Source organism: Ochotona princeps, chromosome X, assembly GCF_030435755.1.
Source record: "Ochotona princeps isolate mOchPri1 chromosome X, mOchPri1.hap1, whole genome shotgun sequence".
Classification (NCBI taxonomy): domain Eukaryota; kingdom Metazoa; phylum Chordata; class Mammalia; order Lagomorpha; family Ochotonidae; genus Ochotona; species Ochotona princeps.
This window is the reverse complement of record NC_080865.1, coordinates 6,352,573-6,614,041: the sequence shown is the minus strand read 5'-3', so window position 1 is coordinate 6,614,041 and position 261,469 is coordinate 6,352,573. Positions and strand designations below refer to the sequence as shown.

The 261,469-nt window shown below is 48.7% G+C and overlaps 5 protein-coding genes, 1 non-coding gene and 1 pseudogene across 15 annotated transcripts; 2 read left to right on the top strand and 5 right to left on the bottom strand.

Moving 5' to 3' along the window:
• The first annotated feature begins 103 nt into the window (after positions 1 to 103).
• Positions 104 to 4,279, top strand: TSPYL2 (TSPY like 2). Its single transcript, XM_004598322.2, is given in 18 exon segments — positions 104 to 289; positions 292 to 414; positions 416 to 691; positions 693 to 740; positions 742 to 836; positions 838 to 955; positions 957 to 1,004; positions 1,006 to 1,080; positions 2,419 to 2,496; positions 2,611 to 2,661; positions 2,663 to 2,723; positions 2,820 to 2,860; positions 2,862 to 2,969; positions 3,102 to 3,199; positions 3,461 to 3,743; positions 3,746 to 3,949; positions 3,951 to 3,983; positions 3,985 to 4,279. Coding segments are annotated over 18 exon segments (2,040 nt in total). The 5' UTR covers positions 104 to 250; the 3' UTR covers positions 4,246 to 4,279.
• Positions 4,280 to 27,575: 23,296 nt separating this feature from the next.
• LOC118760458 (small nucleolar RNA SNORA51) lies at positions 27,576 to 27,712 on the bottom strand. Its single transcript, XR_004996799.1, has one exon. It is a non-coding gene; the product is annotated as a small nucleolar RNA SNORA51 (small nucleolar RNA).
• A 7,558-nt stretch (positions 27,713 to 35,270) lies between these two features.
• KANTR (KANTR integral membrane protein) lies at positions 35,271 to 36,587 on the top strand. The gene has a single exon (XM_058658974.1). The coding sequence runs from the start codon at positions 36,357 to 36,359 to the stop codon at positions 36,585 to 36,587; it is 231 nt and encodes a 76-aa protein (XP_058514957.1). The 5' UTR covers positions 35,271 to 36,356.
• A 29,579-nt stretch (positions 36,588 to 66,166) lies between these two features.
• KDM5C (lysine demethylase 5C) lies at positions 66,167 to 100,504 on the bottom strand. 8 transcript variants are annotated; one of them, XM_058659094.1, is made up of 26 exons: positions 99,782 to 100,504; positions 96,070 to 96,147; positions 94,099 to 94,221; positions 93,635 to 93,805; positions 93,036 to 93,170; positions 92,170 to 92,293; positions 91,891 to 92,093; positions 90,921 to 91,079; positions 88,722 to 88,841; positions 88,466 to 88,624; positions 87,643 to 87,824; positions 87,381 to 87,543; positions 76,169 to 76,288; positions 75,868 to 76,062; positions 72,736 to 72,917; positions 72,521 to 72,645; positions 72,247 to 72,394; positions 71,525 to 71,621; positions 70,481 to 70,839; positions 69,751 to 69,889; positions 69,208 to 69,387; positions 68,901 to 69,038; positions 68,107 to 68,706; positions 67,783 to 67,861; positions 67,440 to 67,639; positions 66,167 to 67,335 (listed from the first exon to the last, which is right to left on the bottom strand). In XM_058659094.1, exons 1-26 carry the CDS (start codon positions 99,929 to 99,931, stop codon positions 66,967 to 66,969), a joined length of 4,698 nt encoding a protein of 1,565 aa, XP_058515077.1. In that variant the 5' UTR covers positions 99,932 to 100,504; the 3' UTR covers positions 66,167 to 66,966. The 8 variants fall into 8 exon arrangements, with proteins under 8 accessions (XP_058515077.1, XP_058515075.1, XP_058515074.1 ...); XM_058659092.1 differs by having other exon boundaries at positions 71,525 to 71,630; positions 93,036 to 93,167; XM_058659091.1 differs by having other exon boundaries at positions 71,525 to 71,630; positions 99,782 to 100,503.
• A 7,365-nt stretch (positions 100,505 to 107,869) lies between these two features.
• Positions 107,870 to 160,141, bottom strand: LOC101530665 (IQ motif and Sec7 domain ArfGEF 2). Of its 3 annotated transcripts, none has more exons than XM_058658294.1 (14): positions 160,023 to 160,141; positions 131,587 to 131,848; positions 129,963 to 130,364; positions 127,188 to 128,083; positions 125,377 to 125,538; positions 124,751 to 124,873; positions 123,574 to 123,740; positions 117,506 to 117,645; positions 116,621 to 116,746; positions 114,395 to 114,494; positions 113,613 to 113,774; positions 111,670 to 111,843; positions 111,082 to 111,131; positions 107,870 to 110,457 (listed from the first exon to the last, which is right to left on the bottom strand). In XM_058658294.1, the coding sequence occupies exons 1-14, from the start codon at positions 160,109 to 160,111 to the stop codon at positions 109,492 to 109,494; spliced, it is 3,819 nt and encodes a 1,272-aa protein (XP_058514277.1). In that variant the 5' UTR covers positions 160,112 to 160,141; the 3' UTR covers positions 107,870 to 109,491. The 3 variants fall into 3 exon arrangements, with proteins under 3 accessions (XP_058514277.1, XP_058514278.1, XP_058514279.1); XM_058658295.1 differs by lacking the exon at positions 160,023 to 160,141 and adding an exon at positions 139,526 to 139,689; XM_058658296.1 differs by lacking the exon at positions 111,082 to 111,131 and having other exon boundaries at positions 109,776 to 110,457.
• LOC131478484 (IQ motif and SEC7 domain-containing protein 2-like) lies at positions 140,819 to 202,323 on the bottom strand. The gene is made up of 4 exons (XM_058658297.1): positions 201,379 to 202,323; positions 172,860 to 172,889; positions 157,674 to 157,769; positions 140,819 to 141,591 (listed from the first exon to the last, which is right to left on the bottom strand). The coding sequence occupies exons 1-4, from the start codon at positions 202,101 to 202,103 to the stop codon at positions 141,492 to 141,494; spliced, it is 951 nt and encodes a 316-aa protein (XP_058514280.1). The 5' UTR covers positions 202,104 to 202,323; the 3' UTR covers positions 140,819 to 141,491.
• Positions 202,324 to 243,514: 41,191 nt separating this feature from the next.
• Positions 243,515 to 244,197, bottom strand: LOC118760435 (origin recognition complex subunit 6-like; annotated as a pseudogene).
• Positions 244,198 to 261,469: the final 17,272 nt, after the last annotated feature.

Below are 261,469 nucleotides of genomic sequence, written 5' to 3'. Positions count from 1 at the left end.
GCGGCGGCCGGCAACCAATGGGTGACACAGAGCAGGCCCTTTGCGTCAACGACGTGGGCGGGATCTCTACGATTGGCGCGGAGGGAGTAGGGGCAGGGCACTGTGGGACGGGAACACCAGAGCGAGCTGAGGAGGCGAGCTGCTCCGTGAGGGGTGCCACCTCTGGGACTGCAGGTGGGACTGATTCGGGGCGGCCGCGGTGAGAGCGAAGGGGCGAGTGAGCCCCCGAGCTGGGTGAGCGCGGGTCACCATGGACCGCCCGGATGAGGGGCCTCCGGCCAAGACCCCGGCCGCCTGAGCAGCTCCGAGTCTCCAGAGCGCGACCCACCGCCGCCGCCGCCGCCCCCTCCTCCGCTCGTGCGACTGCCTCTGCCTCCGCTCCAGCAGCGTCCATGGCTCCGTGAGGAAACCGAGCGCGGCACAGGTGCTGGCTGACATGAGGGGGGTGGGGCAGGGCCCTTCGCTGCCCCCGCCGCCGCCCTATGTCATTCTTGAGGAGGGAGGGCGGTCCGCGCCTATTTCACCCTGGGTGCTGGGGGGACCTGACTGGGAGCCTGCAATCGAGTCGGCGGGTACGGGGAGGGGGCCCCCTCCCATGGGAAGCCTCGGAAACCCTGCCGCCCTCCCGAGGCCTCGGGCGGGCAGTGTGCAGATTGACGTTCATGTTGCGCTGAGCCCAGTAGCCTTGCAGGGACGAGAAAGCCCTAGAAACCTGTAGCACAGGGGTGTGGGCGCTCCAAGAGGTTGATCGGTCCAAAGAGGAAGGAGGAGGCCGTCATCATAGTGGAGGATGAGGATGAGGAGTGAGAGTCCTGAGGAGGCGGGAGGCGGAGGAGGGAGGAGGAGGAAGCAGAGGAAGATGAAGAAAGCAAGCAAGGAGCGGACATGGGGATGGGCGACGAGGATGGCGAGCATCCTGCAGGCACTGGAGAGTATTCAGATGGACCTGGAGGCGCGTGAACATCAAGGCGGGCAAGGCCTTCCTCCGGCTCAAACGCAAGTTCCATCCAGATGCGAAGACCCTTCCTGGAACGCAGAGACCTCATCATCCAGCATATTCCTGGCTTCTGGGTCAAAGCAGTATCCTTCTCATCGGTACTCATGGGCCCAAAGCCCATGAGTGCACGGGGCGAGGGGAACAGAGAAAGTGAAAAGGTGTGGAGGAGGGGGGGAAGGGAAGTGGGCCCTCTACTGGAAAAACAGCCCCTTTGGGTGGAAGAGGGGAGGGAAGGAGGAGGGCAGGACATCAGAGAAGCTGGACTGGCCATGATGAAGGGGGAAGGGGTGACCACATAGCCTAAAAACTGGACCACAGATGGGAAAAAATGGGAGAGAACGCAATGTTTTAAACAAAATGAATCCCAGTGAAAAGGGGGGAGGGGGACTAGAGGGCCACACGGCTTGGAGCAGAGCTGGTGAGAGGAGGAGGGGCGAGGGGCATGCAGGAGACAGCAACTGACTCAGGCTGTGCAGAGGCGAGGGGCACGACACAGCACACTGCAGCTGCCACAGAAAGCAAGCCTTGGGTTCTACATGGATCCTAGGAGGGCCCCCATGCTGACAGAAGTCCCCCTGCGCTGCGAGGGCAGGGGCCTGGAGTCCACTGAGGGGTTAGGAAAGTGCCTGGCTATGGAGACTGGTTAATCCAGTAAAGAAGTGAAGGAAGAATCCCAATCACTGTTGGGAGATTGTGCATCACATCTCTGGGGACACGAACATACATACATGTGGCGTGTTAAGAATATACAGGGTTTAACCTGCTGACAGAATTGAATGAGTAACAGACCCTGGGCCCCCTGACACAAAATGATCATGAGCCTTCAGCACCCAGGTAATATAATATCATCCAGACACAAGAGCTCAGCTACAGACCCTGTATTATGTGCATCCTACCTCTCCTCCCCCTCCCCCCCTCCCACCCCTTCTCAGCACGCAGGGCTTGGACACTAATGCTCAGAGGCATTCTTGTGACATGTGGACACAATGTCAACTCCCACACATAGAACATCATGTGACCACAGGCTCTTAGCAACCAGAAACGGCAGCACTTTGACATGGAGCTTCAGCCACAGACACCTAAGCATTTTGCAAGCGTAAGCCCTCAGCACTCAGAGACAGATGTCACATGAATGTTAGCCTTCAGCACCCTGACACAGCAAATGCAAACAATGGCTAGGCCACTTAACGCAGGTTTGACATTCACAAACACACAGCACACAGGCTCTCGCTGCATAAATGGTATCAAGAGAAGAAAAGTACTTGAGAGGCACATGACCTGCCTGTTGCACACATGAAGCCTGAAGGACTCCCCCGACACACACACTCCAGCCTCTCTTTTGTTCTGCCCCGCCTGCCCCTTCCCTCCCTCCCTCTCCATGGAACAGATTAATCCTTGACCTAAACTGCTCCACTCATCAGTTCCTCAACCACCCCAGAATTTCAGTTTTGATCAACCAACGTGATGAAGACATTTTCCGTTACCTGACCAATTTGCAGGTCAGGCCGAAGAGGAAGGGCCAAGGAATCTTGTGTTCGGGAGGGTGAGGGGTGGGTGGAAGGGGCCACAGTAGATGGGGGTGCAGATCCCACCATTACCCCCACCTTGAGCAGGTACAGGATCTCAGACATATCTCCATGGGCTACAAAATGAAGCTGTACTTCCCAGACAAACCCTTACTTCACAAACACGGTGATTGTGAAGGAGTTCCAGCGGAGCCGCTCTGGTAAGCCGCCAGTGCCAGGATACATTCGTGGCCATCCCTTAGTCTTTCCTTTTCCAGTCCTATCTCCATCTCTTCCTCCCCTCCCCACCTCCCTAGGACGGCTGGTGTGCCATTCTACCCCGATCCGCTGGCACCGGGGGTCAGGAACCCCAGGCCCAGGGTCGTAGGAACCAGGATGCCAGCCGCCACAGCTTCTTCAACTGGTTCTCGAGCCACAGCCTCCCAGAGGCCGACAGGATCGCTGAGGTGGGGTGGCAAGTGGTGGACATTGCCAGAGAAAGCCTTGCTAGATCTTACCCCTGAGGGCCTGGGAAAACTGGGAGTGAGCCTGGGGGCCCATGCTCATGGCTCTGTTCTCTTCACCCATCCTCTCCACAGATTATCAAGAATGACTTGTGGGTTAACCCTGTGCGCTACTACATGATGAAAGAAGGGGGCTACAGGACAAACAGAAAGAAGCAAGAACAGAAAGAAAGGTGATGGGGGTGGGGGTGACCTGAGGGATGACTTGATGGAGAGGGGCAACCTTTGAGATGATCCAGTGTGAGGAAGGATGCCCAGAAATGACATGAGGCTATACAGTCGGGGGCAGTCATGGGACTCCTCCCCCGCCAGCCTCATCTGGGGCAGCCCTTGTAGTAGCTTAACTGTCTCTTCAGTTACTTACCAGCTTTCCGTGTCTGCTCTGGGACCACCACTTGCCACCAAGCCCCTACTCACCCCAGGCTTCCCAACAGGAAAGCGAAGCGTAATTGTGAGGTGGTGATCATGGAAGATGGTCATGACTTCTTCGCGGTTGAAAATGTCTTCAGCGAGATCTCAGACATCGATGATTCCACTGACAACGAGACCATTCATGACATCAAGACCTCCGACTTCATGGAGACCACTGACTACTTCGAGAGCACCGACAACGAGATAGCTGACGCCCATGACAGTCTCTGTGACAGCGAGAGCCCAATCCCTCCGGAGGCCATCAAGCGCATGAGCAGCGACAGCAGCGAGAGCACCGATGACAGTGACGGAGCGCCGATGACAACAGTGACCACCCAGAAAACAAGAACACCGATGACACCAAGAATCTCAGCCAGGACTTTTATGACAACCAGTACACTGCTGGTTACAGCAGCCTCAGAGGCATGTACCCCAGCAGCCTTGGCCACAACAAAGATAGCAGTGAGAGCGACAATGAGGCCAGTGATGATGAAGATAATGATGGCAATGAAGGGTGACAACGAAGGCAGCGATGACGATGGCAATGAACGGTGACAATGAAGGCAGCGATGATGACGACAGAGACATCGAGTACTACAGGAGGGCCATTGAAGACTACGACAAGAATCAGCATAACAGCACCCACCAGGAAGACTATGACGATGAAGTAGAGATCATCTCTGAAGACTCAGTGGAGGAAGAGGAGGAAGAGGAGGAGGAGGAAGAGGAGGGCAATGAGGAAGGTGAGCTAGAGCCTGTTTTGTCTTCCCTCCTTTCTTTTCACTCACAGGCAGACTACCCAGGGTAAGTACACGAGGACCCAGATACAGCCTGCTCCGACAGAGGCAGAAGACACTGCAATTTTTAACATTGGGAAACCAGGGGGAAAATGTAATTTACAAACATGACAAAACTGAAAAAAAAAAAACATTTCAGTTGTAGGCGATGGCTAGATAGGTTACAAGAGAGCCAGACAAATGAAGAGTAGACAACAATAAAAGGAGGCAGTGGGTGGAAAGGACGGGTTGTAGCGTCTGAGCAAGACGGAGGTGGGGGGAGAAGTAGCAAACATGATGTAATTCAGGCATACTTTGTACCCATTCTGGCCTCCCAGGAACTCCAAGGCCTCTTTGGGGAGGCGGGAGGGAAGTGAACAGTGTGTTCTGGGAACCCACAAGAGGGAACACTGATTCTATCTTAAGAGGGAGGAAGGGTTAGAGAAGATAACATTTGAATTGGAAGTTGGCATTGCCCCCAGGGAACATTCTAGTGCATTCTTAATGGGAGGAATCATGTGAACAAAGATGTGGGGGGTCTTTTTGGGTGGGGGGGTTCCCAAAAATTGTCTCCTAAGGACCCTTTAACCAGTTCTCACGACAGGATTTGGTGACCCAGTGCCTAGAAGATCCAGCACGCGCAAGTATTATAGATTCAGACACACCCGAGTACTTCAAAGGCTCTGAAAAGTCCTACTTTTTTTTTTTTAATTCACATTGGAAAACTCAGCATTTCCCAGACTTTTTGACTACAGAAGACACCAATGTTCTTCCTCTTCCCAATGATCCGGTTTTTGGGAACTGCCAAAGAAGGCTTGCACTCAAGGGGCCTGAGGGAGGAAAGTGGTAGTTCAGGCTACTGGCAAGCTTTGGTCATGGCCTGACTGGCGAAGGGGACAGTACCGAGAGCCTAGATGTAGACAGAAGAGGTCGCCCCTTGTGGAGGGTGGTAAGGGCTGGGCAGATGCCTGGGGCTTTGGGGTTGTCGGGTCCCTGCCAAGCTCCTGTTAAGGCCCAGAGCAGTGTATGGAGGAAGGAATTCCTGGGAGAGTGAGTAGCCTCAATGTAGACAAATTTTTCAGCTAGGGTAGAAAAACCCAGGCCCATCATCAGCCGGCCCTGTACCCCTCCACCTGGTAGCATTTCTCCTCTCTTCTCTGAGAAAGGGAAGCTGAGCTGTATTGCCTAGAAGGGGGTGGGGGTGGGGACTTGGCTTTAAGAAGACAGACTGGGGTCTGTTTGCATCAGACCGGTGCAGGAGGCTAGGGGTGCAATGAATAGCGGAGGTTTCATTCAGCTGAGGTGGTGGCTCCGTCAAAAGACACGCAGTGACAAATTCCGGGAGGAGAAAAACCTATTTTCATAACTATGTCAGTTTTTGGCAGGATGCAGGTAGAGGGAGCCCTCCCTCCCTCCCGCCTCCCCCTGTGGGCTTGCTGGCATTCACACAGAAACACACACACATCCACACACACACTTACCTGCTTATGTCAGATCTCACCCCCACCCCCTGAGACAGACAGACAGACACACACACACACACACACCCCACCACTACCCCCACCTGTTGATGTCAAATCCCCACCCCCACCCCCTGCCAGAGCCCTGACCATAGGCCCTCTCTTCCTTTTTAGAGTAACATGCACCTGCCCCATCTAACTGCCCTGCCGCCGTTCCCTTTGCTCTTCCCTGTGCCCCATGCAGGCAGCGAGCAACGGGCGGCGGTCGTCAGCTACGAGGAGGAGCAAAGCTTTGAGGACGAAGGAGGCGAAGTGCACTCCGAAGACTCAGACGTCGAGGAGATGCCTCGGCTCGCCAACATGTGGGGCCACCCTGGGCCAGAGGGGAAAAACCGGCTAACACCTTACCCTCGCGAGGGTCACCTCTCCTTCGCTCCCCTGTCCTTCCCCCATCTGCCCTACGCCCTTCAGCTAGGGCCACGCGGCCCCACATTGCACTTCTGGGGGGGTGACCGACTTCGTACACGGGTTTAAAGTTTATTTTTATGGTTTAGTAATCGCAAAGTTCTTATATTTGGGGGGGAGGCAGAGGGGGTTTGGTTCCCCCCCTCTCCCTTTTTCTGGGCCCTCTTCTCCCACAAGCTTCTCGTGTGCTGCTAACTGTATTTATTGTGATGCCTTTTGGTCAGGGCCCCTCCACCCCCCTTTCTCCTCGTTAATGTGGACCCCCAACCCCTTCCTCCGTGCAGTGTGGAGTGGACCCCCTGATCCCCCAGCAAGGAGGGCCGCGGTGGCCTTCTTTGCAGCCCCGCGCGCAGTGGCCTTAGAGGCCTGACTGCCACCTTGTTCCCCCCAAGTCTCTTTTCTCTCTCCTCTCCTTTTTTCCCAGCTGCGTCACCTAGCCCACCCTCGGTGTCTATGCAAGGCCGTTTTGCCACTGCGATATCCCTGCCCCACCCCGACCCCCAGAAGCCCCTTCTCTTTCCCTGTGACCCCCAGTAATCCTAATAAAAATCTGAGCAAACTCAAAATGTGAAAAACTTGTTTCGAGCCTTTTGTCCTGTGCACCATCCGCAGCAGCTCCGCTCCCCCCACAGTAGCCTGCACGACGCTAGTTGGGGGCGGGTGTGTATTGGCGGGGGTGGGGGGAGGGTGTTCGGCTGCAGAGGCGTTGCGTCAGACCAATGCGGACCGTCCTGACCAATGGCAGGGCAAGGCTGAGGAGGCCCCGCCCACTCCCCAGTCTGCAGTGGAGCCAGCCAGGTAGCTAGGAGCTTCCCACGCCTTTCCCTCCAGCGCAAGCGCACTGAGACTGCCCTGCTCCCTAGAACATTCATTTATTTGGTGATTCATCCTTTTCATTTATAGTGCGTCAAACCTTTTTCAGGCCTAGTGAAAGCTGGGTGTCGGGAGCCTGAGGAATCCGTTTTTCGTCTTTGCAAGTAGTCAAAAAAAAAAAAAAAGAAAAAGAAAAAGAAAAAGAAAAAGGATGTGTGTCCCGACAGCAGGGCCCAGCCTTGCAGGGGCACTTTGAGAGGAGAGGCAGGGTCCTTGGAGCTGGCTGTGCAGGAGGAGGCAGGAAGACGGATGGGTCAGGATGAGGAACTTGCAACAGAGATAAGGGAAAAGCAGCTATACATTACAATATGGTTGTACAATAGGGTACGAAAATAGAATCAAGCATCTGAAAGTCGAGGCCTTGAACAGGGTGCTTATATTACATTTTGGATACTCTTGAGTTTATTTCTCCGGACACCACAAATATTTCTCCGATTAGTTTGGGGTTACAATGATGATTTTTCTAGATATACCTGATCTTTTAAACATTGCATCTCTCGAACTTTCCATCAAATGTCTATATTTTTTTTTCCTTTTCTGCAAAGCTTCAAGTATTTTCAGATGCCCCCTGCTGGCTGCCGGTGGAACAGATTGGAATAAGCAATAACAGGGAGGAAGGAAATTAATGCTGTCTGTGTATCTTGGGTGAGATCGACTTGATGTGGGCAAATATGGGATTTCAACAAAATAGACTTAATTTAATAATAATTTACATTTACATAATTGCTGCGAAGATAGTACAGAGAAATATATAACCCACAGCCACTTCCCTTTAACATTTTACAATAGTGTTGTGTATTTGTCAAAATGAATGAACCAATATCAACACGTTATTACTAAACTAAGGTCAATAGTTTATGCAGATTTTCCTAACCTTATCCTAATGTCCTTCTTTGCTAGGATCCTATCCAGAATGCCACGTGGCATTTAGTCCTCAGATCTCCTTGGGCTTTTCTTGGCTCTCATACCTTCTCAGACTTACATCAGATTTTGGATGACACAGAGTCATCAACATTTGAGGTGTGCTGATCAGATATTCTGTGGAATGTCTCTTAAATGCAATTTTCTGGTGTTTTTTCAAGTTTACACTGGAGTTAGGAATTGGGAGAAGGAGAGGATAGAAGCAAAATTATGTTCTCATGACATTATAGCCCAAGATGCATGCGATAAAAATGCCGTCACCACTGATATTACTTTTCATCACGTGGCAGAGGTAGTGTCAGCTTTTTCCACTTTAAAGTTATCCCCCACTCCTTTGCATGCTGTTCTTTTGTTGAAACAAGACTAGATTTAGGGAGTGGGGAATTATATTTCATGACCTGTGTGGGAGACCGGATGGAGTTCCAAGTTCTCAGCTTCAGCCTGACCCAGGTCAGGCCAGAGACACTCTTTGGGGAGTAAACCAGTGGATACAAACCTGTCATTTTCTCTCTGCCTTTCTACATTTCAAATAGATAAACTAGATTTTTTGTAAAAAAAAAAAAAAAAAAAAAAAAAGATGTAGGTGGAGACTGATTGACAAGAGTGGAGATGGCTGCCAACTTCCGTGGAAAATTTGTCAAGCTCCATTTTCCTCTCAGGGCCCCTTGTGTGAAGTGGGTAAGAATACTAAAGCTTGGCCATAACGCTCCATAATTCTACTAAATGGCTGGGGAGAGTGTATGGAGGTATCATGCTTTTAGGGCTTTTTTTTTTAAGATTTATTTATTTTTATTGGAAAGACAGATCTACAGAAAGAAAGATTCTCTATCTGCTGGTTCGCTCCCCCAAGTGACCACAATGGCTGGAGCTGAGCTGATCCAAAGCCAGCAACTTCTTCAGGGTTTCCAGCTCAGGTGCAGGGTCTCAAGGGCCTGGGTCATTCTCTACCGGGCCATAAGCAGGGAGCTGGATGGGAAGTTGAGCAGCAGGGGCACAAACTAGTACCCATAAGAGATCCTGGTGCTTGGAGAGGGGATTAACCAATTGAGCCATTGCTATGCATGCCTCTAGTTTTAACCACTGTCTGAGGGAAGAGCATCATCTTGCCCAAGGTCATGCAATACTTTTGGGTCAGAGTTGAAAGTGCAAGAACCTAAGTTGAAGCCTGTTGTGCAGAGAAAAAAAAAAGCGTGCAATATGTGGAGCCAGTTCCAGTTAACAATGGTGAGGAGGAGGGGAGAGAAAAGCAGCAGGGGTGAATGTAGACCCAGGAGTGGGCTAGGAAAGAGTTCAGTCTAGCAAGAGGTCCTAGCCTGTCTGGGATAGGGTTAGCCTGCTTACCCTTGCTTCCACATGCCTGCCTTATGAGGGAATTGCAAACAGTTTTAGAAAAACAACCAAAAGCTCAGTTCAGGTGCTGATGGTCAAACCACTGCCTGCAGTGCCATAACAGAGTGCCAGCTCAAGTCCTCGCTGCTGCGCTTCTAGTCCAGCTCCCTGCTAATGCACCTGGGAAGTCAGCAGAGGATGGCCCAAGTGCGTGAGTTCTTGCACTCCTGCGGGAGACACAGATGAAGTTACAGGCTCCTGACCACAGCCCGACCCACTGCTGGCTGTTGCAGCCATTTGGATAGTGAATCAGCAGATGAATTTCTCTCTTTCAATCTCTTTCTCCTCATAAATAAAAACTAAATACATAAATAAAAGATAAGTTGATGTTGATGCAGAAAATGTTGGACTCAGTACTTTCTCATCCTCAAGAGGGGCTCAGCTTTTACATCTGCAGTCTCAGACTAATCAGGCCCAAGATCATACCTAGCAGAAGCCACGTTCCCAGGACCCCAAGATAGAGTCTAGTGGTTTTTTTTTTTAATGTTGTGTTTTGTTTTTGTTTTTATTGGAAAGGCAGATGTACAGAGAGAAGGAGGGACAGAAAAAAAGATCCTCTGTCCACTGGCTCACTCCCCAAGCGGCCACAATGGCCAGAGCTGAGTCAATCTGGAACCAGGAGCCAGGAGACTCTTCCGTGGTCTGACCATGGAGTGCATGTGTCAGAACTGGGCCTTCTCAGTTGCTGAAGACAGTGCAGTGGATGAAATTATCAGATGCATGTGGGAAATAAAGCAGTCTATTGGGCCCTGCAAAGGACATCCAGTGCCATAGCAGAGGGTGGAGGGCAAAACAAATTGGACAACTCTCCAAGCCAAGCACTGATAGCAAATATCTGGGCAAATGGAGACTCTGACATGGACTACGTCAGCCAATTGGCCTCGGAAGGATTTCCTCATCCTTGTAGCAACAAAATCAACAGCATTTCTGAACTATTGATGCCACTTGAGCAGTACTCTTGGAACATGCTCCACATTGGGGACCCTGGGATGATATTGGGTGGCTGTTCCCCATCACCAGGTGCTGATGTGGTTAGAATGCTGGGTGCAACTTCTCCCCTTCTCTCCCCCATTTCCCCAGATACTGGAAGAAGAAAAATAAAATTGGAAACAAATCGTCTCATCCACTTTCCCCTATTCCTTGACCCTTTCTAACCTAGTTAGTATTCTACATGGGCATGCATCCTTCTCAACTATGTAAACATCATCATCAAAAAAAAAAAAAAAAAAAAAAAAAAAAAAAAAAAAAAAAACCTACAGCCTGGTGCAACGGCCTAGTGGCTAAATCCTCACCTTGCATGCACTGGGATCCCATATGGGCACTGGTTTGGGTCCCAGCTGCCCCACTTCCCATTCAGCTCCCTGCTTGTGGCCTGGGAAAGCAGTAGAGGATGGCCTAAAGCCTTGGCCATCCTGCACCCACGTGGGAGACCCAGAAGAAGCTCCAGGCTTCTGGTTTTGGATGAGTTCAGATCTGGATGTTGTGGCTACTTAGCAAGAGAACCAGCAGATAGGAGATCTTTCTGATTTTCCTTCCCTCTGTAAATCCACCTTTCAATAAAAATAAATAAATCCTTTTTAAAAGACTATTCTAGAAGGTCTTTGAATTCTCATCTAGTGCAAGAATATTCTCTGTTGAAGACAGGCCCTACATGCTTGCATCTTCAACAGCAAGCAGGAGGAAAATGTGAAGTCCTTAGCCCAGGGTAGCTTAAGCGCCTGTTGGCCATGCTATATAAAACAACTGGTCTTCACCATCCTTCATGGCCCAAGTCACTCCTATGTGTCTTAAGATCCTGCTCTTGTGTGGGAGCTTTCTGAGATCCCCAGGGGGCAGAACATCAATGTGCCACTCACCCCCTTGGGTGAGCACAATAAGACTGGCAGGAAGAGAAGTAAATTCAGTAATGTTACTACTCTGTTATTTTTTAATTTGAAAGGCAGAGCAGGAAACACACACACATACACACACATGTCTTTTTTCTGCTGGTTAACTTCCCAAATGGCTACAATAGCCAGGGCTGGGCCAGCCTAAAGCTAGGACCCAGGAACTCTATCTAGGTCTCCCACATTGAAGGTAGGGGCCAGAATACTTGGGGGCATCACTGTTAGTTTCTCAAACACATTAGAAAGGAACTAGATCTGGCCTGGTGTGATGGCTGAATGACTAAATCCTCGCTTTGCATGTACCAGAATTCCATATGGGCACCAGTTCCTGTCCCAGCTGCTCCACTCCTCATCCAGCTCCCTGCTTGTATCCTGGGAAAGCAGTAGAGGATGACCCAAAGCCTTGGGAATCTGCACCCACATGAGAGACCCAAAAGAGTATCCTGGTTCATGGCTTTGGATCAGCTGAGCTATGGCTGTTGGGGCCAATTGGAGAGTGAACCAGTGGATGGAAGATCTTTCTCTCTGTATCTGCTTTTCTCTGTAAATCTGCCTTTCCAATAAAAATAATAAGTTAAATCTTGATGAAAAGAATAAGGAGGAGGAGAAGATGAAAATGAAGAAGAAGGAGGAGGAGGAAGATGAGAAGGAGAAGAAGATGAAGATCAGAAGTGCAGCAGCTGGGACTCGAAGCGGCACTCTGAGATGGAGAACCGGGATCCGAGGCCTGGTTAACCCACTGAACCACACTAATGGCTTCTCACTTCTTAAGTGATCAAACGTGTATTTTATTTTATTTTTGATGATTTTTACATAGTGGGGAGGAATCTTATTTACACTCAGTAATGCTCATTGAGCACTTTCTGTGTACCCCACACTGCACTGGGTGATAGGGATACAATAAGCAAACAGGTTGGGCCAACTCTTTGTCCTTTAGAGGCCTGAGTTCAAGTATTCTTACTAGTTAAGCCTCTGAATCTTTTTTTTTTTTCAGAAAAAAAATTAAAGATGTTCTTAAAATTTTTTATTGTTTATTTAAAAGGTACAGTTAGTTATAAAGAGAGGGGGAGAAAAACAGGGGGGAAGAGGAAGACATATAGTCCATACATTCATTCACTCCCTATAAATCTGCAACAACCATGGATGGACCAGGTCGTCCACGTTGGTGGCAGGAGCCCAAGCACATGGGCCATCTTCTGCTGTCCTATCAGGTGCATCAGCAGTGAACTGGATAGGAAGCAGAACAACCAGGAAACGACTCAGGCCCATATATGGATGCCAGCTTCACAGGCTGCAGTCTAAGTTGATATGATACTGTGTTAAGTGCACAAACATCTGAAATAGTCAACATTGCTCAATGCAAACCTTTAAACCTTTACCGCAATGTGTCCTTTTCCTTTATTTTTCTCAAACCTTTCTTTGCACGTTCCTAAGGCTGCCACTGAATGGCTTGCTACTAGGATTCACACAAGAAAACAGAACAGCAAAGAGAAGGCAATAGGACCGGAAGACACATGCTGGGGTTGGGGAGTCCTGAGACTGATATTGAAAAGCCAAAAGTCCAACATGAAATTGTATTGCCTGTCAGGACACCCAACCTTACCATGCAATATGCTCAAATTCAAATCAACCACCATTGCATTGCACTGTGGACTGGACATGACTTCCATGCTCAATTTTCTGCTTTGCCACTTGTTCAAAGTCCCAGGCTGTCTAATCTTCCTTGCTGGTCCCTGAAGGATGGAAACACTTTCTTAGAGAAGGAACTAAAGGAGTGCTCAGGTGGTGTGTCAGGTGGTGTGTTGGTGGACTCTGTGCCTGAATTCTGTTTACCAGAGACTGAGCTAATAGACCTGTTGACAGTAGATGTGATTCTCATCTCTATCCGTGCGTGATGGCGCTGCCCTGTATCACCAAGCACACAGGGTTCACAGGCAGTGTACGCCACAGAGCCCACTCTGTAGATGGGCAGACTTCTCATGGAAGAGCTGCTGAATTTCACTGAAAGCATGCCAAAGGCTAAGTCTGCCTCCTTGTGGAAGAATAAAGACATACAGCGGCTGTTGCCTTCTCTCAAGGATGCAGTGGAAGTTTCAACATGAAGATGTTATACAATGCAAGAAATGAACTCAGCCCTTAGTAAAATCCAATTGGTGGGATACTCTCAGAAAATTGGGCTTTTCGGTGCTATCTAGGTGACCCCTCTAAGTTCTGGCTGTGCACTTGGAAGCTTCAACTGGATTGTCCAGTCCCATTATGAGAAAATATCTTATGTCTCTGGGTCCTCCTTGCTTACCACACACCTTCAAGTATTACAGATGCTTTAAACAACTCAACTTTTTGATCGTTTAACTAAAAATCGGGTGGTATCCAGAGTTCCACCAGCCATTTGAAATTCTGTGTAATTTTAGTCTCTATGAATGTACCTTAGAACTTAGTAGGCCAGGATGAAGAATTCTTATTTTATTTAAATGTGCAAAGGGAAACTCTTAGAAGTTTTTAAGTTAGTCATTCATTCTAGCCATTTTTACATTTTATATGAAAGCATTACAAACAGGGAGAGAGGGTGGGAGAGGTCTTCCACCTCCTGGTTCACTTTCCAGAAGACCATAACGCCAGGACCAGGCCAGGCCAGAGTGAGGAACTTCCTCCAGTTCTCCCACATGGGTGGGGGGGCCCAAGCATCTGGGCCACCTCTTCTGCTTTCCCAGACCATTAGCGGAGAGCTGGATTGGAAGTGAAAGCAGCCAGGAATCAAACCAGCGTTCATCTAGGATGGCAGTGCTACAGGCAGTGACTTAAACTACTATGACAGTACTGGCTCCTGTTGTAGCCACAGTAAGAGATTATGCATATCATGGGCCTGGTGCGATAGCATAGTGGTTAAAGTCCTTGCCTTGCACGCGCCAGGATCCCATATGGGCGCCGGTTCTAATCCCGGCGGCCCTGCTTGCCATCCAGCTCCCTGCCTGTGTCCTGGGAAAGCAGTCGAGGACAGCCCAAAGCCTTGGGACCCTGCATCCACGTGGGAGACCCGGAGGAGTTCCTGGCTCCTGGCTTTGAATTGGCACAGCACTGACTGTTGCGGCCACTTGGGGAGTGAACCATCGGACAGAAGATCTTCCTGTCTGTCTCTCCTCCCCTCTGTATATCCGCCTTTCCAATAAAAATAAATAAATCTTTTTTTTAAAAAAGAGGTTATGTATGTCAACATTAATGCTTATCGTACTTTTTCATTTTTAGATATGTGTATAGTATATTTTCATAGATCTTGGTTCTTTTCATGTTTGTGCAGGGGTTGAAGAGACTGGTTGATTAGCTGATGGAAGAGTATATAAATATATAGATAACTTATGGAAATCCATATGCCAGTTCATTTATTCATGTATGTATGTACTTATTAAACATAAACCTAATATTTTATTGTCTCCATGGTAAAGTTAAATATGAGTCTTAGAATGAGATCATTTGGGGAAGGGCCTAGGGGCGTTCGACCTCGGGGCTTGGGTGGTGGGAGTTCCAGCAGTGTGGCAGCTGCTTGGAGGTACCTGAGCCAGGTCAGACTCAATGCTTTGGGCCCTAGCCACAGCCACCACTGCCACACGGTGAGCGAGTCCTGCCACCTGGTGGTGAGCTCTGGGGTCTTGGGGTGTGGAATTGCTGCCTAGGGACATTGATGGATAAGGCCACTGTGGGTGTAGGTGAGGAATGAATCCTGAGGGACTCCCAACAACAGGCCACTGTACTTGCAGGTAAGCAAGGGGACTGAGACCTGGTGGTTTGGAGGGAAAAGACCGGAAGATCTGTATGGGTCAGACTGATACATCAGTCTACATGGGAATCCCGAGAAGGGCTTGTTATCATGGAACATGGCTGACCACCTCACGCCAGTCCATGTGACAGCTAGGGCTGGGCACCTGTCTAGCAGGGCTATATTCCAGTACCTGACTGAATGTCGGAACAGGAGACGGGTCACATTAGGCAGAGCCATGACACTAACCAGCACAAGAGAGAACCAGGTCCAGGGGTAGATTCTGTGGGGGATATGTGAGTCCAACCTTGTGGAAATACGAGTCCCACTGGTTAGCTCAAGGCCAAAATGGAGGGGCAGGCTATGCTAAGCAAGGGCCTAACACCTGCTGGCTTGCATGAGATCTGGGTCTGGGAGTGAGCCAAGTGGGGAAATGTGGGAAACTCCCCTAATGGTTCATAGGTTCCACTGGTGATCTCATGGTCTAGGCCTGGGGGTGGGAGAAGCTGGGCAAGGCAGCTACAACTGTAGGCAATGTGTGGATTGGTTTTGGAAGGGGGTGAACTGGGCAAACCTTAGCTCACCAGCAAGTGCAGAATCCAGGCTAGAGCACAGGTCATGCTGGGCTAGGCTGTCACCCCTACCAGTTTGCATGAGCACAGGTCATGCTGGGCTAGGCTGTCACCCCTACCAGTTTGCATGAGCCAGGGATGGAAGCAGACTTAGCAGGACCAGGTTCCAGCACCTGTCAGCTGGAGTCGGGACTGGTAGCAGGTCAGGTTAGGCCAAGCTACAGCATCCAAAGGCAAAGGCCATGATAGGTGAGGGACTAGGCTAAGCTGGGTAAGAGCAACCACTGGCACTCACAAGATTTATGACTGGGAACAGGCCTGATTGGGGAGCTAAGGGGACACCCTGACTGGGTTGTAGGGTCACATGGTGAGTGTGGGGGCTGGAGTTGGAGCTGAATTCTGGTCTGGATATGGCTGCAGTATCCCTTGGCACAAGTGTGGACTGGGGCTGGGTGCGCCGGACTGGGCTAGACTGCAGCACCAACTGGTACTCTGAAGGACTAGAGTAGGTGTAGGATGGGCTAGGCTAGGTCTCTGCCCCTATTGAGCCATGCGTAAGCTGTGTCTGGCTGTGGATTAGACTTGGTTGGGCTGGAACACCCAACAATAAAAGCCAGAATGGGTTGAAGACTGGTCAGGAAAGGCCACAGTTCCTGCCAGGACAGGAGGTGGACTGAGTAGAGCTGGCCCATGGACCCACTGGTGTGTGCAAGATCTGGCATTGGAAAAGGTTCTGATGGAGGAGCTTGGGAAACTCCTCTGTCAGGACACAGTCCCTGCAGGTGAGCACAAGATCCATGATAAGGAGAAGCCCAGACCTGGCCAGAGAACAGTACCCAATGGCATACATTTGGCACAGGTTAGGGGCAGACCAGTCTGGGCCAATTCACATCACCCACTGGCGAATCTGAGCACCAGAATGGAGTGTGGGTTAGGCTGGGTTCAGTCGCAACACATGCCAGTACACATGAAGGCTGGAACTGTGGGCCGCCTGAGCTGGGCCAGGCTCTAGGCCCCACCAGCGTGAGCTGGAAATGGAGGTGGACTGAGCCCGGCTGGGCTACAGCGCCCACTGGCAAATGCTGAGGTGAGGCGGGCCATGCCAGACCGGGCTACAGCACCCAAACAGCACATGTGAGAACCATGGGGGGAGGGTGCAAAGCTGGTAGGGGAAATGTGGAGGGCTCCCCTGGTGGGCCACCACTTCCACTGGAGAGTGTGAGTTGGGATGGGGGCAGACCAGAGCAGGCAAGGCTACAACACCTGTGTTGGGTTCATGTGAGCTGGATCAGGGAAAAGTCAGGCTGGGTTGACTGTCCCTACTGCTACATGCATCAGTCAGAGTGACTGGGTTGGTTGGGCTTTGCTGCAGCATCAGCTGGCAGATGCTGGCACTGGGGGCTAATTCTGTCAAGTTAAACTGCAGAACTACCTGCAGAGTGCAAAATCCAGGAGTGGGAGTGGGCCGGGTAGGGTAACAGAAGGCACCTCCCTCTTGAGTTGCCACTCCCACTGGTGAGCATAAAAACCAGGACAGGGGCAGGGGTGGCTGGACAGAGAGTGGTACCCACCAGCATGTGTGTGGGCTGGGTAGTGGGGCTGGTTTGGTTGAACTGCGTTTCAATGCACATTGACATGTATGAGAGTTAAATGGGATGTGAACAGACTGGACAAGTCTGCTGTGCATACTGGCAAGCATGGGAACCAGAGCAGGGTCAGGCCTGGTGAAGGTTATTGCAGCTTGCTCCGACTAGGCTACAGCTCCCACTGGTTTGCATGAGGGCTGAGTGTGAGTTGGGCAGGATCAGGATGGGCTCCAACACTCATTGATTTGCTTAGGAGACAGGGCTGGAGACAGAACTGACCCAGCAATTGCAACTACTAGTGTGTGCAACAGACTGTGCCAGACCCTGTATTGGCAAGCACGCACAAGAATCAGGTCTGGGATCACTTCAGATGAAGCTTTTTTGGGGGATCCTCCCAACTGAAATGCTGGACTTAGAACCTCAATCATGAAGGGAAGTATATGTTCCATGGTCTGACTGTGGAGTGCATGTGTCAAAACTGAGTTTCCTCAGTGGCTCAGACAGAGCATTGGCCAGCATATCCAGGTGGTCATGTAGGATGTGGCAGTCCATCGGAGCCCGCAGAGGACACCTGGTACCCTGACAGAGGACAGAACAAATTGATCAACTACCCCAGCCAATTTTAGACAGTGAAAATTTGGGCAAATTGAGATTCTAAGATGGACTATGTCAGCCAGTGGACTCTGAAGAGATTTCATTGTAGTTGGAATGGCGAGATTGGCAACAAATCAGAATGGCTGAACTATCAAAAACACTTGAGCAGAGGCCTCAGAGCATGCTGCACATCGGGGACCCTGGGATGGTTGGGAGGTTGGGTGTTACTTCTCCCTTTGTCTTCCCTGTTCCCCCAGGCACAGGAAGGAAAAAAGAGAATGTGGAAGCAATAGTCTTACCCCAAATAACTGCAACAGTTGGAGCTGAACTGATCCAAAGCCAGGAGCTTCTTCCAGGTCTCCCATGCCGGTGCAGGGACCCAAGGCTTTGGGCCATCCCCCACTGCCTTTCTGGGCTACAAGCAGGGAGTTGGATGGGAAGTGGAGCAGACAGGACACAAACTGGCAGCCATATGGAATCCTGGCACTTGAAAGGGGAGGATTAGCCAGTTAAACCATTACATGTATCCTGAAAAAACAGCTTTTAAATGCATAAAATAAATTACCTAGAGTTATAAATGAAATGGGTTACATTGAAATTTCGCTATTCAAATATTCATAAAGCAAGTATGTGCTATAGTGATATATTTAATCAATGTCCCTATGAAGCCCTAAATCAAACGAGCGAGTGGAGGATCTAATAATCATGATTGCATAACCGTGATAAGAATCTATATTTCAAGAGATCTGCAACATTTATAATGGGATATGCAAATCTGTGATTTCTACCAGTGATAGTCATCAATGCTATAACTAAGTTTACATTTTTGTACAAAAAGTGCTAGATTTCAGGGCCAATTCCAATGATATATCAGACTAAGCCTTAGCCTCTTACACTGGTGTCCAAAATGGATGCCTGTTTGCATCCCAGCTGTTCTACTTCTCTCTCTTTTTTTTAAGGATTTATTTATTTTTATTGGAAACACAGGTCTAACAGAGAGAGACAAAGATCTTCCATCCGCTAGTTCACTTCCAAAATTACTGGAGGTAAGCCGATCTTAAGCTAGGAACCAGGAGTTTCTTCCTGGTCTCGCACATGGGTGCAGGGTCCCAATATCCTGGACCATCTTCTACTGTCTTCGCAGGCCACAAGTAGGCAGTTGAATGGAAACTGGAGCAGCCAGGACTTGATCTGGCACCCATATGGGATGCTGGCGCTACAAGGTAGAGGATTAGCCAGTTAAATTATCATGCTGGCCCTGTTCCACTTTCCATCCAGCTCCCTGCTTGTGGCCTGGGAAGGCAGTAGAGGATGGCTCAAGTCCTTGGGACCCTGCACCCATATGGGACACCCAGAAGAAGCTCCTGGTTCTTGCCTTTGGATAAGGTCAGCAAGAGTCTTGCAGCCATTTGGGGAGTAATCCATCCATTGGATGGAAGATCTCTCTCTGTTTCTCTCCCGCTTTCTCTAATTCTGCCTTTCAAAGAAATAAAAATAAATCCTTTAAAAACGGTTTAATTTCAATTTCTGAAGACAGAAAAAAAAGCGGTAGATATTTTCAGAGCCAACAGCAAGGACCTCTCCAAATCCTGTCCCCACACACATTTGGAGATCTTCTCTGGAATCTAAATTTTAACCTTTGCTATCAGCAGTCTTTGTAGCCTGAATTTTCTTCTTAAACAACTTTCTTTTGGAAAACAGAAGCCTGAGTTGTATTCTGGGTCTTTTTGCTGTGTGACTTTGACAGAATAGGCTTGCCTCTCTGGGCCATAGTTCCCTCTGCCTGCAAATTACGGAAGGCAATCATTGGAAGAGGAAGATAATTGTTTCTTATTGAATCCTCACTATGTTGGGAGGAAATAAATTAGTATCTTTCAATTTCAGAGATGGTTAAGCTGCGGCTTTCACTTGTCCAAACATCTCAGTAAGTAGCGGGGGCTGGTGGATGACCGCCATTTCCCCATAACCGCCTCCTCCTAGCTGCAGGGAATTAGTAACTGTGCTCACTTTAAGCTTAAGACACGTGGCTCTGAACTCCCAGCAGGGCGGCTGCTTGAGTAAACTGGGCCCAGGTGTGCCTCTTAGCAAATCCGTGAATGCGCCAGGTGGCTTAACTCAGCGGGGTTAAGTCCTGAAACTCGCGATCGCTGATGGTTTGCTAAGTCAACTTGCGCCCAGCCCGGGTTTGGGTTTCCAACTAATCCTCGAAGTCCGTAGGCAAAAGGCAACATTGAATTCTTCTTTCCTGACCAATCCCATTAAAGGGTGGGCTTAGCTAGTAAGCCAATCAAAGATCCCTGAAGGGGCAGGGCTTCCCAGGGCCTGGATCCCGGCCTGCGGGTGAAAATAAAGTCTTTCCATCAGCAGCCAATCGCAGGGAAGGCAGGAGGACATTCCTCCAATGGGAGCCGGGGGCCTTCCGTAGTGGTGGCGGCCTGGGACCTCGGTCGCACTCCAGCCGGCGGGAGCGACGCATCCCGTGTTTTTCGCCGGGTTGCTGGTATCTTGTTGGAGCGGCTGGAGGAGGTGTCGGGTGAGAACCCCTAAAGACTGGTGCGGAGGAGGTGTCGGGGAACTGGCCGGGTCGGAGTGCATGACGGGCGGGGCCTGGGCGAGCTTTATACTTGGGCGGCCTCTCAACCCTTAGGTCAGCGGGTTGCAGAAAATCCTGCGGGTAGGAAAGGGAGGGCGAGTGCTCCGGCGGTCCCCAGACGGCAACCAGGTGAGTATCTTGCGGAGTCCACAATCCGTGTCCACCCCCCGTGGCCCCCACCCCCAGCCTCTTAGGAAACGACAGGTCCTCCTGTCGCTCACGTGATTGCGTGCGTGTCTGTCTCCTCTGTATCTCCCACCACCACTATCTCCGTGTCTTTCTACCTGAGGCATCCCACACCCGACCTTGAACAACCTATTTTCACCCTCTGAGCATCAGTTGTCTCCTGTGGTGAATGGGAGTCTAAGAATCTCTACTTGAGACCATCATGTCCATCGCATTGCCTAGAGCCCGGCCCCTCGGAGTGTGTAAATAAATAGTGACTGTCGTGATTGAAAAGGCATTTGTCTTTCTTGGGTGTCTGTCGTTGTTTTCTCTCTGTCTCCTATTGAGTGTCCTTTCTCAGTGCTGTTTCTCTCTGAGTGTTTGTCCTGTCTCTCTTGCCTCTCCCTCTGAATAAAAGTGCACTCACTGTTCATAGCAATAAGCTTGGCTTAAGGAAACCCTGAGAGCTTGGCCTGGGGCTCTGAATTGCTGTCTGGGTAAAAATCAGGTAGAGCCTTGACTTGGGCTGTTTGTGGTGGTCTCTTTGAGCAGAGGACCCTGTTTGTTTCCCAGCATGCTCTGTTAAGCAGATGGGGAGTTACTTGCCCCCCTGAAAACACAGTTTATAATGGTCCTTCAGTCTATATGATGTCACTTACTACAGCAAGTCCAGACATCCTGCGTTATGTCTTAAGATAGCCCTGGCCCCTCTTTGTCCCCTTCCTAGAGTCCTTCTACCAGTCCTCCTAGAACTCACCTTTGGTTATCAACAAAATCCCCTGATTTTTCAAAAAGCTATTGGGCTCAATGGTCCATTTGTATAATGAATGTTTTTTGAGATTTATTTTTATTAGAAAGTCAGATATACAGAGAGGAGAGACAGAGAGGAAGATCTTCCATCCACTGATTCACTCTCCAAGAGGCCACAATGGCTGGAGCTAAGTTGATTCAAAGCCAGGAGCCAGGAGCTTCTTCCTGGTGTCCCAAGTGAGTACAGGGTCCCAAGGCTTTGGGCCGTCCTCGACTGCTTTCCCAAGCCACAAGCAGGGAGCTGGAAGGGAAGCGGGGCCGTCGGGGCATGAACCAGTGCCAATATGGGATCCCAGCCAGTGCAAGACAAGGACTTCAGGAGCTAGGCCACTGCGTCGTGCCCATGTGTAATGAATATTTTGCAGTGCTTCCTTTACTGTTCTGAAATCAAAGTAGCATAAAAAAATGGAGCCCTACTCATACACTTAATTATCTGAAAAAAAACTCTCACGCTGCCATGAAACAATAGGGGTAAAGGAAGGAAAGACTAATTCCTAAAACAGTGTGTATGTCCATGAGTACAGGCCAGGCTGTGAGCCCACTGCGGGCTGCAGTGAAGTACTCTCGCACAGAATAGTAGACACACAGGTAGCGATGGGTGATTCAGGAGCCACAAGTGAAGTGATGCAGTTGTCTTAAATGATGAACAGTTTTTTGTAAAGTTCTAAGCAAAACGATATGTAGTCTTCCTTCAGTGCATAAGGTTGTTGAATTTCTAGAAAAGTTAGTATATATGAAAACCCCTGATTTGTCAACCACCTCCCCAACTAACCTCTCTAATTTTATTTCCTTCCCTCCCCCCCCATCCTCTTTCATTCATACTGACTTCCTTAGTGTGGCTTGAATACAATAGGCACATTTCTTACAGAGTTTGCTGCAGGGTCATTCCCTATACCTCGTTCCTTCCCCCAGTATCCACAAGGTTCACACCCTTCAATTTTTTTAAGATTTATTTAATTTTATTGGAAAGGCAGATATACAGAGAGGAAGATCTTCCGTCCAATGATTCATGCCCCAAGTAGCCGCAATGGCTGGAGTTGCACTGATCCAAAGCCAGGAGCCAGGAGCTTCCCCTGGGTCTCCTATGTGGATACAGTGTCCCAAGGCTTTGGGCCGTCCTCGACTGCTTTCCCAGGCCACAAGCAGGGAGCTGGATGGGAAGTGGGACTGCTGGGGTTAGAACTGGAACCCATATGGGATTTCGGCGCGTTAAGGACGAGGAATTTACCCACTAGGCTATCGTGCTAGGCCCTCACAACCTACTACTTTCAGTCTTCCACACAGATGCCCCTTACTCAATGACCGTTCTGTTTACAATTCTAGCTCCCTCTTAGTTCTGTGTTTTCCTCAGTACTCTGTACCTTCTTACATAATATATTACTTCTTTGTTATATTTGTTTATTTTTATTTATCATTGTAAAATGATACATTATACACATTATTCCCGTGTGTCCTCACGAAGATGTATGACATGGTGATAAATTACATAGCTACAGTATAATTATGTAATAGAAAATTCACCTTGGTATAATAATACTATGAACCAAAGGATAGAATGTGTTTAGGTTGTTTTTTGTCAGTTATGCCATTAATATCGTTTTTCTCTTCTAGGGTCCAGTGCAAGATCCCACATTGCATTTAGTCATGCTGACTCCTGAAGCATCCTAATCTGAAACAGCTCTTTAGTCTTTCACTGTCTCTCATGATTTAATACTTTGGAATAGTCGTAGCTAGTTACTTATAGAAGTTTGGATTGTCTGAAGCTGACTATGTAATTTTGGTAATACTCCAAAGAGATTGTCAGGTCTTAGTGTTTCGTATCAGGATGCTGCCGATGTCCTTTTGTAGCGGCACCGTTTGTGTTTACCTTGACTGCTTGTGTAAGGTGATACCCATCAGGTTGGTCAACAAGTACGTGTTGGCCAACAGGGGAGCATCACGTCTACAACAGAGGTCCCGTTAGATTACATCGCCTTTTGACATTATGTCCATCCAACTTTAAGTGCACCCTGTGATGTTTAATGGCAAACTCACCTGAGGACACGTTTTTCAGAATATGGCAGCCGTTATAAAGTGTCATGTGATTTTGCTATTTTTCCTCTGTAACTCAGATATGTGATTTTTGATGCGTTCTTTTGAGATGATGTGAATTTCAACCACCCTGTTTGAAATGCCATGTAATCAGATTTACGCCATCAACCGCCTCTGGGGGTCAGAGTTACATACAGATGTAAACATGCACCCTGCCATTGCCATTCCTCATTCCTAGAAGCATTTAGCTCTAAATGTGCTGTTCTAACCTCTGTTCCTTTCCTAATTCTTGATGGTTTTTAATATCCTCCTAGGTGATCCTGCCAATGTTCCCATGTCTCAGTTCTGTGATCCACTCTCCTACAAAGACTGTGCCTTTCAGCCTCACCTGCGCTGCCTGCACCAATGGTATTACCCTTCTCATCGTTGCCTGTGACTGCATTGTCTCCTTCATCTCAGTTTCAGACATCCCGCTATGCAACCAGCACCTGCTATCCTTGTACATCCCTCCCTCTGGCAACTCCAAATGCCTGGGACTGGGCATTTTTTACTACCCTCCATTTCCCCCATGTCCCTCCCTAAATAACCTGGGTTTCGGGGCTCATCATAATCATCCCATTACGTACACCCTTCCCTTCCTTACCCCTTCGTAATTTCAACGTATTTGCCAGAACAAACTCCAACCCTGATTCAGTGTAGCTCTTTGCCCTCTCCACTCCTTTTCCCTGGGCTACACACTCTCCTACCCTCCACAATGATTTCACACCTCCTTTGTTCTCAGATGTTCCAACACTTCCTGTCCTTATACTCAGGCTTCCTGCTTGACCAAAAAAAAATTACAACTATCTGAAGAAACCATCCGGATTCCTACCACACAAACAGGTGTGCTTGCATACTCTTCATTCTTCTGTGTTATCACAGATAAACTATCCGTGTGATTATCAAAATCCAGCCGCTCTACTCTGGTGCTAGAGCCCATCCTCTCTTACCTACTTGGGGCTGCTGCTAACCAGTGCCCCTCCCCTCCATCCTGCCTGCATTAGCCATTTCTGCTATCTACAAAATCATTCTCATTAGCACACAGACATTCTGTTGCTGCTTCTGTGTTTTCATTATGCCTTTAAAGGCTACTTACTGTTCAGTGATTTGTAGTGTATCATGAAGTTGTGCAGTCATCAGCATGAGCAGTTTTAGTACAATTTCATTCCCTCTGCACCAAAGCAGCTGTTTATTCATTAATAGTCACTTCTATGACTTGCCCTTCTTCTTACCCCTAGGCAACCACTACTACTTTTTTCTGCCTAGATTGATCTATTCTAGACATTTTATTCAAATGAGATCATACAATGTGTTGGTCTTTCTGACTGGCTCCTTTCACTTTATATACTTCTTTTTTTTAAAAAAAGATTTATGTATTTTTATTGGAAAGTCAGATATACAGAGAGGAGGAGAGACAGAGAGGAAGATCTTCCATCCGATGATTCACTCCCCAAGTGAGCGCAACGGCCAATGCTATGCCGCTCTGGAGCCAGGAGCCAGGAGCTTCTTCCAGGTCTCCCACATGGGTGCAGAGTCCCAAGGATTTGGTCCGTCCTCGACTGCTTTCCCAGGCCACAAGCAGGGAGCTGGATGGGAAGTGGAGCTGCCGGGACTAGAACCGGCGCTCATATGGGATCCCGGGGCTTTCAAGGCGAGGACTTTAGCTGCTAGGCCATGCTGCCGGGCCCCACTTTGCATACTTCTTTGAGGTCCATCCATGTTATTGACGATATCATTCCTTTCGATTGCCAAATACTACTATGTTGTATATTGTGCATCACGCTTTGTTCATCCGTTTGTGAGTTGACAGACATTCCATTCGTTTCCGTGTTTGGCTACTGTGAGTAATGCAATCATTTCTCCGAACATTTGTATACATGTGTTGTGTGAGTATGTGTTTTCTTTATTCTAGGGTGGAATTGCTGTATCATATAGGAACTCTGTGTTTAACTTTTTGAAGAACTACCAAACTGCTTGCAAAAGGTGACTGTGCCATCTTTTACACCCCACCTGAGCACTGTATGAGGGTGTTTCCAAATGTTCTTGGAGAATGCGTATCATGAAAACCTATTTCAAAAATTTCAAAATTGTTTTGCACCAAAGTAAACTTATATTTTAATTCCATTTTCCATGAACTTTTGACATAACCCTTATATGGGGGTTTCAGTTTCTCTGCATCTTCACCAACATGTTTTATTTTCTGTTTCATTACTATCAACTTATTGAGTACAAAGTAGGATTTCATTTAGTTTTGATTTTTCACTTCCTTAATAGCCAGTGGTGTTAAATATTCTTTTGTGTGTTTCTTGGATATTTGTATGTACTCTTTGGAAAAAAGATCTGTTCAAATCCTTAGCCCATTTTTATAATTTACGTTTTTTTTGTTTTTTTTTTTTGAGAGAGAGAAAAACTAGGTTTCATCTACTGATTCACTTACCAGGTGCCAACAACTGCAGTTGAGAGCCAAAAACTAAACTCAGGTCTCCCGCATGGGTGATAGGAATTCAATTTCTTAAGTTACCACTGCAGTCAGGAGCTGGAGGTGGCGCTCTGATATGGGATGAGGGCATCTCAGCTGATGGCTTCACCAACTAGGTCAAACACCTTCCCTCCTCAGCCCAGCTTTAATGGAATTATTTCTTTCTATTGTTGAGCTGTAAGAGTTCTCTGTATACCTGGATATAAACCCCTCATCTCATATATTGGTTGCAAAAATTTGGAGTCTAATTTATATATTTTTTCCTTTGTCAGTTGGGCTTTTGATGTTATATCCAAGAAACCATTGCCTAAGTCAAGGCCATTTAGAATTATTCTTGGGGATGGTGCTGTGGCATAGTTTGTAAAGTTGCTATGTGCAGTGCCAGGTACCAGTGTGAGTCCTGGTGGCTCCACGTCTGATCCAGCTCCTTACTAACATGCCTGGGAAGCCAGCAGGAGGTATGATTCAAGTGTTTGGGACCATGCACCCATGTGGGAGACTCAGATGAAGCTACTGGCTTCAGACCAGCCCATCTCTGGTCATCACGGCCATTTGGGAATTAAAACAGCAGATGGAAGATCTCTCTTCCCCTCTCCATATCCCTTTCCTGCTCTTCATAACTCTACCTTCCAAATAAGAATGTTCCAGTGTTTTCTTCTTGGAATTTTATAGATTTGGCCCTTACCTTTAGGTCAGTGATTAATTCGGAGTTGACTTTCTGGTATGAGATAGTGTTCTGTCTTGCTCTGTTGTTGTACTACAACAGAATACGTGAAATTGAGTAATTTATGAAGATTGATTGCTTATAGTTCTGGAGACTGGGGAGTCCCCAATCAAGGGTCTGTGTACAGCTGCGTTCTAACATGGTAAGAAAGTAGCAGTGGGAAAATTCAGGGATGTTCTTCTTGTAAAGCTGCTAATCCCACTAGGGAGAGCCCAGCACTCAGGACCTCATCTAATCTGCATTACCTCCCCAAGGCCTCATCTCCAAATAACAGCAACATATGCATTTGAAGGTTAAGTTTCTATTTTTTTCTGTAATGGATTTATTTTTGATAAAGGATGCATGCCCATGTGAACCACCAGTTAGGATGGGAGGGATCAAAGAATGGGGGGAAGTGGATGAGACAACTGCTTCCAGTCTTCCTTTCTATTCTTCCTGTATCTAGGGAAAGCTGGGAAAAATGGGAAGAGGGCTGCTCCCAACAGCCTAACCACACCAGTACCTGAGGATGTGAGACGGCCACCTGGAGTCATCCCAGGGTCCGCTATGTGGAGCATATTCCGATGGTACTGCTTAAGTGGTTTCAATAGGTCTGAGATGCTGTTGACTTCATTGCTCTAAGGTTGAGGAAATCCTGCTAAAGTCCATTGGCTGACATAGTTTGCCTCAGAATCTTGATTCTCCCAGATAACTACTGTCAAACTCGGCCAGGAGAGTTATCCCTTTTGTTCTGCCCTCTGTGGTATTAGATATCCTCTGCAGGCCTCAGTGAGCTGTCATGTCCTCCCTGTGTGTCTTGGCAGGCCATCTACTGCACAGGCTTCAACAGAAGGTTAAGTTTCCAACACATGAACTTTTGGGGGTACAATCTAACTATAGCAGAGTCCAAGTTCATTCTTTTGTTGTAGATATCTAATTCTCCCCATACCTTTTGTTGAAAAAGGTACTTTCCTCCATTGCATTCTCTTGGCAATCTTGTTAAAACTCAACCTTACCTAATGTTCAGGATAATTGTTTGTTTACTGCATGTCCCCCCATTCACAATACAGACCAGGCACGAAGCACAGGGCCTTGGCTGGAGTGTATGGGGAAGGTCTGTTCTGCCTCCTCTTCCTATCCAGCCAGTGTAAGGACACAGCCTGTGGTAAGCACTGGGAGACCCAGGATAATTTCTAGACTCTTCATTCTCTTCAGTTGATCCACATTACATCATCTTGACTCAGCAATTTGTATGGTATATTTTGAAGGCTTATTTTGGGCCCAACACAATGGCTCAATTGGCTAATCCTCCCCCTTCAAATGCTGGGATCCCATATGTGTGCTGGTTTGTGTCCCAGCCATTCCACTTCCCATCCTGCTCTCTACTTATACTTGGGAAAGCAGTAAAGGGTGACTCAAAGCCTCAGGCTCCTGCACCCATGTGGGAAACCTGGAGAAAGCTCCTTGTCCTGGCTTCAGATCAGCTCAGCTCAGCTCTGGCCCTTGTGGCCACTTGGGGAGTGAGCAAGCAGATTGAAAATCTTTCTATCTTTCTCTCTGTAGATCTGCCTTTCTAATGAAAATAAACAAAAATCTTTAAAAAAACAAAGATTTATTTTTTGTTTATTTGAAAGAGAGAAAGAGATCCTCCATCAGCTGATTCTCTTCTCCAAATGGCTGTCCACAGCATTCAAAGCTGAAACAGGTCAAAGCCAGGAACCTTGTCAGGTTTTCCTACGTGATGACAGGAGCTCAAACACTTGGGCCATCTTCTACTGCTTTACAAGACTAGTTACAGGGAGCTAGATCAGAAGTAGAGCAGCCAGGTTTCAGATTAGCGCCATGTGAGATGCTGGTGGTGTAATACCACAACACCAGCCCCAAGTGACACATGTTAAAATCAGGAGCTGAGAGTCCTCCAACTTTATTCTTTATTTTCAAGATTTTTGGGGGGCTGTTTTAAATCCCTTGCATTTTCACATGGAGTTTAGGATCAGCTTATTGATTTCCTTAAAAATAAAAAGATTTATTAATTTGTAGGAAAGTCACATTTACAGAGAGAAGGAGAGACAGAAAGAAAGATCTTCCATCCGCTGGTTCGCTCCCCAACTGGCTGCGACAGCTGAAGCTAAGCTGATCCGAAGCCAGGAGCTCTTCTAGGTCTCCCACACGGGTGCAGGGTCCCAAGGCGTTGGGCTGTTCTTGACTGCTTTCCACTTTCCCAGCTGGATGGGAAGTGGAGTAGCCAGGACATGAACTGGTACCTATATGGATTTCAGCGCATACGAAACGAGGACTTTAGCTACTAGGATACTGTGCCACGCCTGGCTTATTGGTTTCTTTAAAAAAAAAAAGTTGGCATTTTTAGAGGTATTGTGTTGAATCTGTTTATTAATTTGGAAAGTATTGGCATTGACCAATATTATCTTCCAGTCTGTGAATACAGGGGATCTTGCTACTTATTAATACCCTTAAAAACTGTTTTTCAAGACCATTTTATGTTTTTGCCTTTAGTTCTTGTATTTCTTTACTAAATTTATTACTAGACATTTTATTATTTTTAGTGTTCTTAGAAATGGAATTTTCTCCCTTTATTTTACTTTCTGATTGTTCATCGTTAGTGTATACAAATAAAATTGGCTTTTGTTTCATGTCACATTGCTGAACTTGCTTATTTATCCAAATAGTTCTTTTTAAATAAATGCTTTCCATAGGATTTTTAATGTACAAGATCATGCCATCTGCAAATATAGATAATTTTACTTTTTCCTTTTCTGTCTCGATGCCTTTTCTCTATGTGTGTGTTTTCCCTAATTGCCCTGGTTAGATCTTCACAATGTTGAGTAGATGGGTGTGAGCAGGCATCCTTGTCTTGTTCCTTGTCTTATGGAGAAAGTATGAAGCTATGGATTTTACATAAATACCCTTGGTCAGTTTAAGAAAGTTCCCTTCTACTCCTGATTTGTTGAGTGTTTTAATTCTGAATTTTTGACTCTTCCGCATGCTTTCTCTATGTGCATCTGTTTTGAAAGTTCACATGTTTCACTTTCTGTGCTTGGCTTATTTCACTCAATAAAATGCCTCCCGGTCTCAGCCATGTTGTCAGATATGGCAAGATTCCCTTTTGTAAAGGCTTCATAATATTCTGTATATTTGAGCTACCTTTTATTTCTTTTTTTAAAAGATTTATTATTTATTTTTATTACAAAGTCAGATATACAGAGAGGAGGAGAGACAGAGAGGAAGATCTTCCATCCGATGATTCACTCCCCAAGTGAGCCGCAACGGCCAGTGCGCGACGATCCGAAGCCAGGAACCAGGAACCTCTTCCGGGTCTCCCACACGGGTGCAGGGTCCCAATGCATTGGGCCGTCCTCGACTGCTTTCCCAGGCCACAAGCAGGGAGCTGGATGGGAAGTGGAGCTGCCGGGATTAGAACCGGCGCCCCTATGGGATCCCGGCGCGTTCAAGGCGAGGACTTTAGCCACTAGGTCACGCCGCCGGGCCCGCTACCTTTTATTTCTGTGCTCATCCACTGATAGATGCCCATTGACGTCTGTGAATAATGCTCCAGTTATCCTGGGGGGCAGATGTCTCTCCAACATGCTGATTTCATTTCTTTTGGATAATATTTTGAGCAGTAGGATTATTGAGTCATATGATAGTTTTAGTTTTCATTTTTGAGGAACCTCCATACCATTTTCCATAAGTGACTACACTAATTAACATTGTACCCAACGGTGTGGAAACATCCTCTCTTCCTTACATCTTAGAGCATACTTGCTGCTTGGCATCTTTTTGATAAATAGCCATTCTAACAGGTGCAAGATGATGTCTTACTGTGGCTTTATTCTGTACTTCCTTTATGATTCGTGATGTTGAGCAGTTTTCCTTATACCTGCTGGCCATTTGTGTGTCTTCTATATCTGTTCAGGTGCTATGCCTAGTTTTAAATTAGTTATTTGTTTCAGTTCCTTGTATTAATCCATTAACATGTTAACATATTAACATGTTATATAGATTTCAGTTATGTTTCTCATTCCATGGGTTGTTTTTTTCACTCTATTGTTTCTATTTATTTCTTTATTTCTTTATCTATTTATATTTGAAAGGCAGAGTTACAAAGAGAGAAGCAGAGTCAGAGACACATCTTCCATCTGCTGATTTACTACCCGAAGGGCTGCAACTTCTAGAGCTGGGCTGGTCTGAAGCCAGGAGCCAGGTCTCCCACTTGGTCTCCCACATGAGTGCAGGGGCCTAAACACTTAGGCCATGCTTTCTGCTTTCCCAGGCCTTAAGCCAAGAGCTGGATAGAACATGGAGCACCTGGGACTTGAATTGGCACCCATGTGGCATGTTGGTGTCGCATTTACAGGATTAGCTTGCCCTGCTTCAGGGTCAGGCCCTGTTGATTATTGGCTTTTTAGTTTGTTCCAATCCTATTTGTCTGTTTTCACTTTCTGCTTGGTTTTTCAGGATCATACCTATAAAACCATTTTCCAAACAAATGTCATGCAGTGTTTACCCTCTGTTTTCCTCTAGGAGTTTTACAGTTTAGGGTGTTACATTTAAGTCTTTAGTCCGTTTTGAATTCTTCTATATATGGATACCTGTTTTGTAGAGCCTGTCCTTTCCCCATTGTAGATTCTCAACACCTTTGTCAAAAGTCCGTTGACCATAAATGCATGAATTTATTTCTGGATTCTCTATTCCAACAGTCAATGTATCTGTTTTTATGGCAGCACAATGCTGCTTTGATTTCTGTGGCTTTGTAGTATATTTGAAGTCAGGTAGTATGATGCCTCCAGCCTTACTCTTTTTTTTTTTTTTTTTTTAAGATTTATTTTCGGGCCCGGCGGCGTGGCCTAGCAGCTAAAGTCCTTGCCTTGAAAGCCCCGGGATCCCATATGGGCGCCGGTTCTAATCCCGGCAGCTTCACTTCCCATCCAGCTCCCTGCTTGTGGCCTGGGAAAGCAGTCGAGGACAGCCCAAAGATTTGGGACCCTGCACCCGCGTGGGAGACCTGGAAGAGGTTCCTGGTTCCCGGCATCGGATCGTCGCGCACTGGCCGTTGCGGCTCACTTGGGGAGTGAATCATCGGATGGAGGATCTTCCTCTCTGTCTCTCCTCTTCTGTATATATCTGGCTGTAATAAAATGAATAAATCTTTAAAAAAAAAAGATTTATTTTCATTGTAAAGTCAGATTTACACAGAGAAGGAGAGACAGAGAGAAAGATCTTCCATCCACTGATTTATTTCCCAAGTGACTGCAACAGCTGGAGCTGGGCTGATCTGAAGTTGGGAGCCAGGAGCTTCTTACAGGTCTACCACAGGGGTACAGGGTCCCAAGGCTTTGGTCCGTCCTCGACTGCTTTCCCAGGCCACAGGCAGGGAGCTGGGTGGAAAATGCAGCAGCTGGGACATGAACCGGTGTCCATGTAGGATCCTGGGCATGCAAGGTGAGGATTTTAGCCACTACGCTACTGCGCTTGGGCCTCCACCCTCAGCCTTACTCTTTTGAGCCAAGATTTCTTTGGCTCTTCAGGGTCTTTTGTGGCTATAGAACTTTAGGATTCTTTTTTTTCTATTACTGTGTGAAATGTTCTTGAGATTTTTGGTAGGAATGACACATAGTCCACGTACTACTTGGGAATCATAATAATACTTACTCTTCTAGTTCAGGAACACAGGGTATCTTTCCACTTACTTGTGTCATGATCAATTTCTTCCATCATTATTTTATAGCTTTCAGTGAGAGATCTTTCACCTTGATTCAGCACATTCCTAATTATTTTTTTTTTCTGTAGCTGTTGTAAGTGGGGTTGTTTAATTAGTTTGCTGCTGCTAGTGTATAGAAATGCTGCTGATTTTCTGTATGTTATTTAATTAAATGTATCAAATTAGTTTTTTGGACACTTTGGGCGGAGCTTAGGGTTTTCTGTGTATTAGTATAAGAGCATGCCGTCTGCGGACAGTGCTAATGTAATGTCTTTCCAATTTGGATGCATCTTATTTCCTTCTTTTCCATAATTGTAAGCTCTTAACTGTGCTGAATAGAGGTACTGAGAGTGGACATCCTTTTCTTGTTCCTAAAATGGAGGAAATGTTCTCAGAATTTCAGCGATGAGTGTGATGTTGACTCCAGGAGTCGTTATTTTTTTTCTTTATTTTTGACAGTCTTTACATAGTTAATCAGAGCACAAAGGGTCAAGAGCTACAGGAAAGTGGGTAAGACTATTATTTCCACATTGTTTTCTGTATCTGGGGTAAAGGGGGGGGATAAAGAGAGAAGATCCACTCAGTCTCCCACCCATCCCAGGTCCCTGATGTGGGGCATGCTGCGAGGGTCTTGCTCAAGTGATTTTGATAGTTCAACAGTTATGAAATACTGCCAGTCTCGCCATTCCAAGCACTAAGAAGTCGCTGCAGAATCCACTGATTGACATAGGCAGGACTCATTATTTTGTTACTATACATTCCGTATCTGATTTGCTGAGGGTTTTTTTTTTTTTTTTGTAATGAAAGGGCATAGACATTTGTCAGATGCTTTTCTGTTTGTATTGAGATAATACCGTTATTGTGCTTCATTCTGCTGGTGTGGCATATCACTTTTGTGGACTTGCATGTTTTAAACCATCTTTGCATCCATGGGATAAATCCTATTTGATCAAATGTTCCTTTAATATGCTGTTAGTCCTGATTCACTAGTATTTTGTTCAGAATTTTTATATCAGGGTAAAATTTCCTCTTCTTGTAGGGTCTTTTGTCTTGCTTTGAATCAGAGTAATGCTGACCTCATAAGCATCAGTTTGAAAGTATTTCTTAAGTGTTGAAGAATTTGCAAAGGATTTGGTATTAGTTCTTTAAATGGTAGAATTCCACTGTGAAGTTATCACATCCTGGGCTCCCCTTGGATGCAATTTTTTTCTACTGATTATTTCCTTAGTTGCTATTGGTCTTTTCATTTTCTGTTTCTTCATAATTTAGTCTTGGTAGGTTATATATGCATCTAGGGATTTATCCATTTTTCTAGTTAATTGAGATTTGATATGTAATTGTTTGCAGTAGTTTCATTATTGTATTTGAGTCCTCTGCTTTTTTCTTATTCTAAAGTTTTGTCAATTTTATCTCTCTTTAAAAAGATTTATTTATTTTATTTGAAAGGTGGACTTATAGAGAGAAAGAAAGAGCTCTTCCATCTGCTAGCTCACTCTCCAAATGCCCAAAGCTAAGCTGACTCAAACCGGCACCCAGATGGGATGCTGGCACTGCAGGTTGGAGGATTAGCATTCTGGGCCATCTTGCCAGCCCCTCAGTTGAGATGTGTTTGAGGTTTTTCTCAGGCTGCAATTGTTTTGGGAAATAACACCAGAAAATGTAAATGCCTCTCTTGCCACATTGTGTCAGGGCTGTGTGGCCTCCATGTAACACCCCCACATGCACACCGATGATGTGAGCCTTCATCCTTGGGTTAAAGTGAAGTTGGCCAGATGCCTTCAGTGCAAAGTTGTCATTTTTCCCTTTAGATAATTGTTCTTTGGAAGACTCTGTTCCACCCTTGAGGAGAAGGGGAGGAATTAAATTAAGCTCCAGTTCCGTTTGTGGAGTGTGTCTACATGTTTTGTTTGGAATTCTTCTGTAAATATTGGTTTCTTACCCTTTACCTACGTACTGATTTACTTCTCAGTCACTTGTTTACTTGTGCGTATCTCTTTCATACTTTGAGCTATAATCCCAAGCTGCGCTCTTTGTTTTGCTGCTTAGGTTGTTCGGGCTTGGGCCTCCATGAGCTCTTGGAAGTTGGGCTGTGTCCCTTGGATTTGTCTCTAGCCTTCATTTTTTGAAGGCTTCCTTACCTTATTCCATGACAAGGTACTCTAGATTCATCTTGCATTTTCCTATCTCAGTCCTAGAAGTTAGCCATTTCTCCCAGGACCTCTGGTTTCTGTCCTTGTGTTGTTCCATGTTGACAAGCATCTCAGTGGACACATGACAGTTTGGTTTTTTCCTTTCCAAATCTTTATGCTTTTAATTTATTTTTCTTGTCTTAACAGAGATGTCCATCATAGTGTGGAACTGAAAAGTGGTAGGGGACATCTCTGTCTTATTGTACATTTTAGGGGAAACACAACTTCGTTTTCCCTATTCAGAATGATATTTGCTGTGGGTCTCTATGGGTTCTATCAGGTTAAACAAGTTCCATCCTGTTCCTATATGTTAAAAAAAGTTTTTTTTTTAATTTATTTATTTTTTAGGTTTTTTTATTTTAATCATGAAAAATCATTGAGATTTTTTTTAAATATACCTTGCCTGTTGGTTAGCATGATGACATGTGTTTTGTGCAATAATGTAAATGACATTTATAGACCTTTCTCATGGTTGTGCCACATTTATGATATAAATACATGTGATCATGCCCTTTTTATCAGGGCTAGATTTGGCTTATTAATGCTTTGTTTAGGATTTTTACATCTGTGTCTGAATAAAATTGATCTTTGATTTTCCTTTCTCAAGCTGTCCTTACTGGTATCATGGAATGAGTAAGAGACAGTTTCCTCCTTTATAGTATTCTGAGATTCTTTATGACTTTAGAGAGATCTCTTTGTTAGAATTCTCCTATGGAGCCATCTTAGTCTGTTGTTTTCCTTTTAAATACAGAGATAACTAAAACTTTGATATTAAAATCTTTTCAGTTGTAAATGAGCAACCTGAAATTTGAAAAGTCATCGCATGTTTATTTTATATACAATTCTATGCTTGAAATGGCTACGCACAAGTCCTAATCAAGACCTTTTAACATGTTCCTCAAATTCTTAACAATCACTATCAACAACAAAATGTTTTCTTTGTAGAAGTAAGCAATCACATTTTGAAACTAGTTTTTAAATTGTTCAAAGATATTTAGCAATGGAAATTATATTTACAGAGTTTCTACTTGATTCACTGACAAATATATTGTTAACATTTCTCATGATAATGTGAGTCAATTTCAAATCCAGTTGAACTCTTTGCTATGAAATATTTCAAAATAATGATGAAGCTCTTATTTACAGAACATGCATCATTATTAGAACCATCACCCAGCAGCTAGCTTGGACACCATTAGAAGGATACTCGTGAAGACAGAGTGTCAGGGCCTCTACCTGGAGCTACACCCTCCAGAAGCCTCTGCTTGGCCTGCCTCCCCGCCTCCATTCCCAACCCAGCCAATCACAACTTGGGCTGTGCGTGGTGTTTCTTGGAAACTGGAACACAGACTTCTCCTGCAGCTCCTCAGGCCCCTTGTCCTCAATGAGCAGAAGACTACAGAAGCTGGCTACAGAAGAGGCTGTCCAAGTGCCCTTGGCCTTGCTTAGCACATTTACCACAAAGCACTCCCTGAGTACTGGATGTTACTCATTCATACTCACCACCTGCAGAGGAATTTCTCACACCCCAATTTACTAAGGGCTACCCTTTAAAACGCTTCAGAGGCAACTTCCCAACTTCCCATAGAGAGGTGGCCTGCCTCAGGTTATAGCTAAACACCTATAGTGCTAAGGGGATCAATAAATCTTTGCCTATCTGTATTTCAGGTAACTGGAAGACTTTGCTGTTTATCTTTGTTCTTTTGGTGGGAAGCATTAACTACTGCTTCAGTTACTGAAGTAACTGAATGGTATAGTATAGTGGTAGTATAGAACTACTGAGCATTTCTTTTCTTCTCGAGTCAGTTTTGATTGCATATATTTTCTTAAGGATTAATCCACTTTAATTTATACTTTCAAATCCATTAGCCTGAAATTTCCTTATTTTTAAATTCTTCGCTATATATAATCTGTAGCTATGTCTCCTTTCTCATTGCTAATATTGGTTATTTGTGCCTTTTCACTTTTTTTCTTGATCAATCTCACCAGAGGTTTGTCTATTTTATTAGTCTTTTCAAAAAACCAACTTTTAGCTTTGTTGCTTCTGTCTATTGTGTCTTTGTTTTCTATCTCTTTAATTTCTGCTCTTATCTTTTTTGATCTCCTTCCTTCTACTTTTTTTGGGTTTATTCTGTTGTTCTTTTTCTAATTTCTTAAATTGGACATTGAGTTCATTAATTTTAGTCTTGTTTTCTAATTTGTGCATTTAAGGATATGAATTTTCTTCTAATGACTACTTTTCTACAAGTTCAGAAATGTAGTGTTTTTATTACTGTTTAGATACAAAAACTTGACATTTCCTTAATGGTTACTTTTTTGACCCATGAATTAAATAAAATTATGATTTTAAGTTTCCAAATGCTTGGGAACTTTAAATTGTAACTCTTTGTTATTGAAATTATCCTAATTACATTGTAGTCAGAAGATATGATCTATGTGATAATAGTTCTTTGAAATTTATTGCAACTTGTTTTATGATTTAGCACATGACCAATATTTTTCAATGTTTCCTATTGCTTTATAAGAATGTTTGTTTTGTAATTGTTGAATACAGAGTTCTACATGTGTATTGTCAACTTTGTTAATTTTGTTGCTCAAGTTTTCTTTATACTAATTTTTTTGGTCATGACCTATCAATAATTGAAAGAAGTGTGTTGATATTTAACTGTGATGGTGGATTTGTCAATTTCTCCTTGTAATTATATATTTTGAGGATATTTTGTTAGGAATATTCAAAGATTTGTTACATATTCCTGGTAAATATGTGATGACTCTCTATTTCTGATAATGCATTTTTCTTTGAAGTCTGTTTTGTCTTGTATTGATATAGCAATGCAAACCTTTCTTCTTGTTAGCAATTTATGGTATATAATTTTCCATAGTTTTATTTTTGAGTCTTTGCATGCCTTCATTCTTTACTTAGATCTCTTAGAAATAGTAATTAGGTAGTCCTTTTTAAAAATTTGATGTTCTCTGTCTTTTAATTGGAAAGTTCAGTCTCTTTACTTTTACTGTGATGTATGTGGACTTGTTTGTACTATCATACTTTCTTATTTCTACCTTTTCTATGATTCGTTTTTTCCTTTTCTCACATGATATTTTAGTTTTGAGATTTGTTGTCTTGTTCAATTTCACCCCTCCCTGATGTTTAGATTTCCTTTTCTGGTTTTTCTGTGGTTGTCTCTTCGCTGGCTGGCAGCAATGGACTTGGTGCATGGAGCGAATAATCATATACACGTGGACTACCGACTGATGGCCAATGGCCCAAGTTTATTAACAGCATCAGACTTTTAAAGACAGAGTGTGATGTAGGCAAAGAGGGGAGTCTGAAACAAGATGTGGTTTATGTGCAGGTATGCGGAGGTGGGGTGGTCAATCAGTAAGAGGTATGGTCTTCTAACAGGCTACTAATGATTAACAGCACAGGGAGAAGAAACATATATCTATGGTCTACTGTGTGAACTTGACGATTAGGGAGCTCCTAACTCTTGCATTCCCATGTCAACTGATTCAGGACCTGAATCATTGCCCTGAATTCCTGGAGCTTTCTCAACAGGAGAATGGCTGATTATGGTCCCATCCTCCAAGTTTCTGTCTCTCCACAGTTACCCTTGAAATTTTATGTTTGATTAGTTTATAAAATCTAAAGAATTAACCACTATCACTGCTTGAAAAATATAGCAAGCTTAGAAACCTTCAACTCTAGTCATTGCTCTCCTGATTCCATTCCAGTGATTTCAGATGTATCAGTTTGGTTCTCTTTGTTTGTAGCCTTGCAGTTATACAACATCAGCCTCAGTATTATTTATATAAACAATGTTTGGATTTGCTTGCATATATTCTTAAATCTTCTGGGAGCACTTTTGTTCCTTCTGAATACAGTGTTTAATGTTCTTTTAGTTCAGATCTCTTGATATTAAGTTCTTTGAGTCTTTCTTAAATATAGTCTTATTTTATCCCCATTCTTTTTTTCACTTTTATTGTATTTTTGACAATCTTTACATAGTTAATTAGGGTAAAATGGTGCAAGAGCTATAGGAAAGTGGGTAAGACTATTATTTCCATATTGTTTCCTTCATGTATCTGAGGTAAAGGGGGATATTGAGGGAGAAGCCCCACCCAGTTTCCCACCCACCCCAGGTCCCGGATGTGGGGCATGCTCTGAGATACTTGCTCAAGTGGTTTTGATAGATAGCTCACCAGTTATGAATTGCTGCCAATCTCGCCACTCTCAGCACGATGAGGTCATTGGAGAATCCACTGATTGACATAGTCCATCATAGAGTCTCCATTTGCCCAGTATTTCGCTGTCAACATATAGCTGAGATGGTTGATTGACTTGTTCTGTCTTCTGTCTTTTCTTGGTTAGGGTTCTGAGTCCAGCATTTCGATTGGGGAGATCTCCAAAGAAACTTTGTCTGAGGTGTTCCCAGACCAGATTCTTGTATGTACTAGCAAGCACAGGGCCCAGCACAGTCCATCACCCCGATCAGCTGGTGGTTGCAATTGCTGGTTTGGTTCTGTTTTCAGCCCTGTCTTCCACTGGAACCAATGGGTGTTGTGGTCCAGCCAGGTTCTACCCAGCACACACTCAGCCCTCACATAAACCAGTGGGAGCTGCAGCCTAGTCAGAGCGACCCACAATAACCCCCACCAGGCCTGCCCCCTACCCTGATTTGCCAGTATGTGTAGGAGACTACTCCAGTCTGTCCCACATCCCATTTGGGTCTCGTACATGTCGATGGGTATTGAAGCTTAGTTCCATCTAATCAGCTCCACTATCCAGCCCTCACGGATGTTGTTGAGTGCCTTTCTGTCTTGCCACACCAGCCCCTGTCCTAGTTTTCGTGCTCTCCCGTGGAAGTGGTAACCCAAGAGGGAGGAGCCCACTATTTCCCTCCCAGGCCTCTCCCACTACCGGATTATGCACTCTCCAGGTGGTTTTGTGGTTTGACTTGACAGAACTAGCTCCCAGTGCCAGCTTCTGCCAGCTGATGCTGCGGCTAAGCCCAAACAACCCTCACCCACTCTAATTTTATTTGCACCAGTAGGAATAATCAGCCCAGCCTGGCTTAGCCTTGATCTAGTCCACATGAGGCCCACAGGTGTTGTGGCCCTGCCTAGTCTGGTCTGTCCCCATCCCAGCTCACGCTCTCCAGTGGGAGTAGCTGTCCAGCAAGAGAACCCCCCGTTATTCCCCTTGCCGGCTCTGCTCCCTCCCTTCCTGGTTCTCACGTGTGCTGGTTGGGCACTGCCGTCATATCCAGTACAGGCAACCTCAGCTTGGCATTCTGTATTGTGCACTGATTTTTGTCGCCACCGAACCTGGCTTGACCCACACTCTGTTCTGGTGCTTGGATTTGCCAGTGGATGACATGAACTGATTCAGCCTGGTCTGCCCCCGACCCATGCCGAATGTGTGCCAGTGGGAAACTTTCCATGGCCTGTTTTGGGCTGTTTCCTATCATGCTTCTTGCGCTAACCTGCCGGGTCTGTGTCCTGCCAGAGGAGTTGCCCAGGCTCCTCCATCAGATCCCCTCCCAATGCCAGATTTTGCACCTACCGGTGGGTTCATGAGCCAGCCCTACTCAGTCCACCTCCTGTCCTAGCAGGAACAGTGGCTTTTTCTGGCTGGCCTTCAACCCAAAGCTGGTTCTTGCTGTTGGATGTATCAGCCCAGCCACGGATCGTCCATACCCACATATGAGCTCACATATGGCTCAGTAGGGGTTGAAACCTAGCCTAGTCAGTCCCACATCTACCCTGGTCCTCCAGGACACCAGACAGTGTCGGAGTCTGGCCTGGCTTGGTGCGTCCAGTCCCAGTCCACACTTGTGCCAAGGGAGACTACAACTGTATCCTGATCAGAACACAGCCCCCATTCCAGCCCACGCACCCCTTGGTGGGAACCTCAACCCAGTTAGGGTGTCCCCTTATCTCCCCAACCGGGCCTGTTCCCAGTCATAGATCACGAACATGCCAGTGGTTGCTCTGACTCAGCTTGGCTCAGCCCCTCACCTGTCCCGGCCTCTGCCTTAGACACTGTGGCTTGGCGTCCCTGACTCACGCAGAAGAGTAGGTGCAAGAGCCTAGCTCGGCATGACCTGTGCTCCATCCTGGTCTCTAGTTTCGCTTGTGGGCTAAGGTTTGCTCAGTCCTGCCCCGTCCACCCTGTTCCATTACCAATTGACATGTTAGCCAGCTGTTGGAGCTACCTTGCCCAGTTTGTCCAACCTCCAGGTCTGGACCACATGTTCACCAGTGGGAGCTATGACTCTCCAGGAGAGTTTCCCAAGTTCCTCCACTTGATCCACTCCCAGACCCAGTTCTCATACATGCCACTGGGTTTTAGACCAGTGCCTGGTGCATAGACCAGTGCCTGGTGCAGTCTGGCCTTCCATTTGGCTGTGTATGAGCTGGTGATTGTTGCAGCCCGGCCCACCCCACACCCATTCAGGATGCACATTCGGGTGCTGCTGCCTTGACAAGTCCAGGCTGTTGCGGGTTCCTTTACCTGTGATTGATGGCAGGCTCCTTGGTCATACCTAGCTTGATCCAAAACCACCCCAACTCTTGAGCTACCCAGTGGGGCTAGAATTTCCACAGGGTTTGGCCCACACATCCCACACAGGATCTACCCCCGGATGTGGTTCTCAGTGCTAGTTAATGTTATGACCCTGCCTAATGTGACCCCTCTGCTGATCCATCATCATGTCAGGTAATAGGATATGATTCTGCTGGACAAGCCCCAAGCCATAGCTTTTGCATGAACTGGTGCTCAGCATTGTTAAGTGATTACAAGTTCTTCAAAGGAAGAATAACTGGCATTGGGAATCTTTAGGATTGATTTACATCCCAGAAGCACAGTGGGTTCAACCTGGAGCTACCTAAGCAGTGATTCAAAGAACCAAAACCCCAGAGCTTCCAAACGGTGCACTGGCCGCCCAGGGACAGCTCACCACATGCACGTGGTGGCTGGTATCTGGGATCTGGGCATGAGACACCCCGTCCTGAGACCCACCAGCAGCCGGGAGGCTGCAGGAAGTTACCCCCAGGCCCAAGGTCGCGCCCCTCCGCAATCCCATCCAGCACTCAGGGCGGTGGGTGGGCCCCGGGGCGTGCCCAGCCACGGAGACCTCCCCTCTCCTCCCCCCTCGGTTGGTGTACTCACCCCAAAGGGAGCAGCCCCCAGAGCCCAGGCAGGCCCAGAGACAGCTCACCACATGCATGTGGTGGCTGGCGTCTCTTTATCCCCATTCTTATAGTTTTTTTTTTTTTTTTTTTTAAGTAACCAGTGTTTTCAACCGGTGCTTAGAATGTATGCTGCCATTCTGTTTTGCCTTTGAGAAATATGCTAGTCACCTAATTTTTGGATTTTTGTTTTACATGTGGATTGTTTATTTATTTATCAGAATGGAGTGTGAAGGGTGTCTTGTAGTTTCATTCCGACATGTTTAGACATGTGTTTTGGTTTTTATTCTTTTTTGGGAATGTGCTTTCATGGCTGAGTGGATTCATGTTTTTTATAATTTCTAGAAAATTCTCACCCATTATGTCTTCAAATGTTGCCTTTCATTCCTCTTTTCTCAGAATGCAGTTAATCACATTTTGGAACTCCTGTTTTTATCTTCTATTTCTCCTAACATCTCTGATATCTTCTGTCTCCTTGTCTTCCTGTATTTCATTCTGAGCAATTTCTGCAGATGCATGTTTCAGCTCTGATTTTCTCTTCAGCTTTTGCCAATCTGCTGTTTATCTCTTTGAGTTTTTAATTTCACAAACTATGGTTTTCATTTGTGTGGGCTTCATCCAATTTACTTTCTGATCTTTTCAACCATTTCTAATGGTGTTTTGTTGCTTGTTCATCTTTGTAATTACATCTGTCACTTTGAACATGTCCTGCCTGTTTTATGCGACACTGTAAATATTATTCACATCAAAACTACATAGAATACTGTTTATTGTACACATTTTGCTTTTTCTAGGAAGTAATAACTGTCTCACTTGTTTTCTTTCTTGGCCCAGTGTTCTAGTATCTGTTACTAGATCTTCTCTTGCAATTCTTTTAAAAACCTAGATCACATCATGTCCTTCCTCTGCTTAAAATTTTCCCATGCAGGTCACTCAGAACCAAAGCCAAAGCCCTGCCCATGGTGAAAAAGTCCACACAGTCGGATGCCCTTCAGCTCTCTCACACTGTCTCCTCACTCACCCTTCCCCAGCCACACTGGCCTCCTTGCCCTTTCTTCAGCATGCCAGGCACTGTCCCTCTTCAGGGTCTTTGTGCTTGCTCTCCTCGCTGCCTGGGACTCTCATCCTCCCAAGCAACCTGTTGACCTTCCTAAGTACTTCTAACGTGCTCCAATGGCACTTTTCTAGAGAAGTATTTCCTGATCAACATCTAAAATAGATCTGCCCACCTGCATTTTCTGCTTCCCTCTTCTACTCTATGTGTTTGGTTTTCTACAAAGCACTGATTGCCACTTGATGTACTTTATTTATATATTTTTATTGTGGTTAGTGTTTCTCTCTCTCTGGTAGTCTGTAAGCTCCACAAAGCAGGAACTTCTGTTCTTGCTCTCTTCTGTATCTCCAGTGCCAAGAAAAACAGTGCACAGTGATATTTCGTAGACACTCAATAAATATTTGTGTAATCAACTAAATGAATGAATGACTTAATTACTGTGGAGGGTAGAGACAGCAATGTTCTGGGAGGCCTATAATGCCATGCTAAGGCATCATTCACAAGGGTGAGTGGGGACTGTGCAGAGACAATGGGGATAGCTCCTGGGTTCTGGGGAGTAGTTCATGGTCGACAGGGTAGTGACAAAGCCCCCTGTTCTCTGTGACTGCCTGCATGCCTTTGGACCCCGGAAGGCAGGCCTATTTTCTTTTGCGAATGGCTCTCAAGCTGTTGTGTGGCACACCCTCCTGTCACGTAGTAAACAGCAAAGTGCCACCACTCACTGGTATCCTGGCTAGCATCCCTCTTTCTTTTGTCCTGTAAGGAACTGTCTCTTCATCCCCAGGCCAAGCAAATCACTCTCGTTAAACTCTACCTGTGGTCGCCATGCGGAGGAGACAGGACAGAAGCGGTATAATGTTCTGGTACATAATAAGCGCTGTGATAATGGTGGATCCCACAGGAAGGTAAGTTTCAGCTCAACAAAAGATTATTTTGCATTGTCAAGGTGACAAGAGGTCATGGGGTTTCAGTTCTGGCTTTAATCTTAACTTGACTCCCAACTCCCTGTGGGGACCAGTCTGATTCCTGTGCTTCTGCCTGCCCATGACTATCAGTGTATCAATTCTGTTGTTGAATATGTGACTTAGTTCCCTACTGTTTGTCACCCACTAGTATAATCATAATGCCATCAACATACACAGAGCTCTGTGACGTTCCACCGGCGACCTCCCTCTCCTGGTTAGCAGCAGTTTATCATCATTGTCACACTGAGTTTCATTCTCCAAGTAATTTTAAATTCAACTGAGCAAAATTCATCTAATCACACATGTGCCAACTCTTCTCTACACAAAGGTGACCAAGATACAATCCCAGACATGGAGCCATAATTTCAGGCTTGTGTGATCAGTGCAGTAACAATAGTGGATGCAATGTACTGTGGCAAGCCCTAAGGAGCACACGGCCCAGCTCAGGGAATGAGGGAAAATTTCTTGGAAGACATGGCCTATGAACTAATCCAAAAGTGAGTGGGAGTCTTTCCATGATTGAGTAAGTGCAGGAGGGGCAATCCCGGCTAAGGGTAACATGAGTAGAGGCCCAGACAGGAGAAGGTATACCAACTTGCCTTATTGCACTAACAATAAACCCATCTTTTCATAAGACCATTTTAGGTGACGTCAAGGAAAGTCTCATGAGGAGTTTGGGTGCTTGCTGACATACAAGTCTAGTAACTATGTTCAGGAAGTTAATGGCAAATTGTTCTGACATGATCGTCTATAAGCTTGGGCACACCAGCTTCCAGTGTCCCTGGCTTCCTTGACTAGACTGGAGTTTATGTGACTTGCTTCCTTTGGGCCTCCCTTGGTGTTGCGATCGCTGGCCACTGTCGTGGAGGTTAAGGAATCTGCCTCAGCCACATAGGTGGGAATCTGGTGAAGAGGAATTTCTCTTACCTCTGATACTATCGTCTTGCAAGGAATGGACAAAGACTGTCAGTTTTAGTGGAAAGGCAGGCAAAAAAGAGGAGAGGCAGTAAGAGATCTTCCATCCGCAGGTTCACTCCCCAAGTGACTTCAATGGCCAGAGCTGAGCTGGTCCAAAGCCAGGAGCCAGGAGTTCCTCCAGCTCTCCCACTTAGGTGCAGAGTCTCAAGGACTTGGGCCATCCTCCACTGCTTTCCCAGGCCATTAGAGAGCTGGATTGGAAGTGGGGCAGCTGGGACATGAACCGGCACCCATATGGGATGCTGTTACCATGAGGCAAGAATTAGCTTGCTATACCACTATGCCAGCCCCCCCATTTGTCATTTTTAAAGATGTATTTTACATATTTGAAACAAAGATGAAACAGACTTTCCATCTACTGGTTTACTCCCCAAATGGCTGTAATGACAAGGCCCAGGAGCCCAGAACTTCATCTAGGTCTCCTATGTGAATTGCAAGAGGCCAGGTACTTGAACCATCTTCCACTGCTTGCTTGGTTTCTCTTTTCCTTTCTTTTCTGTTTTCTTTCTTATTTGAAAGGCAGAATTATAGAGAGAGGGAGAGAGATCTTCCATTCACTGACTCACTCTCTGTAATAGCCACAATGGCTTAGGCAGGGTTAGGCTAAAGTCAGGAATTCCATCTGAGTCTCTCACGTGAGTACAGGTACCCAAGCACATGGACCATCTTTTGCTGCTTTCCCAGGTATATTAGCAGGAAGCTGAATCAGAAATGAAGCAGCTGAAACTAGAACCATTACTCATATGGGATGCTGGTATTACAAATGGTAGCTTAGCCTGCTGTACCGCAATTCTGGCCCCATTTATTGAACATCTACGAGGGAACCACAAAAAATTCATTAAAAATTGAATTAAAGGAGAAGTGGATTTTTTTGTGCTCAAAATACATTTCTCTTTAATTCTATTGTTCGTGAACTCTTGGAAGTAACTTCATGCTACTACTTCCTTGTGTAACAGGGAAGAGCAGCCTGCTTAAGACCATCAAGTACAGATCAGAACAACATGCATCTCAAGTCCAGCTTAATTATTTACTCCATTGTTACTTTGAACAATTTTTCTCATCTTTTTTTACCTGTATTTTTATCACTTGTAAAATGAAGTTAACATACCCAGCTCAGAGTTGTTTGCATGTTATTGCAGCTCTGTATAATATGCAAGGCAGAATACTTGCCAAACCCTGCCCCACAAGCCTCCCTCAGCCTACCCTCTTGAAGGCCCCTTCCTGTCCTGGGGACCTGACCCCTTCTTCAGCCTCCTCTTTGTGCTGAGGCTGCCAAAGAGGAACCCTTTCGTTTGGAAATGTTCTAAGGTTAAACCATTCTTGCATTTCTGGAATTAAACTCAACATCCTCTAGTTGTGTTAAATCTTGCTTTATTCATCTTAGATTTGGTTGGATAATAAGTTGTCTGGGGGTTTGGCATCTTTGATCATCTGTGTTATTTGGTCAAGTTTATGGTGATCTCATTCAAAAAAAAGTGAGTTTTCTAGGAATTGGTCCAAGTTGGAAGTTAAGTTTTCATATTAATCATATGTTCTCTGAAATATGTTGCTATATATTCATCATTCATATCATCAAAGGCGTTTCTCTCTTTTTCAAGATCTTTTAAAATAAAAACATTTTATTATTGAAAGGCAGACTTATGGGGAAAGAGAGCAAGATCTTTTGAGATATCTTTTTGTCTGCTGGTTTACTTCCCAAATGACTGCAACAGCCAGGGATGGGTCAGGCCAAAGCCAGGAGCCTGAAACTCTGCTGGGTCTCCCACGTGAGTGCAGGGGCACAAGCATTTGAGCCATTTTCTGTTGTTTCCCCAGATACATTAGCAGGCAGCTGGCTTGGAAGTGACATTCATATGGGATGCTGGTGCCACAGGTGGCAGCTTAACCGCTGCACCACAGTGCCAGCCTCTCTGATTTCTTCCTTGATGCCTGCAGTGCTGGCATCCCATATAAGTACTGGTTCATGTCCCGGCAGCTCCACTTCCCATCCAGCTCCCTGCTTGTGGCCTGGGAAAACAGTCGAGGACAGCCCAAATGCAATCAAATTTTTGTTCTAAACTCTTTTGGGCCCTAAGTTTCGGGAAAATTACAACATCCTTGACTGACCCTGGCACTGTAGAGGACATAAACAGGGGAAATTGGTCTCTTGGTAGAGAGGCCAATTTGTGAAAGCATTATGACATGTAGGGTTTATCTCAGGAATACGGGGTTGATTGAATAATAGTGAATCAGTGCTACCATATTAACCAGGCAGAAAATAAAAATTTAAAAATCCCTCATGTCCCGACTGCCTAGGAGATCACAGGGAATATGAATGCCCCTGGAGGCTGAGAACTCTGAGGTCAGTCATTTACTATTGGATGGTAGCAGCCCCAAACCCTCTCATAGGGTCTGGTGACATGGGAACTACAGCCAGGAGCCCTGGGTGGTACTCAGAGATAAAAGGCTTGTAAATCTCCTTTTGGACTCAGGAGAGGAGCTTTCTCTGGTCCTTATCTAGTTCTAGCCTTGGCTCCCAGGCCTCTCTTACACCGACCATCAGGGTTGTTCGTGAGCCCCAGAATTAGTTCAGATAGACACATACTAATCAAGGTCAGCTAGTTGATGATCACGCAGCTTGTACCTTACTAATCAGGCTTCCCATCTGGCTTTTCAGATATAGAGAGGGAGAGAGAGGGAGAGGGAGAGGGAGAGAGAGAGAGAGAGAGAGAGAGAGAGAGAGAATAAGAGAACGAGAAAGAGATACAGAAAGAGATACAGAAAGTCTGGAACAGCCAGGGAAAAGGCCAATTAGCCTATAATCGCTCAGCCTGTACTTACTGGTCAGGCTCCCTACTTGCTTCTCCTGGACTTTACTAGGTAGGATGTAGAGTTAACTTCTTCCTCACTCACTGGGTTGTTGGGGATTTCCCTGCTCACCTGCCTAAAACTTTTCTATTCTTCAATTGTTAAAATGCAAAGTTCTGTAAAACCATGCTTAATCACTATATACTGCAAAGTTTAAATTGTGACTTAATTTTCTCCCCAAAAACTTTATCAGTTTATGACTGTTAATGCTAAACAAGATATAACTGCATAGAAACTTTGATGTTAAATTTTTACTTAACTGTTATATACATGATGGATGTTAAAAAAAAATAAGCAAATACTGTAGAAAAAAAAAGTAAAAAAAAAAGCCCTCATGACTGTTATAATAAACCCAGGAAATGTTGACCAAAACCCAATCTCCATTCCTGATTTTAAAAAGCAAAACTTTAGCAAACTTAGAAGGGAGCTTCTTCAACCCAGTACAGGGCATCCACCAACAAATATCTGCAGCTAATATAACATTTAGTGATATAAAACCAAATGCTTTCCTCCAAGATCAAGAACAAAACAGGGATGTCTGTTCTTGCTGCTTGTATTCAACATTTTCCTGGAGGTGCTCACCACTGTGGTCAGGCAAGAGAAAAAGATTAAAAGCCATCTGTATTGAAAAGGGAGAAGCAACACTGTATTTATAAGCAACATGATCATCTATGTTGAAAATGCAATGGAATTTACTGGGGAAAAAACCTACTAGAACTGATCCAGGAAGTTGAGATATATAAGATCAATATACAGAAATCAATTGTATATCTACATACTTACTAGCAATGAACAATTGGATATAGCAACTTTTAAAAGGTAAAAGTTACAGAGACTTTACTCACCAAGTGGTTACAAAGGCCAGCAATGGGCCAATCGAAAGCCAACAGCCAGGAACTCCTTCTGGGTCTCCCACATGAGTGCAGGACACCAAACACTTGAGCCATCTTCCACTGCTTTTTCCAGGTGTATTAGCAGTGAGCTGGATTGCAAGTAGAGCAATCAGGACTCAAACCAGCAGCTAGTTGGGATGCCAACATTACACGCAGTGACTTTACTTGCTGTGCCACAATGCAAGTCCCAGAAACTTGTAAAATACCATTTATACTAGCATCAAAAAATATGACTTAGGAGTAAATTTGACAGAAGATGTGAGAGACCTGGGCACCTGTATTGCTGAGAGAAAGAAGAACAAAATAAGAATAAGAACAATACTGTCAGAAAATGGTACTGGTATGACATCAGTTCTTCCAAACTGGTCTGTAGATTCAATACAATCTCTATAAAAGCTTCAATAGGCTTGCTTTATCAAAATTGACAGACTGCTCCTAAAATTCATCCGAAAGGTCACTGTAGAGTCTGGTGCTGAGTGTGGAAGCCTCACCAGCATCCAGCCTTCCCCCATGATCAGAACTACAGGTAGAGTCTGCACAAAGGGGAAACACACCAAAGGGCCCTGCAGGTATAGACATAAATAATTGCCTGAAGTGGAAAACACAAAGCTAACATACCTAGGACCCCAGCACAGTGGCTCAATTGGCTAATCTTCCCCTGCGAGCATCAGAATACCGTATGGGCACCAGTTTGTCCTGGCTTCTCCAATTCCCATCCAGCTCCCTGATTATAGCCTAGGAAAGCAGTGGAGGATGGCCCAAGTCCTTGGGATCCTGCACCCATGTGGGAGACCTAGAAGAAGCTGCTGGATCCTGGCTTCAGATTAGTTCATCTCCAGTCATTCCATCCAACCAGCACATGGAAGATCTTTCTGTCTCCATTTCTCTGTAAATCTCCCCTTCCAATAAAAATAAATACATCTAGGGCCAGGCACGATAGTGTAATGGTTATAAAGTTGCGGCCGCTTGGAGAGTGAATCTTCGGATGGAAGATCTTCCTGCCTCTCCTCCTCTTTGTATATCCGCCTTTCTAATAAAAGAAAAATAAATCTTTAAAAATATATAAGTACATCTAAAAGAAAAAACCAACATACCTAGGAAGATGCGTTAGTTATCAGAAAATGATAAAGTTACAAGATTTCAGTGTAGACTTCATAGATGGTCAAAATATTTAAAAAGTTGGGTCATGACCATGTCCTGTATTAGAGACATGGGGACATACAACCCTTCATGGACTTCTAATGGTGGTGGGGCTTGGGCTGCTATCTCGGAGATGAATTTGGTAGGACATGGTCAAATTCAGTATCACTGTGGCCCCTCTGAAGAAACTCTTGCACAAATCTGTAAGGGTCACAGAAGAGAAGGCTTACTGGGGTATGTTTTGCTGTAGTGGGCAGGGGAAGCTAGGGCAAGGGTGGTGGATGCCTTTCATTGCGAACCTCTCAGCAGTTCGTGCCTTGAACATTTGCAGATCAACACTGGCGATCTTCAATACTGAATGCGAAAGAATGAACCTTATGTCCCAAGTCTGTCTGCTGATGTTACAAGTATATGCACACCCATACCCAGTGTACATCTTAGAAGGACTTACATCGAAGGCTCTGAGTTAACACATGCAAAAGCTGCCTATGTGGTGGGAGTCAGGAAGAAGAATGAATGGGAGTGGGATAGTGGGGAATAAACAAAACCAGAAAGGAGAGAAGGAAAAAGGAAAAGGAATGCAGCTGACCCCTGTAGTCAGGATTCCATATCTGCAGAGTCCACCAACCATGTGTTTTGAAAACAGAAAGATTGATTGCATCCGTCCGTTCTAACATGGACAGATTTGTCCTCATCTTTATACCCTAAGCAATATGGTGTAACAACAGCTCACATGGTATTTGTGTGTATTGCATATTGTTAAGTCTTCTTGGAAATGGCCTGGGGGTTCTATACCAATAGTCCACCATAGTATGTAAAGGCTTTGAGCAGAGCAGATGTTGGTATTCAGAGGTTCTGGAAGCAATCTCCCACAGATGTGTTCCCTTTACTTAGTCACTGCCCCTGCATGCCAGTCATCTTTTAGTGTCCACTCATCACTAAGGAGGGAACAACCACACCTGTCCCCTTTTGATTCCAGAATTCCCAGATGAGCCTGGCTTAGTCTGTCCCAGGCTGATCTTGACCATGAGCTGCAGCAGCTCCTACAGCCCCCTCCTGCCAGTGCTGTGCCTGCCGGGAGCAGGTGTGTACTGGCAGCTCTCCCCCAGTACTCATCTGCCAGCCATACTACTCAGGGTGGGAGGGGAGACCAGAAGTGGAAAGCCAGGGGGTCCGACTGCCTACCACACCATGTGGTGAGTAGACACGTCATTGGATCCGCTGCCCTGATCATGCCGAGTTAGTTGTCCTGGACTCATTCATGGCCTGACCCTCGGAGTTCCCCAGAAGTGAATCCCATCAGCTCTCGAGGAAGCTGAGCCAAATGATGATCAACAAACACTCCTCAGCTCACCTTCTGCTGGGATTCTTCGACTAATCGCACAATACACCCTCAGTAACCAGTTAGATGTGTGCTTGCCATTTAGATTTTCTTTAAAATATATATTTATTTGAAAGGCAGAGTTAGCAGAGAAAGAGAATCATTCACTCCCCTACTCTGTCTGCTCTTTAGAAAGTTTGACTTTCTTCATTGTGGTAGGGCCCCAAAGAGCAGGCATGTTGCACTACCATGGGGTCTCACATGCCACCAGGGCCTTTTGTCACTCATGGTTATCCCTGGTTCTGAAACCACAATCACCGTCTTTGGGGCCGACCGGATTGGCACTGATCCTTTCTCAGGATACCCCAGTTCCCCCAGGTCTGGCCTTCAGCCACCATCAACCGCGCACAACTTGGCATGCCCCTGTCCAGGTGACACTGACTTGCCACTGGGCAGGCAGGCTTACTCAAGGAGTCTCAACCCCATGACTTTGCCCATATGGCAGTTAGACATTTTAGGGCCTTGTGGGCATTTGCTAAGAGTGTCTGAGGATCCTGGGCCTCTGGAGCAGGTCATCATCTACTACGAGAACTGGACTGTGGCAACCTCAGGGCTCCTTGCCTCATCAACATTGCAGGGAGCTAGAGTTTGGACCTGGAGCTGAGAATTAAACCCACACACTCCTGTGAGGCATGGAGGTGGAGACATCTTAACCACCAGCACTAATGTCTACTTGCAATTCAGTTTCTTTAATAACTCACTAGCCTCCCTGCTGGCACCATGGCATAATAAGCCAGGCTTATTATGCTTCTCCCTACAGTGCCAGCATCCCCATTTGGCCATTGGTTTGTGTCCCAGCTGCCCCACTTCCAATCCATCTCCCTGCTTATGGCCTGGGAAAGCAGCAGAGAATGGTCCAAGTCCTTGGGTCCCCGCATCCATGTGGGAGACCTGGAAAAAGCTCCTGGCTCATGGGTTTAGATTGGCTTACCTCCAGCCATTCAAAAATGGGTTGTACCTAATTTGAGAACTTAAATGTGAAAGATAAAGCAAGAATGTTAACAAGACAATTTGGGAGGGTGTCTTTATGTCCTAGGTTCTTGGACAAAACTTGAAGGGTATAATTGAGATGGTGATGAGATGATGGTTTGATTATTTCAGGGTAAGAGTTGCTGTTTGGACTCAGTAGGATGGCTCAATCAGTTAACCCTCCACTTGCGTACACCAGGATCCCGTATGGGCACTGGTTTGTGTCCCATCTGCTCTACTTCCCATCCAGCTCCCTATTTATGACCTGCTGAAGCTATCTCACAAAGGATGGCTTAAGTCTTTAGGACCCTGCACCCGTCTGGGTGAACCAACAGATGGAAGATCTCTCTCCTCTCTGTTAATCGGCTTTTCTAACAAAAATAAATAAACCTTAAAAAAAAGAGGGATTGGCACACTGCTTGATGAAAGCCACTGTGTACACTGGTGAGAGGCAATCTCCAGATTGGGAGAGGACACTTTCAATGACTAATCCAGCCGAGGATTTAATACCTACCATATACCAAGACAGTCCATGACTTTAACAAGAGAACTGCAACATCTATTGAAAAATTTGAAAAGCATCAGACAGACAATTGGAAGGGGAAGAAATCTAATAAGCCTCCAGCATATGAGGTGCCATTTAGAATCATTGGGAATCAGGAATTAAAACAGTGAGATATCCATTTGCAGAAAGGAGAATGGTGCCACCTGGTGGTAGGGATGCAAGGATGGCGATGATGACCAGGGCAGCCTTTTCTTTTTTTTTTTTTCTGTCATAGAGATATTTTATAATTGAGAAAATAAATACAGCCAAGTACAGTAAAAAAAAAAAAGTCACTAAGTAGCATTAAGTATAAACTGCCTATAAAGAGTTAAAAGTATTTGATCTCATTTTTATTTTATTTTTTAAATTTTCTTTTTCTTTTTATTTATTAATTACATTGCATTATGTGACACAGTTTTACAGGTACTGGGATTCCCCCCACCCCTTCCCAACCCCCCCATGGTGGATTCCTCCACCTTGTTGCATTACCATAGTTCAAGTTCAGTTGAGATTCTTTCATTGGAAGTATTTACCAAGCATAAAGTTCACCGGTTTCTTGGGGAGACCATCTCTGGTCTGAAGGTAGAGCCAGCAGAGTATCATCCTGATCAATTAAAAGCAGGGCAGCCTTTTCTGAAGAACTACCTGCTAGCACCCTGTGCTTGTAATGACTATGACTGCCCTTGGTTATGATAAATACCTAAGAAACACAACAACAAAAACAACAACAAAAAGACACAAACTAAGTATATATCTCTCCAAATTAGAAGCTTCTAAGGGTGACTAGGTGCTCTACAGTGCTTCACATCGGTTGCTCTGAAATCTGCCTTTCCAATAAAAATAAATCTTTTTTTAAGATTTATTAATTTTAATTGGAAAGACAGGTATACAGACAAGAGGAAAGACAGAGAGGAAGATCTTCTGTCCGATGGTTCACTCTCCAACTGGCAGCAACGGCCAGAGCTGAGTCAATTCGGAGCCAGGAGCTTCTTCCGGGTCTCCCATGCGGGGTGCAGGGGCCCAAGGCCCTGGGCCATCCTTGACTGCTTTCCCAGGCCACAGGCAGGGAGCTGGATGGGAAGCAGGGCCGGTGGGATTAGAACCAGCACCCAAATGGGATCCCAGTGTGTTCAAGGTGAAAACTTGAGCCGTTACACCATCGCTCCGGGCCCCAACAATAAAAATAAATCTTTTTAAAAATGGCAGCTTCAGAATGGAAGTGTGAGAGACTGCATTTAAAACAATATTAATTGTAATGTAATTTTTAAAAATATATTTTTATTTAAAAGAGTTATAGAGTGAGAAGGAAGAGAGAGATAGAGAGACAGACAGAGACAGAGAGCTTGCTAGTTTACTCTCTAAGTGGCCACAACAGCCAGAGTTGAGCCAGTCCGAATCCAGAAGCCAGGAGAATCTTCTTTGTCTTCCACGCGGGTGCAGGGTCCCAATGCTCTGGGCCATCCTCTACTGCTTTCCCAGGCCACAAGCAGGGAGCTGGATGGGAAGTGGAGCAGCCAGGATATGAACTGGTTCCCATAGGATCCTGGTGGCAAAGGCAGTGAGAGACTCAGCATGCTATGTCACTATGTTTGCCCCTAATGATAATTTTTTAAGGTTTATTTTATTTTTGGACCCAGCACGGTAACCTAGCAGCTAAAGTTCTTGCCTTGCATGTGCCAGGATCCCATATGGGCACTGATTCTAATCCCGGCAGCTCCACTTCCCATCCAGCTCCCTGCTTGTGGCCTGGGAAAGCAGTCAAGGACGGCCCAAAGCCTTGGGCCCCTGCACCCCGCATGTTAGACCCAGAAGAAGCTCCTGGCTCCTGGCTTCGGATTGGCTCAGCTTTGGCCATTGCAGCTACTTGGGGAGTGAACCAGTGGAGAGAAGATCTTCCTCTGTCTCATATTTTCTCTGTAAATCTGACTCTCAAATAAAAAATAAGTAAATAAGTATTTTTTAAAGATTTATTTTTATTGCAAAGTTGGGTATACAGCGAGGAGGAGAGGCAGAGAGGAAGATCTTCCATCCAATGATTCATTTCCCAAGTGACTGCAACGGCCGGAGCTGCACCAATCTGAAGCCAGGAGCCAGGAGCTTCTTCTGGGTCTAACATGCGGGGTGCAGGGGCCCAAGGCTTTGGGCCATCCTTGACTGCTTTCCCAGGCCACAAGCAGGGAGCTGGATGGGAAGTGAAGCAGGGCTGCAGGGATTAGAACCAGCGCCCATGTGGGATCCAGGTGCATTCAAGGCGAGGACTTTAGCTGCTAGGCCACCACACCGGGCCCAATACATAAATCTTTTTAAAAAAGAAAAGAAATGCAGATTTAGAGAGAAAGATATTCCATCTGCTGGTTTACTCTCCAAATGGGGAAACTATGGCAAAAGCAGAGCCCATCTGAAGCCAGGATCCAAGAGCTTCTTCTGGGTCTCCCATGCGGGTGCAGGGTCCCAAGGCTTTGGGCCGTCCTCCACTACTTTCCCAGGCCACAAGCAGTGAGCTGGTTGTGAGTTGGAACAGCTGGGACATGAACTGGCACCCGTATAGGATGTTGGCGCTTGGAGTTAGGGGATTATTCACTTGAGGTATTGTGCTGTGCCTCCCACCCCCAATAAATAATCCTTTTACCAAGACCCAAAGAAGGAAAAAGTTTTCTTGGTTTGGAGGCCTTCAAGGCTGGAAAATCGCAGAAGGTGGCCCTTGCTGTGCTCAGGCCCTTTGCTCTTGGATGGGTCCACCCCCAGAAGGGAAGGCCCCTGCTGTATGCAGTCTCCCCATTCAGGTATTAATCTCATCGGAGCACACCCTCTCAGAAAGTCCAGAACAATGATTGACCAAATATTTGGGTACCCCATGACTCAATGAAGTTAGCATGGAACTAATCGTTATGTGCATGCCTTGTCTACTTGGCACCCACATAAGACTCCTACATTTTGCTTAATCTGCAAATGAAGACTATGAGAAGGTAATAATTCCATTCAATGCACAGCTCTCCTGCCTGCAGCTGACACTGCATCAACGCCTTGCACTCGAAAGAAGGCTGCATCTTTCACTGACACTCCGTTCTCTCTTTTAAAATAAACATTTATTTGTGTATTTGAAAAGCAGAGTAACAGCCAGGTCTGGAGCAGGCTGAAGCTGAGAGCCAGGAACTCCATCCGGGCCTCCCCCATGGCTGGCAGGGGCCCAGGCACTTGTGCCACCTTTTGCCGCCTTCCTACATGCATGAGCAAGGAGCTGGATGGGAAGTAGAGAGGCCAGGACTTGAACCTGCACACCGCCAAGGGATGCAGGCATCACAAGGAGCAGCCTAACCTGCTGTTCCTGCTCTTGTCTGGTATTCCTGAACTATATTCAGAGCTATGATACAGGGTTAACAATAGCCAAATGCTATGCTATAGAGTCAGGTGTTTCATGGTAAGCAGAGAGGGAAGACCACAAAGATACTTGATACATGCACACACAATATATTTCTGAAAAAAGAAAGAGGAAGTATTCCTGGGCACTCCAGCTCTTGTTTCTGTAACTGGTCATGTGGCCCTGCCTTCCTCTGCATGTGCTGGAGTGCCTCTGTGTCCAGCAGGCACTTCAGCTGATTGCGGCCTTCCTCCTGTGGGGTGCCCACACCTTCATTCACGATGGGTCTGGGCTGTTAGTATTCCTACCCGGGTTAGGTTGCTTTCCATTGGCCACTAAAAGCTACCCTAAGGGATCTCTTGTAGTGTAGTCCACACACACACACACACACACACACACACACACACACACACACATCCTGTTTTAATTTATTTTTATTGGAAAGGCAGTTTTACAGAGACAAGGGGAGACAGAACAAACTTCCGTCCTCTGGTTCACACTCTGTAACAGCCGGAGCTGAACTGGTCCAAGCCAGGACCTTCTTCCTGGTCTCCCATGTGGGTACAGGGTCCTAAGGCTTTGGACTGTCCTCTACTGTTTTCCCAGGCCACAAGCAGGGAGCTGGATGGGAAACAGCAGCTGGGATACGAACGGGTGCTCATATGGGATGCTGGCACCACAGTTAGAGGCTTAACCTGATACACCATCACATTGGCTACAAGAATCTTTCTTCCCTCCTTGTACAGAATTCCTTTAGTTTCCCCCTGAGAGTGAGGATCAGGCATTCCAGCTGTCAACTCCTTTCTCTGCCTATGGACTCAGAGGCTTGAGGAGCAATAGGCCACCAGGTGGCAGTGTGTGATGGGCTCACTGCTGTCATGTCCGTCACCCTTAGGAAGCGAAACCTGCAGAACAGCTGAATGTGAGGGGAAGGGAAGAGGAAACAAGCATTTTGTGAGTGGCTCAGCAGGGCTTCAGTCCTGGAACTGTGAGTGTCAGCTATGGGAGAAAGGGCAGCATCCAGTGTCACTGAAAAAGCCGTTCCATGGTTCTCTAGGCAGCCAGGATGGTGAGGTGGGTGGTAAGATTAGTGAACTCCCTGAGTGCGGGGTGAGGGGCAGGGTGGGCACTGGCTGTAAAGAAAGTGCCTCAGTGAGAAGCCACACTATGTGGGATGTCATGGCAGTGGCTAAAGCATTCTAAAGTTCTTAGCCATTTTAGTGGAACCTTGGTGTGCGCCAAGGAGAAACCTGTACCCAAAATGTCTTTTTGTACAAGATTGTGTGTGATGGGAGAAATCTGAACGAATCAGTTGGCCACCAGTTGGCTGTCTGACCACCCTGCACAATGGTGCTGCGTCAGAGTCTCAGCGTTGGACTCTGAGCAGCGACCATAGCCAGCTCAAGGAGGGGAAGTGCTTGTTGCTGTGCCCAGGCATGACTTTCATCCTTGCCATCACGGCCAAGCTCTGTTCATGCACCTGTTGAGTGATGAAAAAGACACTGGAAAGAGGCTGATGAGGTACACAGACGAGGCTATCTTGTCCAGCTGGTTAATAACTCACTTGTCTGCCGAGGATCCCATGTGGTGAGCAGGCACACGGGGCACATATACCTGCCCCCTTTGGCCCATTCAGGGAGCTCTATCCATAGCCTTCCCCAGGATTCCCTTGCCACCAACTTTCTAATCATAGTTCAAGGTCACGGCCATCCAGCCAGACCGTTGCACACAGTGCATGAATATTTAGCATCACATATTTGGAGGAGATGGCTCTCCTGAGCACAGTGCACACAGGTAAATGCACTGTGTGTATGTGGGGCCCCCCCACTGCTGCCCTTTATGGTTGTCTCAGTAGACTCACGGAGTTACAGCTGCCTACATTCATATGCGGAACTATCTAGAAACGGGGCCCAAGTTTTGCTCTTTTCTGATTGAAGGGAATTCCCCCAGGAAAGCCAGAGGTGCAGGTTGGGAGAAAGCATGGAACAACAGAGAGCTCTGTGGGCTTTTGGACTCCATCATATGATTGCCTGTGCCTTCAGGGTCGGCCTCCTGCTGCTGATGCTGTGTGCCTCGAGTTGCCCATGGTGAAGTATTCATTTCCTACTAAGTCTTGGTCACAAACTAAGCTCTTCTCAGAAGGAGAACAGCTGTTCCACAGATGGTAGCAGGGCTTTTCTGCAAAAACCCTAAGGGCTTGAGCCGGGATTTTCCCCCAAGGGAGCCTGCTAACAGCTCCAAACAGCATTCTTGTCTGCCACTGACACCTTGAGCACCAGTGGATCTGCTGGATCCCTTGGCCCAAGGAGAGCCGCTTGCACTGCACCCTGGATCTGTCACATGGTCTTTGGTTGTGCTAGGATCCATTCTAAGGTAGCAACTTTTCAGGCCATGGGATCAATGCGTCCGAGTATAAACCCGGATGAGAGATGTGCTTACTCACAAATGCAGAGAGGCTCTCTGGTGCCGCACCTTGTGGCTATTTCATCTCTAGGAATCCCGTGAACAACTAGCTCGTACCTAGGAGGGTGCCAGGCAGAAGCTTCTGTTGGCTGCTACTGCTGTGACTTGTCCATGCAGTAACCAAGCCTGCTTTGCTTGGACTGATGAATGCCGTCTCTTGGCCCCTGGCACACCAAGACCCAGGTCCATGTGTTTTCAACATTCCAGTGGTATCAAAGTGACACAGCGTTAGCAGAAATAATACTTCAGGTGCCAATGCTATGACTCAATGAGCTAATCCTCCTGTAAATGCAGGTATCCCACATGGGTGCTGGTTCATGTCCTGGCTGCTCCATTTCCTATCCAGCTCTCTGTTTATACTCTGGGAAAGCAATGGAGGATGGCTCAAGTCCTTGGGCCTCTGTACCTATCTGGGAGCCCTTGAAGAAGCTCCTGGCTCTTAGCTTTGGATTGGTTCAGCCCTGGCCATTGCAGCCATTTGGGGAGTGAAGCAGCAGATGGAGGATCTCTCTCTTTTTCTCTCACTCTAACTCTGCCTTTCCAATAAAGATAAACAAATTTTAGAAAAAAGGAAATCACACTTCAAGTGCTTCATTGTGACTTTTTCCGGGCAGGTGACATGTAAGGGTGCAGTTCCGTCAGGATGCAAGGTGGTAGCAGGGAGCTGCCACCCCCAGTCACCTAGGCAATCGGCAGGGTAAGCAGTTGACATTTTTCAGTGTTCTGTGTGTGCTAAGCTACGCTAGCCAGGGGGCCGAGCTGAGTAATGGACATAACTTCTTTTTAGGTTGAGGAGTGCCTGTGTGCCACTGCACATGTGCTTTCTTATTTTGCGGCAGCAGTCCTGAGTGATAGAATCGGGCAGTGACAGACCTCTTCAAGGATGCTGTGCTTCCCCTCACAGTTTTTTCTCACCACCCTAGTGAAAGGTGAAGGCAAAAGGGCATCCTGTGCAGTGGTTAACACAGCGCTTGCGATGCCTGCATGCCAAGTGAAAGGGCCTGGGTTCGAGTCCCACCCCTGCCAGATTGCAGCCTCTTGCTAATGCATACCTGAGGAGGAAGCAAATGACAGCTCAAGTACTTGGGCACCTGCCCCCCTCATGGGAGACCCAGATGGAACTCCAGGCCTCTGGCTTCAGTCTGGCTGTTGGGCCACTTGAGTAGTGAAGCAGCACATGTCTCTCTGGGTCTCTTTCTGTCTCTTCCACGATGACCCTGTCACTCTGCCTTTAATACAAATAATTTTTAACATTCACATGTGTTTGTATTATTTCAAGAATGACATAGGAATTCTAGCTAATGGTCAGGGAAAATATATGTTCTTTTCCTTTAGCACCATCTACTTGAACAAAACCTGTTTCTCATTGAGAGCAGCAATCAGAAATCCAAAGAGATTGTCAGTAGAAAGTCTTGAGCAGGAATTATGCATAGCCATTTTCCAACATAAAAACAAACACAATGTGTATTCACAGGAGACACTCAAGTTTGTCATTAAATGTGCAAAATAGTATTTTTAGGTGCTGGCACCATGCAGAGCAGGCTAATCCTCCACTTGCCAGTGCTGGCATCCCATATGGATGCTGGGTCATGTCCTGGCTGCTCCACTTCCCATCCAACTCCCTGCTAATTCTCATAGGAGAGCAGCAGAAGATGGCCTAAGGACCCAGGCCCTTGCTCCTGTGTGGGAGATCCAGAAGCTCCTGGTACCTGGCTTTGAATCAGCTCAGCTCTGGCTGTTGTGGCCATTTAAGGGAGAGAACCAGCACATTGAAGACCTGTCTCTCCTCTAACTCTGCCTTTCAAATAAAAATTCAATGAGTCTTTAAAAATAGTGTATTTAGACATTGCTACAAGTTAACAAGGTTTTGTTTTCTCTAATGCTGCATGGCTGACTTATTATAACTGTAGAAAATGAATGCATAGTAATGCATGCTTCTACAAATCCTTTTTTTTTTTTTTTACAAAAAGATCTATTTATTTTTATTGGAAAGACAAATTTACAGAGAGAAGGAGAGACAAAGATCTTCCATTCACTGGTTCACTCCCCAAGTAGCCACAACATTCAGAGTTGAGCCGATCTGAAGTCAGGAGGCAGGAGCTTCTTCTGTCTCCCACACGGGTGCAAGGTCCCAAGGCTTTGGGCCGTCCTTGACTGCTTTCCCAGGCCACAAGCAGGGAGCCGGATGGGAAGTGAAATGGCTGGGATACAAACTGGTACCCATAAGGGATCCCGGCATGTGCAAGGTGAGGATTTAGCCTCCTGAGTCATTGTGGTGGGCCCTCACCTGATCTTCTCTTGCATGGTTTCCTGGGCAGCTGCACACCGCACTGAAGCGAGGAGCAGTGCAGGGCTGCCCTTGAGACCTGGAGAGTCTGCACAGCCTGCATAGCCAGGCTGTCCAGCAGCAACCCCCGGGAGGCTGGTCCTCCCTGTCCAAGTACCCTGGCCCTCAGCAGTGGCTGACTGTAGGGAGGCCGTATTGGCGATATCCCAGGCCAAGCTATAGGTTGAGCAGGTGACAAACTGCACACAGCAGGACAGGCCCAGCCGGAGACCCTGAGGTGTGTGGTTAAAAGAAACAGGAAGAGCTGCCGCCTGACCCTAAGCCTTAGGCTCAGGAAAAGTACTGGCCCTGGAGCCAGCCTCCTGTTTGGAGCTGATAACAGTACAAAACACGGGTTGCCACCCTCAGGGGACCAAGACTGGGCTGGGGTTGACGGTTTCAGAAGGGCATGGGGCCTGTATGCCGGGGCTCTGGCCAGGGAGGTGCCCGGTGTGGAAGCACATGCTGCCTGGCATCAGTTGAGGGGACGCAGTGGCCCTCGAGGAGGCTGGCTCTGAATGAGCTTGACAACCTGACTGCCATGCCCCACTCCACTGCGCCCCACAGCCAACTTCAACCCCAGAGCCCACCAGGCTGCAGCGCCTTCCTCAAGCAAGAAAGGAGAGACCTGCTGATAGGTGCCCCAGAAGAAGGGGGTACTGGAGTGGCAAGCAGGGCAGGGAGAGGAAAATATCGTGTTTACTTCCCAAGGCGGGGTGTCCTCCAGCCCTGTCCTGAAGCTGCTAGCTTTCTGGAAGTCATCACTAGCCTCAAGGTCCTTGTAAAGTACAAAAAAAAAAAAAAAAAAAAAAAAAAAAAAAGCCTTGCATCTCTTCCATGATCATACCTAGCTTAGCCTGTCACCCACCCCAGCTCTTGAGGAAATCAGCTGATATGGTAATTCCATGGGTGAGCCCACATATCCCTCCACAGAATCTTCCCCTGGACCTGGTTCTGTTGTAAGCTGGTGAGTGTCATGGTCCAGCCTGACATTACCCATCCCCTGTTCTGATACTCACTGGTGGGTACTGTGATCTAGTCCTGCCAGGCAGGCCCCCAGTCCTAGCTTCAGTGTGTGCTGATGAGTGGTGGTCAGTGATGATCCATACTAACTAGCCCAGCTCAGGTCTCCCATGTGGACAGGTGCATCTGTCTGACTCATAAAAGTCTTCCAGGGGTCCCCCCTCCAAACTGCTTGGTCTGAGCCCCCTCACTTACCTGGAAGTACATGGGCCTTGTCGATGGGAGTCCCTTAGAAGTCGCTCCTCACCTGCAACACACTCCCTCAGTGGTCCTCCTTCCCACACCCTCCCACCCTAATCAATCCAAGGTCCTTGCACCCAGGAGCACTTGGGGTCCTCCAGCCCAGCCTTCCTAAGCCCAATCTCCCAGTGGGGTGGTGTGCTGGCCTGGAGCTCTGTCTGCCCATCTGGGTCCCAAGCTCCTGACATGTGTGCTGACCTGGGACTCTACCCCTCCACACACCTAAAACCCAGGCCTGATCACAGTTTCCCAAGCCCGGGCCACCAGCACACCAGGCCAGCACACTATCCTAGGTCTCTCTCCTCCCCTCCCCGCATCCCACCTGGGACCAGGCACGTGGGGAAATCCCCAGGCTTGCTCTGCCTGGGCCTGAGCTCCTAGGTTCCCGCACACTAAGGCTGACTCAGTCCCCAGGCCGTCCGCAAACCCAACACCCACCAGACAGCCTGCCACCCACCCTTCAGAGTGGGTGCAGAGAGGGAGACTTGGATGCAGTAGCTATTTGGAGAATGGACCAGAAAGTAGATGGAAGATCTCTGACTCTCCCTTTATCTTACTCTGCCTTTCAAATAAATCTTAAAAAGAATGGAAAAAAGCCATGGCTCCCCGAAACTTCTGGCAGGAAACAGACTGGCAACACTACTCAGCTGCAAACTTGGGCTACCTTGCAGGAAGATGGGAGGGAGGGCGGGAGTGGAGGAGCCCAGAGGACACACTCAGGCTTTGCAATCTGATCAATGGACTTCCATGGGCCCAGCTCGGTTCAGAACTGCTGCCCCTCATTTGAACTGAAACATCTGTAAGCAGCTGCTCTGCTCCACTGCTGTGACTGGGTGTGCTGGGGGTAGCTGACTTTTCAGTTTCCCGAATCTGTGAATGGAGAACAATAGTACTTAAGGAGCTGCCTTTGTGGAATACACAGAGAAACCTTATTCTCACCAGGACCATTTTTTTTTTAGAGATTTATTGCAAAAGGAGTTACAGAGAGGTAAAAAGAGACACAGAGAGGTCTTCCATTGGCTGGTTCACTCCCCAAAAGGTCACAATGGCAGAGCTGAGTCAATCTGAAACCAGGAGCTTGAGGAGGAGGGTCTTTACAGGTCTCCCACATGAGTGCAGGGTCCCAAGGCTTTGGGCCATCCTCCACGGATTTCCCAGGCCACTAGCAGGGAGCTGGATGGAAAGTGGAGCAGCGAGGGCTGGAACCAGTGCCCATATCGGAAAGCAGAGGTTTAATCTACTATATCATGGTGCCGGACTTGCTATGGTGGACTTTGAGGAGATGCTGTGGTGCTATGAGATTTTTAGAGACCTCAGAATGCGGTAAATGTATTTTGCATGTGTTGGGGACACGAATGATCAGGGGCCAGAGGATAAACTAGAGTAGTCAGTCCCCTGGATGGCTCCCAGTGAGCCCCGCTTCCTGGTATTCACGCTGTGGGCAGTTCCCAGCCCTTGGGTGTGGCCCAAACCTAGTGACTTACTTCTAATGGATTGTAGAGGTGATGGGATGCCTCTTGTGAGATCGGGTTACAGAGATCGCAATGGCCATCTGGCCTGTTGCACAGTTGGCTTCAGGCTCTTGGCCTTTGACTGCTCTCACTTGATGGTTCTGATGAAGCAAGCTGCTGTGTGAGCTGCCCTCTGGAAATGTCTAGAGGGTGAGGAATCTGAACATGATCCCTGCAATGAGCTTTAAGTCCATAGGCCCTGCAAGGAACCGGGTCCTGCTGACAGCTGTGTGTGCAAGCTTGGAAGCAGCTCTTTTCCCAGGCGAGCCTTGAGATAGTTGTGTCAGCTGTACTTTGCAGCCTATGGGAGACCCTGAAGTAGAAGTCCAGCTAAGGGCACCCTGATTCCTAACCCACAGGAACTGACCTGCATGTCACTGGTTTAGGCCCTTCAGCTTTATGTGACTTGTTATGCCACAATATGTTAGCACCACAGACAAGGAAGGATGCATTGCGCATCCTCAGCAACATGCACCTGTCCCTACCCAGGTCAATGTGGCCACTGTACTGCTGACCTCCACCCTGCCCACGGGAGATCAACACTGACCTGCACTACTTCCTGGTGATAGGCTGCTGACTTGGGACCCCTTCGGCCAGGAGGGCCAGAGGCTCCATTTCAGAGACTTGGTGAAAATTGTCCGTTAGGGACTTCCTGTGAGGCTCACAGGATGGGGTTCACAGAGGCTGCCCCCGACCCCCTCCTGAGATACCAGCGCTCCAGGGGCAGAGGGTGGCTCCTCTGCCTCTCAACTCAGGTCTCTGGGAGTCTGCTTCGTGTCCTTCCCCTTCTGAGTCCCACTGACCATGGCTCTTTAAACCCCCAGGCCCCACTCCCATAGGGTGGCACCCTGTACCAATCAAGCTATTTTTTTCTTTCTTCTTAAAAGACTTAAAGGCCAAGAATGAAGAGAGGGAAAGGCAGAGAAATTCTCCAGCCTTTGGTTCACTCCCGACATGGCTGGCAGGAGAGGGTCAGTTGGGTTTGGGGGGAATTAGGGGGAAGTCATCAGCAGCAGCTTGTCACCTGCAGACTGGGAGCCATCTGGGATGTGGCAGCACCCCTACAGTCAAATGACTGAGGTGGAGAGATGGCAGCTGCTCCGGCACTCATCTCTGGTCTCTGGAACTTGCTGCTCTACCCTCTGTAATGGAGCAGAACACCAATCTTCTCAGAGGCTCGACTGGAACTGGGTGTTGCAGGATGGGGGGGCTCAACCTTTCCTGAAGATGTCCTGGGACACATGTGATGGGGCACCGCGTGTGGGGATGGGGAAGGGGGATGGGGCAGGAGGTGCTGAAAGTCAGTAGGGGAAGGCCATGCCCCTGGACTGTCCCAACCTGAGTGATTTATTGCAGCTTGTAGTCTTTCTCTGTCTCATCCAGCCACTTCCAGTGAGTGAAAACCTTGGAGTGGCAGTGGTCCTGTGCCCAGCTTCAGCCCGTTCCCAGCCTGTCGCAGCTACTACAGCTGCCTCTTTTGTTCCCTCCCAACTCTCTCATCAGTTCTAGGTAGGTGGGCAAGACCAGCTTTTTCCTCCAGATCAGGATGTGGCCCAGCCTGTCCATCCTGGTACAACCCACTGCCCCAACTGAGGATGGCAGGGCTGGATCAGACTGAAGCACTGTCCGAGGGTGGACCTTCTCAGTCAGTCACAAGGGCCCTCACAACCTTTTGGGAAGAGAACTGGAGCAAAATGAGCCCAGTGGACATTAAGGGTCGGGGGGGGGGGGGGCGGGGAGCATGCAGTGCTCCCAAGTTAGGGGTCAGGAGCTGGCCCCCAGCCAGTCTTCCTGTAGCCCTTGAGGCAGGAAGCCCCAAGGAGCCAGGTACAAGGTGCAGCTGGCTGGCTAGGGCTCCCACGCTCTGGTTTTCTCATCTGTCCTGTCCAGGGCAGCTGTAGACACAGACTATCGGGACAATGAAGGCTGGTTCTTAACCTTAAGAGGCTCTCAGGCCCTCTTGTTAACTGTGAAGCATGCTGGGTAATACACCAGCACTCAACTACCTACCAAAAGCACGTAGTTAACAGTCCAGGCGGCCAGCACTGGGGATCATCCAGCACCCTGATCTCAAACCAGGGGCCCAGGAGATGGAAATCTTTTCAGTTGCTACAGAACTATTAATGGGTGTGAAAACATTCACCAAGCCAAAGAGCCAGCTGCAAAATCACATACTGAATGATTAGGGTGTCCAGGACAGGCAGGTCAGAGTTCAAGAATGATGGCAGCAATACCTAAGGGGTGATGAAACATTAAGTTTTGCAACAATGGCTGCACAACTCTGAACAGACTGAAAGCCATCTCACTGTTCACGGGAGTGAACTGTAATGGGAAGTTCATTTCAATTTAAAGCTGTCTGACATGACCTCCAGGATTGCCAATGACCCATCTGGGCCTTCAATACACACTCAGCAGGATCAGAAAGGACCAGGGGACCAAAGCCAGAGCACGGCCCCAGAATGTGGCAGGAGAGCATTCTAGAAAGTAAGAGATTACTCACATCATCTTGACCTTAAGGGCCATGAAGCATCAGGGATAGCTGGAAGCAGTACATGATCAGAGCAGTACTGTCCAAGTCACTGAATTAAACATGGAATCGCAGCATGTCACAGGATGTAAAGCACACCCCGGGAGCCATGGGCGGGAATCCCCTCACAGGAGGGCAAGGCTAGGAAGGCAGGCATCTGCCTGTGGGGGACTGCTGTGTAAGAGCTTTGGTGGGCAGTGCTGTGCCCACCTGCTAGGGCCGGGGGAATGGCAGCAGCAGGGGCTGGCGGAGTGCACCTCCGGTGGCTGCTGGAGGCACGGCTCTCCCTTTCCAAGATAAATGCACTGCAGAAACACATTTCCAAAAAATGTTGCTAAGGGTTTTATTTCTAACAAGAGGAAAATAATAAAATAAAATTAAAATAGGCTTCAGTTGGAACCAAGTTTTTTTTTGTTGTTTTGTTTTTGCTTTTGAACAAATTAATTACACACCAACAATCTTTTATTACAACATGAACCCAGGAGGAGGAAAGGAGACGGGAGGACAGGGAGGGAGGGCCGAGGTGGTCGTGAGGACAAGCACCAAAAGCTTTCTTCCAATCCCAGAGAGCCCTGGGCAGCTCCCAGACACATCTCTAACATGAAAACCTGTGAGCACAGCTAAGTGAAGTTTCCTCCTCCTGGGTGAACAGTCAGGGAAGGGAGGAGCAAGGAGGGAAGAAAGAGACGGGGAGGCAGAAGAGGGAGAGGACGAGAGGGAGGTTAGTGTAGCGCGGCCTGGCCAGGGCCTGAACTGGGGAGAGAAGGAAGAAGAGAGTTCCCCAGTTTGCATATGCACTGGCCTTGTCTCTGGAATGGTGCCGGCCCAGCCCCTGCTGCCTCCCTGCCCGCCCAGCTGTGTGTCTGCCTCAGGTGTCTGGGAATGCTGGTTAGAGGCTCCCAGGGAGGGGCCTCCAGGGGCCGGCCCCCAGGAGCTGAGGTCTGAACAATACCTTGGAGTCAGAGTATAAAAGTCAAGGGGCCCGAGGGCGGGTGGGGGCGGGGAGGCTAAGCCCACCTGCCCACCTCCCAAGAAGCAGGCTTGATGGTCAGAAAGAGGATCCTTGAGGCCCTGGGGTTGGGGGAGGTCTCTGGTGGGTCTGTTAGGCTCAGCCACTGTCACAATTGTGGCTGAGGTGGCTGCTGTGGACAGGGCACATGCAGCCTGGAAGTCAAAGTGGAGAAAGGGCCCGGGGGGCCCGAGGCGGCCCCTAGCACCGCCGCTTCCAAGCCATTCTGGTTTTCCTGGGTGCTGGGGCTGCCAGCGGTGGGGAGGGGTGCAGGGGGGGCCTCACCCCCACTCTCCTCCTCCAGCTCCTCCTCCTCTTGGGCCTCCTCAGCCTCCGGCCCTGAGCTCCGGACCCTCTTTGGCTCTAGCTCCTCTCGGGTTGGGTCATCGCCCTCCCCAACCCGATCCACCTTCCGCCGCCGCCGCCTCTCCAGGGCCCGGCCGCGAGCCCGGCTCCCATGGCGCTCTGCCTTCTCCAGCTGTCATCAGATAGGCAGAAAGAGGTGGAGGGCCCGGGATCAGACTGTGGCTCCCGGCCAGCCCGGACCAATCTCTGGGTCCCCACCCTAAGCCTCACGCTCACCTCCAGAAGTGTGCGGATTCGCTCCAGGTCCGGAGGCTGTGCGGCCTGCAGGAGCTGCCAGATGCTGTGGTTCTCATCTAGCGTCACCTCCAGCAGGTCCCCCTCCATCATGAGCTCCTCCAGCGGGGCCCGGGTTGCCTCAGGCAGTTCCAACACAGGACCAGTCAACTGCGGCAACAGGGCGGACAGCAGCTCTAGATCTGGGGGGCGTGTGGGGACAGACCAGGTTAGAGGCTGCCTGTGGTCTTCTCTGCACCACACCAAAATGAAGGACCCCTGGTCACTGTGCTGATCCCCCATCCTGTCAGCAGCCTGCCCACAGCATACCTGCAGACCTACCTACCTCTCTTACCTGAGCCCTCCTCGGGGGCTACCTTCTCCGGACTGGTCACACTGTCTCCATTCTCCAGTAAGCCCTGGACCTGCCAAGGATGGCAAGGATGAGCTACAGGGTAACGAGGCTGAAGGACCTCTGCTCCTCCTCCCTAGAGGTGAGGGGCAGACACAGGCTGCCAGCAGCAGGCAGAGTCCAGGAGCTGGCAGCTGAGGAATGAAGCAAGGAGGCTGGGCCCAGGAGGCTGGCATTAGAAAACAGGGCAGCACTGGAGCCCAGGCAGGGGGAGAGGGTAGCAGCCTGGGAAGTGAAGACAAGGGCCGAGCAGCTCACCTTGGGTATATCCTTGCCACCGCCTTCTTGGAGAGGATCTGAGGCAGGGGCTGGAGGGTAGGCAGGGGGCTCCTCAGGCCTGGGTTCAGCCTGCAGCCGTTGGCGGAGCTCAGCCAGTCGTGCCAACAGAGCAGTTACATCCTCGGAGGCCAGAGCCTGCCTGGCACGGCCTTGCCAGCTGATGGCCCTTTCCGTGAGGCACTGTAGGGCCTCGCCCTCAGGCAGCCGCACAGGCAGTCTCTGCAGGGCTACCAACAATGCCAGGATGGTCTCCAGGCGCGGGCGCCGTGAGCGCATGCACAGTGGACACAGGAATTTGGTGTCCCATTCCCACCAGGCCAGCAATGGGGATGAGGCAGGACTGGGCCGTGGGGAGCTGAGGAGGCGGGGTACTGAAACACACCGCCCATGGAACCAGTCCTGACACAGGTCACACTGCAGCGCTCCTACCCCGGTCGGCACCTGCCCACACACACAGATCGAAGTTGCAGAAGCGGCTGTGGTCGACGATGCCAGTGGACTGGGCTTGGCTGAGTTGGTGCGGCGCAGCTGCAGGATACCCTCTTTTTCCTTCTGTTCCCCTTCCTTGAAGGCCACGATCTGCCGTGCCCAGGACAGGGGAAGGCGGGGGGGGTGGTTGGTCAGCAGCCTACCTTCTTTCTCCTCTGGCCACTTAACACCCCACTCCCAAACCAGGACTGTGGCTCAGGAAGCAAGTGGTCTGCCCATAGTCCCCCGGCTCAGACGCTCTCTGACTGCCAGGCTCTTGTCCCGTCTGTGCCTAAGCTCCTTACCACAGAGCCTGGGTCCCTGAGGTCCTGCGCAGACAGCCCCAGCAGCTCTGTGTCAGATTTGTATAACCCCAGCTCCTTCTCCATCCACCGGCTGCGCTTGGTGCTATCTGAGCCAGCGTCTGCACACGGGCAGAGCACCTGAGACAGGCAGACAGAGGGGGAGTGACTGGGCTTTCCCTGCTTCCAAAACCCTCTCCTCCCCTCCCCTTGATGCCCGCCCTTCCCCAGCCCACGTTCTCATAGGAGCTGTCTCTCAGGAGCCACGCCAGCTGGTGGAGAGGCTGCAGATCAAGGTCTTGGGCCTCACCTCTAGCAGTGTGTAGCAAGAATTCTTCTTGAGAAAGGTCTTGGAGGCCTTTTCCCTCCAGGAGTGCGCTGTCAGTACCTGCAGCTCCAGCTGTCTCAGTTCCTCCAGTCCCACAGGCAGGTCCCGGCCCACAGCCACTAGGCCCTCCAAGTCATCCAAGCAAGGGTAGTGGTCACCATTCTGGAGGTAGGGGCAAGAGAAAGCCCAGTTCAACCTGGCAGCACCTACTCTGTGCCTGGTGTCAAGTTGGTCAAACTAGACGCAGTTTTAAGGCAGAAAGAACATATGTATCACCCAAACATGTACCTGGCTCACCTGACTCGCTCATCCACAATGTATCTATCTACCGGATGCATCTAACCTGCGAGAGGCATCCAAAGCAGCAGCTTCTCTTGCTTCCCTCTTTGTACACTACCTGCCATCTCCAGTTCTCCTCACTGTGTACGGTGCCCCTTCCTCTCCCCGGCCCATTCAACCCAGTGACGGGCCATCTCCTCCCAGGTAGATGGAAAGCCCAGGGCTGGAGGGTGGCAGGGTTCTCACTTGGATCTCATCCACATCAGCAATCCAGGCCCGGGCCTTGGCGAGAGCCTCCTTGAGAGCTTGGATGTTGGGCAGGTGCACAGGGATGTTTTCTGCTTCATGGATTATGGCCTCGAGCGTGGCCGGTGGATGCTTCTGCCTAAAAGCAGGGAAACGAGAGAGAGGACTTGACGCAGTGTGATCTGGCTGACCTGATGTCCAGCCTGACCCTCACTGTATCTGTCTGGGCCCCTTGCACGCCTGACTCCTGAAGTTCCTTGGGCCTGTTGGCTTATACTCTGCCTGCAGGAGACCAGCAGACCCTGTCTCCTATGCACTATATGAACACCCACAACCCTCTGCTACAGCTCTCACATCTTGCCTTGCTACCCGCCAGTCTGCCAGCCTGCTGGCAACACCTACACACAACCTGTGTGTGTGATCAGGGAGGAATGCCCTGTGTGCAGCATCCTTCTACCAACATCCATCCGCTGCCTGTTCCTTGTGCTTCTGTGCACATATGTGCATGTGGCAGCCTGCAGGGCTGGTCCTCTATACACCTCTGCCTCTATGCACACATGGAGTTCAAAGCAAAAACAAGGACAAGACAGGGAACAGGAGGAGGTGGACGAGAGTATCACACCAACGGGACTGTGGAGACACAAGGCCGCCTGTGGGAGTCATCCTCAGCTTCTGCACCTTATGAATGTTAAACGATGGGAGTGTGGCAGAGAGGGGAGACTTGACCTACCTGGCCTCGAGGCAGAGGTGGGCCTTCTCCTCCCAGCGTTCAGCAATGGTTAGCAGCTCCTGCAGCTCGGCCCGGGCCTTATCCACAGCAGGGCTAGGGGCAACACTGGCACCCGCGACCAACAGTCCCCGCATGACAGCCAGGGTGCCTCTTCGGGCTGAGGGGGCCAGCGTGCGTTTCACCTCATCCAGCCATCGCGCCTGTTCCACCTGCCGCTGGAGCTGCTGGGCCTCGGGTACCTCCACCCCCAGCTGCCGCCCCCTCTCCAACAGGGACTGCAGTAGCCCTGGACTGGAGGGTAGTGAGGCTAGGGCCTCACGAGCCTCGGCCTGGTAGGCCTCCACCTGTTCCAGAATGCCCTACCAGGATACAGGATGAAGAACAAACTCCTCAGCTGGGCCCACTTCGAGGTCCCACCACCAGATACCCTCGTCCCACCTACCTTCTTACCCTTCAACCTTCCGGGAAAAGGAAGCCTGACAGGAGCCAGGCTCTCCTTCTCCAATCCCTGAGCTAGTGGGCCCTAATCCTGACTGCTCATTAGCATGCTCTGGGGAATTGGTTACAGTGCACATTCTTGGACCCAATCCCTAGAGATTCTCAATACGGGCTGCAGAGGACTCTGATCTTGGACAGACCCTTTGGCTCTAAGAAGTATTAGGCTATGCTGCACTTGATGCTCACACAAAGCCTTAGGTGCTCACACTGTCTACTGCCCTTTCCATCTTGCTTCTCCTGTCTTCACAAACTTGGCTCAACTTTCCACACACAACTAGCAAACACTCTTATTACCTTACCTCCTCTTCCTCCAGGAGTCCTTTCCCTGACAATGCATCCTGTCCTCACACCCTTGCCACCTGCCCCTCAAATCCTGTTTCTAAGGGGTAGTCACTAAACCCTGGCTTGAAACCTCCTGCTAGTTTCTCAAACGTGCATCACTGTCTTGCCCAAATATTTTCATTTTTTTAAGGGCGTCAAGAGCGGCATGCTGCTCAGGTCCCCCACCCAATTCCCCAACAACACTCCAAGCCAATCCCTCCTCACCTTGACATCACCAATCTGGTGCATGGCACAAGGCAGGTTGTTCATCTGGTCCAGAAATGCGAGGAGCTCGGCCAGGGTCATCTGGAGACCAGCTGCTCTGTGGGGGCTTTGGAGTTTCAGAGGTGGTATTTCAGATCCAAACCCAGTCTCTCCCCCCATCTCTATGCCCAAAAGAGCCCAAGCCTTTTCTTACTATACCTGTCTACCTGGACCTTGCACACCTCAGTGCTCCCTCAATTTCCTAGGTTTACAGGGACAGTTTTAAAATCCAAGTGCATTCATATGATGAAGGAAAATAATTAGAAGGAAATCCATGGGGCAGGGGATGGGCTTAGAAACTAACTGATGGCGCAGAAGCTGAACTTCTCAACCTATCCTCTACCATGAACTCTAAACCTATGATCAGGTTTATGTCTGTCTCCTGTTCTTGCCCTTAAACATCCCACACTACTCCCCTGCCCACAAAATGCCTTACTCTCTTTAATTTCCTGTACGGACTGATACTTTCTGGCTTTCTAAATTCCCTTTCCTCTCTGTCCTAAGCTGCCTGGCCTCCCGTCCTCCCCACTGCCCTCCAGGCCATCCCACATGCCAGTTCTAGGCAGCTTTCTGCTAATGCTCTGTCTGCTCCATGGTAGAAGAGTATACCCCCAGTCGCTCTTGCCCAGGAGGTGGGGCCCTCAGCTCCCTAGCTGAGCCCCAGTACCTCACGGCTATCATACCCAGCTTCCTGGCCGCTGACCAGCCCCAGAGCCCGGGACACGCATGCCTCTGCCTCACTCAGGCAGTTTTTCAGTCGCTGTAGCAGCTCACTGTTGGGAAACCTTCGCTCACGGGCCTCAGACTCCAGTGCCCTCAGTTCTTCAAGGCCTAGAGGGAGAACAAGAGCAGCAAGGAGTAGGCAGCATTGAGTAAAGGCAGAGGAAGGGGCTTGAGGGGACAGAAGAAAGGGAATAGAACTTGCCTGTGGAGTCCCTCCGTCCCCCCATCACTCACTGCGCTTCCGCCCATCCTCCACCTCCAGGGCCACTCGCACTTTGTTGGCCCAGGTGTCAAAGGACTCGGCCCGAACCTTCAGCTTATGCAGCATGGCAGGGAGTTCATCCAAGGTGTACCGATACCTGGAGGAAGAGACCAAGGCCAGAGCATGTCTGGCCTAGCTCTGTACCCTTCTCCTTGCCCCACTTCCTTTAGATACACCCCATGCTCACCGCAGGTACTGCCGGCTACTGGAGCATTTGCAGAGATCATTGATGTGGGAAAGGCAGACAAGGCCATCTGGACAGTCATAGCAGGCCAGGGCAGAGAGGAAGCACGTGGTCTTGCACTTGATACACTGGCGCTCATCATCAGGGAGCAGCTCAAACGCCTCTCGCTCAGCCTCGGTGATGCCCTGAGGGCATATTGACCCCAACAAATTAAAGAAAGGATGGAGTTTGAAACCACCATCTCAGCCATCACCAAGAGCTACTTCTGCCTCAAATCTACACTGAGGGCCATGGGATTGCAAAGGCCAAATTCAATAGAAGACACCTGCCCTTTGTAAAGTCCCAACTCTCAACGCCAGGGAGGGAACAGGAGTGTGATGGGAGAGGGAAATATGAACCAGGGCAAGATCAGTGTGGGCTGAGGCAGAGAGAATTTCATAGAGGAAGAACAATCAGCTAAGAATCAGATCAGTGAAAAGGCCTTTCTTGTGAGAGAAGGTGAGCAAAGTGATGAACCAAATTCCCACAGAGGTGGCAATGTGTGGGAGAGGCCAAGAGATAGGCCTGGTGTAGGGCATGAACCTGGCTTCCTGGCACTCGGAGCCCAATGTGCTCTAGGCACCATGCTGGCTGCTAAACAGGCAGGAGACACTGTGTGCAGGTGCTTGTGTCCAGGGTTTAAAGATACATTTTCCCCCAACAACACAGCTTCCAAACCTAAACCAACGACTTCATCTGTCGCTTAGATGAAGAGAAAGCAAAATCCGATCCAAAAATGGAGAGAAAGCTGGCGATGCTGGAGTAACTGGAGGACAGTACAATGGGCAATTTTAGGGATTTCACAGGGAAATATTGGTTCTTTGGAGGTTCTTTTTACATATCAACTTTTAATGTCTCTACTTCTCCCAAAGCTCTAAGCCCAATGTACTTATAAAGCCCACTCAGCTTTAGTAAGACGAAGCTTAATATCTTCCTCACTGGGCTGTTACAAGGATGAACAAAGCAACTAAGGAATTTATCATCAGAATTAAGCACTAAACACATATATTAGCTCTAATTTTCAAGTAACAACAACACAGGCCTACATCATTTTGCTGAGGAGGAGACCAAATCTCTGGGACAATCTAACTTGCCAAAGGGAGGATTTGACTGCGGGTAATTTTCAATACAAAGCTAGAAAATATTCTAAGGTTGCAGCCCTAGGCCCTGTGGTTTTGTTTGTTTTTCAAAATCATGAACTCCTGAAAAGTGAATGCAAACCACAAGGTCCTCTCCAGCAAGCAAGTGCTCAAGCACACAATCTCTGAGAGGACTCTAAGACTAGAGCATCAAGACCCTTCCCCAGCTAAGGGCCAAGCATAAGCAATGTATGTGAATGTCAGGGTGAGAAACACTATTCTCCCCACCTTGGTTTGGTTCCCTCCTATTGTCTGGCCATAGGGCCATCATCTAATAGCAGCATGGAACACAGAAAATTGATGGTAAGTCCAGGACTTACCAACTAACACGACACTGGAGAGGCCCCAGACTTCCAGCGCTACTGCAGCTGGAAGTTCCCCAAGTGCTCATGCTCACAGGCGAGGGCTGAGTGAGTTTGAAAGCAGCACCCCAAACAGGCCACGAGGGACTGCTCAGGGCCAGCACTGCTTTCTAACCTCACAGAGGACTCTAAGTCCATTTCCTAACTAGGCAAGTGCAGAGTTTGAAGAAAGTTACTGTAACTATTCAATGGAATCTATAGCTCTGTAGTAGTTTCCACGCAGCTACACACAGAACTGATGCAAGCTTATGAGAACTTGATTAAAGCACTATTTTTCTAATTAGCAAGATTATTGCTCTAGTTTGAGTTACTGAATCATTCGAATGTAATAAAATGGCATAGAAAATTCCATATTTCAATCATTCTCTTCATGCACGAATATTAGCAACAGCAGTTGCTATGGTATAAAGCAGGAATAGATGCTTTATTCAAGCTTTATGACGACCTTAAAAGTTAGATTATGTCATTTTATGGAGTGAGAAATTAAGAGTATGAGAGATTAAGTAACTTGTAAAGTTGTTTATCCCTCAAATCATTACCAGTGAAGTTTCATATGTGCATCTGTGTTGTTGGATTATTTGAATCATGAATAGCTGCTCTATCAGCATCTGCTTGGGTCAGTTATTGAACATTATCTTTAATCCACTCACCTATGCAAAAAAAGTATTATCACCAAATTTAAAAAAAAAAGATTTATTTTTCTTGGAAAAGTAGTTTTACAGAGAGAAGGAGATACAGAGACAAAAGTCTTCTGTCTGCTGGTTCACTCCCAAGTGGCCATAACGGCCTGAGGTAAGCTGATCTGAAGTCAGGCACCAGAGCTAGGAAACTTTTCTGGGTCTCCCATGCGGGTGCAGGGTCCCAAGGCCTTGTGCTATCCTCAACTGCTTTCTCAGGCCACAAGCAGGAAACTGGATGGGAACTGGAGTAGCCAGGATTTGGATTGATGCCCATATGGGATCCTGGCGTGTGCAAGGCAAGGACTTAGCCACTAAGCTATTGCACCGGATCCATTATCACCAATTTTAAGATGACTAAGTAAATTTGACTTATCCATGTTGTTTGTAAAAAGTAAAACCAAAAAAAATGGAATATGGTTTTTAATCCAAACGGGTCTAGTTCTTTTCACTCCATTCTAATAGTAGAGGCTGGGGCTGCTGTTGCAACACATCAGGTTAAGCCACTGCTTGAGAGCCCAGTGTTCTGCCATTGAGTGCTGGTCCTAGAGTCCTGAGTGCTCTGCCTCCAATTCAGCTTTCCGTGCAAGTGTCTGGGAAAATAGTGGATCACAGCCCAAATGCTTGGGCTCCTGCCACCCACGTGGGAGGTCCCAACAGAATTTCTGGCTCTTACCACTGGCCTGGTCCACAACTGGCTGCTGGGGCTATTGGGGGAGTGAACTAACAGATGGAAGATTCTCAGATTCTCTCTTTCCTCTTCTTTGATGCTCTGCCTTTCAAATAAATCAATCTTTTTTTAAAAAAAGGCCACACGCAAAAACAATAGCAGCTCCGAGTTCTCCCTGGTCCCACCTCTGCCTCACATTCACCTGCAGCATGCTGGTGTGCCCGACAGGGCACTGCCCCTGCGCTCACCTTCTCCAGGAGGGCTTTCCGCAGCCGCCGCTCCTCCTGCACCATGATGAACATTTCCTTGTGCACGGCTGCTGCCAGGTTCAGGTCCAGCTTCTCAGGGCAGGCAGCCATCTTGCAGATGAGCTCCTCATGGGAGAAGACACAGTATCTTCGGAGGCGGCGGTAATGCTCAATGCACTGACGCCCAGCCGGCAGCTACGGACAGGTTCAAAGCTGAGTTACAGCCAAGACTGGAGGCAATGTGCCTCAGCTTCCCCACAATCCTATTTCATCCTGCCAGCCCACCTCATTCCAGACTCACCCAGTCAGCAGTGCAAAAGTTGACAGCCTCAGCAAAGTTGTAGCCTTGGTTGAAGCCACTGTGGTAAGCACGGGGAAAGGTGATGACGAATTCTCCGGCACACTGGTTTGTGCGGACAACCTGAGGATGAAAACAGCCCAACCAAGCCCACTGAAATCGAGGTTATCTTAGTTTACAGAAATCTGATCTAAGTACAAGGTCCTTAAGGAGACAAATGAAAGTCTTGAGGAATACCACCTAACAAGAGAACCAACCCCAGAACCTGCAACTCCAACAAGGACCTCTACTGTCATGGTCCTGATCCATGTGGACAGATGACAGAAATCTCAGAGTCAAAAGTAAGAGATGCACTTAACAAGATATCTTAACTTTCCTAGTCATTTTTTATAAAGATTCATTTATTTTTTTATTTATTACAAAGTCAGATATACAGAGAGGAGGAGAGACTCCTCCCCAAGTGACTGCAACGGCCGGTGCTGTGCCGATCCGAAGCCGGGAACCAGGAACCTCTTCCGGGTCTCCCACGCGGGTGCAGGATCCCAAAGCTTTGGGCCATCCATCCTCGACTGCTTTCCCAGGCCACAGGCAGGGAGCTGGATGGGAAGTGGAGCTGCTGGGATTAGAACCAGCGCCCCTATGGGATCCCGGAGCGTTCAAGGCAAGGACTTTAGCTGCTAGGCCACGCCACTGGGCCCTTTCCTAGTCATTTTAAGAAAGATTTAGCAGTTTATTCACTTGAAAGGCAAAGTGACAAGGAAAGAGAAAGAGCTTCTTCATCTACTGGATTACTCCCCAGATGGGCTGTAATGGCCAGGGAGGGACCAGGATGAGTTAGGAGCCTGGAATTCCACCCTGGTCTCCCACAGAGGTGTCAGCGGCCCAAGTAGTAGAGTCATCTTCCAGAGACTTTCAGGCATCTTAGCAGGGAATAGGATCCGAAACAGAGTAGCCAAGACTCCAACTGGCTCTCTGGTACAAGATGCTGGTGTCTCAAGCAGTCGCTTAACCTGCAGGCCTCTAAGAATGTAACGATTTAATCTGCAGGCCTCTAGGAATGTAACGGTTTAACCTGCAGGTCTCTAAGAATGTAACGACTTAGCCTGTAGGCCTCTAAGAATGTAGCAGTTTAACCTGCAGGCCTCTAAAAATGTAACAACTTAACCTGCAGGCCTCTAAGAATGTAACGATTTAATCTGCAGGCCTCTAGGAATGTAACGGTTTAACCTGCAGGTCTCTAAGAATGTAACGACTTAGCCTGCAGGCCTCTAAGAATGTAGCAGTTTAACCTGCAGGCCTCTAAAAATGTAACAACTTAACCTGCAGGCCTCTAAGAGTGTAACAGTGTAACCTGCAGGCCTCTAAGAGTATAACAGAAAGAATTAGATCCATCTGGACTGAAAACATATTCCATTTTATGGGATGCTAATAACACAAGCAGTAGTGCAATCAGTGAGGCAAATGCTATCTGGCACTTTTCCTAATAATTTTAATAAAGGTATAAATATTACTTTTTATGCATGAATTTTTAAGAGTCAAATGGTTTCACATTTGCTATAAAATCAGCAGGTTCTCCCCTCTCCAGAGTCTACCACTTTTACCTCCTCAGATTATTCTGGCACTGACCTCAACAATGCCAAATAACAGGTCCCTAGCCTCTGTTAACATCCTTATAGGCCTGGCACCACGGCTCAACTGGTTAATCCTTTGCCTACAAGTACTGGGATGCCATCCTGGCACCGGTTTGTGTTCCCCCTATTCTACTTCTGATCTAGTTCCCTGCTTGTGGCCTGGGAAAGCAGTAGAGGATGGCTCAAAGCCTTGGGACCCTGCAGCTACATGGGAGACCCCGAAGAAGCTCCTGGCTTCAGATCAGCTCAGCTCCGGCCATTGCGGCCACTTGGGGAGTGAGACAGCAGATGGAAGATCTTTCCGTCTCTTCCTCTCTAAAAATCTACCTTTCCAGTAAAAAACAAATAAATAAATCTTAAACATGCTTGCAACTCTCAATTTTCTACTTTCTATGCAATACTAGTAATTTAATCCCTAACTTTCTGAAAACTATTAAAATCTCCTGTCCTATTTTCACTGTTCTACAAAGATTTCTTATGTAGAATTTTACCTAGTTCTAATCTGGACCTCCTCCAACTACTGCTTTTTTGGGACAAATATCCTATTTCTTGAAACCCATGTCTACCTCTTTCTTGGTATGCTTCTTCAATGTGCTTGAGTATCTAACAGATTGCTGAGAATCGTGGGAAGAGCCTCCCCCCCCCCCCCGAAAAATGTCTATTCTTACAAACTTGTCCGACTGCTGGTTCATTCTACAACCGTCTGCATCAGCTAGGCCTATACCAGGCCTATGCCAGGAGCCTTGAAACCAGACATGCCACACAGGTGGAAGGGACCCAACAACTTGAGTCATCATTTGCTGCTTCCTAGGGTACACATCAGCAGGAAGCTGGAACTGGAAGTGGAAACAGAACTCAAATCCAGGCAACTCTGATATGGGATGTTGGTATTCCAAGGTGCATCTTAACTGTTGTGCCAATGTCTACTGCCTGGCCATTCTGATTTTTTTTTTTCAAAAAAGCTTTTCATTTACTCAAAAAACAGAGCAAGAAAGAATGTAAATCTTCCATCCACTGATTTACTTTCCAAATGGCACCAATGGCTGGAGCTGAGCTTCCCTAAGGCCAGGTGCTTCCGTAGGTACAGAGGCCCAAGTAATTGGGCCATCTTCCATAGTTTTTCCAGGCACATTATCAGGGATCTGGACTGGAGATGGAGTAGCCAGGATTCATTTATAACCAGCACTCACATGAGATGCCAGTGTTGCAGATGGCAGTTTAATCCACTTCACCACAACACCATCCCCACTATTCTTATCTAATGCTTTCAATTAAACCTTTATCCCTGGGACAGATATTGTCCCACAGTAGGGCCTGGAATGCCACATCCAACATGCCTGGTTCAAATTTCAGCTACTCTGTACTTCCAATCCAGCTTCCTAATGAGACCAGAGAAGCAGAAGTTGATGGCCCAAGAATCTGAGTTCTTGCTACCTGTGTAGGTACTCAGATGGAATTCCTGGTTCCTGGTTCTGGCCTGGCCCAGCCCCAGCTGTTGTGCTATTTAGAGTCAATCAGTGGTTGGAAGGTTTCTCTCTCACCACCACTCTTTCAAGCTAAATCTTTTTTTTTTTTTTAAGATTTATTTATTTTTATTACAAAGTCAGATATACAGAGAGCAGCAGATACAGAGAGGAAGAGCTTCCATCTGATGATTCAATCCCCAAGTGACTACAACGGCCGGTGCTGTGCCGATCCGAAGCCGGGAACCAGGAGCCAGGAACTTCCTCCAGGTCCCCCACACGGGTGCAGGGTCCCAAGGCTTTGGGCCGTCCTCAACTGCTTTCCCAGGCCACAAGCAGGGAACTGGATGGGAAGCAGAGCTGCCGGAATTAGAACTGGCACCCATATGGGATCCCGGAGCATTCAAGGCGAGGACTTTAGCTGCTAGGCCACGCTGCTAGGCCACGCTGCTGGGCCCTCAAGTTAAATCTTAAACACTGCTCCTCCCGCCCCTTGTCCCACAAGATGCTTATAGGAATCTACTTATAGTCCAGTGTTTAACATGAAAATCTACTTATATCCCAGTGTTTAACATGAAAATTCATGAGATTTATCTTGCTGTAGAACTACTTTCATTCATGTACTACACAGGCCCTTTGATTCTGGAAATTTAATTCTTTAGGGAATTTTCCTGAATTTCATTCTTTGTTTACATTTAGTCACTTCTCAGTTTCTGTTATAGGAATATTGAATCTGACAAATTATTTTATTTCTTTTCCATCTTTAGAATTACTTAACTTTCAAGACTTTTTGCTTTTAGTTTTTCACTTCTGCTGAAGTTGAGCACATTCTCAGTATGCTCTTTTATTTAGTAATTAATGTAAGACAAAAAGAGAGAGCTCCCATTTGCTAGTATACTCTAAATGTCTGCAACAGCCAAGGCTGGGCTGGGAGCTGGGAACTCAACCCAAGTGTCTCAAGTCGGTAGCAGGAACTCCAATTACTGTGGAGCCATCACCACTGTGTCCCAGGGTCTGTATTTCCAGGAAGCTAGAATCACATGCCAGAGCTGGCCAGGAAACCCAGGTCCTGTGACATGGGACACAGTAGGCTAAATGCCGAGCCCTTCCCCTCCAGTTTGCTCTTCATGGTCTTTGTAACTAGAATCCTGCTCTTCCATTTTTGAAGTACACAAGTTGCCCTTTATTTGTGGAAGATATGTTATAAGACTCCTGGCAAATGCCTGAAATTGCCAACAGTATCAAATCCTATACACACAATGATTTTTTCCTATATACACATACATACTCCTTTTCATTTGTTAACTAAACCACTTATCATACTGCACATTATTAACTTTTGCATTTTAAGATGGGGCAATAAAACCAGCACACATTTTTTTTTTCATTCTTCACAATGTCATGGATAGACTGGTTGACATCACAGATCTTAGCAACCTCAGCACATACTTTTTTCCTTTTCTTACTAGAGATTGTTCTTCTTTTCTTTCTTTCTTTTTTTTAAACTTAAATTGCATTAAGCTTTTAACTGACATCTCTGAAATGCCAGCCTTACTACTCTTACACTCTGGGACCGTTACTAACGAAGACAACAGTCACTTGAACACAAGAACCATGGCACCATGAAGTCAGTCTGATAACTGAAAGGGTTACTAAGTGACTAACGGGTAGGTGGCACAAATAGCATAGATAGCTTGGACAAAGGGATGATTCACATCCCATGAGGATAAAGCAGGATGGCACAGATTTCATCACAGTACTCATTAACAGTGCACAACTCAAAAGTTATAGATTGCTTATTTCTGGAATTTCCCATCTAATATTTCTTAACTGGTTGATCAAAGATAACTAAAACCCTAGAAAGTGGAATTACAGATGAGATGAGGTTATCTCTGAAGACATCAATGTTTCCTTTTTTCAAGTTTATTTCCCCCGACTGGCTTTTGTTTCTCAGGGTTGCTTTTCGTTTGAGTCTATTTTATTTCCTGCTTCCTTGGTTGGTATTCTGGGACTGCCTGCTTACATGTAAGAGGAAGAGACAAAAAGCTGAATGGAAGCTCTGAGTACACAGGTGAAGTCTGTCAACTCTGCGCTCACTGTTAAGTGATCTGGTTAAATCATTTAGTATGGCGAATTCTAGGTCTTTCCTTTTAGATCACATTCCTACAGAAAATCTTCTAAGTTTCTTCCAGTGGGGAAAAAGGCCAAGCTGTCAGTGTTCTAATAGTTATGTGGCAAAAATGGCTTGGGTCCTCAGCAGTTAGCATGTATACAATGACAAAAACCACTCTAACTCCAACCTTGTCAAGGGTATCTAGGAGAGCTCAAGTTAAAGCACTCCTCTGTTTTAACATCTTCAGAAATAAAATCTTTACTGTTTTACTAGAGTGTGTAGACACTTGCTTGTGAAAGGCTCTCACAGCTTCTTACACAGATACACAGATATGCATCAATCCTTATTTTCACCCCATTCATTTATATCCCTAAAAGGCTCGTGACCACTGACTGCAAACAGGTGGCGGATTCCGAGGCTGAAATCAGATGACCTCAGTACTGGCTGAAGAGGCAGGGTTTTGGGAGCCAGTGTCGTGGTGCAGCAGGCCCCGAAACTGGCACCATATGAGTGCCAATTCACTTCCTAGCTGCTTCTTTTCCAACCCAATTCCCTGCTAATGGCCTGGGAAAGCAGCAGAAGATGGCCCAAGTACTTACATCCTTTCCACCCAGGCAAGAGACCTAGATGAAGCTCCAGGCTCCTGGTTTTGGCCTGGCCCAGCCCTGGCCATGTTGCCTCTTGGGGACAGAACCACTAGAAGGAAGGTCTCTGCGTCTCAAGTAAATGAGTAAATAAGCTATTAAAAATTCACTTTTTCCATTAATGTTTTATAGCCCCAGCAATTTTGTCATCGTTTCTTCCCTTTTTTTTTTCCTATGTCTGATTTTTCACCTTAAAAAAATATATAGTCCCTTTGTGGGGCTGGCACAAGGCTCACCTGGCTAATCCTCTGCCTGCAAGCACCAGCATTCTACATAGGTTCCCGTTTGTGTTCTGGCTGCTCCACTTGCCAGCTCTCTATTTATATGGCTTGGGAAAGCAGTCGAGGATGGCCCAAAGTCTTGGGACCCTGGACCCATATGGGAGAGCCAGAAAAGACTTCTGGCTTCAGCTCAACTCAGCTCTGGCCATTGTGGCCATTTGCAGAGTGAATCAACTGAGGGAAGATCTTTCTCTCTGTAAAATCTGCCTTTCCAATTAAAAAAAAAATTGTAAAAAAACCAAAAAAGTCCCTTCATGTCATTTTAGTGAGATTTCAGAAAGGAACAGGAGCAGCCATGCATATAATTAATTAATCCCTTTTACCAAGAAGTTTCACGGTTAAAGATGAACACTCAATGCTAGAGAAGACACAGCCAAGTAGCTACAGTGCTGGGTACTCTCTGAAAAGTGAATTTGTTAACACATATCAAGAACCTAAAATGTATATTCTCTTCCAACCAACAATTCGTTGCTTAGGATTCTGGATTTACAAAGGGAAAGTTAACATCTTAACAACATTGAATCTTCCTATTTGCAAATATGTCGACATGTACTTGGGTTATGTATCAGTTTTCATCTCCAGTATGTTTTCTTCTTCTCAAACCTATCACTACTTAGACGCAACATCAGCTTTTCTTGCCTGCATTTTCTACTGATTTCTATTACAAATCACTAGAATTACCTTCTAAAAAATGCAAAGCTGATAAGATCGTGCCTCTGCTGAGAGCCCCTTTCTGGAATTCCCAAGAATACACAATAAAGTCACGGCTCCAGCAGGCACACTCACTCTTCCAAGGATCACTACGTGTATAAACCTTTTCCATACACTTGCTTCTTGTATTGTTATAGTGCCCAGTCTGTTATTCCCTTGCAATGCCTGTAATACTTCATTATGTTTGTTTATGTTTCTCTGTCTTCCATTCAATTGTGCACACACACACATATACAGGCAAGCACTGGTTTATCTCCCTTCAAGGTGTTGAGCAGTGGCCTTGCACCCAAGCGGAGCTCCAGCAATATTTGCTGAATCATCTAGCCTTAATTTTATAGCTATGAAAATTAAATCCCAAAGCAGTCTCATATAACTTAGCTGGGAGTGGAACCCAATGTTGAGACTGTTTCAACCTATACTCTCATTTTGGAAAAGCTCTCCTCACATTCTACAAATGTTAAACATAACAATTATTATGAACAGACAGAAAGCAAAAACAACCCAAATATTCATCAATCGCTGAACTGAGTATTAGGCCACAGAAGCAATGAGGTTTTGACACATGCCGCAACATAGATGAACCTTAAAAAATAGGAGAAATGAGAGAAGTCAGACACAAAAGATGTATTATTCTAGAAAAGGTAAGTCTGTAGAGGTAGGTAGAACACAACTTTGTGACTGCTGGGGACAAGGGCTGGAATAAATAGTGACTGTAATGGGCCCAAAGGGTTACTTCTGAGAGGATGGAAGTATTCTAACACTGCACTGTGGTGCAGGCAACACAGCTGTGTCCATTCACTGAGTTGTGCACTTAAAACACATGAAGTTTATGCTACACAAATGATAGTGTAATAAAGCTATCTTTTCATCAGTGCTGTATAAGAGAAATATGCTACACACATAAGTACTTTTAAATTTTTGTAGCCATATTTACAAAGTTAAACAAAAACCCAGATAACAATAATCTTAATATATCTTACTTAACTTAATGTAATTAATGTAGTAACTGGCATAAAAATATTACTGAGACACTTTACATCCTTGTTTTATACTAAGTTTGGAAATGCCATATGGTTTTATTTTTACTTCCAGCACGTTTCAGTTGGAACTAGGCACAGTTCAAGTGCCCAAAAGTCACACATGGCTAGTGGCTATGGAACTGAACAGTGTAGCCCTAGACATGTAAACTTACCAAAGCTTACTGTACAATCCATACACTAATAACTGCTTTGTCCAAATTTACATAAAAATGACATATGCAAACATACAATATTTTAAGGTGAAATGACCACAGGATAGAGATGATCACTCCATTTTGTACTTCTGGAAAGGTGACATGCTTCATTTTTAATGAAGATAATACTTACACTACCCATCTATAAAAAGAAACGGCCTTCTCCCACCAAAGGGGAAGGCAGGAGGAATGCAGGCTAAAGACAGCGCTGGAGGGAGCTCCAGCTGGCTCAACTGCAGCTTGCCAGCATGGGAACATGAAAAGCACAGATGCCTTCCTTGAGAGGGAGCCTGCCAAGTCCAAAGGGCCTGAAGATGCTGGGAACTATAAAGGGCAGGGCAGACAGAGGGCAGGGTGGCAAGGTAGCAGTTGGGCAGTGAAGCTGGTGAGTCATAAGCAGGAAAAAAAATGCTGTGGAAGTGGAAGCAAAGAGCGCATATTTAAAAATCAGTGTTGTTTTTCCAAAACAGGTAAAGATTCAATAGCTCCATGACCTTCTACCTCTGTAGGTGCCTTACACAGTTGGTAGAAAATGGAAATAAAAGACAACTTTATTTGGGTGCCAAACATTTAAAATCCATGCTTACAAGGCGTTTTTAAAAATTTATGAAAAATCCAGTTAAAACGTAATGTGAAGAGCAAGTATTTGGTGTAGTGCTTAGGACGCTGCATGACATTCCTACAGTTTATACTGAACTGCCTGCCAATTCTAGTTTTCTGCTACCGTGCACCCTTGGAGGCAGCAGGTGCTGGCTCAAGTCTATGGGTCCCAGCCATCCACATGGAAGCTTTGTACTGAATTCTGGTCTCCTGACATCAGCCTGCCCCAGCTTTAGCAGATGTAGCCATTTGGAGGGTGAAACAGTACATGGGAGATTATCTAATTAACTTAAAAAGAGATAATGTGAATTCTTTTTCACAAACTTTCTGAAGCCCCTCTGTGTGTACCTTAGCTGCTCAAATCCTTTTGTCTTCTATTCTTACAGTTTTCCTTGGCATGAGACAAAGACTGGTGCAGCAATACGGATCAAGAAGTGAGAGAGGAAAGGACAGAACTGATGCGAACCTGGGAGGGTCCTCGATCATGGGGTGAGGCAGAAAGGGAAAGTTAGCTCCTCTGAGTGGAAGAAGACTGAGCTGTTGTGGGATGCCTCCTCCTAATTCTCTAGATTTCTCAATCTTTGATTGAGTATCATGGAGATGTATAATGAAAAAAATATGACTCACAGATGGGCCTGGTGCGGTAGCCTAGCGGCTGGAGTCCTTGTCTTGAATGTGCCGGGATCCCATATGGCCACTGATTCAGTTCCCTGCTTGTGGCCTGGGAAAGCAGAGGAGGACAGCCTGGGGCTTTGGGACCCTGCACCCATTTGGGATACCTGGAAGAGGCTCCAGGCTCTTGGCTTCGGATCGGCTCAGCTCTGGCTGTTATGACCACTGGGGGAGTGAATCAACGGACAGAAGATCTTTCTGTCTTTCTTCCTCTCTGTAATATTTGACTTTCCAATAAAAATAAAAAGTAAAGCTTAAAAAAATGACTCAGAGCATATATAGTACATCACAACAAGATAAAGGCAAGAAGTGAGTCCAGTGAGAACCACTGACCTAGGCCAAAGTCCTACTGTACAGATGTCCAGGGATCCTGCATAGAGACAATCAATACTAGCACGCAACATGGAAGGGAACAGGGAAGAAAAACAGCACAGAATAAGACTTAGAGAGCAGAGATGGAGGAATGTACCGCTTCCTGCGCCGATGGGATCATAGATCAGGCTTATTCCCTAGAACTGTCGATCCTGCTGTTTCAGAGCAGCACTGAAAGCCAGCTGATGCTAACTAATGCTAAAAACCCCCAGGAATAGAGAGTTTCTTGGAGCTAAGCTAAGCTGTACATGCAGCATAATGTGGGTTACAGTGGGAAAGGAATATAGAGAGGACAGGCCAGGACCAATCTGTTATTACTCCAAAGGGCAATGGTGTGCAAAACAGAGCAGAGACTGATAATTTTCCTAATATTAATTTTGATCTTCTTTTACAGTATGACTTCCAATTTGTAGGTGGTACATATAAATCTTTTAGAAGCAGAAATACATTTCCTAGTTTCCCTTGTAGCTATGTGGTCATGTGACCAAGTTCTCATTAACGAGAGATCAATGGAAATGATGTGTGTCCTTAAAAGGAGACATGGGGCCTGTGGTGTAGTGAGCTAGGCTTCTACTTGTGCTGCTGGCACCCTTTATGGGTGCCATATTGTGTCCCAGCTGCTCCACTTCCCGTCCAGCTCCTTGCTTATAGCCTGGGAAAGCAGCAGAGGATGGCTCAAGTTCTTGGGATCCTGCACCTACAAGGGAGACCCAAAGGAGGTTCCTGGCTCCTGGCTTCAGATTGACTCAGCTCTGACCATTGTGGCCATTTGAGGAGTGAACCAGCAGATGACAGATTTCTCTGTCTTTCCTTCTTTCTTTGTAACTCTGCCTTACAAATAAAAACAGATAAAAAAGAAAAGTAAGGAGACCTGATTAGCCCTGCCCCTTCCCCATCGCCCTCTTCCACTGCTGGAACATAGACATGATAATAAGACATTCCTAAACCACTGACTTCAAACACATGGCCAGCGGCCTCATTATTGCATTATGTATATAACTGCTGTTATTTTAAGTCTCAGAGTAGTCAAGCCCATTACTCAATTAAAGTAACACAGTAAGAAAAAGCTAAGGGTAGGGCCCGGCGGCGTGGCCTAGCGGCTAAAGTCCTTGCCTTGAAGGCCCCGGGATCCCATATGGGCGCCGGTTCTAATCCCGGCAGCTCCACTTCCCATCCAGCTCCCTGCTTGTGGCCTGGGAAAGCAGTTGAGGACGGCCCAATGCATTGGGACACTGCACCCGCGTGGGAGACCTGGAAGAGGTTCCAGGTTCCCGGCATCGGATCGGCGCGCATCGGCCCGTTGCGGTTCACTTGGGGAGTGAATCATCGGACGGAAGATCTTCCTCTCTGTCTCTCCTCCTCTGTGTATATCTGGCTGTAATAAAATGAATAAATCTTTAAAAAAAAAAAAAAAAAAAAAAAAAAAAGAAAAAGCTAAGGGTAAATTTCAGAAGACAACCATCATCCCCTCATCCCTGCTTCCTGGGCACTCACCGGCACACCATGGGACATGAGGGTATTGGGATTCATGAGTGTGACAAGTTGGTGCAGGAGGTCAGGCTGGCTATCAAAGAGTTCAGGGGTCAATTTCTTCATCACTTCTTCCAAGTGTTCTGCAGCAAGTGAGGGTACTCCATACCAGGTCTTCGGCTCACCCCTGTGCAAGTACAAAGGGGACAAACAAGGTAAGTCATATCCAAGGTCATAGAGGTAGCCCACCAAGACTGCCTTTCTGGCTTCCTAGGACCTCACTCACCAGTGGAGGTAGTTAATGGAATAACTCCAGTGATCCTCAATATGCCAGCAAAAGGCTGAAAAGACCATGCCCACATAGAGCCAGGGCACCTTCATCCCAGAGATATCTGCATTGATGTGACATAGTACAGACTGTTCCAATACTGGCATCACGTTCAGGTTCCAACCACTGGTAGCATACTCCTGTCAGGTTAGATATTTGTGGAAAGGTGATGAGGGTCTCGCTAAGGACCAGAAAAGTTATCTGCTTTAGCCTATAGAACCTTAATTTGGAGGCCACAAAACTTTCTGAAAAACCTAAAATACTATATGCCTCTCCACGCCCACCTAAATGCATACATACAAAATTCCAACTGAATTCACTTCAATTTCAGGGGGATTTTACAATTATAGCCATTCACAAAATTCATACAAATTAAGAACTTTTGTTCTGGATCAAAACACACACACACACACACACACACACACACATACACACACTCCTCCCTTGAAGCAGACCTGGGCACTTAATTTTTCCTATCTACTAAATCCCAATCCCCAAACACTTAGGAGTGCATGCTTTCTCATTTACTGTTTTTCTTTGTTGTTTTTTTTTTTTTAAACAGATTTTCAAGGTAGATAAGGAAATGGCGCCAGAGAGGCCAAAGAACCCACTGCATCTCTGCACTGGCAGGGTATCAGGCTTTCTTTCCATTCATCATTTTCTCTAACTGCATAAGGCAGACACAATCACTCCATCTTAGAGAGATACTCAAACTTGCAAACACTTAAATGACCTAAGCTCACATAACTGTCACATACGGTTATGACACTCATCCACTCACCTCCTCCTCCGGAGTTAGGTGCCGCTTACTGTCACTGACAGGGAAACCACTGCCAAATTCTTTGGAATGGATGTCAGCCCCATATTCAACAGTCACATCTTCCTCAATGCTATTCACTAACCGCCAGAACTCTTTCTCTACAAGCTCTGTGGGCACCATCTGGAGAAACAGGGTAGCAAATGACTGTGGCCCATCATACCGTGGCCCCACTGACTCAGATGAGTCACCAACACCAGCTCAGCCTTTGATCACCTACATGCACGGGCATGTTGAAGTAGTCTGCTTTAAAGGAGTCAGCCATTTCTCCAAAGCTGTGCAGAGTGTATTCCCTGGTAGCCTGCTCAAAGCCAAAAGCTTCAGGGGGCCGCTTACACTCCTGGAATCCAAAGGAGAACATGTAAGCAAGGAAGGGAGGAGCAAAGAGATCAATAATCCTTCGAAGTAGAACTGAAATGTGGGGTGGGCACAGAGTGGGAAAACAACCCTGGGTTTGCAACCAAGGCCCCTGAGACGGGCCTTACTTAATAGCTCCATTTCAGCCTTGTCTTTTCATTTCACACATGCACTTCCACCATGCTTTTCCCTAGAGTTCCTTCCTGGCCCAATGTCCTCTCCTGCTTACTTTCACTGCTGCTTCAAAACCCAACTAGTTTCACAACCTGCAGAAAGTCCTCCCTCTTTACTATATTTCATGGGCTTTTCTCCTTTAGGATGTCACTGTCTAAACCATGGGTTCTGACTTCAATATGTTACCCTAACTCTCCAGCCATCATTTTCTCTCTCTAGCTAAAATATGAGTTCATGCAGGATATTTATGGGAGTTTTTTTTATGCCCAGATACAACTACAAGCATGTGAAAATAGTATTGAACATTTTAGTACTTCGAAAGATAAAAAGTGAAGAAACTTCTGCAATATCAAACCCTACCCTATTCCTATTCTTTAGAGTATCTCACACAGATATATTTCACTTGTACCTGTTCATGGCTTTAGATAAACTTGTACATATCCCAGGGTTAGACACACAACATCATCTCTTGTGTCTGAAAAGTAAATGTGAGTCTGTTCCACTGACTCATAACCACTTAGAAAGTCAAGTAGAGGTGACAGTTTTCTTCATCCATGACACGGCTAATATTCAAACTCCTTCTGGGACTCTGCACCATTACGCCAAGGTCACTGTGCACTGCCCTATTCTTTCATCAGCTGTGTGTACAGGTCATATGCTTCCCAGGTCTAAATAACCCCAGTTGAATCCCCAGGGTGAAACCAGAGACCACCAACATCTGCTCAGAGAAAAATGAAGACAGGCAGTGAAAGTAAGGATAAAGGTAGGAAGTTCCTGAAATGCCCTAACTAAACTTACTGGCTGCTTAGGCCTTATCACTTCTTCAGCTGCTCTCCTCCCTGCCCCCACCCGCAATAGGTACAGTTTCCTTGGATGCTTCTGCTATTCCTCCATCACTGAGTCTGGAATGCCTTCCTACCTCTTCAAGTTAAAGCCTATAGAACCTCAAGCCAATTTATCTGTCACAACAGAAGGGAACAACTAAATAAATTCTATACCCATATGATGGGTCGAAGAAAAGAAAAAAAAATCACACCTTCAATAAACTTAAAAGAGAAAAACAACTGAGGAAGTAAACATGAAAACAAAGAATTACAAGATCTCGAACTTGTTAAAGATGGTTACACACACATTAACATCAAAAAGAGGAAAAGAAAATACAAGATTACTGGGGTTGGTGTTGTAGCATAGCACTCTAGCTGCCACTTGTAAATCCAGCAACCCATTTGCATCAGTTCAAGTTCTGGCTGCTCCACTTCCCATCCAGCTCCTTGTTATTGGCCTGAGAAAGCAGCAGAAGATGGCCCAAGTCCTTGGGCTCCTGCCACCATGTGGGAGACTGGGAGTTCCAGACTCCTGGCTTTAGCCTGGCCCAGGCCCAGCTGTTGTGGCCCCAGCTGTTTGTGAGGGGGGTGAATCAGCAAATGAAAGATCTCTGTAACTCTTCCAAATAAATAATTCTTAAAAAAAAGAAAACATACCACATTATTACCAAAGGTTATCTCTATGTTGTAGATAGCAAGTTCTGTTTTCCAAGCCTTCTTTCAAAAGAATAAAACACTTGGAAATTAAAACAATGTTTTTTCTTAGTATTTTTGTCCTTTAATCCTGCTTCCTGCATCATCCCTGATGATTACCCTTAGTAATTTTCTTCAACTTCCGCGCTTCAGTGTCTAATGCACAATTTAGTCTCTGCTTATATCTCACCAGGTGTCTTGTCACGATGCTCCCCTCCCCATGTGGTTCAGGAGCTCCCTGAGGACAAAAGCAAAGGAGTCTCCCCAACCTCTTTCTCCCAAAGCTCAGCCCAGCCTAGCTCTAACAAGGTCAGGTGAAGGATGACAAGCATAGGCACCCCAGATGTGGACTGCGGATAGGGAGGCCTTACCGCCATGACACACTTTGGACAGCGCCAGACACCCTTGGGGATCTCAGGCAGAGGAGGCAGCAGGCAGAAGATGTGGTAGTTGTCATCACAACCATCACACAACAGGAGCTTGTCATCCTCATCTCCTCGGGAGCACATCCGGCAAACATATGACTCAATCTGGAGGGGAAGGAAATAGAAGTTCGTCAATATAGGCTCTGTTGGTCTTCAAATACCAGGCCCCTCCAGAGAGCTCTCCACTGGATACTGTTGTGCTTTCTGGCTGGATCATTCACAGTTCTGTATAGGCTAGTCATGTTAGGTCTGGAGTTTAAGTGCACGCAAGTAACCAGTGCCTCCCAAATCAGTGAGCACACAGTACTCCAGACCCATGCTTACAAAAACCAAGAGACTGCCAAGAGTGGCCCATAAAGGGTACCGTGTGAGCCCGGAGAAGAAGCACTCAAATAAGCTGCAGGCAAGGAGAGACAGCCTTGAGGAACGACTTCACTGAAAAGGTGGCTCCTGAAACCTGGCTAAAACCTGAAGGTAAACTGAAGCCTGGCAACATGGCAGAGAACAGGAAGAAACTCTTCCAAGCACAAGAAACAGCATGTGCAAAAGCCAGGAGAAATGGAGAGTATGGCACATCGCAGGGAAAACTGAGCATCCCTAGAAGCAGTTCAGTGGGGCCATACATAACAGGAGAGAGGTAGGCAGCACTTGGGGAATGAGGCTGCAAGTCTGCAGGGACGAGATCCTGCAGGGCCATGCGGGGCTTAGCCTGCATCCTGAGGCAATGAAGACTCCGGACCCTTTCAGCACTTCATGCCCACAGCTCTTGATCACCCTTGCTGTTTTGTGTTCCATGGCAGTTGGCCCACCAGGCTGACTTTTCTGCTTAATGTAACCTAGTGCAGTGCCATACTGGAGTAAAGCTGCTTGAAGGGACAAGAAGCAGAGCATTAGGAAGTCAGGGCTGGGTGCTTACAAACTGGGCATTGCTGTGGTTCCTCCGAAGCCTCATGGTCATCTTGGTGCAGGGCTCTGGGCTGTGACTTACTTCCTCCTTGCTCTCCAGGAAGGTTTTGGGCGAGGCTGACTCCACCTTCACTTCCCCGCTGGACTCCTCCTTCACAACTACAGTAGGAGGACACTCAGGCCCTTCCTTATCTGGGAGAGATAAAAGTATATCTAAACACTGGTCTGCAACCCTCAGGGCCTGTGCCTGCTCTCCAGAGGTGAGGCCCTCCCAGCTGCTAGGCCTCACCTTTCTTCCGCAGAGTCTTATCCTTGGCCATGAGGCCCAGGCCCATCATTTTGGGGCCTGCCCCATAGATCTGAAGTTTCTTCAGCTCTGGATTCTTCTCAATATCTTCTTCTGTAGGTTCCGGCTAGGAGGAAAGAAGGAAATAAGACTGCACTCTGGGGGCAGACTGCCTCATCCTAAAAGAACACTAGCTCAGACTATCTATCACCTGAGCTCATGCCAGGGGCTTTGGCACAGGTAGGCAAAGGTCAAGAATTCAGGCTGCTTTTTGGAGATTTAAACAGTCAATTCTCTCCCTAGCTCTCTCTTGTAAAGGGAATTAAAGAGAAGGCCTCAGTTTTCATTTATAAAATATTAGCTCCCACCCTACAGTAAAGAGGGCTTAGGGATATTATATATTAAAAAAAAAAAAAACACCAACAGTGTTTAGCATTACTAGAACATGGTAGTGACAAATTACAAAAACCATTGAGCCCAGGGACATCACCTATCTTGTTTTCTGTTGTATCCCTAACCCCGCTAAGAAGAATGCTTGGTGCAAAAACTTTTGCCTGAAGGTAAGCTATCAATATACAGAGAAAACGGAGTTCTGCTTCCATAAACAGAGTGGGTCAAAAGAGGAACAGGATAGACAAGGCAGCAGATGTGCAACAGATATTGTATAAACAGATCAAAAGGAACCTTGGCACCTGAGATGACAGTGAAGAAAACAGGAGTCAAGGTAGAGAGGGTTACACTAACTTCCTCTCAGAGGAAGTCAAAAAGCAGAGGGGAAAGTGGAACAGGGAACACAGCCTAGACCAGAGTAGGAAAGGACTTTCTCTAACTCAAAGCTCTTAAAAGTAGGAGAGAAGAGAGGTACTCACATCAGGCTGTAGTCTCTTAGCCCGCCGGCCATAGCTGTTGAACTTGGAAGGCTGCACAGACTGTCGGAGAGGGATGCTGTGGGGTTTGTATTCCTTGTCTTTCTCCTCATTATCAAATGGACGTGTATTACACTGCTGGGGACAGATGAAGGACAGAGGTCACTGCCTGGGACTTCAGCGCCCAGCAATGAATTTCCTTCTACCGTCATCCAATGGCACCCAAAACTGTGAGCCACTCACCTGTCCCACAAATAGTCTCTATGCCATCAGCTTTCATTACCACACATACCTGGGGAATCCTTATCACTGTCCTGGCTTGCGCCATTTTTCCCTTCAATCATTCCCAGCCCAACCAACCGACTCCTTCATAAAGAGTTCATTTCTTTCCAGACTCTGGTCCAAAAAGACCTCTTCTGTCTCCCAATTCTTGTCTGTTAAGACCTTTGTCACATAACATAGAGTAGGTTGGCCTACAAATAATTCCAGAACCACAGACCAAGCTCCCATTAGTAGACTCTAGCTCCCTTTGTGATTAAGAACAATGTGGAAATCTATGCCTAAGGGTAGAATCTCACCATTTCCCAGCCTGACATTCTTACCACAAGGTTGGCTCCAGACTGGTACATTTCATATGGATAAACAATACGTTCATAGTGGGAGCGCAGCAGGGAGCCAATGTTTTTGCCTGGTGGATAGTTGAGGCGTTGGGCCACCCGGGCCCACCGACGATCCTTACAGATAGCTTCATAACCACCTTCCTCCACCACAATCTGGAAGGACAAGCAAGAAGGGACATGGGTGTGCTACATGTATGCCTAAGGAAGCAGGACTGTAGAAAGGGCAATAGGATAACTCTAGCCTCTCACTTCACTGGAGGCTACCCCTTTTCCCAATTTTCAACTGCAGCAAGAAATGCCAAGATGTTTTGCTGACAGCTGGTATTATCAGGCTATGCCCCTTCCATTGCTGCCTAGAGATCCAATATCCAAACCAAGGGGGTCCACAGAGTGGCAAAGGCTCTTGGGGGTAGGGGTGGGGGTGTTTGAGAAAAGCCTGTTCTTACTTTGCTGAGGCTGTAGAGGTCCAAGATCCGCCGTTCTACATTGGGAATCTTTAATGAGGAGCCCTGGATTTCCCAGAATTTGGCAATCTGGTCCAAGTAGTTCAGTTTCACTCTCGTCTGGGCCTGAAGAAGAAATGGCTCAAAGAGGCTGGCCACCCCTTCCCCCTGATCCCTGTCTTCTGGCCCAATCTTAAGGGAGGAGAGGGAATAGGGCAGCCTATTGTACATTACTCAGGGCTTCTCCAAATGAACTAAATCCCAGGCTACAGGTAATGCTTAGTCCCACCTTACTCTCATCACAGCCAAAATTTTACATATATTATTTCTCAATCTTGACAATAGGGTTGGGTATTACTGTCTTTTAAACAGATGAGGAAGCAGAGGTTCAAGGAGTTCAGTCACAAAACAAGCAACACTGGGTGTCAAATAACCTAAGTTTTAGTCTTCCCTATGCTACTGATTGGCTACACATTCTTAAACAAATCAGTTCTACTCTCTGGATTCTCATTTTTCTGATTATAAAATTCAAAAGGATGTTTATTATCCATTTTCATCTTCTATTTGAAAGGCAGACTGAGAAAGCAGGAGACACACACAGATTTTCCATCCACCAATCCATTCCCCAAATGAAATGTGAGCAATAACCAGGGCTGGGCCAGGCTGAAGTCAGGAGCCTGGAGTGTAATCTAGATCTCCTATGTGATTGGCAGGGACTCAAGTACTTGAGCTATCACCTGTTGCCTCCCAGGGTACATGCCAGCAGGAAGCTGGAGTCAGAAGCAGAGTTAAGACTCAAATCCAGGCACTCCGAAATAGACTGCAGGTATCCCAAAGGGTACCTTATCTGCTTCACCAAAAACCCATCCCCATCTTTTTAAAGTATTTTCTGAAAAGGAAAAAAAAAACCACTATCTACTCCACTTACCCCAGAAGGACAGACTGAATGAGAGAATCAGGGAAGGCCCTTTTGAAACTTTAGAATTACATTTAAGCTTCACGCACGATTGAGGGGAGACAGCTCCCACATCCATCTCCTCATGCACCAAGGAAACTTGTTCCACGGTGGCTGAACTGTGACAATGCACACTACAGACAGAATGTCCTAAAGAACTAAGAGACAGTATCCCAGGGAAGCATCCACATTTGGTCATCTGAAATGTAGGCCAAAGATCTTAGCCCAAAGCACACGTCATGCTTCCCTGAACTCTCAGGGATCCAAGATAGGTACCAAGTCTATAACCTGCTCACTCTAGCCAGAGTTCTAGGAAGACCTACACAGTCATTACCATTCACTATCTTGCCCTGATCTTCCTGGAAGAAAAAAAAGAACTATTTCATAGTTCTACTATTACATAGTTCTACTTGCAGCAAGAAATTAGCTTGCTAGCTATGTCTTTAAGCAGCTAGGAACACTACTGTCTTCATCTGAACTTTTAGCCTTTTGATCTTGGTCTCATCCTTCCTCCTCTTTCATTAATAGCATTCCCTCCCCCAGAAGACTTGCCCTTGCTAGGCAACACCCAGCCCTAGGTATACCCCCACAGATCTGGTTAGATCTACTTTTCCAAGGATCTTAACACACTCACTACAAGAGATGACTTTTGCCCTGGGCAGAACAGCACCCAGAATGAGTCTAGGATGGTACTTCTCAGTGCGGTGGGGTTGTCAACTCTGGCAGAGTAAGGTTAGTTGACAGTAGAGTTTCTGAAGTAGCTAACCTTTAAGGGAAGGAGATATATTCAGCCTTGGGCTGTCAAATCAGAAACATTAAATAACCCTGCTCTTGGTTATATTCAGAGCTCTAAAGCTCTCTACAGCCTCAGAGAACACTAACGAATACACAATTACACATAAGACAGAGTAAAAACATACTCAGATAAAGTACAGCAGCCAAGGAAAGTGTGAGGGAAGCAGGATCAGAGTTCAAGTATCCACTTTCCCAACCCTATTACCAGTTGCTAGTCTTCTTACCTCTAGCTCATTCAACCTCTGGATTCGAGGAGTAAACCTGAAGTTGTCTACCTCCACAGCAAAGGGTGGCTGCCAATCCTGGGAAGGAAAGGAACAGGAGAGAAAGGGATTTGGGTTATTCCAGCACAGTGTCAAGACCAGAGAGTACCAAAAGTAGCTCAAGACCCCACTCATGCCTTCTCAGACCTTTAGCCACCCCAAACCAATTACTGGCAAATACCCTATCGGCCCAAACCTCCCTGTTCTTCACAACTCATAATAATACCTAGCAAAAAGACAAAACAAAAAGGCCTAGTAGTCCCTCAGGTCCACATCCAGGGCCCCGTGCACATACTCTGGGCAATTTCTCTTCTTCAGCCCCTCCCAACAGTACAGTGCCAGGATTTCAAGAGAAAAGAGATGGATTCCAAAATAGCTAGCCCCAAACTCCTTACTACACCTACATTAACACTTCATCCCCTAGGCATGTTGATAGAGTCTATGCATTCTGGAAAGCATATAGGAAGACCTGAATTCATGTCCTAGCTCCACTAGCTATGGGATTTTACCTTCCTGAACCTGTTTTCTCATTTGTAAGGTAGAAATTTAAAATCTTGTCCCGATTTCCTCACAAGACTCATAGGGAAAATTACACTTATTTTCAAATGAAAATGTTATTCAAAAGACTATAGTCTAAAGCTGACCTCACTACCCAATATACATGCAGGGCAGCCCAGCTCTGATTTTGGCAGCACCCAGAGATTAGGGCCTTTAATTTCTGTTCTCAGTTTAAAGGGTATGAGACAGACACTGAAGGGAAGAGCAGAAACAAGGAGCAGGAATCTCCATCATCAGCTCTGGAGGGCTTCCTGTAGGTCCTCTCACACACCTGCCACTATGAGGAAGAGAAAGGGGAAGTCCAGGGAGGCAGGAGAGGGAACTGTGCTGGCAAAGACTGAGAGGATTTAGAGACAGAGAGAGAAGCCAGGGAAAGATAAAGTTGGGAGAGACTCAGCCCTACCCAACTGGCATTTGTTCTGTTCTGCTCAAAGAATACCTTCCCAACATCCCTACAAGCACCCATGTAGTCCTCTTCTTCCCTGGTTCCTATTAGGGTGGCCAAAAGAACCCAGAATAATCTAGATGGATGTTCTCATTTCACAAATGGGAAATGCGAGGGCCAGAGGAGAATAAGAGTTCCCCAGAATCATCTGTTGAGCTGGTGGCAGAGCTGAGACCAAAACTCATGTCTTTTGACCTGGGGTTCAGGGCTCGTGGCACTATACCAGACTACCAATGTTCACACCCACACAGATACATAAGGGGTGGGGGACATTTTGTAAGAGAACAAAAAGCTGTTGACCTCGTGTGCTACATTTACTTTTTAGAAAAAGGGTCCAAAGGATTCTTTCATGCATACCTACTCTCCCCATGCATACACTTGAGGCTCAGTGAAGCAAGTGGAAAAAAAACAAAACTGAAAAACACTGCACAAGAAAAAACAAACATGCAAACAAACAAAAAAAAACACTAAAACCAAAAAAGGTAGGCCCAAATCCAGACATGCCCCTTATGCCCTCTGATGAGAGCATCAGAAGCCAGCACTCCCCTCAGCACAGGTAGCCCAGCTAGAAAAGGGCATAAGCCCAAACCTGGGCACCTTTTCTTTCCTGCTGAATCAAGCTCTAGACAGGCTTCAGAGCAACACCAGGCACAATATAGTAAATGGCAGAGCCGGAATCCTACAACAGGAGCTGGGGGTGCAACAGATAGCTCAGGAAGGTCCAGTCATCATTCTGCCTTTAGTCTGATGCCCAGGGTGTGCCAAATGCTATGGCAGTATTATTAACATGTGGTGATAAAAAAAAGTTGGCTGCCTCATCAAGGAAGCAAGATCCTTCCAAGCTGCCCTGGGTCTACTCACCACCTTTCCTCAGGCAACCCTCCAATTCCCAAACACCCACCCGTCCACAGGTGCCTATTCTGGGTCTGAGTTTATTTGGGTAATTACTTCAAGCTTCAACCTGAAAACCAGTTGCTTAAAGGTGGCCTAGGAGCAGCCCCAAATAAACACACATAAAAAATTAAGAGTAAAGTCCTCTTGGATTAGGAAAGCACATGGTAGGGGTAAGGAGGCCTAGCAAAAGACAGCCACTGTTAGCGTCTCTTTCCCCCCACCCCCACACACGTCATTCTTCCCCTTCCTGGTCCCAGGAAACAGGGTACCACCACCTACCCGAGGTCAGCCTGCCCAGAGAAGTCTAAGGCAGAGAAAAGGGAATACAGGTCCCCACTGTGGTAGGGCCTCTCTTCCAGCAGGCCTGCCCCACCACTCCCAGCAGGGCTTTCCCCTAAGCAGCCCAGGACTCCTCACCCTTCTGCTGGCCTTCTTCACCTCTCACTGGGCACAGGCACTCCATCACCATGGACAAGGATACCTCAGGGATCTGTGGCCAAGCTCCCAAAAGTAAGCTTTCCAACACCTCCCAGAGGATCCAACTGAAATGAGCATCAGCACACTGCACGTTCCGAGGCCTGCGGTGCCCACTTCAGGTGGGAATGAGGCTTCCACGCCCTTTCAGCCAGGAAATACAAAAACCCCCTGTTCCAAAAAACCCCCTGTTCCAGCCAAACTCCACTTCTATCTGTGAATCCCAAGTGCTCACTGCAAAGTATATAGCATTCTGTCTTCTCCATAGTACCAAAGCAGTAACCTGTCCTATCCCCAAGGGGAGGTCCTTCTGGGCTGAAGCCAGGACTAGAAGATACAGCGTTAGCGGGTGACCTTTGGCAACCAACTATTCCGAAAGGGCATACTTCCCCTCTCCATTCTGCTTCTTGGGGGAATGTACTATCCTCTGAGACTTTGTACATCCTGGGCCTGGGGTGAGCAGAAATCTTAGGAGGAGGACTCCTGACTGGTCCAAGCCTCTCCATAGGACATCAAATCTGCGACGCTAAGGGCAGGAAAACGGACATGTTCCTGAACCCATCTCAGAGGAGCCAGCTGGAGCAACCCCCCCACCAAACACACACCCTAGTTTTAATTTCCTGACTAGTCCACCAGGCCAATATATTATCACAGACGAACTGGCCTGGCAGGGTATGAGTAAACATGAGTCAATCCACGCAGGGACAAGCCAATGACCACATCAAACACCTTCACAGTCCCAATAATTACCACTTACGTAGTGCCCACGCTGCCTCATTTAATCCAGTCCTCGAAATAACCATTCCTGGGTCCCCTTTCACAGGCTCCCAGGGGTGATTTTACTTGCCCAAGGTCACACAGCTGCTGAGCTTCAAAGTGGAATTTTGAACCCAGGTTTGTCTCCCTTCGGAGCTGTGATCTTTCTCTCAACTGTGCTGCCTGCCTGCCTGCCTGCCTTAAGGGAAGTGATGACAGTCGTTGGGAGAGAGGCCGAATTGAAGGAAGCCCTGACAAAACGTGCCCGGTGCCTGTGAAATCCCCTGGCCCATTGGGGCATGGGGGTCTTGAACCAGGAGTGATTCCCAAGAGCCAAGGGATGGGAATGGGACTTTCATGCCAGGTGACCGAGGGCCTGAGGACCACGAGAGGACGCTTGGTCCCGACACCCCTGTTCCGACCCGCGCGGCTCCCACAAGCGTCCCAGGCACCCGATTTTCCCACACCCCGAGCCGCCCTTTCCCCTCTGCCAGACCTCGCCGCCGGCGACCCCAGTCTCTCACCCCCCGCGATGCCAAGCCTTACCGCGGGTGGGCGGATCTTGCAAATGCCTGACTTCTCAGCGATGGGCCTGATTTTTGCGATGTAGCCAAGGGGGTCGCGGAACTCAGCCCAGCTAGGCTCGAAGACCGGGCACTCTGGCGGGGGTAGGAAGTCGTCGGACCCAGGCTCCATGGTGGGCCCGAGGGCAGGGCCAGGGATCAGGGATCAGGAAGACTCAAAATAGCCCTTAAGGACTCATGGCGCCGCCGCTGTTTGAAGCCGAGGAACTGCTCGGGGACTAGGCCCTAAAAGTAGGGGGGCCGCCGCCCGCCGAGGGCTCTAGGGGGGCGTGTGGCTGCCGCGCTCTGAGACGCTCAAGCTGCCGCTATGGCTACTGCCTCGTCGTCCTGCCCCGCTCCTTCCAAACTCCGAGGCTGTCTCCCAACTACTGCCGCCTTCGCTACCTCAGTTACCTCCCAACCGTCGCGGCCTTCAGCGCCACCGCCGCCATCTTGGTTTATCAGCGGCTCCCCCTCCCCTCACCACAACAAACCGGATCCCTCCGCGGGGTGTCCCTCTGATCCTTGAATATTCTCTGTCAGGTTCAGCCCTAGGAAGCCTTCCACCCGCGGCGGCTGGGCTAAATGGGCTTGGTTTGGGCTCCCAGTTCAGGAGCGCTAACTCAAATGTACCTCCCCGACAGAGAGAAAATAGTTCACCTCAACGGCGGAGGAGCAAGATTGTAATTAGTTGCCGGGTCCTCTTTCCGGATGGACCGGCGTTGCACGTTTAAAGGCCCATGGCGCGCATGCGCGTTGTCTAGTGAGACCGGAAGAGAAGCTGGCGTGGGTGGGTGGTGTACCCAAACTGACCCCCCTTCTCAGACCTCAGCCAACCCCGCCCCAACGTTCTCTGTCCTCCGTGGTTTTTCTGCTAGGAGCCACAGAAGGCGGCATTAGGTGGCTGTTTGCGAGGGATTTCTAGGACTGGCCCATAACTTCGCAGAAAAATATTAGGGTCCCTGATGGAAGCTCTGGCATCTCTGGGGCTTTGAAAGAATGACGGCAGACAGCAGATCACTCCCTAGGGATACTGATTCTTTTTTTCTTTTTTAAGAATCCTGGATTCCAACGACAGGAAAGAAAAAATTATTTTGGCCAAGGTCATACATAAAGAGATGAAGTTTTAGTTCTTAAGCCCAAAGAGTCAGTGGCAGTCAGAATTTTAATAAATGCTTTCATCTGATCTGTATGTACTTTTAGTATGTACATATCTGTGATATGTACTCCTATAAAATAGACATGAGTGTATATATATTAACTATTAGTCATTTAGCAACAATGTATTTATCCATCGTCTACCTTATAAGAGACCTGTTTGTTCATCTGTGAAACTACAGTGTATTGTTTATCACACAGCTATGTATATTGATTGCACTTACTGTGTATAGCCCATGTTCTACATATTTGAGCACCTGCCATGTGTACATCTACTATTGTTTGTACAATCATCGAGCAATTTCTGAATAGGTTCATTGTAACCACTTTTAATGAGTGTCGAACAGATACTTTGTCCACATTTCCCGGACAGCTACTATAGTTTGAAGACCATCTATATTATTCATCACTTGTGGACCTCCTGCAGATATTTTGAACAGCTGCCATGTACCTGTGTGAGTAGTTGTGTATGTGCTAGTTAAGTATTTATTTTGTGTTCTCCCATCAGACTTTGACTTCTTAGGAGCAGGAATCATGTGGGCTTATATATCCTTATTGGCACCTGGAATGGTAAGCAATAAGTAAATATGAAGCGAACAAAACAAAAGGGAATGAACAGCCTTAAGATATATTGACTGAAAATAAATGTATATTCTTTGAAAACATTTATTGTATATATTAAACATCTACTCTAAGCTTGAGCATTTTAGGGGTGTGGGGAGGGCCATTCCCTGTTCCTTCAGCCAGTGAATTCTTATGTATGTCAGTTAGGTACATTCTGCCTACTTCAGGAGTGAGCTAAGGACATTCTAGCTGGTGCAGCAGGGCATGCAGGTAGACACTCATACCCTGGGCTCAGTCCCTGCAACTGTGCCATTTTCTCATTAGAAATAGAAATGGAATTGAAAATGCATATCTTGCAGGATTGTTATACAGTAGCTGCCTTATAGCAGACCCTTGGTATGTGGTCACTGTTGTGAGGGTCAACACCCAATATGTTTAAGCTCCATAAGAATCTCCTTCATCCAGGAAGCCCTCTACCCAGTGACCCTTCCGAGGCAGGAAGGAGAGAGGGGAAGCAAATCCAATATAAACACTCATCTGAATGCAGACTGGGCTCTCATTTCTTTCCTGAGATGCCCACTTTGTCTATCAGATATACTTCTCTTCATTAAGCTTTGCTTTAATAGTTAAAGAAAGAGAGAAAAAAATCTCCTTTGTGCCAGGCATCGTGCTAGTGCATTCAGATTTTTTTTTATCACTCAAATCTTTATATTACCTCAAATGTTCTGGATCTTTATCTCATTGGGTTGTGAGAAAACTCATTGCAAGTAACGCCTGTAGTGACGTGTCTTTTTAAAAAAATTTTCAGGAATTTTTATCGAAGGAAGCCTTGACCTCTCTGCCACTATAAACAAAGTAAATGATCCAACTGAACAGGAAACAGGAAGCTAGACAAAGTGATAGTAATCAAAGCAAGTCACTAGGTCACTAGCCTCTCTCAGGGATAAGCATCTACTATCCCCCATGGCTTTTCCATATGGTTTATCTCCTTTAATCTTTGCAACAGTGTTGGGAAAGATAGAGATCAATTTATGGGTGAGAACCAAGTTCCAGAAAGATTAAACAACTTTCGCAGTGTTAACACAGGAGATTGCTAATTCCAGCTTGAGTCCTCTACCTACTGTTTGTTCCTCACTAGGAACAAAACTGGGCAGAAAGGTAAGGAAAAAAGAAGGTAGGAGAATATGCCAAATCTTAAACTGAAATAAGTTTCGCATTTTCCAAGGGGCAGATTGTGAATCAGGAGCCAGGAAGCAGCTTTTACATCTGGGCTCTGCCCAGGCTTCTTTACAGCCTCCTCTGAGAACTTTAGCCCAGATACACTCCTATCCTGTAAGAGCAAATGGAAATTGCACAGTCTTATTAGTCAGTGAGATCTCATTCACTTATTTACAAGTAGTTATGAAGTTCCTACTATGCACCACCCTTCTGAGCAGTGGGAATATAATGGTAACCAAGATAGACGTGGCCACTGCTTTTACCTTACCTCCGTGAACCTGAAATTTCTTGATCATAAAATGAAGACTAACCCCATCTCCCAGGATTGTTAGTCAGAGATTGTTAGATAATGATGACTGCCATTCATCAAAGGCCATGTGCTTTGAAATAAACAGGGTTATTCCCATCTTATGGGTGAGGAGACTGAAGCTTGACTTAACCAAATCACATAGAGTTAGTAAATGCCAGAGCCAAACCTCAAACCCAGGAGTGGTTATTCAGTCCTGTCTGTAAAGGTCTTAGACTTCTGCACACAATGAGGTGATGAGAAAATGGGGTTCCTTTCCCAAGCTTTGGGTCTTGTTGGGAACCAACTGGAATTTGGGTACTGCAAGATTACGAACCAGGAAACACCAGGAATACCCTCTAGGCTGGGGGGCTTGATTTCACCTACTCACCTAGAGAGAGAATCGGGCATGGGCTTTGCACAGAGCAGTAGTGAAAGTCTTGGTTGGGCTCTTAATGACACCCATGGATGAGAATGACTTGGTGCCTCACTTTCTTAATTTGTAAGAGAGGGCCTCTTGGGCCTGGCGGCGTGGCCTAGTGGCTAAAGTCCTCGCCTTGAAAGCCCCGGGATCCCATATGGGCGCCGGTTCTAATCCCGGCAGCTCCACTTCCCATCCAGCTCCCTGCTTGTGGCCTGGGAAAGCAGTTGAGGACGGCCCAATGCATTGGGACACTGCACCTGCGTGGGAGACCCAGAAGAGGCTCCAGGTTCCCGGCTTCGGATTGGCGCGCACTGGCCCGTTGCGGCTCACTTGGGGAGTGAATCATCGGACGGAAGATCTTCCTCTCTGTCTCTCCTCCTCTCTGTATATCTGACTGTAATAAAAAAAAAATGAATAAATCTTTAAAAAAAAAAAAAGAGAGGGCCTCTTCTAGTTCTGAAGTCAGTATGACCTGAATTAGATCTGAGGCCATCCCCTAGTCCCCTGCCATCTTCCATTCCTCTTGTGAGCCACTTATTATCTCTAGCTTGGGCTATTAAGAGACTTTTCTCAAGTTTATCTGTAAGAACTCATGGTTTATTAGGTAGGTAGATATGTTTGAGAGAGGGACAAACATAGATGTCTTTGCTCAACATTTACATATATATGATAAACTAATGTATCCAAAATGATTATTCAAGATGACTTATGATGATTGTGCCTTATAATTCATTTAGCAAAACAAAAATCCACAACTGTGCACTGACAGAGAAAAATGAAGGAAAAGAGAAAGCTCTTCTTTAGAGTCAAATATATAGGATGGAGTTACAAAACCATCAATGAATGCTCAAACATTTTCCAAGTCAAAGAGCAAGCCCTTAAAATGTAGCTGTAACACCTAATGCCTACATCTTGGTTTCCAAATGCCATTCTCTACTACAAAGAATTAGAGTTCCTTGGAAAAGATTGACTAATTCGGATCTGGGACAGGCAAAGTATTAGATAGACATAGAGCAGCTTGTGCCAGGAAAATGCTCAAAGAAAGATGGAGACATGCCAAAGGAGACAGGAGCCAGCTTGGAGGGCTTCCTGCTGGCCAAGTCTGGGGCATTTTGAACATCAAAATAAAGAATGATGTTAGTGGGTTATATATAACCCATTGAGTAAAACAGACAACTGTGAATCTGTACGGATATAAATAAATGTAGGAGAAAGGAAAGGATAGAGTGGACAATCAGCTGATATGAACATACTCCAAAAAGTTTTAGGAAAAGAAAATTGACAGATAAGTTCATTTTTTGGGAAAAAAGTCTTTAAATCCACGCATACATTCATAGAAATGTGTCTTATGAACCAAACATTCATGATTTCAAAAATGTTTTACAACGAAATAAGCCAATCTTTCAATACCTTTTTTTCATAAAGGTTTGGAAATATTCTTGTACATGTGAAAAGAAGGATGTTATCAGCAAATCATCATTTGGCAATCTGAGCTCATTTGTGAACGGTGGTGATGGAATGCTGGTGAGTCAAAGTTTGAAAGTAGCAGGATATCCGCATAATCTCAATGCATCTCTCCATCACTTTATAGTGGAGATGTCATATAGCACAGTGTGTCACCTCGCCTTGCATTAGCTGTTACTAAGCCCTGGGAGTGGCCCACTTATCTCTAGTCTTCAGTATTTGCTGTGTCTAGCACCCAACCAACCCTCTCCCATTCATTTCTCACTATGCCTCTGAAATATGATACCTCCAGGTCATTGCAAATGCTGTTCCCTCAAGCAAATACTTTCATTATCAGGCTGCTTTTTAACTTGCCCTTCAAGACGCCACTAAAGGGGCAGTTGCAGAAAAACTTCCCTGGTGTCATCCCACCCCAAGTTGGGTTTTCCTTTTCATTGTGCTCACACACACCCAGGACTTCCTTCTGGGCCTGTTGTTGATATTTTGTCTTGGCATTATCCCTGTCAGGCTGCACATTCCTGAAAGCCTTCTGCATTGATCGTCATGTGGCAACTGAAATTTAATGAAATAAAAAATTCAGTTCCTCAGCTGTATTAGCCACATTTCAAATGATTAACAGCCACATGTGGCTGGTGGCTACCACATAGGACAGTACCATTATAGGACAGAAAATGCTATGGGACCGGCCTGGTCTGGATCACAGGTATGCGCCTTGTGAGTCTCTAGGGCCTCAGGGGTTCTCTCTCCCATGCACATCCCCACAGTGATCAGCAGTAGCACCTTTGCTATAAAACCCTTGTGATATGGGTTTCTTGTCTTCTGGTCCTCACAAAAACCAGGGTAGGTGAGGAGATGTTCCACCCCTTCATAGTTTAGATTGAATTCCCAGAGAGGGAAGAGGTAGAAGGGGAGGACCAGAAGCAGCCTACTCCAGGGGTTGTAATGAGGAAAGGAGAACTTAGGAAAGAGCTAAAGGGAGCATGGGGATGCCCGAGGAGATACCCAAAAAGCATGGTATGCAGGTTGTAATCCACAAATCAATCCAGGGCTCAGTGTGATGGATCAATGGCTAAATCCTTACCTTGCAAGTGCTGGGATTCCATATGGGTGCTGGCTACCCCACTTCCCATCCAGCTGCCAGCATATGGCCTGGGAAAGCAGTAGAGGATGGCCCAGAGCATTAGCACCCTACACTCATGTGAGAAACCTGGAAGAATCTCCTGGTCTCTGGGTTTAAATCGCCTCAGCTCTGCCCATTGCAGCCTTTTGGGTAGTGAACCAGTGGACCAAAGACCTGACTCTCCTTCTCTCTATAAATCTGCCTTTCAAGAAAAAAAATAAAGAATTCTTTAAAAAAAAAAAAGAAATCTACCTATGTACTCTAAGACTTAGCATAGAAGAAAACTAACTGTTCATTCATCATTAGAGCAACAAAATTTGAGTGACATCTGTGCTAGGCCAGGCTTTGTACTGGGCAATGATCTGGACAGAGGTCTTTTTCACTGTCAAGCTGCTTATGGCCTGGTAGGTGAGATAATGATGGAAGGGACATATCATAGAATGTAAGAAAGGACACATTTGGAAAGGATGAGTCCTTGGAACCTGTGTTGTAGTAGTGGGGAAATTTGTGTCATGGCTGTCTGGAGGAACACTTCAAATAGAGCTAAAGTGCTGAGGTTGGGAAGTGGACACAAGCATTTGCAGGGAACAGTGAGTAGATAACCATGGTGTGGATAGGGAAGGATGGCTACACAGATAGTCTGGGTTGTCCTGTAGCTGACCTCCATTGTCAAGGAGTCTGTACTTGTTTCTGTACTGGCCAAGCATCTGAATGACCCTTATTTAGTGACAATGATCTTGCTGCAAGAGTACTATCTCCATGATCTGCACCATCAAGCAAGCACTGTCAAGTCACTGAGGCAGGATCGAGTGCTACCATTTGAGTTTGGGGAAGATGCAGTCAGCTTCAAGTGAAGGGGAGGGGGGAAGGGGAGCCATAAAAGGTAGTACAGCTTGGTCTATTGGGGGTGGAGAGGTGAGGATAGAAATATGGTGGACTTGGTTCAGGACCATCTGAGCCTAAACTCCTTGCAACACTGATGTCTGGTCCATGAGGAATTATCACTTTGCAGAGGTGGCCCCAGCTGCTGATTTTGCTGGTTGCATTCCCCTGGGATGCCTTTAAAACATGCCTTGGAGGAAGAAAAGCAAGGCATTGGTCCAAGCTGCTCAGGAGTGGGGCCATCCCTAATCATTCCCTCTGGAGGGCCATTCCAGCTTCTAGGAAGGCAGTAAAAATATTGACAGAAGCTGCTTCTGGGAACCCTGCTGACCTTAACCAAGAGCTACTGCTTGGCTGCATCCCTTCTATGCGAGGCAGAGATCCAGCCTGTTAGCAGCAGTGCTGGAAACAGGTCTGTTTCATAGGGAAGCAGCTTCAAGGACTGGAAAGGGGCCAGGGCAGAAGTCAGGACACCCCATCCTGACTAGCTGTGTGGCCTTGGCAAAGACCCTGCCTTTTCTCCAACCTCCTCTGTAGACTGAAGGGAATCTAACTGTTTGTTATCTAACATCCTAAGTACACATACACAAAGCTCTTGTAACATAGCCAGCCTCATTCCTGGCCCAAGTCACTTCTCTGTTGCACCACTGCCAGTGCATATGTGTGTGGGGGGGTGGCTCCAAGGCAAAGCCAGGCCAGACACAGGAAGGGTAAGAATAGAGGTCCCAAGCGTGGCAGGAAGTAGCCAACCCTAGAAAGGAAGACAAGGGGGACTGACTTGGCTACTTGGCATTTATGACCTCCTGTAAGCATCACAATTCCACCATGTGACAGTGGCTGATCACCCTGGAGTTTTAATGTGAGGAAATAAGAGTCAGAGGGGGTGACCCTCTCAAGGTTGCTCACACGCCTTGGAAGCAAAAACCCCAGGATGCCCTCTGGATCAACTCCAGAATGCACCCTCTTGCCATTCTGTCACAAAGCCTCCCTATGAAATGAGGTGGGCAGTCCTCCTTCAGTCCCACCTCCCTCCCAGACCCAGCTGGAGCACCCTGTTCAGCTGCCTGAACTTGCACCATTAGCATTTTCCTGGGTTGAGGCCCCTCTCTCTTCATGGGCTTCGCAGCAGGCAAGGGGGGCAGAAGTAGGAGGCAGAGGCGGGAGGTGAGCACAAGGTCTTTTATGAGGCATCAAATATACATTCTTATATACACAGAGGAAAAAAGACAATGCCTGAACCCCAGCTCCTCTCCATACAACCCCTCCCACTGCCACCCTCCCTGGCCCCCAAGCCCCAGGGTCCCTGGCCCTTCATTTAGCCAGGGTCCGTCTGTCTGTGCTGTAGCCCATGGTGGAAGGAAGGGGAGAGAGGAAGAGACGCAGGAACGGAGACAGGAGCTGGCTGTGTGGAGCAAGAAGAGGAGCTGGGGCTTGTAAAAAATATATTTATCATAAATAAACAGGGGTTCTGCAAAGGGGCTGGAGAGGCAGCGGAGACTTTGACGGACAGAAGGACTCAGGCATCCTGGCTCCCAGTCCCTGGCTCTGCTGGCTTCGGTTTCAGCCTCAGGAAGGACATCTTGGGGCTCATGGTGGCCCTCTGGGAGCCTCTCTGCCCAAGGGCTGATGCTGGGTGCCCTGCCCCAGCGAGGTGTGTGCGGGAGATATCTGTAAAGTGCATTGTCTTCAGGTGTTGGGAGAGGGGAGGCGCCAGGGAAGGGTAGGGGGGCATGCAACATGGGTGAGGGAGGGCAGGGCCCTTCTCATCCCAGACCTGAGCCCCCCACCCCATCCCCAAAGACCTGTCTGGACTATGATCAGGATAAGAACATTGCAGGGCACGGCAAGTTCTTGAAGCTGAAGAGGTCCGGGCTGGGGCTACTGGTGAGAGGGCATAGACTGGCTCAAGAGAGGAAGCACTGCCCCAGGTGGGGGCCAGCACAAGCGGGGGGCCCACCCACCCAGTGCATTGACAGTCTGTGTCCTGAAGCAGACAAAAAGACACATAGAGGTGTGTGGCTGGACCCTGAAGTCGAGAGAGACGGGCCAGATCAGCCGAGTTTTGGCCAGGATTCTCCTCACCACCCCTACCCCTACTCTGTAGAGCTATGCCTAGAGCATCCTCAGGGAAGCCTTTGGATCAGGACACCTGCCCTTGTCCACCACCCAGAGCGGAGAACAAGCTCACACTGTCTTGGAGGTCTGAGGTCTGAGGCCACTGAACTAGACCTCCAGGAAAAAGGTGTGTGTGTGGGGGGGGGGGCAGTGAGGAGAGGAAGGTAGAAAAAAAAAAAGATGAGAGGATCTCTGGAAGGCCCTCATTGCTTCCCAGCAACTGGGGCACCCTGAGTCCAGGCTGCCAGTGGGGAGGGCCCTTACTTCCCAAAGGGAAGCCCACAGCAATGGTTGGGGCTTGCAGGAGGGGTTCCGAGGCAGGGCAGAAGTGGTGGGGGAAGGGGGAGGACATTGCTATGGGTATATATATTCTGAAAACACTGAGGAAGCAGAGAGGGTGCAAGGTCCCTCTCCTGGGGATCCCCCAGACCTTCTGGTTCCCCAGCTCACTCTCTCCATTCATCAGACCACGGTGCTGATCCGGCTTGGCTTCGCCTTGGGGTTTGCACTGGGTGGGTTGGCAGTGCCAGGGGGCCCAGAGGCGTGCAGTGGGCCGTGGGGGGAGGTGGGTGGCAGGGGTGAATGTGGGGTGTGGGGTGATGGTGGGGGCAGAGGTGGGTAGGACGGGTGAGGTGGGATGGGTGAGTGTGGTGACAAAGGCGACTGGGGGTGGTGAGGATGGGAGTAAGAGCTCCCCGGTGGCCGGGATCCAGGGCCTCCAGCTGCGCCTGCTGCTGGCATCATCTGTGGGTGGTGACTGAAGATGAAGTGCTTGGGGCCCTGTTTGTGGGCAGGAGGGTGCTGAGGGGCAGGGCTGTACAAGGGCAAAGGGGATGTGGGCTGGTGCAGGGGGTGGCGGCCGTGGGGAGCGAACTGAGGATGTCCTCCGGCTCCCCGTCTGGGAGCCCTGCCTGGCCGGCCCAAAGTATAGTGCTGAGGCCCTGGGACTGGGCCATGGGCGTGGAAGTGGCGATGCGGCCCCACAGGTGGGGCTGAGGCGGGAGGTGGCGGAATGGAGCTCAGCTGGGGCAGGGGTGGGGGCTGCTGGGGAGGTGGGGGGAGAGGGGGTTGCTGGGGTGGGAGGTATGGTGGTGGGGCAGGGCCTGGTCCTTGGCAATACTGGGCATGCAGGGCCTGGAGCTTAGACTGCCCATCTGGCAGCCCCCCCAGGCCACCGTGGCTGTGACCATGGTGGTGGTGATGGTGGTGGTGGTGGGTGGAAGAAGCAGATGAAGAAGAGGCAGAGGCCTGGCCTGTTGGTGGTGGTGGCATCTGGAAGGGCCCCTTGCCCCGCTTGCTTCCAAAAAGGGAGCCCAGGAAGGATGAGGAGTTGGAGACGGGCCTCTGGCTCTTGTACTCCTCTGGCGGCGGGGGTGGGGGCGGAGGTGGCATCCTCTGGTGAGGCCGTGGACTGCTAATAACAGACCCCTGGAAGGGGGGAGGGGGGCAAGTCAGGCCAGTAGAGACATCCTAAACCCCCAACCCTAAACTCCACCCCAGTCCTTGAGGGCTGAAGCTGGGGAGACAGGGATCCCCAGCTTGGAGCAAACAATAAAAATAAAAATTAAAAAAAAAAGAGCATAGTCCTGGCCCGGGATGCGGAATTCCTGGCTTGTAGAGCTCTGCTGTCACATCTACTATGACAGCTGATGCTCAGCTGTCAGGGGAGGACTTGGCACTGCCGCCTCCTCCGCGTGCCCGGGGTTCACAGGCCCAGACAGGCAGAGGGACTTGCTCAGGGTCAAAGAGCAGGACTAGGAGGCAAGATTCTCTTGTAGCCCCACTCCAAGGACATCCTTACTGGACATTGGCCCTGGGGTTGAGAGGGGCGTGGGAGGGGGCACGTGGAGAATGGAAGACAGACTGAGAGACAGGCAGAGTGAGGACAGACAGAGCTGAGGACAGATGGAGAGAGTGCCTGGCTGGGAGAGGCAGCCGCACAGTTCCCAGGAGGAAAGAAGGGGACACAGCTGGTTCCCTCCTCCTCTGGGGGCTCTGTGGCCGGGGCAGGGCTCATGCAGTAGATGAGTGGGGACAGGAGCTGGCACTTACTTCGATGGTGCTGTCCAGCGATCCCACGCTGTTACGCCGCCCCCGCTTCCCTGCACCCATAAGCAAGGAGGAGCCCAGCGTCAGAGCAGCAACCCTCCCCCTCTGACCCTGCTAGGTTCAAGAGTGGGGGCCAGGCCTGGGCCACCTCCCAGGGACAGACACCCCATGATCCTCCCTTTGCCCCCATGGAAGAGGGGGAGGTGGGGAGGAGGAGAGGTGGAGAGGTGGAGAAGGAGAAGAGGAAAAAGATAGAGAAGGAGGAGGAGCGGTAACAGGAGCGACAGAATTGGGCAGAGAGGAGGAGGAACTTGGAGGAGAGAGAGAGAGAAAGGGAAGGGGTGAATACCGCGGCCCCACTTCACACACTCCCTGGCCCAAACCCTGGGCTCCACCTGCTGTGACTTGGCTGCCAGGCCCCTTGTGGTACAAGTGCCCAGGGTTCCAGGTGAAGGCAGGGTGTGTGCGTGTACATGTGCAGCAGGTGGAGGGAAGGCTGGCGGCCAGTGGCAGGAGGCAAAGAGGACAACCTGGTCCCTTGTCTCCCCAACCAGGGTTGGGTGGGAGAAGGGGAGGGCCTAGGAGACTTACCTGCATCTGAGAGGTCTCTCAAGGAACTGCTGAGTGCACCTCGTTTGAGCCCATCGCCTGCCCCGTAAGTGTCCTCCAGGCTACTGCGGGCCAGCGTCCCATTGACAGAGTCCTTGGCCCCTCCAGGCTGTGAGGCGTTAGGTCGCATCATACCTTTCTGTTTTTCCAGCTCCGCTGCATGGCAGTGGGGGGAAATGGGGCCAAGTTCAGGAACAGGAGTAGGAAGCCACCTGACTGACCCCAGCTCTCTGGAACCTCCTCCATTCTGCTCCTTCCCTCTGGCCCCCGGGCTTCCCCTTAAACCACTATCCCACCCCCAGCCCCCAGGCCCCAGCCCGGCACTAGTTCTCTCCTCCTTCCCCAGAGCATTTTCTTCCTTCCCCTCTCCTGCCTGTTCTTCTTGCTTCTTTCACCCTTGTTAACTTTTCCTTTCCCCTGCCCTCTTGAAGTCAGGTCCCCTAAAAAAGAAAGGAGAGGGGGCTCGGCAGCATGGCCCAGTGGCTAAGGTCCTCGCCTTGATCCCATATGGCCGCTGGTTCTAATCCCGGCAGCTCCACTTCTTCTCTATATCTCCTCCTCTCAGTATATCTGACTTTGTAACAAAAATAAAATAAATCTTAAAAAAAAAAAAAAGAAAGGAGAGAGAAGAGCAGAGGAGAGGAGAGAAGAGAAGAGAAAAGAAAAGAAAAGAAAAGAAAATCACAATAGAGGATGTACAGTTAAGGATAAAAAGACCCTTCCAGCTCCATGGCCCAGGTAGTCTTCCCCAAGTTCACTCAGTTCTCAGGCACCAGACACCTTGCTCCACAAGCTCATGCCAGGAAGAGGAAAGGGCGCCCTCTATGTGAGATGCTCCCAACTCCTTGCTCGCAATCTTCACAAGGGCTCTGAAGTTGGCCACAATGTGTGGAGGAAGAAACCGAGAATTCATGAGGTCATGGAGCTTGCCTAGGGTCACACAGCTGGCAACAGTGGAGCAGGTGGAACAATTCTAGAAGCAGGTGTGCCTGACCCCACAACCTGGTTCTCCCAGGCCTTTGTATACACTCCTGTGTCCCCGTGGAGTCAATGGAAGCTCTCTTCTATGCTGTCCGCCCTTCATCTTGGGATGCAGATCTTGCTCTGTCATTTCTCTATTTCTCCAAGGTTTTAAGGGACCTGCTGAACTGAAACTCTATCCTTGCCCAGCTGAGGAGCACAACAGACCCTGGAACTGTGAAAATCTCACTAAGGAGCTCCCCTCTCTTGCTATTTCCCTCCCTCCCTCCCTCCCGCCCTCTCTGTCGCCTTCTCATTAACACTCTGTTACTTAACTGTGATGGCATCGACACAAGTGAGAGATTACCATCATTGCCATCATACATGATCAAAATGACTCAGTGTATAGGTTGGTGGGACTCAGCTTAGAGTGGGAAAGAGAAGAGGGTGGGGGATATTATTTGCTGAGCACCTTGGATGCTTCAGAGCCACTGTGGCTGCCTGGTTTCATTTCATCATCACATCTTCATGAAGGAGATTTCATTATCTCAAGTTCGTGTAGCAAGGAACCTGGGACTCAGAGGATGAAGCAACTTTCCCCAAGTTTACCCAGCTATTAAGTAGCACACATGGCATCTGAAATTAGAGGTCTGCCTCCAGGAGATGCCATTTCTTCCCCCTGCTGCCTTACAACAGAAGAAAGAGTGGGCTCGTGACTGAGTGATGAGCATGAGGCCATAGCATAGCCTCTTGGGATGTGGACTAATAATCTGAGGGTGGGAGCAATGAGTCCCTTGGCACTGAAGGTACCCAAGCAGAAGCTGAGGGACTTCTGAAATGTGCAGGTGGGAGGGTTGGGCAAACTGTCTCTTGGCTCTGAGACTCCCAGATACCTGGATTCTTGGTTTGTGTGGGGCACTGTGTTGAGGTAGAGAGGGGGATGGAGACGTGTCTTGCCTACTCACACTCCACACGGTATTTCTCCATCTCCTGCACCTCTGCAATGGACTCGCGCAGATCAGATGTGAAGCGCAGCCGGTCCTGGAGACTGGGGGCGTTGAAGATGATGAGGACTTTGCGCTCCCCACCAGGTACTGCAGAGAGCAACTTGATCCCAAACTGGTAATCTGTGGGCAAGGGCATTACGAGGGGAGGTTGGACACATCTATGGGGACTGAAAAACAAGGTGGTTCCAATGGGAAAGAATGTTTCTAACATTCAATTCAGATCGGGCCTTTCCTCTGTCTATGCATCCTCTATGGCTCCCCTTTTTGCCTCCCAAACCCCCAAACTACTGGTATCTATGGCTTGGGCACTCCCTATGCCACAGAACGGAAAGGCAAACAATTGAATAATTCTCAAAAACCCTTGTGTTTGCACCTCTGCTGCTATTCACATTGCTTATGCTGCTCCAAATGTGACCCAACCAAGTGCTAGCTGTTCAACCCTTCAGCATGATTGCCACCTCTTTAGGTTCACCAACTCTCTCTCTCTCTCTCTCTCTCTCTCTCTCTCTCTCTTTCTCTCTCTCTCTCTCTCTCACACACACACACACACACACACACTGCTTCTCTGTAGGACCATGAGTTCCCCAGCAGCTAGCCCTGAGTCAAATCCCACCAAGCCTACCCTTCATCTCAGGATCTAGCAGGTGCTTAGCCCACCAACTGCCAGCTAGTATGGATAAAGGATGAGCAGGGGGCAGGGCATAGATGCCGAGGATGCTGGGATCCAAGAAGGGACTCACATGAATTCTGAAAAAGCTGCATGTGCATTTCCACCAGGGGAAAGGACTGACGGAAGCTGTACGTCACCAAGATCTTCTTCTTCTGGAAAATTTTGGTGACCTTTGGTAGGGGTGGGAAAAAGACAAGAGGCAGGGTTTGGGGTGGGGAATTTCCATGTGGCACCTATTTCTAGTAACCACCCTCCTCGCCTCCCCCACTAACAGACATAACACACAAACATGCACACCCACAAGATGGGAAGAACTGAAGCTGGAGGAACAGAATGGGAGAGCTGGAAGAAAAATGCCAGTTCCTGATGTAATAATGATGGATGCACAACAAGCGTTTGCAATTTTTATAGGAACTCAACTGAATGCTGCTCCCTCCAGGAAGCCTGGCCTAACATCCCACACAGATTTCCTTTTCCTTTTCCCTTTTCTAAGCTTCTAGAGGGCAGGTTGGGTACCTTTCCCTTGTCAGGCTATCTGGTAGGCCTCCAAGTATGCTGATTGCTCCATGATAGACTGGAGGAAGGGTCTGCTTTTCAGGAGCTCTCATACACCCAGCCTGCCTCCCCACCCAGAGCTAGCACATGATGGCAATCTCTACCAGTCTATGTATACAATTAACTAGTTTGCATTTCAACAATCCAAGGTCTTTATCAAATACTTGGGTACTCTGAGCCCAACTAATTGTAGACTCAGGCTGTCTGCAAGTGGCTCTTTTAAAAGCAGATGTGTTGCTTTCAGGATGATTCTAATGCAGTGATATAAAGTACTTATTTGAGGCCACCTCAGACTGTGAGCTACTGAACAATGGACTGTTCGTGGAAATCAGAGTCTGAATCATCACGGTGTACCCAGTGTCCAGCACAGATCTGGACACCCACAAGTGTCAGTACGTGGCGCGGGTCTAACACTCCTGAATCACCACCTGGGTAGGACAGGCAATTCTCAGGGGGAAGCTATTGCACACATGACGTCTTATTTCATTTGGATGCCATGTCACAGAGGCAGAAACTAAGGGTCCAAGAGAGTACTGGAGGTGTGCTTCATCTAAAGCAGCAACTCTCGACCAGGGGTAATTTTGCCTGCCTCCCCTTGCTTTCCCCAACAAGAGGATATTGAGCAATGTCTGGAGAAAGTTGTGGTTGAAGGATTGCTACTGGCAGTGGTGGGTAGAGACCAGGGTGCTGTTAAATAATCCTGTGATTCATAGGACAGTTCCCTATAATAAGGAATTTTTGAACCCAAATGTCAACAGTGCTGAAACTGAAAAACTCTTCTAAAAGACAGAAGACCAATAGGGGGCAGGATTGCTATCTTCAAATTGTTTAAGAGCTGCCTCACAGCAGAGGGAGGCTATTTCAGTTTTGTGAAGGGTCAAATGAATGATGTTGGGAGGAACCCTTAGGGAGACAGAGTCTAGCCAGTAAAGCTGTATTCTGTCCCTGTAATGGTGCAAGTAAAGTGGCATCCATGAGCAAGCTGGTTCTCTCCCTGAAGATCCTAAAAAGCCTGTTCACCCTGCAGAATAGGCACTCATCCTTAAAAGATCAACATCTGTATTGGTGATGAACTTGGTGTTAAGAATCCTTCTCAGGGCCAGAATTGTGACGAAGTGCAGTAAGCTCCCATGTGCAGCACAAGCATCCCATCTGGGCACAAGCTCTAGTCCTGCCTGTTTTACTTGTGATCCATCTCCCTGTTAATATGCCCAGGAAAGCAATGGAGAGTGCTGGCTCAAAGTGCTTGGGCTCCTGCGCCCACGTGGGAGACCCGGAAGAAGCTCCTGGCTTTGCATTTACCCTGCTCCAGCCAATTTAGCCATTTAGGGAGTGAGTGGATGGAAGATCCTCTGTCTCTCTCCCTCTCTTTCTATCTGTAACTCTGCCTTTCCAATAAATAAATAAATCTTCAAAAAATCCCTCTCAACCACTCAAAGATATCATACTGACCCAGGCTTTCCACAGAACCCCCCAGGCTGCTGAAGTGTATAAGGACACTGGCTACTACTCCACAGACGGTAAGCCTGTCATTTCCCCTGATCATCACAATTTCTGCCCCTGCATGGCTCTCACTACCTGCAAAGGGATACATGAGGAAAACAGATGATGGAGTCAGTGTGGGTGCGGCACCTCACCTGCCATGCATCTCCCCACCAAACCAGTGTCAATGGGCTTCCAGCCAGATTCAGGACCCACACTCCCCATCTCCCTCTAATCTCCTCCCCAACAGTGCCCCTACCACGAGGAGATCATTGAAGAGGAAGACCTCCCGCTGATGCAACCCCAGCCTCTGGGGGCGGTTTGGATCTGGCACCTCATAGAGCTGGCAGCAGCAAACCAGGCGACGGTGAGGAAGAGATAGGACCTAACAGAGTTGTAAAGAACAGGTGGCAGTTAGCAAGGCCAGCATTGCAGCTCCAGGCCTCCAGCACTTTCACATTCCATTACAAGAGGAAGTTTAGCTCAGATGGTTACTCTGATCTAAGCAGCATAAACAACTAAGTCATAAGCTTTTCTGCTGCTTTGCCTTTCTTGCCCAACTCTATATGGCCACCCTCTAACCATCCTTCAAATTCTAATTCTGAAACTGCCTCTTACAAGAAGCCTTCCTAATTTCCCAGATTGAAAATGGCCTCTCTCACCTCTCTATTCCCCACCCCTCCCCCAAATTAGACCATCAGGTGGAAGTATTATCTCTGTCTTTGGCACCCCGTGATATGTGAGCACCCCCAAAGGAGAGAGGTCACATATGACTCATATCTGTGTGTACAGGGCTCTGTGAAATCTTGGGCTTGGTGGAAAGGCATCCATCAGTGTTGGCTGGTGAAGACTAGAATAGGTTCTTGGCTTTGGTCCACAGCTAATTACGGGCTTCTCATGTGGGATAGAGAGGCAAAATTGGAGGTGGACAGATACTCCGCTATATGGGCCTGACTGTGTGCTGGATGCATCTGCATGGTGAATCTCACTTAGTCTGTATCATAATGCCCTGAGAAATTTCCATTATTCACCCACTGCATCCTGTGGTAAGGGGACCCTGGAGCTCAAAAAGGGACAGTGACTTACCACTCAGTAGAGGCAGGCCAGAGCCCTGGCTCCTCTGCAGTGTCCCAAAGGCACTTACCGGTTTCTTGCCAACAATCATGCGCTCCACAGCCTGCACCTGGGACACATGGTCGTCATTGGTCCGCAGCTCACGCCCCTGGATGCGCTGATAAATGCCCACCAGTAGGTCTCGAGGGATGTCTTCACCATTGTCAACCCCTGGGTTGTGGTGGTCGAGGAGAGGCGCAGAAGGAACACAGGGAGAGATCACATAAATACTTCAAGCACTTGCGCAGGAGATTGAGTTACAAGATAACAGGAGTTCTGCATAACACCCTGTCTGCATGCATGGTCCATGAAAACTGAGCATCAGTGGGAGCGTGTGGTCCCCCAGTCAGATCAGGGCAGGGAAGTTGCTCATCGGGAAAACAGCCAGTTGTCTTCTTCCCTAGGGTGGGAGTTTTGACTAAACAACTCAGAACACACTGCGATTAAACCAGATACTACTTTTTATTTAACCTTCCTAATTAGGAAAAATACTTTAAAATAATATCTGGTGTTAGTTAAGTGTGAAGGGAAGCAACCATGTATAGTAAGCTAACTGATTTTGGACGATCATTTGGCAGGAACCTAAATGTTCAAACTCTGTGGTTCCACTTCTAGGAACCTGCCCTAAGGAATTACTCTGACACCTATATGGGCTATGTGATTGCAAGAGGCTGTTCCATATACACTAACCTGTGGGAAAATTTTGAAACAGTCTAAGTTTCATAATAGAGCAACAGCTAAGTAAACAAAAGTATAACCATTTAATATAATACCACACAGTGATTAGACCCTTTAGTATAATACAACACAGTGATCAAAATCTTGATGTTTTAAAAAAAAATTTAATAACATGAGAAAGCTTTTGCAGTAGGTTGAGTGAAAAGAGAAGATGATAAATCGTATGTAAGGCACAATCTCACCTATATAAAAAAAAATGACATGCATCGGGGGAAAAAGACCGGAAAGCACCAAAATATGGTTGATCTAGGGGGCAAGATCTTGGATGATTAAAAGAAATTTTCTAACATTTAATGTTTTCTGAAATTAGCATGTATTACTTTTCTTTTTTTGCTTATTTAATAATTGGAAGGGGGACATGCACACACACGTACACACATAAAAGGCACTGCAAAGAATGTGTGGAAAAATGAAGCTGAAAGATGTTTATTTTAAGAAAAGGTTTATTTTGGCATCAAAATAAACTTGAAATCCATATATAGATTTTTCATAACTTTCTGAACACCATGTGTGTGTGTGTATGCATGTGAGTACTTCATGGCATTAAACCTTTATTCTGGTGCCAAAAATTTAGACATGCAAGCATATGAATAGTCTTCAAAAAGCTCATGAAAATGCATATTGTGAAAAATCTTTGCATGGGTTTCAAGGTTTTACACCAAAATCAGTTCTTTCAATTTTTGAAGTACTGTGTGTATGTGTGTGTGTGTGCACATACATCCACTCATATACAGCGATCCTTGGTATAAATGGAAGATTGACTCCAGATCCAATGTGGATACCAAACTTCATGGATGCTCAAGTTCCTTACAAAATGGTTTAGTGTTTACATAGAACCTCCCATACACTGTTCATCCTTCCATGTACTTCATGTGATCTCTAGATTACTTAAAATACCCAACACATTGCAAATGCCAGGGCAATACCTGTTATGTTATTGTCTAGTGAATAAGGACAAGGGAAAAAGTCTGTATGTTTTCAGTACAGACACATTTTTTTTATGAAAGTTTTTCAGTCCATAGTTGGTTAGACCTATGGATATGGAATGCATGGATATTGAGGGGCAACTGTATGTACCTAAACATACAAAGAATGAATGAATGACCAATGGCAGGATTCTAGGAGATAGCTCCAGATGATTTCTGATATGTTTACCTTCCTCCTACCAAGTTTATCATCTTTCTCTACTTGTGATTATCTACTAAGTGAAACCCACTCAATCTTTAAATCTTCTGCCAGGGGCCCCAGGGTGGTAGCCTAGCGGCTAAAGTCCTCGCCTTGCACACGCTGGGATCCCATATGGGCACCGGTTCTAATCCTGGCAGCACTGCTTCCCATCCAGCTCCCTGCTTGTGGCCTGGGAAAGCAGTGGAGGATGGCCCAAAGCCTTGGGATCCTGCACCAGTGTGAGAGACCCAGAAGAAGCACCTGGCTCCTGGCTTCGGAGCCACACAGTTACAGCCACCGCGGCCACTTGGGGAGTAAATCAACGGATGGAAGATCTTCCTCTCGGTCTCTCCTACTTTCTGTATATGTGACTTTCCAATAAAAATAAAATAAATCCTTTTTAAAAAAAATCTTGTGCTAGGGCCCAGCGGCGTGGCCTAGCGGATAAAGTCCTCGCCTTGAAAGCCCCGGGATCCCATAGGGGCGCCGGTTCTAATCCCGGCAGCTCCACTTCCCATCCAGCTCCCTGCTTGTGGCCTGGGAAAGCAGTCGAGGACGGCCCAATGCACTGGGACCTGCACCTGCGTGGGAGACCCGGAAGAGGTTCCAGGTTCCCGGCATCGGATCGGTGCGCACCGGCCCACTGCGGCTCACTTGGGGAGTGAATCATCGGACGGAAGATCTTCCTCTCTGTCTCTCCTCCTCTCTGTATATCTGGCTGTAATAAAATGAATAAATCTTACAAAAAAAAATCTTGTGCTAGAAAAGATTTCTACTGGAAATGCCACACCTGCCCCTTGGACATGTACTAATAAAAAACATCCTTTATCATAGTGCTAGAGAGTTTACAGTCTATCAAGTGCAAACCCCAACTGTCAGCAAATTTGTCTTGCTTTTGGTTCTCCTTTTTCAACTCACTTCCCCCTTTCGTCTCTGTTTAGATCATCTGTGTGCCATTTTGGGTAGACTGTTCTTTGGTGAGTGGCAGAGCTTCACATCAATAAAATAACCCAAGGGAAAAAAAAATCAAAGTAACACGTTTTGCCTGCCATTCAGGGCCCTCATATTAGTTGTTCCAATTGATCTTCCCAAGCAGTTATCCACCAACTCATCTCCGTTGTTCTCTAAACAACTTTACACTTTTCTATCTCTGTATTTTGTTATTTGTTGCTGAAGAAATCCTTCTCTATCCTGATTCTGTCACCTTTTCCATGCCTGCAAGGTATACATTAAAATCAAAATCCTGGGTCAAGTATATTGCAGTTAAAGTGTTTCATTCCCACACTGGAACACCTGGGTTCCACGCCTTGTTCCCCTCCAGCTTCCTGCTAATGCAGACCCTGGGAATAGTGACACCTCAAATGATAGAGTTCCTGTTATTCGTGTGGCAGGACTGGCTTGAGTTCCTGCTTCAGCCTGTCCATTGCGAGCACTTAGAGAGTGAACTAGTTCATAGTACTCCTTTTCTTTCTCTCTCCCTCAAATAAACAAGTACAAATTAAAAAACACACATATATGGACCCAATATGATGGCTCAATGGCTAAATCTTCGCCCTCCTTGTTCCAGGATCCCATTTGGGTGCAGGTTTGTGTCCCAGCTGCTCTGCTTCCCATCCAGTTCCCTGCTTGTGGCCTGGGAAAGCAGTAGAGGGTGGCCCAAAGCCTTGGACCCTGCACATCCATGGGAGACTCAGAAGCTCCAAGTTCGTGGCTTTGGATCGGCTCAGCTCTGGCTGTTGCAGTCATTTGGGGAGTGAACCAGTGCACAGAAAAATCTCTATCTTACTCTCTCTGTAAATCTGACTTTCCAATAAAAATAAATTTTAAAAAGCACATTTATATACATATATAAAAAGCCTGTTTCCTCCAGCAAGGTAATAGGAAGAGGGCTCTCTTTCCCTTAAGCTCTTTCTTTTAAACCTTTATTTATTTCCTTGAAAGCAGACTTAAAGAAATAGAGGGTGAAACAGAGAAAGAATGAGATCTTATACTCACTGGTTCACTCCCCAAATGGCTACAATAGCCAGGGATGGACCAGGCCACAGCCAGGAGCCAGGAACTTCATCTGAGTCTCCTATGTAGGTGGCAGAGGCCTACGCACTTAGTCCATTATCTGTTCCTTTATCAGGCACATGAGCAGAAAGCTCAATCAGAGGCAGGGTTGGGGTTGGCACGGTGGCATAGTCTGCTAATATTCTACCTGCTAGCACCAGCATCCCATATGGGCACTGGTTCATGTCCCAACTGCTCTGTTTCTTGTCTACTTACTAATGGCTTAAGAAAGCAGCAGATGATGGCCTAAATCCTTGGGGCCTGCACCCATGTGAGAAACCTGGAAGAAGCTTCTGGCTCCCAGCTTTGGATCAGCTCAGTTCTGGCTATCGCAGCCAATTGGGGAGTGAACCAACAGATGGAAGACCACTTTCTGTTTCTCCTTGTTTCCTTAAAATCTGCCTTTCAAATAAAACTAAATTCATCTTTAAAAAGAAAAAAGAAAAAGAAGTAGATCAGTTGGAACTTAAACAGAGACTCATGGGATGCTGACACTGCAGGTGATATATGTACTGTGTCATAACGCCAGTGCCAAGATTGATATATTTTTTAAAGATTTATTTATTTTTATTGGAAAGGCAGATTTACAGAGAAAAGGAGAGAGAGATAAAGATTTTCCATCTATTAATTCACTCCCCAAGTGGCCGCAATGGCTGGAGATGAGCTGCCAATCTGAAGCCAGGAGCCTAGAGCTTCTTCCAGGACTCCCGTATGGGTGCAGGGTCCCAAAGGCTTTGTGCCATCCTCTACTGCTTTCCCAGGCCACAAGCAGGGAACTGGATAGGAAGTGGAGTATCTGAGACATGGACTGGCACCCATATGGGATCCTGGAGCATGCAGGCAGAGGATTTAGCCACGGAGCCATCATGCTGGGCCCCCAAACTCTTGATTTTAATTAACTGATTTATTCCAGTGAGATCCTATCCACTGCTACATTTCCCCAACAGCCTTGTTGAAATGCTATTCGAATCTGCTATCAGAATGTTAGAGACTCAATCACTAGAGCCATTGTTGCTGCCTTCCAGGGTCTATATTAGCTGGAAGCTGGAGTCAGAAGCCAGAGCCCTGTGGCACCCAGGTTTTCAGATGCAGGGTATGGGTGTCTTGGCTGGTGTTGTAGCTACCAGGCTAAACACCTGAGCTGCCCCCTTCCCCACCCTGAGATCAAACTGCACTTTGAGCCTCTCTTGGCCCCACTGTTTACTCTGTGTCTTATGTCAGTCACCTAAACATTACAGGTCAGTCTCTCCCCACGCAGGTGCTCTCTCAGTAAGCAGGGACCATGGCAGACTCCCCTCCATTGTCCTTGGCACCCATCACAGGACCTGGCACACAGCAGGCACTCAGGAAATGTTCACTGGCTGGATGGTTGGTTGCTCAGGTGAATACATTAATTGAAGAAAGGGTACCTAAAAGAATCAATGAGTCTATGTGGACATCAATTTAAAAAGGAGAGAAAAAGAGTGAGAAATGGATGAGTGGATGACAGAATGAAGTTGTACAAGGCCTGTCAGAACCAGGGATTTTTTTGGGTAAGATTTAATCTATTTATTTGAAAGGCAAAGTAACAGAGGGAAAGAAGAGAGAGAGAGAAAAAATTGAATATTCCATCATAGATTCATTCTCCAAATGCCCATAACATCAAGGGACTAGGCCAGGATGGAGCCTGGAACTCCATCTGGATTTTTCTATGTGGTGTAGCAGGGACCCAAGCCCTTGACCTTCCTATGCGCATTAGCAGGGAGCTATATCTGAGGAAGAGCAGCTGGGACGCTAGCCAGCACTCTGATACAGGGATGCTGGCACCATAAGCCACATCTTCATCCATTCACCACATAACAGCATGGATTGTAGGACCAGGACTTTTATCTATCATGTTCACTGCCAGGACTCCACGACCTAGAAGGCTGATACACAGTAAGGGCTCAGTAAATATTGCGTGTAAATGGGCAGATGCCTATTTGAGTGAATTAATGCATGACTGCACAGGGAACATCCAGTCTTGGTGGAATGTGACAGTATTCCAGGTTAATTTCCAAGCGACAGCTGGCATCTTCCTGACTCTTCCCCACCTCTCTTCCCCAACCCAACCAAACCCAACCATTTTCACTTCCCTGGGTGGAGGGCAGAAATTCTGATCACCTCTGAGGTTCTTGATGAAGTCATCTAGTTTCATCTTGCGTTCAGCTTTGACACTGGGACTGTACATGTCAGTATTGAGGAGGATGATGGCGAAAGCAAGGATGAAGATGGTGTCTGGGTTCCGGAACTGGCGGACGAGGGCTGGGTTACAGACACAGTATCGCTGGCTGCAGGACAAGAGGGGTCAAAACCAGGCTCAGGCACCAATCTCCCTGTCTACCACCTTCCCAGTTTGACACGAACCACCCTGCCCCTCCAAGAAATCCTCCCTAGCTTCCACGGGTCTATTCTCATCTCAGTTTCCCTAAGACTAGCAAGTAAAACAAACAAACAAAAAAAAACAAACAAAAACAAATCCACAACCTTTACCTTTCATGAAGCTCTGTTTGGGGGATTTCTATGCATTGTCTACTGCCATCCTATCACAATCCTGCAAGGTAGCTATTCTCAGTTTCATTTTACAGATGAAGTGACTGAGGCTCAAAGTGGTGAGGCAGCTTGCCCAAAGTGAGAGAGCTGGTAGAGGTGGTAGATGGTGAAGCCAGCATGCAAATCAAGATCTTTTGAACTGAAAAGCAAATCCTTCTCCCATTATGTAAGTTCTCATCAGCTCCTCTTTTTCTCTTCTACATACCCCCAAAGGGGTAGAGGCAGGGTTTGGACCCAGTTCTGTGTGATCCCAAAGCATTCGAAAGTGGTTGTCATAGTTAACGGCAGGGATGGACCATGGAGTCAGATACACCTGAGTTCAAATCCTCATTCCACTGCTTAATTACCATATGACCCTTGAGAAAGTTTACTTAACCTCTCTGAACTTCAGAGTTGTCTTCTGTAAAATGGGAACAAACACAGAAGCACCTACCTCCTAGGGTGGCTGTGAGTATTCTGGGAAATACTCCACTCCAGCTCAGGCCCTCATACTAAGTCAGTATTCTGTGGTTGAGTCTGTAGTTGTCACCAACTTAACCAACTCGGGGCCCCAGGGCTAGGCTGGGCACTTGCTGTGTACTGCCTCTGACCCTCCTAACTGCCTTGCAAAATAGGATGTAACATTTTTCTTTACAGTGAGACAAGCACAAGGCTCTGAGAAGTGACTGGTTGGCACACATCCCACTGTCCCCCTGCTGCCAACAGCGAAGTGAGGGGGAGCAGCTTCAGGAATGGGAAGCAGACATACCTGAAGGCTTCGATGAGGCGCTCCACTTTCTGGGCCTCGCCCTGAACCCGGATATGGGACTGGAACTTCCGGAGTGCATCATCCAGATCCATGGAAGAGAAGTCCATCTCATCTACCACACAGCTGAGGAGCCAGAGAAGGGTGTGGCACTTTCAATGCCTCTGCAGGAAAGCCTCTGACCTACCCAGACCAACACCCACCCCCAACACCCCCCAGCTAAGAGCTCCCACAAGCTGGGACCTGTGGCCCGGTCAAGCACAAATGATGACAGAAATAAAATCTACCTCCTAGAAAATTGTGGCAACACACATGGGAGCCTTCCCATCACCCTACTCATTTCAGAGACAGAAAAGCTGAGGCCCCAAGCAGGCCATGGAATGAGTATGTCTTGCTCAGAGCCACTCAGAAGACTTTAGGAGTCAGGCCAAAAGAGATCAGACCCCTCTGGCCAGAAAGATATAGGAGCAGGAAGGCCTATCCATCCTGTTCTGAGAAGTTTATCTGAGCAAAAAGGACAGGTTGGCTCTCTCTGGTCCTCCCTCTTGCTGTGCTTTTCCAGAAATCCCTGGGCCACATGCCCTAGCCTGGGCAGGCAGGGGAGCAGTGGGGGAGGGGATGGTCCTCACTCCAACACGTCTCTGTTGAACTGCTTCTGCCGGTTCCCTAGGAATTCCCCTATCATCTGCCGGCTCAGGCCTTTCCGCTCCAGGATGAAGTGCGCCACTCCCACTGGTGTGTCGGATAGGAAGCCCCGCTCGATCAGATACTGGATACCCTTCTCTGGCTTCCTGCAGAAAGAGGGGTGGGAGATGACAATGATGATGCTCCTAACGCCATGCTCCTCTGTCCCATTTCTTACAGACAACCAACCACAGCCTCAGAGAACCGAGTGAAGGGTCAATTTACAATTTGGTCCAAACTCTTCATGGTACAGAGGAGAAAATGAAAGACGTGGGGAGAAGAATGTACTTGCATCCTCAACCCAACTTCCTCCTTCACTGGACCAACGGCAGGTTATAGATCATGAGGATCAATGTGAAGCTTGTTCTGGGACAGGAGCTTCGAGATCCCCAGGAGGTCCGGGGTGGGAGAAATCACACACCCTCAGGGCAGCAATGGAGGCAAGAAATGACTTCGGTTTTCATCCCACAGCCCACAGAGGCAGGTTATCACACAGCCTCTGTGTTTCCTTTAAATTTACTTGAGAGGCAGAGAGACAAAGAATTCCCATCTGCTGGCCCACTACCCAAATGCCCTCAACAGCTGGGGCTGGGTCAAGGACAAAGTTGGAAGCCAGGAGCTCAATCCAGGCGTCCCCTGAGGGTGGCGGGAGCCCAATGCCTTGGACCCCTCACCTGCCACCTCCCAGGGTCTATGCATTAGCACAGAAGCTGGAGCCAGGAGCCAGAGGCAGGACTTGAATGCAGATGCTCCTTTATGGGAGGTGGGCATCTTGGGTCTTAGGCAGTAGTCCAAACACTCGCTCCCTACCTCCCCCACCTCCCACCCTGAGTGCTTCTGCAAACAAGCTGCCCCCTTAGATTGTCAGAGAAGTAGCCCAAATCTGGGTGAGTGTTCTGTATTTATTCAGAATCCCAGGGCCTTCAGCTCACATGACACAATTTAGAATTTTTTTTGTTTTTTTTGTTTTTTTTTTTGGTGCTCCTCTAGGCCCAGATCCATGACTTCTCAGCTGTGGGATTTTAGACAATTTACTTCTCTAAGCCTCAGTTCCCAGTTATGAAATCGGGACCCATTACCCCACCTTGCTGAGTTATTGTGAAAAGTAAACATAGGTGGCAGTGTTTAATAAGCTAATAAAGATGTAAAGCATTAAGGAATTACTTCTAATGCCTTACACTTGAGCTAATGTTTTCTAATTACATCTAATGTTTTCTAATTATTTTCTAATCAAATGTCACCCTCCCACCTTCCTCCCAAGGGTCTGGCACAATCCCAGGCACCTGGAAGGAGCTCAGCCATAGTCATGGAGCGGTCTAGTATACCACCCCGCCTCCCCATATCTCAAACATCACACCCTGCTAGTGTAGACAAGGGAAACCTCAAGTGTTCAGGGAAGGAAAACACCTTGCCCAGGGAGTGACCAAGGGCAGACCTGGGGTCCAAGTCACCCATGTCCCAGATGAGGGCAGTCTGCATACCATACGGCTGCTCCCTTTCATAAGGGGTAGTGGGGAAATTGAGGTACAGAACCTCTAAGCGAGAGCATTTCATATGAGCTCATACAGTCAGTCAGCTATGTGTGCCAAGACCTCTATTCTGGCTGCCCTGCATGCCAATCCTCTTGATCCTGAACAGTCAGCGAGAAACCACAAAAACCCAAGATAGCCAGGCCTTGCAATCATTGCCTGGAGCTGCACCTGCACCCATGGCCCGGGAAGGGAGGGCTGAGCAGGCCAGAATGGAGAGCACATACTTGTTGAAGAGATTGAGGCCGATCCTGTAGTGCCGCCTCTGGACCACATCGTTGTTGAAGGCTGGTGAGTCCCAGCTGTGCCTGGTCTCCCGCTGGTAAGTCTGCTTGCACAGGCCAGTGGCCGGAGGTTCCCTCAGGCTGTCCCGAGAGGAAGAGCCCGAGCTGCAGTTGATGGTCTCATTGGAATTGCTGGAGCTCTCGAGGCTCTCATTGTCTCCGCCATCAGAGTTCTCTCCTGCTGCCTCGCACTTCCCCAACCTCCGACCCCCAGCCACACCACTGGGCCCAGTACCACTGTTGGGAGCTGGTGGCAGGGGACCTGGTGGGGCTGGGGCTGGGCCCTCAGGGGCTGGGTAATGGCGGTGTGGGATTGGGGCCCTGCCCGGTGGCCCCTTGTGCTTCAGGGTCCCGTGGGGGCTGCAGCCATCAGCCTCGTACACCAGCTGCCGGTGGACGGAGCCGCGGTCTGAGCGGTCACTCAGGTCCACGGAGCTGTCACTAGGAGGCTCAATGGTGAGCAGGGGCAGGTGGGCAGCCCGAAGCCGGAAATCCCTACACTCTAGGCACCCAGGAGCCCTGCGAGCGCCTTCCTCACGGCTCCCATCTTCCCGGGTCCCTGGTGGCACTGGTGGAGGAACTGGTGGCAGAGGAGCTGGTGCCCAGAACTCAGGCCGGCCCTGGGGTGGGGGCTCTGTACTGGGCAGTCGTTCGGGGGACTGGGGTGGAACTGGGTCATCCAGGTACAGGGGAAGATCGCTGAAGGATGTGGCTGAGCTGTCCTCTTGCTGTTCCTTGGACTCCCGCTTCTCCAGCTGACCTGATCCTGGCTCCTCAGACATGGGCCCCGACGGGTGGCAATTTAGGGCCTCATCGATGGATTCAGCCAGAGACTTGACCTGCATGGGCGAGGGAGTGGGGAGACAGGGAAAGAGGGAAAGGAAAAGAAAGAAAGGAAAGAAGGGGAAAAGGAAAGAAGGGGAACGAATGGCGGAAGGGTAGAAGCAGAGGAGGGAAGGAAGGAGGAGTCTGCCTGGGGGCTTGGCCAAGAAGGCGAGACCCCCTGCTCCTCCCAGACAGACAGGGGTTGTGCTGAGCTCACAGCTGCTGGGATAAACTGTGCTCACAGTTCCCCTGGCAAATACCCCAATCTGTCCTTTGTGTTCCTGTTGACTTAAGCCAAACTGTACCTTCTCTCATTCCAGGCACATTCCTGCCTCTGCTATTGCCATTCACCCCCAACCTATCCACCCACCCCCAGGGAAAACCAAAATCCTAGCTTCCTCCAGGCTGCCAGAGCTGTCTGGGGGATGCCATCTCAAATCCATCCTGGGCCTGGCACAATGGCTCAGTGGCTAAATCCTCGCCTTGTCACCACCAGGATCCCATACGGGTGCCAATTCAGGTCCTGGATGCTCCACTTCCCAGCCAGCTCCCTGATTGTGGCTTGGGAAAGTGGTAGAGGATGGCCCAAAGCCTTGGGCGCCTGCACCCGCGTGGCAGACCCAGAAGAAGCTCTAGGCTCCTAGCTTTGGATCGGCTCAGCTCTGGCTGTTGCAGCTACTTGGGGAGTGAACCAGTGGACAGAAGATCTTTGTCTCTCCTTCTCTCTGTAAATCTGCCTTTCCAATAAAAATAAATCTTAAGAAAATAAAGACAAGAAAAAGAAATCCATCCTACTTGGCTGTGAGAGCCCGGTTCATGGCTTGGAAACAACTCTACCTCCCCCATGACATCCAGTTGCCCACGCATACTCTTTATGATCTGCTACCTCCTGGTGGTCAGACTGTTAGGCACCCCACTGCAGCAGAGTCAACCTCTATGACCAATGACAGGAGGCAGAAGTGCGGTTGCATCACTTCTGAGATCAACCTGTAAGATATTGCAAATCTTCAACGGTTGCAGGCCGGCCCACTCTACAATTTAGACTGAAGCTTCATGGGAGACCTCATGTCAGAACTCCCCAGCCAAATCCCCTGCCACCCAGGCTCTAGTCCCCTGGCCCTCAGCAACTGGATGAGATAGTAAATGATAAAGTAATAAAAGTTTAAGCCCAGTCTCTAAGGGCAGATTTAAGCAATTAAATTTGGGAGTGGGTGGGTAATGTGTTACTCAGTGACACATAACTTATACACTCTTCATTAGACTTGAATAGCACTGAGAGCTGGGACATAGCCTGGTTGCTCCCACCACCAGCAATATAAGCCTTCCTAGTTCCCTTAGAAGAATTCTCCTCTGCAGTCTCCTGAGTTCCCAAGGTCCTGGAAGTGGTCCTTTCTCTTGGCTGTGAGCACACTTGAAGGACACAGTCATGTACCACGTATGCCTGTCATTTCCTCCTGGACCAGGCGATCCTTGGCAACAAGGACCAAGGTCAATTCCTCAGACTCAGTCTCCTTGTTTGTAAAACTGGGGATAATCATCAGGACTCCGTTTGGGGGCAGACACAGCACCTGGTATATAGTAGGAGCGTGTGACCTATTCATTACACTTTTCATTTGCTAGCAGACTGTGGTCCAAGTACTGAGAACACTCATTTTTTTATCTGTTTCTAAACACCCACAGTTTACCTGTTTTGTTTTACCAATGTAAAAAATTTTTTTGATGTTGCCAATTCTTTTTCATTCACACAGTGCCAACTCAGATCGCAGCTCTTTCTTGGGATTAAATGCTGGCCAGGCAATGGCATTCAGCTTGGATGATAGGTAAACAGGAAGGAGTAGGAGGAGCCAGAGCATGGGGATGGGGAAGAAAGGCACTTTGGCCAGGGATCCTGACCTGTTTGGAGAAGGAGTCCTCAAGTTCCGTAATGTCATTGGAAAACTCTCCAGATGTGGTGACAGAGCTTCCACCACCGTCGATGCCCCCACCACAGGAGCCTCCATAGGGGAGCCCCCGGTCAAGCCGGTGGCTCCGGGCACCAGCCATGGCACCCTCGTCCAGCGAGGCAGGCTTGCCCTCGAAGTACGCGGGGTTCTGTGCCTTCTCGTACTCCTCAAAGGAGAACTGCATACGCATGTTGGAGAGGATGATCCGGCGTGACATGCGGCTTTCCGAAGCTGAGCTGCGCAGCCTCTCGAAGTTCTTGTTCATGCGGTACTGACGGAAGGCCGTCTGGATGGTCCTGGCAGCCCTGCGGCTTAGGAAAGAGCCCCCGTACTTCCTCTCCAGCATTTCCACCTGCCAGTCAGGGTCCAGGACAACACGGTCAGAGATTCCCAACAGCCTCCTCACCCCAACACCTTGACCACCACGCCCCACCCGCTGAGGTCCTTTAAGCCAACTGTCAGATGCTGCCCGGCTCTGTCAGGTATTGGGGCTGGGCTCAGTGCTGTCTTTTCCCCCCTTGAAGTTCAGGTCATCCTGGTCACATTCTGGTCACATAGGCTAGGACTCTATTCTGTTTAACTTATACGAAGTATATGGTGATGATTAAAAAGCAGAAAAACAGCCAGAGAAGCAAAAAAAAAAAAAAAAAAAGATAAAGGAAGAGGCACTGGTGAGTAGCTGAGTGGCTAAATCCTTGCCTTGCAAGCGCTGGCACCCTTTATGGGTACCGGTTTGTGTCCCAGCTGCTCCACTTCCCATCCAGCTCCCTGCTTGTGACCTGGGAAAGCAGTCGAGGACGGCCCAAAGCCTTGGGACCCCGCACTCGCGTGGGAGATCTGGAAGAAGCTCCAGACCTTGGGATCAGCTCAACTCCGTTCATTGTGGTCACTTGGGGAGTGAACCAGTGGACGCAAGATCTTTCTCTCTGTCTCTCCTCTGTAAATCTGCCTTTCCAATAAAAATAAATAAATCTTTTAAAAAAAGAAATGAATGAAGGAAGGAAGAAATAAATAAGGAGGAGGAAAGGAAAGAATGTACAAGACAGGAGTGGATTGAGTGCGGGAAAGAGAAGCAAGAAAAGAGGCAGGAAAATTGTTCGGCTAAATGCCAAACCCATAGACACAGCCTCAGTTCATTCTGTTATATTCTTCTTTTCTTTTTCCTAAAGAGGATTTTGGCATTCCCTCTCCCCCTCAGTTCCCCCTTTTCCTGTCCTCCACTACCACCAGCCATCTTTTTTCCTTTCTTCTCTTAGCTAAACAATATACTGTATCAAGTTATGTGTGGGCTTGCCCCATGAGACTAAGGTTTTGGAGACCAGGTCCAGGACTCATGCATCTTTGCATCTCTGGGACCCAGACTGACAGCCCAGTGTGTGCTCAGTGCACACATGCCTCAGCAGACAGCTGTGGGGTGAGGGGTGGTGGGGGAGTGAAGCCCAGTGAGGCCCAGTGAGGCAAAGGGTCCTGGTGCCAGTCTTCTCAGCTTGAGGCCTCCATGAGCCCTCCCTCCACCCTAGATGCCCCTCCAGGGCCACAGCCAATGTGTCCCCGTCCCCAGCCCCATTGCGCACCTTCTTGTCCTGCAGGTCCGTAGAGAGTTCATAGCTGTCTGATAAGGCCTTGGAGCGCTTTATCTCCTCCTCCTCCTGCTTCCTCAGGGCGACACTGGCTGGCTGGAGGCGTGCCCGCTGAGCCCAGGGCAGGCCCACTCCAGCAGGGGGGCCCCCCATGTGGCTGCCGGTGGGGGGCAGCTGGCTCAGCCGGTAGGGGGGCTGGCTCCCAGGGCTATCAACCGCTGTGCTCAGGTCACTGCCTGGGGCATCACCCTCCACACTGTGGGTACGAGATAAGATGAGGCAGGATGTGGGATCGGGTGAGGGGCCTGCTGGGCCAGCTCGAGAATGGGTGCACCAGGTCTCTGCCCCCAATCCCATCTGCTTACAGGCCAGGGCGGAGTCCTGTCTCCTCACAGCCACCCTGGCCTTGAACGCTCTATCCTTGGTACCCTTCGGTCTGGCCTCTCACAGCACACCCTTACACACCTCTTGCCCTCCAGGCTCTGCCACCCCAGGCTTGTCCTAGTCTTCCTTGGCCAGGTCCCCTCAAGGTCCTCCTCCTAACCATCCCAGACCCTCATAGCCCCTCCCTTCCCTGCCCCTCTCCCCCTCATGGCCTCATCCCCAATATGATGTGCCCCAGTTGTCCTTCCCGTTCCATCCCCAGCGCCAAGCAGGCCAGCGTGCCACCCCTTGCAGTCCAGCCTCCTGCCCCTGCAGCCCCGCCCCTGCCCATAGCCTCCCTGTGGCCAGCTGGGCGCAGCCTCCTCCACCTCCCTCCCGCCTCCCGTTCAGCATCCTCACAGGTACAGAGCAGCCCTGCGGGGCAGCTTCCTTTTCCTCCTCATGGCCTCCTCCTCCGCTCGCCTTGGGGAGGGGACAGGGGGTTGCAAGCTGCAGAGTGACAGGCACTGGGCCCCGGCTCTTGCCTGCCCTGGTTATCCAGAGCTGTTGTTCCAGCAGACCTGCTCCCATGGTGCCATGGCAACCAGGCTGCCTGGGAACCCAGGTGGCGACAGCCCAGGCGCCCTGAGCCGACTGGGCCTGGTAAGGAGCCACAGAGGCGGGGAGAACTGGGGAGGGCGCAGGAGGGGAGGAACAACGGCAGGCACGGAGGAGGCTGTGGGGGAGAATGGGTGTGGCTGGGGCTTAGAAAGCAGCCTGGCTAGGGAGTGCACAAGGTTGGGAGGGGGTGCTGCTCTTGCTGCTTAAAAGGTTCAAGGACCACTCCTCAGCCCCAAATTGGCAGACAGCAGGGAACAGGGTAGAGGTGAGCTACGGAGGGCGTGTATGTGTATGGGGAGGTCCCCTAGCAGTACAGGAGCTTGAGCTGCAAGAAGCCTGCCAGCCTGGCAGCTAAGCACCTTGCACTTGGGGGCTGAGTTTGCTGGGGAGGTAGCACCCTGGAGGCTGCCACCACCCCCTCTCAGTGCTGAGCTACAGCTGCCTGGGCTCCGCCCTGCTGGGAGCCCCCACCCAATGCTCGGCCTCCACCCTCCCCAGTGTAAGGCTGCCATATTGTCAGGAGGAGCAAAGCAGAAACAGGTCTGGGAGCCTGTTTTCCACCTCAAATTCTCTCTCCTCTTGGGCTTCTGTGATGTCGGCCCCAAGGGACCAGACCCAACCCAGCTCATCCTGGGCATCCGAGATGCCCCCCTCCTCCCCCTCCCTGCTGAAACTTCTCAACCCCCCTCCCCTCCCAGCACACAGCTAAAGGCAACTATTTGTCATTTGTATTCCTGAACCATCTATAGCTCCCAATGCCTTTTAAAGATCCCAACTGCCTCATTCTGCCATTTAAAGCCTCTCCAAGACACACTAGCTAACGCTTATAGAAAAGTTAGGTACGTTTAACCACTTCGTACTTCCTTACTTTATTTACTCTTCAAAACGGCCTTGTGACGTGGGAATTGTTACTTCTCTTCTCTTTACCCGTAAGGAAACTGAGGCCCAGAGAGGTTAAATGAAAGATCTACGGTCACATAGCCACTGATGACAGCATGAGGAATTAACTCCAGGAAGTCTGGCTCCAGAGCTCACACTCTGCAACAGCAAGCCATACTGCAGGATTGGCTGCCAGCCCCTACTGTATCCTCTAGCCCGGCCCACATACACCTCTGCATGCCACCTCACAAATGGTGCATGCGCTACCTTCCACCTGATATACCACCTCCATCATCTCTGCCATCTGCAATCTGAAATATGCCCTCAAATCCCAGTTCTGTAGAAATTCAGGTCACATGTCTCGAGCCGTAAAGGATCGCTAATCCTGGTCAGAGTGCCCACACAAAGCAAGTCTGTCCTTTTTATGGCACAAGTTTAGTGTGCCACATTTGTCTTCATGAGTTTGTGTTCATATTTGTGTTTATGAATCCTAGCACAGGAAGAGAATCTGGTCATCTTATGAACATGGCGCTTGGAACGGAGTAGGTGCTCAATAAAACCCTCCAGGCTAGGAACATGCTCAGGTGGCTACTCTAATTCAATAGTATTCTCACCTCCTAGCTCCTCTTCCACTACATTCTCCACCCTATGGGTGGAGAGAGCTATCCAGGTGTTTTGCTTGCCCAGCATTCAAGATGCCAGCATTGCCAGACCAGAGTGCTTTGACTCTCACCTGCCTTCTGCTGCTGATTCTGGCTCCCCGCTAGTGCACGTGTTGGGAGGCTGCAGCAGCTGGATGCCTGCCACCCTCCTGAGAGACCTGAACTAAGTTCCTGGATCCTGGCTTGGGCCTGGCCCAGCCCCAGCTGCTGTGGGGATTTGGGTCCAACCAGAAGCCAGGAGCTGTCTCTTCTGGTCTTGCTGTTGCTCAAAAGGTTGTTTCTTTGTTTTAAAAGTAAAGCCCTTCCCTAGCTCCCTATAATAAACAACTCTTCACTCACTATGGACCAGACACAGTCCTAGGTGCTGGAAAGACAATGGTGAGCAAAGTGCACAAGAAGGTTCCCTCAACAAAGTGACATTCCAGAGGGGGAAGCCAACTAAGCATAAGAAATGCATGAAGTGGGGTTGTAGGCTAATCCTCTGTTTGCAATGCTGGCATCCCATGTGGGCACTTGTTCAAATCCTTGCTGTTCCACTTCTGAACCAGTTTCCTGCTTGCTAAAGGCCTAGGAAAGCGGCAGAGGATGGCTCTAAGCTTTGGGCTCCTGGCTTTAGATTGGCTCAGTTCTGGGCTTTTGCAACCATCTCCCATCAACAGATGGAAGATCTCTCTCTTTCTCTCTCCTTCTATGTATCTCTGACTTTCAAGTAAAATAAATGTTTTACAAAAAAAGGAGAAAGAAATGGTGAAATCAATGGAGAAATGACCATAAAAATAAAATGAATCTTTAAAAAAATGGCCAAATAAATACTATCATTTTAGGTAGGGACAGTTGTGGGAAGGCAACAAAACAGAGTGCTAAAAGGCTATCTGTATCTAGAGAAAGATTTTTTTCCATGTGTTGCTTCACTCCCCAAATGCCTACAACAGCTAAGGATGAACTAGGCTGAAGCCAGGAGTGGGTGGCAGGAACCCGTGTACTGAGCCACCGCCTGCTGCTTCCCACGTTAGCAGGAAGCTAGATTACAAGTGGAGGGTCCAGGACTCCAACCAGGTATTCAGATATGGGATGTGGGCATCTCAAAGCAATGTCCTAACCAATGTGCTGAGCACTTACCCCAAAGATGCTGTTTTAGAGGTGTTGGCCAAGCAAGCTCTTCTAGGAGAAATGGCATAGAGGCTCAGAGCCTTGATGAAACCCAGGGAGGGAGACATGGAGTATTTGAGGCATGAGCAGTCCAGATAGAGGGCAGGGCCAGTACAAACACCATGAGGAAGAACTTCGCCTGGCATGTTTGCAAAAGAGCAAAGAAGCCAGTGTAGTCAGAGCAGGATGAACGAGGGAGAGGACAGTGATAGGAGACGAAACAGGGGTCCCAACGCAAAGGACATTGAGTCCAGTATTATGGGCTTTTGTTCCAATTGAGATGAGCAGAGAAGAGACATGATACAATCTAGGATGTTTTAGGAATCAACATCCATAGACAGGGTGCCTCACTGTGGCCATTGGTGATTCTTGACCTTAGCCTAGTCTCACATTGCCTCTACCCCAATTACCCCAACCTAGCTATACCTCCTGCTTACCATTCCACATGTAGCTTCCATATTCCCTTCCACACATGGGCTGACTTCCAGGCCTAATTCTGTGCTACCCTAGGGCTCTATAGTTGCCTTGATTCCCAGGGCGAGAGCATTTGTTAGCTCAGTGAATTCTTGCCACTTACGGAACCAGGTATCATTGGTCCTATTTTACAGGTGAGTTCACCAAGGCTCAGAGATTTGAGGAAAACTTACTCAAGGATATACCTCTTGGAAGTTAACAATACTAGGGCACAGATGCAAACTCAAGGCCCAGGCTCTTTTCATGCCATCTTATTGCCTCTCTCCCCATGCCCAGCTCTCCTTGCTGCCTCCATGCTCCTCCACAGTTTGGCTGCCCAATCCTTGAGTGCTCACCCCAGTTTGGTAGCAAAGGATATAGCGGCAGGGACACCTTACTGTCAGCACAGCATCCTGTGAGAGGGTCTTGACCAAAAAGGAGGAGAGTGTTTGAGGCTACTGCTCCTGACATCATACTTACTGGTGAAGAAACAGATTGGGGGCATGGGATATGGAATACTTGCAATCAGAGACCCCTCAACTCACTCAGTGACATGCTTGTTGGTCACATGAGAATCCTTCCCCACACCATGCACACCCCATGGCTGAAAACCCCTAGAAACAAAAGCACACATCCACAAACACAGGAAAAGAGACATGAATGACAAGCCCAGATACAGACACGACCCTCCAACCCCATGGTGGACACACACCCTTGATTGAGGAGCATCCTGTTGTAGGGAGTGGAGGTGGGGGGGGGAAACAATTAGCTGAGTTACACAAATAACCACAGCACAAAGCGGAAAGTCATCGGGGCTGGGGAACACAGGAAGTGCCGGGGGAGTGCAGGAGAGAGCAATCCCTTCTGCTTGGGGGTGGCTGAGTGGAATAAAAATAAACTCGCACTCACTGCACACCTGCCCTGCGTCAGGCATTTTCCACGCATTATTTAATCTGCATGGCAAACGTGAGAGGAGAAGGAGGGTTCCTACTCCAGGAATAGCTAAAAGAAAAAGGCTCTGAGACAGTGGTGGCCAGAGGTCTCAGGGCCAGCCAAGTGGCAGGAAGGGGATGCAAAGTGCAAAGCCAGTGCTGGTTCCCTGCTGCTTTGAAGGCTTCCTGGGGGAAGAAGCTTGGGAACTTGGACTCTTACCTAAGAGGAGCTGGTGGACTGGAAGAATAAGGGAACCCTGCTAAGGTGGGGAGAGGGGAGAGGCAGGGTAGGACATGCCCTAGGGATTTGAGGCCTGTTCTGGCAGAGGCACTGGCGCCCCCCTTCCTGCCCACCCCACCCTGGGCAAGATCCTGCTCCTAATGGGAGGTCTTATCTCCCTCCTTCTATTGGCACTGCCCGGAGCCAGGCAGCCAGCAGGGGTTGGGATCAGGATGCAGTTACCATGGAAATGAATGGGGGTTGTTGCCATGGATACCATAAGATGAGGGCAAGAGGAAGCTAGGGATGCAGAGGACTATCCCCATGACAACTTGGGCTGGAGGGGAGGGGTGCACGTGAGAGCCAAGAAGATAAGATGAGGAGGTCAGTACACCTAGATGGGGCCAGGGGTTTTGGGCTCTGGAAGGAGAAGACTGGCCAAGGAGACTGGAGCCAGGCTTCAGATGGCAGTGGCAGGTGGCTGGGTAGCAGTTGGTTCTCTCTCCTCTGACAGTTTTTCAGCGAGCTGTTTTTCTGTTGCCTGAGCCCAGTAACATGGGGATTCCAGTCATGAGCTCAGCCTGGCTCAGCACAGGGGCTGGCAGGGCAAAAGGAAGCCCCCTAAGGGGCTAGGGGAACAATGAGCAAATGCAGACTTTCCAGACACACACACACACACCTGACTTGGAATCCCGGCTCTACTTCTTTGCAGCTCTGACGAATCACAGTTGTCATTTGCTACATACCTACTTCTTGCAGCTGCTAGGTTGTTCTCCCTGAAGGAGATAACCCAGATGATGAAACTGAGGTCCAGAGATAAAAAGTAAGTTGTCTACAGCCTCAAAGCTCAATGGTGGAGCTAGGATTCAAATGCAAGCTGAGCTGAACAAAACATCTCATGCTCTGACCACTCTGGGTACTGGCCAGAGTTCTTGCCATCCAATCTCCCTGCACCTCCCCACAGTGGTATGTAAGAGGCCAAACACCAGGTAAATATTTGTGGCCTGGGTAAGCAAGGAAGCAACACAGAAGGAAACTGGAAAGATGAAGACCGAAACCCAGAAAGTCCAACTGACTTGCTCAATGTTGCACAGGACAAGAATTCTTACTTGCCCCTGTCCTCCCTCCCCATTCTAGGATAGTGGTCCACTCGGAGCTGCAGAAGCTCCCATGGGGGCTGGTGTTGTGGTGCAGAGGGTTAAGCTGCCACTTGAAATACGCACATCCCATATTTCAGCACTGGATGCTCTACTTCCCATCCAGCTCTCTGCTAATGCATCAGGAAGGTAGCAGAGCCTGGCCCAAGTGCTTGGACCCCTGGGAGGTATGGATGGAGTTCCTGGCTCCTGGCTTTGACCGTGCCCAGGTCTGGCTTGTTGCCATCATTTAGGAACATGAACCATTGGATGGAAGATCTCTTCCCTCTTTCCATCACCTTGCCTTTCAAATAAATACGTAAATAAATAAATAAACTGCTTTTTAACAAATAAGCACCTGTGAATCTTTGCAGTACCCTGCCTCCTACCCTGCCCCACAGGCTCCCGAACATAGCAAATAGCAGGGTATGTGTGGTTCTGATACTACGAGAAGCTTGTCTACGGCTCCACGCCAGTGCTTATGCTCTTCTTCTGTCTCTTCTGCCCAACATGTCCTCCCTCTGCCCTTCATTCCTGCACTTGAGCACTGTCTGGATGAGCTCATTTTCATGTTGTTGCACCTGTGCAGGCGAGTCCTCTCAGGGAGCACGTTTGGACTCCCTCCTCCCTTCCCGGAACCTGGCATGGTCAGCCTACTGCGAAGTCCTGTTTACAACTATGTCATGTCAGCCAGTTCTTATCACCAGCTAAATTGGGATTCTTCCAGCATCTGTCCCACAGTCCTCCCACTCCTAACCTCTCCCCCACTGCCTGGTTCTGATGGTCAAGGACAGTGGGCTGCTCTGCTTCACCTCTGTGAATCTGCCATGCCCATGTCAAGGGCTACACAGGGCACTCAGCAACCACCCAGGCTCCCGGTCCCTAAGATCACAGAGACATGCCATGTGTGTATGAGTGTGTGATTATCCTGTCTGACACCTACCTATCACCTTGAAAGTCACAGCCCCTTCATTCTTAAAAGCTACCCACACTCAGTCTTTTGATCACCAGACATATACAGGACTTCTCTCACTTGGTGTCAGATACATAATGGTACACACAGCCTCACACATATACTTGCATGCACATCCGCAGTTACATGGAGACATTTTCCTCTCCCAACTGCTGTCAAACTTTCCCCTCCCATGGCACAGACCCTCTGGCTGTTCAGCCAATGCTGCGCCGGACACAGGGATCTACAATCCATGGACTCCCGAGATGCCCATCAGACCTGAACTTGTCCTCTTCCTCCCCTGAGTTAAAACTCCCATGCCAACACTTTTGTCTCCACTCAAGTGAAGGGCAGAATTACGTTCACCTGTACCACAGTGTACCCTATCCACCATTCCCTAGGAGCCCTCCATTAGGTTTGTGTCCCCACAGGCCCTGTCTCCTGTAACACTGACCCAATCCTTGCCTCCCATTCAAATTCTTCCCAGCTTCCCAGGCTCAACTCTCACTCCTTTTTCTCTATCAAGTCCACCTGATCACCACCCCCCCTTACCCCTTATCACGCACCTGCCTGGGCAGCTCCCTCTTCTTTAGGTCAGGAACACGTCTTGCTCATTAACCTGAAACCATTTCGATTCGATCATTTTGGACCCTCACACCCTGTCTTCTTCCGATAGAACCACCTCTCCGGGAGATGGAGAACACAGTCTTAAGTTCGGATCCCTCACAGTTATTTAGCTTAAGGTCTTACACCCAGTAAGTGTAAGACCTTAAATAAAGATTCTGCTTTATGGAAGAATCACTAAGGCAGAAAGAGAGAGGAGGGAGGGGAGAAGAAACAGATGACATTTGAGATGGGTTGAATGACTGAAAAAAAACAATAAGCCAGCAAATGAGGTGAAGTGCTGGAAAAGCCACAGGTACAATATGATGGGGATGTAGAAGGGAGGGAGGAAAGAGAGAAGGAACTCTCATCTGAGCCTATGTCAAAACAGCAGTCACACTTGCCTCAGCTGTGCACCAGCCCCTATGCTGGACTCCTTGCTGTCCTTCTTGCTGCTCTTTAGGACGACACAGAGAGGCAGAGCTATTCTCACTGTGTTTAGGCGGAAAATAAAGCCCAAGGAGAAGCAAAGAATTGCCCCCAGGTTACCTGAGAGGAAACTGCAGAACCAGAAGGCAAACTTGGATTTGCCTAATGTTAAATACTTGGAGAGGGCAAGTCAGGGTGTGAGCCCACTTCCAGGTCTGCTGGCTGTGTCCAGGAGCACAGCATGGGAGGAATCTTCACATCACAGCATATCACAATTACTAATTGTCAGATTTTTTAAAGATTCAGGCAACTTTAGATTTAGACAACTTTTTGATTCAGGTAGAATCAGGCAACCTTAAAACCACAGGGCTGGAGAATCCAAGAAAAACAATCACAGCACCACAGCAATTGTATGGAATGTGTCACTGAATCCTAGTCTCTTGAATTCACAATAATCATAGTTTCTTAAAATTGTAGCGTCTCAGATTCACAAAATGTCATGGTTGGAAGAGCCCTCAGGGATCCTTTGGTCCAACGTCCCTGCTCACTTTCCAGATAGGGCAACTATTAGAGAAGTCAAACATGTCCAAGGTTAACCCAGCCCACCCACCTCAGGCTAATGGGCTGAAGAAGGCAATAGGCCTACTTGTCGGGAACTATTCACACATGTATAGAATGCTTCTTGGGTGTTGACAAGACCATAAATCAAACCCTATGCTCACTCTCTCTCTCGGCATCTGTTCCCAGCCCTGAAGAGGACAGAAGGCAAGGGTCTGGTGGGGACAGGGAGGGTGGTGGGGTGGAGTGGAACATACATCAGACAGAGAGAAGAGATCAGCTTTTATTGATGGACATTCCTTTGTACATAGCAACACAAACTCTGAAAGGCCTTTACCTCCTGATCATATTTACAGAGCACTACAGGCATGGCGGGGAGCGGGCGAGGGGGCGGCAGCGAGGCCTTCAAGCAGTGGAGGAAATGGCTGCAGTGGCCACAGCAAGGGAGCAAACAACGGGGAACTAAGCAGGCTGGGTCCTGCCCCCATCTGGTCCTCTGAGCCCTAGGCACCCTGCATCTCTGTTTGTGCTCACAGAGGACAGAGGTAGGTCCTTAGGATGTCATTTGGAGACCTCTCCAGGAGTGGCAGGCTCCAGGGTGCCTGGGAAGTGGAAGTGCAGGTGCGGGAGGGTCCGGGTTTCAAGCTCCAAGCTCCAAGCTTCAAGCTCCAAGCTCTGCTTCTCCCACATTTTAGTGAGACCTGGGCCTCCAGCTCTTTGCATTTCAGGGGCTGGAGTCCAGGGGAGACAGCAGTGGGCAGGGCGAGAGGGGTGGATTCCAAGAAGGAAGTGGGCAGGAAGGGGCTCAAAGATGCTTGCCCCTCTGGGTTCCTGAAGCAGGGGAAAGGGTCCCCTGGGGGATCTGCATGGGTGGGGTGTGAGTTGGGGGGGAGCTGGTTAAGGCTTTTGCTTCTGCATAGAAAATGGCCCTTGTCCTCTCAGTTACCGAGAGGAGGGACTACTGCACTCGGAGGCCGGACAGCAGAACTGGTGAGCGTCTTCCTCTTCCTCTTCCTCAGTCTCCTCCTCCTCCTCCTCTTCCCTGGGGCCAGGAAGGGCAGGGTAGAGGCCACAGGCGGCGGGTGACAGAGAGAGGCAGAGGCATTAGTTTGCAGAGCAGGGGAGATACATGAAGGACCAGAACTGGGAAGTGGGGCTGAGATGGGGTTGGGGTTGAGGGCAAGTGAGGCGGCCAGAGTGACAGACTGTCAAGGGCTACACCCAATTCAGTCTCCAAGGAGCCTAATCCCCTATGGGACAGCCCTCCCAACAGCCCAGTGGGCTCAATCCCCTCCCAGAAATCCCATTACTGACCCTGACAGGTACCCAGCCTTCATGCTCACATAAAGAATAGCAGCCTGCTCTATGCTGGGTCTGTGCACACATCAGCTCATTTCTTTCCTACAACAACTCTGCAAAGTAGCATCCTAGACATGAGGGTGCTGAAGTGCAGAAAAGCCAGCAAAGCTGTCTGAGGCTGCATAGCTGGCCAAGCGGTAGAGTCTGGACTGGAACCCAGAGTTCCTGGAGTTGCGAACCTCAGACCCAATTGCAGCAGTTCCTCTGGGTAAACTTGGCAGTACCTCTAGAAATCCACTCTGTCCTTGAAGGACAAAGCTTTGTATTACCTGAAAATTTCCTCCGGCTCAGGCAAACGGGAGCCATTTAAGAAGGGAGCATGGAAAGCCCACCGCTTAGGAAACAGAGATCTGGATTCAAATCCCAGCTCTCCAATTGCTTCCAGGCCATGTGGCCCCAGCCACATTACTGCCCATCTTGGAGCCTTGGTTCTCTCATCTGTGAAAATGTGGCTTATGATGCCAGCCCCTGACCCCCACCCCCAGAACTGTACCAAGGACTAGAACATAAATCAAGTGCCCAGCAAACAACAGCAATGGGAACATGCTGGTAATTATTGTTAACTGCTTGTGAACCAAATCTAATCCCCCAGGTGGCTGTCTGCCCACACCCAGAAACAGCCACAGCAGGAAGAAGAGCCAGTGTGGGAGCAAGCACCTGTCCCTGAAGCTGCTGCTGAGCAGCACCAGGGGCCAGGTGGCACGGGGCACTCACTGCAGCTGGAAGGGGAGCTGCTGCCTTGGTGGTGCTTGGAGATGAAAAGGTTGATTTTCTGGGGCCAGCCAAGGAAACAGCATCACCCCATTCTCTGATGCCTCAGCCCCAGAGATGTGGAAGTAGGGGAACTAGGACAACTGGAGGATTGGGAAAGAGATGGGAAGGAAAGCAGACAGGCAAGGGGAGGCACTATTGTCCATCTGACATACCGACAAGCACATCCATGCACCCACATACGTGCACACACTCTTCTCCGACTCAAACCTTCCTCTGACACATTGTTCCAGATTCAGTGAGTCAACACGACCACATGAACCAAGGCTCACGTCCTGAGCAAGTACCCCTTCATTTTTAAAACTCCCATTCTTCTTCTAGCCAGCAAGAAAACTACATTTGGCCAAGCCACTGCTGCCTAGGTCCCTGATAACTGAGCTCACCTCCAGTTTTGTCTCCTTTCCCTCCTAAACTACACTAGCTTTCCTAAAGTCCACCTCTGAGCCCAGACACTGTGGCTCCCTACTGCCTCATGAATAAAGTCGAGGCTCTTGAATAAAGAAGCCCTGCCCCTACTAACTCCACTGAGTCCTTTTCCTCATCATTCAGAGACTCATTTTCCTTACATGCAAAATGAGGAAATAACCATTCTGCAGGGCGTGGTGGGATTAAATGAGTTCAAGAATGCCAAGTGCCTGCCACAGGGGAGCTTTGATGCTTAACAGGTGGCAACTGTGATGATCATCATTATTATCATCAGTGGCATCAACGTTAGCCTCCCCGCTCACTCCTGCCAAGCCGTCATCAGGCTGCCTTGTTCTTTCTTCCATCAGCATGCCCAGCCTTTTCATGCCTCTCTGCCTCTGTTCAGTCTGCTTCTTCCACTTCAAACATCTTGCCTTTGCCAACTGAAATCCTGCCTGAATTTCATGCCCTAACTCGGTGCTGCTTCCTGCAGGAAGTCCTCACTGACTCTCAGCCAGAAACATTTTTCCCTTCATCCTACTTTCAGCATCCATGCCCTCCCTTGGTCAAGGCTCCCAAGGTGTTGCTTTGAACTTCTCTGCTGCACTTTTTCACTAATCCTCCCCACCCCATCACAACTGCTTTCCTTCTCCGGGAGAGAGAAGTTGTGTGTGTGTGGGTGGGGGGGTGACGGGGGGCTGGGGAGTCGGGGGAGTGGGGGTGTGGAGAGGCGGCTATACTATTTAAGGCTAGTCTCTTTACCTGGCCCCTGGAGTCCATCCCTGCTACCTCCTCCACAAAAACCATCCCCTCTCCCTCCCGTATTTTCAACCTCTCCCCCTCTGTTGCCTCCTTCCTATCAAACATTTATAGAAACTCAAGTCTCCCCCAATTGGGAATAAAAATCCTCTCCCCCCCTCTGCCCCCACATCCCCCTCTGTCCCTCTCTCTTCACAGCTAAGCTTCTTGAGAAATCCTTCTACACTGGCCATCTCTGCTTCGGTACCTCCCACGAGCTCTTCAGCCCACGGCAATCTGCCTCGTGTGCCCACCACTGCACCGAAGCTGTTCTCAGGAAGGTCGCCCAGGCCCTCCTGGTGGTTAAAGCCAATAGACTCGCTGCCGCCCTCAGCTTCCTCCCCCTCGCAACACTTGACACTCTTAGGAAGGCTCTCCTTTGCACCGCCCTTTCCTTCCTCTGCTTCCGGAAGCCCACTGCCTGCTGGTTTGCCTCCTACTTCTATGGAACTCCTTCCCCCCAACTCCTGCCCATCTCTTTCTCTGGCCATTCCTCATGTGTTGGTACCTCTTCTGCAGTTGTGCTCTAGTCCTCTTCCCTACCCATTTCCACACTCTTTTACAGTGATCACATTCCATTTCAGAACATCACGTATAGCTTTCTTGAATATGGGTCTCCACTGCCTGCTGGACAGTTGCACCACAATGCACTCCACTCCACCTCCCCTCCGGAGCAGAGCAGAGTAGGGCTGGGTTGGGTGGGGGTGAGGGAGGAGTGGTAGGCTTCAAATCTCTTACTGGCATCTTGCCACTGCAAACCTGTTCCCTTGCTCCTCGCATTTTCTGCCACACAGTCAGCCAACTGAGCTCCAGTCACACCCAGGGAGTTATTCTAGATTTCTGCTGCTCCATCAGCAAATCATTGACCTTAGCAAGAATCCTGTGAATTCAATCTCCTCATTAGTTCTACAAGGGCTGCATGTAGTCTTGCCCCACTATGTCATCTTCTCTTCTGCCTTTTGCCCACCCTTTCCTCCAACCAACACCAGTCTCCTTGCAAGCTATTCCTTATAGTCAGCGCCCTTTGGCTTCAGGGCCTTTGTACTTGATGTTTCTTCTGCTAAGGTTTCCCCAAGACAGGAACATGGCTCGTTCCCTTACATCCTTCAAGTCTGACCAAATGCCACCTCCTCAGAAAGGCCCTCCCTCTCAAAAGGCATTCATTGTCCTCTCACCCCAGCATCATTTTTCCTCATAGCACTCACCCCGACACACACTTCATTCTATATATTTAGTTAGGTGTTCATTACATCTTGTCCACTGTCAGATCCGTTACGACAAGCCTCCATTTTGTTTGGTGCCATATCTCTTAGTACCTAGCACAGTACTTGGCCTTCAGGAAATATTCATTGAATGAATGAATCCATCAGCTACCCTACACACTCCAACTGGCTGCCCAGTCCAGCCTCGGTCCTCTCCACTTCTCTCTCTCTCCGCCACTGTCTCCCCAAGTGTCTGACTCTGGTCCTTGCTCTCTGGCCATCACCTCTCAGCTCCATCTCCCCTGCTGCAGTCCTGCTGCCACAATCTCAGCTTCTTTCTCTCACTTGTACTTCTGCCAGAGCCGCCTCCCTTGTCTCCCTTCCTTCTAGAATGCTAATTTGATCATGTCACTTTTCCTACTCAAGAACTTCACATGGCTCCCCAGCTGTCTATCAAAAGAAAAAACAAAACAAAACAAAACAATAGCAGGAGTGAGAGCCTGAACTCCCTAGACAGCTGCTGGCAGCATGGCTAGCCTCCACACCCTTACTGAAGGATGTCTCCTTTCACCTGCTCCTACCAGATCCCCTTCTCCCCCCACACACGCCAGGTCCCTGTGTGCACTCTCAGGGAATTCTCTTGCACTCCTAGCTCTCACTGTCTTCATGAACCATGAGTGACAAGCTCAAACGCTATTTTCTTTAGGAAACTACTGATTCACAAGCCGGAAGTGAGTCCTCTTTCAAGTCTGCGGGGAAATCAAAGTCTCCAAGGGTGCCACAAGTCTCTGAGAACCAGAGGCAGCATGAGAGGTGTTGATTAGCTCCGACACCAAGGATTGGGCATGCTGGGTGAGCAATGCCCTTTCTTCTTGCACTAGTTCCCTGGACTCATGTCTTTCTGGCTTCTAACATCAGTTTGTCTTTGTTTTTTCCCTTCCCTTCACCTTCTGGATACACAATTTATATCCTCCTGATACTTCTCCTGAGTTTATCACATTATTAGCTTTGCAGAGGATCTAGAGTCCCTAACTTGAAATTAAAATGCTTCTACATGAATGGTGCTCAGTGGAACCATGCAACACCATGGCCTTGCTGGAATCCATCTCCTCTATGCCAATCTCCCAGTTTAGTTTTTTTCACCTACGCAGATAATCCATGCACACTGACTGCTAGGGTGCTACTCCTAAACCACACAATTCACCAAAATTACTCTCTTCTTTAAAATCTACTCACATGATACTGCCACCAACAACAATTCCCAACCTTCTGGGGGAAACACTAACCCCTGGATGCACTGAATGACAATCATGGGCCACCTCTCCCTCAAAAAAAAAAAAAAAAAAAAAAAAGGACAGATACACACATACAACATTTTGCCTTCATATTCAAAGGCCTCCTGAAGCCCTTCTGGAGCCTATCCAAGAATATCCAGGTTCCTTTGCTTATGTTACTCCTTCTGCCTGGAAGAGTCAGCTCTTAGAGGCTTTGCTTGCCTGTATCACTGTAAGACAGGGTGAGATTCTTCCCTCTAGGCTTCTACATCACTTGACCCAATTTTCTCCTCTGTCAGCCCTTCTCAATCTTCCCAACTGACTATCCTCTTGGATGACAAGAACAATTAGCTAGCACAGGCCATGGCCTCATTGGTATCCCAGAGGTGTTTACTGGAGTAACAGCTACCTTTTACTGAGAATGCATTCTGTGACAGGCACCCAGCAAGGTGAATTCTGAATGAACAGATTCATTTGAATGACATCACCTACTCCTCAGCAAAAAGACCCCAGGATGCTGGCAGTAGTGTGTCCTTTTTAACTTACAAGAAGCCAGGCTTGGAAATGTTGTTGTTCAAAGTCATTCACCTGGTGAGTACCAGAATTTGGCATCAAGTTGCCATGAATGTCCTGTAGGGGTCCATGAAGTTGTGGTCACCATACTTCACTGCCTAGACTGTGTGAAGTGGCATAGCTGGAGAAGAGGACCAAGAACCTGGGCCAGAACTTTCTGCCCAGGCTCCATTTCCAAGGCACCTTACACTTTCTTCTTATGATGCAATCCCCTCTAGCCCCCTTTTACTCTAAACTTCCCCATCTCAGGCCCATCCTTTGTTCCAAAACCAGCCCTAGACATGTACAGCTTTTAGATACAATCTGCCCCAATGCAATCCAAACCAGTGTTCCACGCTTGGCTAGAATAGCTATCCAACACTTTTACAAGTATTATCTCCAGTTGTGAAAGCACCCCTGAGAGGCAAAGCAGGCCTTAGCCCCATTACCCAGTTGAGGAAACAGACATTCAGAGGCTAAATGACTTGCCCAGAATCACAGAGCTGGTACATGGCAGAACTGAACTTGAATAAAGGCACTGATTCAACTATTTTTCCTCTATGAGGTCATCATTCAAGTTGGATGAGCCAAACAGTAGAGAAGACCATTTTTGGTGGGAGAGAGGGATGAAGGAAAGCTATTCCTCTTCCAGGATTCAGTACAAATGTTCTACTTTGTAGAAAACCTTCCCTGGCTCCCAGATGCAGTTAAGTTCCCCTTCTCTGGCAGCCTTCTGAACCTACTTCTGTTCCACTTCAAACCACACTGTGCTGTCACTAGGTATGTGACTCTCTTCCTTCTAGACATAACTCATTTCAATATCCCATCGCAGTTCAGCACACAGCCAACCTAAAGCAGGCAAGACAAAGGGCTTGCTGGATGAATGAAATGATATTTGAGTTGCTTATTCAAAGAAAAGGCAGAATATAAACAAGTGGATATGGGGAAAAGGTACAGAGGAGGAGGAAAATGAATTAATTAAAACAAGGAAATAGGACCAAGGAAAAAGGTCAGTGATTTTGAAATTATGACAGGGTGTGTACGACATGTTTTCATTGTTGTTATGGATGTTTTCTTTTCCTTGCAAAAATGGAATTGTCCTGAAAGCCCTGTTATGCAGGTTTCTTTTTCACGTAACTGTAAGACTTGGGAGTTCTTGCCATGCCAGCCTATAGGGATAAGCCCTTTTCTTTTGATCTGCTTCAGACTAATCCATAACACAGGTGTAAGCACAGGTGTAACCTGATGGATATTTAGGTTGTTGTAGGTTTTTACTGCCAGAAGCAATGTTGCACGGCACCTCTTCACATATGTCTGAAAGCTTTGCTAAAGGATAGATTCCTAAAAGTTGAACTGCTGGGCCAAAGGAATGTACATTTGTTTAGAGCACAGATATAATTCTTTCCATTGCTACAATTTTTTCTTCTAGACTAGCTAAAAATAAATGATTGTTCCTACTTGTATAATCCTGTCTTTAGCTTAAGAAGCATATATCATGCAACCTTTTAATTAAGAGTCGGTTGCACAAAACAAATAGATACATAGATATGTACATACATATATTCTCACAGATTAACTGTATAATGGAGACTAGCATTCTGGAAAGTGAAGGTATGTTACACTATGCATCTCTATTCCCAAATAAAAGAAAGACTCCCACTGAAACTGGTAAATATAAAAACAAAAAAAGAGTTGGTTACAAGTGACATCCTGTAAGTGATAAACAGTTGCATGGGATGACTCGTGCTAGCAGTTTAGGTTGGGGTGCCTTAGAAAGGCCCTCTGATGATCAAGTTGGGGTGCCCCTAGTAATAAGCCATAGGAAATCTAGTTTCAATATACAGTTCTCAGCTTGGGAGCATATGTGTGTTTAAGTTTCTAGTGCTAACTGCAAATGGGCCCCATAAAACATTGAGAAGGTCTATTTTCACATGACCTTCCCAATCTTTAATTTTGGTACCTAAAAATTATATTACATTGTGGATAATTGCATTACTTTAATAACTATTAAGGCTTGAATATCCTTTCTCTTTAACCTCCGGCTGCCAGAGGCGAGCCGAGGGCTGCGGGAGAGGACGTCTAGCTCGGATCCTGAACCCAGTCCGCCATGTGCCCATGGCTCATGGCGGGCTGGGCCCGGACATGCCTGGGTGCGAGGCCTGCTTCCTTCTGGGGTGAGTACGCCGAGGGGGGAGGCCTCCGTGACTGGGCATGTCCGGGACCCACCCATCACCCTCATTGGGTGGTGGGTGAACGGGATTGGGGAGGGGCGCAACCTTGGGCCTGCGGGATTTAACCTCCGGCTGCCAGAGGCGAGCCGAGGGCTGCGGGAGAGGACGTCTAGCTCGGATCCCGAACCCAGTCCGCCATGTGCCCATGGCTCATGGCGGGCTGGGCCCGGACATGCCTGGGTGCGAGGCCTGCTTCCTTCTGGGGTGAGTACGCCGAGGGGGGAGGCCTCCGTGACTGGGCATGTCCGGGACCCACCCATCACCCTCATTGGGTGGTGGGTGAACGGGATTGGGGAGGGGCGCAACCTTGGGCCTGCGGGATTTAACCTCCGGCTGCCAGAGGCGAGCCGAGGGCTGCGGGAGAGGACGTCTAGCTCGGATCCCGAACCCAGTCCGCCATGTGCCCATGGCTCATGGCGGGCTGGGCCCGGACATGCCTGGGTGCGAGGCCTGCTTCCTTCTGGGGTGAGTACGCCGAGGGGGGAGGCCTCCGTGACTGGGCATGTCCGGGACCCACCCATCACCCTCATTGGGTGGTGGGTGAACGGGATTGGGGAGGGGCGCAACCTTGGGCCTGCGGGATTTAACCTCCGGCTGCCAGAGGCGAGCCGAGGGCTGCGGGAGAGGACGTCTAGCTCGGATCCCGAACCCAGTCCGCCATGTGCCCATGGCTCATGGCGGGCTGGGCCCGGGCGGCCAGTGCGCCATTTGGCTCCAGGCTGAGCCTGCTGGCCGCCCGGCCGGGGAGCTCTGGGGTATTGGACATCTGAATCGCTGCTGAGATAGCTCTAGAGTGACCCCACTGTTTCTGGGATCTGAGCCAATCCTAAAGATTCCCAATGCCAGTAACTCTTCCTTTGAAGAACTTCCAATCCCTTAATAATGCTGAGCTTTGAACACCTATCAAGTAAAAGATAAGCTCCGGCTTGTGTAGCAGGCTGGCACCTAATGGTCCTCGGAGCAACCACGTGCAGGTGCGTGATTTACGGCTAGGAACGGTCCCAATCTGGGATGCCACAGCTGGGATGAGGTTCCCACCAAGGGGTGTATGTGCTGGAATGGGGGCTGCGTTCTATCTAGGAAACAGTTGCAGTCACCCTAGGCACTAGTGTGGGCTGGGATTGGTTGCACCAGGCCGGTTCAGATCCCAGCACCATCTGGTGTTATGGAGAAACAGGGTAGATGTGGGACTGACTAGGCTGGGTCTCAATCCCCTTCTGAGCCATGTGTGAGCTGTATGTGGGTATGGACGAGCCATGGCTGGGCTGAAACATCCAACAACAAGAGTCAGAATGGGGTGAAAGCCAGCCAGGAAAAGCCACTGTTACTGCTAGGACAGGAGGTGAACTGAGTAGGGTTGGCTCAAGAACCCCCTGGCAAGCGCAAAATCTGGCATTGGGAGGGGTTCTGATGGAGGAGCCTGGGCAACTCCTCTGGCAGGACACAGTCCCTGCAGGTAAGCGCGAGAAGCATGATTGGAAACAGCCCAGAATAGGCCATGGAAAGTTTCCCACTGGCATGCATTCGGCATGGGTCAGGAGCAGACCAGGCTGAATCAGTTCATGTCATCCTCTGGCAAATCCGATCACCAGAACAGAGTGTGGAATGGGCCGGGTTTGGTTGCGACAAAACCAGTACACATTATGGAACGCCAGGGCGTGGTTGCCTGTACTGGATATGAATGCAGCACCCATCCAGCACACGTGAGATCCAGGAAGGGAGGGGCAGAGCTGGCGGGGGGGTTAAGGGGCTGGTCCCCTCCCTGGACAACCACTCCCACTGGAGAGTGTTGGCTGGGATAGAGACAGACACGACTAAGCAAGGCTACAACACCTGTGCGCTGCATGTGGACTAGATCAGGGCCACAGCATCAGCTGGCAGAAGCTGGCACTGGGGACTAATTCTGTCGAGTCAAATCACAGGACCACCTAAAGAGTGCATAAACCGGGACAGAGAGACCTGGGAGGGAAAAAGTGGGTTCCCCCTTCTTGGGTCACTATTCCCGTGGGAGGGCATGAAAACTAGGACGGGGGCTGGGATGGCTAGATAGAGAGGTACTCAACAATATCTGTGAGGGCTGGATGGTTGAGTTGGTTAGATAAAACTAAGCTTCAATACCCATCGACAAGTACCAGAGCCAAATGGGATGGGGGACAGATTGGTCTTCTGCTACACATACTGGCAAACCAGGGTAGGGGGCGGTCTGGTGGGGGTTATTGTGGGTCGCCCCAACTAGGCTGCAGCTCCCACTGGTTGATGTAAGGGCCGAACCAGACTGGACTGCAACACCCATTGGTTCCAGTGCAACTCGGGACTGAAAACAGAACCAACACAGCAATTGCAACCACCAGCTGATTAGGGTGATGGACTGTGCCGGGCCCTGTGCTTGCTAGAACATACAAGCAACTAATCTGGGAATACCTCAAAGTATCTTTGGAGATCTCCCCACTTGAACTGCTGGACTCAGAATTCTAACCAAGAAAAGACAGAAGACAGAATAGGACAATCATTCATCTCAGCTACATGTTGGCAGCGAAATATGGGACAAATGGAGACTTCATGATGGACCATATCAATCAGTGGACCACCTCATCGAGCGAAACTGGCAGTGACTCATAACTGGAGAACTATTAACTCCACTTGAGCACATATCTCAGAGCATGCCCCACATCCGGGACTTGGGGTGGGCGGGAAACCGGGTGGGGCTTCTCCCTCAATATCCCCTTTTACCTCAGATACATGATGGAAACAATATGGACATAATAGCATTGCCCACCTCCCTATCCCCCTGAACCTTTTTTTTTTCTCTTTCTTGTTTTTCCTTCAACTATAGTTAACTATGTAAAGATTGTCAACAACAATACAATAAAATGGATTATAAAAAAAAAAAAAAAAAAAGAATATCCTTTCTCAATTATTATTAGCTAACTGTCTAGTTCTACCCAAATTGTCAATCATGTTACTTCTCCATTTTAAATGGGTTGTGCATCTCTTTCTTTCTGATTTCCACAAGATTATATAGATACAGAGGTATAAAACTTTTGCCTGATATCAGTGTAGCAAATACTTTCTCCCAGCCTAATATGTGTTACCTTTGGATATAGCAACTTGCTCCACATAGAAATATTTCATTATAATGTAGCCAAAAAGAATATTATTTATTTTATGACTTTCTTGGGTATTAAGTCATACATAGCAAAATCTGTTTCACTTTAATGTTATAAAGATATTCCAGGACCCGGCGCAATGGCCTAGCAGCTAAAGTCCTCGCCTTGAACGTCCCGGGATCCCATATGGGCGCCGGTTCTAACCCCAGCAGCACCAGTTCCCATCCTGCTCCCTGCTTGTGGCCTGGGAAGGCAGTAGAGGACAGCCCAAAGCCTTAGGAACTTGCACCTGCATGGCAGACACAGAAGAGCTCCTGACTCCTGGTTTCAAGTCGGCTCAGCTCCAGCCGTTGTGGTCATTTGGGGAGTGGGTCATTGGATGAAAGATCTTCCTCTCTGTCTCTGCTCCCCTCTGTTTATATTTGACTTTGCAATAAAAATAAGTAAATCTTAAAAGATATTCCAGACTTTCCTCTGGGTCTTTCACAGATGTATTTTTGGTATTTGTTTTTGTACAAACTATGGGTTTTTCTCTTTTGTAACTGAGTAACCAATAAGCCCATGTCATTCACTGACTCTCCACTGATCTGAAATGTCTTCTTTATTATAAATCCAATTCCCATACAAATATACAGGTTTGTTCCTAAACTCAAGTTTGTTTCACTGATGTATTCCTCTATTGTGATGATATAACATTTGTAATTCTGGCAGTTTTATGGTAAGTTTTTGCACATAATAAGGCAAGCGTGATTCATTATTCTTCAAAATTTTCTTGGTAACTTATGAACATTTACTGTTCCAAGTAGACTTTAAAATTCAGTTGTCTAAGTTCCAAGGAAAAGACTACTGAACTTTTAATGAGAAATGTATTGAATCTTTTGACCAAACTGGGGGGAAAATATTATTTTTTTTATCATACTGAGACTTTTTATCCAGAAATAGGATATGATTCCTGATTTACTCAGTCCTTCTTACAACCTTCATAGGTTTCTACACAGAAATATTTCACATTTCTTACAGATTCCTAGAGCTTTTTTTAGTTTTTTGTTTCCGCTGTCAATGGGATCTTTTTTCTGTTATGTTTACTTCTTCCTTAATATTTACTTATTATTTATTTATTACAAGTTTTATTTGAAGGCAGAGAGATTAAAGAGAGAGAGATTTTTTTTTCCATTTGCTATTTCACTCTCCAAATACCTACAACAGCTGTGACTACGCAAGGCCTAAGCCAAGAGCTGAACCTCATCAGGGTTTCCCACCCTCATCAGGGTGGGAGGGCACCTAGGACTTGAGTTGCCTCCAAGGGCATTAGCAAGAAATTGGATAAGAAGCAGAGGCAGGGGCCTGGCACAGTAGCCTAGCAGCTAAAGTCCTCGCTGATTCTAATCCCAGTAGCCCCACTTCCCATCCAGCTCCCTGCTTGTGGCCTGAGAAAGCAGTCGAGGACGGCCCAAAGCTTTGGGATCCTGCACCCGTGTGGGAGACCCTGAAGCGGCTCCTGGCTTCTGGCTTCAGATTGGCTCAGCTCCAGACATTAAGGCTGCTTGGAGAAGTGAATTAGTGGATGGAAGCTCTTCCTCTCTGTCTCTCCTCCTTTCTGTATATCTGACTTTCTAATAAAAATAAAATAAATCTTTAAAAAAAAGCAGCAGAGGTAGTGCTCATTCCTGTGCACTCTGACATGGGACATGGGCATCCCAAGCAGTAGCTTAGCCTACTGCTTCACAACGGAATTCCTTATTATTTACAATGGCTTTTAAATTTTATTCTCTTCGATAAAGTAAGTAGATAATCATGTGATATTCGACTAATGTTAAATCTGACTAATATTTATATATCTTCTTTCTTTATATCCCAGTGGTTAAAACCACCAGGAGAATATTGGCTAGTAAAAGTGATATCAGTCATTCTTATTTTTGCTCCTGAACTTAATAGAACTGTACTTAGGCCTTCACTGCAGCATTTGATGGTGTTCTCTGGTTTCTGAGATTAATTTTCCACCATGTTAAGGAAGTCTTTATTGACTCTTAGCTTACTTTATTATATCTATTTTTGCATAACAAATTACTCCAGTGATGACAGGGAACTGATATGTAATTTTATCAAATCATTTATCAGCATTTATGGAGATGACTGTATAAACTTTTCTCTTTAGTCTATTAACACAATCAATTACAGTAACAGACTGCCTAATGCTGAATAAGAGCCACACTCCTGGGAAATGTTCAATTGTTAAAATATAGTCTTTAAAAATTATTTATTTGAAGGGCAGAGTAACAGAGAGAGAAACAGAGACAGAGAAAATGTTCTATCTGCTGATTCACTCCTCAAATTATGGCAACAGGTGGAGCCAGGCTGGGCTAAAGCTAGGAGTCTGGAATTCCATCAGAGTCTTCTATATAAATGTCAGGGATCCAAGTACTTGGGTTCTCACCTGCTGCCTCTCAGGTGCATTAACAGGTGGATTGGGGACAGAGCACCCAGAACTGGAACAAGCACTCCAATGCAGAATGCAGACATCCCAAGTGGTGGTTTGACTCACTGCATCACAATACCAGCCCCAATATTGTTCCTTTAGTACTGATAGATCTGGTTTAACAATCTTTTATCTAAAAATATTTGCTGGGGTAGACATTTGGCCTAGAGGTTAAGATGTTATGTCCCATGTGGGAGCACCTGGGTTCCATACCTGGATCTTGTTCCTGATTCCAGCTAACTGCTAATGCAGCCCATGGGAGGGGTAATAAAGATGGCTCAAGGTATTGGGTTCATATCAACCAGGTGGGAGTCTGGCATGTGTTCCTGACTCTTGGCTTTGGCCCTACCCAGCCTGGGGCCACTGCTGGAATAGGCAAGAACTGGAAGATGGGAATAAATAATTTTTAAAAATGTTTTTCTACTGATATGCGATTGGGCCTTAGTGGAGTTTGTGTAGATATGTATGTATGTATCTAAATCTGTCAAGAGGCAGGTATTGTAGCACAGTAGGCTAAAGCCTCTGCTTGTGACACCCACATTCAATATGGGAGTGTCTGGGATGGAATTCCTTCTTTGTTTCCTATCTAACTTCCTGCTAATGCATACCCTGGAAGGCAGTGGAAGACTCAAGTAACTGCACCCCTACCATCCTTGTCTGAGATCTGGATGGGGTTCTAGGCTCTGGGCTTCAATGTGGTCCAGCACTAGCTGTTGTGGACATCTGGGGAGTGAACCAACAGATGGAAGACCTCTCTTTCTGTTCTGCCCTTCAAATAAACTAAAACAAAAAAAAAAAAAATACAAAATAAATCTGTCTGGTTATACTATCCTTACAGAATGACCCAGAAACCTTTTTTCCTTTCCTGTCATTTGCTTTTCCAAGATTCACTACAACTTCCATAATACTAAGTGGGCCTGGTACTATTTGTGAGTGAATACTTCGACCATTTTCTTAGTCTCTTTTATACATTTTTGTTCTACTCAAGTTTTCTGCCCATCCTGCAGTCATTCTGGATAATTTACACTTGCTTATAAACCTACTCATGTCTGGGCCCGGCGGCGTGGCCTAGCGGCTAAAGTCCTCGCCTTGAACGCGCCGGGATCCCATAGGGGCGCCGGTTCTAATCCCAGCAGCTCCACTTCCCATCCAGCTCCCTGCTTGTGGCCTGGGAAACCAGTTGAGGACAGCCCAAAGCTTTGGGACCCTGCACCCGCGTGGGAGACCCGTAGGAGGTTCCTGGTTCCCAGCTTTGGATCGGCGCAGCACCGGCCGTTGCGGCTCACTTGGGGAGTGAGTCATCGGATGGAAGATCTTCCTCTCTGTCTCTCCTCCTCTCTGTGTATCTGACTTTGTAATAAAATAAAATAAAATCTTAAAAAAAAAAAAAACTACTCATGTCACTGAGGTGTTGCACATTTAATTGATGTGAAAGTACACAAAGGGGCCAGCACAATGACTCAACTGGCTAATTCCAGCTTCCCATATGGGTGCTGGCTGGTTCATGTGCTGGCTACTCTACTTCTAATCCAGCTCCCTGCTTATAGAGGACGTATAAGTAGAGGATGGCCCAAGTGCTTGGGCCCTTGAACCTGTGTGGGAGACCCAGAGGAAATTCCTGGCTCCTGACTCTGGATCCCTTCAGCTCTGGCCATTGTGGCCATTTGGGGAATGAACCAGTAGATAGATCTTTCTTTCTCTCTGTAAATCTGGCTTTCCAATAAAAATAAATTAATTTTTTAAGAAAGTACACAAAGCATTTTAACTGTCTTCATCTCCTCAGAATCTCTATTTCAATCTCCTGCTTCAGGCTTCATTTTCTTCATGCCTTCCCCATCATATCTGGCCTACTAGGTCTTTTCCAAAGCTGCCTTTCAGGGTAGGCACGAGGCATGGGAGTAAAGTTGCTATTTGGGATGGCCCACATCAGAGAGCCTGGTTTGAGTCATAGCTGCTCTGTTTCTGATTCAGCTTCTGCTACCATGTAGCCCTGGAGGGAGCAATCAAGGGCCCAAGTCCTGAGGCTCCAGCCATGCACTCGGGAAACAGGGATGGATTTCTGGACTCAAGGCTTTGGCCTGGACCAGGCTCTGGTGGTGCAGACATCTGGGAAGTGAACCAGTGGGTGCACGCTCTTTCTTCACCTGCATTTCTGTCTGTATATTTCTCTCCACCTTTCAAATAAAATGGAAAAAAGTTAAGCCACTTCTTACTTTATCTCTGTTTTTCTATTTCATTAATTTCTGGCTTTTGTCTATGGTAATCACTTTATTCTGTGCTTTTTTTTTTTGGTTGTTCTTTTTCTGGCTTCTTGAGGGGAATAATTAATTCAATTAATTTAAACTGTCTTGTTCTCTAATAAAAGCATTTAAGACTATAACTTCCTTTGGAGCTCCTATGGTGATGCCCCATAGGGTTTGAGGATGTGGTCTTCTCATAGACTTGTATTCCAAACCATCTATAAATCCTACTCTTATTCTTTATCACAAGCATTTCTAAACTTTGTAATGAGGTGGAGGGCCTGGCGTTTTGGCTGCTGATGTCAATATTTCCTTTTATTGAATTCTAATTAGAAAACAGAAAATATGCCTTCTAATTTACTTGGAAATAATGTTGTTCTCCCAAGAGAACTTTCCCTCTGTTTACGCAGACTGTTCCCTCTGCGTAAACACCCTTCCCCAGCCTGCCCAATTGGTAAACTCCTAATTCATCCTTCCACACCGCTCAAATATGTTGGGGGAAAAAATTAAGCAAGAGATTCAAAATGTCCTCTTTGGTCTCCTGACCTGTTCTTCCAGGCACTCTTCTCAAACACTCCTCAGACAGGCACTCCACAGGCGTACCAGGGGCTAAGGGAGATGGAGAAGGGGGAGGGGGTCTGGCAATGATCTTGTATATTTTGTTTGGAAGGGGGAAGGGGTTGGGGAAGGGATGGGGTCTAGCTCTTACCTGCTCTCTGCCAGCCTGCCTGAGGGGGTAAGCTTCATGGAGTCAAGGACCTGAGTAGGACAGCAATACTGGTGTAGAGTGTGAGACGCTGTGGACCTGAGAGACAGCAAGAGACAGAGAGAGAGAAACAGAGACAGGGAGGGAGGGCCGAGGTGGGGCGGGCCACGGGGGACCAGGAGGTGAGAGTGAGGGGCAAAGGAGGAGAGGGGAGACTGGGAAGAACAGAGGTTTGGGGATGGAAGGGGAGGGGTTGGGATGCAGGAAGGGGGCAGGAGGGAGAGAGAATCAGGACAGGGATGGAGGGTAAAGGGCAAGGGAGCAAGGAAAGGGTGGGAGAGGAAGGAAGGAAGGAAGGAAGGAAGGAAGGAAGGAAGGAAGGAAGGAAGGAAGGAAGGAAAAAGAAAAAAACCACAAAGTCAAGAAAGAGAGGACGGCACTCGAACCACAAACAGAACACAACGACAACAACAGGGGGCGGTAGAGACGAAAGAGCCGGGCTGGGCCTCCTGTGTTCCAGAAGACTCCGTGGGGATCTGGGCCAGGCCACGGAAACGCTGGGACACCACAGCAGGGGAGGTGGGAAGGGAGCCCTCCTCACACCAGACACCACATGGGTAGGGAGGAGGGGAGGAGAGGGGATGAGAGAGAAGGGGGAAAGTGGCATGTGTACAGGCTCTCCTTGGAGAAGACACCCCACCAAAGGAAGGGAGGCTGGGAGGGAGGGCCAGAGGGGTGGGGCGGTGAGGCGACACTGAAGGAGAGGGAGACAGCGAGAAAGCGAAAAGAGACAGGAGTCAGAGAGGGGCTGGGGGAGACAGGCAAAGGGTGAGACAAAAGACACAGAGAGAGAGAGAGAGAGAGAGACAGAGAGAGGGTCCAGGGAGATGCAGAGAGCGCCAGAGCAAAGGGGTGGGGTGGGGGTGAGGGAGGGAGAGGCTGACAAGGTCTCAGTGGTCTTGGTGACAGGATGGGCCTCAGGGCTGAGTGGGCGGGGTGGGCCTGCGAGCCAGAGGACCTGGTGCTTCTAGGCAGGAGTCTTTCTGCTTCCAGAACCACTGCTGCGCTCCCCAGCACCACCCCCCAGCCCCAAGGCAGGCCCCACAGCCCAGCCCTGGTGCTGTGCCCCCACCCCCGCCAGTGCACCCCACCCCGCCAAGGCAGGCCCCACAGCCCAGCCCTGGTGCTATGGCCCCCCAATGCACCCCACCCTGCCCCAAGGCAGGCCCACAGCCCAGCCCTGGCAGCCCTGGTGCTATGGCCCCCCAGTGCACCCCACCCTGCCCCAAGGCAGGCCCACAGCCCAGCCCTGGCAGCCCTGGTGCTGTGTCCCCCGACCTGCACCCCACCCTGCCCCAAGGCAGGCCCACAGCCCAGCCCTGGCAGCCCTGGTGCTGTGTCCCCCCACCAGCACCCCAGCCCACCAAGGCAGGCCCACAGCCCAGCCCTGGTGCTGCACTTCCACCCTTCCACTGCAGGGTCCAAAGGCTCCTCGGCCTCCACAGGCTTCTCCTGAGTAAAGTCCAGGGACGGCAAAGGGGAGGAGCAACAAGGGACAGGGTCTTGTCTTCCTAGACGCACTGCAGGACACCCAGGGTCACAGTCTACCGGAGCCAGGACAATTTGGCAGAGGAGCCAGCCCCACCAGGTCAGCCAGCCCGGGGTCCCTCCCCTCCCCTCACCCCGCCCCACCCCACCCCATATAGTTCCCTGAAGGCAGGTTGTAGTCAGAGCCTGACCATTTCAAAAACCTACCCAGGCGATTGACCCACAACCTGACACACTGACAGGCTGCAAACACCAGGCCAGCCACCCACTATCTCCCTCACTGTGCATTGGAAGATGCCCAAATCTAAGAATCTTAGGGAGAATTGCTTCTCAGCAAAGTCTCTGGGGGTACTTGTGCCATCTAAGTGACTGGGTCTCAAGTGCCAAGGACATGCCAGTCAGCAACCTTTGCAAGTCCTTGGCGGCTGTCTTATTGCATGGGGGAGACCCGTGAGTCCCAGCTCAGAGGCTCAGCGTAGCCGGGAGTCCTGTGGTGCCAGGCCAGGCTGGCACGCCAGGGCAGCTCCCAGCTCACTCCTCACAGGCCATGCACGCACACACATACACACACACACATACTGCAGTGCCAAGGACCCCCAGGGTCTTCAGCGAGCTGCCCACCAGTTTGCCCCCTCAAGCTGCCTCCCTCTCTCCTCCCTCTCCAAGGCAAAGGCCTCCAGGAGTCCAAGAGGGGGAACCGGGTAGGGAAAGCAATCAGGAAGCCCAGGACTCAGTTCTGGCCTGGGCACAAAGGCAGGAAAGTGGGTCAGACTAGTGCGGGAGGAGGAGGGCCCAGGTTCCTACCTGTTGCTCCTCCCGGGGGGCTCCACGGGTCTGGACCTGTCCCTAGGATAGGTCCCCTGGCCCAGCCTGCCGGCGGGTGCCTCCATCATGTCACCACCCCCACCTCCCCAGCCCTTCCCTAGAAGGAGGAACCAAGGAGGCGGGGCCAGGCGGGCTGGGCGGCAGGCCAGGCTGCAACTGGAAACTGCTCCTTCCCTGCACCCCAGGAAGGCTGGGTTCTCCTCCGAAGAGGAAGCAGCAGTGCCCAGTGCATGGGCATTCTCCTCCTCTGGCCAAACCCCAGGCTGCACTTACTCTGTGCACCGCTGTGGCGGCTGGACTGTGAGGCTGGACTCCCGGTGTTCCCAGAAGACAGAAGTGAGACAGAGAGGTGGGGGAGGGGCGGGGGGAAGCAGCATCACTGGTTATTCTCGAAATTAGAGCCTGTCCCCATACCAGCCCCAACGCTACCTTGTGAATGCTCACAAGCTTTCAATACAGGTTTCACACCAAACATCCTCATTTGCAGCACCGTTAAAGAGACTATGTTTTAGGAGCTGTTCTGCGACCTTCCATGTCCCCACTTGGGGATAATCAAGAGGTGGCCCTAGTCAACATGCTGTACCATAGTAATAAAGCTTCTCTCTCTCTTTTCTAGATTGCCTAAGAGAAGTGCACCCTGAAGAGAAAAGCAACAATCAGAGGAAATGTCACTCACAATCAAGTGGGCCGCTCTCACAAGTCAATTGCCTAGGCTGATTTCATGGTGGGGGGTGGGGGTGTGAGGCAGCGGCATTGAGGCCTGGAAGTGAACTTCATTTGCCAGTCAACCTAGGATTTGGGTGCCCTGGCTCCCCGCCCACTCACCACAGGAATCCTTCTGCCTTCCACATGGGAGGGACAGCGGAAGGGCAGAGCTTGCAGCGGGGTTGATGGCTGTGGGCCCCACAGCCCAGGCCACTGGCTGTTCTGAGCAGAAGGCGGCCCTGGGAGGGGCGAAGGGGCCAGTGATCTAGAAGGAATAGGAACTGACAGGCAACAGGCCAGCCATCCTGCCTCCCTGTCCGCACCCCACCACCACCCTGGGGCAGCCGGCTCCTCTCAAGAAAGGCAAAGGCCTGAGAGGGAGGGCCTGTTTCCCACAATCCACCACAAGGCTGGCTGGCATCTGGGGGCCCTTGGTGGCCTCTTTTCCCTCCGCACCCCGCACCGGCCTCCACAAAAGCCTGGGCCCTGGCCTCCGTCGCTGATCTTTTTAATTCCCCTGAGCCACTCTACTCCCCACTCTCTCACCCGCTCCCCCGCCCCCACGCTGCCAGTTCCTGTAGCAGCTGTACCTTGTGCCCAAAATTGGCAGTGGTTGCCCCTAAGAGCTGCACCTGTGACTCAGACCTTCCTCTTGGCCTGGCTGGAGTCCAGAGATGCCAACTTCTAGGCTTTGGTTGCAGGCGGGTGCTGTGTGACCTCAGGGTAGTCTGTTCCTCTCTTGCCTGAGCCAAACAGCTTGCGCTTTGGGCGGCAACCCCTTTGGAGGCTCAGCATGCTCAGCTACAGATGAGAAGTTTGCCCACTTCCTAGGGTTTGTGCACACGACAGGGACAACCACGTGGCGTGGCGTTTCAGATGTCCCTGGGGATACCCATATCCCACAGCAGCCTGCCTGGGTTGGAGTCCCAGCCTCACTGCTGAGCCAGCTCCCTGCTAACGAGCACCCAACGAGGCAGGAGGCGATGGCCCAAGCATTAGAGTCCCTGCCTTCCACATAGGGGACCTGGGTGGACTTCCCTTCTCTTGGGCATTTGGGAGAGTGAACCAGTAGATGGAAGACCTCGCTCGCTCTCTGTCTCTTTCTCTCTCTCCCCCCCACTCACTTCTTTAATAAGATAAATTAAACAGAACAATGGTTTTTCTATGTATACATGGTGAAGACCCTTAGCCTGAGTGTGAGAGATGCAGAGGGAGTCTGCAGCTTTGGGGGTTCAGGAGACTTGTATGAAAAGATTTCTTTTTAAAAAAAGTTTTCTAAAAACTTAAAGGTCAGTGTTACAGAGAGACGGAAAGAGAGAGATTTTCCATCTGCTGGTTCACTCCCCAAATAGCCATAAGGCTAGAGCTGGGCTGGTCTGAAGTTGGAAGATAAGAGTTTCTTAAAAATCTGCATGTGGGTGCAGGGTCCCAAGGCTTTGGGCCGTCCTCGACTGCTTTCCCAGGCCACAAGCAGGGAGCTGGATGGGAAGTGGAGCAGCTGGGATTAGAACCAGCGCCCATACGGGATTCTCATGCTGCAGATAGCAGCTGAGCGTGGAAGCCACCACACCAGCCCCGGGAAACATCTCTTAATGTGGGAACACTTTTGGAATTCAGACACATCTGAGCACATTAGGTGGCTTCATGTGCTGACCCTGTAAGGGCTGAAGGGAAGGTAGGAAGAAGGATGAGGACTCGGCTGAGCCACAGAGCACTGGCAGGTGCTCGACTTCAACAGACCCTGTGGAGCAAGTACTGCACCCAGCGCTGCCTACAGCAGCAACGAAGGGTGGACAATGTCCTGGAGTTTATATCCAAGTGAGGGAAGACGTAGACACTCACCAAGTCACAGAATGAAATGGAGCCCAAAGCAGACCAAGCAGGGGGACTTGCTCCAGGTAGAGGAAATGGCCGAGCAAAGGACCTGCGGCAGTTACTCACAAGGAACTGCAAAGAAGTCAGTGTGGCTGAGCGGCAAAGACAAAGTCAAGAGGTCAGATGGCGCACGCGGGTGGGGGCTGACCTACAGTGCCTTGGAAACCACCATCAGGGTTTCCATGCTTATACTATAAGTTGTTTGGAAGCCTGGTGTTTGTGGACAGGCACAGGTCGGGGGACAGTTTCTGAAGTTTCTCAATTCCCTGAACTTGGATGAAAAACGTAGAAACTTCTGGAAGGGCATCTCTAGAGTCCATCAGGTCCACAGATGGGGTTGTGATTCCCTCCAGGGTAGGGGAGCTTCTTATATGATTCCATTCCCTAAGTTTCTAGTGAATGAGCTAGAAGCAGGCATTCTAGAAACTTCCATGAACTAGTCCCTGTCCTTGACATCCAGTTAGCTTCAGCTTTGCCCCATCTTCAACCTGCACTCCACCCAGGCAGCAATACTTGCAATTTGTGGCCACACCCTGCCACTCTACGCCCTTTCCTGTGTGTGCCCCCCATGCCACCATTTCCCTACCTCACTGGCTCCTATTTATTCTTCCAAAGTTGGGTAGACGTTGTGCCCTTGGGGAACCCACCCTGGCCCCACCCACGCAGTTGTGTCTTTCCACCCTGCTCTTCTCTATGCCAGCTTTCCTTTTTTTTTTTTTTAAAGATATTCCATCTGCTGGTTCACTCCCCAAGTGGCTGCAATGGCTGGAGCTGAAACAATCTGAAACTAGGAGCCAGGAGCTGCTGGGACACAAACCAGCGCTCATAAGGGATCCTGGTGTGTGCAAGGTGAGGATTTAGCCATTGAGCTATTGTTCCGGGCCCTCCATGCTAGCTTTTTTTTTTTAACCACTGTCTGCTGATATTCTTGGTGGCTCTTCTTGGTCAGGACAGGGATGGTGTCTTGCTCCCTGCACTGTCCCCAGCAGCCAGCGCAGGGCACCACGTCAAGCATTTTGTTTGGAGACAATGTAGCCAGAGGTGGAGGTTGTAAGATGGGCTGTTGTACACTAGAGGGCGCTGCCGCCACAGAAATCCTGCACCCAGTACTGGCTAGGCTGCCTGAGTGGGTGCCCCAGGACCAGGCACGCCAACACTCTCCAGGAGCTCAGGAAATGGATGGCATCACTGCTGTCGTTTTGCAGCCCCTGAGGTATGGGCCCAGCTGACCAGGCTGCCAGTGTCAGCCTTTACAGGGACTCTGCCCACTTTGCGGACTGTTGTGAGAGCCTCAACTCACTGCATATGTGGCTTTAATTCTTCACAAATGCAGGTGCCCAATACTCCTCCCTCAGCTCTGACCTGTGCCATTCTCTGCATTTGAGCCCGCTCCACCCCAACTTCCCCTGGTTAACTTCAGCCCATCCTTGGGAAAGCCTCCCTGACCCTCAGGCTGATTTGCATGTACTTCCAAGATGCTTCCACATTTCCCCTGTAATTGTCTGTAATTGTCTGTTTCCTCACTTCCTTAGCACAGGGCAGACAGCTGCATTATCACTCATTTTGCAGTTTGCAAGGGCCTCAGCAAATCACCCTTCAATGAGGGAATAACTGAATGAATGACAGCCAGATGACTTCAGGCAAGTCTCTTTTCCAATTTCCCCATCTGCAATCACACACACTTGGCAGGGTGGCCACAAGGATTAGAGATAGTATGTGTTGTGGTGCAGTGAATTAAACTATCGCGTGCAACACTGGTGTCCCATAGGAGCACTGGTTTGACACTCGGCTGCTTCATTTGCCATACAGCTCTCTACTAATGCGCCCAGGAAAAGCAAGGAAAGATGGACCCCTACCACCCACTTGGGAGACCCAGGTGAAGAGAGCATGTATACAGTGCTCCATAACAGTATCTGCTACATCATAAACCTTTTCTGGTGTTATTAATATTTGTTAACATTCTACAGTTACCAATACTGGGGAGCAATAAAAAGTACAAGGTAGGAGGAATTGAAGGACTCACCCTGAGTCCTCTCCTACTTAGGTCTACCAGTTACATATGGGAAGTAGCTTTATCAATAATAAAACTATCATTTTTATGAAAAATAACGATGTGTAGGGCCAGAGACCAGAAGATCTGAGAAGGTGGTAGGGAGCTTCTCATCTCAGCCAGAGGATATGAGGCCAGGGCCAAGGCCAAAGCTGCGGGCATTGCCCCTATGTCTACAGAATAGTCATTACTGGCACAGCTGGTTCCAAACTCTTTACTCATAGGTGAAAACTGGTCTAAGGGGTCATTAATTCCCTCTGTAATTAATGTAAAAACTGCAGGGTTTGTAGTAATGGAAAAGTAGGCTCAAGCGTCAAGCTGATAATATTGATAATGTGTGTCTGTAATTATAACCCACAAATAACTATAAATTCAGTCACTGCACTAGTAACATATAAAAATTCCTGGAGCAACCAAGACATCGGAAGTCGCTGTTCCATCGGCAGCATTATGCCAGTTGTTCTGTGGCTACAAACAGTACCACAATGTAGTAGCAAAGGGAATATTCAGTGTGTATTCAGAGGCCATATTTGCATAAAATAAGGGGACCTTTTAGCATCAGAACAGCATGCTTTGATGCAAGAGCATGTAAACTTAAAAAGGCAGTGGGCAGGGCCCGGCGGCGTGGCCTAGTGGCTAAAGTCCTTGCCTTGAACGCCCCAGGATCCCATGTGGGCGCCGGTTCTGGTCCTGGCAGCTCCACTTCCCATCCAGCTCCCTGCTTGTGGCCTGGGAAAGCAGTTGAGGGCGGCCCAATGCTTTGGGACCCTGCACCCACATGGGAGACCCGGAAGAGGTTCCTGGTCCCGGCATCGGATCAGCGCGTACCGGCCCATTGCGGCTCACTTAGGGAGTGAATCATCGGACGGAAGATCTTCCTCTCTGTCTCTCCTCCACTCTGTATATCTGACTGTAATAAAATAAATAAATCTTAAAAAAAAAAGGCAGTGGGCAGAGGTCATCCTGCAATAAACAAGGAATTCAAAACTTGATGACAGGCAATCTTACCATCAGGGACCTATGAGGGGGCCCCAGCTCTGACGTCATCTGGGTGTACACGTGCTTAAAATTGGTCCCTCTAGAAAAATTACCAAGTGTCAAGTATTTTACCTCTCTACCCTCATCCACTTTGAAGAGAATCACTTCCCATCTACTTGCCACCTCATGTTTCCATGGGCTGGATCCAATCACCATGGTCACATGGAGGTGGACCCAGAGGCTAGATGATTACACAGTATCCATGTTGTCTATAATATTGGGTCATGTGCAAGCAGAGGAAGGCAGTGCAGGGCAGGGGAGGAGGGCAGAGCAAAAGGAATGACAGGGTCTAGGTAAACTGTGAGAGAGAGAGAAAGAGAGAGAGAAGCCACGGGCCCAGGAAATTCCAAGAGAAATAACAGTCTTGATCCTTGATTTGTAAGTTTCACTTGCAGTTGGTGTGAGGTCTGGCTATATTAGATTTACTGTTCCTGGGTTCCAGGCAGTGTAGCCTTACAACAGTCCCCCCTTCCACCCCTTATTCTTGGGCTAGTCTGGGTGGGCTTCTGTTCCCTGCAATAAAATGTACTGGGACTAAGACATGTAAAATCTGGGACTATAAGTGCATGGCTTGCATACGCAAAAAATGCAAGAAGAACACAGGTTGCTTACTTCCTGATACTTGCTGCTACAGCTTCCACCCCCTCACGCACGCATAACACTCATGCACACACACTGACATGTAGGGGCACACAGCAACAGACACAGTAAGCGCCAGATCTGCCATTATATAGATATCATTCTGTACTCCCCACCGCTGGACCAACACGGAGCCTCCTCAATACACAACAGTGAGTGTATGTGTACACACAAACACACACACACGAACATGGTGGCACTGCCCGTAAGGCTCAGGGCAGGAGTCAGAGCTTGACTGGGCTCTGCACAGCCTCCCTCCCCAGCTGCCAAGTGACTCATCCCCAGGGCTGCTAATTAAAGCCAGGACAGAGGGGACAGAGGCAAGGGGAGGGGAAAAGAGAGAGAGAGAAAGAAAGCAAGTTTATTTTGGTGCCAACCAGGCACTCAGCCAGATTAGGGGTCACCCACTTCCTGGGGCTGGGCCAGGCACATAGGCAGAGGAAGGGGAGGGGAGAAGGTACCCTCTTCTCATCTCCTCAGTGGGGGGTAAGCGCTTCCTGGCAAAAGATTATCTTTAGGAGAAGTATCCAGCTCTGCCTCCGGCCCAGCTCCCTGTCTGTCCCTGCTGTTCATCTCTCGCTGTCACACTCCTATTTGAGCCCGAGCTGATTCACCTGTGTCTGTAGCAGCCCCACGTGCAGGGACCCCTGCTTGCCTATTCCCATGCCTCGGGGATCACCCAACACAGGCCTACATTACCACCAACATGCTGAGCGTGTGTGCATGCCTTGGACGAACCCCAGGACAACACAGGAAGCACGGATCTGGGGGTCTAGATTCCTAGCTGAAGCTGATGGTGGGAAGAGATGAATGGAGCTCTCTGAACTTCAGTTGCCTCATCTAGAAACTTGTATGAGTATCTGTCTTGGCCCACAGGGTTCTTATGCAGATGAAATAAGTGAATGGAAGTGGAGTTCCCAGCTCTGCCATCATTCTGTAAGTACTACTGCTGATCATGACCATGACTGTGGTCATAAATCACTTCCCTTCCTAACAACAGCCCCCAAACCCCGACCTCAGGCCAGGGCAGCAACAATTAAGCACAGAGACATTACAAACTTGATTCTACCACATGGCATCCCAGAGGACCTCAGATTCTTTCGTTTCTCAGAGGATTGTCACTTATGCAAAATGCATGTTGTGGTGTACTGGGTTAAGCCACTACCCGCAGTGCCAGAATCCCATATGGATACCAGTTCTAGTCCTGGTAGCTCCACTTCCAATCCAGTTCCCCACCAATGCACCTGGAAAAGCAACTGAAGGTGGCCCAGGTTCTTGGGCCTCTGTGCCCTGCCCACAGGGACTCCTGGCTTTAGCCTCCAGTCATTGCAGCCATTTGAAGAGTGAACCAGTGGATTAGAACATCTCTCTCTCTCTCTCTCTTTTCCTATCTGTAATTCTGCCTTACAAACAATTTTTTTTACAAATAAAAAAATAGGGATTCAGTGGGGCCAGGGTTATAGCATAGCATATAAAGCTGCCATGCGCAATGTCAGCAACCCATATGGGCACTAATGTGAGTTCTGGTTGTTCCACTTACGATTCAGCTCCTGCTAATGCACCTAGAAAGCATCAGAAAATGGCCCAAGTTCTTGGGCCCCTGCACTCACATGGGAGACCCAGAAGAAGCTCCTGGGTTCAGCCTGACTTAGTTCTGGCTATTGTAACCATTCGGGAAGTGAACCAGCAGATTGAAGAATTCATTCTCTCTCTTTGTAATCCTGCCTTTCAAATAAAATTTTAAAAAGTGTTTAAAAATTTAAGGCTGGGGCCCAGCGGCGTGGCCTAGCGGCTAAAGTCCTCGCCTTGAACGCCCCGGGATCCCATATGGGCGCCGGTTCTAATCCTGGCAGCTCCACTTCCCATCCAGCTCCCTGCTTGTGACCTGGGAAAGCAGTTGAGGACGGCCCAAAGCCTTGGGACACTGCACCCGCATGGGAGACCCAGAAGAGGTTCCTGGTTCCCGGCTTCGGATCGGCGCAGCACCGGCCCATTGTGGCTCACTTGGGGAGTGAATCATCGGACGGAAGATCTTCCTCTCTGTCTCTCCTCCTCTTTGTATATCTGACTTTGTAATAAAATAAATAAATCTTTTAAAAAATTTAAGGCTGAAATTTTAAATATAAATAAAATAATGATCTGTGACAGGATACCACAGACTGACTGTAAAGCTTCGAGGCTGTCAGGTGTCCTGTGTGGAGCACAGCTCTTAGAAGTGGCTCCACGGGGCCCAGTCCAATAGCCTAGCAGCTAAAGTCCTCATCTTGCATGCACCAGGATCCCATATGGGTGCTGGTTATAAGCTCAGGGGCCACACTTCCCATCCAGCTTCCTGCCTGTGGCCTGGGAAAGCAGTCGAGGACGGCCCAAAGCCTTGGGTCCCTGCAACCATGTGGGAGACCTAGAGGAAGCTCCTGGCTCTTGACTTCGGATCAGGTCAGTTCCAGCCATTACAATGACTTGGGGAGTGAATCAGCAGACAGAGAATCTTCCTGTCTGTCTCTCCTCCTCTCTGTGTATCTGACTTTGCAGTAAAAATAAAAATAAAATCTTGAAAAAAATTGCCAAAATGGGAGAACACCATCAGGCATCCCAGTTCTAAAGAAATGGCTCCACAAATTACAGCAGCCATTACAAAGGCTAGCAGGAAGGTCTCAGACTGCTGGGGCCAGAGAAGTACAGGAAGGAGGACTCAGGGATGGTCCAGGGCAGATTTCAGAGTGGGCTGGACTGGAGTTGCACCACCACGCCCCCTCCGCCCCCACCCCCAGAGCCGGGGAGTATCCAGCAGGCAGTGAGGGATGCGATTCCAGGAAAGGGAAGCAGAGAGCTAGGCAGAATGGGCACCTGGGCTGAGTGAACAGGTGGCAGCATGGGTCAGAAGAGTTGGACACAGCTGGGGTGGCTCTGAGGACTGGTGGTGTCGTAGACCTGCGTGTGGGGGAGTCACGGAGGCTCCTGAGGTCTCAGCCATGTTGGATCATCAGGAGGTCAAAGCACGACAGAATTTTAGAGATGATCTAATGCCAACTTCCATGGGACAGATGGGGGCACTGAGGCCCAGAGTGGGAGGCCTCCTCTGGGAACGGAGCCAGCAGTGGCTCCTCCTCCCACTTCTCCCAACCACAGCGGCTCCCGTTGCCATGGGGACGTCCCGGGCTCCACGGGTGTCAGCGGCTCCCCCACCCTCTCCCTCTTTCCCTAGCAACAGGCCACCTCCTTTGGCTCTCATCCTTCTGTGCCCAGCAACCTCAGTCTGGTCCCCAGGGTCCCCGACTGCCGGCACGACCCTCACAATTCTCTAGCTTGCCGAGACAGGTCATGACAAAGGGAGGGCAAAGAGCTACTACTATGCATCGGAAGCCACTATTTCAGCCCAGGCATCCCTTCACTACAACTTCTCCCACTACCCTGGGGCAGGGGGTGGGGTGGGGAGGAGATTCACATTTGCATTTCACCAAGAAGAAAGTGAGGACCAGACAAGTTCAGGGACATCACAGAGGAGCACAAACATAAGATAGATTCCACAGAGGCCTAACTTTGTGAACCAGGGCTGTGGCAAGTGCCTTTCACTGGTGTCTTCAGGTCCGACTGCTTCTCACGGAGCTCCAAGAAGTCTGGGCAGCTTCCTCTGCCCACAGCCCTTGCCACCCCCGACTGCATGGCTCAAAATAGACTCTGTATTTCTGGTGGCACTCCATGCTTCAAAGCTCTCAGGCTTGGGCCTTTGTCATGGCCAAGTGTGAGTGTGTAGTCCACCTACCCTGTTCACTTGCTGCTCTTCAGTTTCCATGCCAGCCAAGGCCAATCCCTCTCCTTGATGTTTCGATTGTTCTCCTAGCCATTCTTCCAACACACACACACACACACACACACTGTTCACTAGATGCTGAAAACCAGAGTTCCAAGGAATGAACAGATGTTCATCCAGTCATGGAACTAGCCTAACATGGAACCCTGTGCCTTGCATTCAAAGTACCTGTGGGTCCTATGCTACAGGGCCCAGGCATCATCTCCTGCAACTCTCCCCAGCTCCTTCCTAATGACATAAACCATCTCTGACCAGCCTCGACCCACATTCTTGCACACTTGCTCTTTTCTTGCTTTTCTTGAGCTTAGCCCATCCTGACCCCTTGCCATTGGCAAACCTGCTCTTGCTTTCCTACTATACACCCTGAGTTCATTTTCAGCATCCCCATCTCCACACACAGTCAGTCTCCCATAGCCCTGTCAGGTACCATCTGTTCTGTTCTGCCTGACTCTGAAACTACAGCAAACTCAAGAATGGATGTGTGTGCCCAAGGGCATCTTCAGAAGACCCCACTAAGCCCTGGCTCTAAGTCAAAGGTCTTCCCATCATACTTGCAAGATCTTGAGCCCATACCTACTATGCTTCAGGCCCTTCCCAAAGCCTTACTTCTCCCACTGCTGTGTCCTCAAGTTCCTTATACCTCAGATCCAGAATGGATGTCAAGAAGTATGTCTGAGTGAAAGCAGTGCTGGCTTTGGACCCAGACAGCCCCAGGGATGAGTCAGAGAGATGCCTCATTTCCTTGGGCGAGGCACTGACCCTCTTACAACATCCTTCTCCCCTTCCCCAATCTGTAAGTTGGGGATCACAATCCATGCCTGCTAGGGCTGTTGTGAGCATTAAATGAGACTGTGTTTGGAGTTGTTAGTACATGAGGAGCCAAGGATGCTTGTTAACGATTACTAACATTAGCATGAGGAAGAGGATGAGGGTTATTATCACAAGGCTGTCAAGAGCTCCCACAGTGACAGTGGAAGACAGGCGTCTGGGCTTGGTGCCAGGCAGGCCTGAGTCTGGATCCTGGTGGCAAAGCCCTATAAACCACCCAGTGTCTCAGTTTCCTCGACTGTCAAACAATGATGTTCAGACAAGCCCAGGTTTCACCTGCAGTGTCACTGGGAGGATCAAACGAATGAGAAGTCCCTGATAACTTCTGTACATTGGAAAGGCCCCGTGTATGTCATCGCAGGACTCAGGATTCAGATCATTTTGAAAATCCTCTGAGCTGTAGATCCCAGCAACTCCTCTGCTGCAAGAGCTGAGACCTCGAGACATCTGGTTCTTCACCAAGTTGCAGGCACATCCCTGGGGGAGGCCCATGAAAGAGTTCATGCTCAAGGTCAGGCCAGGCTGCCCTGCTCTAAACCCACAGTGGGCCGGCGAGAGCCACGTCCTTTTGCTAGACAAGTGCCTTCGTAAGTGCTAGGACATGCTGTGCCTGTGCTGTGCGCCTTGGCTGCACGCTGGGATTAATTAAGTCTCAGCATATACCCCTTGCCTGGACACTGTGGCCGTGTTCATTAGGTTCCCCTTGTTTGAATGCTGGCTTCAGTGTATAGCCATCCCATGGCCCCAATGCTGGGGCTCTGGGCAGCCATCAGAACATGCACTCTGAATGCCACCCCCTACTTCCCTGCCTCGCCTTTGTCTGGGTGCTGGCCACCAGCCCATCCCACTCTCTAGGCAACAGCACCTTGGCTGCTGCGTATGTTCAGGCACAATGGGCCACAGCCAAGTGGGTACGAACCAGAACTAATCCCCAAGCAATGTTATGCTCACTGAGCTGGAATATGTTGTAACTGACTCACTCCAAAGGGGTGTCCAGTTGTGGGACCCCTTTTTCTGTTGTTTACTAAGGTGTCCCATGTACCCTATGAGTGGCATCCCCAGCTGGATGCATGCTTGTACCTCCACTGGTCTGTGTCATCTCAGAGTCCCCAGCTTGGATGCCAACATGGCCCCTCCTGCCCTGCCCGCCCGACCTTCTGCATGGGTCTTCTGCTTTCCCACAGCTTCTGAGGTTTACCACCACAAACTCACCCAGAAGCCTCATCTCTACCCCCGCTGACACTGCATCCCCAAGTGGCACACTGACCCCACCCTGAAAACTCAGTGGAGCTTGTGAACTTTTTAGCCAAGGACACACACAGGGTTTTTTTGTTTGTTTTTGTTTTTGTTTGTTTTGACTTGTTTGTTTACTGGTCCCCTTCATGCTTAGTTCTAACATCCAGACTGTGTCGCATGCACACTCCCTGTAAACCACACTGCTCCGGGCAGGCACGGTTCCTGGAGAGAGTGCACAGCACACAAAGGTGATCCGACACCCACCATCCCCTCTCCCCCTAGGAGCACAGAGTAGAAAAGCCCCACAGCCAGAACCCCACCTCTCTTTCACATTAGGGCAGCTTTGGGGTTCAGCTAAGCCCGGGCAGGCAGCTAGGGGTCAGAAAGATGGAGGAACAAGCTCCAAATCGCTCCTCCAGCCTGCCATGTTCACCACCCCCAACTCTCCAACTCCACTCCACACGCATCCCGAATACCAACATGGAAAAAACACTTTTGAGTTGTCCTCTATCTCTGACCATGCATCCCAAGGTAATAAGCCAAAGGCCCTCCTCCCTCCACACCCTCCCTCCCACTACCACCCCAGGCTCTGCTTCCCTTCCCCAAACTAGAAGTAAAGAAAGAAGATACTGACCTGACTGTTCTGGAATTTTCACCATCTGATCTGAAGAGAAAACAGAGGGGGAAAAAACACACATACAGAGTCAGCAAAAATGTCCACTCCTTTCCCTCTGCCCTACAGAGTAGCCCTGAGGCCACTTAATGCATGTCATGAAAATGAGGGGAAGGGTATTTCATGCTAGGAAAACTGTGAGCATGAAGACAGGGCAAGGTGTGACGTGCCCAGGAAGCTAGCTGGAGGAACAAGGAGGAAGGTCATGTGACCGAATGGGTGGTGGGGGTTGGTCGCAGGGTGGACGGTTGCAGGTGAAGCCCAAAAAGTTTCAGAAAGTGACAACGGGGCAGGTGAGGAGGGTGAGGGTGGGCCTGTGTGTCACAAGCAGGAGAGTGTGGCTTCCTTTCCCTGAGGGTGGCCGGAGAGAGAGCCTGCAGCCACTGGCAGGGACTAAGCCCAAGCTTTAGATACAGAGAAGACTCAGCTACCAGCTGTGCCACTTGTCAGCCCCGGGCGGAGCCCGGGCACGTTCCTTTGGCTCTAGGAGTGTGAGCCTCAGTCTCTCCACCTGCTAACACACTGAGCTGGTTGTCACCAGGAGGTTGGGGATGATTAAGCTCCCTGGAACTCAGCAGACAAATGCTAGGTATTATTAACATACAAGAGAGGCTTTGCCAATTGCCTGGGCCAACCTGCTTATTTTCCAGATGAGGAGAATGAGGCTGAGAGGGTTAATGAGTCAGCCACTGGGCTCCTTTCTGCCACACTGATTGGGCCTTCTGCCAAGTGAAGGAGGGGGCACTTTCCCCCTCCCCCCTGCCAGGGGTGAAGGTAGGAGGGAAGGGCAAAGAGCATGGAGTGGGGACGCTACCCAGGGAACCACAAGAACAAGGGGAATCTGAGCCATACCATTTCTGGATTTCCCTCCTTCCCTGGAAGTGTGTGTGTGTGTGTGCCTGAGAGTGCATGCCGATGTGCCAGGGGCAGGGAAGGTGAAAGAGGACCAGGAAACCTGGAAGTGGAGGGTAAAGGCAGTGGCCTTCCTCTCCCTACCCCACCCCCTTCTTCCTCCCCCCTCCTCCACCTTCTCCCAGGCTGGGCTGCATAGGAAATCAAGCTCAGCACATCACTGCAGGCTCTGCCCTCCTCCAAGGGTGCCAAGATGTGACCTCAAGAAGAGAGTCTCTGTGTGTGGTGCCAAAGTGACAGAGGGCACACCAAGGGGAGGGGAGACGAAGCTGGGAAGGGAGCATCTGCTTGCAAGACTGAGGGGAGCAGGCCTTCACCTGCAAGGTGAGGGGCAAGATGCTTCAGCAAGTATTGAGCCTCAAGGTTTTCAGTTGTATAGTGGGCTGCACAGGGGACTCCGAGACGAGTATCTCTCCCTTTCTGCAGGTGCACGAGAGGCCCAGTCTAGCACAGTGCCTGGAGTGCAGAGTACCTGTGTGGCAGACAAGAGCAGTACCAACCTTGCAAGTTCTCAGCCTCCGAGAGGAACATATGCCCAGGGCCCCAGAGCACCTCATCATGTTAATTAAACTTTTCCCGTCTCACTCCGCAGCAGCAAGATTGCTTCTGAGACCTGGCCCAGTTATTCTTGGCTACCAGATCTGAGGGGACTCAAGTTCAATGATTCCCTAACTGCCTACAGAATGGAGATCAGGCTCCTCAGTCCCACCCTGACCCCTGCTGCCCCTCTCTAAGCACATTCATCTCCTCCCCACCTGTACTCCCCACACCCCAACAGTCAGTATGCCAGACCCTGATGTGGGAGGGGAAAGCCTCCAGGAGCTCACAGACCGACCACTTGTCCCAATCTGCTGTAGAGTTGAAGCCACATCTGTAACCACCTCCTCCATCATGGCCATCACTCTTATAGCACACACAACCATGCACCAGTGAGTGTGAAGCTCTTTCTGCACATAGTGGCTCTGTTCATCCGGCCACCCGGGGATCATTCAGCTAAGTTGAAAAGGATGAACCTGATACTCAGCCTGATTAACTTGCCCAAGGTCACACACAAGTGCCAATGGAAGCTGGGAGTCCATCTCAAGTCTCCCGCTGTCATTGCTGATGTTCAGCCACTCAGCCTGATTCCCCAGCATCAAGCCAGAGAAGTCAGAACAGACCCTCCCCGTCGTACCCCTCCCCCGCTTGCTCTCCAGAAAGATGACCAGTTTGGCTCCTCGGACTCCAACAGGATTCCTATGCGATGCATCACCAGCTGCAAAAAGGCAGGGAAGGGCTGCCCGAGAGTTCCAGCGCTGGTGTAGAGGGCAGCAGCCCAAGGTCATCGTGGACCAAGCCTCACTCATTGAAGGGTACACAAGGTCAGAGGCCCCATGACACGGGGCTGTGGCTCACCTCCAGGGGCTCTTTAGCTTTCCTGCATTTGCCATGGAGTGGGGGGCGCAGCCACTTCCTTCTACACCTGCATTGTCCTCCACCTGGTCAGGTTCCAGTGCCCTGCCCTGCAGTCAATCCCCTGTCCTACAACAGGAAGCTGGGCAACTACTTTTTTTTTTCCTTTTCAGCAGAGGGAATGCTTGGGTTTTGTTATGCCTTGTTTCCTAACTGGCAGTACAAACTTGGACCAGTCACTTCTCTCTGAACCTGGCTTCCTGGTCTCTGAAAGGATATGGACTGTGTGAGAGTCAAACTCCAGGCAGACTGCAGGGCTTTCAGCTCTTTAGAAGCCCAGAGTCAATCTCTTTCAGCAGCAGATTCAACTGTCTACATGTAGAAGCAAATACTTGAATTACATTCTCCTGTATTAATCCACAGAGGCATGTCTCTTACTACTCATCACAGCTCTTTAAAAAGAGGGGGGGGCTGCAAGTCCTGCCTTGCAGGATCCAAGGTCATCGGAACGACAACCAGGATCCCTGAGCGGTCCGCAGAAACAGAAGAACAGTAAACTTCCTTCAGGACTAGGGAGAGGAGCTTTCTCTGGTCCTTGCCTGCTTCCAACTTTGGGTCCCCACCCCCTCTCATAATAACCATCAGGATCCCTCCAGAAACCCCTCAAAACAAACAAACAAACAAACCTAGAATAGATAGACAGAGAACAACAAGGAAAGCTTAGAAACAGACAGGAAACGGTCAGCGGGGATGCCCTTACACCTCACTGGGTGGGACACAAAGATTAGTTACTCCTCACTGGGGTATGGAAGATTTCTCTGCACACCCCTCCTAAACATGCTCACCTAAACAGTTGACATATATCCTGTTAGAATTATAGAGTTAGACCACCAGAAAAACATCCAGGTTCAGCGAAATCATGCTTCAATGCTATAAACTGCTAAAGACTAAAATTAAAATACGCATGAGACAGCTGAATAGCAATCTAAGCCATTTTAAAGTGTATAGAACACGGTTGGATGTAAACCAAAATTGAAATGTCTATGAAGAAGTCACAGGTTGTGGTTGAGAACCTGCATTTTCCTATTAACATATTGGTTAATCAATACCATGTCAATTAATGCCACAATGTTGTAAAAGGTTGGAAGTATTATGTTGGGGCTTTTAATTGATTGGGATGATACTCTGCCGGCTCTACCTTCAGACCGTTGAACTTACCAGGACAATAAGATGCTGGACTTTATGCTTGGTAAATACCTCCAATGAAAGAATGTCAACTGAATTTGAACTATGGAAATGCAACAAGGTGGAGCAATCCACCGTGGGGGGAGGGTTTTGGGAGGGGAGGGGGGAATCCCAGTGCATAAAAAAATGTATCAACAATGCAATGTAATTAATTTTTTAAAAAAAAGGAAATGCAATAAAAATATATGTTAAAAAATAATAAATGTCAAGGGATTTTTGATGCTATTTTATAAATAGCATGTTGCTTAAACTCTTGAGAATTACAAAAATGATAACTATAGTTTTTACTCACTATTTCTAATTTCTCTTACAAAGACAAAAACATACAACAAAATAGTTGACCCATTAAAATGAAGTAACATTTCTTATACAAAAAAAGGGGGGGCTGGTGTGTTAGCCTAGTGGCTAAAGTCCTCATCTTGCATCTGCCAGAATCCCATATGGACGCTGGATCTAGTCCTGGATGCTCCACTTCCCATCCAGCTCCCTGCTTGTGACCTGGAAAAGCAGTTAAGGACGGCCCAAAACCTTGAGCCACTGCACCCTCGTGGGAGACCTGGAAGAAGCTCCTGGCTTTGGATCGGCTCAGTCCCAGCCGTTGCGGCTACTTTGGGAGTGAACCAGTGGATGGAAGATCGTTCCCGTCTTTCTGCCTTAAATCTGACTTTCCAATAAAAATAAATAAATTGTTCTAAAAAGGGCATTATTTGGGCCCAGGTGCGGTGGCCTAGCAGCTAAAGTCCTCACCTTGAACACGCCGGGATCCCATATGGGCGCAGGTTCTAGTCCCAGCAGCTCCACTTCCCATCCAGCTCCCTGCTTGTGGCCTGGGAAAGCAGTCGAGGACGGCCCAAAGCCTTGGGACCCTGCACCCATGTAGAAAGTCTGAAAAACTCCTGTCTTCCGGTTTTAGATTAGCTCACCCCTGGCTGTTGCAGCCAGTTAGGGAAACTGAACCAGCTGATAGAAGATCTCTCTCTCTCTCTCTCTCTCTCCCTCTCTCTCTCTCTCTCTCTCCCTCTCTCTCTCTTTCAAATTAAATAAATTAATTTTCAAAAAAGATTTATCTATTTTTATTGGAAAGGCAGACATACAGACAGAAGAAAACGCAGAAAGATCTTCCATCCACTGGTTCACTCCTCAAATGGCAACTATGGCCAGAGCTGAGCTGATCCAAAGCCAGAAGCCAGGAGCCAGGAGCTTCTTCTGGGTATCCCATGTGGGTGCAGGGGCCCAAGGTTTTAGGTCGTCCTCTACTGCTTTCCCAGGCCACAAGCAGGGAACTGGAAGGGGAAGTGGAGCAGCCAGGACATGAACTGGCACCCATATGGCATGCCGGTGCCATTGCAAGATAAGGATTTAGCCATTAGGCTATCATACTGGGCCCAAACAAATCTTTTTTGTTTGTTTAAAAAATTATTTTTTATTTGGCATGGTAGGGGAGGCTCTGCAAATGTCCACAATAGCTGTGGTTCAGACCAGGCTACAGCCAAGGAGCCAGGTGCTGAATGTAGGTCTCCCACAGGAATAGCAGAGATCCAAGTATCTGCTCCACCACCTGCTGCCTCCCAGGGTACACATGAGCAGGAAGCTGGAATAGGAAGGGGAGGCAGGACTCAAACCTGACATTCCATCCGAATTGGCATCTTAATTGCTGGGCCAAATGCCTGGCCCCCACACAGACTTGACTTCATGAAAGCCCACTTTTACCCTAAAACTCTCAAAAAGGGCTGATTGTGCCAAATGCCATCCTTAGTAGTGACACTCATCAAAACCTGCAAGTAGAGTGACCATATTTTTTAACAATGCACACACACACATACACAGACACACGTAATCTGGTCAAGGAAATTGAGGTTGCTGCTTTCGAACACAAAGAGGCAGTCTGGAAGGCTGGGGAATAAATGGCAGCCTGTCCATAGCTCTGCCTTTGGGACAAACAACAGAGCAGAATGACAGCAAGGAATGCAGGCACTCAAGTTGCCGCATCCGAGTCTGTGCCCTTGCCTCTCGCCTGGAGTGTTCGCCTCTGCCTTTGCTACTCCAAGCCATTTATAAGCAGTGACCAGGGGAACAATATGGTGCCTCTCCACAAGAACCTGGAATTCAATAAGCAAGGTTGTCCTCTCGAAGCTAAACTAATTCCATGAACACAATGTGCATCAGAAACAACATATGCTGAGTCACCAAGTGAGGCCGGCTGCTCCTCCAGATCCTGTGCCCCACAGAAATGGGTTGAACACCAGTGGAAATAGAGTTTGTTGGGGGAAAAAATGAGACTTGAAAGCAACTGTGAGCTAGGTTCTTCCCTGGGGTGTCCTGTGGATAGCAAGGCAGGTACCCTAGCCTGGGGAATCATGCAGGTTTCTCATAAGACTTGAGATCAATCTAGAAACAACCAGGCACCTGCTCTCCCAAACATTGCCTTGTCTAACTGCAACTGTCTTCAACAGACAAGTCTTCTAGCACACAGATTGCTAAAGGAACGTTCTTGAGCACAAATCCACTAGTGTGAGTCTCCTGCTACAAGCATTAAGTACTTAGCCTGCCCATCAACTTACCACTCCCGTCTCCCACCTACCTTTGTAGCACATCCAAGATATCTGTTACCTGGAACACACTTGCCCATCTTGTTCTGTGTGTGTATTTTCCCCCCAAATGACCTCTAATTTCATTAAAATATAATATGAATAGGCTCCAAAGAACCAAACTGTTAAAGGAGCTTAACAAAAATGATAGTCTCCTTTGCCACTCTAGTTATGCTTTCTGAGTTTTCACATTTCTGAAACATATGCTCCCATTTTCAAATCCATTGCTGACGTCTTGTGCATCCTTTCTGAATTTTAAATGTTTTCAAGAGTAATTTTGTTTATTTGGCAGGCAGAGTGACACACACACACAGAGAAAGAGACAGTCAAGAGAAAGCTCTTCTATCTGTTGGTTCACTCTCTAAATCCCTGAAGTTGGGAGCCTAGAACTCCATCTGGGTCTCCCATGTGGGTGACAGGAGCCCAAGCACTTGGCCCATCTTTCATCACCGCCCCAGCCACATTAACAAGGAGCTGGATTAGAAGCAAAGCAGCCAGGACACAAGCCAGCACTCTAATATGGGAGACTAGCATCACAGTCAGCGGTTTAACCCTCTGTGCCACAATGCTGGCCTCTTTCATTTTGATTTTTAACCAAGTCACATTATGTCTAGAGGTGTTTCATGTCATGTATTGCCGCAGGGCCTGTACCAAATTCAGCCCTGTCCCCAAGCCCACTCTGAAAGATAACCTCTTTCAAATTTTTTAACTGCTGTCTCAGTGCTTATCATCTCACTTCTGAAGAACACAGGCATCCTTCTAGTTCCTGATCTATATGTGCTATTATTTCATATATATTATATCCTGATTTCTTACTACGCAGAAAGAGGCTTTCATTCTTCTACAATGCTACCAAAACTGTGTGTCTTTCTGATGCTATTTGATGTGTGTGCCTATGCGGTCACCACTTCTGGTCATTCCACTTGTCATGCAGGTACGCGCAGGTCCCCACCTCACTCCACCATCAGCTATCTGAAGACAGTATCAGTAGCTGGCAGGACTGTGACAGCATGGGTAGCAATGATCTCATTCTGTATGCTATGACTACGTTTCCCTTGCCCTGCAGCTTCTTTTCCCTGCTACTCAGTACTACCTATCATTTTTTGTTTGTTTAGTTCTCATCACAGAAATGAGCAATTCTCCCCAAACTCAGAAGTGCAATTCTCCTCTCAATATATTTTTAAAAATGTATTGATTTATCTGAGGAGAGAGCGAGGGAGAGAAAGTAAGGTGTTCCTACCTGCTGGTTCACGCTCCAAATACTGGGGATTCGGTGGGGACTGGGAACTGGAAACTCAACCCAGGTCTCTTGTGGATGGCAAGATCCCAACTGAAGTCATGAATGGAGCTAATGGGGCTGGTAAGGTGGCTCAATAGGCTAATCCTCTACCTGCAAGCACTGGCTTCCCATATGGATGTGAGCTCGTGTCATGGCTGCTCCACTTCTCATCCAGCTCTCTGTGTATAGACTTAGAGGGCAGCGGAGAAAGTGGCTCAGCTTCTTGGGATTCTGCACCCGCATGGGAGTCCAGGAAGTGGCTCCTGGCTCCCAGTGTCAGACCAGCCTAGCTCTGGCCACTGTAGCCATTTGGGGGGTGGGGTGGGGATGAACCAAAAGATTAAAGATATCCTCTGTCTCTTTCTCTCTGTGTAAAACCTGCCTTTAAATAAAAACAAGTAAGTGCTTAAAAAAAAAAAAAAAGAATGGTGCTGAGACTCCAACCCAGGTAATCTGATGTGGATCACAGACCACCATCCTAAGCACTAGGCAACATTCCGACCCCTCTCAGCACACTTTGACATGGCATGTAACACATCAAATGAGGTTTCCTGCTTGGAGACACCTGTGCTCACACTGTAGTCCTGGCTAGCTGCTCTCTAGGCCTATCCACATGCCGTTCTACGACCTCCCCTCCTCAACCATCTCAGCACTCCCCTTACCTCTGCTTCGTTGGATTTCCTGTTCCCTAGATTCTTTGGTTTGTTGCCTTAAAAAAAAAAAAAAGATGTATTCAGATCAGCTTTACAGAGAGGAGAAACAGAAAGATCTTCCATCTGCTGGTTCACTCCTCAAATGGCCAAAATGGCCATAGCTGAATTCATCTGAAGCTAGGAGCTAGGAGCCTCCTCCAGGTCTCCCATTTGGGCGCAGGGTCCCAAGGCTTTGGGCCATCCTCTGTTGCTTTCCCAGGCCACAGCAGGGAGCTGGATGGGAAGTGGAGCAGCTAGAAAATGAACCAGTGCCCACATGGGGTACCAGCCCTTGCAGGTTGAAGATTTAGCCACTGAGCCATCATGCCAGACCCTGTTTCGGTTCACCTGTTTTTGTTCTTGTTTTGTTTTGTTTTCCTTCTGAGTTTGTACCTGAATTTTGCTGGAGCATATTCTCCAGGGATTCCTGAAACAAGAGGCACAAGACATAAACCTTCTAGACTCAGGGCCAGCATGGTACGGCAGTGGGCTAATCCTCAGCCTGCAGCATCGACATCCCATATGGATACCACTTCTAGTCTTGGCCGCTCTGCTTCCCACCCAGCTCCACAATTACAGACTAGGAAATCAGCAGAGGAGGGCTCAAGTCCTTGGGCCCCCACACCCATGTGGGAGACCTCAAATAAGCTCCTGGCTTTGGATCAGCCCAGCTTTGGCCATTTTGGCCATTTTGGGAGTGAACCAGAGGATGAAAGACCTTCTCTATCTGTCTGTCTCTGTAAAATCTGCTTTTCAAATAAAACTGAATAAATCTTAAACAACAACAAAAAAAACTTTTGGATTTATCTGCCTAAAAAAAAAGTCCTTATTATAGCCTCACTCTTGGTTCACAATTCAGCTGAACTTTTCCCCAGAGTTTTAAGAACACTGATCCATGGCCTTCTAGTTTCCACTGTTACTCCGGAGGAGTTCAGGTCATTCTCTATCTAGATATTTTGTATATGATATCCCCCTCCCCCGCCTCTGGGAGCTTTCTTTAAGAAATCATCTCTTTAAGCTTTGGCATTCTGAAATGTCATGATGGCATATCTTGGCAGGGGTGCTTGCACCATTTCTCTTGCTGAGTCCTCAGCAGGAGTGTTCATGCCTATGGCTCCAGGACGTATTCTTGTATTATGGCTTTGAGAATTTCCTTCCTGCTGTTTCCTCCATTTTCTATTTCTGGCGCTCCTACTGTTGGATGCTAGTTTCTCCATGGCTCCTCCGATGTTTTCATCTTTGCTGTTGTCCCTCGGTTTGTCTTGTTATTCTGCTTCCCGAACTATCTCTTCCCTGTTTCCTTTGTAATCTTTCTGCTGACAGTTTTATTTTGGTGCTCACTATCTTTAATTTCCCAGGCTTTGTCTCCTCCTTCACCAGCTCTGTGCCTTGCAAGTTCCTTTTCCTTGTTTGCTTATTTGCTTTTCCCATCTGTCTTCCACATTGGTGGTTTTCCTCAAACAACCTATGACTGTCTGATAATTGGGGGCTGCCTGAAAATTAGGATTTTTTTAAATTTATTTTTTGGAAGACTTATGTATTTATTTAAAAGGTGCAGTTAAGAGAGGAGAGAAAGAATTTGCCTCTACTGGTTCACTCCCCAAAATGGATACAACAGCTAAAGCTGGGCTAATCCAAGCCAGGAACTTCTTCCAGGTCTCTCATGTGGGTTCCAGGACCCAAGCACTTGAGCCATACTCTGCTGCCTTCCCAGGTGCATTAGCAGGGAGCTGGATTGGCAGTGGAGCAGCTGTGACTCAAACTGGCACCATATGGGATACCGACACTGCAGAAAGAGGTTTAAGCTACTATGCCACAAGGCCAGCTCGAGATTTTCTTTTTTTAAAACATCAACTGTGTTTTGCATTGAGGTTTACTCTACAGAAAATAAAATACTTCAGGGCTGTTGCCTGGTGCTCCTTGGTGATCTGTCCCAATGGTGCTAAGGAAGCTGTTCAGAAGCTCTGTGAGCAGATGGTGGGCTTCAGGACAGACCGTCCATTCTTTGTTTGCCAGACTGCTGTTGGCAGGGCACTTCCGGTTTCCCCAATGACTCCTCAGATCTCTGGCATACCCCAGATTAAGGCACCCTGGAGGTGGGGGAGTGAGAGGAGGTTGGGCTCCCATCAGCTGCAGTCACAGATCCCTTTGCCTGCAGCCCTGTTTCACAGCATCTTTGGACCACATCCGGTATTCTCAGCTCCAAAGTCTCTTAACTTCAACTTCTCCAAAGAATCAATATCCATTTGCTGGGTTTGGGTTGGAAAAGGTGGGGAGCCCCAACCGCGTGGAGCTGCGTGAGGGCCTGGAGGAGCAAGCTTCCAGTCTTCCTGCCCAAGGCCCGCCCCCCCCCCCCCGCCCCGCCTGCTGAGGCACACAGCATGCCAGCATCCCAAGTGAAATAGTTGACTTCTGGTCAGCACCTCAGACCTCATATGTTTCTTACCATTTTTACCCCTTTTGCTCCATTTTAGTGAGATTTTGGAAATCAACAGAAATAAATAGCAGGGGATTGTTTTAAAGAGTTTAGTGGGGGAGGGGCAGGAGCTATGGCACAGTGGGTTAAACCGTTTGTTAGAACACCTTTATCCCTTGGGCCCGGCGGCATGGCCTAGCGGCTAAAGTCCTCGTCTTGCACCCAGAATCCCATATGGGCACCAGTTCATGTCCCAGCAGCTCCACTTTCCATCCAGCTCCCTGCTTGTGGCCTGGGAAAGCAGTTGAGGATGGCCCAAAGCCTTGGGACTCTGCACCCATGTGGGAGACCTGGAAGAAGTTCCTGGCTCCTGGCTTTGGATCGGCTTTGGACCCAGAAGAGGCTCCTGGCTCCTGGGTTTGGATTGACTCAGCTCCAGCCATTGTGGCCACTTGCGGTGTGAATCATCTGACAGAAGATCTTCCTCTGTCTCTCCTCTCTGTAAATTTGACTTTGCAATAAAAATAAGTAAATCTTTTAAAAAACAAAAAGAAAGAAAGAAAACCACACCAACAGAAACAAGCTTCTGAATTCATTTTCCATGAGCTTTTTGGTGTACCCTACTAAGTTTGTTCAACTATGTTCATGAAGCTCCCTTTCTTATTCTGGCCAACTCCTTGCTGTCTATCATGGTTCATTTAGCCATCATCTCCTCCAGGAAGGGCTACCTGCGTGGCCCTAGGAACCCTTCCTTTGTTCTCCTACAGAATCTTTTTCTTGCCTCCACCATGGCCCTGACTGCACTGCTCTGAGATTCTTTCTTTTTGTTAAAGATTTATTTATTTTTATTGCAAAGTCAAATACAGAGAGGAGGAGAGACAGAGAGGAAGATCTTCTGTACAATGGTTCACTCCCCAAGTGACCGCAATGGCTGGAGCTGAGCCATTCCAAAGCCAGGAGCCAGGAACCTCTTCCGGGTCTCCCACATGGGTGCAGGGTCCCAAGGCTTTGGGCCATCCTCAACTGCTATTCCCAGGCCACAAGCAGGGAGCTGGATGGGAAGTGGAGCTGCCAGGACTAGAACCGGTGCCCATATGGGATTCCGGATGTGCAAGGGGAGGACTAACCACTACGTTATCGCATTGGGCCCTGCTCTGAGATTCTCCAAGTTCTCCCATAACTCTCCCAGAAGCCAGGGCACTCTCAGCAGTTTGCAGCTGTGTCTCACTGCCACCTATGTCCTAGCTCGCACAGTCAACTTCCCAAAGGTGGAGCCATATGTGGTGATGGACTAACCAAACAAATGAATGCCTGAAGAAAGAATCAGATGCAGCTGGAGGGACCACCTGGAAAGAGGAATAAGCTGAACATGATCACTCCTATACGAAGTCAGTGCCCTGAAACCCATGTGTTCTCATAAAGCTGTGTGTGCAGTGATGCCCAAGGCAGGACGATTAAAATCAGGGAGACAATGCAGTCAGCTTCCACGGCCCACACACGCAGAGGATGGTTAAATGCATCATGGGACATCGGCCACCACGCCAAGGCCCAGTGATGAAAATTACTCTTCCTTATCTTCCCATCTCTGGTCCCTATAGAACTTGGAGATACACGCAGATAGCCCAGCCTACACCCCCAAGTGCTAGCTCTCTCTCTCTCTCTCTCTCTCTCTCTCTCTCCCCCTCCCTCTCTCTCTCTCTCCCTCCATCCCTCTCTCCCTTTCTCCCTCCCTTCCTCACTCCCCCTCCCTTGGCCATCCCTTGGACCGAACAAGTAGGCCTGGATAATAAGACCCCACAATTCCTGAGACTGAATTAAACAAATGTAGGTGATAATTCTGGGAGTCCCAGGCACCTGGAGTACAGCTCGGAATGGAAAGGGCTAAAGATCTCCCCCCCACCCTCTGCCCTGCTGCCCTGCAAATGTGGAGGTGTGCAAGTTCAGCGAGTTCTCACCCTTAGGGTTTCTAGAAGGATCTAGTCTTCGGCAGCTGTGATGGCTCAGTGGCTAAATCTTTACTTTGCAAGCACTGGCATCTCATATAGGTGCCAGTTCATGTCCCAGCTGCTCCACTTCCCATCCAACTGCCTGCTTGTGGCCTGGGAAAGCAGTAGAGGATGGTTCAAGGCCTTGGGATCCTGCACCCGCATGGGAGACCCAGAAGAAGCTCCTGACTCCTGGTTTCAGATCCGCTCAGCTCTTGCTGTGGTGGCCACTTAGGGAGTGAACCAGTGGATGGATGATCTTTTTCTCTGTTTCTCCTCCTCTCTGTAAATCTGCCTTTCCAATAAAAATAAATGAATCTTTTAAAAAAAATCTAGCCTTGAATGTGAGTCAAACCCATGCATTGGCTGAGCAACCAGCAAAGGATCCATGGCTTTCTCTGTACTCAGTTTTCCTGACTATAAAATAGGTTGACTAGTTCTGACTTCAGAGAGTCGAGGGGAGGCATATAACCATAGTAGTTGTAAGCAGAAGCTTGGAGTCAGAGACACACCCAGGTTTTTATTCCCAGCTGGGTCCCTTCTAGCCACAAGATTGTCAGCTCCAAATTTCCATTTCCTCATCAATATAGTGGAGATAATAATAGCAGTAAGATTGTCGGAAGGGTTATGGTTACAAAGAAGATGGGACAGCCCTGGAAAAGGCTGCACAGAAAAGGGGCTGCCTTGCCTAGGGCAGGACTGAGCAGGCGGTGTGTACCTCCCACCTTGCCACCCAGTTTTATCTTTCTCCATTTGACTTTCTACCATTTGGTATATTACAGGTCTTCAGGTTTGTTTTTTTCCTGCCCCTTTTCCCATCCCCAATGTACCCCCATTAGGCTGTCAGTTCCACAAGGTTTTGTCTGTTTTGTTCACTGTTTCCAAGTACCCAGAACAGTTCAAGGAACACAGATGTTCTTCCAAAGTCAAGTAACTAGCTATCTGCCATGTAGACAAGCATCAAAAGGCATTGGCTATGGTCACAGCGAAAGCAAAGGCATGGAAAATAACGAAGCCTAATATACGCTTTGGGAGGCCCAGATGAGTTCAGTTGAGCTGAGTGCAGGGTTCTTAAAGGAACCAGTGGATAGAGGGGTGACAGAGGCGGTGGCTTTGCCCACAGGTACATGTAAGAGCTTCCATCAATCCCACGTGGTCTGAAGACCTGTGGCAGGCAGGAAGTTGGGAAAGCACTTAAGGGAGAGAGGAAGATGTCTTTCAAGTTCAAGTGCCACCTAAATGGTAACCAAGTAAAAAGGAAAAGGAAAAAAAAACTTGCAGCATACATTCAAGTGCAGAGGAAGAATACTTCCTAAGGAGCTCATCTTGAGCTAAGCAGCATGGACAGGAGATGCATGTGGAGGAGGTCATGCTAACATCCCAGATGATTTCACAAGGCTTCTCAAAGGGGAAGAGTGACAGACAGGCCATGGGCAAAGTCAGCAGCTTGTCCAAGGATACAGGGACCATGTTCTGTATTGGATCCAAAGAGCTTCCCTTGAAAAAATGGTTGCAGTGGCTATTCTTCCTATACTCCTTACTTATCTCTGCTCGGTGAACAAGTTTAGGAATGATAAGAATGATGCAGCAGCTGCTGCTGCTGACGAAAATTGTTGCATGCTTTCAATGAAGTCATTCCCCATCATCCACAAAATGTTTTTTTTTAAACAACAAAGAAGCAAGCCTCATTTCATATTTTTTTGAAGAGAGAAGATACATGCTGAGACAACCACCAAAGGAGCCCTGAACACCAGGAAACAGATTGTGAACTTGAGTCTGTAATTGCCCCATAAGGGGGTTGAGCCAAGGAATCATGCGGTCAAATGTTACTTCCTTTTAAAAAAAAAGTGCTTTCTTGGCATGGTACATTGGCATAGTAAGGGTAATCCTCTACCTGCAACATCCACATCCCATGTGGGCACCAATTCGTGTCCTTGCTGTTCAGCTTCCCATTCCATTTCCATGCTTATAGCCTGGACAAGCAGCAGAGGATGGCTCAAGTTCTTGGGTCCCTGCACCATGAGGGAGACCTGGAAAAAGTTCCTGGTTCCCAGCTTCAGATCAGCCCAGCTCCAGCCATTGTGGCCATTTGGGAGTGAACCAGTGGATAGAACATCTTTCCTTCTTTCTCCTTCTATCTCTCCTATTTTTCTGTAAGGCTGCCTCTCAAATAAAACAAATCTTTAAAAACCACCTTTCCTAACACCACATTCCTTTTTTCAGAAACAAATATTATATACATAAATATGATATATAAAGGTGTTTCCAAACTTCCTGATGGGAGCATGTATTCCACGTGAAGATGTTTTTCAAGGTACCAAGGAATCAAGCTAAGGGTCCTGATAGTGCTACAAAGGGAAGACGACTGCCAGGGGGCCTCTAAAAATCTGCGGGCATATCCAGCAGAGCTTCCTGAGGATGCACCAAATAGATAAAGCCTACTAGGCAGGCTTTAATGTGGTCCTTAACATTCTGTTTTAGAATACCCCCAATAATAACAAAATGATCATGCCTTCCAGTGGTGCAGAACTTGCGTTATCTTCCTAATAGCTGTATGAGGCAGTTGAGCTGTATCCTCACTTGGAGAGGGGCGACACAGAGGAGCCATGTGATGTCCCCAGAGTCGCACAGCTCATAAGCAAGAGAGCCGACACTTAAGCTTCCTTTCTTCTGACTCCAGAACCAATGAGCTCAACTGCTCCAGCTGCTGCTTCCTGTCAGAGCACAGTGAAGCAATGCACCAGCTCCTAAACCAGCCTGGGAACTTGGTCTCTCTCTCTCTCTCTTTCTCTCTCTCTCTCTCTCTCTCTCTCCCCCTCTCTTTCTCTCCCTCTCTCTCTCTCCCTCTCTCTCTCTCCCTCACCTGTCTCCTGTCTGCCCTTCACATAATGCCCCATACCCCACGAACCCCACAGGAGCACTTGTAACAGAGACAATCAGACAAGATGGAAGAGGGGAGTGGGGAACAAGGTAGGCACAGGTATTGCAGGTCCAGCCAACTTAGCACTATAATATGATATGAGACAGAACAGGGAGAAAGAGAAGACAAACAGAACTGGATCTCCAGCACTCCTTCCTTTCCTCCCTCTGCTGGAGGCAGAGGGATGGAGACTCAGCCAGGATGTGAGAGAGTGGGCGGACAGGGAGCAGCAGAGCAGCCTGCTGTTGCAGAAGTCTCAGCTCAGCTTCCATCTCTGCGCCCATCTCTGGCCCACCTGCTCCGACTGCTTGAGCAAAGACGCCGGGCTGCTCTCCAAGGCAGCAGTCAATCCTGGCAAAGCCTGGCTCCCAGTACATGGAGAATCACTCCTGTCACCAAGAGACGATGCAAAACATGTGCAGTGGCTGGCCCAGTGGCATTGTGTGAGGCAAAGGCAGGGCTGGGGTGGGTAGAACCCAGCTATAGAGTCTCCCAACTGAGGGCTGTCAGGACTACATGGCTTAGGTGGCACACATCGAGGGCAAGGGACACTGCGGAGGCTGCCAAAGGAATGCTCAAGACACAGGGAGCACAGGCCCAAATGAGGCCATCCAGATGTGGTGGTCTGGCCAGGGTGGGGAGGGGAGGTAGAGGGGGTGGTTTCACATAGTCTCCAGTTTGAGAAGGCAACATGATCATTTGGAAACGGTCAGTATACTGGAGGGAATGGGTGCTAGCATGATGAGCACAGTGCAGGCAGGGGGTGGAGGGAGCAAACTGAAGATAAAAACATATAAAAATCCCTCCTTCCAAGGGCTGGCAGTGTGGTGCAGCCAGTCAAGCTGCCATCTGAGAAGCTGAGATCCCATATGGTTCCTGAATGGAGTCTCAGCCGCTCTGCTTCTCGTGCAGCCTGGGGACGCAGCAGAGGATGGCCCATATGCTATGCAGGAGACCAGGATGAGGCTCCTGGACCAGCCCTGGTTGTTGTGGTCATCTGGCCATCTCTGTCCCTAACTCTGATTTTTCAAATAAATTAATGCAATTTTTCTTTCAAGTCTCCCTTCTCTATAATCCTAGTCCTTGGATCCAGAAGACGGGCTGCCTGGTATTTGCCGCTAGGAAAAACAGCAGAGGGTTTCTTGCTAAAGAAATGAAAGGCTATGGGCTGACTGAGCGGCACCCGGCAGTGCATCAGTGTCCCTCCCTACCAAGCTAATCTGCTTTGCGCTGTGGCCCTTGTGAGGTACCCATCACCACCAGCAGCTCCCAGCACAGCCTGTGGACACCCAGGCAGGCCAGGCACTGCATCCCCTCACTCCTAAGCCAGAAAACAAGAAACGGGAGGGGCAAAAGGAAGCAGTAGCCATTCGGGAAGTTCAGCATGCAGCCAGCAGACATTCCAGAAAGAGACGACAGAGCAAACGAAGGGGAGGTCATTATCAAAGAAATCATGAAAAGAGATGCAATCACTTCAATCTGAGCACTGGCTAGGACGAGTGAAAGACAGACCCAAGTGTTGGTCGCCCAGCTGTTGGGGTGGTGAAAAGTGAACCAGGCCACATGTGATACGGTTCTTCAAGCTCCGTTTCTGCATGCATACCATATTTCATTGTGAAGTTTTAAAAAATCCACTTTCTGAGCCTGGCACCATGGCTCAACTGGCTAATCCTTGCCCTTGTAAACACCGAGATACCATATGGGCATCAGTTAGTGTTCTGGCTGCTCTACTTCCCATCCAGCTCCCTGTTTGTGGCCTGGGGAGGCAAGGGAGGATGGTCCAAAGCCTTGGGACCCTGCACCCACATGGGAGACCTGGAAGAAGCTCCTAGTTTCGCACTGGCTCAGATCTAGCTGTTGCAGTCATTTGGGGGAGTGAACAAGTGGGTAGAATATCTTTCTCTCTGTTTCTTCTTCTCTTTGTAAATCCGCCTTTTCAATAAAAATAAATAAATCTTTATAAAAACCTACTTTCTAAAAAAATCTACATGTAAAATGATATTTCCAGAAATGCACAATGATTATCCCATGGTTTCAAGGAACTTCATGCAATAGTAAGAAAGTAATCAACAAAAGTAGATGAAAGGGCCACTGGTGGCCTAGCAGCTAAAGTCCTCGCCTTGAACCTGCCGGGATCCCATATGGGCGCCGGTTCTAATCCCGGAAGCTCCACTTCCCATCCAGCTCCCTGCTTGTGGCCTGGGAAAGCAGTTGAGGACGGCCCAAAGCCTTGGGACCCTGCAACTGCAAGGGAGACCTGGAGGTAGTTCCTGGCTCCTGGCTTCGGATCAGTGTAGCACTGGCCGTTGCGGCTCACTTGGGGAGTCAGTCATCAGATGGAAGATCTTCCTCTCTGTCTCTCCTCTCTGTATATCTGACTTGGTGACAAAAATAAATAAATCTTTTTAAAAAAATAGATTTAAAAAAAGCTAAGAGAAAAGTCCTGATCCAAACAGGAAACCAAGTAAGTGGTGGTGTGAGCAATTAGAAAAGCTTAAGAAGGAGAAGTCACTTGATCTTGACGGAAGTACAGAAGTTGTGGCAGTATTCCCATGGGAAATGTGCCAGAATGGTGCACTGTTTGGCCCTGCAATATGTGATAGCGAAATGGTCATAATCATATACACGGTGTATTGGTGATCAACTTTCAGATTTGAATCAATCTCTTTTGATAAAGCACCGGATCTGATTTTTCTAATATAAAGATTTATTTGTTTTACTTGAAAGTCAGAGAGAGAGAGAGAGAGAGAGAGAGAGAAAATGAGAATCTTGGTTCACTCTCCAAATGGCCACAAGGGCAAGAGCTGAGTTGGTCCAAAACTGGGAGTCAAGAGCTTCTTCTAGGTCTCCCATGTAGGTGCAGAGTCCAAAGGACTTGTGCAGCCTCTGCTACTTACGCAAGCCATAATCAGTGAGCTGGAGCAGAAATTCAGTAGCTGGGACATAAACTGGTACCCACGTGTGATGTCAGTGCCATGGGATGGAGGATTAGCCTGTTAGGCCATGGTGTTAGCCCTATGAATCTGATTATTTTCATAAAATAGGGTGCACATGTAATCAGTTCACTGGGTATAAAAGTACAGCGCACAGAGACTGTGATGTGAAATGAGGGGGAAGAAAGATGGAAGGAAGAATGGGGCGTTTATGATTATCCCTTACAAAGCAGCCAATAGATGAGGCTGCTGTTTTTGCACAGTGAGTGGCACTGCAGTCTGCAAAGCTGGCATCGCATGTTGGAGTGCCAGTTCGAGTTCACAGATGGAATTCCTGACTGGGACAGAGTTCCAAGCTCCTGGCTGTGGCCTGGCCCAGCCCTGACTGTCGCAGCCATTTAGAGGAATGAATCAGTGGATGGAAGAGCTCTCACATTCTCTTTCTCATTATCTTTCTCTGTCACTCTGCCTTTCAAATAAACAAATCCTTTTAAAAAAGTGGACAAGAGAAGCTGTGGAAAATCAATGGAATCAGAAATCACAGTTTAAAACAGTATTTAATAAAGTTACAAAGATAGCTAGTAGAGGACCACATAGTAATATAACCATCAAAACATACCAGAGAGAAAGAGATTCCAGTGTTACAAACAAGCAAAGTTTCAATGTGTTATAGTACAGAGAAGTCAGAAGATATGTTAAACGTCAAAAAATGGAGAAATAACTGTCGCAACCCGTTACTGAAAGATATGCAGGTTACTACTAGAAGAGCCAAATGATAAAAGCGGTCCCCTCTGGAGCTGGGGTTTGGGGGCAGGGAGACAAGACACTCTCCAAGTCCCTGTGTACTAACTGCTTCATTACAATCTGTTTAAACATTGCTTTGATTGAATGTCAAAAACAAAGTCCTTCTCATTCTATAGACCAACCTCCTCCCATACAAAATGGGGAGGTGATGACGCTGAGTGATAGAAGGGTCTGTCATGTGATCTGTGCTTTTTCACAGAAGGGCTGACCCCCTCCTAACTAACACTGGGCTATGTCACAGCCCTCTAGGTAGGTGCCATCCCAGCCTGCCCCAGTCTGTGGTCCCCTTCAAATTCCCCCCATCACTAATCCAACCTCTCCAGTTCTTCCACTCATTCATGTATTTACGCCCATGAGTTATTTTTACCTGCCTGAGTCACAAAGGATTGCATGTTGCTTACTCCAGGAAGGATAGAATAGAAACTGAACCAGAAAATAAAGACCTTGGAGTGGGGGGAGAGAGATCAACAAAGATGCTGGCATTGTACTTCAAGTTCACCGGTGCTTGCAGGTAAATGAAAGGTACAACACTTTGTGACAGTCTCATGTGAGGAAGGAAGAAACACACCAGTTTTCAAGGAAATCAAAGCTTTGCTTGGCACTCCTTCCAAGCATTGTCCACAGGTGATTTTGCAAAAGAGAAGAAAATCAACTGTTGGTTGCCAACACATGTCATGGAGTGGTCCCAGTTCCCACCAACCCACATGCCCTCCTTTTACACTCAGCTATCTCCTACTCATCCTCTCAAGCTTCACTTCAAGTATCACTTCCTCCAGGAAGCCTTCCCAGACTGTCGATGGAGATTCTGCCCTGTCGCTGGGCACCTGCAGTCCCCTTATGGCATAGCATATTGAGAATCACATTGCAATTGTCCGTTGCCATGGCCATCTGCTCCACCCAACTGTGAGCACCCTCAAGCCAGGAAGTATGCAAGATCAGCCACAGGCCTCTCCGTCTGGGGTGGCCCAAGGCATGGGTTAATATCCGCCCAACTGACTCACCCATGTGAGTCCCACATGGCCTCTCTCTGCCGCCTTCCCACATACAGAGTTCCACCGAGTTATTAATAATAATAACGCTTACCCTGTGCGCTAAGAACTCCATCTTTGTCATCTGATTGAATTCTCACAACAAACACAATGAGCTGCGTTGTTGATGAATTGGTCAGCGTTATCAGATGCACACTTGTATGATATGCCTTCCAGTTTTTCAAGGGAGGAGAAAATGAGGTACTTCTCATCACAGAGATCATGCCAATCATTCTAAAGTGGTTATACAGGGTTGGGCAGGGGAAAACGGCATTTTGGCACGATGAGTTAAGCCACTGCCTATGATGCCAGCATCTCCTATGGGCACAGGTTCCAGTCTTGGCTGTCCGCCCCACTTCCCATCCTGCTCCTTGTTAATGTGCCCAGGAAAGCACCAAAAGATAGCCTCAGTGTTTGGGACACTGTCACTCACATGGCAGACCTGGAAGAAGCTTCTGGATCCTGTATTTGACCTGGTTGAACCTAGCTGTTGCAGTCATTTGGGGAGTGAACCAATGGCTAGAAGATAACTTCCTCTCTGCCTTTCAAATAAATATTTTTTAAAAGATTTATTTATTTTTATTGAAAAAGCAGATTTACAGAGTGAAGGAGAGACAGAAGGAAAGATCTTCCACCTGCTGGTTCTAAGCAGTCACAGCAGTTGGTGCTAAGCCATTCTGAAGACAGGAGCCAGGAACTTCTTCCAGGTCTCCTGCGGGGATGCAGGGTCCCAAGGCTTTGGGCTGTCCTCGACTGCTTTCTCAGGCCACACGCAGGGAGCTGGATGGGAACTGGGGCTGTCAAGATTAGATCTGGTGCCCATATGGGATCCAGACATGTTCAAGGCGAGGACTTTAGCCATGTGGCTACTGTGCCGGGCCCATCAAATAAATATTTTAAATAATTCACTAATTAAATAAATAATAAAATGGTTACACAGAGAGGAAAGATTCTGGTCTTATTCAGGTGAGCACAGCACGTCTTATCCTGGACTCCAGAGGGAAGTCAGAGATTCTGCAGGTAGAATCACATCACCCTTTCCCAAAAGGCACAGAAATCACCTAGCTCCAGCATTGTCATCATGTGTCAATTAAAACAAAAGCACACGGTCCTGAGCAAGGTATCCGGCATCAGTGAAAGACTGCCTAGCAGGCAGACAGTGGCAGTGCTAAACTTAGGTCTCAAATAGAGGAATAATCTTCATCAATCTACTAGTTCTACTAGTAGGATGTGCTGTTTTTCGGACATGTTGTGTTTGCTTGCTACGCTCAGCCTCTAGGGGGCAGGACAGCCCCACCTATTAGCTTCCAGGTCTGGCCTGCCATCCAGACGAAGACCCTGAAGACTGTTGGACAGCTAGGAAACTTTCTGATAATGTTCTTGAGTAAGGGAATGGGGGCGGCTAATGGGGAGGTGAATATGAACCTTACATATCAGAAACTACCATCCTTAATCCCATTTACTGCTTGAAGACTTGTGGTCCCAAAAGGGAAGTCATTTGCCTAAAGCCACATGAAGTCCTCTCTCCATGGCACCACATTTGCTCTAAATACTAAGGTCCCAGACAGCTTTCAGTTACAGGGAGCCCCATAAAAGTTCACACTGAAAGTGCATATTAGGAAGAAATCATGCATAGATTCCAAAAACATTTTGCATCAAAATAACCCAATCTTCTAATTCCGTTTTCCTCCCCCCACCTTTTTTTTTTTTTTTTTTTTTGAGTCCTGAGCACTTAGCACCAGGTTTCCTGGTGTACTTGTAAGTGCTTTCCACACAGGTGCTCGGAGAGCCCGAGTGCTATGAGGAAGTCAGAGTAACTAGCCAATTATCCTGCACTACCCAAGCTCCCCCCACCCAAAGAGGAAATAAGTCATTCATTCCTCATTCTTCCCCGTGACCAATGTTTATTATTCTGCCATGAAAGACAGCACGGAGTGAGTCATAGGGAGCCAAGTCTTGTTTCAAGCCCAAGATCCATTGTCTGGCCCAGGGTTTGAACTCAGTAAAGAATTGATGGATAAATCCGTGACTTCCCACCGGGGCTGAGTGAACGGCAGCCCACAGGCCCCGTGCAGGTCTCTTTGCTGCTTTCGGGAACAGAGCCTCTTGAATGGAAGGCCAGGACTGCAGCGTGACATAGCCATGGCACAGTAGGGACAGATGACACATTGGCTCAAATGTCTCCAAAGTCGCATTCGGCCCTGCTACTCTGTCCGCCAAATGGCAGACCAGTGAGTGTGAGAACAGAGAAAGCAAAGGCCCCATGGCCCCTGGGAGCAGGATGCAAACACATCACGAGAGCCGGGGGGAATTCTGAAGCTGTCAGTTCTCTCGACAGGAGTGTGACAACAAAGGCAAAATCATCCCTGGCTATCAGTTCAGTGAGATTTAATCAGACACTTAGTTGTTGGTTCAACATTGACTAAGCATTTACTTTGTGCTGTGTGCTGTTTTGTTTCCAAGCTCGTTGCCCTAGTACCCTTGTGCCAGGGACCTAGCATAGAGCCTGACAATATTTGTCAGTTAACTATGAATCCCTGGGGGTTGGACTTACATCCTCTATGGGAGTGCCAGTTTGAGTTGTGGCTGCTCTACTTCCAATCCAGTTCCCTGCTAATGTGCCTGGAAAAGCAGTGGAAGATGACCTAAGTGCTTGGGCCCCTGCACCCACTTGGAAGACCAGGAAGAAGCTCCAGGTTCCTGGTTTCAGCCTCACCAGGTCCTGGCTGCTGTAAATATTTGGGGTAGCTAACTATCAGATGAGAGATCTCTCTCTCCACCTCTCTATGTTTTTCAAATATATTAATCTAAATAAATTGAATAGCTTCTGGGGCTCAATCTAGTAGAGGAGACACAAGATGTAACAAACGACAAAGCTACAAAAGGGGCAGAGGGCTCACTGTGAGGACCAGGCATAGAGTGAGCATCAAGAAGGGCCAATGAGGTAAGCTAAGTTCAGTGGTGCCCTGGATGAAGGGAGCCACATGAACGTAGTCCCTGAGGCTGTCAAAAGGCCTGAACGGGCTAAAAGCACATGACACAAGTCAGTCTAGCTGCAGTGTGGTCTGTGTGGGAACATCGGCAGTGAGGGGAAAGTCACATTGGAAACAGATCCTAAGCGGTCCCATGCGCAGCAGGCAGAGGAGCTGGTAGGCTAGAAGGAGAGTGAAGCCATAGGCATTGTAATGCAGACTGGGGCCTAGATGTGCTTCATTAGTGCCTTGATGGCGCAAGAGTGAAGAGAGGGGGAAATCTAGGAGTTGAGCATGACCTGGGAGCTCTGCGGGAGGGAGCCAGAACCACACCTGGAGTGTGACCTCAGTGTCTTGAAACCCCACCCACAGAAGGTGGTGTTGGACCATGGGCCTAGGAGCCCCACGCAGCTCTGTAACCTTGGGCAGGCCACTGTAACTCTCTAATCTCAATTTGCTCATTGGAAAAAGAGGAGAATCTGAACACCCATTTAAGCAGGGGCTGTGCACAGTAGACAAGAAGCAATAACTGTATGGCAAGCAAGAATGCTGCAGGGCCTGGAGTCTGTCCAGCCAGGCTGCTTCTAGCTCCTTCACCCTTGACTGTCATTTATTGAGTGAGCTCATTGGACTGTCATGGAACCTTTGTGGGCCTTAGTTTTCCTCATCTTTAAAATAAAGTCAACAGCAACATTTACATGGAGGGATTCAGGGGTAGACTGAAGGAACGTATCTGTGGACAGCACTTAAACAATATTTGGTACACTGTAAATGCAGGGGGGAAATGGTAGCTATTATTACATAAGGCCACCTAGGACAGCTTGGACTCCTGGAAGGCTCAGTCCAGTATGCGTGAGCATTACTGCTCTTCTCCATGCCTTTACTTTGCTCCCAGTAAAGTCAGAGGCTGTGGGGGCAGGGGAGAAAAAGGTGGCAGGTGGCAGGTGGCAGGTGGCCAGCCTGGATGCGGCCCTTTGTGCTTTCCCTTTTACTGGATACCAGAGGACCACCCACTCTCTTTCCAAGTACCTCCCACCCATCCACCGCAGGTCCTCACTCCCTTCCTCAGTTCTTACCTGCAGCCCTCACCACCCTTGTCACTCTGTGATCCTGGGCACCGTCTCCAAAGCCCTGCTGAGCCTACAACCCTGCACGGGGCCAGGAAGAGGGCTGTTGGGCCAGGGCCACAGTCAGGCCGAGAGCGTGGTGTTTGCTCAGCCTACTGGCCCCTCCTTCTGGATGGCGCACAGACCCGGAATGCTGGTGCGTGACAACAACTTCATTCTTGCCCCAGATGCAGACAGAGAAGCAAGACTCCCCTAATTCTCATTAAACGCAACATTATCATTTCCTCCCACAAGAGTATAATGCTTACAACACAGTAGAGTGGTGGCAGGGGGAGGGGGAAGGAGACATGGCTTTCCTTCCTGGGGAGAAGGAGAGATCACCCTGGGAAGAGGGCCCACCACCCAGTGCTCCCTGGCTCCACACTACCCCCTCAAACCCCAGGATCTCAGTGCCCACCACATGCACCTGCTACCACTGACAGCTATGTGGCACACCATGCATTGCCCTTTGGGTTGCTGTCCCCCCAACTGTGAGGCAGCTGGAGGTGTGGGTGGGGGCTTGGGGCCATCCCAGCTTTGGCCCTTTGCCACGCCCAGCAGAACCAGAGCTGGGTCCAGACAAGCGGTGTGGAGTAATTCATCAGCAGCCCCCTAGCACTGCTATCAATCACCCCTGGTGCCAGCGCCACAGGGAGCGGGGCCCAAATCTACCTGGGGGGTGGGGGGGACGATGAGTCGGGGGCAGACAGACCAGAGAAATAGGACCCACACTACTACAAAGCACACAAGCCAAACCCCATCCCTGTAGACCACCCCCCCCAATCCCTGCGGATCCAGGAGCAGCCCCCAGAAGATGGGGGTGGGGTGGGTGGTGAATGACATTCATCTTGCTTGGGGCTGCACTAGAAAGACCACACCCAGCCTAAGGGAGCCTAGCTCCCTGCAATCAGTGCAAAGGGCCAGTGCAGGCAGGGTGTAGGAGTCGTGGGTGGTTGGTGTGCCTGGGGACAGGCATGGCAGCGGGCGTTCAGCGCAGGGGAGGGACAGCTTGCAGGCTCGGGAGTCTGTCTGATCAACTGCGTGGTCTCTAGTGGGTGCACTGCTCAGAGCTCTCAGTTTCTTCCACTGCAAAAATGTGTGTTGTAGGGGCAGACACAGCAGGATCCTTGCAAGCGCTAAATCAGGTCCCTGGGACCCCCCCCACCCCATTGCCAAGGCCAATTCTTGCCTACTGCGTCCACCAGAGGGAGCCTGGGGACCAGGAGTGCCCAGCCCCTGCCGGTTCTGCCTATCCTCCCCCAATGCTGCAGCCTCCGCTGCTAAGCTCCCACCCTGCCTGCCCGCGCTTCTAGCGGCAGCCTTCTCACCCACTCCTTACAAACCCAGAACAGGCCTCGCAGGGGAGTCGCTGGCAGTGGCAGCAGTGGTGGCAGTGGCTACAGCACTGACAGGCCCTTCCTGTCGCCTGGCAGGGAAGGGAGAGGGCGAAGGAGGGGAGACACAGCCTCCTGCCTTCCCCACTCCTCCACTGCTTCCCCCACCCCAGATCTCTCTCCGCTCCCTCCCATCTCAGACTCATCTGTTCACACTGAAGGCTCTCCCGACCTCTCCCAGCTCAGCACCTTCCCTCCTGGGCATGAAGCCAAGAGACTCCAGTGGGTTGGAGTGCTCTAGGGACGATATTATAACAAGCCTTTGGCGACAGCCAGACTCAGGTGCTAATCTCAAGGTCCGTTAGCAACTTGAAGTGTAACCTTGAGCAAGGTCCCTTCCTGGTGGAGCCTCAGTTGTCCCCATCCCTAAAATGGAGCTGGTAATGCTCTCTGCACAGGAATGAAAAGAGAATTGTGGATGTGCAGAGTTAATGCGTGGTTAGGAGAGCAACCCCAGGTGCTGGCTGAACCCCATAATGAATTCATGAGCTGACAAGCCACCAAAAAGGGAAGAGCCACATGGAAGGCAGAAGCACTCAGCTCTATAGGAGACAGGCTTTGGGGCAGCCCAGGGATTCGGCTCCTTGTGCAGGCTGGAGACGCTGAGGGCACGTGATGGGGAAGTCAAGGAAGCCCAGGCCATCTCACCACCCTCTCTAGCTGATTGGGAATTGGGGAATGGTGACTTTACCATCTCTTCCTTCCCTTGCCCCCACACCAAGTTGCACCCCACTCCTACCCTACCACTGGGCCAGCCAGCTCCCACTACCACCATTCCTGAAGACAGCCCACTGCCATCATCATCCCAAGATGACCAGCAGGTGCAAAAGTTCTTTCTGATTTCTCTCAAGCCTCCCCACTGTTGCTGTTCAGCTCCCTGATGCTACACACAATGAGACTGCTCACTGCCCGCTGCCCTGGGGGGGTACAGGCCTGACCCCTCGGTAGCAAGGCTTTCTTGCAAGCCACACTCAAGGATCACAGGACCCTGTCCAACCTTAAGCAACCCCCCATCCCACCCTCCAGTGTGTTCCCACCTGGGCTTACGTCCCAGCGTGATGTCCTCAAGGTGTACCCAGTCAGTCCTGTGGGGCTGGCTCTTAGCAGCCCTGCCTCAGCAGGGCGGGGGTGGATGGTTACGGGGGTGGGGGAGAGTCCATGGCCTTGACTTCCAAGCTGCTCTAAGGGCAGTCCCCCCTACCTGCACTGACCCCAACTCTGGCTGGGCTGCACTGCAGTGGAGCCCAGGCCAAGCCTTCAAGCTGTAGCTACTGCTCCTGGGCCCCGGCCATCTCAACCCAGCACCCCAGCCTGCTGCCTCACCACGGGGGAGTTGCAGAGTGCTGTCTCCCGGCAGATTTCCCGAAGCAGAAGGCTCCCCACCCCCAGCCCAGCCTCCAAGACACACTCCACTGGTTGTGGCACATGGTAGGACCAGCTGAGCGCTAACAGCAGGGGAAGCCTGGCCACTCACTCGGAGGACTTCACATTGGCTCTGGAGTTGTGGCTAGCTTAAGTGACCAAAGCATTGCATGTAAACTGCTGGGACCCTTGGGCTGTAGCTGTGCTCTGGATCAGTGGTGGCCTTTTCAAACAAATTTTAGAAAAGCTCCAGGGAAGGGAGTGGGGCGGGGGATGTATGTGTGTGGAGGAGGTGTGTGTGGGGAGGTCAGAGTGATGGCCTGAGAGAGGAAGGGACTCAGTGAAGGTCACAAAGCCAACCTGCAGAGGTGCTGAGGGGAGAAGCCGAGTCTCCTACCTCCCAGACCCAGGGAATGGGCTACCCATTCAGCAAGCACAGCCACAGCACTCAGGGCGGCTCAGCACGCCTGCTTTACGAGGAGGAAAAAAACCACCACCAAAACAGTGGACCCAGCCCGCATCCCACCACCGCAGGAAACATCGCCAAAGGTAGTCCCAAATAGACAGGCACACATGGCCCCCGGGGAACAACAGATGCAATCAATGTGACAGCAGGGAGATTGGAGGACCCCTACACCCGGGCCCTGCACTGCCCTGTGAGTTCTTTAGACGGATGCTGTTGCTGGTGGTGGTGGTGTTGTTTTTCTGAAGGATGGAGAAGGGGTGGACTTTGAGGAACTACCCAAAGGCTTGGCCTCCATCTTTGCTCCCCAATCTTGGCTCCCCCCCCCCATCGGCCAGGAGGTACTGCAGTTCCCCTCCCAGGGATGCCTCAGCCACCAGCAGCCTTCTGGCTCCCACCTGCCTCTCTGGGAAAGCATGGAGCTGGGGCCACCAGGGGAGGCAGAAGAGGAACTGGGTGTGTGTTTGTTGGGGGGTTCTCTCTCTCTCTCTCTCTCTCTCTCTCTCTCTCTCTCTCTCTCTCTCTCTCGTCCCTCCCTCCCTCCCTCCTTTAGGGCTCTGAGTTGACACCATCTCTCCCTCCCCTCCTCCCAAATAAAAATCCCCACTAGCACATCCAAAATAAATATGCGAATCTATGTTGTGGCAAGCTTGGGGTTGAAGAAGAGTGGGGGGGGGGGGGGCTCGGCGGTGGGGGTGGATGATGGCTCTAGTCCCTCAGTGGTGGTGGAACCGGGGGAAGAAGCAGCCGCATTCAGCAGTCCAGCCCCAGCATGCTGGGGCCACAGCCGGAGCAGGGAATGGGGCTGTCGGCTGGCCAAGGCGAGGTGGACCTCGCTTCTCCTGCCGGGTCAGCATCAGGAGAGGCAGACATGAATGGAATCAGGCATGGGCTTCTTACTTTAGCAGGGAGACAAGTTGAAGAGGAATGGGGGGTGGAGGGAGGAGGAGGGACAAGAGGCGCGGGGGCCCAAAGCCGCATTTCCTTACTTTCTCTGGAGGGTTGTAGCCGGGCTGGTGCTAGTACTGGTGCTGTGGCCTCCGCCGGCGCCGGGGCTGGAGCTCCTGGATGCGCCACGGCTCATCTGGCCCCGCTCCCGGGGTGGCCGCGGCCCCACGCCCACTGCCGCCGCTGCAGCTGCCGCCGAGTAGCCCGCTTCCTTGTCGGCACGGCCGGAGTGAGCTGGCCCAGCCTCCCTGCCGCCCCGCTCGCGACCCAGGGCTGGGTTCTCATGGTGCAGGTGGCACTGGGCCACGTCGCGCTCGCGGGCTGTGTAGCCGGTAGTGTCCTGGAGCGGGTAGGAGGCGTCCCGCTCCTTGTCCCGATACACAGCCTCCCGGTTCTGATAGGTGCCGTCCCGGTTCGGGTAGCCCACGTCCCGGGCCGCCTGATGGAACTGGCTCTCCCGCAGCTCGCGGTGGTGGAACTGGGTTTCACGTAGGTTCTGGTACTGGCTCTCGCGGCCGGGGCTATCCCGCGCGCCGTGGGGGTCCCGGTGCAGCTCTCCGCGGTGCAGCTGACTCTCCTCTCGCAGGTCGCGGTTCTCCTGGGTGAGCTGGTCTAGCTGGCCCTCCAGCTCTTCGATGCGCCGCCGCTGGGTCTCCAGCAGCTGCTGCTGGCTCTCGATGATGTTGTTCAGCTCCAGCAGGTACTCCACCGCCCGGTTGGGGCTCTCTGATCCCGGGCCGCCCGGGGGCCCCGACCCCGCCTCCATCCTGGCGGCCCAGGGGCAGGGGAAGGGGCAGGAGAGCCCAGTCCCTGCTCGCTCACGGCGCCACCCTCCCCCGGGCCCAGCCGGGGGAGGGGGCCGGCGGGACGCGAGGGCGCGCACCGGGCTCGGAGGCCCGGGGGCCCGGGGGGGCCCGGGAGACAGCGCTGGGGCCGGCGGCACGGGGAGCAGGAGCTGAGGCTGCCGCCGCCGCCACCGCCACGGCTCGGGAGGACGCGGCCCACGGCGCTCCGCCCGCTGCGGAGTCACTGCGCAGCGCGGCCGCGCGGGACCGCCCCGGCCGCCGGCCCGCCCCCCGCCCCTGCCCCCACCCAGCTCGCCCGGCCCGCCCCCGCGCGTCCCACCTGCGGCCGGCACCCGCAGTCGCAGCTGGACCCGCCCTGAGGCTCGAGCGCCCGTCAGGGACCAGCCCCATCGCGGCCCTCTGGAGAGCTCTCCATGCTACCCGTCCAGGGTCCTCAGCAAAAGGAGCAGCCGCCCAAGAAAGCCTACCACCCCAACCTGTTTCAACAATCCAGGCCCAGGATCCGTATCCCAAGCCGTCTAAGGAACCCTGACCCCATGTAGGTCCCCAGGCTGGACAAACCGTGGACTCCCCTCCCCCGGGTCCGTTGATTCCTACACCTCCCAGCTCAGGAGATCTCCCTGCAGCCCCCCATCCCATCAAGAGCCGGTCCCTGAGTCCCCCATCTCAGCTCATCCCTGGATCTTCCCCCAACCCAGCAATCCAGTCAGTCCCATGTCTCTCCAGCCAACCAATCAAAAGCTCCCCCTATCCCACACAGCCCCTTCCCAGACCCCCCCAGTACACACATACTCCTAAACAACACCACAGGTGCCACCCCCCCTCGTGCCCCTGCGTGCCGCCATCCCCTCCAGCCAGTCCCTAAACTCTCCATCCAAGCAGGTGCCCCAAACCACCATCCCAGCTAAGCCCAGGATCCCCAACCCTATCCCTGAATCCTCCGGGGATTGTTCATCCCAAGAAATCCCAGAACTCCCCACCGCAGCTGTTTCTGGGATCCGGGCTGCATTCCTTCAACCCTCACTCCCTGTGTGTCTCATTCATTCCATCACCTCCGTGCAGTGAAGCTGTACCTGTCCTTTAGCTCCAATGCCATCTTACAGAAGCCAATCCTGAGTTCCCCAACCAGACTGCCCCCCCGTGCCTCCCCCTCCTTCCTCCCCACCTCTGCAGCTCTCCCTGCACCCCCCTCTGCCCCTCAATTCTGGCATTTGTGGCTCAGCGGAAGTAGGCTCCACAGCACACCCATTTGTGCTCTTGCTTTATGTCCTTTCCCCAGATTGAGCGCCTTAGAATCAGAGACACAGCTTAATTTATCTTCGTGAGAGAGTTGGGGTGAGTTATAGAGTTGGAGAAAATTGGATTTAAATTCCATCTTCTGTCTGAACATCTATTTCCCTATCAGTGGCACCTTTGTCACAGGAGTGTTCTTTAAAAAAAAAAAGCATGCAAAATGCCTTGCACAGAAAATAAAGTCCACAGAATGGGAAAAATATTTGTAGACTATCTGTCTGATAAGGGACTTGTATCTCAAATATATAATGGACACTTGCAGCTGAACAACAAAAAGATAACCCACTTTTTAAAAACAGCCAAAGGATCTGAACAGGCATTTCTCCAAAGATATACAGCCAATAAACACATGAAGAGATGCTCAATATTGTTGACTACCAGACAGATGTTACTCAAAACCCCACAAGAGCTTACCCACAAGGCATGGTAGCTTCCCGTGGCAACTTACAGGAAATTTGCACAGTGTCTGGAGTCCTTGATGTCCTGCAAATGGAGGAGAACATCTCTAAATTTCCTGCAGAAGTAGCCTACATGGGTGGCACAGACCTTGACTTTCAGGTGGAACAGTACACCTGTAACAGAGCTGATGACATCTACATCAAAACCCTGGAAGGGCTTCTGCCACTGTTGCCATTGAAAACTGTGGGGTTGATGGCAAGAGTGTGTCCCACAGAAATGCTGGCCAATGGAGCTGGGCTGGAGTTTGCCACTTTTGATGGCGCCACTGCTGTTGCTTCCCTTCTGGAATCTCCCCCAGTGCAATTCAGGCAGCATTTTCACAAGTCCTGTCTGGAGATTTGGTGGTGTTTGGGCACAGTGGGTTAAGCCCCTACCTGAGATACTGGCATCTCATATCAGAGGATTGCTTCCATGGCTGTCTGCTTTCATTCTGCTGCAGCTCCCTAATGTGCCTGGGAAGGAGCAGAAGGTGACCTGAGTATGTGGGGTCTGCCACTCATGTGGGGGAACCAGATGGAATTCCAGGCTCCAGGCTTTGGCTGTTGCTGTCATCTGTGGAGTGAACCAATGAAAGAATCTCTTCCTCACTCCTTCCCTTCCTCTCTCCGTGTAGCTCCATCTTTGAAATAATTATATGTATGTAAAGCCACATGAGGCTGGTGTGATGGTGTAGCAGGCTAACCCTCCACCTGTGGATGCTGATTTGAGTCCCGGCTGCTCTGCTTCTGATGCAGCTTCCTGTTAATGGCCTGGGAAGGCAATGGCTTGAGTCCTTGAGCCCCTTCACCCACACGGGAGACCTGGAAGAAACCCCTGACTCTCAGTTCCAGAATGGCACAGCTCTAAACATGGCAGTCATATGGGGGAGTGAACCAGTGTATGGAAGATCTGTCTTCTCTGTCTCTCCCTTTCTCTCTCTGTAACTCTTTTGAGTAAGAATAAAATAAATCTTGTTTTAAAAAGCAAGAAGCCATGTTTATTGTTGGCTACTGATCCATCACTCTATGCCGCACACATTCTCCCCCTGTGCTCCGTGGGCATTGGCAGCCTGGACAGCAAGAAGGCTCCTGCCGTGGATCTGAGGTGACCGGATTGCTTCTCTACTTTGGCAGACATTCTGCACAGACTGCAGAGGAAGAGCAGGCTACTGCTGTTGCTGCCTCTGCTGAGAAGTCTGTAACAGAAGGAGCTTCGGGGTTGATGAGCCGCTCCTGCTCCCAAGTCTCCTGCGATTTCGCCTCAGGTTGCACGTGCATCTGAAGGCACGCAGGGGCCCTCTGTGCCTTTGTGCAACTCTCTACTAAGGTTTAGAGCACTCAGCCCACCCCCTGAAGACTGCACTGCAGGCTCCTGCTGCTCAGGCTAGTGGCTGGGTAAGAGCAACAACGGAGGGATCTGAAGCTGCTCTCCCACTGGCTCTCAACCAGAAAAATGAGAATCAGGCTGATGGGAAAAGAAATATCAATTTCTGGGGCCAGCATAACTCAACTGGCTAATGTTCTGCCTGTAAGTGCTAGCATTCCATACAAGTGTCGATTTGTGTCCTGGCTGCCCTGTTTCTCATCCAGCTCCTTGTTTGTGGCCTGGGAAAGCAGTGAAGGATGGCTCAAGTCTTTGGGACTCTGCAGCCACGTGGGAGACCTAGAAGAAGCTCCTGGCTCCTGGCTCGTGGCTCAGCTCTGGCTGTTGCACCTATCTGGGGATTGAACCAGTGGATGGAAGATCTTCCTCTGTCTCTCCTTCTCTCTGTAAATCTTGGTTTCCAAATAAATCTTTTTTAAAAAATAAAAGAAATATAAATTTCTTAAACACACATACAATGAGATGCCACTTCATGTGTACTATGTTAGCTAAACTCAAACGGACACACAATGAAAGGTGTTAGCAAACATGTAGAGAAGTTGCAACACTTGTTCCTCATGGGTGGGAATGTGAAATGGCAAGTCACTTTGGAAAACAATTGGACAGTTCTCTAACATGTGAAAAAAATGCTTATAAATTGGAGAGTGGATAAATGTGGTATAGTTGCGTGATGGAATAGTATCTAGCCACTAAAAGGGCACAAATTGCTAAGAAAAAGTTGTTGGAGAAACCTCAAAAATGTGATGTTACACGAGATAAGCAAGGTCATGAGAGCATTTCTAGTACATTATATCCTTTATGTGAATTTCTGCAATAAGCGGATCTATAGACACAGAAATTGCAGCAGTGGTTGCCAGGGGCTGGGGTGTGGGTGTGGACAATGGGGAGTGATTGGTCAGGGTCTGGGGCTTGAGCGGGGAGATGAAAATGTTCTAAAGTTAGATTGTGGTGAGGAGCACTGAGTTCTACCCTTTACAGCGATAATTTTCCTGGCATGTGAACTGTATCTCAAAAAAAGCTGTTGGAATAGATACTTCGCTTAGAAGTAGCCCATTATAGTTGCAAAAAATAAGAACTCATAGGTCTAATATACCTGATGCCAGGCACTGTGCTAAGCACTTTAAGCCTTATGGATTCAAACATCACGACATTCCTGTGAGGTACTCGTAGCAATTACCTCTGTTTCTCAGGTGGGAGAAGTCCAACAGAAAGATGGAGTGACTTGCCCAGGGTCCTGCAGAGACAGGATATGCAGATGTGTCTTTTTCACTTCTTTGGGCTATCCTTTAATACCTTATACAAAACAGGTGTTTGGTAAACAGTAAGGTAATATACCAGTTGGATACTTGCATTCACAAGCACTTGCAGGTCACTCTTCATGTTCTGGATAATGGCAGGTACTTCAAAAATTTGTGGAAAAGTGAAATTAAAATATTTTTGATGTAAAAAATTTGAAATCCATGCATAGTGTTTTCATAATACACACTTTTCACAAACTTTCTGAAGACCCCTTGTATCTGCATTTTTCATGCTTATCCCTGCTCCTATCTTCCCCATTTTCTTCATTGATTAGAGTGTGAAAATTCATTATGGCATCCTGTATGGGCACTGATTCAAGACCCGACTGCTTCACTTCAGATCCAGTTCCCTACTGTTGCATGAGGGAAAGCAGAGGAAGACGCACTGGACCACTGGACACAGGTGGGAGACCTGGAAGAAGCTCCTAGTTCCCAGCTTCAGATCTGCCAGGCTCTAGCCATTGTGGCCATTTGGGAGGTGAAACAGCCAATGGAAGATCTCTCTGTGTGTGTCTCTCCCTCTCTCTTTCTGTAACTTTGCCTTTCAAATAAAATAGATATTCTTAAAAATATTCATCACCAAACTATTTATTTATATTTTGAAAAAGATGTACTTACTTGGAATGGAGAGGGAGAGAGAAAGTCTTCCATCTGCTGATTCACTCTCCAAATGGCAGCAATGGCCAGTTGCATTAAAAGTGGAGCAGCAGGCCCCGGCGCAATAGAATAAACAGAATAGTGGCTAAAGTCCTCACCTTGAATGCAGCGGGATTCCATATGGGCACAGATTCTAATCCGAGTGACCCTGCTTCCCATCCAGCTTCCTGCTTATGGCCTGGGAAAGCAGTCGAGGACTGCCCAAGGCTTTGGGACCCTGCACCCGTGTGGGAGACCTGGAAGAAGCTCCTGGATTTGGAATGGCTCAGCTCCAACCATTGCAGCCGCTTGGGGAGTGAACCATCAGATGGAAGATCTTCCTCTCTATCTCTCCTCCTCTCTGTATATCTGCCTTTTTTCCAATAAAAATAAATAAATCTTAAAAAAAAAAAGAAATGACACTGATAGGGCATGCAGGTGTCCCAAGCAGTGGCTTAATCTAGTGTGTCACAATGCCAGCTTCATGAAATATTGACTGAGTGTCTACTATATATCAAGCACTTCTCTAGACACTGAAGAAGTGGCAATGAAGAAAACAGAGAACAACCTGTAAGCTCACATGGCTGACATTCTACGAATAAATAGGATAGGTAGAGCATGTTGGGTAGTGTCCTGGGTGGAATAGCATTCCTCCAAAACTTTTGTCTACTCAAAAACTATGAGTATGACCTTATTTGGAAATAAGGATCTTGGCCGATGTAATGAAGTTAAGATAAGGTCCTATTGGATTAATGTGGGTCCTAATTGGGACCAGTTGCCCTTAGAAGAGTGAAAACTGGTGGCAGGCATTTGACCTGGTAGTTAAGATGCCCAAATCCTATACCAGAATGCCTAGGTAGAAGTCCTTGTCCCACTCTCAACTCCAAGTTTCTGCTAATGAGTACACTAGCACAAGTCCTTGGGTTCCTACCACCCATATAGGTAGATTTCCACTTCCAATCTAGCTCCCTGATAATGCATCCTGGAAGGCAGCAGATGATAGGTCACTTACTGGGGCCCCATGTGGGAGACTAGGATGGAGTCCTGGTTCCTGGTTTCAGTCTGACCCAGCCCTGGTTGTTGTCAGCATTTAAGGAATGAACCAGCAGATGCAAGACCTCCAGGCATTCATCTATCTATGTATCTATCATGTGTCTATCACCTGTCTCTCACTGTCACTCTGCCGTTGAAGTGGATGAAAATATATTATGCAAACATTTAAAAAGAGGGGAAAACAGGAACAGAAACAGGTGCATGTGAACACCATATAAAGATGGGGCAGAGAGTGAAATGGGGCATGTACAAGCCAAGGAATGCCCAGGATTCCTGCAGCAAAGCAGGATTCTTTCTTGGAGCCTTTGGAGGTACTTCCACGGATTTGGGACTCCTCCAGATCCATGAAAGAATCTATTTCTGGCTTCCAGTTTCCGTTGTGGCTTGCCCCACCCCGTGAGTCTGTGAGGCTTTGTTACAACAGCCCCGGCACATTAGTACAGATGGTACCAGTTGCTTTGCAGAAAGCCAAGGCTGCTAGCGAGACCCGGAGGATCACACACGGCTTAGTCCATAGGACAGCACCTTCCGAGAGCCACAGCCACAAGTCACAAGCCATAAGGCATAAGGTCTGAGTGGAGGCTGGGAAGTCTCTATGAATGTGAAGGTGTTTGAATTACTTGTAGGCTCTCAGCAGGCAGAAGGAGATGGGGTAGAGCTGAGCAAAAGCCCTGAAGAGAACTGTGGGCCGTGGCTGGAAAGAAAGTCAGGAAAATCATGTGTGTTTACAGAAACATGCGTATTTTAGTTGAAGAGAGCATGAGAGATGTTCGGGGTGTGTGTGTGTGTGTGTGTGTGTTTGTGTGTGTGTGTGTTGTAAGAAAAGGGTATGAGAAAAAAGAGCTTGACTGAGCTTGGAGAAGGTTTCATTGCCAAACTGGACAATCTGGCCCTTCTCTTACAGGTAATGAAAATTCACAGGAAGTTCTTGGGTGGAGGAGTAGCATGCTAGGCAGGGAGGGGCCCATGTGGACATTGGGGTTGTAGGCACTGCATAGTCCACATTACAAGGTGAGTCCCATATTGGTTTAGGGCTCATTTGTTTATTTGAAAGACAGAATATGTGTGCGTGTGTGTGTGTGTGTGTGAGAGAGAGAGAGAGAGAGAGAGAGATCTTCCATCTGCTGGTTCCCTTCCCAAATATTCATAACAGCCAGAACTGGGCCTGGCTGATGCCAGTAGCTTGGAACTCCAACAATGTTTCCCCCATGGGTAGCTGGGACCCAAGTACTCAGATCATCAGCTGCTGTCTCCAGTGCACATTAGCAGGAAGTTGGAACCAAAGTGAAACAGCCAGACTGGAACCAGTGCTCCAATATGGGGTATACAGAGCCCCTGTGGCGAGTCTCACCCATCACACCGTGGCGTCTGCCTCAGTCTGTTGCTGTTGAATACACATGGTGGGACTCTCTCCTCTCCCTGTCTTGCTGTCTCCCAGGGTTCGGGTCCAGGAGCCTCAGGCCCGCCTGTGATTACTACAATCCTCCCTTCCTCTTGGAGCTGGCTCTGGCAGGGACTGCGGATCTAGAGGAAGAGACAGCTCTGCGAAGCCCAGCTCTCCACTGCCAGTAGACAGTCAACAAGGACTCGTCATGATGCTGGGAGCCACGAAGCATTTTCTCCTCTCAGATGCAGAGGTGGCACCTGTTCACATTGGATCTTCCTGCTGGACCACTCACGCCTCTATCCACTAGCAGACCCACCCGTCTCTGCTAGTTGCCATGAAAAAAAATTCTTTTCAAATTTTAAATCATTGTTCTTTCCCTCAAAGGATCTGTAGTTCAGAAATATCAGGGCTGGAGGGGGTGTGGAGTTGAATTCATTCTCTACCAAGGACTAAAGATAAGGCTTGAGAATCCCGGCTGTGGTCAGTGCCCGCTTGGTTTCAGGTCTTTCCTTAGCTTATGTCCTGGGGTCTGCTGCACCAGAGGGGCTTCGGGTTGCAGACTGGAGGAAGCAGGGAGATAGGAGGTTTCAGTGAGAAACATCTAAGGGATCTTACAAAGTGGTACTTTTTCGATGACAGTTCTCAAACCTGAATTATTTTTAAAGATTTATTTTTATTGGAAAGGCAGAGTTATGAAGAGAGACATACAGGCACAGAGAAAGAGAGATCTTCCATCTTTTGGCTCCCCAAAAGGCTACAACGGCCAGGGCTGGGTCTGACTAAAGCCAGGAGCCAGGAGCTTCTTCCAGGTCTCCCACGTGGATGTAGGGGTCCAAGGTCTTGCTCCATCTTTCACTGATTTCCCAGGTCATAAGCAGGGAGCTGGGTGGGAAGTGGAGAATCACGAATCAGCTTCCCTGTGGGATGCCAGTGCTCCAGGCCAGCCTTGAACTTGATCAAGTGCCCATGGAGAAAACAGAAAGGGAAAAGAAAGACACCCTTCCCTTAGGGGAATCCCTGAAGAGCTAGCTGTGCTTAAAACTGAGCTGGTATTTGGCTGATTAATGAATTATCCCTCCAGCCCCCTTACCCCTATGGCGGGGGCATGGTGTGATGGAAGCAAAGCACCTGTCGGTAGAGAACAGCCCAGAAAGCATTCCTGAGAGGCTGCTCTGGAATTTCATTTGAGGGAAAGAATTTTCTCTCTGAAGATGATTCGTAAGCTTGATCCTGTCAGAACATAAAACCACATAACCCGATGTGTTTCCAATTTTGTCCTAGCTGCCATAAAACTTGGAGCCAAATGCAGAGTCCAATTATAATCCAGTTCATTTTAGGTACCTGGCAACATCTCTTCATGCTTCCTCTACAAGGTCTCTGTTTGTCTTTCCCATTTTTATCCCTAATTGTCTTTCTTTCATGGTAGGAACTGATGAGTCGCCTAATAGCCTCTTTCAGGTAGGCGGGTCGTACATCTTACATAAACTCAACGATATTTACAGAGGTTCAGGGGAGTTGAGACAATGCAGAACATTTGAAGGAGCAGCGGATATTTGGCCTGGAGGAAAGCAGGCTTGTGAAGACATGATTACTGTCTGCAGTGATCCAACAGATTGTCACGGGGGTGATGTTGTAGAATCATTCCGCTGAGCTCTGAAGGGCACAGCCAGAAGCAATGGGTGAAAATTACAACAAGACAGATCTCTGAGGGAAACATCCTCTCCCAGGCAAAGCTTAAGAGAAGACAGCAAGTTCCCCATCTCCGGAAGTCTTCAAATCATCCTACTGGCTGGCCAGCTTCACACCTAGGGGCTGTTGCGTAGGGAACTGAAATGCTGGAAGGAGGGGTTGAGTGAGCTGGTATTTTTTTTTTTTTTGGAAAGATTTCTTTATTCTGATTGGCAAGGCAGAGTTACAGAGTGAGAGAACGAGAGACAGACAGACACACACACACACACACGCTGAGAGAGAGAGAGAGAGAGAGAGAGAGAGAGAGAGAGAGAGAAATTTCCATCTGCTGGTTCACTTTCCAAATGGCCTCAACAGCTGGGCCAGTCTCAAGCCAGGAGCCAGGAGTTTTTTCCAGGTCTCCCACATGGATGCAGGATCCAAAGGCCTTGGGCCGTCCTCCTTAGCCTTTGCAGGCTCATTAGTAGGGAATGGGATGGGAACTGGAGCAACTGGGACTCGATCATACGGGGATGCTGGCACAGCAGGTTGAGGATTAGTTTGCAAAGCCACTGTGCCAGTCCCATTGATGGGACTGAAATCAGTCCCAGCTGATTTCTAAAATCCTTTCTCAGTCCCTGGCAGCAGTACAGTACAGTCTTAGGTATAAGAAAAAGACCCAGAGGGGAAAGGAGAATATGGGAATGGGGGCAGGCAAGAAAGAAACTTAGGCAATGTTGCAACATTCCAGCCAAAAAGAGTGAGCGTTGACTGCTCCCAAGCCACTTGTAAAAGCAACATGGGTCCATAAACAGAACTTTAAGCCGTCATTAGCCTCACCCCTCAGCCCCAGCCCGTTTTTGTTCCATGTGACTCCAACAGCACAGAGCACAGGAAAAATCGAAAGATGCATCCTGTGACTCCCCCCCACGCTGTACGTGCACTTGGCTGTTATTCGAGGAAGTTCAGGTCAAGACTCTTGGAGCCTCGAAAGTACCTCTGAGCTGCCACGTCATCCCAACCGCTCATTTTCTAACCAGAGAGAGAGGGAGGCAGGCTGCGAGAGGGAAAGGCACTGGAGTACCTGCTAGCTGCTTGTCCAGAACACACTCTGCTTCAGGACAGAGACAATGGCGCTTGGCCCAGGGCTCGTACATGGTGGGCGCAGCGCGGTGAGCAGTCCGGAAAAACTGAATAGAATTGAATGGCCCGGAAGAGCTGGAAGGAGCGGCTGAGCCTTTTGACACCCAGCCTATGACGCTTTCCAAGACAAAAAAAAAAAAAAAAAAAAAAAAAGAAAGAAAGAAAATCCATTCCATTCAATTCCATAATCATTTATTCGCTTTCTGTGTCATAGACCGGCAGCTATAGCAAAGGCTGCACAAGATACAGGCTGTGCCCTCAAGAAAGGAGCGTGCGCGTGTCCCCTCTCGCCCACCTGCTGTTCTCTTGGCATGGAAAGCTCTTTCTGCTGCCCGCCCTTGCCTACTGCCTGCCTATTTAACCCTCAGCTCTCAGTTCAAATGTCAGCGCATCAAGGGCCCCTTCTCTCCTTCGCACTGGCACTCGGAGACAGAGGCGAGGCGAGGCTAGCTCCTTGGGTTCCGAGGTGCTGGGGCGCCGGCCGGCCCCTCCTGTTTCTTCGGGGGCTTCACAAGTTGGTAATTAGATATCGATTGGTAGCGGTTCTTTGTCCGCCTCCCTCGTTAGACTGTGAGCTCGACCAGGGCAGAGCCTGTGTTTTGCTTTTCACCCCTGAATACACCACGAGTCTGGCAAAAAGCCTGGGACACGGTAAGCAAGCAGTCAGCAGCCAGAGTCAGTGTTTGTTGAATGCCCCAATCAATGGCCGGTAACGAGCTATATAGATAGGGAAATTATAGACAATCTGATGGGGGGCGGCTGTGGTATGAGGTAATACAGGAATAAGCTCGTCCTTGCGGAGAGAAGGAGCCAGCTCCTTGGTCAGGTGGAGCTGGCCTTGACGGGCAGCGCATTGTGGATCCCCTTACCAGACAACCACAGCAAGGGGCCAACAGCGTCACTGGTGCCCTTGATGTACAAAGAAGTCAAAGCTACTGTTAGCTTCCCTCTCCTCTGGCCAATCCCCCCGCTCCCCTGCCATCCCAGCCCCAGAGAAGAGGCAGCTCTGCCCCAGCCAGACACACTGGGCACCTGAGGGCTGACTGGGCTTTGGGCATAATGGGCCATCAGACTCCAAGGGATTGGGGTGAGGGTGAGGGGGTTGGCATTGTCAGAGCCTAAAGGAAGCTGCCAGTCTTCGAGATTGGCAGATTTCTTTGTTCGTGATGGTTCTCTGCTTCGGGGACGAAGACCTGCCTGAAATGAGGAAAGAGTTCTGCACCTTTTGGGTGGGGTGAGACCCACTGGCGGGTTGAAGAAAGTGTCGCCCTCTAGTGGTGCTGTTGATAATGAATAACAATGATGATAATATTAATTGTCATGTCCATGTGGCTAGGGTGACCTCACCATTCCGGTTTGCCTGGAGTTGGTTTAGCAAGGAAAGTCCTACACCCCAGGACTTCATCCCAGCGAGTCCCAGGAAAACTGGAAGAATTTGATCATCCCACCCCCTCAGCAGTGTCCCCCACCCTCTGGGCGTACAGGATCTCACCACGTGGCTCATGGTCCCTGACAGCAGGAAATCAATATTCAGTCTGCACAGATCTGTAGATCACTGAAAGCTGTGAGGGGCTTTAGCAATCCAGTCCCTGTTCCAGATGAGGAAACAAAGACCATGAGACTGGAAGGCATTTTCCTTGTTTGGCATCATCCTGCAGGTGAATGGTGGTTGAACCAGAGTTGGCGCCCAGACCCACAGCCTGGCGTGCTTTACCGGTGCTTGGCATGCCGCAAGGCTGCTGTGTCAATGTGTGTAGTCTCAATGTCGTCCAAGAAGCCTTCTCTCTCGGATTCCCCCTCACCACCCCTCCATCCTCCCCCACCTCACTCCTCCTCTGACTGCCACCAAAGGACTGAAGCAGGGCTGAGGTAGATGGCACAGGGAATGCTTGGGAACCTTGCAGTAAAATCCGAAAGGGGAGAAGTGTGACCTTGCTGGGAGAGCTGCAGGGGTGCCTCTAGGCTGGGCAAGGCCCCACCGAAAGGGCATCTGGCACTGCAGAGTAAGGAGAAGCACAGAGGGAGGCGCTGGCGCCTGCCAGGTGTGCAAGCCAAGAGCCGAGAGAGGTGAGAAGGCACCCTTGTGGGTGCAAGGCAGCAAGAAGGAGAGATTTCCCCACCCCAGGGCGGGTGTCAAGACACAGCTCCTGGTTTGCTTGCTGTCACCATTGCGCTGTCCTTCTCTGTCCCTGTGCCCCCACCGCCTCCCCCCATCCCTGACAAGGACCACCCCCCCCATCAGCTCTTTCCTCTCCCCTCCACAGAGACAAATTTGCAAACTCCCACATCTCTGTGGAAACGGCAGAGAGCAGGAGAGAAGAAAAAAGGAGAAAAATCCACCCACATGCCAACAAACTGGAAAAAAAATAACCCAGGCCTTGTCTCACTCAGCTGTTGGCTTGCTGCTCCCTCCCACCGTGGCGGCTGCTACTGCCTCCTGGACAGGGACCCAACTCGGCTTCTCCTTGCCATCCCGAGCTGGCTTTTGTCAAGGGCTACTGTTACCGCCCCCTTCCCCCAAAGCTCGGTTACCAGCGAAGAAGGGAACAAATTGAGAGTCCTGACCTTCGGGGACGGGGAGAGAAAGCTGCGAGGAACCACAGCCTCTGTCCCCACCAGTATCCCTTCAGCCGTGCAGGGCACCCTGCTTCCATCTCAGGGACCAAGGGAGGAGATGGGGCATTGCCCCTCACTGATCTCTGGCAGGCCACTTCTCCCCTGGATGCTGTCCTCTGCCTCCTCTCTCCTCCCTCCCCCGAGCTCTTTCTCTTTGTCGCCTGTCTACTGATGCCAAGTTCTGTTTTCAGAGTTTTCCCTCTATTGCCATCTTTCCTCATCTGCTGCCCAACTCCTGGACACCATTTTTTTTTTCTAAAACAAAATAGAGTGCAGGGGCTAGTGCAATGGTTTAGCAAACCAATCCTCTGCTTATGGCTCTGGCACATCATATGAATACCTGTTCCCTAGCAGCTCCACTTCCCATCCAGCTCCCTGCTTGTGGCCTGGGAAAGCAGTCGAGGACGGCCCAAAGCCTTGGGACCCTGCACCCGCGTGGGAGACCTGGGAGAGACTCCTGGCGCCTGACTTCAGATCAGCTCAGCTCTGCCCGCCGCAGCCATTTGGGGAGTGAGCCAGGGATAGAAGATCTCTCTCTCTCTCTCTCTCTCCTTCTCTCTATAAATCTGCCTTTCCAATAAAAAATAATATTAGGCAGCAGAGAACCACCAGGAATTCTCCAGACAGCTTGTTCCGCAGCCCCGGACTCTGGGGCCAGGGAAGGGAGCGGCCCGGGAGTTGTGCTGCCGAGGAGGGCACAGCTGTGCTGGTGGGCCTCCAGGAAACAGAAGGAGGGCCGGGGAGTGAAAGTTACAAGAAAACAGCTTTCAATGACAGTTTGGTTTCCTCCTTGCAGATCTTTGTTCTTGTTATTTCACTGCCTTCTCTTGCTTTGCAGGATCTTCCCTTCAGTGCAATGGGCATCTAGGTCTCACTCCTCATCCTAAAGGAAAAGGCAGAACCTTATGACTCGTAGGGATGCTGTTTTGCTGTAGCATTTTGGAAGATACTGGGATACTGTTTAGCTGATTAAGGATATTTTCTCTTATGCCTAGTACACTAAGATTTTTTTTTCCTTTTGGTCATAAAGAGGGGTTAAATCGTATCAAACATTTTCTCAGTGTCTCTTCCAATGATCATACTTGTCTATTTTTTTCTTCTCTGTTTATATGGTCAGGAATGCAGCATTTTAGCTCAAGAGAAAAGGGAAGTTTTTAATATGCAAAACTTTCCAAAGGGGAGTCAGCCACCTTGTGGACCAAAGTTGTCAAGTGCAAGTCACTGAAGTAGCCAAGCTGAAGTTCAAACATTCAGTAAATATCCGGCTGCCAGGTCCTGTTCTAGGTGCTGGCTATTTTGTGCCAAAGAAGGTGCCAGCTCTTTTGCAATTCACATTTTAGACAAAGGGTGACAGACACAAACCATGCAACAAATGAATGAACAAGTGATGAGGTGAGCCGGGGAGCAAGATTTGTCAGGGAAGGTGAGGATTCCATTGGGCGTGAGCAACATGAGGAAGGCAGTCATTTCCAGAGGATCCAGAGGTCTAGAAACCCACAGGCAGGGGAAAGCACAAGGAGAAAGGGCAGGAAGGAACTTGGTGTACTTCAAGGACTTCAGAAGTTTCTATTGGAGGGAGCAGGATGGAAGCAGCCTGGTGCGAGATGAGGTGGGATACAAGTTCTGCAGCGAGACCGGTCACCTGGGACCATGTCAGCCAGGGTTGATCTTCTGAGTCAATTCCAGGTCCAATAAAAACTCACTGGAGGGTTTTGAATTGAGAGTGAAATGACCTGCCCCATGATTGCTCCAATATGTGCAGAATGGGCTGGAGTGGGAGCAACACTGGGCACAGCTGCCGGCTAGGAGGCTGATGGTGAGACCCATTAGCCAGTCTGGGTGAGAGGCTCTGCTAGCTTCAGCAAGGAGAATGATGCTGGAGAAAGATAAGTGGGCTGATTTGGAATGGATTTTTACCTGAACAGCGTTATCAATCAACTTCATCTATTGGCATTTGAGGAGATTTCTTCCACCAACAGGCAAAAGACACATGCTTCTCATGCTTTCACAGAACACTCACCAAGATAGATTGTGTTCTCAGGCATGAGACAGATGTTAACAAATCTGAAAGAATAGAAGTCATACAAAGTATACTAACAGATCACAGTGGAATTCAACTATAAATCAGGAAGAGAATGATTTCTGGGAAATCCCCAAATATTTGGAAATGAACACAGTTCCGAATCACATGGGTTAGTGAGGATGTCTCAAATGAAATTGCAAAATATTTCCAATTACAGATTAATTAATATTTGTGGGGTTAGAAAAAAATCTAAACCATCTATAATCTTAGCTCCTCCCCCTCCCCTTGACAAAGAAAACTCATGGCACTAGTAAAAGAAGTCACAGGATACAAACCTAAGAAAGAAACCTTGATTGCTTTCCTATATTGTAGCAACAAGTAATTCGAATTCAGCTTTTAAGAAAACAATATTATTTTCAGTAGCAACAAAATAATGAAATACTTCTGTATTGGAACAAGCATATGTTAAGGATCTGAACGTGGAAAATAACAAAACACTGAAGAAAGAAATCGAAGAAGCTCTAAATCAAGGGACAGCTATTCCAAGTTCATAGTTAAGATTACTCAGTAGTGTTAGGATGTCAGTTCTTCCCAACTTACTGTACCAAAATCCCAGTAATCTGTATTGTGGACATAAGACAAAATGATTCTCAACTTTAAATGCAAAAGCAAGAAGTCCATTTGATACTGAAAAAGGCAGAGTTGAAGCATTCACGCTAGCCACTTTCAAGATAGCTGCAGGAATATAAAGCCACCACACACAAAGAAGCGCGATGTTACAGAAACAATGTGTACAGAGATCAATAGAACAACATAGGATATATTTTATGGTAGAACCCTCCAATCTGTTGCTGGAATATTATGTTGAAGAAAAGAAGAATCTAGGACTATCAATAAGCTATGGGGAAAAGACTGTCTTAGGTAACTTAAAATTGCTTCTTAATGAGCCCGGCATGATAGCGTATGGTTTAAGTCCTCGCCTTGCGTGTGCTGGGATCCCATATGGGCACCGGTTCTAATCCCGGCGGTCCTCTTCCCATCCAGCTCCCTGCTTGTGGTCTGGGAAAGCAGTCGAGGACGGCCCAAAGCCTTGGGACCCTATACCCGTGTGGGAGACCTGGAAGAGCTCCTGGCTCCTGGCTTCGGATTGGCTCAGCTCTAGCCATTGTGGCCGCTTGGGGAGTGAACCATGAACCATTGGACGGAGGATCTTCCTCTCTGTCTCTCCTCCTCTGGATATCCGCCTTTCCAATAAAAATAAATAAATCTTTAAAAAAAATTTCTTCCTAACACTGAGTGTTAAAGATTCTAAGTTCTGTTATTCTTTCACCTTCACCATGTATTTCTCCTAATCCACCACAGCTCTTACTGGGGCCATGTTCCCCTACTTATTGACCCCACAACCTCCAAGCTCAGCACCCACCCCTGCCTGCCTGCTGTGGTGGGGGTGTTGGGAACTCTGCAGGTAAAAGCCAATGAGCGGGGCTGCGGGAGAGGACGTCTAGCTCGGATCCCGAACCCAGTCCGCCATGTGCCCATGGCTCATGGCGGGCTGGGCCCGGACATGCCTGGGTGCGGCCTGCTTCCTTCTGGGGTGAGTACGCCGAGGGGGGAGGCCTCCGTGACTGGGCATGTCCGGGACCCACCCAACACCCTCATTGGGTGGTGGGTGAACGGGATTGGGGAGGGGCGCAACCTCAGGCCTGCAGGATTTAACTTCCGGCTGCCAGAGGCGAGCCGAGGGCTGCGGGAGAGGACGTCTAGCTCGGATCCCGAACCCAGTCCGCCATGTGCCCATGGCTCATGGCGGGCTGGGCCCGGACATGCCTGGGTGCGGCCTGCTTCCTTCTGGGGTGAGTACGCCGAGGGGGGAGGCCTCCGTGACTGGGCATGTCCGGGACCCACCCAACACCCTCATTGGGTGGTGGGTGAACGGGATTGGGGAGGGGCGCAACCTCAGGCCTGCAGGATTTAACTTCCGGCTGCCAGAGGCGAGCCGAGGGCTGCGGGAGAGGACGTCTAGCTCGGATCCCGAACCCAGTCCGCCATGTGCCCATGGCTCATGGCGGGCTGGGCCCGGACATGCCTGGGTGCGGCCTGCTTCCTTCTGGGGTGAGTACGCCGAGGGGGGAGGCCTCCGTGACTGGGCATGTCCGGGACCCACCCAACACCCTCATTGGGTGGTGGGTGAACGGGATTGGGGAGGGGCGCAACCTCAGGCCTGCAGGATTTAACTTCCGACTGCCAGAGGCGAGCCGAGGGCTGCGGGAGAGGACGTCTAGCTCGGATCCCGAACCCAGTCCGCCATGTGCCCATGGCTCATGGCGGGCTGGGCCCGGACATGCCTGGGTGCGGCCTGCTTCCTTCTGGGGTGAGTACGCCGAGGGGGGAGGCCTCCGTGACTGGGCATGTCCGGGACCCACCCAACACCCTCATTGGGTGGTGGGTGAACGGGATTGGGGAGGGGCGCAACCTCAGGCCTGCAGGATTTAACTTCCGACTGCCAGAGGCGAGCCGAGGGCTGCGGGAGAGGACGTCTAGCTCGGATCCCGAACCCAGTCCGCCATGTGCCCATGGCTCATGGCGGGCTGGGCCCGGACATGCCTGGGTGCGGCCTGCTTCCTTCTGGGGTGAGTACGCCGAGGGGGGAGGCCTCCGTGACTGGGCATGTCCGGGACCCACCCAACACCCTCATTGGGTGGTGGGTGAACGGGATTGGGGAGGGGCGCAACCTCAGGCCTGCAGGATTTAACTTCCGACTGCCAGAGGCGAGCCGAGGGCTGCGGGAGAGGACGTCTAGCTCGGATCCCGAACCCAGTCCGCCATGTGCCCATGGCTCATGGCGGGCTGGGCCCGGACATGCCTGGGTGCGGCCTGCTTCCTTCTGGGGTGAGTACGCCGAGGGGGGAGGCCTCCGTGACTGGGCATGTCCGGGACCCACCCAACACCCTCATTGGGTGGTGGGTGAACGGGATTGGGGAGGGGCGCAACCTCAGGCCTGCAGGATTTAACTTCCGACTGCCAGAGGCGAGCCGAGGGCTGCGGGAGAGGACGTCTAGCTCGGATCCCGAACCCAGTCCGCCATGTGCCCATGGCTCATGGCGGGCTGGGCCCGGACATGCCTGGGTGCGGCCTGCTTCCTTCTGGGGTGAGTACGCCGAGGGGGGAGGCCTCCGTGACTGGGCATGTCCGGGACCCACCCAACACCCTCATTGGGTGGTGGGTGAACGGGATTGGGGAGGGGCGCAACCTCAGGCCTGCAGGATTTAACTTCCGACTGCCAGAGGCGAGCCGAGGGCTGCGGGAGAGGACGTCTAGCTCGGATCCCGAACCCAGTCCGCCATGTGCCCATGGCTCATGGCGGGCTGGGCCCGGACATGCCTGGGTGCGGCCTGCTTCCTTCTGGGGTGAGTACGCCGAGGGGGGAGGCCTCCGTGACTGGGCATGTCCGGGACCCACCCAACACCCTCATTGGGTGGTGGGTGAACGGGATTGGGGAGGGGCGCAACCTCAGGCCTGCAGGATTTAACTTCCGGCTGCCAGAGGCGAGCCGAGGGCTGCGGGAGAGGACGTCTAGCTCGGATCCCGAACCCAGTCCGCCATGTGCCCATGGCTCATGGCGGGCTGGGCCCGGACATGCCTGGGTGCGGCCTGCTTCCTTCTGGGGTGAGTACGCCGAGGGGGGAGGCCTCCGTGACTGGGCATGTCCGGGACCCACCCAACACCCTCATTGGGTGGTGGGTGAACGGGATTGGGGAGGGGCGCAACCTCAGGCCTGCAGGATTTAACTTCCGACTGCCAGAGGCGAGCCGAGGGCTGCGGGAGAGGACGTCTAGCTCGGATCCCGAACCCAGTCCGCCATGTGCCCATGGCTCATGGCGGGCTGGGCCCGGACATGCCTGGGTGCGGCCTGCTTCCTTCTGGGGTGAGTACGCCGAGGGGGGAGGCCTCCGTGACTGGGCATGTCCGGGACCCACCCAACACCCTCATTGGGTGGTGGGTGAACGGGATTGGGGAGGGGCGCAACCTCAGGCCTGCAGGATTTAACTTCCGGCTGCCAGAGGCGAGCCGAGGGCTGCGGGAGAGGACGTCTAGCTCGGATCCCGAACCCAGTCCGCCATGTGCCCATGGCTCATGGCGGGCTGGGCCCGGACATGCCTGGGTGCGGCCTGCTTCCTTCTGGGGTGAGTACGCCGAGGGGGGAGGCCTCCGTGACTGGGCATGTCCGGGACCCACCCAACACCCTCATTGGGTGGTGGGTGAACGGGATTGGGGAGGGGCGCAACCTCAGGCCTGCAGGATTTAACTTCCGACTGCCAGAGGCGAGCCGAGGGCTGCGGGAGAGGACGTCTAGCTCGGATCCCGAACCCAGTCCGCCATGTGCCCATGGCTCATGGCGGGCTGGGCCCGGACATGCCTGGGTGCGGCCTGCTTCCTTCTGGGGTGAGTACGCCGAGGGGGGAGGCCTCCGTGACTGGGCATGTCCGGGACCCACCCAACACCCTCATTGGGTGGTGGGTGAACGGGATTGGGGAGGGGCGCAACCTCAGGCCTGCAGGATTTAACTTCCGGCTGCCAGAGGCGAGCCGAGGGCTGCGGGAGAGGACGTCTAGCTCGGATCCCGAACCCAGTCCGCCATGTGCCCATGGCTCATGGCGGGCTGGGCCCGGACATGCCTGGGTGCGGCCTGCTTCCTTCTGGGGTGAGTACGCCGAGGGGGGAGGCCTCCGTGACTGGGCATGTCCGGGACCCACCCAACACCCTCATTGGGTGGTGGGTGAACGGGATTGGGGAGGGGCGCAACCTCAGGCCTGCAGGATTTAACTTCCGACTGCCAGAGGCGAGCCGAGGGCTGCGGGAGAGGACGTCTAGCTCGGATCCCGAACCCAGTCCGCCATGTGCCCATGGCTCATGGCGGGCTGGGCCCGGACATGCCTGGGTGCGGCCTGCTTCCTTCTGGGGTGAGTACGCCGAGGGGGGAGGCCTCCGTGACTGGGCATGTCCGGGACCCACCCAACACCCTCATTGGGTGGTGGGTGAACGGGATTGGGGAGGGGCGCAACCTCAGGCCTGCAGGATTTAACTTCCGGCTGCCAGAGGCGAGCCGAGGGCTGCGGGAGAGGACGTCTAGCTCGGATCCCGAACCCAGTCCGCCATGTGCCCATGGCTCATGGCGGGCTGGGCCCGGACATGCCTGGGTGCGGCCTGCTTCCTTCTGGGGTGAGTACGCCGAGGGGGGAGGCCTCCGTGACTGGGCATGTCCGGGACCCACCCAACACCCTCATTGGGTGGTGGGTGAACGGGATTGGGGAGGGGCGCAACCTCAGGCCTGCAGGATTTAACTTCCGACTGCCAGAGGCGAGCCGAGGGCTGCGGGAGAGGACGTCTAGCTCGGATCCCGAACCCAGTCCGCCATGTGCCCATGGCTCATGGCGGGCTGGGCCCGGACATGCCTGGGTGCGGCCTGCTTCCTTCTGGGGTGAGTACGCCGAGGGGGGAGGCCTCCGTGACTGGGCATGTCCGGGACCCACCCAACACCCTCATTGGGTGGTGGGTGAACGGGATTGGGGAGGGGCGCAACCTCAGGCCTGCAGGATTTAACTTCCGGCTGCCAGAGGCGAGCCGAGGGCTGCGGGAGAGGACGTCTAGCTCGGATCCCGAACCCAGTCCGCCATGTGCCCATGGCTCATGGCGGGCTGGGCCCGGGCGGCCAGTGCGCCATTTGGCGCCAGGCTGTGCCTACTGGCCGCCCGGCCGGGGAGCTCTGGGGTATTGGACATCTGAATCGCTGCTGAGAAAGCTCTAGAGTGACCCCACTGTTTCTGGGATCTGAGTCAATCCTAAAGATTCCCAATGCCAGTAACTCTTCCTTTGAAGAACTTCCAATCCCTTAATAATGCTGAGCTTTGAACACCTATCAAGTAAAAGATAAGCTCCGTCTTGTGTAGCAGGCTGGCACCTAATGGTCCTCGGAGCAACCACGTGCAGGTGCGTGATTTACAGCTAGGAACGGTCCCAATCTGGGAAGCCACAGCTGGGATGAGGTTCCCACCAAGGCGTGTATGTGCTGGAATGGGGGCTGCGTTCTATCTAGGAAACAGTTGCAGTCACCCGAGGCACTAGTGTGGGCTGGGATTGGATGCACCAGGCCGGTTCAGATCCCAGCACCATCTGGTGTTATGGAGAAACAGGGTAGATGTGGGACTGACTAGGCTGGGTCTCAATCCCCTTCTGAGCCATGTGTGAGCTGTATGTGGGTATGGACGAGCCATGGCTGGGCTGAAACATCCAACAACAAGAGTCAGAATGGGGTGAAAGCCAGCCAGGAAAAGCCACTGTTCCTGCTAGGACAGGAGGTGAACTGAGTAGGGTTGGCTCAAGAACCCCCTGGCAAGCGCAAAATCTGGCATTGGGAGGGGTTCTGATGGAGGAGCCTGGGCAACTCCTCTGGCAGGACACAGTCCCTGCAGGTAAGCGCGAGAAGCATGATTGGAAACAGCCCAGAATAGGCCATGGAAAGTTTCCCACTGGCATGCATTCGGCATGGGTCAGGAGTAGGCCAGGCTGAATCAGTTCATGTCATCCTCTGGCAAATCCGATCACCAGAACAGAGTGTGGAATGGGCCGGGTTTGGTTGCGACAAAACCAGTACACATTCTGGAACGCCAGGGCGTGGTTGCCTGTACTGGATATGAATGCAACACCCATCCAGCACACGTGAGATCCAGGAAGGGAGGGGCAGAGCTGGCGGGGGGGTTAAGGGGCTGGTCCCCTCGCTGGACAACCACTCCCACTGGAGAGTGTTGGCTGGGATAGAGACAGACACGACTAAGCAAGGCTACAACACCTGTGCGCTGCATGTGGACAAGATCAGGGCCACAGCATCAGCTGGCAGAAGCTGGCACTGGGGACTAATTCTGTCGAGTCAAATCACAGGACCACCTAAAGAGTGCATAAACCGGGACAGAGAGACCTGGGAGGGAAAAAGTGGGTTCCCCCTTCTTGGGTCACTATTCCCGTGGGAGGGCATGAAAACTAGGACGGGGGCTGGGATGGCTAGACAGAGGCACTCAACAACATCTGTGAGGGCTGGATGGTTGAGTCGATTAGATAGAACTAAGCTTTAATACCCATTGACAAGTACCAGAGCCAAATGGGATGGGGGACAGACTGGTCTTCTGCTACACAAATTGGCAAACCAGGGTAGGGGGCAGGCTTGGTGGGGGTTATTGTGGGTCGCCCCGACTGGGCTGCAGCTCCCACTGGTTGATGTAAGGGCCGAACCAGACTGGACTGCAACACCCATTGGTTCCAGTGCAACTCGGGACTGAAAACAGAACCAACACAGCAATTGCAACCACCAGCTGATCAGGGTGATGGACTGTGCCGGGCCCTGTGCTTGCTAGAACATACAAGAATCTGGTCTGGGAATACCTCAAAGTATCTTTGGAGATCTCCCCACTTGAACTGCTGGACTCAGAATTCTAACCAAGAAAAGACAGAAGACAGAATCGGACAATCATTCATCTCAGCTACATGTTGGCAGCGAAATATGGGACAAATGGAGACTTCATGATGGACCATATCAATCAGTGGACCACCTCATCGAGCGAAACTGGCAGTGACTCATAACTGGAGAACTATTAACTCCACTTGAGCACATATCTCAGAGCATGCCCCACATATGGGACTTGGGGTGGGCGGGAAACCGGGTGGGGCTTCTCCCTCAATACCCCCTTTTACCTCAGATACATGATGGAAACAATATGGACATAGTGGCATTGCCCACCTCCCTATCCCCCTGAACCTTTTTTTTTTTTTTTTCCTTCTCTTTCTTGATTTTCCTTCAACTATAGTTAACTATGTAAAGATTGTCAACAACAATACAATAAAATGGATTATATAAAAAAAAAAAAAAAAAAAAGAAATTGTACCACATAATTCAAAAGTCAAAATAAAAATATATTTAAAAATTTAAAAAAAAAAAAAAAAAAAAAAAAAAGCCAATGAGCAGGCTGAACACAGCCTCTGGTCTCGCTTTTAAGAGGCTTCAAGCTTTGTGTGTCAAAGATCTGATCACCCTGTAATTAGTGTGTTAGTGAAGCATGAGACAGAAGCTGGGGAAGGGGAAGAGAGTGAGTGAAGAAGCAAAGGAGAAGATGAAAGAGAGAAGTGGGGGAGAGGAAAAGAAAAATGAGTAAGTTATCTGTTGACACAACGGGACTGGGGGAGCAGGCCACAGCACACGGGGGTGGGGGTGGCCTGGGGCAGAATGCCCAAGCTCTGCCAGCCCAGCCCACGCCCCCAGCAAGATCCCGTCCTGATGTGCCCGCTGTAAAGACCATAGACCATGGTGACTACATCCGGCCAGAGTGGGCGGGTAGGGTGAAGAGAAATGATTCTTAACATTTTGTTGAGTCACAGATCTGTCTGAGACTATAATGAAAGCGATGGCCTGCATAGCTTTCCCTAGAAAAATGATAACACACAATCATAGCAAATTCTGCCTACAGTTCAGCATATTAGTGGGTGCTCTGAGACCTTTCAGGGCCCATGAACCCCCACGTAGAAACTCTCAATTAGAGAATACTTAGTAGCAAAAAGTCAGCATGATTAGTGTATGGGATAGTTAAAAAAGTCAACCAAAGAAGAAGTCTGGGTTTGTGGCTAAGGTGGCTGGGTGATGATGGAGCCATTTTTGGAGACAGAACAACTCAAAGAGGAACAGATTTTTTGGGGGGGGAAAAGTACTGAATTCCATTTTAGACCTGCTGTGCCATGTCCACGGGGAGATATCCAGGAGGCAGTTGGACATATGGATCTGGAGTCCAGGAAAGAAATTTAGGCTAGAGCTGTAGAGCTGGACGCCAACAGCATGGAGATGATTATTAAAGCCACAGAGATGGATGAGATCACACTCCAAGATGTACAGAGAGAGATACTGAATATACAAATGGACAGCGGCCAGAGCGTACACAAAAATAGAAGCCTGACCAACAACCTGCTGCAACTGCTCCAGGAAACCCGCCCCCATCTCCAATAATCAGCCTTGGAAGCCAGCCAGGATAAGTCAGCCTTGCAGATTGCTACCTCTAGTGACAAACCAGGAAGCTAAACAATAACTTCCATAACAATTAGCCACAAATGCCCAGGACTTGAGCAACTGACAGCTTCCCTGATTTTTATCCCTGTGCGTAGGACCAATCATAGAAAGCAAATATGCGTTCTTAACCAATCACATAGGATGCCCTTCTGCTCTTCGGCTACCTGTAATTTCCTCCAGGCCAGGGCATACCTGAAGTCTTTGGTTTTTTTTTTTTTTTTTCTCCTACCATAAAGCTGTCCTCTGCCCTCGAGTCTCTGTCAAAACCCAAGTTGCGCCAGCTGACACTCTGAACCTGTAGCTTTTGCTTTGCTTCTCTGGTTAATCTTTCTTTCTACAAGAACAAGAAGACAAAAGGGCTTAGACACAGCCTTATTGGACATCAGCATGTAAGGAGAGGGCAGAACAAGAGGAACCCACCAAAGGAGCTGGGAAGTAGGGGCTGAGGAGTAAGGAGTAATCCCAGAGGAGGATAGGATCACAGAAACCCAGGGCAAATCATATTCCAAACGAAAGGAGTGGTCAACAACACTAAACATCACCCACAGCAAGGCCTGAAAACCATCCACCTGGTTTAGCAGCAAGATCACTGGTAGCCTTGCAAAGAGAAGTTTCCATGGAGTAGTGGGAGTGGCTGGCAAATTACACTGGGTTAGGAAGGAGGGAGTCGAAGGCAAGATGTGATGAGGTAAGAAGTGATGCAGAAAAGATGAAAAGGTGACTGAGGAGTGAGGCAGTGTGGCTAGGAGGGCAGACAGCATGTTCCAGCTGTTTGCTCAGGTCGCGGAGGGGAGAAATAGGGCAGAAGCTAAGATCAATGAAGCGTTGTGGGCCACGCTCTTATTTTAAGTCACCTTGGCTGAGATCTGATTACAATAGGTCAAGTTTGCCCATTGACCATCCACAATTCCATGAAGTTCAGCACAGTTGCCAAGTTTTACCGCCATCGCCACAAATCACTTTATTAGAACATTTCTCTCTCTCCCAAAACATCCCTCTTATCCATTATCAGTCACTCCCTATCCCCCAGCCACCACTAAGTAACTCTGTTTCTATACATTTGTGGTTTGTGGAAAGTCATCTAAATGGGATCATAATGCATGTTTTTGGTGTGTCTGCCTTCTGTCACTGAACAAAGTATCTTTGAGGTTCCTCTAGACCTGTGCCACGTGGCAGTCCCCTGTAGCTGTTGCTGAAATGTATGGATAGATCATATTTCGTTTATCCATTCTCCAGTTGTTGGACATTTGGGTTGTTTCCCTTTTTTTTAATCTATTTGCTTGAAAGACAGTGAGGCATACAGACAGATACAGAGAGATCTTCCATTCACTGGTTCAATCCCCAAATGCCTGCAACAGCCAAGGTTGGGCCAGTCCTCAGGGAGGAGCCTGGAACCCAATCTAGGTGTCCAATGTGGGTAGCAGGGCTCCAACTGCTCATGCCACCCCTCCCAGAGCACACATCAGCAGAATCTGAACTGGAGCCAGGACTTGAAGCCTGGCACTCTGGTATGGGATGTGGGCATCCCAAGGGGCATCTTCACCGCTGTGCCAAGATGCCTTTTGATGGCTGTGAAAAGTTCTGCTGTGGGCAGTCATGTAGCCACACTTGTCTGAATAGCTGTCCACACTGTGATTCTGTTTACCCTTTGTGAGGAAATGCCAAACTGTTTTCCCCAGTGACTTCAACACTGTGTACTTACAACAGTGATGCACAAAGCCTCCAACTTTTCTACATTCTTTTCAAAATACCTGTTATTCCCCATCCTCATCCCCCTTTTTAAATTAAAACCTAGTGAGTATTAAGTGGCAGAGTTTGGATTTGAGTTTCTCCAGTGGCTTCCAGCTTGTGAATCTTTTCATGTCCTTCATGGTCATTTCTTTATTTTCATTTCTATTCAAGTCCCTTGTCCATTTTTCAGTTGAATTGATTGCCTTTGCTGTTAAATTGTAGTAATGCATTATGTGTGTGTATTCTGGACACAAGTTCCACGTCAAATACCTGACTAACATTTTTTTTCTCCTATTCTAAGGTTGTCCTTTTGCTTTCTTGACAGTGTATTTGAGTATACAAGCATACTTTGGTAATTTTGATGAAATACAATTTTTAAATTATTTCGTTGCTGCGCTTATTTATCTTTACATTGCTTGTGCTTTCAAGTCACACATACACATCCGATACCAAATCAAGGTCATGAATATTTAATCCTGTTTTTTCCTCAAACATTTTTGTTGTTTCAGCTCTTCCACTTAGACTTTGATTCAATCTTGAGTTAATTTTTTTTCAATGATGTGAGCTAGAGTTCAAACTTCATTATTTTGCATGTAGCTACCCACTTGCCCCAGTAAGATTTTTGATAAGACTATTCTGTATTCATTGAATAATCTCAGAACCCTTGTTCTATTTAATTTTCCTTTTTAAAATATTTATTTATTTTTTTGAAAGGTAGGGTAAGGGGGTTGGGGAGGGAGGGGAAGATATCTTCATCTGCCATTTGACTTCCTACGTGGACACAACAGCCAAAGCTGAGCCAGGCTAAAGCCAGGAGTCAGGAACTCCATCTGGATCTCCCACATGGGTGGCAGGAACCCAAGCACTGGTGTCAGCTTTTGCCAGCTGCATTAGCATGGAACTGGATCAGAAGTGGAGCAGCTGGGACTTGAACTAGCAGTCATAAGGAATGCCAGTTCTGTAGGTGGGGACAACTTAAGCTACTGTACCACAATGCTGGCCCCTTAGTACTCTTGCTAATATCCAGGTGTGTGAGTTTGTTTCTGCACTTTCAGTTCTATTCTAATGATCTGTGGATCTGTTTTATGCTATTACCATGCTGTTTTGTTTATTGTAGTTTTGTGGTAGGTTTGGAAATTGGAAAGTATAACTACCTTGATTTTTTTTTTTTTTTTATTTTCAAGATTGAGATTCCTGGGCCCAGCACAGCAACCTAGTGGCTAAAATCCTTGCTCTGCACACACTGGGGTCTCAAATGGGTGCCAGTTCATATCCTGGCTGCTCCACTTCCCAACCAGCTTGCTGCTTGTGGCCTGGGAAGGCAGTGGAAGACAGTCCAAAGCCTTGGGACTCTGCACCGGTGTGGGAGACCTAGAAGAAGCTCCTGGCTCCTTGCTTCAGATTGGCTCAGCTCTGGCTGTTGTGGCCACTTGGGCAGTGAACCAGCAGATGGAAGATCTTTCTCTCTGTATCTCCTTCTTTCTGTAAATCCAACTTTCCAATATAAATAAATAAATCTTTTTAAAAAATTATTTTTATTGTAAAGTTAGATATATAGGGAGGAGGAGGGACAGAGAGGAAGATCTTCCATCTGATGATTCACTCCCCAAGTGAGCACAACAGCCAAAGCTGAGCTGATCTGAAGCCAGGAGTCAGGAACTTCTTTGAGGTCTCCATGCGGATGCAGTGTCCCAAGGCCTTGGGCCGTCCTCGACTGCTCTTCCAGGACACAAGCAGGGAGCTGGATGGGAAGTGGGGGCTGCTGGGATTAGAACCTGCAGCCATATGGAATTCCTGCACCTACAAGGCAAAGACTTTAGTCACGAGGCTGTTGTGTGGGCCCTAAAAATAAATAACTCTTTAAAAAAGATTAAGAGGGCTGGGACTCTGGGCCGGGACATGCCAGCTTGAGTCCCTGACAGGGGAATTTCAGATTGCCTGGGGTAGGAGGTCTGGGGATGTATTGTAGTGGGAGCAGCTGAGGGCATGTTTGACAGCAAGGAATGATTTTTGAGGTCTTTCATGAACCAGTACAAACCACTCACAGGCAGATAAGGGAACTGAGACAGAGTGATTTAGAGGGGGGAAACTGGAGGGTCAGGCCAAGGAAACCCCACCACATGGGAGACTTGGACTGGGCTAAATAGCATCACCTGCTATCTGCTAGTGCTTACAAAAGCTGTAGCTGGGGAATATGCCTGGCAGGGCTAGGCTGCAGTACCCACCCACGAGAGTTGAAGCAGGAGTGGGTCAAGTCAGACTGGGCCATCGCACTCACCAGAACATGGGAGAACCAGATCTGGGGGGCAGATTCTGTGTGGGAACTTATGGGCTCGCCTCAGTCGGACTGCAGCACTCACTGGTTTGCAGGATAGCTGGGGGTGGTGATGGACTGAAACAGGCTGGACCCTGGAACTCACCTGGCACTCCTGGGAGCTAGAGTTGGGTGGGGGCCAGGTGGAGCTAGGCTGCAGCGCATGCCAGCAAATGCAAAGGACAGTACGGAGGGTAAACCATGCCAAGCAGGGCCATGGCACCTGTTTGCAATGTGCGAGATCTGGTGCTGGGAGCAGGCTGGTAGGGGAACTTGGGGAACTTGAGGAACTCCCATGCTAAGTAAGCCTCAGCTCCAGCTGGGGAATGCAATAGCCAGGGCTGGGGGCAGGCTATGCCAGGCAGGGCTGCAACACTTGTCAGAGTTTGTGTGGGTTGGGTCTGGGAGCAAGCTAGGCTGGGCCAGGCCACAGCACCCACTGGCACTGGCCAGGATAGAATGAGGGCTAGGCTCAGATGGCTAGGCTGTAATATGTGCCATCAAAAGATGAGACCATTCTAGGCTGGGTTGAATACCCTTGAGCATGTGCAAAATCCAGGACTGGGAACAGGTCTGGTAGGGGAACTCTGAGGACTCCCTTTCTAGGCTTCAGCTCCCACTGGTGAGTGCAAGAGCTGGAATGGGTATGGACAGGCCAGGCTAGCCTGTGACATCCACTAGTTCACATGAGAGTCAGATCTGGGGGTGGGTCAGGCTGGGCTAGGCTGTAGCATCCATTGATGAGAGAAAAGTGGGAGAGACAAATGTTTCCATTTTCTCCTCCTGTGTGTGCAGGTGGAGAAGAGGATGGGGCCACTCTTTGCTGTCAAACTGCATCAGCACCCAGGGATGAGGGAACAGTCATTTAAAGATGCATTAAAGACTCCTATGTGGGAAAGAATGTTCTGAGGGTGTTACTTGAGTGGTTTTGATAGTTCTGAGACATTGTCAGCTTCATTGCGCCAAGGTTGAGAAAATCTTTCCAAGGTCTATTGGCTAACCAAGTCCACCTTAGTGTATCCCCAGGCCCAGGAACATGCTGCAAAGCTTGGCCAGGAGAGTGGTCCACCCTGTTCTGCTTTCCATCCTCTGATGAGGAAGCTGACATCCATTGCTAGCCTAAATGAGCTGGCTGTCATGTTCTCCATGTGCATCTGGGCATGCTGTCCAGTGCACAAGCATCAGCAACTGAGCAGATCCAGTCCTGACACATACACTCCAAGGCCTGACCACATATATTGTGATTTTTCCTGTGGTCAGGGTTTGAGTCCAGCCATCTAGTTAGGGAGTTCCTTAAGAAACCTTGTCTGGGATGACTTCAGACTGAACTCTTGTGTGCTAGCCAGTGCAGGGTTGGGTTCAATCTGTTACCTGCTGCAGCCAGTGCACATATTGGTGGATGCAGCTGCCTGGGCAGTTCTGCCTCTGGCCCCATCACTCATGAAATTTATGGCTGCTGCAGTCCAGCCCAGCCCAGCCTGCCACAGGCCTGACCTTCACATATACCAGCAAGTGCCACAGTCTAGTTGGAGCAACCCCCAATGACCCCCAGCAGGCCTGCCCCTAGTCCCAGTTTTTGCATGTTCTGGTACATGCTGTGGCCTAGCCCAGTCCATCCCATATCCCATCTGGCTCTTATGCACACTCATGGGTACTATGGCTCAGCTCAACCCACCCCCCCAGACCTGGCCCACACATATGCCAACAGGTGCTGCTGCCTTGACCTGCCTGGCCTGCCCCCCGCAGGAACTCACCAGCAAGAGCTGCAGCCCAGACCTGCTCCCAGTCCTGGATCTTATGCCTGCCAGGGGGGTGCTGCAGTCTAGCCTGACATGACCCACAACCAGGCCTGGCACTGAGACGTCCCACCCCCAATCTCAGCATCCACCAGCAGGTACTACAGCTAGTTCAACCCAGCCCGACCCTAGTCCCAGCTCTTACCAGTGGGTGTAGCAGCCTAGCTCAGCCTGACCCACCCCCAGCCCTGATGTGAACTGGCAGGTTTTGCAGTCCGATACAGCTTGGTCTGCACTCCATCCTGGCTCTCACTCATGCCAATGTGTGCTGTGGACTGGCCCAGCCTAGTCCACCCCCAGACTCAGCTCACACATATGCCAACTGGTGCTGCAGCCTAGCCTGGTATAGCCTGCCCCCAGCCCAAGCTCTTGTACTCACCAGCAATAACTGCACCTAGCAGAGGAGTTTCCCAAATGCCCCTGCCAGATCTAATCCTAGCCTCAGATCTTGTGTGTGCTGATGGGTACTGTGGCTAAGCCTCACATTGCCTGCCCCAGTCTTGTACTCACCAGTGGGTACTGTGGCCCCACCCCACTGACTCACCCCTTCTGGCTCTCATCAGTGGGTGCTACAACCCAGCTTTCATACACAAATTCTTTAAATTTTTTTGAAAGACAGAGTTACAGATACACACACACACACACACACACACACACACACAGTACTTGGGCTCTTGCCACCCACATGGGAGATGGGTGGAATTGCAAGCTCCTGGCTTTGGACTGGCTCACTCTTCTGGCTATTAATGGCCATTTGGAGTCTGAACTAGAGGATCATTTCTTAAAGAGTTGGATTTTTTTAAAGTTCCTGAAGGAGCTAGTGTTTTGGCACAGCAGTTTAAACCACCACTTAAAAGTGCAGAATTCTATATCAGAGCACAGTTTTGATCCCCTGCTGTTTGTTTCTGATCCAACTCCTTGTGAATGCACCTGGGAAAGCAGCACAAGATGGCCCAAGTACTTGGGGCCTTAGCCCAGCACCAGTCATAGCAGCCATTTGGAGAGTGAACCTGTTGATTGAAGACTTTCTCTCTCTTTCCCTTTCTCTAACATTCTGTCAAATAAAACATTTTTAAGACATAAAGCTCATGAGAATGTGAATTGTGCTTTTTAAATATGGGAACTTTCTATTATCTATTTGAAAGAGTTATGGAGAAGGCGGGGTGGGGAGAGATCTTCCATCTACTGGATAACTCTGCAATTGGGCACAATGGCTGGGGCTGGACCAGGATGAGACCAGGATCCAGGAGCTTATTCTGAGTCTTTCACATGGGTGGCAGGGGCCCAAGCACTTGAGTTGTCTTCCATTGCTTTCCCAGGCCAATAGCAAGGAGCTGGTTCAGAATTGGAATAGCTTAGAACTCGAACCAGCACCCACATGGGATTCCAGCATTGCAGGAAGTGGCTTTATCCACTATGCCACAGTACTGTCTCCACACTACTTTTTAATTTGACTTTTGCACACACTTTTTGAAGTCCCTTGTATGATATCCTTTGTGTGAAAGAAGGAGAGAATAGGCATGAATATTCACATTTGCACAAAGAAACATTGCCTGAATGAACATGACATTAAAACTAATTTGGTCACCTAGACAGGGCTTAAAGGAAAATAGCCAGATGGGGACAGGATGTGAGCGATACAGCTCAGTGTAGGTTTTTCTTTCGTTCTGATTTTTTAACTACGTGTGTTAGTTTTGTGCTGCTGTATAAATCTGCAAAAACTGAGGCCTGCAACACAGATGTATTGTCTTTCAGCTCTGGAAATCCAAGTCTGGAATGGATCTCACAGGGCTCAAAGCCAAAGCAAGGGCCCATCTCTTGCTACAGACCCCAGGAAAGATTTCATTTCCTTGCCTCTTCCAGCTTCTAGAAGCTGCCTTCTTTCCTTGGCTCACAGCCCTTTCTTTCCTCTTCAAAGCTAACAGTGCAGCACCTATAAATTTCTTCTCTCTCTCTCTCTCTTTCTCTCTCCCTCATTCTCTCCCTCCCTCTCTCTTTCTCTTCTCCTGATCACTTTATCTGTTTTCACAGTTCCTTCTCTGACTCAGGCTTTCCTTTCACTTAAAATGAAAATGGAGTTGGGATTTTGAACCCACAGACATGGCATCCACGTGAGCCAAAAATATGTCTCAACTACTGTGCCACACATCCATCCAGAAGGTTAGATTTTACATGTGAATCTTTTTAAAATTTTATTTTTGATGATGTTTACATAGTTGATTGATGTGGGAAGGGTCAAGGATCAGGGGAAAGTGGGTGAAACCATTGTTCACACATTTTCTTTTTCTTCTCCCTGTGTCTGGGGGAAGGGGGAGACAGGGAAAGAAGCCACACCCAGCCTCCCAACCACCTCAGCACCTAGGGAGTAGCCACCCAGTATCATCCCTGGGTCCCGGATGTGGAGTGTATTCTGAGGGTTCTGCTCAAGTGGTTTTGTTAGTTGTGAAAAGCTGTCGATCTCACAGATCCAAGGATGTGGAAAACCTTCCAACGTCCATTGGCTGACATAGTCTATTTTAGAGTCTCCATTCACCCAGAAATTTGCTGTTAAGCTGGACGTTATACCCAGATACACCTAGAGGACTTGGCAGTCCATTTGAGCCTGTAGAAGACTTCTGGTACCATAGCAGAGGAAGGAGAGTAGAAAAAATTGGTCAACAACCCCAGCGAAGCTTAACAGCAAATTTCTGGGTGAATGGAGACTCTAAAATAGACTATGTCAGCCAATGGACGTTGGAAGGTTTTCCACATCCTTGGATCTGTGAGATCGACAGCTTTTCACAACTAACAAAACCACTTGAGCAGAACCCTCAGAATACACTCCACATCCGGGACCCAGGGATGATACTGGGTGGCTACTCCCTAGGTGCTGAGGTGGTTGGGAGGCTGGGTGTGGCTTCTTTCCCTGTCTCCCCCTTCCCCCAGACACAGGGAGAAGAAAAAGAAAATGTGTGAACAATGGTTTCACCCACTTTCCCCTGATCCTTGACCCTTCCCACATCAATCAACTATGTAAACATCATCAAAAATAAAATTTTAAAAAGATTCACATGTAAAATCTAACCTTCTGGATGGATGTGTGGCACAGTAGTTGAGACATATTTTTGGCTCACGTGGATGCCATGTCTGTGGGTTCAAAATCCCAACTCCACTTTCATTTCCAACTTCCTACTAGTGCATACCTTGAATGGCTACAGATGATGAGTCACGTCTTCATGCCCCTACCATCATTATAGGGGACTGGGACTGAGTTCCGGGCTTCTGGTTTCAGCCTGGCCCAGCTCTGGCTGTTGAGGAAATTTGGAGAGTGAAACAGCAGATGGAGAGGCTAGAATGGTGGGGCAATGCTTTAAGCCATCCTTTGTGACACCGAAATCCTATACTAGAGTGCCAATTTGATTCCTAAATGCTTCACTTTTGATCCAGCTCCCTGCTAATACAGCTGGGAAGATGTCAGAAGATGGCTCAAGTACTTAGACCCCTACTACACACAGAGAAAGACCTGGATGGAGTTTATGGCTCCTGATTTCAACCAGGACCAGCCCTGGCCATTGCGGCTCTTTCAGGAGTGAACCAAGGAGTGGAAGATCTCTCTTTCTCTGTCAAATATAAATAGGAAGGTAGATGATGATGATAGGTAGATAGAATTTTAAGAAAAGTACCTAACTCAAGATGTTAAGAAGCCAGGTTATTGGGAGGTTCTGCTCACACAAGTGGGGTCAGTGCCCTTGTAAACATGAGGCAGCTTGTTAACTCCTTTTTGCCCATGTGCTAGGCAAGGATAATAAGAAGATACCATTTATGAGAAATGGATCCTTCCCAGACACTGAATCTGCCAGCACCTTCATCATGAACTTTCCAGCCTCCAGACCTATGAGCATTAGATTCTCTGGTTGATTTATTGTATTTTGGTAGAGTAGCTGAACAGACACCATGTAAGGCACGTATTTCCAGGTTGCAGGGCTTGCGATGTGGACAAGCTTGGGAGGGCTTTATTTAGCCTGACACACTATGAAAATATATTACCTAGTCAATGAAATAAAATGAGTTGAAAACATTGCTTTCCCTTCATAATTTCTGGATTTTTTGGCCCATGAGAAAGACCCTTCCCTCTCTACACTTAACATTTATTCATGTTCTCTTCTAATATTTTAGGATTATTACCTAACCAGTCTTACAAAATGGTGATTTGTGTGCAGTGATATGCAGAGACCTTAAGTGAAAAGTTTTATCTGTTTTGACAAAAGCATAAACCCATATCACCCACACTTGTATTAAGATAGAAAACATTTCTCGCATCTTAGTGGCCTTTCAACCATCAACCATCTGACTCCTACCACTGGATGAGTTCCACCTGCTCTTGCACAGGATAAAATGGAACCACATCATATGTGCTTTTTTGATCTGGCTTCTTTCACTCAACATAATGATTTTGAGGTTCTTCCTAGTGGTTGCTTATATCAAAAGCCCATTTCTTTTTATTGCTGTGTCATCCTGCATTGGCGTGTTTGTGCCATAATTTGTTAATCCATTCACCTGCTGATAGACATCTGGGGTTTCCATTTTGGGTGATCAATAATAAATTATGAGTGGTTTTTGAAGATTTCTATGCACAATACACTTAGCATTTATCTTGGTACAAGGGACGAGGTAGAACAAAATTGGTTTTGTTCTTGCCAAATTACAGGTCAATTATCCAAACACTTTTGATTGCCTCTATCTTTTCACCGGTGAATTAAAACATCATCTTTCAATATACCAAATTCCTCATGGAATTAATTTTTCGGAACACTCTGTGTTCTGTTCATCTAGTTGTTAGTTTTGAACTAGTGCCATTGTGTTCCAATTTATTATAGTTTCACAATGTCATTCAGCAGTGCTAAGATTGGTAGGTACTCATTATTTAGTTTTCAGAATTTTTCTAGTTATTTGTGGATAGTTATTTCCTGGCTATTCTTCTACAGATATGCAATTTAGAAATGGATGCCAATTAAAAATTCTTTGTCGAGTGGGTGTTTGGTGTAGCAGTTGAGACATTGCTTGGAATGCAAGAATCCTGCATCAGAGGGCCTGGATTTGAGTCCTTGCTCTGCTTCTAGTTCAGCTTCCTACCAATGCACATTCTGGGAGGCAACAGGTGATGGATGACATGAGTACTTGCAATCCTATCAACTGCGTGGTAGACCTCAATTGAGTTTCTGGCTTTTAGTTTCAGCCTGACCCAGCCCTACTGTTGTGGACATTTAGTGTGTGGCAAAGCAGATGAAATCTCTCTGTGTAGCTTTCGAATAAAATGAAAACAAAGAAAAAATATTTTAAAATTATTTAGCGACATTGAATTTCTAAATTAATCTGAACAGTTTTTGGGTTTTTATAAACAAGTCTGTCCATTCAGGAACGAAGTACGTCTTTCTGTTCTCGCAAACATTTTGTAACGTACAAGAGCGCTTCTCACTAGGGAATAAGGTTTTCCAGGACACATGATGAAAAAGTTTGGAAGCATGTGACACAGTTAAAGTTTAGTTCAAGCAAGGGAGAACACAGGGCTATATGAAATACAGGAGAAACCATGATTGAGGGCTGGGGCGTTCATATAAAATAGAGTTATGTAGTAGTTGTTTGTGGCTAAGTAACAAATGGCTTCAAATTGATGCATTTCATAGTTTCTGTGGATCAGGAATCTAAGTATGGCTTGGGTCCTCTGCTTCAGGATCTCTCACAAGGCAACGACCAGGACTTGGGTCTCATCTGAAGGCTAAACAGAGGAAGCATTCTGGTTATTTCAGTTTCAAAGGCTGCTTGGCTGAGAGCCTCACTTTCTGGCTGGCTCCTGCTCTTCAGTTCCTTCCAGCATGGACCTCTCAACACAGCAACTGCTTTCAGCACGGCTAACCAGGGAGCATCAAGGGAGAAATCATAGTCCTATGTAGACGAACCACCAGGGGAGATCCCATCACCTTTGCACCTGTTGTCAGTCAGCCAGGAAACCCTAGATCAGCTTACACTGAAGGGAAAGGAGTCACACAAACATGTAAATCCTGAGAGTTAGGATCTTTGGCGGGAAGGAGAATCATTCTAGAAGCTACCAACCCAGAAAGATGACCAGGAAATCTAAGTTGTAGTGCAGTGAGTAGTATTAGCTACTTCAGGATTTGCTGAGTGTAAGTCCTACAAATCCCCTGACACACAGGGAAAAAAGGAGCATGATCCTTGGTTTTTGCTGCAACCTCATTCCTTCAGCTTTCCAAAATAATAATAATAATAATAATAAATAATAAATAACAATAATAATAATAAAGATGTCTCTAGTAAGAAGCACGGACTCCAGGCTCACAAAGTAAGCTAAATGGTAGCTACTTCCATTTGTGTGATATTTCAGCATTTATAAATCTGCTCTTGTTTTCTTTTTAAATGTTTCTTAATTTTATTTGATAAGCCGTGTAACATAGAGACAGAGATAGAGGCAGAAAGAGATCTTCCACCTGCTGATTTCATTCCTGTCACAGTGAACTAAGACTGGGCATACTGAAGCAGGAGCTAGGAACTGCAGCCAATGCTCCCACATCTTTGACCATCTTCTCTTGCTTCTGTTGCTTTCCCCAAGTGCATTAAAAAAGATTTATTTATTCAAAAGGTGAGTTGAGAGCGAGCGAGAGAGAATCATTCCTCTAATGGCCACAATAACCAACGCCTGGTCCCAGCCAAAGTCAGGATCCCAAAACTCCATCCAGGTGTTGGAGTCATGATTTGATCCTCCTAACAATCCTGAAACCCAGACAATGAAACTGAGGGTTGAAGAGGCTACAGAAGCACACCCAGACATCATAATCAGCACGTGGCAGAGCTGGGAGGAGGGCCTCAGTCTTCAACTTCTTAGCCTGTTCCACTTTTGGTACCTTCTCCCAACCCCAGAGGTGGGGCATTCTTCCTCTTCCTTGACTTCTCCCACTGTCTTCCTTCCTCCATCTCAGAGTTCTTTCGGCTTAGTCCTGACCACTGTACTCAACCTTACTCCACCTGCCAGCATCGTCATAGCAATGAGAGAAAATGTTTATAGTGTTCACAGCAGTGCCCGGTATGCAGTAACTTCCCACTCAATGGAAGCCAGGAGCTGTTATCATCCTTTCAACTTTTCAGTCCAACCACATGGCCAGTCATCCCCAGCGCTTCCTTCCGCTAAATATTTGTGGGACCACATTCCAAGGTACAAATTGATTTCAGAAGTCACCAACACCCAACAACTTTCACAGGTGGCCAGTTGCTGGTCTCCCAACACTTCCAACAGCAACAATAACAACAGAATTTGGTTGTCAGTGCTGTGCCTTCAGCTTTTTGGTTCCAGATAAACAAATGAACTCTTAAAATATAACTGTAATAGTCAGAGCCCAAATCTTGGTTTCTGAAGGCCATCGCCTACTAAAAATAACTAGGGCACCTTAGAAAAATGACAGACTCCAGGGCTGAGGTAGGAAAAGTACAGGATGGACCTGGAGCCTCTTGGGGATGACAGAGAACAGGAAGTGCTAAAAAGAAAGGTGTCAACCCAAAGGCCAGGAGCACACAGGAGCTAGCTTGGAGGGCCTCCTGGTGGTCAAACTTGGGGCACCTGAAGCTCAAAAGCAAGAACTGTACTAATACTTTACAAAATCTATTGAATGTAAGAGTCAATTGTGACTCTGTGAGGCTATAAATACATACATGTAGGAGAATGGAAAGTTTCCCCTTACCCTGGAGCGCCAACGAATGCACATCCCAATTGGTTACTGTGGCCGTTGGTTGGTTGTTGTCTCAGACTGAGGCCACTGTTGGGGTGCAGTGGATAAGGCTGTGGCCTATGACACAGATGCATTGTATCACAACACTGATTCAAGTTCTGGCTGCTTGACTTCCCATTCACCTCCCTGCTATTGTGCCTGGGAAGCTGGCAGAAGATGACACAAGTAGTTGGGCTCCTGCCACCCACAAGGGTGACCACAATACAGTTCTTGGCTCCTGGCTTTGACCTATCCCAGACCTGGCTGTTGCAGCCAACTGGGGAGTGAATTATCACGTAGAAGACCTCTTTCTCTCTCTCTGTCTCTCCTTCTCTCTGTAAAATCAGCTTTTTAAATAAAAATAAAGAAACCGTTTTAAAAAGCAGAATTAGAGAGAAAGATCTTCCATCTGCTGGTTCACTCCCCAAATGACCTCAACAGCTGGAACTGGTCCAGGCCACAGCCAGAAGCCGGGAGTTTCTTTCTGATCTCCCATGTGGGTTAAAGGCCCAAGCATTTGGGTCATCTTGTACTGCTTTCCCAGGAGCATTATCAGGGAGCTGGATCAGAATTAGAATAGCCAGGACTTGAACTATGCTTTTTTGGAAAGATGGCATCGCAGGTGGTAGCCCCACAAATAAGGTATTCTGATTATAGATATGACAGGATTGTATCAATATGAATTTCCTGATTTTTGATAATTGCTTTATTATGTAAGATAATTCCTAAATTGAATACTTAGAAATAAAAATTTATAATGTGGGGTTGGTATTATGGTACAACAGTTAAGCCATTGACTGTGATGCCAGCATCACATAGGAGCACAGATTTGCGGTCAGCTACCCTGCTTCCATCCAGCACTCCTGACTTGCCTGCGGAAGCAGTAGAGATAGTCCAGGTCCTTGGGCTCCTCCCACCTCTATGGGAGACTGAGACGCGATTCCATGCTGCCGACTTCAGCCTGGTACTTTTTTTAAAAAGAGTTATTTATTTTTATTGGAAAGTCAGATATACAGAGAGGAAGAGATACCGAGAGAAAGATTTTCCGTCTGCTGATCCACCCCCAAGTGGTCGAATGGCAGGAGCTGAGATGATCCAAAGCCAGGAGCCAGGAGACTCTTCAGAGTCTCCCACACAATGCAGGGTCCCAGGGCTTTGGGTCATCCTCTTCCACTTTCCTAGACCACAAGCAGGGAACTGGATGGGAAGCAGGGCTGCCGGGATTAGAACCGGTGCCCATATGGGATCCCGGTGCATGCAAGGCAAGGACTTTAGCCACTAGGCTATTGCACAGGGCCCTTGGCTGGTCTTTACGACCATTTGGGAATGAACCAAAATGGATCTCTCTCCCTGTCTCTCCCTTTATTTCTGTTGCACTGCCTTTCAACCAAATAAAATAAGGTGTTTTTAAATATGTTATTTATTTAGTTGAAAAACAGACACATATAGACAGGGGGAGAGGCAGAGAGATCTTCCATCTCTAGTTTACTCTCCAAATGTCTGAAACATGCAGGGCTGGGTCAGGAACCAGTAGCTTCATCACGGTCTCCCACATGATTGCAAGAATCTTAGTACTTGGACCATCCTCTGCTGCTTTCCTAGGTGCATTAGGACAGAGCTGGATTGGAAACAGCAGCTGAAGACCGGAACTAGTGCCCATATGGGATGACAGCATCACACACACTGACTTTACCTGTAGCCTCAAGAATGTTTTTCTTTCTGATCTTTTAAGGCATCATGTCTTTCCCTGTCAGTTGGTTCAGGGGGACAAATATATGGGGATAGTTTTTAAAAGGTTTCAGAAAAAAATTAAAAAGATGAGTTTAATACACTTTTTAAATCCATGCATAGCTTTTTCTTCTTTCTCAAATTAAGCTTTATTTATTTTCATTTTATTTGAAAGGCAGAGAAAGAGAGAGATTTCATCTATTGCTTCATTTCCAACAACAACCAGAGCTGGGCCAGTCACAGCCAGAAGGAATTCAGGAGAATGAACTCAATTTGTGTCTCCCACAGGAAGGATTCAATTGCTTGAGCCACCGTCGGCTTCTTTCAGGGTGCATATTAGCAGGAAGCTGGACTGGAAATGCATTCAGTGAGACTTGAATTGGCACTTGGATATGGGAAGTAAATGTCTCAAGTAGCATCTTAATCCCTTTTTCTCATAACACATATTTCCATAAACTGAAGACCCTTCATATGAGTCAAAGGAGGAACAGAGTAGAATAAACAAGTGTGGTACAATGTCAACATTTGAAGAATATAGGTGGAAAGTATATAAACATTGTTTGCACTATACTTGGAACTATTCTGTAAGTCTAAAACCGCCAAAAGAAAACTTAGGAAAAAAATCCTGACTTGAAAAACATAGCTAAAAAACAGTCACTGGGCCTGGCGCTACAGCCTAGTGGCTAAAGTCCTCCCTTTGCATGTGCCTGGATCCCATATGGGCACTGGTTCGTGCCAGGCTGTTCTACTTCCCTTCCAGCTCTCTGCCTGTGGCCTGGGAAAGCAGTCGAGGACGGCCCAAAAGCCTTGGGGTCCTGCACTCATGTGGGAGACCCAGAAGAAGCTCCTGGCTCCTGGCTTTGGATAGGCTCAGCTCCGGTCGTTGTGGATACTTGGGGAGTGAACCAGTGAATGGAAGATCTTTCTCTCTCTCCTTCTCTCTGTAAATCTAGTTTCCAATAAAAATAAATAAATCTTAAAAAAAAAAAAAAAAAAAAAGAACAGTCATAAAAAGGCTGCAGCTAGTACCATACTTTCTGGTGAAAAACCAGAAGCTTTGCCACCAAGGTCAGGTACAAGACAAGGATGCCTGCTGTCATCACTCTTGTTTGATATCATTCTGGAAGTCCTAGCTAATGTAATAAGGCATGACAAGGAAATAAGATAGATATACTAGGATGGGTGAAATAAAACTATTTGTGTTTGCAAACAATATGACTTTTTAAAAATATGTAAAATAACACAGGCCTGGTGCAGTAGCTTAGCAGCTAAAGCCCTTGCCTTTGCATGCATCCGGAGCCCGTATGGGCTCTGTTTCGTATCTCAGCTGCTCCATTTCCCATCCAGCTCCCTGCTTGTGGCCTGGGAAAGCAGTCAAGGATGACCCAAAGCATTAGGACCCTGTACCCATGTGGGAGACCTGGAAGAACCTCCTGGCTCCTGGTTTTGGATAGAATCAGCTCCAGACATTGCGGCTGCTTGGAGGGTGAACCAACAGACGGAAGTTCTTCCTCTCTGTATCTCCTTCTCTCTGTGTATCTGACTTTCCAATAAAAATAAACAGATCTTTAAAAAAAGAATAACATTTATTAACTTAGTCTGTACAATACATTGATTTAGTCAAATCAAAAAGCCTATCGAAGACCTCAATGCAATCTGTGAGGATCCATTCAGCACATATTTCACAGCACAGATAGGACAGAACACTGCCTTAGCTTTAAAAACAAAATAAAACAAACAACAGAAAACAAAAAAAGCAAAATGGCTCCAAATTTTTTTTTCGTGGTGGAGCACAGACCTGGCAGAGACAAGGCCCAGGGAGGGATCGTGGTTGACCCAGTCATCACTCCCGCATGTTAACGGGCAGCCCACTGCCCAGACGTCAGCCCTCGTGTTAGCTTCTCTACTTTTATGGCAGTAGTTGCAGGGTGATTGTTATAAAAGTCAAACTAAACTCCAGAGCCCTTGGATCTTGTTGTAGGCAACACAAGCCAGTCTGGACACAAGTCACTCTGTTCCAGCCTTTTGAGCAATGGCAGCATTTTCCCAAACCCTGCTTACCCATTGCTCATAATCCTGTGTCAGATTGTCCCGTGGCTGTGGTTTGTGTGAGGTCTCTATCGTCTTCTCTGTTTGCTGGCAATTCAACTACTGTTTTCTGTTTTGTGTTGTATTTTTTTCCCCCTGTGGTGGATTAGCTAAACCTCCAGGTTCTCTGTTTACAGAATCTATCAAATATGGCTTTTTTTTTTTTTTACACTCGATGCAGCTATCGTTTTGTTCTTATCCACTTTCGGCTTTAGAATCGAGTACGTTCAAAGTACTGCGGTAGTGATGAAAAGCAGCCTGGACAAGTCAGGGTCCACTCGCTGTGTCTGGGGAAGACGGGATTCATAGCAGTAACTTTGAAATCATGTTCACTGCTTCTAGCTCAACTGTACTGCTAGGTCTCTGATTCCAAGATTTGAATTCAGGCCCAGTAAACACTTAAAAGATTTAAGACAGCTCTGATACATCTTCTTGTTTCAACAAGAAAATTTATTAAGTCCTGTCCAAGGAGTATTTCGTAAAGGAAGCTGCCAGGTCCGGGCACATGAGTCCTTGCTGGTCTCCTTGGTGTGAGCAGAGAGGCCAACACACATCACCTGTGACAGTTGTAGTACTCCTCCGCCTTCCACATCTGAACCCATGGCCAGAAAGTCTTCCCTGAAGTTGGGCCTAAATCCTGCCCACGCCCAGCGCTCCTTCTCACCACCACACTGCCTGTCAAGTGGGAGGGAGTGTGCCTTGCGGGAGATCCCAGCACGGTGAGGATGGGTCCCTAGCAGGGCATGCACAACCTCACCTCAGCAGGTGTTTTGTCCGTGAGCCACAGGTGTGGGGCAAAGCGCTCCAGCAGTCTGAACCCAATGACGACCCAATGACATGATTATTTTGCAAATCCCAAAGAATCAACAATACCCCTCCCCTGAAAAACAAGCAAACAAAAATCCTCATAACTATTAAGCAGTCATGATGTAAGATACAACGTTAATATTATTCAAAAGCCAGGTGTTTTCTTATATACCAGCAATGCATAGTTGGAATTTGAAGTTTTAAAAAAAGAACAATATTACTTGGCACCCTAAAGAATTAAATAATTGGGTATAAATCTAACAAAGCGCGTGTAAGATCTATCCATATGAAGAAAGGATAAAATTCTAATGAAAAAAAAGTCAAACAAAACAGAAACAAACACTACACATACTACTCAATGTTTTTAAGATGTCAGTTCTTGCCAACTTAATCTTTAAATTGAAGGTAATTCCAAACAAAATGCCACCGAGCAATTTGTTGTGCATCAGCAAAGTGATTCTGAAGTTTATCTGAAAAGATCCAAAATAACCAACACAGTACTAAAAGAGAAAAATAAATTTGATTTCAGGACTTACTACAAAGTCAAAAAGATCAAAGACAAAATGATTTTGGTGAAAGAATAAACAAATATTTCACAGTAGCAGAATAGAATCAACAAACAGATAAACTCAAGTATACATCAACTAATCTTTGACAAAGAAGCAAAGACGATTTAATGGAGAGAAGTTTTTTTCAACAAATGTGCTGTACAACGAACATCCACATGCAAAAATATTCATCTAGATGCAGATCTTACACCCTTCACAAACATCAGCTTAAAACAAATCATAGGGGGCCTGGCACTGCGGCGTAGCACGCAAAGCATCACCTGCTATGCCGACATCCCGTGTGGGCACTGGTTTGAATCCCAGCCACTCCATTTCTGATCTAGCTCCCTGTTCATTACCTGGGAAAAGCAGCAGCAGGTGGCCCAAGTGTTTGGGCCTTTGCCTTCCATGTAGGAGACCTAGATGAAGCTCCTGGCTTCTGGCTTCAGTTTGGTCCAGTTCCAGCCATTGCACATTTGGGGAGTGAACCAGTGAGTGGAAGACCACTCTCTTTATCTCTAACTTTCAAAATAAATTTTAAAACATTTTTCCTCAGCTGTAGGCAACTGTCCAAGTTTCATCATACCTAGGCAAGTGGGAGAAAAGCAGCTAGTAGCTGGCAGGTATCCTGGGCCTGGTTAATGCCAAATTTGTATTAACTATACCAGGGTGCCAGCATAGTTTTCCATTCTAATTATTTTCAAGATACTTTGGGGGTAGATGTCAGCATGCAAGCAGACAGGGTTTGGGGACACACGCACTGTGTATGAACCCTGGCAGGCAGGACTCAGGCTGGCATGGCACACCACCAGAGCACTGGGCCTGGGGATCTTCACACTAGCAGACATGGGTGGCTGTGGATTGCTCAGGGAAGCAGTTCTGAAGATTTGTGGGAGGGAGGACTACTGAGGGAGATTGTGATAGGTGAAGCATGACTTCTGGGTGGCTTCCACCAACCAGGCTACTAGTAGATAAATGAGGGGGTTGAGATTGGGTGATCTTTAGAGGAGGGAGACCCTTTTGAGGCCAAACCAATACATCTGCTCATGTGGGAGACCTGAGCTGGGCTAGTTGGTATTGGCCACTGCCTACTGGTACACACGAAAGCCGTGGCTGGGGGCCTGCCTGGCAGGGCTCAACCACAGTACCGACCAGTGAGTGTCAAGGCAGAGTGTGGACCATGTTAAGTTGGGCCATGGCACTAACCAGCTCATCAAACAACATGGTCTGGGAGCAGATTCTGTGGGGGATCATGGCCTCATCTTTGTGGAACTGCCATATCAGCTGCTTTGCTCAAGGGCTAGGGATGGTGTTGGTCTGATCTAGGCATGACCATGGAACTCACCAGCATTCGTGGGCACTGGGGTTGGGAACAGGCCAGCCTGATCCAGGTTGTAGCACCCACAGGTATACCCAAGAATTGGGCGGGGGTGGGGCTGGGTTGCAACATCCACCAGCACACACAAAACCAAGACTAGGGGGCAGACTGTGCCAGGTAAGGGCCTAACACCCGCTAACATGTGTGAGATCTGAGTCTGGGAGTGGGCCTGGTGGGAAACTTGGGGAACTTCTTTGGGGGGCTGTCATTCCTGCTGTTGAGCATGTGAGACAGGGCTGGGTGTTGCTCTGGCGGGGCATGTCTTCTTCACTTGTCAGCAGGAGTATGGATTGGTTCTGTGGTAGCATGGGGCAGACCAGGCAGGGCCAGGCCTAACCATAGCACACTGGCATGCATGGGAGCCAAGATAAGGTGTGGGCCATACTGGACTTGGCTAGGCTATCAAACCTACCAGTTTGAATTGAAAATCAGAGATGGAGGGGCTGGGGATGGCACCCACCAGCACCAACCAGCAAGAGTTGGAACGGGGCAGGGGTGGGCTGGGCCAGGTCAGGCTGCAGCATCCAATGGCAAAGGCCAAGATGGGTGATAGATTATGTTGGGCTGAATCAGAGCAACCACTGGCACATGCAAGACCTGTGGCTGGGAGCAAGCCTCGTCAAGGAGTTAAGGGGACACCCCAATGGGCTGTGGTCCCCACTAGTGAGTGCAAGAGCTGGAATGAGGGCAGTGAACTGGGCTGGACATGACTAAAATATCCCTCGGCATGGATGTGCACTGGGTCTGGGGTATACCAGACTGGGCTAGCCTCCAGCACCCTCTGGTGCTCGCAAGAGCCAGAGTGGGTGCAGAACAGGCTGGGTTAGGTCTCTATCCAGTGAACCATGTGAGGACTTGGTCTGGGAGGGGACCAGGCAGAGCTGGGCTGTAACACCCAACAGTAAGAGCTGGAATGGGTGTGGAGTGGTTGGAAAAGGCCGCTGTACCTGCCAGGACAGGAGGTGTGCCAAGTCATGCTGGGCTAAGAACTCACCCGTGTGCATGAGATGTGTGACTGGCAGGTGAGCCAATAGAAGAGCTTGGGGAACTCCTCTGTCAGGACAAAGTCCCTACAGTGAGTGCAAGAACCAAGGCTGGGAGCAACACAGACCAGGCCAGGTTATAGTACCTGCTGCCATATGTATGTCAGGTCTGGGAGCAGACCAGGCTGAGCCAGTTCATAGCACCCACTGGCAAATGTGAGAACCAGGATGGGGTGCAGGACAGACTGGGTTGTGCCACAACACCAGCCAGTTAACATTAGGGCTGGGACTGGGTGCAGATCAGGCCAAGCCAGGCTGCAGCACCTGCTGGTAAATGCAAAGGTGAGGCGAGCCATGCCAGTCTGGGCCTTAGCACCCACCAGCTCACGTAAGACCTGGGATGGGGGGTAAGCCCTGTAGGGGAGCTGTAGGGATTTCCCTGCTGGGCCACTGCTCCTGCTGGTGAGTGTAAGAGCTGGGACTGGGGGTAGACCAAGCTGAGCAGGGCAACAAACCCCTTTGGCCTGCATGTAAGCTGGGTTAGGGGGAGAGCCAGGCTGGGCTAAGCGACCATATCCACTGGTACATGCATGAAACGGAGTATGTACAGACTATTTGGGCTTTGCCACAGCATCAGCTAGCAGGTGCTGGGATTGGGGACAAGTCCTGTCAGACTAGACCATAGAACCACCTGGCAAGTACAAGATCCAGGGCTGGGAGTGAGCCTAGTAGGGAAATTGTGGACACCCCTCTGTTGGGCTGCAGTTCCCACTGGTGAGCATGAGAACCAGCGTTTGGGGTGGACCTGGCTAGACAGGCAGTGGCACCTGGCTGCATGAGTGTAGGCTGGACAGTGGGATCAGTCGGGCTGAGCTAGGTTCCAACACCCATTGATGTATATGTGAGCCAAATGGGATATGTGAAAGACTGAACCAGTCCACCACACATACCAGCATGTACAGGAACCATGGATGTGGGCAGGCATGGTAGGGATTATTGGGGGTTGCCTCAACTAGACTGAAGTTCCCGCTGGCATGTGTGGGCACGGTAGGCTGGGCCAAAACATCCACTGGTTTGCATATGAGATGGGGCTGGGGACAGAATTGACCAGGTGACTGCAGCCCCCAGTGTGTGTAGGCTGCTGTGTGTGATGGACTTACCTGGACCCCACACTGGTTGACACACAGAAGTCAAGTTGGGCTAACCTTCGGCAAGGTTTCTTTGGGCACTCCCCCACCCCGACTGGATCCCTGGACTCAGAACTCCAACCACAGTGAAAATCATGGGCTCTGTAGCCTGACAATGGAATGCATGAGTCAGAACTGAGTGTCCCTGGTTGTTGAGGCCTGTGCAGTAGACAGCATGCCCATTTGCTCATGGAAGATATGACAAGCAGTTCATTGAGGCCTGCAGAAAACATCTAATACCATGGAGGACAGAACAAATTGAACAGTTCTCCCTTTCAAGTTTTGACAGCGAGTATCTGGGCGAATTGAGACTCTGAGGTGGACTATGTCGGCAGATAGACCTTGGAAGGATTTCCTTAACCTTGCAGCAATGAAATTAACAGCATCTCAGAACTATTGAAACTACTTAAACAGTACCCTTGGAACATGCTCCCCACTGGGGACCCTGGGATGACATCAGGTGACCACCTCCCCATCTCTGGGCACTGATGTAGTTAGGTTGCTGGGAATGGCTCTCTCCCCTTCTCTCTCCACTTTCCCCAGATATAGAAAGAATAAAAGGAGATTGGAGGTAATTGTCTCATCCACTTTCCCGCATTTCTCAACCCTCCCCACCCTAGTCAATGGTCCTCATGGACATGCATCCTTCTCATCTATGTAAACATCATCAAAATTAAATGAACTATTATCAATTTTTTAATTAAAAATGGATCACAGATCTAGGTGTAAAATATAAAAATACAAATTCTTGAAAGGTACCATAAGAGAAAATTTGGGTGACCTTTTCCATAGTAGTAACTTTTAGATGTAGTACCAAAAGCATAACACATGAAAGAAAAAATGGAAAGTTGTGTTTCTTTCAAATTAAAACCTTCTACTCTACTGAAGACATTGTTAGGAAAACAAAAGGCCAAGTCACAGAATAGGGGAAATATCTGATAAAACATCAGTATCCCAAAGATACAAAGAACTCTTAAAATTCAACAGGAAAAAAAGAAACCATCCAATTTTGAAATGGGCAAAAAGATATGAACAGACACTGAAACAAAGAAGATATACAATAGCGAAGAAGGCTACGAAAAGATATTCAATGATATGTGTCATTAGGGCATCACAAATTACAATAGTAAGGGTCTGTCATGGTGGCCTAGCGGCTAAAGTCCTTGCCATGCATGCGCCAGGATCCCATATGGGTGCCAGTTCTAATCCCAGCAGCCCCACTTCCCATCCAGCTCCCTGCTTGTGGCCTGGGAGAGCAGTCGAGGACAGCCCAATGCATTGGGACCCTGCACTTGCATGGGAGACCCTGAAGAGGCTCCTGGCTCCTGGCTTTGGATCAGCCCAGTTCCGGCCATTATGGCCACTAGGGGAGTGAACCAGTGGATGGAAAATCTCTCTCTCCTCTCCTCTTTTTCCTCTCTGTAAAACTTCTTTTCAAAAAGTAATCTTTAAAAAATACTAGGGAGAGAGTAGCCAGGTCAGTGATTGGCAGGAGATTGGGTGAGGGAGTAAACGCTGACTAGATGGAGTGTAGAGGGTTTTCAGGGCAATGAGATGACTCTGGGTGATACTGTGACAGTGGGAAGAGGTTATTACTCATCTGTCTAAATACACAGTATATCATCAAGAGTGAACTACACTTGATCTTAGCCAAAAGGCCGAGAAGCGATCCCAAGAGTGAACTCTACTGCAAACTATGGGTCTTAGTTGAGAACAATGTATTAATACTGATTCATCAGTTACACTAAATGTGCCACACTAACACAAGATGCTAAGTATTGAGAAAACTGGGGTTGGATGAAGGGGGAGTGTGGGGACTCTTTGGACTTCCCGAGCAATTTTTTGTGTGAATCTAAAACTGCTCCAAAAGTCTATGCGTGTCTTTTTAAACAAGTGAAATACAATGCTGATGATGCATGCTACACCATTGAAAACATTATACTAAGAGAAAGAAATAAGTCATAAGGGCATGGTGTACATGAAATGTTAAAAATAGACCAATCTAGACAGACAGAGAGTAGATTAGTAGTTGCCTAGGGATGGTGGAGGGGGTGGAGTGGGGTTCAGGGCCCTGGGGCTGATGGATAAAGGATGTAGGGCTTCTTTCTGGAGTACTGAAGAGTCTAGCATTGTGAGGATGATTGCACATCTCTACACATAGACTAAATGCCATTACTACTATTCATATGTGGATTCAATCTCGCTAAAGCTTTTTAAAGGAATAAAAATCAGGCTCAGGTATTGGAGTACCTGGCTTGGAGTTCTGTCTCCAGCTTCCTGCCCAGCCCGGGAGGCAGCAGGGGTGGCTCAAGTGATTGGCTCCAGGCCACCCACGTGGGAGACCTGCATTGAGCTCCTGCCTTTCCCTACCCAGTTGACTCTGCCTGGGGTCATTGTGAGCATTTGGGGAATGACCCAGCACTTAGGAGTACTCTGTCTCTCTTTCTGTTGAAATAAAAACCAGCGCAAAGGCATAGCTATACACACACTCACAGTCTAATCTCTGGCATCTGTAAACACAGCTGGCCCTAATAGCCAGTTTTCTGCATCAGTAGATTCAACCAGGTAGCGATTAAAAATATTCACAAAACTTGATTCTATGCTGAACATGAACAGTTTTTCTTTCTTGTCATCATTCCCTCAGCCAAACACCACAGCCACTATTTGCATAGCCTTTCTATTGTATTAGGTATTGGAAATAATCTAGAGATGAGTTAAGTAAAGTCTATGCAGCTCTATGCAAATACTACAGTGTTTATTTTTTTCTAAACAAAACAAAACTTTGATTTGAAGGTGAGAGAGAGAGGGAATCTTCCATCTACTAGTTCATTCCCCAGATGGCTGTGACAACCAGGGGTGGGCAAGGACAAACCCAGGATTGTCTTCTGGGTCTCCCACATGGATGCAGGGGCCCAAACACTTAGGCCATCGTTTGTGAGATGGTTTAAGCAGGCCATAAGCAGGGAGCTGGATAGGAAGTGGGGCAGCAGGGACACAAACTGGCACCCATATGTGATGCCGGCACCTCAGACCGACTTCACTATGCCACAATACTGTCCCTTACACCATCTGTAATAAGAGACTCGAGCATCCTAGGATTTTGGTATTTGCAAGGGTGATCATGGAACGAATTCACCACAGATGTCACCTTAGAATTGCCGAAGTACCAGGAAGTGCCCAGTGGAGGTGCCCAGTGGAGCGTGGGGAAACTGAGGGTGAGGAATGAGGAAGAGACTGGTTTTTCACTGTCTACTTCCCTGTGTCATTTGAAGCGTTAGTCCTGTGTACACTTTTGTACTCCAAACCCCCCCCGCCACCATGTTGCTGTTCCTAAAAAATCTACCCTACTTATCCAAACTTCTCTCAGACAATAATCTCTCTTTATGTCATTTCCCAAAATAAGTTCGAGAGAATCAAACCTAAACCCAGGCCAAACAAATCCAAAGAAAGTAAGAAAAGAGAATAAATGAGACACCAAACCCTGTGAATGAAGGAATTCCATGAACATATCTATTCAATGGAACGTTTTGCAGCATTTAAATGGTGTTCAATAATCTAATGGTTGGGAAATGTTTGTGTGAAAATGGCAACTTAACTGAGAACATATCATGTTCCCACATGCATCTAGTTTTTATAAACATAATTTTACTTTATTTTTTATGTTGTTTACATAGTTGACAAGGATGCATGAGGACCACTGCTTTCGGATGGAGAAAGTTGAGGCCTGGAGGAAGGTAGGTGGGACAAATACTTCCAATTTTCCTTTTCTTCCCTTTTCTCCCGTATCTATGAAAGGGGAAGGAGGGAGAGGGGGTCCACTCCAGCTGCCAAACTACGTCAGTACCCGGGGATGGAGTATATCCACTTGATGTCATCTTAGAGACCCCAATATGAAGAAGAATGTTCCGAGGGTATTGTTTGAGTGATTTTGATAGTTCTGAGATACTGTTGGTTTTGTTGTTCTAAGTTTAGGAAATCTTTCCAAGATTGAATAGCCTGGACGGCCCCCAGCCCTGGCTGTCATGCACACCAGCAGGAGCCACAGCCACTAGAATAAAGGAGTGTCCACAGTTTCCCTACTAGGCCCATTTCCGGTCCTGGATCTTGCACTTTCCAGTGGATAGTGGATAGTCCAGTCTGACATGACTTGCACCCTCTCCCAGCACTTGCCAGTGGATTTTGTGGCGAAGTCCAGCCATTCGGCACTTACCCTGGCTCTTACATGCACCAGTGGATGTAGTGGTCTGGTCTAGCCTGGCCCTCCCTCAAACCCAGCTTGAATGCAGGCCGAAGGTCGTTGCAGCCCTGCCCAACCTGGACCTGGCCCAGTCCCAGCCCTTGTGCTCCCCAGCGGGAGAAGTAGCCCAGCAGGGGAGCCCCTGCAGCCCCCCCACCAGGTTTGCTCCCAGCCTTGGGTCTTGGGTCCCACATATGTTTGTCTAGGCCTAGAATGAAGCCCAAATACACCAAGACAGGTACAGTGGTTGTGTTGGAGAGGTAAGATATATTTTCATAAATACATATGTCTTACTTCAGAGGGAGGGACATAGGAGGTCATTTGGACACATCTGCCTTGAGCAGGTGCGTGGTCCTTAGTTTATTCAGCATAACTGTCTTGATGGCTTTCATTTGTTCACATTTGATTTCTTTACTTTCCAATCCTACATTCTCAAATCCTGTCTGCATTTAATAACTGTGTTGACTAAATTTCACTTTAGTGTAAGAAAATTTTGAATACATATACATACAGGTACTTTGAATATTTGACAGAATGTGAAATTAAAATATATTTTAATTGATTTTTTTATTGAAAGGAGAGGTAGAGAGAGAGGAGAGATATGGAGACAGAGAGAAACTTCATTCTGGTGATTTATTCCCCAAATGGCTGCAACTACTGGAGCTGGGCCGATCCGAAGCCAGGAGCCAGGAGCTTCTTCTGGGTCTCCCACGTGTGTGCAGGGGATCCAAGGGTATGAGCTGTCCTCCACTGCTTTCCCAAGCCGCAAGCAGGGAGCTGGATGGGAAGTGGAGTAACCAGGAAATGAACCAGTGCCACAGGTGGAGGCTTAGCTTACTATTTCATGGCACAGTCCCAAAAGAAAAATATTCTGGTGCAAAAATGTGAAATCCACAAAATTCATAGTGTGTGTGTGAACAGTATATATGTGCTTTTTGACATACTAAAGTGCCAGGTCTGAGCTAGCATTCTAGCTCTAGGCCCTCCGCAGCCTGAGCCAACAGTAGGTGTTCAAAATGTGGTATTTTTTTTTTTTCTTCCTCTCTCTCTCTTTCAAATTGCAAGTTCAAGACAGGACCTCAGTACTCACTAGCATGGTGCCCTAAGGGGAAAGCTGTAACAGACAGAGTCGATGTGGTGTACTGGAGTCCATCAGAGAGTTCCAGCACACCCATGCTCGGCCTCAGGTCACCCAAGGCTCCGGGCCTGCATTTCTTTACCCGTAAAGCAGAGGCACAATAACAGCACCCACCTCTGATGGTCAACTCATCTTCCGTCTCACCTAACTTCTTATTCAAGCCTTGGATGGTTTGGGCCGCTCTCGGAGGCCTTACCCTGAGGCAGTTAATGGAAACCTTGCCCCTTCTCAGACAAACCACACCTTCAGGGGGGAGTGGCCACTGCCAGGCAAGAAACCCTGTCATACAGGCCCTCTTGGACAAGTGTGTGCAATCAGCTAAACCCAAAATGCATGTGTCCTCCAGCCATCCACACACTGCATACATCTGATAACTATTCCCTGACCCTCTGTGACAGGTCAGGTGCTGGCCCTTGCTGGAGGCACAGAGTTCCTGCTTTTTAAGAAGATTTAAATCTGGGACCCAGCGCTATAGCGTAGTGGTTAAAATCCTCGTCTTGTACACGCCGGGATCCCATATGGGCGCCGGTTCTAATCCCGGAGGCCCTGCTTCCCATCCAGCTCCCTGCTTGTGGCCTGGGAAAGCAGTTGAGGACGGCCCAAAGCCTTGGGGTCCTGCACCCGCATAGGAGACCTGGAAGAGCTCCTGGTTCCTGGCTTCGGATTGGCTCAGCTCCAGCCGTTGCGGTCAGTTGGGGAGTGAACTATCAGACAGAAGATTTTCCTCTCTGTCTCTCCTCTCTGTATAACTGCCTTTCCAATAAAAATAAATTTTTTTAAAAAAAAGAAGCTTTAAATCTGATAGGAGAGCAGGCTAATCCTCCACCTGTGGTGCCAGCATCCCATGTAGATAATGGTTCAAGTCACAATTACTCTATTTCCCATCAGGCTCCCTGCTTATGGTCTGGGAAGGCAGTAGAGGATGACTCAAGTGCTTGGACCTCTGTACCCCCATTGGAAACCCCAAAGAAACCCTGGCTCCTGGCTTCAGACAAGCCCAGCTCAGGCCATGGTGGCCATTTGGGGATTGAATTACCAGATGGAAGCTTCTCTCTATGTAACTTGGCTTTACAAGTAAAATAAATAAATCTTCAAAGAGAGAGAGACTTGAGACATCCTGCAGGGTGCAGGGTCAGGGTTGGCTGTGAAATGGACTTGATGAGAACTGGGTATAAGGAAGAGTTTAGACTGTAGGTATGGCAGAGCACACAGAGAAAACGCTTTAACTAAGTTTAAGGGTGAATCCAAGACAAAAACAAAATGCCAGGAAAGCACTGAGCGCTAAGGACTCAGGGTGGGGTAGAATATTTTCCAGAGGAGGAAGGCTGAGGCCACAACGCATGGTCAGACTTTGGGTCACTCAGTCTTCCTCTGGTTCTCTCCGTTTGCACCTGCTAGACTAGGAGACAGAATGATCATGGCACGCATTGACTTACCCAGGAGAATATGTGTACGTGCCTGGCCCTGTGGGTGATGTGGCCGGGAAGGTGTGTGAGAGGGGTTTGGTCCAAGGTGGGGCTGGATTGCCGTGGCTGTAATAGCATTGCCCCACGTAGGAGGATACACAGGCGAGGAGTGCTGTTGGGGGATGGAAAACATGGCCTGAGGTGGCCAAAGACCCAGGCAGTCAAGTCAGCCTTACCCTGGGAGGCCCTGCCTTGGCAGGCAGCAGAGGGGCTTCTCTGAACTGGGCATCCTGTTAAGGCAACTTCCCCCAGGAAGAACCCAGGCCTGGGAGGCCAGAGGTTGAAGGGTTCTAAACTTGAATCAGCACTAGAATTGCTGTGTGACGCTGAGTCAATTCTGAACCACCCTGGGTCCCAGCTTTCCTCCCTGAGTGGCAGAGTGTGTGCGCACGCACACATGCATGCGTGTGTGTGTGGGGGGGAAGTGGCTGAAATGTTTCTCAAGCTCTCCTCTATCTGTATTGTGGTTCATTTCTGTGCCCCCTGTCCTTTGGTTAAAAAAAATAAACATATATCTCTTAGTCCTGTCTCCGTCCCTGACTTGCTGTGTGGCCTTGCGCCAGCTGCTGGACCTCTCTCGGCCTAGTTCCACATCCAAGGTATCAGCAGATTGGGGAAGAGAGTTTCTGGCGTCCGGTGATTCTCCCTAGAGGACGCTCGCTCTCATCTCCAGCTGAAAGCTTCAGACAAACCAGAGGGAAGTGAGGCGCTGGTCACAGACGAACCCCCTTCCCAATCCTCCCGATCTTCTCCCACTGTCCTCCCTCCCTCCACCCCCCTCCCCACTGTCAGGAGCTTGCAGCACTGGCTGGCTTGCCAAACTTGTTGCCATGACGACGGGTTACAAATAACTCAGATACAGACAAGGATTTTAACCCAAGAGCTGCTGGGCCAAGGGCTTCCTGCTCCTTCCTCAGACCAGACTGAAGGAGCAAGCTGAGCAATTCTTTGGAATGAAGTCATCTCATCCTTCTCCCCCCTCACTACTTAACAGCCTGCCAAGGTCACAGGAGTTAAGTCCTTCCGAAAACCTGATTGAAATCTTTCCCATCCCATTTCCCACTCGCTCCCATTACAAAGTGATCACTCTGAGTTTTTGACACCTGCCGGCTGCCAAGTCCTGCTTGGCATACATCATCTAAGGACATTTTCCCAGCAGTCCATCAGGTAGACATTATTATTCTACCTGAGACTGTATTCTACTTGGGTCATTTTTTTCCCCTTAGGGGAAAACGGAGGTCCCATAGATGTGACTGGAGTAAGGAAGTCAGAGTTTCATATTCAAATCCAAGGGGATGGCACGATGGCTCAATGGCTAATCCTTCACTTGCAAATACAGGCATCCCCTATGAACACTGGTTCATGTTCTGGCTGCTCCACTTTCCATCCAGTGTCCTGCTTATGGCTTGGGAAAGCAGTGGAGGATGGTCCAAAACCTTAGGACTCTGCACTTAATGCGGGAGACCTAGCATCTGATTGGCTCAGCTCCAGCCATTGTGGCCATCTGGGGAGTGAACCTGCCTATGGAAGATCTGACAAGAAATTGGACTGCATTTGTCTTCTCAATGCCTAAGACTTTATCACTAAGAGAGAAGCAAGGATAGAAACACACAGCCCCAAAGAGTTCCCATCACACTGGAGACGGCAGGGGCAATGCAACAATTTCTTGGCAAGCTGACAGCACTAGCAGGATAGTAACTGAGAAAGCAGGGCAGGGAAAGACATGGCAGGAATGCCCACATGGATGCAGAGTCACACACAGGGAGCTGAAGCTCCTGGCCTCCCAAAGAGGTCCTGGTGGGGCAGTGCTGTGGGAGAGCCTCAACAGGGGCTCACCAAAGGCATGTGTGGGAACAGCTGAGCTCCCGGCTTCTCCTCACCATCACCCCGGCATGCCCTTGCGCAGACACTGTGAGAGCCAAGCGTGTGTGGCCAGGAGGGCACTGGAGGTCCCACACTGAGGCCTCTACTTGCTGTCCACGGTGAGTCCTGGGCACATCGGGCAGGTTCCCACCCAGCCACCTCAAAGGGAAGCCTAATAGTGGTAACCTTGACACACCCTTGCCTTCTTCATGGGGCTCCAAGTCAATTATAACAGACTTTTCCCCAAATAAGTGGGCTGCTAGCTTTGATCATTTGTAAAAAAAAAATAATAATAATAATAAAATAAAATACACTACTAAATTTATGAAAGAAACGGGAAAATTAAGGTTAGGCATAGTGCAAACAAAAAAACAAAAAAACAAAATACCAGAAAAAAAAAGACTCCAGGTAATTATAGCATAATTCTTGACTCCATAATGAATACTGATTTTTTTAAATGTATTTGAAAGGCAGAGTTACAAGAGAGAGGAGGAGAGAGAGCAGAGAGAGAGGGAGGGAAAGAGAGCGAGAAAATCTTCCATCTGCTAGTTTCAAATGACCGCCACAATGGCTGGAGCTGAGTTGATCTAAAGCCAGGAGCTGCATTTGGGTCTCCCATGTGGGTGCCGAGGCCCAAGGATGTGAGCCATCCTCGACTGCTTTCCCAGGTCATAAGCAAGGAGCTGGATGGGAAGTGGAGCAGCCATGGTTTGAACCAATACTCAGTTGGGAAGCCAGCACTGTAGGAAGATTAGCTTGCTATACAACAGTATTATCTACTGATTTAGTAGGAATTGGAATGAAAATGTATTTGAAGAATGAAGGGTGGGAAAGCAGAGGTGTGTGCAGAAGGACCAAATCCTCTTCTAGCATAATGAGATGGTAAAAGATAATGTCTCAAATTCTAAATTAAGCAGGGGTAAGTGGTACAGTAGGTTAAGCTGCCATCCGTGATACCATCATCCCATATAAGCAGTTCATATTCCCACTGCTACACTTCTTTTTTAAGATTTATTTATTTTTATTAGAAAGGCAGAAATACAGGGAGGAGGAGAGACAGGAAGATCTTCCATCCGATGAATCACTCCTCAAGCAGCTGCAACAGCCGGAGCTGAGCCAATCCGAAGCCAGGAGCCAGGAGCTCTTCCAGGTCTCCCACACAGGTGCAGGGTCCCAAGGCTTTGGGCCGTCCTCGACTGCTTTCCCAGGCCACAAACAGGGAGCTGGATGGGGAGCGATGCTGCCGGGATTAGAACCGGCGCCCATATGGGATCCTGGCAAGTTCAGGGCAAGGACTTTAGCTGCTAAGCTATCATGCTGGGCCCCATAAATAAACCTTTTTAAATAAAGAGTAGGATAAGCATTTTGTGAAGAGTCACATTGGTTCATCAGTTGAAAATCATTTCACCTACATTTAAGTAACAAAAAATCCAACTCACAAAGGCTTAATACAACTAAGGCTTTATTATTGCTTCCATGAACAGAAAGTGAGTTATGGGATCTGGCAGTTAATGACGCCATCAGTGAAGCCGGCATCTTGAAACATGTTCTCCCTTGGGCCCGGCGGCGTGGTCTAGCAGCTAAAGTCCTCGCCTTGAAAGCCCCAGGATCCCATATGGGCGCCGGTTCTAATCCCGGCAGCTCCACTTCCCATCCAGCTCCCTGCTTGTGGCCTGGGAAAGCAGTCGAGGACGGCCCAAAGCCTTAGGACCCTGCACCCGTGTGGGAGACCCGGAAGAGGTTCCAGGTTCCTGGCATCGGCCCGTTGCGGCTCACTTGGGGAGTGAAACATCGGATGGAAGATCTTCCTCTCTGTCTCTCCTTCTCTGTGTATATCTGGCTGTAATAAAATGAATAAATCTTTAAAAAAAAAAAAAAAAGAAACATGTTCTCCCTTAACGTGCAGTCTTCATCCTCATGCTCATCCCCTGATGGTCACAAGATGGTTGCCACAGTTCTAGGCAGCACAGCCAAATTCCAGGCAGAAAGAAGACAACAGCATCATTTTATGGGAGACTTCTCATGGCAGATTATACTTTTATAGAAGGCCCCCAGGAAATCCCTGATTGGCCTTAGTTGGATCACACAGTTACCCGTGGCCACAAGGAAGGCCAAGCCAGTGAAGCAAGGCAGAGGGTGGACTGACACAAGCAGCACAGTAACTGAGAGGGTGGTTTCTTTTAGGGAGCTGAACGCGCAGTTGGTTTTCATGAGGACTCTTTCAGCACTATGTTATTTTGTTTTTTTTTTTTAAAAAAACTATATGTAGGGCCCTTTGCACTAGCCTAGTCTCTAAAGTGCTCAACTTGCATGTGCTGGGATTTCATATGGGCGCCATTTTGTGTCCTGGATGCGCCACTTCCCTTCCACCTCCCTGGCTGTGGCCTGGGAAAGCAGTCAAGGACGGCCCAAAGCCTTGGGACTGTGCACCTGTGTGGGAGACCTGGAAGAAGCTCTTGGCTGCAGATCAGCTCTGCTCTAGCTGTTGTAGCCTTCTGAAACTAGCCAATGGAAGACCTCTCTCTCTCCTTCTGTAACACTGCCTTTCCAATAAAGAGACTAAAGCTTTTCAAACTGCATCCCATAGAAGCTGCAGTTGTTGAAGTCAGCTGGCCTCGGGAGCCATCCGCAGTGGAGGGGCTCTTTCCCAGTGGAAGGCAGCCTAGGTGGCCACATGCCTCCTTTGGAGCACCTCATGCTGTTGCCTTTTACGGAGCTTGCTACTAGAAATCAGGACTGCTGTGTGAGGGAGTTACACAGCAAGCTGTGGCTAGACAGTCCTGCTGCAATTTCCTGTCTGCCATCTATTAGATCTGTGACCCCAGGCATGTGGTATCTGGGAGGCTCACTTTCTCTTTCGATGAAATGAAGGTAATTTGAGTGCCTGGTACAGAGTGAGCACTTAGCAAATAGAATCCACCGTGATTAAAATGTGAAATGTTCCACATATTGACATAACCTGGGTGCACTTGAACTGCATTATGCTTTCACTGAGCTAACTTTCAGTCTTAAACATGGGTTTGGACTGGATTGTCACTGAATATGATTATTTAGTCATAAGAGTTGCGTGGAAGATGTTGACCCGGGCCTTTGGTCATAGAATACACTCAGTTGGGACCCGCAGGTTTCAACTGTGGGCAACTCCTACTGGAGGAAAAGAAAAAGACTCAGATTGGATTGCTGGGTCCACTAAGCATAGCATTATGTAACTTTACGAATCATCCACATGCTGCGAGATATATTGAACTGGGATCATCTCATGTGGGCCATAGCAATGACGTCATCCCTGGGGAAGCAAGTGTTAGCGCAACCCAGGGAGCAACTGGCTATTGTGGAGTATTATGCTGCAGCAAAAATGCAGTCGGCCCAGGGGATGAGGGACAGGGTGGGAGAAATGAATTCTTCCCCCTTAGAGTAGCATGAGGTGTGGGTCTGCACTGCAGGTAGAACACATGGGCAAACCATGGAAGATGACCCAGCACACGCTTGCAGTCGGGGTTCGGGGCTACACAGAGGGCCCCGAAGGAGCTGCCTCCCTTTGAGAGGCATGAGTGACATCAGTGTGCAGAGGTGCGGTCCAATGGCACGTTTCCGTCCAGGCCTGATAATGAACTTTTGTTACCACAAAAACTCTTCAATAAACTCTCTACTGCACGCAGAGGTAGAAAAAGGTGTGACATCAAGAAAAGAAGAAAAAATGCTAAGAACAAGTGACCTTGGCAGAAATAAGAGTGTCTAGAAATTTAAAATGATTGTCCCCTCCCCAAAAAAAGCTATGCCAGAAGATAGCATTAAAAAATGTCCCCAAAAAACAAGACATGGCAAAGGCAAATATGAGAGAAAACAAAGAGGCAAAACAAAACAAAACAAAAACATTCAGAGGATCCAACATCTAATTGATCTGGAAGGAACAGATCAAATTAGCAAAGAATTAAGACAAGACAGCGATGTCTCAGCATTGAGAGATAGGAGGCTTCAGGCTCCCCCTCCGGGTGGCCAGCCAAACACAGAAGGGGGCAGACACAGTTCCGGGCACATCATGGTGACATTTCAAAAACACTTCAGCAGGAAGAAAAACAAGTTTAAGTGTCCAGAAGTGGAGAAAACAAGTTGCCAACAAATGAATGAAAACACTATGAGCATCTGATTTCTCCTGAGCCAGGGCGTATGCTCCAAAAAGGTACCTGCAAAGGATGGGGGAAGAACAGTCTGGGACATAGCATTCTTAAAGCCGAACCAGTGGTGGAACACGAAGCACCCAGCATGG

Bases quoted from the DNA above. Each gene is read 5' to 3' on its own strand.
- KANTR (XM_058658974.1), top strand. From the start codon at position 36,357: ATGTCTCCTTTCTCATTGCTAATATTGGTTATTTGTGCCTTTTCACTT.
- KDM5C (XM_058659091.1), bottom strand. From the start codon at position 99,931: ATGGAGCCTGGGTCCGACGACTTCCTACCCCCGCCAGAGTGCCCGGTC. The intron at 76,289-87,380 runs GTGAGTGCCCAG...TTTCATCCTCAG, and splicing joins TCATGTCCCATGGTGTGCCG to GTTGTCCGCACAAACCAGTG. The intron at 69,039-69,207 runs GTGAGGCCCAAG...TGCCTGTCTCAG, and splicing joins CTTGCTACACACTGCTAGAG to GTGCTCTGCCCGTGTGCAGA.
- LOC101530665 (XM_058658294.1), bottom strand. From the start codon at position 160,111: ATGATGGAGGCACCCGCCGGCAGGCTGGGCCAGGGGACCTATCCTAGG. The intron at 128,084-129,962 runs GTCAGGATCCCT...TCGCCCATGCAG, and splicing joins AGGACTCCTTCTCCAAACAG to GTCAAGTCTCTGGCTGAATC. The intron at 116,747-117,505 runs GTAAGTGCCTTT...CAACTCTGTTAG, and splicing joins TGATTGTTGGCAAGAAACCG to GTCCTATCTCTTCCTCACCG.
- LOC131478484 (XM_058658297.1), bottom strand. From the start codon at position 202,103: ATGGAGGCGGGGTCGGGGCCCCCGGGCGGCCCGGGATCAGAGAGCCCC. The intron at 172,890-201,378 runs GTAAGGAAATGC...TTTTCTCTTCAG, and splicing joins GCTACAACCCTCCAGAGAAA to ATCAGATGGTGAAAATTCCA. The intron at 141,592-157,673 runs GTAAGAGCTAGA...TCCTGGCCCCAG, and splicing joins GGCAGGCTGGCAGAGAGCAG to GGAAGAGGAGGAGGAGGAGG.